Raw genomic sequence first — 273,848 nt, 5'->3', positions numbered from 1 at the left:
ATTCTTTTTGCTTCTAGTGTGGCGTAATACTTGTCAAACTAGTAGCACGAGTTAGATTTTTTTAAAATATGCAATCGGTAAATATGAGCTGATTATTAATTGTGTAAGGAAAAAAGTATTATTAAAATAATATGGAGGTTGTAGAATGTAAGCATGATTTTAAGTTTCTACTCAAATTTTTATTTGCTATATTGTCTTAAACTTTTCTATGAACAAAATATATGGATTTATCATTTAAAATAATAAATGACTCAAGAAATAGGATGAATAATAATAGAATTTTCTATATTTAAAAATTATAATAGAAAACTAACAACATGGCCTGTTAAATTTTACTGTATATGAAGCAATTCTGATTTTGTATATTCATTTATAGTCCTTTTCTCTTAAGTTTAATCCTGCAATTATTTTTTCTGACTTATTAAAACAATGTTTTTTCTAGGCCAGGCATGGTGGCTCACACCTGTAATCCTAGCATGTGGGAGGCCAAGGTGGGAGGATCACTTGAGCCCAGGAGTTTGAGGTTGCAGTGAGTTATGATTGCACCACCACACTCCAGCCTGGGCAATAGAGTGAGACCCTGTTTGAAAAATAAATAGACAGGGTAGTGTCAGGAAGATTTTTAGCCCAAAAGAAAGGTGAGCATTCTGTGCAACTCTCACCTTCTGGGAGGTTCTGACTGGGAGCAATTTACATGCAAATTGATTTCATGCCTTTTTCTTTGTCAAGCTAAGCTTCTTCCAATTTATCTGTTTTCATCTTTAGTAACCCCAATTGGATTACTAGTTAAAATGTACCCTGCTGGTCTTGCTAATTGCACTATCTATAATTGGAGGTTCTCACTCCCAGGACTATTTTTGTAATGGAAGAACGACACCTTGCAGTTTAGCATCTCAGCTTAACTCATTGGCAGGAGCAAGGTAATGTTAAGGCCACTTGAGGACACAGAGCAGCGCAGCAGGAGGGCCAGGGATTTCTGAAGTGAACAGAAGTTGTCCAGCTTCACGAGTGAGGGTTTCCCGAAACGAGTTGTGCCCGACGTTCTTGCCCACCTACCCAAATGCCATTTCCCCTTTCTTCCTTGCTATCAGATCTTGAATTTTGTTCAGGTGTCTGGAAGTGGGTACTTAAGGAAAGGAAACTCCCACCACCTTCCCACTGATCTGAGAGCCTTTTTGCCAGAGATTGTTCTAGAAGTGAGCATGTAACCCAGTTCTGGCCACAAGGATAAATGGGGAAAGCTGCTAGGGGACTTTGCAGACAGGTTTTCCTCCCCGATAGAGAAGGATGCTCAGGGATAGATGCCCATTCTCCTGCCTTTGACTTTGTTGTGGGAGGATGTGATGGAGGTGCTGCAGCCATCCTGTGACCATGAGGACCCTCGCACAGGGACCAAGCCAACACAACAGGATGATGAGATGGAAGGATGGGAAGGTTGGTTTCTCAATGGTCTTGGTGATCTCCTGAAGCCGTCCTGGAACTGCCAACTCTGGATTCTTGTTCAGTGAAGTAAAAGATGGGCTTATGGAGCAAAATTTAGTCCACTCATTGCTACGTGTATCTGAAAACATCCTGATAAGGGGATATTCATGGTGTTTTCTTCTCCTGGCTCCCTTGACAGAGTGAGAAATGGAACTGCCTTAAACCTTAAATAAGGCACATTATTGTAGAGAGTCGGAGGGCATGAGCGAGTCCCCTCTATACTGATGGTTAAGGACACAGGCTTTGGAAGTCAACTTGCTGGGCTCAAAACCCTGCTTGGCTATTTACCACGTTACTCTCCCTAGAAAATGGAGACACACCTGGCAAGAGGCCTGTTCAAGGTGTGTTCCTCCCTCAGGGTGTGTATTATTATTTTATTTATTTATTTATTTTTTTTGCTATATTAGTCAACTGAGGCTGTCATAACAGAATACCCCAGACTGGGTTCCTTAAACAACACAGATGGATTTTCTCGCAGTTCTGGGGGCTGGAAGTCCAAGATCAAGGTTGGTTTCTGGTGGGGCCTCACTTCTTGGCTTGCGGATGGCACCTTCTCATTGTGTCCTCACTTGGCTCTTTCTCTGCATGCAGATAAAAAGAGAGAGTGAGCTCTGGTGTCTCTTTTTCTTATGATAAGAACACTAGTTTTGGCCGGGCACCATGGTTCACACCTATAATCCTAGCACTCTGGGAGGCCCAGGTGGGAGGATTGCTTGAGCCCAGGAGTTTGAAGCTGCGGTGAGCTATGATCATGCCACTGCACTCCATCCTGGGTGACAGAGCAAGACCCTATCTCTAAAAAAAAAAAAGAAGAAGAAAAGAAAAAGAAAAAAGGAGATGCTCTTTGGAAATGTGCTTTTTAAATATAGATCACTGCATCATTTGTATTATTAGTAGGCCTTACGGAGGGTCCAGACGACCCAGCACTGCCTAATAGAAATGAGTCACAGGAGTAATTTTAAACTTTCTAATAGTTTTTTTTAAAAAAAGGTAAAAAGAGGTGGAATTAATTTTAATAATACATACTTTATTTAACCCAATATATCCAAAATATTTTCCTTTGAACATGTAATCAATATAAAAATGATGAATTTGATATTTTACATTTTTTTCTTACTAAGTCTTTGAAATCTAGTGTATCTATTGCACTAACAGTATATCCCAGTCCACACCAGTAACATTTCACATGCCCAGCGGCCACACGTCACTGGCGGCTGCCATATTGGACAATGCAAATTAAGAGGGAGCCTGGAAGATGGACCTCGCGCTCCCTCCCCTGCCATTTTGAAATGTTTTTAAATTAAAGATTTAAAATTATTAAGCATATGTCACATTATACATAGCACAAAAGTTTAGCAGGTACAGAATTCTATCTGGTATAAAGGAAATCTTACTCCTCCCCTTGTCTTCTGCGAACTGAGTTTCCATCCCCAGAGGCAGCCACAGTTCATAGACTCTCAGGTTCTCCTGTCTCTTTCCAGAGATATTCTCAACAAAAAAGCATATATGCACATACATACGTATCTGTACACATGCACATACACATACATATCTCAATATACGTACATATACATGCATTTTAATTCGTACTCTCTTTTTTACACCAATGGGAGTGTGCTATACACACTGTTCTATACCTTGATTTTTTTTTTTGCTTAACACTAATCCTGCTAGTTATAGTTGTATAATATTAGGCAAGTTACATTTTTCTGTACCTCAGTTTCCTCATCTGTGATGTGACGGTGACAATATACCTAAAAACCGACTTTAGAGGGTTGTTGAGAGAGTTAAGGGAGTAAAGACTTGAAATAAAATAATGCCTGGCACATTCCATAAATGTTAGCCTTTTTTTTTTTTTTTTAACTTGGCCATAGAATATTGCATTGTGCGGCTCTACTGCGACTGACTGAAACATTCCCCCTTTTAATGGACATTTAGTTTGTTTTCCCCCCACCCCAGTGTTTTGGTCTTACAAAGCATGCTTCAGTGACTAGCTTTGTGCACATGCCATTTTGACCACATGCAAGCACCCTGGAGGGTAAGTCCACGGATTGGAATTCCTGGGTCCGAGGGTATGTGCATGTTTCATTTTGGCTTCACTGCCAAGTTACTCTCGCAGGAGACTGTGTTAGTTGACAGTCACACCTGCTGCACGGGGAGCCTGCCTGTTTCCACAGCCTCGCTCCCACAGGATATATCAACATTTGTGTTTTCTCTGCCGTGCAGTTGCAAATGGAAAATGATACAACCTCATGGTTTCCATTTGTCTTTCTCTCCTGCGGTGAGAATGAGCATCTTTTCGTATGTCTAAGGGCTGCTCAGATTTCCCGCCCTGGGAACCTTTGCTCATGTCTCTATTGGATTATTGGACTAAGCCTTTTTTAATCCTTGTCTCCCCTGCTGGCCTTCCCGGCCTCTCTCTACAGACCACCTGGACACCTTCCCCCCCATCTCTCACTGCAGTAATCCCGACTTACCTTCTGTTGTCATCTTGAGCTGCAATTTCCATCTCATATTGTCAAGATTTCACATAGGGACAGCATATGTCCTAGGTCATACCCTAAGTGCCTCCAGGGCAGGCGTGGGCTTCTTTGAGCCCCAGGAATACCTAGCACTGAGCCTTGTGTCAGGAAGGCATTCGATGACCACTTCTCCAGTTTATTTATTTATTTATTTATTTTGAGACAGGGTCTCGGGCTAGAGTGCAGTGGCATGATCATAGCTCACTGCAACCTCAAACTCCTGGGCTCCAGCAATCCTCCTGCCTCAGCCTCCTCAGTAGCTGGGACTACAGGCACATGCCACTACACCTGGCTAGTTTTTTTCTATTTTTTGTAGAGATGGAGTCTCGCTCTTGCTCAGGTGGGTCTCAAACTCCTGGCCTCAAGCGATCCTCCTTCCTCGACCTCCCAATGTGCTAGAATTACAGGCATGAGCCACTGTGCCCAGCCTCCAATTTATTTTTGAGAAAGAAAATTAATGGTCGATCGTTACAGAAAAGAGACCATCGCTCTTACTCTCAGTGCTTAATTTTTCAAGTTATTATAATTGTTAAGTTTATCACATCATTATAATTATCAAATTATTAAATATTAGATTATTAAAATTAGCTATTAAAGCTATTGTGTTATTTCTAAATTATTAAAATTTAATCACCTTAAGAGCAAAAAACCAGTAGTAGTTTCCCCAAAGAAAAATTACTTTCTTTTTATTTTATTTTTATTTTTTTACAAGTTTTCATACATGGCATTGAAAAACTACTTTAAACAATTTGTTAAATACCTTTTAAGAACTTACCTGTGGGCTGGGCACGGTGGCTCCCGCCTATAATCCCAGCACTCTGGGAGGCCGAGACTGGAGGATCGCTTGAGGTGAGAAGTTTGAGATCCACCTGAGACCCACCCCATCTCTACTAAAAATAGAAAGAAATTAACCAGACAACTAAGAATATATAGAAAAAATTAGCCAGGCATGGTGGTGCGTGCCTGTAGTCCCAGCTGCTAGGGAGGCTGAGGCAGGAGGACTGCTTGAACCCAGGAGTTTGAGGTTGCTGTGAGCTAGGCTGAGACCATGGCACTCTAGCCTGGGCAACAGAGTGAGACTCTGTCTCAAAAAAAAAAAAAAAAAAAAAAAGAAGAAGAAGAATTTACCTGTGGCTACAAAAACTATATATTAAAAAGTATGGGTGTGTGTGTATGTATATGTATGTGTATGTGTGTATGTATATATATATATAACTATATATACACATATACAGTTTTGGGGAGTTATTCACAAAAATCTGATCTTACATTTTGTTCTTTAATTTGCAATTATTTTATTTGGATCATTTATTCAACAGATATTTATGGAACACCTACTATGTGCCAGGAACCATGTATTTTTGTTTGTGTGGTTATCTTTTTGTGTGCGTTTTTTAGCAAGTGTTTTCTGTGATCAAGAAAGTTTGGGAAACAATGCAATAGTCACAGAATCTTGGGTTTGGAATTAACTTCCAGATTTCTTTCCCCTGTCTCCAAACAGAGCATCCAACACATCCAAGTCAGTCAGACTAAAATCTGTTGTAACTTAAAAGGCCTCCCAAGAAACATACTTTACTACAATCTTTAGCATCTATCCTAATGTTTGCTCAGCTCTGTGCTCTTTGGAAGCAACGATTTATGTAACAGATAATAAACGATGCAGTAAAGTGCTCAGAGCATGAACCTGCGTCGAAGAAATACAACACAGTGACATTAAATTTAGAAAACGTATTAGGATCAAAGAGTCTGGGTCCCCACAGTGGTTGAATCTGCTCTTCCAGGTGTGTGACTCTGCTATAGAAGCACTAACCCCCTCTAAGCCTTTGTTTTCAAAGGAGTTAGTTCTAAAAGCCAGTGCATAGAGGGAAAAATCAAGTATGGTCAAAAATTACCCTTGCACATCCTTTCAATTATCGTAGTATAACAAGCAGAAACTGGACAGAGCTCAAGACCAGAAAGTGTCGGTATGCCTCACCTCTTACCTGCAACCGTGCACACAATGGCCCATGTCTTTTTCTCCCCACACAACTAGCAGAATTAAGGTAGATTAAATGCACCTACAATGCACCTGTAGGTGACTGCACTTGAATAGCAACTATACTATAGGTTTTTCTGATGATTAAATGTATGATTCATGCAAAGCAATTAGTTCAATGCCTGGCACACAGAGAGCTTCTAACAAAGGTTAATTTCTCCTAATTATCACTCCCACCGCCACTCCTCTATGAGTAAAGTGTTCTTTCTTCTGAAGAGAGTCTTGAAGCCAGATTTCATGTTTCATTCCATCTTAGTCTCCCAAGGCCACTCCCAGCAAAACTGCAGACCTGTAGTTTTGTGTCCATTTTATGAGTATTAACAGTTCCACGGCACAGTCACTGGCACACAACTAAGTGATCAGTAAACACTGGAATGAATTTCAGCACCTCTGGCTCAAAGGTGAGAAGGGCAAAAGAAAGGGTGAAGAGTTTCTGACCACAGCACTTACCTAGTGCTGTCAAGGTTTTTAAAGTATGTCCAATGGTTAATAAAAGCCTGCATCAGCTTTTGCTTTTCAAAAATGCCATACACTCTTTAATTTATTCTTTATATATTTTTTCCTTTAAAAAAAATTTTTTTTTTTAATTTTTATTTTTTTAGGGGGTCTTCCAGTGAGGACCGAAAAACCTGCTAGACAAATTCTGAAAGAGCTGTACCACTATTTTTTATATATTTTGTACACTCCTGTCCTGTGCCAGGCTCTGTGCTGGGCCTGGAGGTACAGGGGTGAACGAGACACGCAAGGACCGTTACAGACTCCTGGGGGAGAAAGCACTAAATAAGTACAATCAAAAAAGGGCTTTCAGACGTCAGTGCTTCGTGAGGAAAATAAACAGAAAGAAGGCATAGACGTTGACTGGAGGGGAAACCAACTTATATACGGATTCAGGAGAAAGGCTTCCCAGGAGGGGACACTGGAGCTGAGATTGGGGGTGATAACTAAAGTGTCAATATCTAAGAATAGTAAAATTAAAATTGTTCAAGATGTGGTATAGAGGCTGACGAGGCAGGAGGATTGCTTGAGCTCAAGACTAGCCTGAGCAAGACCCTGTCTCTACTAAGAAAAGAAAAATTAGCCAGGCGTCATGCCATGCGCCAGTAGTCCCAGCTACTGTGGAGGCTGAAGCAGGAGGGTTGCTTAGCCCAGGAGTTTGAGGCTGCTGTGAGCTATGTTGACCCCACTACACTCTACCCAGGCGACAGAGTGAGACTGTCTCAAAAAATAAAAAGATGTGGTATAAAGTGAACAGCATCATTTTCATTCTCCCCTTTCCAGAAAAAGCATTTCATACTCAGGGGATTGGCAAAGCATTTATGAGTCTGACAGCACCAGGTTCTAGAGAGAATGTGGGCAGAGGGGGACCTTTATAAACTGCTATTTGGGAGTGGAAATTGGTACAACCCTTTGGAAAACAATTGGTGACATCTAGTTAAAGCTGAAGGTGTGAATTCCCTACAGCCCAACAATGCTGTGTCTTGTGTTCTTTAGATAAATCCTTAAAAATACCTCCTCCTAGAGGAGTAAGGAAAGACTCTTTTACGATCTAAAGTAAAAGACAAAATTAGTCATCCACCCATTCAACAAGTATTTACAGAATGCCTACCTGTGCCAGGCACGATTCAAGGCTCTAAGAAAACGATGGTGAATGAAGCCATCAAAGAAAGTGCCCTCGCAGACATAACGGGGAAGGTATACAATGAATAAATAAAAAGCCCAAACACTGGCTGTATACTTAATGCATACTCAGTTTGTGATCCTAGTTTTGCACAAGAAGAAAAGTGAGTCTCAGGGAAATTGTCATTTTCCCAAGGCGAGCCAGTCAGTGAGGTGGAGAAAGTTCCAGTCCAAGAACTCGGACCCCACTTGAGCCAAGGCCAGCGTCCCCACTGGAGTCTGTGAGGCAGGGACGTGCGAGTTGTCCTGCACTACACTGGGTGCCCAGTGTCTGGCTTATACATAGTTGCACAGTCTTGGGGTGGGTGCATGGAGTGGACAGCACTGAAGAACTATTCAGAACTAAAACCTACACAGAAGACGGGAAGTGGAGATAGATTGCAGAATTATCTACCCACGTGTGGAAGGAGAATCCACGGCGCCAGGGAAATGGGAAGAAGGAAGGCTCCTTTCCCCCAGGCAGGAACTCCCTGAGCGCTTTTCCTGCCTTCTCTGCTTTCGTCCTCTAACCAAGTTCCACCGCTACTACGTGGCAGGCTGCAGAATGCTCCGCGGACCCGACCGAGAAGACAGAACTCTGGCAAATTCCTGCCATACGGGGGCAGTAGGGAGAGAAGCAAAGTCAGGCAGGGGAGAACCAAAATCAGGTGTCCCCTGGTTAATTTTTGTTCTCTGCTGATGAGGAAGCCCTGGTTTGAAATAGAGCCATAGTCAAAGATGGGAGGGGCACAGGCATCATCCCACCCCTAGGCCAAGCCTCCTGCTTCTGGGGACAGAATGACCCGCATAGGGACACTTTACTGAATTTGTCTTTTGATACATATTTTTCTAACAGGAAAGTTTAAAAATACAGAAAAGTAGAAAAAAATAATAGAATGAGCAGCCCTGTACTCTTCTCCCAAAATAAAGCAGCTGTTAACATTGCATATTAGCTTTAAGACATTTTCTATTTGAAATTTTTTCAGAGTTATTTCCTTTTGCTTCCATGTTTCTTTGCACTGACTTGGTTTTTCTTTTTATTTTACATCCTGAGTTAAATGCTAGCTTATTTATTTTCAGTCCTTGTTTTCTACATTCAAGGCTATATATTGTCCTTTTATCACTTTAAGTGTATCCTACATTTTTTTTAAAAAGGAAACTTCTGGCCAGGCGCAGTGGCTCACACCTACAATCCCAGCACATTCGGAGACCGACACAGGAGGATTGCTTGAGGCCAGGAGTTTGAGACCAGCCTGGGCAATATAGCAAGACCCCTGTCTCTACAAAAAATAAGAAAAATTACAGGTGTGGTGGTGTACACCTGTAGTTCCAGCTATAAGGGAGGCTGAGGCAGAAGGATCACTTGAGCCCACGAGTCTCAGACTGCAGTGAGCTATGATGATGCCACTGCACTTCAGCCTGGGCTACGTTGTGAGACGCTGTCTCAAAAAAAAAAAAGAAAGAAAGAAAAGAAACTTCTGCTATGTGCATGCATTATTATGTAATTTTCATAAATACATAAAAATTAACACCTTTTTAAAATATCATTAATTTTCTTCTTTATTTTTCTTGATTTTGGCCAACTTCTTCCCTCCCCCATTACATTCCTGCCTTCCACCCAGCCCCCAACCCCGTCTTCCTAGTTAAGTATGTATCATTCTATGTTTTTATCCAAGTTCAAGTAATTCTGGGCAAAGAAAGTTTATCACAGATGAGTTAACCAAAATAGGATATTATTCTATGCTTTGGGGAATTTTATTCTTGTCACTTAACAATACTTAATGGAAATTCCTTCAAGGCAATTTTCTAGTTTTATTTCATTTTACTTAATGGCCGTATAATATTCCATGGTGTGAATGTGCCAGTATTTATTTCTTTTGTTTCTAGTTTTTTTGCTACCATTAATGATGCTGTAATACGTGTCTTTGAGTATTAACCCAAAAAAACCCAGGTGTCAGAATCCCAGGAGGAGAAAGTCACTACCAGCGGCCACTGTGGCGGGTATGATGAGCAGCTGAGGAATGGGTGACCTCAGCTAGCCAGGTAGGTTGGCTCTCTGAGCTGCCTCCCAGCGTCTGAAAATAAGGGATTGGATCAGATAAGGACCAGGGCACCACCCAGCTGATTGCATCTTTTATAATCAAATCATTCGTTTGCTCACGCACCCACCCAGCAGAAACTAATTGAGTACCTGCAAAGTGCAGGCACTAAGCTAGACACCGTGTACGTGAACACAATGAGGGGAGAGAAGGCTTCAGCTCTCAGGGAGCTGACGTTCTGCTGGGAAAAACAGAAGATAAACACACAAATCTACGATACCACCACTGCAAAGGGGCTAGGATTTGGAGGATGATGACACTGAGCTCCAATGTGGTCAGTAATCAAATCTGAAACCGTTTTCCATGTATTAGCCATTCTCATCATTTTAAATCTGTATGCATTTCTATGTGTTCAGAATTCTTTCTCATCTTTGGAAATCCAGGGAGAGAGCTTTTACAATCAGTCTAATTTCTAGACCTTTGGAGTCTGAGCCTGTGTGTAAATCAGAAGCAAATCCCTAGTTTCTGAAAACTCACCAGGTGATTCTGATGCACAGTCGGGTTTGGGAATGACTTTATTATAGGCTTGTGAGGGAGCAGGTGTGAGCCCCCAACATGCAGCGAAAAGAGTAGGGTGAGGGTAGGTGAGGATTTGAATTGAAAAGGCTCTCTGGGAGAACTTTCTCTCCCCACCCCCGCCCCTTGGCAGTTAAGCCTTTCAAAATCTTAAAGTGCAAAGAGAGAAATATCACAGGGGCCCCTCACTCCTATCCCCGGAAACATCCTAGGACTATTTCCAGGACTTGACTTACTTGATGTGAAGTCTATATGTAAAAAACAGCAGCAGGCTGCCGGAAACCCAGCTGAATGAAAAATCTAGGCTTGCAAATGTAAAACTCCCACCCTCTGACAAAGACTATGCTGATGAAACTGAAAGCTGAAAACAACATGCAGAAACGCTCGCACCCTGGAATATTGGTGGAGTAAAATGTTGGGGGGCAAGTCGTGCTAGCTGTCCCCACCCCGCATTACTATTCTGGGAATAAGAATTCCTCCCTCCAAGAGTGGTCCTGAGGATTAAAAATAAGGCTGTTTCCATGTCAAGCACTGAGCAACCCCTCCGTGCTTAGTTAGGGCTTAACCCACGTCAGTCTTGTTCCCTTCCCCCAAGCAAATTCCTCCTCCGACGGTTCCAATCTGTCCGAGAAATCCCAGTGGTTACTGTGTACATTATCCGGGTATTTAGCTAGTGGGCTTACCCAGGTGGCATATTGTAACTTTACTCCGACAATTTGGAAAAACAAACAGAGCAGTTCTGACCTTTTCGATTTCTGCTGCTGAGTCCCTTCCAGAGCCCGCCCGCTCACTGTGATCTTTATGAAACGGGGAAGTCCCCAACTGCACACCAGGCTCGGGTTTGGACAAGAGGTTCCTTTTTTGTTTAACCACCTTAAAATGTTAACTTTGCTAATGAGCGATGTCAAGTATATAAATGTTCTTTCTTTTGTTTGCACTTATCTGCTCTTTCTCCTATCAAGGGGCTTCATCTCTTACTGGAAATTTCAATTTAGTGCTTTTTAGGACGGCTCTGAATCTTTAGCAGCTGTTTCAAGGCTGTGTTGTGAAAACAACCCAAAATGGTACCCGGGCTTGTCCTGTTTACACAACTGTGAAGAGGTAGGGAGCAAAATACGTCTGAAAATCACTTTATTTAAATTTCCTCATTGATAATTCATATATATGAGCAAAGGAATTGCTTAAAGTGAGACGTTTGGAGGAATTGAAGGAGGAATTTTTGCAGTGTGGAATTTTTGTGTGACTATCCACACCGAAATCCTCCTAAATCCTTCTAGGAGCCCTGTTCAGAATGCTTACTGGATATTTTTGCTGCCTATGAGAGTGATTGATATAGGTACGTTATAAAAAAAAAAAATATCTGGAAAAAGGCCATATTACAAGAAAATAAAAAGTACCTCTTGTCCAACCACTCATAAATCACAACTCTCAGTTAGCACTGAGGTGTGTTTTCTGCCAGTCTTTTCTCAACGACCTGCGATAACCGTTTTAAACCCTCAGCCCTGTACCTATGTCTCCCGTTCCTGCCGTCTCCTGTCTGCTCACGTGTTGTCTGTGTTCACAAGCCCTGCTCAAATGGCCGTTTTAGAAAAATCCAAAATGTCCTTTGAGGGAAGGAAGGTCGAGGGGCAGGGAGGACAGAGGAATGGATAATTTGGCAACCACAAATGTAGAAGAGCTTTATTTTTGCTTTATAATTGCTAGCAAGTCCCCCCTTCTCCACCCTGCAGAAGATCCTTCTCCCTACATTCTACCTTCCGAAGCACTTCACACTTTTTGTACCTGGGATAAAAAGGGAGGGGAATTTACAGCCCTCCGTGAAAATGTTCAGGGTCAAATTATATACTCCTAGGGTAAAGAGAGGGGTGGGAGGGGGAGCGGTATGGTTTTCACAATTCCTAGGCAGGCTCTCGCGCCCTGGCTGGCTAGCTTGGGTCATGATAATACAATTTTGTATGTTAAACAACAGATGTCAAACAGAAGAAAGAGACGGGGCTTCCCTTTTCTTCTCCTGTGGACCTTGTTCCCCCCAAAGCAGCCATTTTTTCAGTTGCCATGACAGTGGTAATAGGAGTTTATCATTTTCCCATGCCTGCTGCATGTTAATGTGGAATCAATTCATGACTGTTATCTGGTTAGGCTAAGAAAGGACCCAAACCACAATCTGGGATTGTGCTGAGGATACCACGGCTGCCGTTGCCTTCTGGCCCTCCCCACAATCCTCAGCTCCCAGTTTATGGAGCAATTTATGTACAGGAGAAGTTTTTATTTGCCCGTCTATTGACAGATCAGTTACAATCAGCCGCAGAACTACTGATGTTAGATGCATGTATTGACAAAGCAGGTTGACTATTGCTTCTTTGGAAAAGAAGTCATAAAGAACAAAGATCGCCTAGACAGAAATCATGTATATTATCTAGAAGTCACATATATATTATGTATAACAATTCCACTCTTTCATTCTTAACACTAACCGAACTTTCAAAACATGAGACCCATTTACACACTAATAGAGAAAGAAAGCTCCTTTGAGAAACTAAAACCGAGAGAATCATGATATTTTTATAAAAAGAACACCTTCTTTCAATGAACAAAGGTGTGTAGAAATCAAGAAAAATCACATTTGGAAGGACTCACAAGGAAGGAAACTGATTCTTTAGAAATGAACACGAAGGAAAAATGGAAAAATTGTTAAATCCTGATGGTGGATATGTGGAAGTTCCTTATGTTATTTTTGGTACTTTTCTGTATGTTTGAAATATTTTATAATTCCTTAAAAAAATGTATGCATCAAAGCCTTCCAGTTTAGCCTTTAATTAACAGTGTTTAAGTCACAGTCAAATGAGGGAAAAGGGGAAAAAAGAAGCAACAATGTAGCGGAGCTGAAGCAAAATTAAACCCCTAAGTGATTTATAGCACACTTAGGTTTATTTCCCTCTTAATTTCTAACAGAATGTGGCAGTGGTTGTCAGCTGATGTTTGCTTATTTTTTTTTCTTCCTAATCCCCTAAAAAAAAAAATTCTTCCCTCAAGTGACCACCAAAATGATTACTTCAATTGTTGATAGAATTTATTCTCAGGAATAGAAAAACCAGTTGCTTTTATTTGCATTGTCCTCCTTATTTTTTAAGGCATCTGGCACATTTTATTCCTTTTTTGTTATTTTGAGTTGTTCTTTTATCATTATCTGCAGGAAGCAGCATTAGCATGCCGCAGATAAGACCACGGATCCAGATGTGCATATCAAAGGATGAACAGCTACTTATTAAGAAAAACTTTTCTTTTTAAGCCGAGCTTCTGTTCAAAGGAATAATAAAGCCTATGGCGTTAGTGACAAACTGGTAATTCAATGCCTTGTCACCGCCATGCATTGGAATGGAAAAAAAAGGAGGGGAGGTCAAAGAAATTGGTAAGGTCCGCATTTTAGAAAGCTGAAAAGGCAGAACTAGTGTAAAAGTTCATCTTCTCCAGATGCATGCGTTTATATCCTGCTGTGTTTAGTCACTCTTTTCTGGGGGAAGTGAATGAGCCCCAAATGGGCTGGCTGTTATGATTAGGAATGAATTTTGAATCACCAAAATTATTTTTAGAAGAGTGAAATACGTTTACATTGAAAGCATCCGATTTCCACACTGTGGGCAGTGCTTTCCTTTGTGCTGGAAAATATTCTTCATAACAGGAGACGTGAATATCTGTAAAAGAGCCCCACACGGCGAGAGTTTGCAAATTAAATCTAAAACTCCCTTTCCCTGTTCCTCTGTTTCTAGTATTAGGTTACTCCCTCTTTCCTCTGATGCCTCTCTGTATCTCTTTGCAGGAATTTACATGCAGAAATGCCCGTGTCTACACACATACATGCGTTAAGTACATATCTACACACATATATTGCAGTGGTTTGTTTTTTTAATTAATGCTGTCCTACCATAATGTGCTTCCTTTATCCTACTTAGCAATTAGATTTGCCAGTCTTCCCAAGTTGGCACACATAAGTCTGGCTCATTCTTTTTTATTTATACATATGGTCCACGACATGGAAAAATCATTATTGTCAGTTGTCTCAAAGACTGCAAGGATAGGCTGGTTATAAAAAGTTAACTGGTTGATATTTTAAAAGAATATTCATGAAGGAGTATAAAAGAGTACAAAATTGTTTTACATCCTTATTATTTAAGTTTTTATGGATGTATTAATGTATCTACATGGTTCAAAAATCTGAAACTAGAAAATGGTTTAAAAAAAAAAAATCTTCTTTTAACCCCATAGCTGGAACTGAGTTTTCCTCCCCAGAGGCACCGACCCTTACCATTTTTATATGTGTCTTCCTTCCTAGACATATTTTAAGCATATTCAATAAAGTGTGTATGTGTATACACACACATATAAGTTTATATATACAAAGTATTATAAAAACATTCTTTCCTTTTTCTCACCAATGATAACTGTTTAAACTAGCCTGTACTTCACTTTTGTCGCTTAATGTATAAAGAGATTAATTTTTCGGCGGCTGTATGAATGACTGACCACCATGCCCAAGTCATCCTTGCACTTTATGTGATTATTTCTGAGTCAAGAATAACTTAGTCTTCATTGGAAGGACATGCAAGAAAAAAAAAGAGAGATAATTTGGTCAGTCCTTGGCACATCAGCTTTTATTAATATGCGCAGTCAGAAAGTCAGAATGCACTTGGATTCAAAACAGCCACGGTGAGGGCCTAATGACAAGTTCAGATACGAAGACAGTGAGGTGCAATGAGAAGAACAGAGACTTTTTAACCAGGTGATCCTGGTTCCAGTGTAAACCCTGCCACGTACTCACTATTAATAGTTGTATGACTTCGAGCAGAAGCCTCGGGCTCCCTGTCTGTAAAATGGGGATAGTAACAGCCCCAGCCTCCCGGGGTTGTAAATCGGAAGATGATATGAAATGTCTGCCTCCCGCATGTCACAGACTCAGTAAGTGGCTCTTCCCTGGCTGCGCCTCTTTCTTGCTGGTCACAACCACTAACACCAAACAGAGGGATTGAAAGGGGAAGGCAGTTTGCTTTTCCCAGGAAAGTCGCCCTGGACCCACAAGATGTGAAAGTAGCCTCCTCGTTCACCCTGGAGGCAGAGGGATTCAGGAGGTGGGAGAAGCAGTTGGTATTTTCCAGAAAGTTCCCCACTTCTCATACTCAGGGCACACACCTCAAGTACCCTGCTGAGACCTTCTGGCCCTGCCTGAGCTGTGTGTTTGGCCTGGTTAATATCCGCGGCATAGTCAGCTTTTCAGCTGTAAGACATGTTACGTTCAGAAATCAGCGTCCTGTAGAAAGACTGTAGCGGCAAGGGTCAAACCTGGGCGTGCCCTTAGGATCACCCAGACAGCTTGCTAGACCCCAGGTTGCTGAAACCCACCCCCAGATTTTCTGATTTGGTAGGTCTAGAATGAGACCTAAGAAATGGCATTTCTAACAAGTTCCAAGGTGATGGTGACCCTGCTTATCCAAGGACCCCACTTTGAGAGCCTCTGAACTATGGTGGTTTGGAGTGTGTGCTCTGAAGGCCAACTGCCTGGGTTCTCATTCTGGCTTTGCCACTCACTGATTATATGAGCCTCTCCCAGCCTCAGTTTCCCCATCTGTACAATGGAGTAATAATACCACTAATGTACAGAGGAATGAATCATTGAAGACTTCCACCAAAGTCACTGGAGGCTGGTGTTTGTACTGATAGTGCCTCTGCCCCAGGCTACGGGAATTTAGTCCAATGCTTATCTTTACCATTCTTCTAGTAATAATAATAACCAGCATTTTATTAAGCTCTTACTTGGGTGCTCGTTTTGGCAGCACCTATACTAAAATTGGAACGATACAGGGAAGACTAGCATGGCCCCTGCGCAAGGATGACATGCAAATTCGTGAAGCGTTCCACAATTTTTTTTCAAAAAAAAAAAACAAAACTCTTACTTGGTGGTGAAACTATGATTCCTCTCAAAATAGGCAAATTAGGTTCCTGTCTTACACTGCAGAATGATTTGATTTAAAAGGATACTACACGTCTCTCCTGGGGGAGGGGAATGTATAGATTATACAGATTACATATATTATACATATATATTAGATTTGTTACATTATGTGTGTACATAAACACATACAGTGTAATACATACATACACACACAGGCATAGTCTATCGCTGATCTGACACAAGACTATTATTGTGGGTAGAGGCGCATCTTTTCTTTGAGGAGTAGCATGTTGAGCCTCGTTAGTTTTACTCTAGTGATTACACTTTAATGGTTTCCTTGGCTTAATTCTCAGAGAACAGAACCCTGAGCAAAAGGCTCAGTTGATTCTAGTTGGGGGGAGGTGAGGGGAAGGAATGTAAAGCCAGATAGAGAGGGGGAACCACAAATCATGCTTGTGTTTCAGTCTGCTTTCCATCTTGGGCAAAGCGTGCCTTGGTTTCCTCATCTATAAGCTGGCGTAAAAATGGAAGTACCTAATTATAAGGGTTTTTCCAAAACTGCATTCACCAATCCGCTCAGTCACTGCCTATTTATCACCTGTCATGTGCCAGGCATTGGTCCATGTGCTGGGGATAAAGGGCCCCCTAAAACCTATAAGGTTCCTGCCCTGAAAAGCTGCAGGTGCTGCCTAGTTGGAGATGGAATTCAGGAACAGGCAATAAATCCATAAGCAAATAGTAAGGGAGACAACGTTGGCCAGCAATCAGTGCATCAAAGAAACTGTGATGGAGAGTGACTCAGGGCAAGGGGACCACTTTCACCAAGGCAGTCAGGGAAGACTTCCTGGAGGAGAGGGCATTTGAGCTGAGACTGAATGACAAAGAAGCAGGCATGTTAACATCTTGGGAAGAGCATTTCAAACGGGGACTCCAGCCAGCACAGATGACCTGAGGGGGGATTAAGGCAGGGTTGGAACTCCATTAAGAAGCCCAGCGTGGTCAGAGCCAGATGGGAGAAGCCCTTGGTGGTGAAAGAGAAAGGGAGAGAAGCCATTGGAGGGTTATGGTTGTTTAGATTTGGGATTGGGAGGGTTGCATTCTTAAATAAAACAATAAAAATGCATGAGGTACATATTAAGTTGCTTTTATAATTTTCTAACAACTCATAGCATACAAAAGTAATGTTTATTGTTTTAAAGTCTCTTTCCATGTCAAACTTAAAATACTTATGCCATCTAATTCTAGAGGGTCCAATGACAGGGAAATAATGGCTTCATAAAAACTATATTAAATAAATATGTATTGGAAAATCTAGGCATTATAATGCTATAAAAACTGGAACTTGAGTGATTGTAGCATCAAGCGAGTAACAGCAGTTAAACTAGAAAGAGATCAATCTCTTTAAAGAGAGAAAACACCGGCCTGTGTCTTGCTGTGGTTGTGGGTGTTCAGGGTCCGGCTGCCCAAAGCCGAGTCCAACCTGCAGATGCCCCTGGATCCCTGAGTGCTCCAATGTGACCCTCCTCCTTCCTGGGGGACCTGACGACCCAGGGGGCTTCTGTGGGTGGCACGTGGAACAGCAGGAGCGAAAGGACCACCTGGGAAAGGCCAGCATTTCAACTGGACGTCCAGATTTGTCTGATGTGATCATTTTCTTAACTCACTGAACTTTTCTCTCCGTCCTTTCCTGAGCTCCTTTCTCATAGAAAAGAATCCCGTTTGGGTAGGAAAAAGCGATTCGCCCCAATCCTTTGTGCACGTCTTCAGCCGTCTTCCTGTAGCAGTTGCACACCCAACGTGTGTAGTTGCACATGGGACGTGTGTAGTTCAGGTTTCTGTACACGTGGGGGATTTTCTTCTTGATTTCTAAACGGCATATTTCCTCCTCCCCTGATTTCCTCGGCAGTCACATCACGTGCTCTCGATGTCACGTGGGCAGCATTGGAAGTTTCAGCTGAAGCTGTGAATCTCACAGCTTTTGAGCTGTGAATTTCCAGACTGCAAAGATGCTTGCTCAGTTTGGAAACTTTTTCTTGTCCCGTAAGCTCTTCATTCATTTGATTTACTTTACGCTGCTTTCTGGATATTTCTGTTTTCTCCTTCATGCTTTTAAAGGACACGTGTAAGTCAGCAGCAAAAATGAGACTGTTCAGACTGATTCTGATGCTACAGTGGCCGCCTCCCTCTTTTTCTCTGCTTCGGGGCTGGCTCCTCCGTGTGATCGTTCAAGAGATCGGGCAGACACACAGGCTGCACCGCGGCTCCAGCCAGAGGTTTTAACTTTATGGCATTTGGTGTTCCAGCACATCTTTTCTGTCCCTTTGGTTCCCGGACCCTTCGCTTCCATCCTTTGCTTTCTTGCGAGAGCAGTTCCAGAAATTCCTGAAAATGAGTGTTTCCATTCCAGCCATCCGTTATTTTCTTCTGAAATGGTTGTATCTTATTCCGAGGTGTTTTCAAGATGTTTTTTGCAGCAGCCACTTGGGATGGGAGGAGTTCTGATGTGTCCCCAAGTGCTGAGTCTGTCCTTGCAGATGAGCCACCCTCCCCTTGTGAATGGCAAGATGAGGGACTCGCATTTCTGTCCCTTTCAACAAGGTCTGCCAGCGCCTCAAGTGACCACCTGTTCAGATTTGTATTATGCCGCCAGACACGGAGTTTGTACCTTCCCACAACCGGCCTCCACTGTGTCCCTAATCCAATTCTCTCCCTGACTTTTCCAGACTCCAACCCAGGCAGCAAAACTTTCAGGGCCAGCAATTTTCCTCTTTTTTTTTTTTTTTCCTTTTTTGAGGCAGGGTCTTGCTCTGCTGCCCAGGCTGAAGTATAGTGGCCTGATCATAGCTCACTATAACCTCAAACTCCTGGGCTCAAGTGATCCTCCTGCCTCAGCCTCCCAAGTAGCTGGAACTACAGGCATGTGCCATGACACCCTGCTAATTTTCCTATTTTTAATAGAGATGAGGCCTCGCTCTTGCTCAGGCTGGTCTCAAATTCTTAAGTTCAAGTGATCCTCCCGCCTTGGCCTCCCAGAGTGATGGGATTACAGGTGTTAGCCACTGCACCCAGCCTTCTGTCCTCCTTCTTTAAGTTTGTTGGCTCTTTACTGTAAAAGCCACCATAGCCCTGTGTACCAGGATCTCCTGGGGAAGCCCAAGGAGAGACTTGGGGCTTGTCTTCAGTCACCACCAGCAGGGTTCTGGGGCCAGCTAGGAGGATGTTTCAGTGGCTGCCAGTGGGCCGTCCGTGCCTCTGTCTCTGATCACCTGGATCCCGTGGGCCACAGCTGACCACATGTAAGCCTGGGGAGTGTCCCATGTCTAATGTGTCAGCAACCAGGACAGACCATCAGTTGGGCCAGGGCCAGGGTTCTAATAAACAGTGCCCTCTTAGTCGACTCTCCTCATGGCACAGGTGGGCACTGCTGTTATGACCGAGTGCACTTGGGGAGGTGGGAAGAGCTGATTGCGCCTGGAGCTCAGGTCTTTCCAGAGCCCACCTGGCCCTGCAGCAAACCTAGAGGGTCAAAGCTGGGTCGTGCCCTATCCCCTGCTCTGCCCAGAGTGTGGAGGCCACACCCCTGGGGGAGGCTCATTCTGATTCCCAGGATCCCTCTGCTGCAAGGAAGCCTGGTCCTGTTCTACAAAGGACCTCCTCAGAGGCTTCCTCTGTCCCAGGTTTGGTCAGCGCTGGTGGGGAGGGTCATGGGACTGACAGGTCTCCCCAAAGGTACTAGAAGACCTGGATTCTAGTAGGAACTAGGAGAAACCAATCACAATTGTCAAGGTCTTACAAGTTCATGGGTTGTCTGTGGAGCCAGGGAGCCCCTGTTCAACCCAAGGATTCCTGGATGGCATTGACTTTTCTCTGGGGCAGACTCGGTGACCCAGCTCCTTCCCAAATGTGGCCCTGCCAACCCCAGTCACAGCCCCTAAGGCCGCCCTGGGCACAGCCTCCAATCCACAGAGGGGAAGGGTCCTTCTTCTGGCTGACTTTGCCGCCTCTCCCCTCCTCAAGCCCCATCTCTGTCCACTTGTGTCACTCCCATGTCGTCTGTCTGGGGCCTCCGTGTCCATCACCCGGGACTCTATTGTGAGCTGCCCACGGAGGGTTTTAAGCAGGGAAATGGTGTGACCCGAGTGATGTTTGGGAAGGAGTCGGGAGGTGGGTTGGGAGAAAGGGTTGTGGAAGGGGAGAAGCAGTTTGGAGACCGTGAGAGTTGCCTGTGGAGGTCTGGGTGCACGGTGGCACAGCTAACGAGTAACAGTAGAGTCTGACTAGGGCGACTGAGTTAGGGTTGAAGGGAGGTGAGTCTGGCACAGAGGTGTCACCCAACACAGGCGTCGTGACTGTTCATTTTCAGGGTCATATTTCCTGACCGTGTGATGACCGGTACCATCCACACTGTCCTAGTCTCTCCAGCCGGCTCTCCAGAAAAGATCCCTGTGGCCTTTGGGATGCATTTCTTCCCGGCGTTCAGTATCACAGCGTCTATCCCAGTCCCCTGAAAGGCTCAAGGAGGAGGGTGTGAGGATGCTGGCGGGGGGGGGGGGGGTGCGGGGGGCAGGGCATTGGGCCAGGCCCACATCAGTGGACTCAACTGGGCCTCAGCTTCCTCATCTGTAAAATAATTGGGCTGGTGGCAAGATGATAGTTCTGATATTTTGTAAATCTGTTGGGTGCAGTTTTTACTTGAATAGGTTATACACTCACTTGTTACAAAATTCAAAACATGCAAAAGAGTAGACTATAAAAAATGAATTTTTCTTTCTCCATCTCCCATCCGATCTGCCATCCTAAAACCAATTGGTTGTTTTCTTGGCTGTCCGTCCAGAGCAGCTCCTTGCATACATAACACACATATATATAACAAACATGCTAAATACCATAACACCAGTTTGCACCTTGCTGTCCTACTCACCTGTGTATGACAGAGGGCATGCATATCAGCTTATAAAATACCTCTTCATTCTTTCGAAGGCTGCATAGTATTCTCCAGTGTGGCTATACCATAATCTCCCTGAGCAGTCTGCTATTGCTGGACAAGCAACTTGGCAATATTTGCCAAAATTTATGATACATAGTTGACTTTGACCCAGCCATTCCATTTCTAGGAATTGATCCAGCAGATATTCTCACTGGTATGAAAAATTATGTACCAGTTTATAATTTGTGGTAATATTTATTGTGTAATTAAATACATGGTGAAGTCTTAAACATTTTAAGGCAACAGAAAAAGATTTTATGAGAGATAAGAAACAGAATAGCACAATGTTTAAGAAAGAAGCTTCCAAATTAATCTAGATTTGAACACCAGCTTTAAGACTTCCTGGGTAAGCTACTTTCTCTCTGCGAGCCTCAGTTTGTTCATCTATAGAATGGACACAATCGTCATGCCCACCTCATAGGGTCATAGTGGGAGTTAAATATTAAGCGTTCAATGATTGGTAGCTGCTATTATGCTTACTGTTATAATGGCCATCATTATTGTTACTCTACTTTTATCTTTGTTTTGGATAAAGTATATCTGGTGGGTTCTCTGATACGGCAGAGAGTCAGAATCTTGAAATGAGGAACACACCATTCCACAACATCCTAGGGCATTAGAAATCCTCACCTTTTCCTCTAAAAATATGAATGTGTATAATGTGTCGCATGTTAACAGGCTCTGGGTTTTTGAGCTGCCATGTCTACCTCCTCCGTGTTTCCTAAGAGGTCAAATGACCTCCAGATTTCATTTAAGTTTTCCATTATTGTCCTCTGAAAGGGACAATGGAGCTCTTGTTTGAACAGCTTTGGTGAGCCCAAAGGAAAAATTGGTCATTATAGGGAACACAAAAGATTCGCTTTCCATACATTAGTTTGTCAATTGCTTTCTTAATGCAAAGTTGGGTAGGGGAGTATAACGGTGAGAGAGGAAAAAAAAGATTATTTTGTGTCCACAGTTAGATGTCAATATTTGACAGGAATAAATGGAATTTCATATCACATCTTTGCAAACATAAAGATTGTGCAAGTAAGAAATCCTAAGTTTTCCATTCTCCCTTCCCACTGGCCTTTACCCATCGCTGCGCTGTGTTATGTTTGTTCGGTCAACAGAGGGAGAGAATTGAGGGAGAAATGCAAAGAATTGATTTTTGTCGAAATTCTACCCTTGTCCCCTCAAAATAAAACATACACAACAAAACAAAAAAATCATGTGGATTAAAGCTGGAAAGCCCAGGAAAAAGCCCCAGTGCTATAGAAGTAGTTTGTTTTCTAATAGGCTTAAGTATACAGTTTTTGGTTTTATCAGCTCTTATATCAAAAAGAACTATGCACGAAAAGTTGTGGTTTTATATTTCTATTTAAAAAATAGACAGGAAAAAAAATGCTGACAGATGCCTTATCTCTCTACTGGAGAATAATTGTTCAAATTAATCCATTTTAGTGGCTGAAATTCTATAAAAGGGAAAAATGTTTTATTGCAACTTTATCTTAAAAATGAAAATTAAAACTACATAAATAAGTTTGCTTTATGTTGTTCTTAACCAAATGCAGGTTATAATGGCAGCTCTGCATCAATTCTGAGGATGTCTTTAGGAATGAATAAAGTATTGTTTGTTCTTTTGTTTGGGGGATTGGCTAATTTCCCAAACAAAATTGCATGCGGGCATGGTAGGATAGTCTCCACTTTATATTCAACTTTGTGCTGGATCATAAAGTCAGTTTTGAAAAAAACATTTTAAAAAATACTGTCTTAGTTTTCCTGATGGAATCTTGTAATCTTTTCATAGTGAAACTTTCTTTCTCTCTGTTTTTTTGTTTTAACTATATTATGGAAAATTTCAAATCCATACAAAAGTAGACAAGTATATGAGTGTACCATGCACCCCTCACTCAGCTTCAGCAATGACCAACTCATTCCACTCTTATTCATCTCTATGTACCCAATTTCCACCCCATCCCATATTATTTGAAAAAAACCCAGACGTTATGTCATTTTCTCTGCACACAATTCAGTATATGTCTCTAAAAGAAAATAACTATTTCTTTTTCTTTTTTTGTTTAAAGACAGAGTCTTACTCTGTTGCCCAGGCTGGAGTGCAGTGACACAATCCTAGCTCACTACAGCCTCAAACTCCTGTGCTCAAGAGATCCTCCTGCCTTAGTGAGTAGCTGGGACTATAGGTGTACCATGCCTGGCTAATTTTTTAATTTTTTTGTAGAGACAGGGTCTTGCTATTGCCCAGGCTGGTCTCAAACTAATGGCCTCTAGCGATCCTCCCGCCTCAGCCTCCCAAAGTGCTAAGATTACAGGCATGAGCCTCTGTGCCCAGCCTCTTTTTTCTTAATGTAGGCATTTGTCATTATAAATTTCCTCTTAGAACTGCTTTTGCTGCATGTCATAAATTTTGGTATACTGTGTTTCCATTTCCATTTGTCTTAAGATTTTTTTTAGTTCTTTTTTGATTTCTTCTTTGATCCATTGGTTGTTCAGAAGTGTGTTATTTAATTTTCACATATTTGTGAATTTTCCAGTCTTCCTTCTGTTACTGATTTTCACTTTTATAACATTGTGGTTGGGAAAGATACTTGATATGATTTCACTCTTCTTAAATTTGTTAAGACTTGTTTTGTGACCTCACATAAGATTTATCCTGGAAAATGTTCCGTGTATGCTTGAGAAGAATGTGTATTCTGCTGCCATTGGGTAGAATGCTTTGTTATGTCTGTTAGATCTATTTGGTATAAAGTGTAATTCAAGCTTAATGTTTGCTTATTGATTTTTTGTCTGAATGAACTATCCATTACTGAAAATGGAATATTGAAGTCCCCTAGAGTTATTGTATTGCTGTCTATTTCTCCCTTTGGATCTGTTAAGTCTTGCTTTATGTAGTTAGGTGCTCCAATATTCGGTGCATATATATTTACAATGTTTATATCCACTTAATGAATTGACCTCTTTATTATTATATAATGACCTCTTTGTTTCTTGTGAAAGTTTTTACTTAAAGTCTATTTTCTTTGTAAGTATAGCTACCCTGCTCTCTTTTGGTTTCCTTTTGCATGGAATATCTTTTTTCATCCCCTCATTTTCATCCTATATATATCCTTAAAGCCGTAGTGAGTCTCTTGTAGGAAACATATGGTTGAATCTTGTTTTTTATCCATCTAGTCACTCTATGTCTTTTGATTCAAGAGTTTAAACCATTTACATTTAAAGTAATTATTAATAAGTAAGGACTTACTATTGTCATTAATTGTTTTCTGGCTGTAGTTCCTTTTTTCTTTTCTTCTTCCTTTGCTGTCTTCCTTTGTGATTTGATAATTTTTTGTACTGGTATGTTTTAATTCCTTTCTCTATCCCTTTTGTGAATCTTCTATAGGTTTTGCTTTACCATGAGTCTTACATAAAACAATGGAGAATTATAACAGCCTATTTTAAGCAAATAACTTTATTTTTATTTTATTATTATTATTTTTTTTTTGAGACAAAGTCTCACTCTGTTGCCTGGGCTAGAGTGCTGTGACATTAACCTAGCTTACAGCAACCTCAAACTCCTGAGTTTAAGCAATCCTCCTGCCTTAGCCTCCAGAGTAGCTGAGACTACAGCTACTCTTTCATTTCTAAGAACAACTTTGGTGGGTAAAGTGTTCTTGGTTGGCAGGGTTTTTTTTTTTTTTTTCTTTCAGCATCTTGACTCTATCATCCCACTTTCTCCTGGCCTGAAGGATTTCTTCTGAGAAATTTGTTGACAATCTTATAAAGGTTCCCTTGTATATGACAATTCACTTTTTCTCTTGCTACTTTCAAATTCTTTGTCTTTAGTTACAACAGTTTGATAATATTATGTCTCAGTGAAGTCCTCTTTGGGTTGGACCTGTTTGGAGACTTTTGAGCTTCATGTGTCCCTATCTCTTCCCAGATTTTGGACAGGTATAGCCATTATTTTTTAAAATAAGCTTTCAACTCCTTTCTCTCTTCTTTCTCTGCAACTCCCATTAAGCCTGTATTAGTTCTCTTAATGGTATCCCTTAAATCCCATAAGCTTTCTTCATTTCATTTTTATTCTTCTTACTCCCTACCTGGATAATTTCCAATGACTGGTCTTAGAATTCAGAGATTTTTTTTTCTTCTGCTTGATCAAGTCTGCTGTTGATGTTCTCTATTCCATTTTTCATTTCATTCCTTGTATTCTATAGCTCCAGAATTTCTGTTTACTTCTTTTTTGTGATTTCTTTCTCTTTGTTGGACTTCTTGTTTTGTTCCTATTTCATCGAATTGTCTGTGTTCTCTTGTAGTTACTGAGCTTTCTTAAGACAATTATTTTGAATTCGTTGTTAGACAATTTGTAAATATGTATTTCTTTGGGGTTAGTTACTGGAGCTTTATTAGCTTATTTTGGTGGTGTCATTTTTACCTGATTCTTGATGATCTGGGTAGCCTTGTGTTGATATATGTGCCTTTGAAGAGAAAACTTCTCTACCTGTTTTCAGTGGTTTTGGCAAGTAAAGACCTGGTCTTTGAACTGATTGGACTGCCTCCAGGATCATGGTCAAGCAGGGCTGGAGCTGGGTCATGTTGCTGTTGCTAGATCCACGGTTGGCAAGCCTATTACTGGGGACGCAGGTAGGCATGATTCCTGCTGGAACCTCAGATGGACAGGGCTGCCTCTGGGACCATTATAAAGCAATGCTGGAGCTAGGTCACAGGGCCACTTCCAGGTCTGCAGTCAAGTTCACAGACGGTGGGCCTGTTATTCTGGGTATGGACAGGTATGGCTCCCATTGGGCCTCTGAGCAGGCTCCTGCAAGGTCCCTGGACAGGTCCTTGAGGAGGTAGAGGACTTCCTCTGAACTGTGTTAAAGTAGGGCTGGAGCCAGATCACAGAGCTTCCTTAGAATCTGTGGTCAGAACCAAGGTTGGTGGGCCAATAACTGGGGGCATGGATGGGCATGTCTCCCCTTAGGTGCCTGTGTGGGCAGAACTGACTCCAGATCAGTTTTAGAGCTTGGCTGGAGCCAAGTTGCAGGGCCACTTCAGAACCCACAGTCACGTCTGTGGCCGGCAAGCCTGTTACCAGGGGCATGGACAGATATGGCTCCTCCCAACTCCCTTAGTTACTGGGGCTGGTTGCAAGACTATAGCTAAGTAAGGATAGAGCCAAGTCCCTTTGGAGACAGGGCTGCTTTTAGTCTGCAGCCAGGATTACATTTAGCAAACCTGCCACTGTGCCTCAGGCTTACTTTGTCCAAGCAACTCTTCTCAGTCTTGGGCTTTAGTGGGGTTTCACAACCTTGTACCTGGATCCTGAAGCTCCCGCAAAGGCATTTTGCTCATGGATGACTGCTAGATCTTTGTTTGCTGGTGGGGCATAGGCTGGGGACCACCATCTTGCTGATATCACTACTCGAGGAGCCATTCTTTATCATTTTAAGTGACCTCCATCTCTTAAGGCTGCCTTCTTGTATTCACGGACATATTTCTATTGAAGTGAAGAAGGTAAAGAAAAATATGCCATTAAATCACAACTGTTGGTTTTCTCCTCTACTTATTTAACTCATTCTGTTGACAAAAATAAAAAATTTGAATAAAAATGAAGAGGTATTTGAGTCTTAACCACAAAAGAAGCAAGCTTTGACAGAGAGTTTGACTTATATTCTTTTTTTTATTTATTTTTTATTTTTTATTTATTTATTTTTTTTGAGACGGGGGTCTCGCTCTTGCTCAGGCTGGTCTCGAACTCCTGACCTTGAGCGATCCACCCACCTCGGCCTCCCAGAGTGCTAGGATTACAGGCGTGAGCCACCACGCCCAGCCTATTTGACTTATATTCTTAAGAGATTTAGACACTAAGAGAAAATAATTGGTTTTAACTAAAGATGAATCATGATAATTACTTTTATCCAACAGCTTTTTGCTGCTTCCATTGTTTCTAAAAGTTTTCTACTGTTTTTGATCCCAGATAATGGGGAGAGAGAAGGAAAAGGAATTGTTTCCTATTATAGCAGAAACCTGAAAGTTTGTGAGTGAGCAGGGTATGGTCCCAACCAATTTCAGAGCCCAAAGCCTTATGGGCAAGTCGGAACAAGAGTTCCCAGAATTGAAATTCCTCAATACTCTTATCAAATGTCACTAATTTCCTAAGAAATTCTCATTTTAACTTCCATTTAAATAAAAAAACAAAGGAGAAAAGTGCAACTTTGTGTGTGTGTTATCAATTTCCAAAATGCCGGAACAGACTCAAACTCTCCAGGACGTCTTGCTCTCGTTAATTATTGCAGTTGCTACTGTCTGTCCCCTGGGTGTGCCTCATACAAAGGGAATAACCAACGTCCCCTGAAGCTGGACACGAAGTTTTCTCTATATTAAATACAGCTTTCCCACTGATTCTCTTTATAAAATCAGTTATGTTCCCTTAAAGAGAGATGATAAAGTAAAATTTTTGAGAAATCGTGGCTTTGGAGTCACCCATACCTGAAATTAGAACCCCACTGCTACTAAGCGCATGGTGTTTACCAAGCCACTTCTTTGTCTCAACCTCAAGTTCTTTATCAAAAGGAGTAATGACTGAACTTATTGCCAGTTGCTATTCCAGAATTGATACATAGAAAGCGCTTGGTGGCTGCAGCCTGCTTGAGGGGAGAGGAAGGGGGAAAGGGGGCTTGTTTTGAAACTGTGTTTCCATAATAAGCTCTCTCTTTATACTTAAATCGGAGGTATATTTGGAGTGGCTTGTTGGAGGATCAAGTGGGGAAAGGCTGATAAAAATAGGGGAAAATGTTGGCCGGGCGCGGTGGCTCATGCCTGGAATCCCAGCAGTCTGGGAGGCTGAGGCAGGAGGATTGCTTGAGGTCAGGAGTTTGAGACCAGCCTCAGCAAGAGCGAGACCCTGTCTCTACTAAAAAAAAAAATGGAAAAAATTAGCCAGGTATGGTGGCACACGCCTGTAGTCCCAGCTACTCGGGAGGCCGAGGCAGGAGGATCGCTTGCCCAGGAGTTTGAGGTTGCTGTGAGCTAGGCTGTTGCCAGGGGCACTCTAGCCAGGGCAACAGAGTGAGACTCTGTCTCAAAAAAAAAAAAAAAAAAAAAAAGGGAGAAATGTTGTGACATTCCTCTAAGCTACCCTTTGACACCGTGACTGGTTTGGTGACAATTTAAATGAAATGATGTGTACAAATCAACTAACACATGATCATAAACAGTAGCTATCATTATTTTTTTTATGGCACATTGCATATTACATTGTATGTACAAATGAAGAATGCCAAGTACAAATTTGTGTGGGCATGTGTATAAATTGTTTTAAATCTGTAAAAATTTTACATGGTTCAAAATCAAAAAACACACTAGGTACATAAGAGAATGAAGCCTCCCTGCCAACCATGTCCCTAGGAGCACCAATCTCTGGTTTGTGCTTCCAGAGATATTTTATACATATACAATCAAATAGATATATGTACTTTTTAATGTGCAAATAGCATAAAATTTCTGCACATATAAACAATACCTCTTGAAGTTCATTTCATGTCAGTATATAAAGAACCTTCTCATTCTTGCACAGATGTTGATAATAGCCAGTCCTCTATTGATTTAGGTTGTTTCCAATCTTTGGCTACTACAAATAATGCAGCATTGATGAACTCTTTTCACTTAAAAGATTAGGTATTTGCACATACGTAAATATGTCTGCTCGATAAATTCCTAAAAGTAGAGTTACTGGTTTAATGGGTACGTATGTGCTTGTAAATGTAATAGGTTGACGTGAAAATGGCTGTTTCACCACATTCTTGCCCACACAGTATGTTATCATACGTTTTGATCGTCTGACATCTAATGGGTGAGACAAAGCAGTATCTCAGTACGGTTTATTTTGCATGTCTCTTACCGTGAGGAAGGTATGCTCTCAAGCCACTGGTGTTCCCTTTTCTGTGAACTACCATCAACATCCTTTGTCAGTTTTTCTGTCAGACTCTCTGCCTTTTTCTGATTGATTTATAGGAACTCTTTGTATATTAGGGAAATCAGTACTTTGTTATATGAGTTGCAATTATTTTTCCCCCGTTTCTTTTGACTTTGCCTTATGATAGTTTTTGCCAGGCAAGTATTTTTATAGTTTCTGATTTATGTGTCTTAGTGGAAAAAAAAAGACCTCCCCCACTTCAAGATTATCTTACTATTCTCCGATAATTTCTTCTAGTGCTTTTCCAATTTTGTGTTTTTACATCTAAATTTGATTTTTTAAAATTTATCCTTGGGTCTGATTTGAAGTGCAGCACTAACTTCATGTTTCTTCTAGACCGCTGTTATGTTGTGCCAATACCATTTATTATATAATTCATCTTTCCTCCTACTGATTTGAAAGGCAATCTTTATGATATATGAAATTCCCAAATGTACTTGGGTTTATCGTGTGTGATTTTTAAATTATTGTATAAATGAATATGGCCAAGCAGGAGAATATGTGTGTACACTTTGATATTTGGCTCATGAATATAAAATTGCAAAAGGAAACAGTGACTCCTTACCAAATCAGAATACACTGAAATAAAGCGTCTTTCACATTAATTTTAGATGTGTGTGCATGTGTATATACACACATAGCCACACCGTGCTCCACTGGATGTTGAGCCCGCCTTGGAAATCTCATTTCTCTTGCCCAGTTGCTACTGGGGAAGAGGCATGTGACCAAACAAGATATGAAGGGAAGTGGCTGAGAGGGCGTCAGGGAAGGTTTTCCTCACACTTAAAAATAGACAGCAGGCAGGAGCTCTCCTTTTTGCCTACAGTCATGGCCCTCTTCCTGTGACTTCTAGAACTCTGCAGCCATCTTGGGGCCAGGAGGGGAGGCAGCCTGAGAAAACAAGCCGAAATTGGGAGAGTGGGAAGAAGCAAAAAACCTGGCCCCCAAATTAACTGACTAAATCACCACCCCTGGAGACATCCTAACACCAAACTCCTTGAGAGATGGTTAATCAATGACCTTATTGTTCAAGCCCTGCTGAGCTGGGTTTTCCGTTATTTGTTATTTGCAGCTAACATTCTCGCTTCCCCGAGATACTGAAAAATTCAGAACTTTCTCTTCTCTTTCGTAGAGTTAAACTGCCCCTACTCCTCTCTCTGAAGTCGCTGAGTGTGGAGTAGAGTCAGAGGCAACTTCATTAAACTCAGTAGGTCAAATAAAATTATAAACACACAAGGTAGCAGCTGTCTCCTACAACCCAAATATGTGTTACCGTCATGTGGCTTCTCAGAGAAAAAGCTATTTGTCTCCTTACAACACATGGTATTTCTCTCACTCTAACATGATATTGTATTATTTTTTTTTCTTATTACTTTAAAGATGAATTGTTCAGAAAATGAGTTAGAAATCACTCCAAGTGCCTTGGAGCTGTTTTGCAGAGACAGGAAGTTACTCTATAGAAGGTTATAGAAAGTTAGAGCTAAAAGGAACCTTCAAGAGTCTCTGGAGTGTTGGTTTTCAACCTTGCTGTACTTTGGAGTCATCTGAGGAATTAAAAAAAAATTCTACTAACGGCTGCCTCCCACCCCCAGAGATTCTGATTTTATTGGCCCAGGGTGTGGTTTAAGTACCAGGATTTTTTTTAAAGCTTCCCAGGTATATAGCATTTTATTTTCATCACACTTGGCCTCAAATTTTTATTTTGGAAAAATTTTAAATTATATGAATAGTAAAATGAACTGCATATCCTTTACCTAGAATCACTGTTTGTTGACACTTGGCCACATTTGCTTTAAATAATTCACTTTTATTATTTAGTAACTATTTTGTCCATTTCTAATACATTTATGACAATATAAATGAATTGCTGTAAATAAATTCAAACTCGTGCTTTACGTGCTTTCCTCCTCCCCCTAAAATTTCTTTTTTTAACAGGTTACATATTCATACCTTGCACCATGTAAAAGGTATGAAAGTGTTCAGAGTCCTTTCTTTCCTGCTCTAGCCAAGCTGTTTCCCTCCCTGGAAGAAACCAACCCTATCCATTTCTTGTGTGTCATCCTGGAGATATTTTACATTCTCCTGTCTCCACTCTGGAGCTAAATTTGGCCAGATTTCATGTACTTCTCTAATGCAAGATTACCTGCTATCATTGTTATCCTCCAAAGGCACCTACTTCTTTAAAACCAATTTTAAATGAAAGAATTCTTTGCTGGTGGTTAAAAATTAATCAACTGCAGAAGGACTAATAATGAAAACCAAGACTGCCCCGCCCCACCCCCAGGCCCATTCCTCTGAGGAAACCACTTTTAACTCTTTCTGGTTGTAATTTTTTCTAGCTCTTACTCCCAAAATCTAAATATGATATTCACACTCCTTGTTGACTATCAACTATAGAATTTAATCTCTTGACTTTAAGGAAATCATTCTGGAGTCATTTCCTCTCCTTCCTCTCTTCCTTCTGACAGATATTATGTTTTTATTTGTTATTAACATACCTTTTTTCCCCCTTTATTAAGGTTCTAAACAGAAAGATACAAGATAACTATTTTCTAGCCACTTAGGAGCTGAGGATGATTAGCATGCTGGATGTTCAAATGTTTATAATCTGCCAAAAGGCTTTGGAAAAACATTGCCTCCTCTTACGCGTAAATACTTTGGATAAATATATTAAGTTTGGTTGAGCTATGGTGGTAACAAAACCAAATCTCAGCAGATTTTTTTCTTCTCTAGGGCTTGAGAGAGGACCCTCTTGGGTCATCAGTGCGTGTGGATTTATATCGTGGGCTTTCTGGTTCTTCTAGATAGGTAACTCTACAGATAGTAGTTAGAGGAATTGCTATTACGGCCTTAAGCCATACTTAAATTTATTTATTCCACAAACACCAGGAAGAATGAGGAGCTCACGATCCCAGGATAAGGGTTATTTTGGAGTGATGAAAATATTTTGGAATTAGACGGAGGTGATGGTTGCACAACATTGTGAATGCACTAAATGCCATAAATTGTTCAAGATAAAATGGTTAATTTTATGCTATAAAAATTTCTCAATTAAAAATAAACATGGGAGAGGGGTCCATGGTCAGATAGGTTAGAAGAACTTTCCGTTGTGTAGCCCGTCTTAGACCTGGCCAAGAGTCTGTCGTACCAAGTATCTGAGAAGTCTTACAGCCAAGTTCCCTAACTGCCTCTAACCCAGGATTTTCAAGATAATCTTGCCCTAGAACTTCTTAGGCCACCTGTTAACATGCTTTGGAAGCCACTCTGGGAAATACTTTTAAGGAAACTTTTTTATTAACATGGAAAGATGTTCATGATGATTTCGTACACCAAGCAGTCAGCAGCTGATGTGTGCAGTGTGATCCCTTTTTCATGAAAATATGCAAGTATATTTAGGCGTATTTATACCAACAGTAGCTGTTTCATATTACAACTGGATTTAATTTCCTTTCTAAAATCTATTTTAAAATTTGTCTGGAAGAGTTGAGTAAAATTATTTTTAAAAAAGAAAAGAAACAATTCTCCATACATATTAATATTTATATTTTCCTTTTGCCATGTCCTACCTACTCAAGTTCCTGATTTCTCTCCTTGTCTTGTAAATTTATTAATTGGACTCTGCATTCGTTAACATAACAGAGAGGGTGAGATTTTGTAATACAAACACAGCTTCAGACTCTGGTTCTTTAGGGAAGCAGGGATCTGCCTGCGCTGTAGTTTTCCCTTCCGAGAGTGGTTTCAGCTCCTCTGTTGACACAGTTCACAACTCACGAACAATTACACGATCCAAATAAAACCAGGAGCTCCGTGCAGCCCATGCTATGCAAGGAGGCACATTTACAGAAGCACAGTAAAGCACCACAAGGAAGTCTTACATTTTCCCCTATCTGAAAACAATTGAAGAGGGGTCAGTTTAAAGCCGGTAGCACTGTTTATTAAAGTCTCCTTTCCCTTTTCGCCCTGGCTCACTCGTGCGCCTGTATGAGTTCCCTCTTGCTGCTATAACGTAGCATAACAACACAAGTTTCCCTCTGACAGTCCTGCAGGCCAGAAGTCCAAACTCAGTCTCACAGGACCCAAGTCAAGGTGTCTGCAGGCTGGTTCCTTCTGGAGTCTCTAATGGAAAACCTATTTCCTCCTCCTGTTCTGGCTTCTGCGGGGCGGGGCAGCTGCACTCCTTGCTCCTGAAACCCTCCTCCCATCACCCAGCCTCTTCTGTGGGAGCATCTCCTACCTCCTCCTTCCACCTGCTTGCCTCCCTCTTGTAAGACCTTTGCGATTACCTTGGGGATAATCCAGGCCCATCTTCCCGTTTCAAGATCTTTAATTTAAGCTCATCTGCAGAATCCCCCTTGCCAGGTAAAATAACATATTTGCAGGTTTCAGGGCTTAGGATGTAGACATTGTTGGGGGCCATTATTCAGCCGACCACGGTCCCCACAATTTCTCCGGAGCATCTTGATCTACCAGGCCCTGTAAACTCCCTCCCCATCCCCATCCTCCCTCCCATACGTATCCACTGAGACCTCTGCTCTCGCCCATCTGTCTTCCTCATCCAGAAAACAGGGCTAGTAACAGCCCTGACCCTGGAGGGTTACTGCGAGACTTGGATTTAGAGCATTTAACATCATGATCAACAGCTGTCTGCCACTGGCCGTGGCTCCCAGCCCCACACTCCTCCTGCCGCATCAGAATCCCATTAAATCGCAACCCCTAAATGCTCTCGCTAGAGAGGAAGAAAATGCAGATGCTGTGGTTAGTATCTCAATGCCTCCGCAGCCGTTTAAGAGCATTAATTCTTGTGTTGATTCTTCTAGAGGTATTTTTGGCAATGGGAGGAAACCATTAAAAACAAGCATCTATTTTTCAAAAGCGACACAGGTGGTATTGATAACAATATTGCCTTTTCACTTGTTCAACAGTCACCTAAAAAGGCATTGATTGCTTATATTAAATAGAATACATGGCATAAGGAAACTTGCATAAGGACTCCATTTTTGCAACAGCAAAAAAAAAAAAAAAAAACAAGAAAAGAAAACAGCCTAAATATCTATCTGTAGGGGAATGGATACATTAAATGGACATAGACATAATAGAACACTAACACTACACAGCTGCTAAAATTGATGAACTAGAGGAGTCAGCAAACTATAGTCACACCTATTGCCTGATTTGGTACAACCTATATAAGCAAAAAATGGATTTTACGTTTTTTGAATGGTTAAAAAACACAAAAGAAGAAGAATATTCGTGACATGTAAAAATTATGTGAAAATCAAATTTCAGTGTTGATTTATAAAGTTTTATTGGAACATAGCCTCGTCCATTCATTTATGTATTGTCTATAACTGCTTTTATACTACAGCATTAGTGTTCAGTAGAGTGGACAGAGACTGTATAGCCCATGGAGCCCAAAATGGATTATTTTTATTTATGTTTTTAGAGAGAGGGTCTTGCTCTGTTGCCCAGGCTGGCGTGCAGTGGTGCAATGCAGCCTTGAACTCCTCCTGCCTCAGCCTTCCAAAACACTGGGATTACTACTGGTGTGAACCACCATGCCCAGCCCAAAGCCCAAAACATGTACTTTCTGGTCCTCTACCAAAAAAGAGCTCTGAACAAAAGCTATATTGACCAACATGAGTAATCCCAAAAATATAATAGCGAATTTGAAAAGCAAGCTGAAGAAATATATGTGTAAGTTATACCAACCATACAATACATATCATGCAATTAAAAAAATACTATTATAGGAGCCCGGTGTGGTCCTGTAGTCAGTCCCAGCTACTCAGGATGCTGAGGCAGGAGGATCACTTGAGCCCGGGAGTTCGAGGCTGTAGTGAGCTATGATCGTGCCACTGTACTCCAGCCTGGGCAACAGAGTGAGACCCAGTCTCTAAAAAACATAAAACATAATTAATAAACAAATACTATGAATTAATTTGGATTCTTATATACATAATAAAATATAAGTAAAAGACTGAAAGATACATATACCTTCTTGAGAATGGTTGTCTCTGAAGAGGGAAGATGGAAAGTAGAATTTGGAAGGGCTATGAAAGAGGTTTTAAGCTTATGAATGATGACTTTTCCCTTTATAAAAAAAAAAAAAAAAAAGCCGAAACAGAAATGACAATGACAGAGCATGAACATTGCTGTGTTCTAGCTGGTGGGTTTAACAGTGTTTGTCATTGCATTCCTTGCACTTTTCTGAGGTTTAATTTTTTTCCCAAACTTATATACACACACATACGTATATACTTATCACACACATGTGTACTTAGTTTTTTTTAAAAAAAACTGTGAATAGTCACATTTCAAAAAAAATTAAGTACCAAAGAGTACTCCAAAAAGTGAAAAGTTTTCATCTAACCATTGCCACTGTTAGCATTTTGGCAGGCACTGGCCACACGCTTCTCTGAGCATATGTGCACCATCGTGATGGGCACGTTTTATGTATACATTCTGCTCTGCCATCTGCATCTGAAAATTTCAACAGTATGTCATGGGTGTCTATTTTATGAATCACTTTGTTTTTATTTTTTTTCATTTACGAACTAATAGATGCCCTTTTTAAACCTTTTATTTTGAAGTAATTATAGATCACAAAAAATGTAAAAATAGGCTACCATGGGCACGTTTTCTCAGGACCTCTTGAGGCCACGTGCTTCAGGCTGGTCACACACGCTGGGCTCAGAATAAACCTCTTTAAATATAAAGAAAGAGAGAAAGAGGGAGGGAAGGAAAGAGAAGAAAAGAAAGAAGAAGAAAAAAAGAAGAAAAAAGAAAAGGAGGGAGGAAGGAATGTAAAAATATAATAGTACAGAAAGGTGGCATGTACGATCACCCATCTGCCCCCACGGTGACATTATCCAAACCAGGAAATCAACATTGGCACAGGACAGTAAACAAGACTACAGGCCTTACTCAGACTTCACCAGTTTTTACATGCACCTCTTTCGGGTTTTTTTTTTTTGTTGTTGTTGAGACAGAGTCTCACTTTGTTACCCAGGCTAGAGTGAGTGCCCTGGCGTCAGCTTAGCTCACAGCAACCTCAAACTCCTGGGCTTAAGCGATCCTACTGCCTCAGCCTCCCGAGTAGCTGGGACTACAGGCATGCGCCACCATGCCCGGCTAATTTTTTCTATATAGATTTTTAGTTGTCCATATAATTTCTTTCTATTTTTAGTAGAGACGGGGGTCTCGCTCTTGCTCAGGCTGGTCTCGAACTCCTGACCTCGAGCGATCCACCCGCCTCGGCCTCCCAGAGTGCTAGGATTACAGGCGTGAGCCACCGCGCCCGGCCTCGTTTGTTTTTTTTTAATGTCTTTATGTATAGATCTATGACATTTTATCTCTATATGACTTTTAAAGAAAAAAGCAATTAATACAGAAATATAAAGTACAGACCACTCAAACCCATTGTGCTGTCTGGGTCATTTTCCCCCAGGTTATTTTCTCTGTGTAGATGCTAACTACTTTATAAAAACACGATAACAAAGGATTTTCTAAGCTGTATATTATTTTTAAATTTTCTTTTTTAGAGATGGGGGTCTCACTTTGTTGCCCAGGCTGGTCTCAAACTCCTGGGCTCAAGTGATCCTCCTGCCTCAGCCTCCCAAGTAGCTGGCACTACAGGCATGTCCCACTGTGCCTGGCAAAAATTTGCTTTTTAAAAAAAAAAAAATTGTGGAAATCTTCACATGTCAGAACTAATTTAGATCTGCCGCATGTGAATGTCCTTGTGACAAAACATCTGCACTGTAGCTGTTGACTTCTCGCGGAAGTAGTCACCCAGTTTATGTCCAGGCTTTAAACATGGAAAACGTGGTGGGCCCCAAACTGTCAGAATTTCAGAACTTGAGCCTTGGCGTTTCCCAGCGCTCTGTATCCGGGCCTGCTCCACACCCTGATCTGGGCACAGAGGGAGTGATTGCTGTCCCCCAGAGCCGGCAGGGCCCACCCCCTCCCCCCCGCCCCAGCCACCGGGTCCATCTTCCCATCACCCCGCACCTGCTTAGGCCTGAGTCACTGTTAACATTTACAAAACATTTTTATGAGACGTCCACCTTAACAACTTTCAGCAAAATTATTCCAGGGAGGGGGCCCCTTCTGGCTCCCCTTCCTCCCCCCAGCCCCCACCCCAGGGCAGCTCATTCCAGGTCTGATGTGAACAGTTCCATTTCTGCTTTTATGCATTTGGCATAAACATTTCTTGCAGCTCATAAACACCTTGGCCATTTTACCAGTGTCATGAAAGATGTTTATGACTCAAATATGAAAACTTTGTGAGAATTAACGCGTAGGCAAACAGACTGTGTTATTCTTGGAAAGAAATGTCTTCTAAGAAAGACCCGAGGCAGGCGGGGGGATGTGTGTGAAAATACATCGGTGTTGGCATACTTATGTGCAAAACCCTAAAGATGGTCTATGATTCAAACTCCCGACTGTTGCTCAGTAACGGGGCGGTCCTGCGGTTTTTAATGGTTATCAGCTTCCTGTTTGAGTGTTTTTATAGCATTATTATGTTGCAAAGTGAATGAGGCAAAATAAAATAGGGAAAGAGATGCTGGACCAAGAGGTTAATAAAAATCCATGTTGTCACTCGACAGCCTCCCCCCACGGCAGTTCCCTTTTCATGCCCCTCTGAGTCTCTTTGTATTGACAGATGCCATTTGCTCATTTACGACGTGATAATAAAAACCTTCAGCCTTTTTCAATGTTATTCTTTTCCTCCCCTGACAGGAGGGAACCAAATGGCTGTAGTCCCCTCAGCAGGCATTTTTTCATTAAAGATGATAACTTTACAATGAACAACATTCAAAAGACATTCCAGAAAACCAGCAGAATTTGGTCAAGGAAAGGAAGATCTATGCAAATATGTTAACCATTCGTAAGGACCCAGTTATATTTGTAAAATGATCCAGATTTTACACAATTAAAGAAGATCTAAGAGGCACAGATGAATGTTCCAAGTATGAGCTTGGACAGCAAAATACATGGATAGCGGATATTAAACACAAGTCTCCGCTCATTTTTGGCAATTGGGTTATTTGTATAGAATCAGGCACTTAAGCAGATAATTGCCTAATATAAACTTTTAATCCTTCTTGCAGTATCTTATGCCAAAATAGTTCCTTTAATTTTCTGTTGTTAATCTGTACCTGGTATTTGACACAGAAGATAATTTAAAACGAAGTCTGAAAGTTTCACAGCTTTTTATTCCAAAAGGTATCATTTTACAGAGTTTTATTGATATCAATCATTTTGAAAATTAACGGGTTTTAGCCAGTGGAACCGTATGGCTCTTTTCTTAAAACACATTATTAGCACGTTTTATTCACTAGTTCAAATTATAGATTAATTATGCCCACTAGTTCCAAACAAGGCCATATGAGAGAGTTGGGACTCAAATCGTTCCATCCCTGTATATGCCATAAACCATAAATTAGGATTGTTGGTAGACGACAGATGTCTCTTAAAAGAACATAGACAGACTTCTGTGTTTTAACATTGACTCTCTGGAGTCTAGACAGAAATATTTTTAGACCACCAATTCTTGCATATCCTTCCTTAAATGTTCTGTATATTAATACAAATAAACTTATATATTAAATGCAAGGCACATCCTTGGTTGAAAGGCACAAATGTGATCAACCATATTCAACATATTGTCATTTGCTGTTTTTTATTTTTTACTGAACCATAAATATGAACATCTCGGTACATAGAGATCAACTTCAGTCTTTTTTTTTTAAATTTTGATTTCTAATATTTGGCTGTAATAATAATAATGACAAAGATTACAGAGAACCTACTGTGAGCCTAGCCTTGGTTCTAAACCCTGTCTGAGCATTAATTCGTTTAATCCTCATCATCACCCAGTAAGTATTCTGAACATCTTGTTTACAGATAGGGAAAGTAAGGAACTAAAAAATTAAGTATTAACAGTTGTCCTGTTAATAGACAAGTTGTTTCTGGGTTTTTTTTCTATCACAATCAATGCAGTAATAGGTGTCCTTGTACATCCATTTTTACACACTCCTGTTATTTTTGTAGGCTTCAATGCTGGGTATGGGGTTGCTGCACCTAAAGCCAGGTACCTTTGTCATGTTGAAAAGTATTCCTGCCACATTTTTTAGGCTCAGTATTTATTCTTCTGTTTGGAGCAGGCTGTTATCTAAAGTCGTATTTTCTATAGCTAGATGATGGGTGTATAGATGGACAGATGGATGAATGGTCAGACAGACCCCATCTTCCAAGAGTCTTTGAGTTAATAGCATTTCATGCTGGCTCTGTCCCCCACGCCCACCAAATGTAGAGGCTGGCCTAAAGCATTGGGGTAGTTTTCCCAAGTTTCAGGGTGCAAATCTCAGCTCATTCTCCTTTTATCTCCGCTTAGTTATCAAGCTCCCAAAACTTCTGAAATTCAGTTGTTGTTTTGGTTTTTTGGGGGGTTTTTTGGTCATCAAATGCATTCTAAGAAGCAACACACACGCCAAATGGTGAGTCCACGCTCCCCCCAGCCCGGGAGCAAGTTTTAGGCAGGAGTCGCTCCCCGGAAAGAAACACTTGATCATCGACATTCCTGGTTCCCCTTCCCCTTTTGCAATGAGTGCACAGCAAAGGCAAACAGCTTTTACTTCAAAAAAGCAGATCAGTCTGCTTCAAAACTCACAGTTCAACGCTCATAAAATCTGATGGTGAGCGAGGAAGCTCTGGGTGTCTGCACACCTTCATACCCGTGAGACAGAAACTTCAGCGATGCCTGGTGACTTGGAGGCAGCCCTGTCATCTGTGAGCTGGGAGATCAAAGGCTCCACTCCAGGAAGGGAAATGAGGAGAATTAGTGTCCCGCTAGGAGCCTCTCGCCCCACAGTAGGGCTGGTGGTTCTTACGGTCACCAGCTATCTGGGTCTTAATTTGGGGTTTCATTAAGGGCCTATCCACACTGGAATAAGGGGAATGGAAGTTCGCAGTTTCTTTTGAAGTCCAGCTGTTCTAATGAATCGTGATGAACTGTCCATGTTTGTAATGCCGGCAGCTCAGTACCTGACACACTGTAAACCCTTGGTAACTGTGGCCCTTATTGTTATTATGAACAGAACTTGATGGCAAAATAATCTGCATGATTCAAACAAAAAAAAAGGGTGATCTTATCCCGCTCTTATGGAGAACTTTAGAAATTTCTAGAAGGGGGTCTCTGCATATAGAGGAGCACAACAAATTTTTCTTGTACGATTGATCCAGAACATTCCTGGATGGTGAGACGTGCAGCTGGGGTGGTGTCCCCACGAGAAGCTGACTCCCTGAAGTGGGATTTGACCCCAGGTCTCTGGAAGGTTGCTTTGCTTTTACGCTTTTCTCCATGAGGAAGTCTATGCGGCTGAGCAGTTGAATTCACTGAGGTTTCTGTCTCTTTTCTGGTGCAGCCAGTAAGTGAAAGAGATTGTTCAGCAAACATCAGCTATAGCCAAGCTCAGGCTGGTTGGAAACGCAAAGACTTTGGGGCCCCATAGACTTGGGCTCAATCCCCAACTCGGACACTATAGCTGTGTGATCCGGGGCAAATCACTTTACCTCTTTGAGCCTCAGCCTCCTCATATGCCAAATGGAGATAACATACACATATCAGGATCCTTATGAGACTAAATAAAATGACATCTGTAGAGAATCCACATCCTATTGGGCGTAGAGACATCACTCTATAGGCCATCAAAATATCCCATGCGGTAGACAGAAGAGTAGCCCCCAAAAGATATGCATGTTCTAATCCCCGGAACCTGTAAATATGTCATGTTACATGGCAAAGGTGAATTGAGGAAGCGGATGGAATCAAGGTTGTTAATTAACTGACCTTAAAACAGTGAGATTACCCTGGATTCTCTGAGAGGGCCCTATGTAGTCCCAATGGCCTTTGTAAGTATAAAAAGAAAGCAGAATTGTAAGGAATTCTTGTCTATTTTTTTCTCGGCTGTATCTCCAGTCCCTAGAACTGTGCATGGCACATAGTTGATGCTGAATAAATTATTTGTGGCATGAAGGACTAACTGAATGAATGCTCCGTTAACCCCCAGATCGTTCCTGTGACCATTTTAGCAAAGAAATTTTGGGTTAGACACACCAGGAGATTTTTGTTTTTAAATCAAGTGTTTAAAAATTTATTGAGAGATAATTTACATACCATAAAATTCACCCATTTTATATGTGCAGGTCAATTGTTAGTATTTTTTTTTTTTTAGTAAATTTATTGAATTATGCAATTAGCACCAAAATCCAGTTTGGCAACATTTTCATCATCCTAATAAAGTTCCATCATTCCTGTCTTACCCATTCCCACCCCCAGCCCCTGGCAACGATCTACTTTCTGTCTCTGTGGATTTGCTGTATCTGCATATTTCATGGGACAGCAGATCAGAAATGTAACTACGGGAAGTGCTGAGTGTTCTGACCATTGTCTGCAGCTCCCCATGGCGTGCTCTCCTGTGATGGGAAGGTGGGGAAGGTGAGAAAGGTGCAGCGAGCACCTTCCCCTAAAGCCAGGGCTCACAGGCAGTGGGCAGGTGATGTCCTACCCTGGAGACCCCGGTCAGCAAAACTGGGATAAAAGTCTATTTGGTGACTGAGGATGGAGTGTGTATTGTATGTTAGCAAAATGTATCCACGTCTTTGTTATGTAGCTTGTATGTTTCCTTTCTCCCAGTTCCTTTCCTCCCTCCCTTCCTTCCTTCCTTCCTGCCTCCCTGTTTTCTTTCTTCCCTCCTTCCCTCCCTCGCTCTCTCACTTCCTTTTCTCTTCATTTCCTCCTTCTTTCCCTTCACCATATCTTCCCTGCCTTTCTTCTGAGGACCCAGATATGGGGGTGAAGAGACATAATCCCTACCCTCAAGCCTTCCCTACACTGTCTTCCCCTGCCTCTGGGCACTTTGTCACCTCTTAGTGATTGCCTGGTTAACTGGTTAACTGTCTTCTTCCCAGGTGGGACTCTTGGCTGCCTGGGGTGGAATCAGCCCGTCTAGTTTACCGTCAGATCCCAGGAACCCGGCTAAAGTTTCTGCACAAGGTAAAAAACCCAGTAAGTATTTGCTGAATGGATAAATGATTGAATGAATAAATGGAATTATAGTCCCATAATTCCACCAAATAATTCAGTTGACTTTTTTGACGTTTTTCCTCATTTTCCCACTTGGTGCCATTCATTACCCATGCCCTGAATCACCAGCTACATTAGTTAGCTTCCTCTTGCTGTTGTAACAAATTACCACAAACTTGGGTGGCTCAAACCTATAATCCTAGCACTTTGGGAGGCTGAGGCGGGAGGATCGCTTGAGCTTAGGAGTTTGAGATCAGCCTGAGCAACATAGCAAGACCCCATCTCTACAAAAAATAAAAAATCAGTTGGGTATAGTGATGTATGCCTATAGTCTCAGCTACTTGGGAGGCTGATGCAGGAGGATCGCCTGAGCTCAGAACTTGAGGTTGCAGTGAGCTATGATGACACCACTGCACTCTAGCCTGGGTGACAGAGCAAGACCCTGTCTCAAAAAAATAAATAAATCAACTTCTAAAACTCTAGAAATGCAACATATATTAACTATAATAGTCATTTAGTAGTTATATTAATACTTATTGAGCACTTACTATGTGCTCTCTAATTATTAATTCATTTAATTCTCACAATAAACCTATGAGATAATGTATTAATTTCCTATCGCTGCTGTAACAAATTACTGCAAATTTAGCCACTTAAAACCACACAAATTTGTTGTCTTTCAGTTCTGGAGGTCAGAAGTCCAAAATGGGTTTCTTTCTCCTTGCATTTTCCAGCTTATAGAGGCTGCCCACATTCCTTGGTCCCTTTCTCCGTCTTCAAAGCTGGCAACAGTGCACCTTCAAATAGAAAAAATAGACAGGTATGGTGGCACATGCCTATAGCTACCTGGGAGGCTGAGGCAGGAGGATCGCTTGAGCCCAGGAGTTTGAAGTTCCTGTGAGCTAGGCTGATGCCACAGCACTCTAGCCCAGGTGACAGAGTGAGACTCTGTCTCAAAAAAAAAAAAAAAAAAAAAGGCTGAAGATCAGGAGGCTGGCCTAGTAGCTGAGTGAATTGTTATGGAGATAATTGAACAACATATCAATACATGTCAGGTGAGGAATTCTGACTCTATGAGTACTTACATGATTGCCACTTTCTATTTCAGCCTTTTTCTTTTTCTTTTTTTTCTTTTTCTTTTAATGCACATTATATTTGCATAGTTTGTTACTAGGAAACCAGTTTAGTTTGGTTGTACCCTAAACATTTTGTTGAAGAGGCTTCAGCTACGTTTTTTTGTTGTTGTTGTTGTTGTTGTTGTTTAGAGAGATTCCTATACCTATAGACATTTAATTTCTTCTTTTTTCTAATAATCACTCACTAAGATAAATACAAACTCATGTTTTCACCCCTAGGTGAGTTCCAAAGAGGATCAAATGGAAATATCTCCTTAAAAAGATTCAGTTTTTCATTTTGCTACCAAACATCTTATCTGACACCATATCTATGTGATATAAGCATAACTAATTAAAAAGTAGATTTGCTTAGTCAATGGTTTATTTGGATTACATGACAAATGGTTGACTGATAATTTTCCCCTGAATTGACTAGATGGTTAGATTAGGAATTTTTCCCCCTATTGAATTGACAAGTTTGGAAGTCCTACGGACACTGACTGACTGACCACTCCTTCTCATGGGAGCAAAATCCAGTTAATGATGGGTCTTTCCAGATGGCTAAGGGGCGTACATGTGTGTATGCAGATGACTCTGTCTTCTAAGGAGAAATATTTGGAACTGATATTGGCATTTGAAATATTTGCTCTGAATTAATTGTAACCATTGCATATTTTAACTTAAAAACTGATCTTTAAGTGCTCTTGGTGCAAGAGTACAGAAATATACAATGTAGAAAGCAGAGATCTTCTGGGTCTGTCTCTCAGATAACTACTGTTACCAGTGAATTACCGTCGTTGATTTAAATGTTTTACATTGTGATCCACTGAAACAATTCCTGCAGTGCAGTAAAAAACAAACAAAACCAAACCTATGTTAAATGAAAACTAGAACTCCAGGATGTAAAAGGTCGTTATTTCAAGGTGAGCTATTGGGTGATTGTTTTCTATTTCCTGTTATTTATCCAGATTTTCTACAACAATATGTGATTTGTGTATTTTTAAGTTATAAAGAGAGTAAATGGCTTCAGAAAGCCACTTTACTTCTTTGTATGTGTGTGTTTGTTGTGGTCTGTGTGTGAACCAACAACTGCCCATAAACCACTAGCAAACTGCAATTGTGAAATGTACACACTGGGCTTTTAGTCCCTCTTTCTTCTTAATGGCATTGTTAGTTGCCATACTTTCTGGGAGATCTTAGCATGTTAAAATCCTGTTTGAAAAACTGACAATTAATCCAGTGGCTGGGGAAAGCAAACCCTGCATAATCTATCACCATCCCCAGAACAACAAACACCATTTTGACATGGCGGCAGGCCCTCCTGAAGATGTCAGGTAAATAAACATTCCACGGGATCCGGATTTGAAGAGTCAGCTCAGGTACAAACTAATTTGTTAATTTCTTTCTGATGGCTTATGTTCCAAATTGATAATAGCAACAGACATGATTATTTGAGAGCTTGCTAAATTCCAGGTGCCAGGATAGGAAGCTTTCTTGTCTGCCTAATCTCATTTTACACGCATAATTACCAGGTGAGGTGGTAGCTCAATCATTGCCTGGCTGTGTGACTTCAGGCAAGTTACTTGAATTCTCTGTGCTTTTGTCTCCTCACCTTTAAAGTGGAGACAAGTGGCCACACTTGGTGGCTCATGCCTGTAATCCCACCATTATGGGAGGCTGAGATGGGAGAAACACTTGAGGTCAGGAATTTGAGACCAGCCTGGGCAATATAGTGAGAACCCATCTCTAAAAAAGAAAAAAAAAAATTTTTTTTTAAATAGCCAGGCATGGTGGTGCACACCTATAGTCCCAGCTACTTGGGAGGCTGAGGTGGGAGGATTGTTTGAGTCCAGGAGTTTGAGGTTATAGTGAGCTATGATCGTGCCACTGTACTCCAGCCTGGTCAACAGAGCAAGACCTCGTCTCTAAAAAAGAAAATAATAAAAATAAAATAAAATGAAATGAGGACATCTTTATAGTATTGTGGGCTTAAATGAGTTAATACATTCAAAGCACCTAGAACAGTGCTGGGCACATTGTAAACATTTAGTAAACTTAGCTATTAGTGTCCTTATTATCCCCATTTAATAGATGGGAAGACTGAGGCTTAAACATTTTAAGGAATGTGCTCCAGGTCCTACTGCTCGGGGCTGGATCCCCAGTCCAGGCCTGCCGTACTCTAGCATTCATGACATTGCCCAGGAGTCAACACACTTCCAGCAAAGAGCCAGATAGGAAATATTTGAGGCAAAGATCAGATGATCTTTGCCAAAACTACTCAACTCTGCCTCTGCAGCACAAAAGCAACCATGCACAATGCGTAAAGGAATAGGCTCCACTGTTTTCCAGCAAAACTTTACGTACAAAGGCAGAGGGCCAGATTTGGCCCATGGGCCTGAGTTTGCCACCCTCTGGTGTTAACTGCTACATAACAGGAATCTCCAATGCTCATCTGAGCTAAAGAGAAGTGCTTCTATGACATAAATTTCTTTCTGCTCCTGCCGTGTTTGAATTTTACATGAGCAGGCTGAAGATTTCATGTGTACTTAGGGAATGCAATATCAGGCTAGTAGCTATTAACTTCCCTGTGTCCCTTAAAAACACAAATTCATTGCTGTGTAGACATGCATTCTATGGATTTTTTTTTTTTTTAGACAGAATCTCACTTTGTTGCCCAGGCTAGAGTGAGTGCCATGGCGTCAGCCTAGCTCACAGCAACCTCAAACTCCTGAGCTCAAGCGATCCTCCTGTCTCAGCCTCCCGAGTAGTTGGGACTACAGGCATGCATCACCATGCTCGGCTAATTTTTTTTTTTCTATATATATTTTTAGCTGTCCATATAATTTCTTTCTGTTTTTAGTAGAGATGGGGTCTCGTTCTTGCTCAGGCTGGTCTCGAACTCCTGAGCTCAAACGATCCGCCCATCTCGGCCTCCCAGAGTGCTAGGATTACAGGCGTGAGCCACCGCGCCCGGCCATTCTATGGATTTTTATTCAACAATGTATTTAGAAATGGTAGTGCTCTGTTAGGTAATGCTATCTGGATTGACAGAGCTACCCCGCCAGCCTGCTAGAACCAGATAAACAGAGATATGTCCGACATTTAGATTTTGAATCAATAAGGCCTCATCTTGGTAATGTTTAATTCTACTCATCTACATCAGCTCTTAAAGTTCCCTGGGAAGTTATTTAAAAATGGAAAGCAATAAATTTCTTTGTCAGTACCCATAACCATGGATTCTTTTTTCCCATGGATGAGTTTGGGTGAGCACGAGAATAGGGCCAATCTTGGAAGCTTTTTGGAATTTTTTGGTGTTTCAAAATACTGCTCACATTTTGGAATTTCAGTCAGTTACAGATAACTGAGTCCTAGATCTGAGTGACAAGCTGCAATGTTTGATTCCGGGCTAAGGTATTTCACTGTGTAGAAGCCTGTAAAGTGTTGCATCCGTGGACTTTGGTTCTTCAGAAATTCCTTCATCCACAGTGAAGTTAACTCAGTGTCTGCTGCGGTGGGATACGCGTTAGTGCCCAACTGTCTTCTGGATTCCAGTGTTTCCGAGAGCAATCAGAAAGCTTGGAAGACAGGCCAGGGTGGGGGCGGGGAGCTGAGAGGGACATGCCTGTGGTCACCCTTGTACTCTCTTAATTCATCTTCTTTATGTATGACTCCACCTAGAAAGTTAACTATTCACATTATAGATAATACAGTGAAATTTGATCACTGAACTAACAGAAATGGTTTAACTGGTTAATCAGCTTCTTTCTTATCTCCAAACTCACCTTCCCTCTCCCATTTTGGAAAATAAACAGAGAAGTTGGGTGGGTCCATGGGGGCATTCTAATATCTGTGTTCTGCCAGAATCCCCGGGAGGGCAAAGTGAAGGAAGAAAAAAACAATAGCCACCTCGTCCTATCACAGGGAGATCAAGGAAGCCGTTTGACCCTGTCTTCACATTCAGGACCTAAAATGTGGACATTATCTCCAAATGAGGCCACAGAGAAACACTGGTAAGAAGAAAGGAAGGTGACATCCCTCGTACACTTTTTTCCCTTCAAAATATTCCTATGCTCTTTTAATCACCCTCATTTGTAATACAAGTGAATATATTAAGTACAAAAATCGTAATGTGTCCCATATGCTCCTAAGCTTGCTTGCTTCTAATTTTGCTTTTTATTATGAAAATTCTCAAACATGCAGAAAAAGTACAGAGTAGTTTATAGATAGACGCGCACCCGTTGCCTAGACAGAATAATCATTGACATTTTGCCATATTCGCTTCATCAATCATTTCTTTTTCCTCAAGTATTTCAAATTATAGACTTTATGAATTTTTGTTGCTAACTCTCTCAGGCTGTGTGTGTCTAAAACAATAGGGAGGACTTTCTTAATCCATCACAATTGTCCCAAAAATATCTTTTACAGCTGGTTTATTCAAACCAGGATCTAATCAAGGACCACATATTACATGTGGCTATTATATGTCCTGCGTCTCTCTTGAAACCTGCAGCAGCCCTCGTCCTGCCCCACGGTGTCTCCCCATGACATTGACTCTTTGAAGAGCTCAGGCTAGTTGTCCTGTATGATATTCCACCTTCAAGAAGATTTTGTGCAATTTTGTGTCTCATCACTGGACCACAGTATACAGTCCAGATGAATTAATGCTTTTTAAAATTATCTTCTGATGAGCACAATTATATTGCATTGCTTTTTAGGTTTTTTGTTTGTTTGTTTGTTTTGTCTTTTTGGGGGATTTATTAAAAGTTGTGATTTATGACTATATATATTTAACATATCATACAGTTTTGATAATGTGTCACCCAGCTAGAATACCCCATTTCTTTATTTTTTAATATACAGAGAATCTCAAAGGATGGAAGTGATTTGGCCTCCTGTGTCCCTAATAGTCACTGATTATATGCTCAAAAGTAACTGTGGGCACATCCTGATTTTGCAGCTCCTGTTCACTCTGGTCATCATTAGATGTCCACCACCCCCAAATCAATGACTTGTTCCTAGTCATGTAGTATAGTCATTATTGTACCGAGAGCTCACTGCCCTCGGGCATGTCACATGCAATATGAATTTGTTTCCAAGGCTGCCAGGAGGTTTCAGCCAGGCTTCTCGGAGTCTGCACACGTACCTTCCTAACGCTCTGACAATCATTTCCTAGAGATTAAGCTGAATTATTTGGCCAGTAGCTCATGACTCTTTTTTTCCCTTGTCACCTTAATTTCATGCCATCCCTTTTCTGAGATGGTGGAGTTTTCGTCCTTCAATAAAAAGCCCTCTGCTTACCAGTGGTGTAGATTCTAATCTATGTCGACTGGAAGGATTATTTGATTTGAAGAGATCAGCTGAGCCACCCCAGACCGCAAGACCTGTCTGGCCAGGCTGCAAAATCATGAGCTACGTAAGTGACAATTGCAGTAACCAGTAAGTGTTGGGGTGAATTGTTATGCAGGAACCGTAGCTAATTTTTTTTCAAGGTGTTAAATTAATTGCTGACATTTAAAAATAAGGTGCATTCATGTAAGAATTCAGATTGCTGATTCTTTTGACAAACAGGAAGGTGTGGCGTGCGGGATCTGCTTTCCTAAGTGGCGATAGGTAACCGGCTGGGGCCAGTGAGGGCCAGGACTGAGCGTTGTCGGGGCCACTCCCCACTGCTCACATTGCGGAGAGGAAGCGAAGCCCGAAGAGGTCACAGATAGTCACCCAACAAAACACACTGGATGACTGCTGAGCACAGGCGTTGGGGTTAGGAAAAACAGACAGTCCCTGCCTCTGAGTGTTCTAGAAGATGAGATCGGTGGCAGCCAGGTAGACAGATATCAATCATCCCTCCCACGTGCTAGACACCGTCCTGCACACGAGATAGAGCAATGAATGAATGACTGTCCCTAATCACGCGCTGCTCAAGTTGTGAGGTGAAGGAGACAGACGATAAACAAAATAATCTAAGCAACATATGTGATCTGTTAGATAGTGATAAGTGCTATGGATTAAAAAAAAAAAAAAAAACTAGGGAGAGGAACCAGGAACCAGGACTAATGGGTAGGGACGGCCATTTTATATCCAGAGGTCAGCGAAGGTCACAGAGAAGGTGATTTGAAGGAAGAAGAGAGGGAGGGAGGGAGGTGTGGGGAGCAGGGGAAGAGTTCTAGCCAGCACTGGGGTCCGAGGTGGATGGCATGGCGCCTGGGGGACTTGTGGAGCAGTGAGGAGGGGGCTGCGGGGCCAGCAAGGGAGAGAAGGGAGAGCCGGGGGTGGGGTCAGGCAGGTTCGGGCTGTGGGGACCTGGGCTTCTGAGAGTGCGGCCGGGAGGACCTGTGGTGAGCCGGACACCCAGCCTGCTTGTCCACGGGACCCTCCACCTGCTCTGTGTGCGTGGGAGACACCAGGGAAGCAGCTGGGAGGTCACCACCACAACTGGACTTGGACCAGAAAGGATGCAAGGGGACAGACAGGAGGGACAGATTCTGAATGTACTTTGAAGGTGGTGTTGGCTGGGTAGGTGGGATGGAGACAGCAGAGAAAGAGACAAGTCAAGGTTTTTGTGGCCATGTGGTGGGATAGAGTTGCCAGGAGCCGGGCTGGAGAATCTTGTCAGAGTGGCAGGTTTGAGGTTGACCAAGAGTTCAGGGGTTTTGTTTTGTTTTGTTTTGTTTTTTTGAGGCAGGTCTCAACTCTGTCACCCAGGCTGGAGTGCAGTGGTGTCATCATAGCTCACTGTAACCTCGAATTCCTGGGCTCAGGCGATCCTCCTCTCCCAGCCTCCCGAGGAACTGGGACTACAGGCACATGCCACCCCACCCAGCTAATTTTTAAATTTTTTTGTAGAGCCGGGGTCTTGCTATGTTGCCCAGGCTGGTCTCGAAGCCCTGGGCTCAAGTGATTCTCCTACTTTGGCCTCCCAAAGTACTACGATTACAGGTGTGAGCCACCACACCCAGCCAGGAGTTCAGTTTTGACCCTGTTACATTTGAGAGCCTCTCTGCGCCCATGTGGAAATGTCCAGAAGCAGTGGCTGTTTGAACCTGGAGTCCAGGGCACAGGTCAGAGGTGGAGCTCCGTGGAAAACTGGGGCGTACAGACGCAGGGGCTGAAGGCGGCACACACAGTACGAGTGCACGCAGAGAAGAGAGGAAGCCCCAGGACTGAGTTCTGGGCCGCCGCACCGTGAAGAGGCAGGAAGAAGAGGGAAAGCCACCCTGAGAGACCAAGGAGGGACGGAGAATTGGGAGGCAAATGAGGAGAGTGTGACACTCCAGAAGCCCACATGGTGTTTCAAAGAGGGTATAGGTTTCTATAACCTAGAAGCTGGTAGGTTAAGAAAGATAATCTCTGAGAATTGACCATTTAATTTAACAGGGTAAAGAGGTCAGTCTCTTCTAGTCTCTGGCTTCATCCCACTTCAGTTAACAAAATCATTCATTCATTCATTCATTCAGATTACATCGAGCACCAGAGCAGCCGGCCTCCAAGATGGTCCCCTGTGATTCTTCCCACACTGAATAGGGCCGACACCTTCCACCTCAAGCAATGATGGCCTTTCTCCCAAAGGCCAAGCTCTCCTCTCAGGAGTTCTGGGGGAGGCTTCTCTCTCCATTTGACGGCTCTCAGTGCTTCCCATGCCTGAGCAAAACCACCATTCTTCTTCCAAGTGAAAAATCATTACCATTGTCTCTATGCTGCGCCCTTCCATGCTGTTCCAGCCAGGAGGGGCTGTGGTCAGGGGTGGAGGTCCGCTGAGCTGCTGCCCAGCTTGAGTCTTCCCAGGTAGGGTCAGTGGGGAAGGTCATGGTTAAAATGGTTCAAATAAATTTTTTTATTTTATTATTTATTTCCTAGTAAATGATTAGGTAAGAGAGTCAGACCTTAAGAGAATGTATCAGCCCAGGAGGTAAAACAAGGAAGAGCCAAGAGGCTAACCCTGGAGACAAAGGCAAACCGGGCTGGGAGAAGGCAGGAGGCTGAGACTGGACCTCCCGCCCACCTCCCCATCTCTCCCAAGCTCACTCTAGCCAATGAGATACAGGCAGAAGCTCCTGGGAAGAGCATCCCTCTTTGAATTTTTTTCTTTAAACCTCACACACACACAAAAGGCTTTTGTCTCTTCCTTCTTCTAGCCTGGAACTCAGATTCAGGGCCTGGAGGTGCTAACCGAGGTGGCGAGGTGTTCTCACCACCACCCGCTACCCCATTCTTTCCCACGGCCAAACCACCCCTGGGGGAAACATAGGAACACAAACTCAGCCTAGCTAGCTACAATACAATAAAAAGCTAAAACAACCGTAACTCCTAGAAGTGCTACATATGCATATATTATATACACACACACTATTGCCTGTGTGATATGTACATATACAATATGTATATGTACACATGAGTATATGCACACGTATGTTCACACACGTACATCCTTAAAACAACCCTATGAGGTGTGCACTGCTACTAGCTCCATTTTAGAAATAAGGAAATAAGGTACAGAGAGGTTAAGGAATTTGGCCAAGGCCAAGGTGGAGGAGGCCTGGGTTTGGACCCAGACTGTCATGTTCCGGATTCTACCTGCTTACCCACCATACAATATATTGGAAGGGTTTTAAACAAGTGAGGGACATCCTTAGAAAGCTTTGAAACAAGTGCCCAGTTGATTTAAAATGTTTGTGCATCTGAGACTATCTCAAGCCACAAATTCTTCTGATCTCTTATTTTTTTAAATACTAAAATAATGCACCAACAAAAATATCAGTATCGTAGTTCTCAAAAATAGCACCATATACAGGGATATTAAAATCTCAAAAAGTGGCTTTGCAATGAGTAATCGCTAATTGCAAATAAAATGTAAAAGGAAATGAGGGCAGTTGTTTGGGTAAATACAGTCCTGGACACCGGGTGTGTCGAGTGAAGGGTTGGAATTCCACAGAAGTCTTTTCAGTACGGCTGTGCAAGAAAAGGAGCCCTTAGCCTGCTATTTTATGTTTGATCATGTCCTCCTGTTAATAAACTTGCTGCGCTCCCATTGGCCAAGCTCCTGGCTAAGCTATAAAAAGGCATTGTCCCCAGAACATATTTAAATTTCAAATGCATGCCTAATAAAACCGAGCCCAGTGCTGGTTAAATTCCCTGCATAACTCAAGGGGTTATTTCATTTCACTCCAGCTCTTTGGAGTTCTACAACTGGGTTTTGTCCACTGCCCCCAGCCCCCAAGCCTGTCTTTCTTTCTCTCTGCAATCTGCTCGTGGCAATTAGCCTAAAAGATATACCTTTGCGCTCTGGTTTGGTTTAAAAAGGCATTAATCTTGGTTATAGGGAGAATACTCTATCTAATGTGTGTTTTATTTTCAGCGTCTTATTGATGTGTACTTTCTATTCTTCCTTGTTAATGTCCAGCAGCCCAACTTTTTTAAAGGGTCACATTTCAAAGAGACTACATCCCCATCATGATTCTGAAAATGCAAGTGGAATATCTGGCCGCTTGTATGCATGGGTTGGTGCATACAAGGTTCAAGGTTGCTGATCCTGCCCTGGATGCTAAGTGTACCCGAAAGAGAATTTATAAAGGTCACTGTTGAACGTCTATAGAAAGCTAAGAAGAAAAAAAAAATCACCTTCTGTGAATTTGAGAATCTCTATCTTCTGTTTTGGGACTGCCTAAACTTCAGTTTTCAATAGTTGCCTAATCCACATGCTCTTTTCCTGCTATTTATGAGAATTCTCAATTTAGCCATTAATCATTAATGGTTACTGTTAATAATAGTAACAGAAACTTAAGGGCAGAAAGATGATTCCAACCTCTGAACTTATCTTTTTAAAATAAATTTATTGGCCAGGTGTGGTGGCTTACTGGGAGGATGGCTTTATGCCAGGAGTTTGAGGTTGGGTTGAGCTATGATGATGCTGCTGCACTCTAGCCCGAGAGACAGAGCAAGACCCTATCTCAAAATAAAATAAAATAAAATAAAATTTTTTATTTGGGAATAATTTTAATTTTACAGAAAATTGCAAAGATATTGTAATGAGAGTTCCCACATACTCTTCACCCAATTTCCCCTCATTTTGACATCTTGCACATCACAGTATATTTGTCAAAATTGAGAAATTAACATTAGTAAAATACTATTAACTGAACTCCAGATTTTTGTGGATTACAGTAATTTTTCCACTAATGTCTTTTTTTCTGCTCCAGGATCCAATCCAGGACAGCACATTGCATTTTTACTGATTTTTTTAAAATCTTATTTTGGTTTCATTAATTTGACCTCTCCAAAACACCCTTTTTTTTTTTTTTGCCATTCAATAAAAAATCACAGAAGAGTAGAACTTCAGAAAGGAACCCTAGACCCTAGAGTCTATTTTATTTCAGTGTTTCTTAAATGGTGGTACCCATCCCACTCTTGATATACATGAGATCATTTTAGGTGGTACACTGATGAACATTTCTTATTTAAATAGTTCTGCATATATTTTAATGGCTTTTAGAACAATTCATAACAAACCAATAAGACAATTTCACAAATATTATTTCCAAGAAGGAAGCTAAAGGTAAAAAAGTGAGTCAACATAAAGATGGCTTAAAGGAAAATATTAATGCAGGAGTTACACATAAGTGATTAAGAGAAGTATTTAAAGGACTGAAATTTGGGAACACTGATCTCTTTCAAACCGTTCCTTGTGCACATGCGGAAACGGAGGCCCAGGGGGAGGTGGCTGCACCGCCCAGGTCTACGTCTTCTTCCTGCCTAACTCTTCCCGGGGTGACCCCATCCTCAGGGAGGGTGGGCCTCTCTGCAGACCCGGGGGACGGTTCCTGGATGGTCCTGTGCGTCTTGCCAGGTGTTGGGCATAGTTACGGGTTTGAGATGGTTCTGGTCCATGAGACACAAGAGCCAATCTATCACGGGGCTTCTGGGAGAGTTTTCTGCTATGTTAAAAAGGGGTCAGTGGTGGACAGGGTTAACGAGCCCTGGCGCCTGCGCAGAGAGGAGCGCTGCACAGCCGCAACAGGGAGTAAGGAACACCCACTACAGGAGGATTGCCACGGCGTGCTGTTGTGCAGAAAAAGTGTGTACAATATGCTACTATCCAGCTAAGAAATGGGAGGGGGGAATACAAATGCATATATGTACCTGTTTGCCTATGGTGAAAAATCAACAGTGGAAAGATGAACCAAAAATTTTTAAAAACTGGTTACTGATAAGGGAAGGAAGGGAAAAGAACAGAGAGGTCTGGCCTCTCAAAACTACTTTGTTTTTTAGCTAACAGATAATCAAGGGCAAAAAAAAAAAAAAAAAAAAAAAGCTGGTGCAGTGGCTCACGCCTGTAATCCTAGCACTCTGGGAGGCCGAGGCAGGAGGATCGCTTGAGCTCAGGAGTTCGAGACCAGCCTGAACAAGAGCCAGACCCTTCTCTACAAAAATTAAAAAAATTAGCTGGGCATGGTGATGCCACTGCACTCTAGCTGGGGTGACAGTGAGATCGTGTCTCAAAAAGAAGAAAAAAAACTACTTTGGTAAATTTGATGTTGGTCCCATGTAAATATTTTATATAATTAAGCCTAATTTCAATTTTTTAAAAGCAATCTGTAAAACTTGAAAACAAAATGAAAAAAAGGACCTAACTAAATATTTACTTAGTAGCATAGCTACACAGAGAGGAAAGATTTCAAGTAACTGACAACACAATAATCTAACTGTAGAGCCTTGATGGGATATGTATATACTAAAGACTACAGAATTGCAAAAAAAAAAAAAAAATCTTCAACTGTTTTTCAGTAACCATACTGTTGGTGGTACAGCTATTCTTAGATGGTTATGTGTAACTGTGGGATAAAGCAAATATTTGCCTCCCAGGCAAGGCAATCACTTTATTTATTTATTTGAAACAGGGTCTCACTATGTTGCCCAAGCTGGTCTCAAAGTCCTGGGCTCAAGGGATCCTCCCACCTCAGCCTCCCAAGTAGCTGGGATTATAGGCACATGCTACCACACCCAGCAAAGCAATTGCTTTTAAAAAGCCTTTTAAATAAAATCTCATTGTAAAGTAATGTGTATTTATTCTATAAGATGTGGGGTAAGGCAAATAAGCTTAATACAAATCACCCATAATCGTATCATCCAAAAATAACCAGTATTATCTTTCCATCAAATTTCCTATGCATAGGAAAGACATATGCATATCTTTTACAAAAATGGCATTATTTTTAATGCACATTTAAGAATTGTTTTTTTATTGTGTTAAAATATGTATAACAGAAAATTTATCATTTTTTTAACCATTTTTAAGTGTACAGTTCCGTGGCAGTAAATACATTCACATTGTTATGCATTGCTAACTGATTTTTTAAATTATCCCATAAAATTTTTTTCATATCCTTAAGTGTTTTTCTGCATTTGCTAGGTTGTAAGCTCTATGAGGGTAGGGCTTTGGAACAAATAATTTTATTCCCTCACCCCAGCCAAAAATCTTGCCATATATGCATAACACCTGTACAATTATTTACTTTATATTTTCCTTTCAAGCAACTCACATTTTTATTTAGCCTGACCTTATGCAACTGTCTTCTTGAAATTATAAGCTTGATAAACTAGTTATATAGTCGTCTAATATGAATCAATGTGAATACCTACCTAATGCAATTCAAATGTTCATCTGTGTGTGGCTTTAAATCATCTTGTGTACAGCCAGCTGTGTGTGTACCACATTTTGGCAAACTAAGTTCTATACTGTCATATTTAATGGCTAAATGGATTATAGATATTTTTATTATTTAACTTTGTATATGTGTGTACATTCTACAAGTTTTAACATACTTTGAGAGTTGTGTAAACACCACTACAATCAGAACACAAGCCAGTTCAATCCCTCCTGCTGCCCCTTTGTAGAAGTCTCTTGTCTGGACAGACTATGGTCTCCTACTGTTGGGTCAAGTTGTTTCCTAGTTTTCTCTTTGATGATCAACTTGCTTCCTTTCAATATTGTGTTTGAAGCCTTCTGGGATAGCTTCAAATTGTAATCAAGCAGGGATTGCTAAGCACTTCCATAAATACCCAGACAGACATAACCTATCTGGTCTTTCTTGTATTTGAATTCTCTGTGTTCCTAAGATTTTGCGCATTTATAAGGAAGTCATGATTTTTGTTGTTTCTGAGCACAACTAAAGACAAATTGTATAAATATTTCAAAGATGGAATATCTCAGATCTAATATCCAATACACATGGGTACCTGATTTTGGCTTGGATGTTCTCTTTCCCATTTCCTCCCTCCTTCCCCACCCTCTCGTGGCAGACAATCCAGCCCAGATACTAAGCACACCCCCCAGCACAGGTGACACTTCTCCACTAGCTGTGTCCACGAGAGGCATCCCTGATCAATCACTGCGCTCCTCCATCAAACCCTGATGTGCCTCAGTGCTTCTCAACCCAGCATTCCAGCAGTTGGGTGGAGTTGGCACAGCAGATGAAGTGTATTTGCTTTCCTAATTCAGTCCTAGGTTGAGGCTGAAATAATATCTAGACCTGCTGGGTTTCTTCACCCACAAGGCTCTTCAATAGTCACACCTGAGTCCACTTATGCCCTGTGTAGACCCAGCCCCAAGTCTTCACTTAGAGACAGAAGGAAGGTGTGGCTCTAACGGGTGGCACGGGGTAGTTCTTTGGAGTGATGGAACTTTTCCGAGTACTGATTATAGTGATGGTTATGCAAATTGATACATGTGTTCTTTTCCTTCTTTCTTTTTTTTTTTATTGAGACAGTGTCTTGCTCTGTCACCCATGTTAGAATGCTGTGGCGTCATCATAGCTTATTGCAGCCTCAAACTCCTGGGCTCAAGCAATCCTCCTGCCTCAGCCTTCCAAGTAGCAGGAACTACTACGCATGTGCCACTGTGCCTGGCTAATTTTTTTTTTTTTTTTAATTTTTTGTAGAGAAGGGGGCCTTGCTATGTTGCCCAGGCTGGTCTTGAACTCCTGACCTCAAGTGATCCTCCTGCCTCAGCTTCCCAAAGTGCTGGCAAAACAGGCATGAGCTACGGCACCCATGCGGCCAACTAATGTTTATTGAAGCTATTCTAATGGCAATTAAAGCCTTGATCTCAGTCCAGCAGCATCTGTAAACTTGTTAGAAATGCAAATTCTCAGGCCCCTCCCAAGAACTACTGAATCAGAAACTCTGGGTGCAGCCGGGCAGTCAGTGTTTGCACAAAGTCTCTGAGTGATTTTTGCATTTGCCGAGAAGCACTAAGGTTTGAGAGCCATTGGCCTAGAGCGCTGGTTCTCTCAGACTGCACATTCCAGGGGCTATTAGAGTCCAATATCCAGATAAGAAATGATGGTCTCAGAAAAGGTGGTAGCAAGGGAAGTGACAAGAAGTGAGTGGTCAGACTTGGGGTATATTTTAACGGCAGAACCAATAGAATTTGCTGAAAGGCTGGATGAGAATCCAAGGATTAGAGTCACCTGGGGAGCTTTAAAAACTACGAATGCCAATGCACACCTTCTACCTCCGGGCTTAGGGGTTAGGTATAGTCCTTAAAAATTTACCAGGTGTTTCAAACCTGCAGCCAGAATTGAGCCCTACCTAGAAGAACGTTTTTCAGTTTAATGTGCACGGGGAATACCTGGGTATCTTGTTAAAAGTCAGTAGGGAGGGCTAGGGCCTTTATTTGCAGTCAACATCCACTGTAATGGAGTGACGAGGTGCCATGAAGCTGTAGTGGGTAATACCAGTGCTAGATCACCAAACAGACACCGTTAGCCTTTTTTGATGAATATTCAGTTTTGGACTGTGTTTCGGCACTTCATCTTTATCCAGCCATTGTGCCTAATGCTTGTGATTATCAAAAAGAATCCATTTTTCATCACATGTGACAACACAGTGTAGAAATGGTTCGCCTTTATGTCGTGACAGCAGAGAAAGGCAAACTTGGAGATAATTTTTCTTCTGACGCTCGTTTAATTCGCACAGAACCCATCCATCCAGCTTCTTTACCTTGCTGACTTGTTTCAAATGGTGCAATATTGTTGGAATAGTAACCTCAAACCTTGCTGCTAATTCACGCATGGGTTGATGTGGATTCGCTTCCACTACAGCTTTCATCTCATTATTATCCACCTTGGTGTCAGGTCGCACATGTGCCTCATTTTCAAGATGAAAATCACCAGAACAAAAACTTCTCAAACCATCCACGCACTATGCGTTCATTAGCCACATCCTTTCCAAACACTTGGTTGACATTTTGAGCTGTCTGTGCTACATTGGTTCCACAACAGAACTCACATTCAAAAGTAACTCGAATTTTGTATTTATTCATGGTTTCACAAAAATTGAGCCACATCCGGACTAAATCAGAAGGCGGCACATCACGTGGAGACATTGAAATGGAGACAACAGCACCTGCGAGGTTGGGGTTCTTCCTGCCGGGATTGGGTAAGTCTGTTCTACTATGTTAATACTAGGTAGCTGAGGAAACTGTTTGGGAATTTTATGCAAGGAAGAAGTATGTGCTTGTCTGTGTGATTCTATGAGAACGGTGGCACCTGGAGTTGTGTGATATATTGCTCTCAGCTTCCCAGCAAAGTCTTCCTTGCAGGCGCCATCCCACTTCCCTTGGAGAACTCCTTCTCCACTCCACGGGGGAATGGCGAGGCTGTCAATCATGGTGGGTTACTGTACACTACTGCCAACACTGCCTCCCTGATTGGTTCAGAGAAGAACAGGAAATCACACTGAGCCAATCAGAGCACTCCCTGGAATTCCTCTGCCAATGCTAGTGTGAAGAATGAATTTACCTTTAAAGTTTAAGAAAAACTCTCCAACCAAGTACCGGTAGATCCTTGTTCTCCTTGCCCCACCTCTGTCCCACGTAGAGTCGATCTACCTAATTGCAGCTTCCTGAAGGCAAAGAGAAATGGTGGGCAGAGGAGGTATGATAAGCTCCTGCTCTCAGAGGGCGAATCTGTAGCTCAGAGAGTTGAAGAGGAACCTGACGCAGACGAAGAGATAGAATGTGAAATTGCAAGGAGGTTATAGCCTTAAGTAAATGAACAAATAAGTAGTTTCTGATGTCCAGGTTGGCTGAAGGCGTGAGGCAGAACTGGTGAGGAGAGTGAGGGCAGATGGGGAGGTACCTACTCCATAGTAACCCTGAATTTTGTCTTTATCTGAAGTATGTGGTTGTTGGGGATTTGGGCAAAGTACTCAACAGTTTCTGACATTTTGGTTCTGAAAGCAGGAATGAGCTTATAAACACATAGCTAAAGGTTTTCTTTATGGTAAACAAATACTACCTCAGCCATGAGATCCCAGTTAACATCACCTGTGATAAGTCATGTTGATAATGTGTGTCTTTAATATGATGTGATGAGAATGGCTTTACCTCTGTGATTTTCCTCCCACAAACACATAACATCAGACAAATCCCAACTGAGGGGCATTCAACAAAATACCTTACAAAACCGTCGAAGTTGTCAAAAACAAGGACGGTCTGAGAAACCATGACAGCCAAGAGGAACCTAAAGAGACATTACAACTCAACATAATGTGGTGTTTTAGATGGAATCCTAGCACAGGAATAGGACATCAGGTAAAAACCAAGGAAACGTGAATACAGTATGTACTTTAGTTAATAATAACGTATCAGTGTTAGTTCATTAATTGAAATAAATGTGCCTTGATAATGTAAGATGTTAATAACAGACGAAACTGTGTATAAGGTATATAGTAGCTCCCAGTACAATCTTTGCAACTTCTCTGTAAACCTAAAATTGTTCTTTTTTTCTCTATTAGAGACAGTTTCACTTTGTCACCCAGGCTGGAGTGTAACAGCACAATTGTAGTCCACTATAACCTCCAACTCCTGGGTTCAAGCAATTCTCCTACCTCAGCTTCCTTAGTAGCTGGGATTACAGGTGCATGCCAACACACCCAGCTAATTTTTATTTTTTGTAAATAAAGGGGTCTTTCTATGTTGTCCAGGCTGGTCTCCAACTCCTGTCCTCAAACAATCCTCCCACCTCAGGCTCCAAAAGTGCTGGGATTACAGGTGTGAGCCATCGCACCCAGCCTAAAACTGTTCTAAAATTAAAATTTTATTTATAAAAAAATTGTTTAAAGCAAAAATAACAAAGTATTTTAGGGTTTATAACATAAGTAGTAGTAAAATTTATGACATACAGTGCAAAAGACATGAGGGAGAAATGGAATTATATTGCTATAAAGTCTTTACATTGTATGTAAAGTGCTGTAATATCATTTGGTAGTAGACTGTGATAAATTGAAGATGTTTATTATAAACCATAGCACAACCACTACAAAATAAAAAGATATAGCTAATAAACCACTAGTGGAAATAAAATGGAATCCTGAAACATAATCCAAAGGAAGCCAGGAAAGGAGAAAAAGGAATAAAGCATAGATAGGACAATAGAAAACAAACCACAAGATGGTAGACTCAAGTTCAACCATATCAAAAATGACTATAAGTGTCAGTGATCTAAACATCCCAATTAAAAGTCAGAGATTGTCAGATTTCATAAGAAGCAATACCCAACTATGGGCTCTCTCTGAGAAACCTACTTTAAAGGCACAGATAGCTTAGAAGTAAAGAATCGAAAAAGATACTCCATGTGGACACTAAGTGTAATAAAATGGAAAGCTATGCTAATTTCAGACAAAGTAGATTTCAATTTGAGAAATATTTCCAGGGATAAAATGGGACATTTCAAAATGATAATGGAGTCAATTCACCAAATGACATAATCCTAAATGTTCTTGCCTTAATAATACAGAACTAAAAGAATAATGCAGGCACACTGTATGGAATTCAAAACAAACAAAAATATGAACTCTGTCACATGGAAAGGAAGTTTACCTGTAGGATAAATTCCTAGAAATTTAATTACTGGGTCAACGTAGTACATGTTGATTTTAAAGTTTGATGGATAATGCCAGATTGCTCCCAGATGAGTTATACCAATTTCTACTTCTCCAACAATCGGAGATGTTGGAGTATAGGAGCAATTTCTGTTAACAGTAACCACCCCAATAAGAATAACAGCTAAGAGCTGGGTGTGGTGGTGCACACCTGTAGTCCCAGTTACTTGGGAGGTTGAGTCAGGAGGATCTCTCCAGACCAGGAGTTCAAGGCTGCAGTGAGCTATGGTCATACTCCTGCTTCCAGCCTGGGTAACAGGCTCTAAAAAAAAAATAAATAAATAACAGCTAAGATTTTCTGAGCACATACTATGTGCCGAGTTATAATAAATGCGTGCCTATTTATTAACCTTCTACTCCTATGAAAGAGGCACTCTGGCACTCTCCCATGTTACAGAAGATTGCTGGGTAGAGGATTATAAAAAGGAATGCAGGTGCAGGGAGTGCAGACACTCCAAGTTGTGATTAGCACAAATCCTGGAAATCTTTACTTATACACATTTTTAATTTTCCTGTATCGTTGCGTAGCTACAAATGGAACATAGGGTGGTCCATTCGTCTTCCGTCTTTCCCTCTCTCTCAGGATTTCTTTGCTTTACTATTTTGGCTTCAGAAGACCGGAAACTGCGTTCCAGTAAAGCTTTCTTAACGTACACTGTATAAGCTTTATATAGTTTTCATGCGTCATAAAATATTCTTCTTTTGATTGTTTCTCAACCATTTAACCAGAATGAAGTGTTTGGCCTTCGTGTGTGCATGCATGTGCATGCTCTGCCCACAAATTGAACGCTCTTCTCCTCACTTTCAAAGATTTTCAACCACCTCTTAGCCCCCACCCTATTCCTGCTGGCTTAACGTGTTTCCTTCCATTGTGAAAAGAAAATTCCATGAATGCAGAAGCTAAGATTCATGAATTTTTTTCCTGCCCAAGATGCTCACCTAAGGTGAGCTTTGCGATTGAAACGCAACAAGGCACCAAACACATCTCAATTGCATTAGAGAAGACAAGCAGTTATCAGACGGTTGGCCTGATTGGAGGGTTAAGTATTTGGGGAAGGAAGCCACTTTCAGTATCCACGTTCAGGAGGGTTTATAACTTACAAACTGGGTCTGACCTGGCAAAGTCGTCGCTAACTTCTACTTTGGGTGTACTAATTTTTTTTGAAACTACCAGTTGCAGCCAACACAGGTTTTGGTTTTACAAATTAAAGGCCTGGAAAAATCTCTCTACTTTGTTGCCTGCCAAGGCAATCCCAGATCACTCCGGGTAATCCCCACTGGAATCAAAGGGTTGTCTGTTTTCTAAAATGAGAGTACGGGACAAAATAAGGTTATTTGGGGGTTTCCTTCCAAGATGCAAGCTTTCATTTCTTAAAATTCCAAGGCGAGTTGAAAGCTATATGTGACGCATCCTAAAGTGAAAACTCTCATAGACTTAGGGAAAAAAAAAAAATCACAACTGTTGCCAATGCACACCAATCATTTTTAATCAGCTTTTTCTTTCTTCTGATTAAAGACATTCTTAGAATTTGAAAAAGCTCATTCACTGGACAAGTTGTAATATTCATCATAATCATATCATCGTAAAAATGGCAAAGAGTTAAAAAGCCAGATGCCAACCCATTGAGAAAAAGTTTAATAGGACGTGGGGGCAGAAGAGCCCAGGGAGGTGGTAACTTGAAGGCAAATCCTGACTCCAATTATAAAGCAAAGACAAAATCCTTGAATCCTTTCAATACATCCATCTTCCCTGTCCAAATTGTATTCCTTTTTCTCCCCTCCCACCCCCTCCTGAATTTCCATAAACAATATGGCTATCGGCTGAGCCCCTTGGTCAGCAAATAAAGGCAACGGGCTAAGTAAATTTGCTTCCCAGCAATTATTTTTGTGAGGTCATGGAGTTAAGCATTAGAAGAATACTACTGCGGAGGGGAGTATTCAGTAACTGTATGATTTGTGCTGCAAAACTGACAAAAGAACTCAGCCACTCTTTTACTTTCATACCCACAGAAATCATTGACCACAGGGTCTTTGTTCCCTAAATTCACCTAAGAGGAATCTTTCACATGAACGCCCCTGCATTGCGGCTAATCCCCTCTGCACTCAGCTTCCCGAAGAATGTCGGTTTGGTCATTTGCTCTGAGTCTACACCTGCAAATTATCAGGATAATTTTGATCTTAAGAAAATAATAATAATAAAAAAAAAGAACAAATGGGGGGGGGAAGAAAAGAATCCACCGAGGTCTTTGGTATCTAGAGCAGGAATTTGCTTCTGTAAAAGGGCAGATGGTGGATACTTTCAGCTTTGTGGCTCATACAGCTTCTGTGGTGAGACCACTCAATTCTGTGTTGTAGCAAGAAAGCAGCCACAGACAGTACTTTTATGCAAATGATGGTGGCTGCTCCAATGAAATTTCTTTATGGACACTGAAATTTGAATTTTATATAATTCTCATGTGTCTTAAAATATTATTATTCTTTTGATTGTCTCTCAACCAATTTAAAAAAAATATAAACACCATTCTTAGCTCAAGGGCAGATCTGGCCCAGGGGCTGTGGTTGGCAAACACTTGATCTGGAGCAACCTGGCCTTGGACATGCCTTTTGGTCTGAGTAATGTGGATCATATCGAGCGGGTCTCACGGGGAGGTGTGGACACTGGAAAACACAGCTGGACAATGATTTCTGGATTTTAATATCCTATTTAAAATATAATGAGGAATTCCAGGAATTTAAGCCAGGAGACTGAATGTCATGCCACATATACTGAGAAGTCCTTATCGGGCTTTTACTTGTAAATTAACCCATCCAAATCCTAAGGAATTTAGCATTTTCTGGTCCTACAGAGAAAATTGTCACACGAGTGCCTTCCTATAAGCCCTGTTTCTCAACCTCAGAGCTTCTGACATTTTGGCCGGATCGTTCTGTTGTGAGGGCCGTCCTGTACAATACAGGACATTTAGCAGCTTCCCTGGCCCCTGCACACTGGATGCCAGCCGCATGTCCCAAGTTGTGACAACCAAAAATGTGTCCAGACGTCATTTCCAAATGCCCCTTGGCAGTCAAAATCTTCCCCAGTTGAGAACCACTGATCTAAATCAGCTGTGTCAATGGAACTTTGTGTGACGATGGAAATGTCCTATACGTGAGCGCTTTACTAACTATCGGCCACAGGTGTAATGAGCCCTTGAAATATACTGGCATGCCTGAGAAGCTGAATTTTTCATTGTATTTAACTTGACTTATTTTAAAGTTAAATTTAAATAGCAACTTGTGGCTGGTGGCTACCATATTGGATGGTGCTGCTCTAAATCATGGCCAAACCCACCACCACACAACGCAGGACTCAAGAGGAAGCACAACCTGGCGTTAAGTGCAGGGATTCTGGAGTCGGACACCAAATTCTGTCATTCATTTATTCAGTTGAAACAGACTTATTGAGCACCTACTATGTCCTGGCACTGTGCTGGGGATGCACGGATGAACAGGAGGAATAAAGCCCTGTCTTTATGGAGCTTTCATTCTAGTGGTGAGGACAGACCAAAATATAAATTGAAATAAAGTAACTATAAATCATGATCAGGGCTCTCTGCAATAGCAAAAGAGGGTGGGGAAAGGTTCTCCTTTAGAGCAGATATTTGGGAACTGCCTCTCCAAAGCCTAGAGGATGGTTTAAATGTAAAAATCTAAATTGAAATTGGAATGAGAATTGTTTAACATACATAGTGTGTAATACCTGCTCTTAATAAATTTTGTCTGTTCCTCCTCTTCAAAGCCAGCATTCCTCGACCTTTTCCAACATTTAGTACTCTCCAGGCACTCTTCTAAGCTTCATGACGATTTTTACATCTATTGTAAGATTTTTGTAGATAAGGGAAACTGAGGCACATTAACTTTTTCAACATTACACAGCTAGAGGTAGGATTAGAATGATAGAGCTAGGATTAGAACCCAGGCAGCTAAATGGAATTTGTCCCTACTATTTTATCACTTGAATTTTCCAGAGCATTCTGGGACCAAAATATATGAGAATACGTTTTTAAACAGCCACGCCTCACAAGCCAGAGGGAGGGAGATGAAAGGATGCTCTCCCGTTTTGGGGAAGGACTGCTGCATTCTTCAGCTCTTGACTGAAATATCCTAGCGCCACTGAGAATTCCTCAGTAAGAAATTGTAACTTGTCTTGGGTGCGTGAAATCTTTGGTTTTCAGGTGCTATGGAAAACACTACCTTGGATTCATAATTCCTGGTGAAATCAGAGGTGCTGGGTCAGTTAGGACTCTCAGCTGCAAATAAGGAACAATTTTAACTCAAACATTTCTCTGGCCCCATCCCCGCAGCCTTCATCCTCAGAATGAGGAGGCTGGCTCTTCCGGATGCATTCACACCAAGGTGGTCTGCAAAAGACAGCTGATCCGCATTATTTGAGGATTGTGTATTTGCAGATTCACCTACTCACCGAAATTTATTTGTAACCCCAAAATCAACACTCCCGGTGCTTTAAGGGCCTTTGCAGACATGCACAGAACAGCGCACAGTGCAAACAAGGTGACACTCTGCCTTCTCCTTTCTGCTCTCATACTGTAAACAAGTGGCCTTTTCTCAGTCTATTTAGTGGCATTTTTTTAACATCCTTGTGCTTTTTGTTCGTGGTTTTCTAGTTCAAATGCCCCCTGTTGGCCATGAGTTCGATGTTAATGGATCAATAATATCTATCAAATAAGTTTTAATATTATTAAATAATTTAAAATATTTAATAAATAGTGTCTATTAAATAAGGTGCCTTTTTTATTTTTTTGAGACAGAGTCTTTCTCTGTTGCCCGGGCTAGAGTGCTGTGGCATCAGCCCAGCTCACAGCAACCTCAAACTCCTGGACTCAAGTGATCATCCTGCCTCAGTCTCCTGAGTAGCTGGGATTACAGGTGCATGCCACCACGCCTGGCTCATTTTTTCTATTTTTTGTAGAGATGGGGTCTCACTCTTGCTCAGCCTGGTCTTAAACTCCTGAGCTCAAGCGATCCTCCCGCCTTGGCCTCCCAGAGTGCAAAGATTACAAGCAGGAGCCACCACTCCCAACCGAGGTCCTGTTTTCAATTCTTTTGGATATATACCCAGAAGTGGTATTGCTGGATCATAATAGTAATTCTAATTTTAATTTTTTGAGGAAATCTCCATACTGTTATCCATAGTGGCTACACCATTTTATATTCCCATCAACAGTACCCAAGGGTTCCAATTTCTCGACATTTGTTTTATGTGTGATTGTGTGTGTGTGCTTTTTTTTTAATAGTGGCCATCATAATGGTGTGAGGTGATAGCTCATTGTGGGTTTGATTTGCATTTCCCTGATGGTGAATGATGCTGAGCATCTTTTTACATGCTGTTGGCTATTTATGTATCTTCTCTGGAGAAATGTAGACATTCAAGTACTTTGCCTATTTTTTAATCAGGTTATTTGGTTTTTGTTATTAAGTCGCAAGAGTTCTTTATATATTCTGGATATTCACCCCTTCTCTGATATATGATTCGCAAATATTTCCTCCCATTCTCTAGGTTGTCTTTTAACCCTATTGATTTTTTTTTCCTTTGCTGAGTTTAAGTTTTTAAGTTTGATGTAATCCCATTTTTGGTTTTGTTACCTATGATTTTGGTGTCATGTCTAAGAAATCATTGCTCTTGAAACTTTTCCCCTATGTTTTCTTGTAGGAGTTTTATAATTTCAGGTCTTGTGTTTAGGTTTCTAATTCATTTTGGTTTTTTGTTTTTTTTTTTTGAGACAGAGTCTCACTCTGTTGCCCAGGCTAGAGTGAGTGCCGTGGCATTAGCCTAGCTCACAGCAACCTCAAACTCCTGAGCTCAAGCGATCCTCCTGTCTCAGCCTCCCGAGTAGCTAGGACTACAGGCATGCACCACCATGCCCGGCTAATTTTTTCTATATATATTTTTAGCTGTCCGTATAATTTCTTTCTATTTTTAGTAGAGATGGGGTCTCGCTCTTGCTCAGGCTGGTCTCGAACTCCTGAGCTCAAACGATCCGCCCACCTCGGCCTCCCAGAGTGCTAGGATTACAGGCGTGAGCCACCACGCCCGGCCTCTAATTCATTTTGAATTAATTTTTGGGTGTGGTATAAGAAGATAAGGGTCCATCTTTATTCTTTGCATGTAGATATCCAGTTTTCCTGTCACCATTTGTTGAAGAGACTATCCTTTCACCACTGTGTAGCTATGGCACCCTTGCCAAACTTCATTTGACCATAAACACGAGGGTTTATTTCTGGACTCTCTATTCTGTTCCAGTGGTCTACTTCATTCCTTTTCATGGCTGAATAATATTCCACTGTATAGACCTACTGTATTTTATTTATGTATTCATCAGTCAATGGACATTTGGGCTATTTCCACTTTTTGACTATTAGAAATACTGCTGCTATAAACATTTGTGTGCAAGTTTCTGTGTGGACATATGTTTTCAATCCTCTTGACTACATACCTAGGAGTAGAATATCTGGGTCAAAAGGAAATTCTATGTTTAATATTTTGAAAAATTTCCAAACAGTTTTCAAAAGTGGCTGCACTGTTTACATTCCCACCAGCAATGTATGAGCATTCCAATTTTTCTACATCCTTGTCAACACTTGTTACTGTCTTTTTTGGGGGGGCGGGGTGGGTGGGTAGCCACTCTAGAGGGTATGAAATGGCATCTCACTGCAGTTATGTTTTGCATTTCCCTAATGACCAATGATGTTGAACATCTTTTCATATGCTTATTGTCTACTTATATATCTGCTTTGGAAAAATATCTATTCAAATTTTTTGCCCATTTTTAATTGGGTTTTTATCTTAAAAACAATAGAATTGTTAAGTGGTAAGCATTCTTTATATATTTTAGATACTAGTCCTTTATCAGATATATGATTTGCAAGTATATTATGGAAAGGTATTAATCAGGGCAGTGAAATGATCACATTAGTGGGTTAGAAAAATAACTTGTACAAGTTCTTTCATTGTTAGCTATTAACCAAGAAATAAAGATGATAATGGTACCCGTGGATGTTTTTGTTCACATCATCAACTAGGAATGATATGATTTTAAAGAATGTTAGTGGTGGCCAGAATAATGACACCTTTACAAGGTGCCATGTGTCAAGCTCTATTTTAAGCATGTCACACATTTTAAACTCATTTAACCTTCCGTTGTTATTCTCATCCATCCCATTTTATAGATGTGGAAACTAAGGTGTGGAGAATTTACGCGCCTTGCCCAGGCTACACAGCTACTGAGTGATGGAGCTCAGATTTGAGCCCAGGCTTCTGGCTCCCGAGTCTGAGTATTTTCCCACAATACTACAGGGGGCCTCCGGCACTGCTAGGGATGTTTCTTCTTATCTGACATCCCTGTCCTGGTCTGTGACCCGAGGTAGGCTCTCAGCCTCATCATTCTCAGATGAGATTGTTTAATTAGTTGATTCCCAGAACCTTTTTCTACTAAAAAATCTCTGATGTCTTGGCTACATGTCTCTTAACCAGGTATTTTGAGACAGCTTTGCAATTCACAAACTCATTCAAAAAGGCAGCTTTAAGTTGAATAATTTGGGGAACAGTTTTGCAGTCAGATGTTCTTGGGTTCAGGTCCCAGCTCTGTCAGTTCTAGGCTGTGTGACCATGGGCAAGTCACTTAACCACTCTGGGGCTCAAGATCCTCACCTGTCATATGACTATGCTAATAACTGTCCATACCTTATAGGTTATTTCATAAGTTAGGTGACGTAACACATTCACAACACTTAGCTCCTAGTTTATACCTAATTAAATAACTATCAATTAAAATGAAAATAAATAATAATAATTTAACAACCCAGTGACAAGAGTATTATCAGTTTCGTTTTACTAATGAGGACATTTGGGTTCAGTGACAATGAGTGATGAGCTCAAGATCACATTGTTGCTAAGTGTTAGGACAGGACTTGAACTCTGACCTTCCAACACCAGGTCTTGCAGGGTTTTTTTCCATGATACCCAGGGCCTAAACATACACCTTTCACATATGAATTATTCATTCATTCAGATTCTATAAACAATATAAAATGTTACATGACAAAATATACAATTCCTATACTTTTCTTTTTCAAATACATCCACTCAAGGGAAAGATAAATATCTATTTTCAAGTTAAATATAAATTATATTCAGTCAAAAGGAACTATGAAAACCAAATAGGGGCTTTGTGAAATGCTGATATTACAATTTAATAGCAAAGAAAAAATTACCACCTAACATTCAATGATAAGATTTACTTGAGTAAAGTCAGGAAGGGCCAATATATACTGTGTCATCTGTGGTTACCTTTAAAGAAAAAAAAAAAAAAGATTCCTAAATAAGGAAGATATCAAGGATTAAATTATTTTGCTTTTTCCAATTTACATATTTTAAGATTAAACCTGAGGTATTTGTCTCCAACACAAATGCTGATTTGTGATTGTTTTATTTTGTTTTATTGTGGTAAGAACATTTGTCATAAAATCCAGCCTGTTAACCAGTTTTCAAGTGCAGAACACAGTTTTGCTGACTGTAGGTTCAACATTGTACGCCAGATCTTTAGGGCTTATTCATCCTGCTTAACTGAAACTTTATGCCCACTTTAGTAACTTCCATTTCCCCTCCTCCCTGCCCCTGGCAACCACCATCTTGCACTCTGATGCTACGAATTTGACTATTTTAGAGGCTTCATATAAGTGGAATCATGCAGTATTTGTTTTTTATCACTAATATGTAGCACCTCTTTCTGGCAGCTGGGGGCGGGGGAGGGGGCCCTCAGCCTTAATTCAGGTCTATTTCAGGAAGGAAGTTGACTGATGAGTAAATATCACAGTCTTTGGAGGAACTCCTCTCCCTGCAGAGAAGCAAAGATTTTTTGTTTTGTTTTGTTTTTCTTTTCTTTTCTCAGCATCCTGATTGTTAAATTCCTCACCAGTAGGGAGAGAAATGTGAACAGTTTCTAGGAGCCAAATCTTCAGTCCAAACTCAATGGAAACTCGAACTGATTTTGGGTGGACTGGCCCAAGTATCTCAGCGGTGAGCAGCTTGGTGAGAAGAATCCTGGGCTGACCTTTGATAAGGTTTAATTCAGATTGCGGTGGAGCGGCTTGGGCGTGTAAATTGCAGGAAGCGCCCGAGAACTAAAGATGCTCCCTCTGAAGCGTTGTGTCAGGAAGCGGTGGCATCTAGGATCATAAATTGCCCGGTGGCTTTTCAGGGGTTTATGAGCTCCCAGGCCTCCTCCACAATAGGATGCAGGATGGCTCTTAACACCTCATTAAGGATGTTTTTTACCAAATGCTAATAATAAAAAGCAGCCCTAAAAGTCCGGCTCATTTTTATTCAGAATCTTCTCCTGTGGAATATAAAAAGATGTCATAAAATGGAGATACAATGAGGAGCCCACATCTTGGGTGGACCCATTAAAATGTTCATGTGGGCAGGGATCCCGGGAAGTCCAGGCTGCATCCCTGGGGTGGGAAACCGCCTTTTCCTCCTGGCAGTGTTGCCTTCAGGTTCTGGAAAAATGCAATACCAGCTCGCCCCATGATCACTGTATTGTTTTATCAACAACTGCAATATCATTTTGAACGTTTGCTTTCTGATCACAACACAGCTTTGACACCAGGGCCTTTTCACAGCTGTCTTTTATCTATAGTATAGTCTGCAGCGGTCCCCAAACTTTTTGGCCGTTTTCATGGAAGATAATTTTTCCACAGACCGGAGCAGGTGGGGAATGGTTTCAGGATAATTCAAGCGCATTACTTTTTTTTTTTTTTTCTGAGACAGAGTCTTGCTTCGTTGCCCAGGCTGGGGTGAGTGCCGTGGCATCAGCCTACCTCACAGCAACCTCAAACTCCTGGGCTCAAGCAATCCTCCTGCCTCAGCCTCCCGAGTAGCTGGGACTGCAGGCATGCGCCACCATGCCCGGCTAATTTTTTCTATGTATTTTTAGTTGTCCAGCTAATTTCTTTCTATTTTTAATAGAGATGGGGGGGGGTCTCACTCTTGCTCAGGTTGGTCTCGAACTCCTGACCTCGAGCGATCCTCCCGCCTCGGCCTCCCAGAGTGCTAGGATTACAGGTGTGAGCCACGCATTACATTTATTTATTTTTATTTTATTTTTTTTTTTTTTGAGACAGAGTCTCACTTTGTTGCCCAGGCTAGAGTGAGTGCCGTGGCGTCAGCCTAGCTCACAGCAACCTCAAACTCCTGGGCTCAAGCGATCCTCCTGCCTCAGCCTCCCGAGTAGCTGGGACTACAGGCATGCGCCACTATGCCCGGCTAATTTTTCTATATACATATTTTTGGTTGTCCATATAATGTCTTTCTATTTTTAGTAGAGACGGGGTCTCGCTCTTGCTCAGGCTGGTCTCGAACTCCTGACCTTGAGCAATCCACCCGCCTCGGCCTCCCAGAGTGCTAGGATTACAGGCGTGAGCCACCGCGCCCGGCCCACGCATTACATTTATGATACACTTTATTTCTATTATTATTACATTGTAATATATAATGAAATAATTATACAGCTCACCCTAGGTTGGGGACCCCTGGTCTATGGCATCTATCTGGGCCAAAACTAATTTTTCTTTTTTTAAAGAGGAACCAGTGCTTTAAAAAAAAAAAAAAAAGTATATTCATAAAACCTGGGACAGAGAGAAAGGCTGCTGCCTGTGAGGCTGTGAGTGATTCTTCTTTCCAGAGATTCTGCTCTGAGGCTATTTTAGTTAGAAGTTAAACTCGGACCACTCTGAATGCAAAACCACTCAGTCATCGTTCAGCTGTGTGACTTTGGCATGGAACCTCTTCGCTCTAAGCCATCTTCTACTCTGCAAAATAAGGCTAAGAGTAGCAGTGCCCACCTCTCTGGGCTATTTTCTGAGGCCCAAATGAGATAGTGCTGGCAATATGCTCAGCGTGGTCACTGGCAGATAGAAAGCCCTCAGTGAATGGCACTTAGTGGTCATTCATTCATCCAACAGATCTTTACTGGGCACCTATTTTGTGCCCAGGACTGTTCCAGCATCAAACAACAAAGACTCCATACGCGTTTGCGCTGACATTGTAGTAATTGTTCTCCAGGGTACAGGAAAATGGGATCTAGTTGCTACTCTGCCCCTTGCTAGGCACGTGAACCCCTCAACCTCTGGGGAGAGGGACTCCCTCAGGAGGCATGGGCGTTTTCTTGGTTTAGACCAGGGTTTCTTAACCTCAGAGCTATGGGAATGCGGGACCCTATAACTCTTTGTTGGGGAGAAGGATGCTGTCCTGTGTATTGTAGAATGTTTAGCAGGGTCCCTGGTCTGTACCCATTACGTGCCATAGTTGTAAGGATGAAAAATATGTTCAGACCTTGCCCAATGTCCCCTGGGAGCAAAATCACCCCTGGTTGAGAACCAGTGGTCTAGGTGAATTTCTGCGCTCTCCAGACCTCAGTTTCCTCATCTCTGAGCTGGGGTAACAATCTTATCTATTTCGGTTAATTAGATGGGAGAAGTGAATGAAAGAAAGGATTTTCTGGCACGTCGTGAGCCCTCCATAAAAGTCACCTAGCAGCTGATACTAAGGATTAGAGCAAAACTTTCATGCATGTCGCCTCTGAGAAGTTGGGGAAGCAGCATTTGTCGTATTTTCCTTTGGTCACAGATGCTCTGAACTCTGACATGCCCCGAATTTGGTGGGGGAATCTCATTCACCTCATCCCTTCTCTAGTGCTCCCAGGTGACCAGGTGAGCGGGGCCGGGTTTGCGCAGCCATGACCAGACTATGTCCGCGAGTGACTGACCTTCCTTCCAACTTGGCCATTGCCGGTGAAAGAGCCCAGACAGGTATAGAAAATTAGACTTGACTTTTAAACATGCAAAGGAAGCTTAGCCTCAAGTCCAGCTTCTCTGGGGTGTTCTCTTCTTTGGTTAACAATAAAGCTAGGCTTGCTTCCAAAGGCTTTTTGTGGCAAGCTCCTGGAAGCTCCGGAAAGCCCAGTTTGTGTAGGAGGCAGATTAAGAAAGTGAGGAAGAAATGGGGCAGTTCGGAGCATGGGCCATGGAGACACCGACGCCGTTTAAGGTGTGACCACGGGCAAGTCACTTCACCTTCCGAACGGGAATAATATTAACACTGAGCCCATTTAGTTGTGAGGATTAAAGGAGAAAAAGTAAGCAATGAGCTCTCTTTGCCCAGTGCCTGGCACATGTAGAGCTCGATCGATAAATGGTAGCTAAATATGAAAAGAATTCTGTTGCCCTCCCGGTTCCAGGCGTTGCTTGTCCCCACAGTAGGGAGGAAAGAAAGAAATCCATTGGTGCAGGTTTGCTTGGGACTTTCCTGGTCTCCTGTCCCGGGACACCCTTCCACCCCGGCAAAAAGGGACGGTTGGCCACCTGAAAGGATGACTCTGAAAGTGATTTTCTGGCTCAGTGTCCCGGGCGGAGGCCGCCGTGGGTTAAACTGTGACTAGCTGGTGGTTTGGAAAAAGCTGCGAGCCCCCGTCTACACGGGCCGCACCGGGAGAGATCTGCAATGTGAGTTTCGAGGGCAGGTTTACGAGCGCTCTTCCTGAAGGTTTAATGGTCCGGAGTGATTTATCCTATCTGGACAGTCACTGCTATAAGGAGAAACCTGCTCCTCCGAGCTCCTGCCTGCCTTTGCCAGCAAACCTTTCATCTTCCCGGAGCGTCGTCTCCAGCCCCCATAAATAACCTCATTACGGCCACACAAAGGCAGGGCCGTCCACCCGCAAGACTGGGCTCCTCAAACAGTGGTTTCGTAAACCAGTCTGACCAGAACATGGGAGTCTTGGTAGGGTCTACTGGGGTGTTGTAAATGTGTAGGAAGCTGCGGGGGGAATCGGGTGGCGGGTCTGCGCGATGACGAGCTCAGAACCAGACACTGCTCTCCAAGTGGTGGAGGGACCCACTAAGTTACCTTCTCTGGATGTCTCTGAGGACTTAAAATACAAGAATGCCTTCCCCTGGTAAAAATCCTGTTAATTGGGAGTGAATAATAATAATGACCGTACATTATTATGTTTTAAACCAGTACTGTCTACCAGAACTTTCCACATTGATACAAATATTTTGTAATCTACACCATCTAATATGCTAGCAAATAGCCACGCGTAACTATTGGGCCCTTGAAATGGAGCTAGTGTGATGGAAGAACTGAATTTTTTACATTATTTAATTTCAATTAATTTAAATTTAAACAGGTACATGTGGCTAGTGGCTACCATACTGGACAGCACAGTTTTAAACTAACAAACAGGCTGGACATGGTGGCTCACATATGGAATCCCAGCACTTTGGAAGGCCAAGGCAGAAGGATGGCTTGAGGCCAGGAGTTCAAGACCAGCCTGGGCAACATAGCAAGACCCCATCCCTACAAAAAATTTTAAAATTAACCAGGCAGGGTGGTACACACCTGTAATCCCACCTACTTGGGAAAGACTGAGGTGGAGGGCTCTTTTGAGCCCAGGAGATCAAGGCTGAAGTGAGCTATGATCATGCCACTGACATTCCACCCTGGCCGACAGAGCCATACCCTGTCTCTAAAAAAATTTTTAAATAAATAGTTTTTTTAAATAATAACAAAACAGACTATTAAAGAGAGATTTAAGGTAAAATATATCATTGTGAAGGCTGTGCGTATCATTTTCTTTTCAGATCCCAACAGTAAAAGAGAACTTTACCATACATATCACAGGGGTGGTCCTGTGTTCTCGCAGTGTGTGCTGTTCACATCAAAGTTACCAACTGACTCAGGGTTAAGTACGTTCTAGGTCATTGCAGCCTTGCTTTACTTTCCATACCTGTGACGGTCAACAGTAAAATTGGATACTTAGAATGAATTAAGTCTCAGAAAACATTTTGTATAATAACTATAAAAATGTTAAATTGCAGAACTAGTACATCTTGTTTTAAAGATTGAAGCAGATATTCTAACAATTAAAAAGATATGTATAATAAAACTAAAAAGTAAACAATAAAAAATGCCATCCTATTATCCCCACCCTCCTCACCTCCGCTACCACTCAGCTGTGTCCCCCCCTCCTCACAGAAGCCACCCTTAACAGCTCTGGGCAAATTAGTCCAGGCCTTTCTCTAGACACATAAAAATATATGTGTGTGTGTGTTTTTGTATGATTTTCTTATGAAATTGTGATCAAGTGTGAATACTGATCTGTGTCTTGCTTAGTTCTTATTTTAATTTTATAAGAAGTATATCAAATCATTTTTGTTGTAAAAAATATCAAAATCATACATAACAAACAAAAAATTCCCATCACAGCCCTCCTTTCCCTCTCCCTTCCATAGAGATAATCATGGATATCATTTCGGCTTGTAGTCTTTCAGATTTTTTTTGAGCATATTTGAACCAAGATAGAAATACATAGCTTTATTTTTTTGTGAATGCCCAATAAATGTGTAAAGTGATGATTAACCTCATTAATAATTAAGACAGTGCAAGTTAAAACCACCAGATTGGCAAAAATTAATAAATTTGAGAGCATCAGGTGTTGGTGAGGATGTGGGGCAACGGAAACTGTTACACGGTTGGTAAATACCCCATGACCAAGCAATCGCACTCTTGGTTGGGCACCTTAAGAATTTCCCGCACACGTGCACCAGAATGCGCAAGTGTGTTCCTGGCAGTGTTGTGAGTAGCAACAAAAAATCCTGAAACAACCAACTGGCCCTTCCCATGGAAATGGGTAAATAAATTATGTGATCATTATACGTTAGAATACTATACAACTGTGAAATTAGTACCATTCCTGGATGAATCTCAGGAACATACTATTAAGCAAAACCCATAAATACCAGAGAATGCACAATGCTTCCGGAAAAGTGTGTAAGAATTAAAAGAATAATTGCTTAGTGATCGATAGATGTGCAGTTATACTATAAAGAATAGTCAATAATAGATGTAAAATTCAATATATGGATACTGTGGGAAGAGAGGCTGAGGGGTAGGATATGAAGGTAGGATTCCATGGTAATGTGGCAACTCTTCAGCAGGATGGTGGGTGGATGAGTATTTGTAGTATCGTATTTATAGTCATCATATATCTCTTAAATATTCTAATCATGTATGCAAATTTTAATTTTTAAAGAAGAGAGGTGAGCCTTAATTTGTGACTTTAAATCCGATCTCTTAAGCTATAAGATAATCACTTCCTAAAAGATACTTTTAAAAATTTTACATCTGTAAGAGAGAAAATATTGTAAGTACATTGTAAGAACGAACATCGGCTTTAGCATCAAACTTGAGCTGCATCTTATAGCTGTGGGAAAGTGACCAATCTTTCCACATCTGGATTTTCTCATCCCAAACTGGGGACAAGAAGAGCCCTTACTTTATAGGGTTGTTGTGAGGATCTGAATTAAAATGAAACAGTGGGCTCTGTGAAAGCTCATTTATGTCTTATTTATGCATCTCTAGGTTCTATTTGTAGTATCTGCTGCATAAATATTTATCAAATGATTTGATAGTGTATGAGCACACACCTCCAATATGGGCATGGTTCCAACTCAGTTTCCCATTCAGACTTCTCATCTGATTGTCAAAGCTGTCTCTCTGTCTACTCTATAGTTACTCATTCATCTAATTTATTCATTCACAAATATTAATATTTATTTTGGACCAGTTATGTGCTGGGCATATCTCTAAGCTCTGAAGACACAGCAATGACCAGGAGAGACAAAATCCCTGCCCTTATGGAGTGGATATTTTATTAAGGTTGAAGGACATTAAACAAATAAATATTAATAGATAACTAAACAGGAGAAATATCTTGGTATGACGACATATAAGATAAGGAGATAGAGTGGTTGGGAAGAGTAGATATGTTGACTAGACAGTCTTAGAAGGCCTCTCTAGGGAAGTATAACATCTGGGGGCAGTGTGTTTCAGGCAGCAGGAACAGCAGGTGCAAAGGCCCTGAGGCAAGAACAAATTTATATAAGAACAGTCAGGAGAGCCAGACTGACAGGAATAAAGAGAGCAAAGGGAAGAGTGGCTGAAGACAATGTCTGGGAGAGGGAGAGGCCAGGCCATTTAGAGTTTGAATATCAGAGTGGGAGCTCTGGATTTTGTAAAAGGTAGTCACGGAGGAAGTTTGAACAAGGGAGTGTGGGACTCTGAGTTTTAAGGTATAATTTATATGCAATAAAACTTAAAAGTTCTTAAATGTACAGTTCATTGAGTTTGGACACTTGCAATTACCACCCAAAACAACACATAGATCAATTCCATCACTCCAAAAGGTTCCCCAATGCTCCTGTCCAGTCAATCCAATCAAATCCCCCATCCTCCTACTGAGAATCATACTCTGACAGATCACCATCGATTACCTTTTCTAGAACCTCATATGAATGAAATCATATACTATTCTAGCTCTTTTGACTCAGAGTAATGCCTGTAATATTCATCCATGTCACTGCTTGTATCAGTAATTCATTTCTTGTATTGATAAGCAGTCTTCCATTGTATAAACATACTACAATTTGTTTATCTCTTCTCCTGCTGATAGATAATTGAATGGTTTCAGTTTGGGACATTATGAATAAAACTAATGAATGTTCTTGTACAAGTCTTCTTATGGAAATGTTTGATTCCTCTTGGGTAAATACCTAGAAGTGGAACTGCGAGGTTATAATGCAGGTGCACACTTAACATCATGTGAAACTTTTAAACAGTTCTCCAATATGGTCGCACCATCTTACATTCCCACAACCACTGTAAGAGTTCCAGTTTCTCCAGATCCTTGTCAACATTTGATACTGTCAGTCTTTTTTATTTGAGCCACTCTAGTGGATAGGAAGTGATATTTCATGTTTCGTTTTTGTCTTTAGATTGAATATATGTACAGAGAGAAGTTCAGATGTTAATGTACAGTTCAATCAGACTTGGCAAATGCACATCCCCACATGTAGTGCACACCACTATCAAGACAGAACACGCCTGTCACCCTAGAAATGCCCTCGAGCCCCTTCCCAGTCAATCCACCCAGCATCCCCAAAGCAAGCACTGATTTGATTTCTGTCACAGTAGGCTAGTTTTTCATATTCTAGAATTTTATATGAATGAAATAAATACAATAAGTGTGCTTTTTGTGTCTAGCTGCTTTCACTCAATGTAATGCTTTAGAGGCTCACCTACATTGTTGTGTGTGTCAAGTCATTTTTTTTTAGTTGCTGAGTGGCACTGCATTATATGAATGTACAGTTACAGTCATGGGTGGCTTAATGATGGGGGTACCTTCTGAGAAATGCGTCATTAGGCAGTTTCGTCATTGTGCAAACATCATGTAGTGCACTTACACAGACCTAGACAGTATAGCCCACTACGCACCTAGGCTCTGTGGTCCAGCCTATTGCTCCTAGGCTACAAATATGTACAGAATGTTACTGTGCTGGATACAGTAGGCACCTGTAACACAGTGATAAGTATTTGTGTATCTAATCATACCTATACATAGAAAAGGCACAGTAAAAATATGATATAGAAGATAAAAAATGGTACACCTGTGTAGGGCACTTACCATGGATGGAGCTTGCAGGACTGGAAGTTGCCCTGGGCGAGTCAGTGAGTGAGCGGTAAGTGAGTGTGAAGGCCTAGGGCATCACTGTACACCACTGTAGACTTAAACATTGTGCACTTGGCTACACTAAATTTATTTTTAAAATAAAATAATGGCGCTACAATGTTACGACAACTACAGTGTCACTAGGCAACAGGAATTTTTCAGCTCTATTATAATCTTTTTTTTTTGGAGACAGACTGTTGCCCGGGCTAGAGTGCCGTGGCGTCAGCCTAGCTCACAGCAACCTCAAACTCCCAGGCTTAAGCGATTCTTCTGCCTCAGCCTCCCAAGAAGCTGGGACTGCAGGCATGCACCACCATGCCCGGCTAATTTTTTCTATTTTTAGTTATTTGGCTAATTTCTTTACATTTTTAGTAGAGATGGGGTCTCGCTCTTGCTCAGGCTGGTCTCGAACTCCTGACCTCGAGTGATCCTCCTGCCTCGGCCTCCCAGAGTGCTAGGATTACAGGCGTGAGCCACCTCGCCCGGCCTCTCCCATTGCGTTTGGCATTCTGTGCGAAATGGAGGTGAAGGCACTGGCAGAACGGAGGGAGGAAAAGATGGGGAAGAAGCCCAGAGGAGCCTTTTTAGGTTTGAAGAGAGTGATACATTGTCACTTTGAACCCAAATTTGTTTGTTTGTTTGTTTGTTTGGCGGGGGGCAGTTAACAAAAGGTACAGCCTCGTCCTGTGACTGTGTTGATGAAACCACGTGCAGCCACGGAGCTCTTAGCCATCAAGAGCCCGGGGGGGGGGGGGGGGGGGGGGTTAGTGTGTGTCACATGTCTTCTTACACTACCACCAGGGCTGGAGCAGAAACTAAACACTTCCCAGGTTTTCTCAGTTTCCTTCAGGATCAAATGTTCCCTACAGCCAGAGACCTAATTCTGTCTTTCTGTCTAAACCAGAATCTCCACATATTTGGGGGTTATGTCTTATTTGTTTTTGTAATCTCGACAGCCTGGCCTCGAGTATCAGTGAAGGAGGCATGAATGAGTGAGTGGGCAGGTGGATGGATCGATGGAGGAGCGGGTGGATGGAGCAATAGATGGATGGGTTGAGGGGTGGATGGATAAGTCTATAGAATGAAGGAAGGTAGGAAGAAAAGAAAAGGAAGGGAGGGAGGGCAGGTGAGTGAATGAATGGTTAGAAGGAAGAAAGGAAAGAAAGGAAGAGTGAGTGGATGGATGGATGGGTGGGTGGATGGACAGATGAATACGTGGATGATGGATAATAACAGTGAACATTTTCTGAGCTCTTATTATGTGCCAGGCAATTTACATAGATTATTTCATTTAATTCTGCCCATACAACTTTCAATACATGGAAAATGAGCTTCAGAAAGGTTAAATCATGTGCCTGAAATGGCACTACAGTTAGCTTGACTCCTGAGTGATCAAACTAAACCATTATGCCCTAATGCTGAATAAATGAATGAATGATCTGTCTGTACACAGAATTCTCTCCAAGGACACACAAAAACTAAACAAGATTAAAACTCAGTGTAACTGTTAGACTCTTTGATTCTGTAAAATTAAATTGTTATTAATGATAAAAAAATAATAATAAAAAAATAAATAAATAAATAAATATTGGAGTTCCCAAAAAAAAAAAAAAAAAAAAACCTCAGTGTAACCTTTGCCAGAAACAAACCTGGAAGTTTTTCCCCCACTGCTCTGCAAACCAAAAAATAGTGATTGGATTATTTTAAAAAAAGAAAAAGAAAAAAAAGTTCAGGTGTTTAAGGAGATTCCAACTTATAAATTGATTTGGGACCCTTGACCATAAAAGGTGGGGGCGGACCACGGCTAGAGCAGGGCTGGGTAGAGAGTGTGTTCTGCCCCCTGGCTGTGCTGCGTGAACACAGAACTCGCACCGTGTCCCTGGACCGCGGAGTTCTATCAGTCTGGTGACTGGGTTGGGTTGGATGACCCCAGATACCCTCTCCAGGGACTGTTGTGGTCAAGATTTACACCCCACCTTGGCCAGGATGGGTTGGAGTCCCCACTGAGCCGGGAGGCAGAGCGGGTGGAGTGGGGAAGCTTGCGGGCTCCAGAATCCACCAGCCTGGGTCTCTGATTCTGAAGCTGTGTGGCTGTAAATGACTGATTCATCCTCTCTGTGACTCAGTTTCCTCATCTGTAAAATGAGGCCAGAAATAATTTAAACCTCATAGGGTTGTTGGGAAGCATTACCACAGGGTCTGGTCACTGCTAACCTAGTTCAATGTCGGCTGTTCTGTTTTGGTGGTTTTGTTTTTGTTATTCATTTAACAATTAAAAATACATAGGTAATTCAGATTCTTTTTTCTTTTTCTTTTTTTTTTTTTGAGACAGGGTCTCACTCCGTTGCCCAGGAGAGAGTGCAGTGGCGTCATCGTAGCTCACTGCAGCCTCACACTCCTGGGCTCAGATTCCCTCTACTTCGTCCTCCCAAAGTGCTAGGATTACACGTGGGAGCCTCTGCGCCCAGCCCAGATTCCTTTTTTTTTTTTTTAAGAATGAAGTTTTTCAAAATATACAGTTAAACCTAAATCAAAGTTTACCTTTAGTGCCCTTCACCCTCCTCAGAAATAACCACTTTGTATGTATATCCTTCTAGAATTTCTTTTTACATAAATGCAATCATTCCATATAAAGCTTCTCTGCCACTTGCTCCTTTTGCTTGTTAACGGGACCCGGAGGGACTTTTGCAGAGGGACGTGGACCTGCCTCAGGATTTTGAACGCTCCTCTGTATTTCGTGGGTTGTTTGGTTTACAATTTATCTAGCTATACATGAATATATTCTCTTTGCAAAAAAGCCTAAAACGTTGCAAATAAGACTAACGTCCCCCTCAATGACCTGCTTGCCCCATTTCTTTGCCGCCTCTCCCCCAGTGGAAACTTGGCTGTCATTTTGGAAGGTAGGTTCCCAGAACCTTGCCAATGCATCCATACATTAATATGCATCTGTAGAGGACACATAATATTATTTTGTGTTTTCTGTTTCATCTTGCAACTTGCTCTAGTCACTCAATAATACATGCAGAGCTTCCCAAGGCGGTTCACATGGACCTGCCTCTTTCTCTTTACTGCATTTTCTTTCTATAGTTTGGATATATCCCGTAACTGAATTGTTTAGCTCCCTACTGGTTGACATTTGGGTGGTTTCCAGTTTTTCCCTCTTACCATGAACGCTACAGCCCGTGTCCCTCTCTGTGTGCACATGGGACAGCATCGCTCATCAGTTATGTGAAAGGCGTGTCTGTGACACAGAGTAACCAACCAAACACAAGCCCGGCGCACATGGGGCTTTAAACTTAGCAATCTTTAGACTCTGGTGTATTTGTTCTCCATCAGTTTAGACAACACGAGGTGGTAGGAAGAGAGGGAGCTACAGAACCAAACAGAACTTGTTTGAATCCCAGCCTCTGACACCAGCTCTGCAACTTTGGACAAAATTACTTCTCTTCCAGAGTTTTGGCATTCACAGCCGCACTCCTAGCATGAAGAATGAATTCGATAAAGTGTGTTAGGCACCTGCCCCTTAGGGAGCCCTCGATAGATATGGACTGCTACTGTTCAAATGTAATCTCCATCTCTTTCCATTGTCCCATAGGATCTGTGGTGCCCTGCTTAGACTTTTCATGCTACTAACTTTAAAAAAATTCATTATGGTCACCTCTATCTAATGTGATGCTAAAATAACAAGCCCTGGTTTAAGAAAAACCTGAATATTTAAACTTCCTGGCCAATGATAAGAAAGTATTATGTGGGGAAGTGTCACACTCAAGGGAGGGAGACGCTTCCAGAAGGCTAATTCTGACAAGATTCTGGGCTTTTCCCACTCACCCAACCTGATAATTAATAGGAGCCAGGAAGAAGCCCCTGTATTTCTAAGTGCCGATTCCCGCTGTACTGGGACTCCAAACATCTGAAGGAAAAACAGTTTGTTAATTGCTGTCTAGACAGTTTATTGCGGCAATAAGATCAAAACCCAGAATCCTAAGGTTTGTGGTATGAATCATGCAGACTAAACAATTGTTTTATTGCATTTACAGAGAACTTGATTTATAACTGCACTGGGTAATAAAATTCCTTCATGGTTTATCTGAAATAATTTTGCTCTTTTTACACCACTCTGTGATAATTCCACCTCTCTGGGCTGTTAAAATGTGTTCTCTGCCACATCTAAACAGTTTCTTATCGGATGTCTTGTTGTCATCAAGTAACGTACGAGGGCCAGGGTTCAATCCATCCTGGCAGAGCCCTTGTGGAGGGCAGCGGCCTGGCTGGGGTGGCCTTTGTAACCCAGATGTCATGGCTGTGTCTGCTCACGCCCACTGGCCACTGATGAGTGGACAGTTCCTGGACCCTGGCAGCCTTCTGTCTGGTTTGTTGGCAAAGGCCTGGTCTGGTGGCTTCCTCTTTACCCCATTGACTGGTTCCTGGACAAAATGGACAGAGCTGGCCAGTTCTTTGGTGCCTCTGAGACCTGGGGGGTTGACATCCCTGTTGCCTGCAGCCACGTCTGCACCCTGGGGTGGGAGAAGGAAGGAACAGGCCAACATGCGCACACTGTCGCTTCTCTCCATCCCTGCAGCCGTCCGGTGGAACGGGGATGCCCTCATGAAACAGAGGGCAGAGCTTGGGAAGTCTGTGTGGCTCGCTCAAGGTCAAACGGGAAGTCTCAGTTCTTTGCGCTCCAAGTCCAGTGCTCCTTGGCGCCAGAAGCAGCTTCAGCGATTAGCATCAGATACATTTTAATATCTTTCCTAAAGGGGATTTGCCTGTTTCTCTCTTCCCTTTTTCCTCCCTGTACTGGCTACAGCAAAATCCACGGTGTGAGCCAGCAACCTCCCAAACCTCTGGAATCAAATGCTAATTTTAAAACTCGACATGAAATTCACATAATGTAAAAGTAACCATTCTAAAGTGACCAGTTCAGGGGCACTTAGTATATTCACGGTATTGTGCAATCACCACCTCTAGCCAGTACCAAATCGTTCCCATCACCCCGAACACAATATCTAGAAGTGGAATTGCTGGATCCTATGGTTTTTCTATGTTTCACTTTTTGAGCAACTGCCGAGCTGTTTTTCCCAGTGACTGAACCATTTTAGATTCCTATCAGCCATGGGCAGGGCGTTAATTTCTCTGTATCCTTGCCAACATTTGTTTTCTGTTTTTGCTTTTCTGTTTTGGTTTGGTTTGTGCTGGTAGCCATCCTAGCGGCTGTGAGATGATGCCTCACTGTCGTTCCTTCCCCGTGTACTTCCCCAGTGACTAATGACATTGAGTATCTTTTCACAGGCTTGCTGGGTATTTGTATATCTTCTTTAGAAAAAAAATATCTACTCAAAGCCTTTGAACGGTGTTGCATTCCAGAATAAGACATTTATTCTATTTTCACCTGTCGCTTTTCCTCTGGAGCTGCATCTTTTCACCATTACAGCTGCTCCAAGGTGTGTATAGGGACACCCCTATTCTCTCCAAAGCCCTATCGCTGCCTAATGCACTATAGAGTTGGTTCATTTGTTTACATCCACTGAGAGTGGGGTACTCTCAGTAGGGTACAGGCTTTCGGGGGACAGAGATGTTTGCATGTTGTGTTCATCGCTGTGTACACGGCACCAAGAACAATGCTCACACATGGTAGTGCTCAATAAACATTCGTTATATGGAGGAACGAATGCACGAATGATTGGATGCAAACCAGGGGAAGAAACTCTTGCTTGGATGCCAGGACGTCTAACACCGCTCTGGTAGAGCGCTTAGTAATCTTCCTTCCTCAGAGCATCGGCAAGCCACTGTATGCCATTTTCTTTAAATTTATCTTGGAAATTATGGTCTATTTCTGGCAAATGATCTTGGCTTTCCAATGACAGCAGCAATAGACACGTTCTTGTTGTGAAGGGTCTTATTTAAATTTTTAAAAAGCAAACTGATTTAGAGAAAAACATAACGCAAATAATGATACAGGTGGGCTGAGGAAATAGAAAAGTCATTAAGCAATTGAAGTTTAAGAAATCTTGGCCAGGAAGCTCTCTGATGTCCTTTCTAGTGGCAGGCAGCACCAAAGATGGTCCTCAGTGATTTCTGCCTCCTGATTTTCATGCCCTTGTGGAGTCCCCTCCGCTTGATGTGGGCTGAATTTAATGCTCACTTTGGGCCAATAGAATGTGCTAGAAGCATTGAGACATTCCTTCCAGGGTTAAGTTACAGAAAGACCATGGCTTCTATCTTGGGCACTGTCTCTAGCTCACTCTTGCTCTTTCTCTCTCTCTGAGGGGAGCCAGCTTCCCTATGAGTTGTCCTGAGGTCTCTCCAGCCGTCCGCCTGGGAGGAGCTGAACCCTCACTCCAATAGCGCTTGCGGAACTGGACCCTGCCGACCACCCTGCTGTGAATTTGGAGGCACATCCTCCCTGAGTTGAGTCTTCAGATGAGACCACAGCCCTAACCCACCCCATGATTACAACCTTGCAGGAAGCCCAGAGCCAGAGGGCCCAGCCACGTCTGTGAGATAATAAACGTTTGCCATTGCAGGCTGCTAAACTTGGGGGAGGGGTGATTTGTTATACAGCAAGAGGTAACTAATGTACTTCTCTTCTCATATTCCACATTTTGGATTCTTTTCTCAGCATTAGCAGTTGCCAAAACGTAATGATCACCTACCACTGTGCCCTGGGTAAGCACCTTCTGTGTCTTCTGTCGTGTCATCCTCACAGCAAACCTGCAAAGTACGTTCTGTTGCCATCTCCATTTTACAGCCAAGGAAACTGAGGCACAGGTAGATTGGTAGCAGCTGGAGAGTGACAGCTCAGAGACTCAAAGCCAGGACTCCTCTGCCTCACAGCTGTTTTCCTAGGTGCCACTCAAAACTTCATACTTTGAAATTCCAAACTCTGTTACTTGCTGATAATATGCAGGGGAAGTTTGAATTGTTTTCCTGAAGGGCACTCACTGGCTTTTCTGGAATAATCTATAGTGACTACAAAAGAGGAGGTCAAAGAGGAGGAAACGTTGAGGCCCAGACACCTTCAGGAATCATCTCTTCTCCATCCCACATACTCCTCCTCATCCTCCGTGTTGCACATGGAGACAGTGTCTACTGTGACCAATGTCCAGACCTGACCAAACCTGGTCCCCCAACATCCGCTGCTGCCAGCTCTGTCATCATCTTTGGATGCTCTGGAGAGCACGTTGGGGAAATAATATAAATTGTAAAACTTTAGAAAAACTGGAAAAATCTGCAGGATCTAGGGCGAGGCAAAGAGTTCCTAGACTTGACATCAAAAACATGATCCAGAAAAGGAAAAAATGAAAAACAGGACATCATTAAAAATAAAAGCTTTTGCTTGTGAAAGACACTATTAAGAGAATGAAAAGATAAGCTACAGCTTGAGAGAAAATACTTGCAAATCAAATATCCAACAAAGGACCAGTGTCCAACATGAGGGATCCTTGCGGTGGTGGGATCTAGAAAGAACTCTCAGACCTCAACAGGAAAATAAATATCCCAACTGGAAAATAGGAAAGAGACAAAGATTTCACCAAAGAGGATATACAATGGGCAAATAAACACATAAAAATATGTTCACCATCATTAGCCATCGGAAACATGCAAATTAAGACCACAATGAGATATCAGTATACATCTACCAGAATGGCCACACAGACACACACACACAAAAGTAACAACACTAAATGCTGGTGAGGATGTGGAGAGACTAGATCACCCAGCCATTGCTGGCGGTAATGTCAAATGTTATAGTCACTCTGGAAAACAGTTTGGCAGTGTGTTAAAAAAAAAAAAAAATTAAACATGCAACTGCCACATGACCCAACAATGGCACTCCTGGAAAATTGTCACAGAGAATTGAAAACTTAGGTTCACATAAAAACCTGTATTGTTTATAGCAGCTTTATTCATTATAGCCCCAAACTGGAAACAATACAGATATTCTTCAACAGATGAATGGTTAAACAGACGGGTACATCCATGCCATGGAACACCTACTCAGCAATAAAACTATTGATTCCTGTAGTGACCTGGATGAATCTCCAGGGAATTATGCTAAATGGAAAATCCAGTCCCGAAAGGTTACCTGCAGACTATGTGATTCCATTTGTATAACATCCTTGAAATGACAAGAGTCAGGAAATGCAGAGCAGACCAGTGGTTGCTACAGATTAAGGAGAGGAGGAGATTAAGGGGGAATTAAGGGCAGGAGGAAGGTGGTTGTGGCCGTAAAAGTGCAACCTGGGGGCTCCTTGCGGTGATGGAATTGTTATATTTCTTGACTATATCAACGTCCACATCCTGGTTGTGATACTGCGCTAAAGTTTTACAAAATGTTACCATTAGGGGAACTGGGTAAGGAGTACACGGGATGTCCCTACATTATTAATATTTCTTACAAGTACATGTGAATCTTCGATTACTTCAAAATAGAAAGTTTTAAATAGAAAAACCTATATATTACATTGAATTATATGAAATTATTGTGTTTACATGTCAAAGAAGGTCTCATATTGGTACTTGTACATGGTTCAACCTAATATTGTTTTTCCCAGTCAATTGGTAGCATTCAATTTACAGTTTGGCATCTTGTGTTTTCCATTTCACTCTATCACTCATAGAATATTCCATATCAGTACAAACACAGCTGCCTCCAGCTGCAGAAATACAATGCCATATTATGGATGATCGTAACTTATTTTGACAGTTTCCTCTAATGGACATCTTGGTTGTTTCCGTTATTTAGCTTTTACATACAATGTTGCAATGTACTTCCTTGTACACACATCATTTATCATATATTCCTTAGTGCGTCTATAGAATAAATTTCCAGCAGAATAATTGTTAGGTCAAAGGATATGTACATCTTTTATTTTAGTTTATGTTTCCAAATACAACCAAGGAGATTGAACCAATTTTAACTCCCACCCACCATGACCACGGATGTTGGAGCCTGTTTGCCCACACCTTGTGGAGACAGTATTATCAAACTGATATCTGTTAATCTGATAAATGGGGGAAAAAATCTCATAGTAATTTATGTTTGCATTTTTTTTATAATGCCTGAGGTCAAGGATCTTTTCTTATACCTATCTGCTGACCTCATCCACATACTCATTTGCAATCTTCTAAAGGGATTTTGTTTTCTATTTCTTGGTATCACATAACTCAGTAGAGTATTTACATACAATGGAAGATTAAGAAATACTTGAAGATTAATGCCACACCTGGACACAGATCCCCACCCCTCAGCCATCTGCAGAGCCCCACCCTCACTTCCTCAGGCTACGATGGACAGAATGACATTGAGAAATCAGAAATGTGCTTTGAGATAAATAACAAATGAAACCAGACAGCAAATAGGGCCAGTTTCACAATGCCAAGGGCAGCTTTGCCTAAACTTACAGGGATATTTTTATAGGCTGCTGGGGTACTAGATTCAAGGATCTAGGAGCTTTGCAAGAGTCAAAGAAAAATATAAAATTCATAAATGGCTGCAAAATGTAGCATCATGCTACCAGGCATCTGCAACTTGAAGTTTTTAGGCGTCTTTAAATCATAAAAGCAAGATAGTCTATCTTAAAATCAGTAATTGAACATTTCATTTTAGAACATTTGAAAAAATACGTATGTAGGCTAGGCATGGTGGCTCACGCCTATAATCCTAGCACTCTGGGAGGCCAAGGCGGGAGGATTGCTTGAGGGCAGGAGTTCAAGACCAGCCTGACCAAGAGTGAGACCCAGTCTCAACTAAAAATAGAAAAAATTAGCTGGCCAACTAAAAATAGAAACAAAAAATTAGCCAGGCATGGTGGTGCGTGCCTGTAGTCCCAGCTACTCGGGAGACTGAGGCAGGAGGATCCCTTGAGCCCAGGAGTTTGAGGTTGCTGTGACACTCTAGCCTGAGTGTGTGGTTGCATTTTAATATGTTGTGTGTCATGTATGGTAGGGGCCACCAAAGCAAGACAGCCTGGGTCTGCCACATTTGCAGGTGGTGCCTTTAGAACTGTGGTCGGTGACCAGGTGTGGGCTTCAGGAAAACACCCTTGACCAACAGTCCCCATCTACCCCCCAACCCAGGACCACTGAAGCCACAACCCTGAATTTTCCTTTTTTTGTTTTATGCCTTTTCCATTTCCTCTCCTATAAAATGAAATAATGATAGCAACATGGACACAAAATTGTGGTAAAGACGAAAAAAATGAGGTCTTCAGGTTGGAGCATCAGGCACAGTGGACATCTGGAAAGTGGACAAGACTTGGGTCAGGCCTCCCGTGGTTTGTTACTCAAAGCTTCGAAGGGCCACCAGTGTCAGAGTAGCCACAGCAAACAAAACCGCTGGAGGGGAGTCCAGGAACCTGCATTTTAAGCACGTGTGCCCAGGGCATATGAAAGTGCCCTAAAATGCATTTAGTAACAACTCTAATGAGATACAGTTCACACACGTTACAATTTGCCTATTGCAGATGTACAATTCAGTCTTTAGTGTATTCATACTCATTGCAACCATTACCATAATCAATTTGAGAACATTTTCATCACCCCAAAAAGGAAATCCCATACCCATTAGCAGTCATTTCCCACTTCCCTCTCCGCCCAGCTCTGGGCAACCATTAATCTACTTTTTGTCTCTATAGACTTGCCTATTCTGGACATTTCATATAAATGGAATCACAGTGTATGGTCTTTTCTGCCTGGCTCCTTTTTCTTAGCCTAATGTTTTCAAGGCTCACCCATGTTGTATGTAGCTGGAATCAGAACGTTATTCCTTTGTGGAGTTTTTTTTTTTTTTCTTTCTGAATATACTCTAAATTTTGAGACTACTGAGTTTGAGGTTTTGAAGTGCTCTCAGAGCATTTCGGTACTTTGTTTTTGCTTTTTATAGAAGAACCTGAGAATTTGAATAGAGTAGCCCAGGTTTGCACAGCCCCCAAGGCAGTCTCCTAAAACCAGAGTTCCTGAGGACATCAGTTTCTTTAATGACAACACCCTGGAGGGGACAGCCACAGCTACCTTGGCTTTGTAACAGGCACTTGCCTATGTCTTCCCAAGGTTTATCTCACAGAAGCCCCTCCAAGTGGGCAATCGCTGTCCCTACTTGCCAAGGGGGAAGAGAGACCCACAGAGGTGAAGTCACCTGTCCAGGTTCGCTGGGACAGCCGGAAGTTGTTCTCATTCTACAACCTGCATTTTTGAATTTGTGACATCTACAACCTTCCATTTTTGTTGAAAAGCTTGGTGGACTTAACATAATGTTGTGTGGAGAAACATATGCATATAAATACACACAAACATATATATTACACCAAAAAATACAAGTCCTATGTGATGTGATACGACAGGGTGTTAGAGAAAATTTGAAGAGCTGTTTATTTCACCCAGTCATTTGAGGTCAACAATGAGACATGCATGAAAACATTCATTTAAAAACCATTTATAAGAATTTTCAAATCTAGAGACCTCTCTTGACCTCATAACAGATCCAGAAGAAAATGGAGGAAGCTGACTATTTTGAAAAAAATAGGTGGGACGCAGACTGATAAGAAACCTTCCGTGCATTCATGAGAGATAGTTGGGAACATTCCAGATGGTTGTTTCTCTCTCTCTCTCTCTCCCCTCTCTCTCCCCCTCTCCTTGGGAGCTCCTAGATAACCATCTTGGCCTTTGGAAGCCTCTGGTACTAAGCCGTCCCATTGTATGCTAAGTTCTGGTGGGCTCAGGACTGATCCCTTCACAAAAGTCCTTTGTTTGAGGATTCTCTCTATAAACTGGGACTCAGTGAATTATGCTCCTTCTTGGAAGCCTCCCTTAGCCGATTATATTTACCTAAGCAAGCATTATTTTCTGTCTTGTTTTCTTTTTTCTTTTTTTTTTCCTTTTCTTTTCTTCTTTTTCTCAAGCATGATTCAGTCCAAAGGAAAGCATGAGAAAGATAAGGAAATTACTAACTAATTAAGGAATTTCTGGCTTCGACACTTTGAAAATAATTGAGGTTTTTTGGTAACGAGTGTGTGCCACTTACAGAACTTTTTGAAAAACTGTTTTTCTCTGGTACTGGAACCATGTACTACAAAGAACCTGTTTTCTCCCTCAGCCCTGGAGATGACATGAAATGTTCTGATTTTGACATATTTTCCCTCATCTGCTATTTCTGTTCGCTTTCATTGTTATTTAGTTTTATTTCAGTCGTCAGGGGGTGGGAAGAAGGAAGGATGGCACCAGCTCTTTCCCAGTCATCATTTTCATCCTAAAAGAAGATCTTTGTTATTATAAAAAAAAATAATAATAATAAGATGGGAGGGTGGTTTAAAAGCAAAATTAAAGAAGTTTCTGTTTTTATTTTTGGTGCTGTCTTTAAGGAGAACTGGTGGGACCTTTAAGAAAAAAGCTGCATAAACTGAGAGCAGCAAAGGATGAAATGGCAGTAAAGGGAGCAAGGGGGGTGTCCCCTCAGGATGCAGAATGTCCCTCTCCTTCCCTGAAAAGCAGCCTCCTTTTCATGGGAAACCGCGCCCCTGGGTTATTGGGTTCACAATGAGTTCCCCAGATGTAGTTCCCAGGAGTACGGCTTCTCAGAGGAATAAAGCCTCTAGAGGCTTCTGTTTGTTTTGCTTTGTTCTTGTTTTAGTAAGGTTTTGAATAGGTAATGCCTCCAAGTGGTTCAAATAATCACGAAGTTTAACAAATGGTGAAAAGTCTCTTAACTACTGTCCTGCAGCCACCAGGTTTGTTCTCCTGGCAGTCGACCACTACACACTTGTTTTGTGTGGTCTGATATCCAGAGCTGTATTGTGCACAGATAACCAACGTAAAAACGTATTCCACTCCCCCGTCCTCACACGAATGTTAACAAGCGTACCATACTTGTTTGGCATCTTTGTGCTCGTATGAATGTTTCTCTTGGCCATCGTCCCATCCCAATACATATACAGAGCTTGATCGGTCTTTTCTATGGCTGCATAATGCTCCTTTGTAAACGTCCCTTAATCTATTTAACCAGTTACCAATTGATGGGCCTTCAGATTGTCTCAATATCTGGCGATTACAACCGGGTGCTTCTTTGAATAATCTTGGTCACACATCATTTCACACATGTGTGCCTAATTCTAAGGGGTGCCTCCCTCCAACAGGAATCAGTAGGTCAAAGAGTTTATTAGCCTGTTGCTAAAGAAAAAGGACTTGAGATGCTCATGTTATTTATAAGGTTAGCTTGTCTTGCTTTCAGTTTGAGACTGTCTTAATACTTAAATTTAAGTTACCCTAGCAATACACTAACAAGTTCTCCCTGTAGACTAAATCAATACATCCGGAAGTATATCTGGTAAAACCTGAAAGTCCCCTTTGAATTCCCAACACCCTACCTTTCACCGTCACATTCTCCTTCTCAAGATCCATTCTTCTTCTCAAAATTAACCACTGTGAGCAGTTTGGTGCATATAATTTCAGACTTCTCTATGCATTTATATTTCCACTTACATATATGTATATCTACATAGATGGTTGGGTCGCTAGACAGGTGATGTGTTTATCTACATATATAACACACAGGTGTTTGTGGTGTGTAGAAATGAATATAAGCTTTTATAGCTGTGCTTGTCAAACTTTAACGTGCTCAGGAATCATTTGTGGATTTTGTTAAAATGCAGGTTATGGTTCAGTGGGACGTGGGTAGGATCTGAGATTCTCCATGTCTCCCCAGCTCCCCGGTGATGCCGGTGCCGCTGAGTTTGGGGTGTTTTTCAGTTTTAGCTTTCGTTTCTGATTTATTTTTGCATAAATGAGATCATATCTAGCTATTGTTCTGCAACTGACTTTTTTTTCCCAGGCTAGGTCATTCTGGAAGATAATTCGGATGTGGCTTTGCAAGCCTAAGGAGCTGTGTGTCTATAGAGCTATAAATTTTTATGAAGGAAAAATCACTTTATCCCATTTTCAACCTGCGAAGCCCCTGAGACCTTCTCAAACTGATTAAACCAGACTTCAACGATCAGTGGTGGTATTTGAAGCAGTTTTTATTTGCCAAAGAAATGAAGCCTCAAATTACATGAGGAACGTTTCTGATGGGTTGGTTATTGTGTGCTGGCACTGAGCGATAGTGTGTCTTCTGAGAATGCAACAGACGTGAAGAGAGGAGAAGAGACGAGATTCATGTTTCTCTCCATAACTCACTTCATTGGCAAAAAAAAAAAAGATTTCCATTGGGTGGATTTACAAAGGGCATTTTAATTAGCATAGAGAAAAACAAATAGGACCACAAAGTCTTTTCTTCACTGCATAGACTTCAATGTCATTTCTCACTCATGCAAGGGAGTGGAGGACAGTTTGAACTGGGGAAGGATCTCCAGTTTCTCAGCTGGTCGAGCTGGGGGCCAGGGACCCTCAGTCCCCTCGTCACCCCATGCACTGCACCACCAAAGCTCCAAACTGCATCGTTGAGTCCATCCATTTGCAGCTCCATTTGGTACCATCACCTGCAGGGTGGCAGGAGCTTCCTCACTGGTCATCCATCCGCTCTCCCCTCCCTCCAGTGAGTTCTCCAACTACAGCCAGGGTGGACCTGAGTGAACCCAAAGGGAATCCCGGGAGTGCCTTAAGTAAAACCCTATAGATGGCCGCCGTCACTTCCTTAGGCCAAAAGTCTTTCCCAGGCAGGCCTCCGTCTTCCTCTCCCGTCTGGAGTGCCCTTTCTGCCTTCTTTACCCAGTGACCTCACCCTACAGGTTGCAGCTCAAAGGTCCCTTCCTAGGAGAAGCCCTCCTGGACTAACCCCAACTCCTCACAGGAGTGTCCGGCACTTTGTCTTCATACCAATGGTCGCATGTGTAATGATATCTCTGCATGTACTTGGGGGTGATTATTTGATTAACACCCACCTCCCTCCACTAGACTGTTGGGTAAATGAAGACCGGTACCATGTCTGGTTTTGTTTATTGTTGTGTTCCGGTGCCAGCCACAGAGCCTGGCAGTCAAGTGATAATTTTGTTATTTGAAGGAAGAGAGGAGGGAAGACTCAGATCACGTTGGGGCTGTTACTGCTGTTGGCACCGTGGCTGAAGTGCTTTGGTGAGGATGCTGAGGGAGGAGGTGACGGATTGGGGCAGGTCAGGTGGGGACAGTGGTCAGAAAGCTGAGCTAGAACCTTTCTCTGCAACTGGGCCAGAAGGTAGGATGGTAAGTAATGATGGCACCACAGAGGGCACCTGGGGTGCGTGAGTCTTGCCAGGTCTTGCACTTGATGGGGGAGAGAATGGCCCCTGGGCCAAGGGCTGCATTTCAAGGCAATATGCTGACCCCAGCCCACCTACATGGAAGTGAGTAAGGCCAACCTGAGCTCAGCCAAGCGTCAGTAGCATGTAGGTGGTGACGCGTGCCCACTCAGGAGTCATTTAAATCCACGCCAGGTCTGAATTTTGTCGTGGTCGGTCTTCTCTGTGGGTGACCCCACCCCTAAGTTACAGACCAACGGTGACCTCAGTTTGGAAAGTGGTGATAATTGTGGGTGCCATGTGTGGCATTGCGTGGATTCCACTGGTAAATGCATCTATGGCACCAGACGTTGGTGAACACTCAGGAAGTGGGGTGTCCCGTTGTCCCAGCTAGTCCTGAGCCACCAAGGACAACCTGGGGATGCAGGGTGAGGAGTCAGACATGCAAGACTGAGGTCACTTAGTAACTCCACGCTGAAGGGTAGGCAAAAACTTGTTTCTTGACATAGTCGATTCAGCACCAAAATATCCAGCCCTGAAATGTGAAGACTCGATCATCTGTCCAGCTGCTTTTTGTTTTGTTCACTACTGTGGCCTCAGTGTCTAGGACAGCGCTGGCATCGTGCAGACACTGGGACGAGTCCAGGGAGGCACCTGGGGCACTGTCAGGGGTTGGCATGTGCGGTGCCACCACGCCGCGCCTCTCGCTAGCCCCCACCCAGGCCTGGCGTGTGGTGGGTGCTCAGTGAATAGCTGTGGAATGAATGAATCCACATATATGGAAACAACCAGACCTTTGAGTTAACATTTTCTCCCAGATGTTTTGACCTCAGATTTGAGCAGCCTCAGGCTAAGTCGGTAACAGTTTCTCTGATTCTGGCCCTCCCAGGAGACGTAGATATTGTGACCACCGAAATACCAGTGACAATGTTGACATTCAGCCTTCTTGAACCCTGTATCTCTGTCCTCTGCAGTTACAATGAATTAGGTCACGGCAGGCACGTGAGAGGAGGGGACACAGAGAGAGACAGAGAGAGGGAGAGCATGCCAGAGCGAGAGTGCTGGTTAGCTATTATCGGTGAATATTATTTCCATGTAGCTAGAAAAGGCAGTGGCAGTGCTGACGTCATCACTGTTCTAACCTCTGCTCTCACCTGCTTGCTGGCTGCTTTAGTTCTGCAACTGACCTTCCCTTCGAAAGCAAGGTCGTGCCATTTTAAAACTTAGGGACGGGTTGCCTTTGGGTTCCTGAAAGCTTTTTGGTTCCCTATTCTTTAGTTTAAAACATTTTTTGCATCTCATTTTTTAAAACTTTAAAATATATATATCTGTATAAAAGGTTTTTAAAAATAATTTGAATTTTTGAAAGGATAATACCCAAGACCTACAAAGAATGGGTGCAACAGAAAGTCTGCCCCCAATTCTAATCCTCCTCCACCCCGCTCCTGTCTTGTTGGTAATCACTGTCGTGTCTTGTGCATCTTTGTGGACTATCTCTATGCAAATGCGAGCAAGTACAAGCGTGGATTCTTATCCCCCTCTGGGGTTTTTGGTAGTTTTTTTTTTGTGTGTGTGTGTGTATGCAGTAACATACTGTACGTAGTTTTCTTCTGTGGCTCTCTTTTTCTCTTCACCATCTATCTTAAGGATCTTTTCATATCAGTCCCTAGGAGCTTCCTTATTCTTTGATAGGATCACACCATGTTGGATTAAATGGATGGACAATAAACTCCAGTTCTCTGCTAATGAATAGTTGTGTTCCGGCCGGGCGCGGTGGCTCATGCCTGTAATCCTAGCATTCCGAGAGGCCGAGGTAGGTGGATTGTTTGAGCTCAGGAGTTCAAGACCAGCCTGAGCAAGAGCAAGACCCCATCTCTACTAAAAGTAGAAAGAAATTAGCTGGACAACTAAAAATATGGAAAAAATTAGCCAGGCATGGTGGCACATGCCTGTAGTCCCAGCTACTCGGGAAGCTGAAGCAGGAGGATTGCTTGAGCCTAGGAGTTTGAGGTTGCTGTGAGTGAGGCTGACGACACAGCACTCTAGTCCGGGCAACAGAGTGAGACTCTGTCTCAAAAAAAAATTGTTGTGTTCCTTCCCATCTTTTGCTCTTTAGATTAGATGTAGTTTGGATCCCCCAAGATTTGTTTAAATGTTTATACAGACATATTAATATTTTATGTCCTGGCTTGGTTTGGGTTCTTTTCCCCCCATAAATTAATACATGTTCTTTGTAAAAACAAACCAAACAGATGTATATGAAGTAAAAGCCCTCCATCTGTACCAGACCCAGTTCTCACTCTCTGGAGTTTTTAACCCACCACTGTTAATAGTTTGCCAATTATTCCAGCCTTTTTTGCATTCACATATAAATATATTCAGATAATTTGGAATATGTTTGCAAAACATTGCGTTGAAAATATTAATTTTTCTGGCACTTCTTAAACTTAATAATGTGTCTTGAGCATTTTCCCCAACACTACCTATAGTGTGTTTTTGTTTGTTTAGAGTCAGGGCCTCGCCCAGGCTAGAGTGCAGAGGTGCAATTTTAGCGCGCTACAACCTCGAGGTCCTGGGCTCAAGTGATCCTCCGGCCTCAGTCTCTGATAGCTATAGTTGTAACTCTTTCTTTTTAGTTTGGTTTTATTTTCGACAACTGCACAGTATTCTAGAATATTAATAAAACACACTTTCTTTAACTATTCTTCTATTGATCTGCTGAAAATTTTAAAAAATAATGTATTTCAGAAGGAATAAAATTTTCAGCATATGATGAAGGACAAATACAATATAGCGAAGGAGGAATACTATGCAGCTGTCATAAGGAAACAATCACGTTTGTTATAACTGATAGATATGAAAATTACAATGACAGCACCTTAACTGAGGGGTCACGATTAACATCACTAATAATAAGACACATTGACAACACCAAGCTCTTGATACGATTCACTGAGGAGGACACATCACTTCCATAGCATTCTTGCCAAAAATGCATAACCTTATTCTGATCATGAGAAAAACCTCAGATAATCCCAAACTAAGGGACATCTTACAAAATAACTGACCGGTATTCGCTAAAAGTGTCACATTCATGAAAGACAAAAAAAGCTGGAGAAACTGTTACAGATACAATATGGAATCTTGCATTGGATCCTGAAACAAAAAGGGGGAAGAAAGCCATCAGTGTGGGAACCGCTGAAATTTTAATAAAGTCTGTAGTTCAGTTAATAGCATGTACCAGTGTCAGTTTCCTGGCTTTGATTATTATGGTATGGTTTACGTACAATGTTAACACAAGGAAAAAGGGGCATAAAGGAATCTCTGAAATATTTTGCAACACTCCATAAGTCTAGAAAGTACATAAAGATGAGTGAAAAAAAGCAAGAAATACAATGAAATATACACACAAATTATTTGTATAAATTAAACTGAAAACAATGCTATATGCATGCTTATACACACTGATATATTTATATTTAAAGATATATAGCATAAATAAAGGTAAATATATGGAAAGTGGATAAGAAGGACTCATTTTAAATACACATGACTGGCTCTCTGTGACAGGGAAGGAAATGGGATTGGAGATGGAGATGAAGGGGGAAAATTGTAAAATAACTTTTAAGGAACCCACAATATTCTCCTGCGTATTGATATTGTAGATAAGCTTATGCATGAATGAAATTATATACGCACACACACTTACAAAATTATACACACACTCCCCCCAAAATAGAGCACTGCTTAGCATCACAAAATACTTGAAACAGCCTTAATACTTATGAAAAGGTTCCAGGCTCTGCCACATTAATTATGGCATATGTCTATACAGTGAAAAACTATGTAGCCATTAAAAAGAATGGAGTAGATCTGTATGTGGGGCTATGGAATAAATGCCAAGAAATGTTGTTAAATGAAAAAAGCAAGGGGCAGGACAGTATGTAAACAAAAAGACACACGCACACATGCACACACGTGCACACACATGCACACAGGCATATTTGTTTGCCTGTGTAAGGACGCTCACTCTAAGGAAACATATAGAAGCTGATCCCAGAGGGCCCTAGGGGGAGGGAAAATAGGGCGGCTGGATGGGGAAGGAGAGAGAGACCTTGCTTCCCTCTATACTCATTTGAATTTGCTAAAGCATCCATGCATTGATTATATACGTAAATCATTTTAGTAGTGTTTCCTTGCCCAAACTGGACGAAAGCAGGCCATGAATGGAGGCACACGACCCGTTCCACGGGTGCCCTGGAGTCTCCTCAAAATAAATCCCAAGGCTCCCCGAGAAAAAACAGACGACAGTAGTGGGGAACATTTTCCTTCCTAGGGTGGAGCATGCTTTGCAGAGCTCAGGCTCTGCAGCCGCACTGGCTGGGATATAACCGCCCAGCCCTTCTCTCATGAGCTCCCAGACCTTCCACAAGTCATCACAGTTCTCTGTGCCTCAGTTTCTTCAGCTGTAAAATGGAGGCACTAATGTTACCTTCCCCCCAGCGCTATCCGGAGAATGAGAGCACTTGCCTTCCAAAGCCACCGGTTCTTGTTCTTTTTACGATCTCACAAGTATTTCAACATAGATGACTTCAGGAATCCAAAGCATTGAACATTAGGAGGAGGGAGAAAAAAAAAAAAAAGGAGGTTAATTCCAGAGGTTGTTCCAGAATCTGCCCATGGGGGGGCTGCATGCAGCTTCCTCACTTTGCCTCTGCCTTCTTTAAATAAAGAACTGAAGCCCTGGGGTTTCTGCAGGCTGCACAAGTTGCCTGAGGCCACCGGGCCGGGGCAAACCTGGGCCATTTATTCTCCCCCTTTCAGCCTGTTCCTGTGTTTATACTACCCTGTTTAGTTTAATGCACATCCCAAGATTACCCCTAATACACATCCTCAGAAATGTTTATGGAAATTCTTTATAAGCAAACGGCTTTATTTCCCTTGAGTAGCTGCAGATACAAAGCAGCGGTCACTTGTTTTATTGACAGGCTTAGACACCTCGCCACGTCCCGGCCCCCCAACCCACACCTCCCGTAGATCTGTTACCCAGCCCACCCACGCGCCACCGTGGGACACCGTGGAAGGGGCCAGCGCTTGCCCGCTGCGCGTCTGTCCCGGGTTCTCAGCCCTCACTCGGTTCCAAAGCAGGAATCTTGACGACTCCTTTAGACACTCTGGTTCTTTCCTCGGCTGCTGGTTTTGTTCAGGTAGGGGGAGGCAGGGGGAGCAGAGAAACACACATCATGTTGTATTTGCTTCCCCTGTCCCTCCCGCAAGGGTTACTGCGTGCCTGTGGGGGGCCAGGCACGGGTCTGGGCGTCAGGGATGCGGCGGCGAGCGGGGAGTCCTCAGCTACGGGGTCTGACGGCAGAGCCAGACCTTGACTGAACGAATAAGTACACGAATATGCTAACCGCGGAGGGCGATGAATGCTGTCCAGACCATAATGTGAAATAATTCGACTAGAGTGGAGGGGACAGGAGAGGCAGCAAAGTTAGGAAAGAGGGGTCAAGGAAGACCTCTGTGCAGAGGTGACGTCGCAGCAGAGACCCGAATGCAGAGAGGGAGAGAGTTCCGGGAAGGGAATTCCAGGCACAGGGAACAGCAAATGCGAAACCCCTGACGCTGGATCTGCTTGTTGTACTGGAGGAAGAGCAAGAAGACCCCCGCGGCTAAATGTGCTCACGGTGAGCACTAGGGCCTTGAAAGAGAGCCTTGGCGCGAGGACTTCCGTGTGTTCTAGTTTCAATGCAAAGCCATCAGGAGCTTTAAGCAGGGAAATACGTGAGGGGATCGGTGGCTCCGCAGAGAGGTTGAGCCGCAGAGGCTGCGGCGGAAGCAGGTAGACAGGTCAGGAGGCCGCCGCTCTGCTCACGAGACCGTCCAAGAGAGGACGATGATGGGGACTGAGATCTAACTGGTGCGATGGAAAGGAACAAAAGGATTCGGAATAGAAGGTGTCCCTGGCGGGCCGTCCACCGGGCTCGGTGGTGGGGCGAAAGTGGGGGTGGCGAGAAGAGGGGGATGGTGGCTTGAGCAACCTGGCTGCTGAAGGCGCCGTTTTCTGAGATGGAGGAGATTGGGAAGGGGCCGGGGGAGATCTGAGATGCCTGCAGACACCCCGTGGAGTTGGCATCTAGAACCGTAACAGGTTAGCCCTCGTAGGAGTATAAGCCCACACTGGGCGAAAGTCAACATTTGCCGTGCGCTGGGCACTCTTCCAGCGCTTTCCCACCCCGTCATTTCACAGCCTCCTCAGCGCGACCCTGCGGAGGACCGCGATGGTGGCAATATCATCCCCACTTTCTAGATGACGGAATGGAAACGGAAACACTGCCAGTTTAGATGACTTAGCCAGGGCGACCCAGGCTGGATTTGAACTCATGGATGTCGGACAGTTGTTGGTTGAAAAAGATGTGTTGGGGCCCTACCCCCAGAACCCCTGAATGTGACTCTATGTGGAAATAGGGTCTTTACAGAGACCCTGTTTCACTTTGGTGTCATTTGGGGGACATTTGGACACAGAGACAGACACACGTGGAGGGAAGATAATGGAAGAGTCGCAGGGGGAAGTGCCTGGAACAGACGCTTGCCACGCAGCCCTCAGAAGGAACCGACCTCCAGAACTGTGAGAAAATAAATTTCTGTCATTTGAGCCGGTCAGTTCGTGGGACTTTGTTATAGCAGCCCTGGGAAACAAAGGCAGGCTCTTAACTGGGGAGCCATGGTCTTCCCATATTTTCATTTCTCAAGAGTCTATGTTCTCCGCTAAAACAGATATTTCTGGATGGTGAGATCGTGAACAGCTGGCATGCCTGCTACATGGTATGTAAAAGTCACCTAATAGATGTTAAATTGTTGTTTGGTGACAACTCTGAGCTTGGCCTGTTTGCAGTAAAGACCCCTCCCCATGGCACTGGAAGCCACCCAGTGAAAGGCTCCAGTCCTGCACGATTTTGATTTCTGAACTAACATCGGATTTTTTTTAACTTTTTATTTTTAATTATTATGGACACATAATAGTTGTGTGTGTTTATAGGGTCTGTGTGATGTTTCCATAGAGGCCTGCAGTGTGAGCTAATCCAGGAGGGTAATGGCGGTAGCCATCACCTGGGGCATTTGACATTTCGTTGAGTTAGGAACATTCCAATTCCACTCTTGCAGTTATTTTAAAGTCTCCCCTAACTTACTGTTGATCGTAGTCACTTTGTTGTGCTATCAGTAAACTAACGTCATATTAATAACTGTGCCCATGCAGGGTCCCCAAAATAATTAGAAGGCAGGGTACCTGCGGAGGGGGTAGTAGAGGGGATGTTTGCAGAGGTGTGAGCAGAGAGTGGACACACCAGTGGATAAGGAAGCACCTGGAGCCACCACCCCGCCCCCACCACGGCCTGGAAAGGCAGGGGGAGTGGCGATGGGAAAATGGCAAGCGCCCTAGGAGAGGGGCCACCCTGCAGGAGCTGTGGCCTTCAGTGGAGGGACACAGCCACAGCCAGACCATGGGTGGCCAGGGAGTTGGCAGCCCAGCCTCACTGCCTTGAGCCTCAATCACCAGCTCCTGCTCCCTGTCGGCCCAACCCAACAACACGCCAGATGTCACAGGAACCAGCAGATGCTGTCCCCACAGGTCAGCCTCTTGGGCACAGATCAGGGAAGAGAAAATGGAGAACGTTCTGTACTCTGAGAACGTCCGCAAGGCGAACACCAGCTCGTCGACAGACCCCGTTTCTGGAAAATCATCCTATCCCTGACGGTTATTTATGTTGTTCCCCTTTTGCAAGAACCACATAAAATATTTTACATGCTTTTAAAACTCATAAATGTAATGAAGCCAAGATGTTTCAGCAAATGTGCTCCACGGACAAATGCCGCTAAGGATCCGCTCTTAGCTGACGTCAGGACAAAAGGCCCCTCTCCTGACCCGCGGAGCAGCTGACAGTTCAGCCAATAAATTCATCCCCCCAACCTGCGCGCCTTCCAAAACGTCCAAGCTGTCAGTGGATCTTAAAAATGTATCTATTCCTTCATTCACTTCCTGCCGCTCATCTCTTGCAAGTATTTACTGCTCTTTAAAAACTGAATGTGGCCAGCTGGAAATGCATTAGTGAAGAGAGAGTCCTCCACTTTGTCCCGGCAGGAACCGTGCATACAACCTCCAATCTGACTTTTCTGAATCATTAATAAAAAGACATACGCCCTGAAACTTGGGCTCATGATCTCTCAGGCTCAGCATAAAAATCAGTAAGAGTGTAGCAGGAAGCCTGGCATGCAAAAAGAGTAGCAGGGCGGGAATTTGAATTTGAGTATGTACCATGTGTTAAGCATGGTTCTAGCCTTTTACAGGTAACAGTAACATTCATCCTCCTAAGAGATGTATAAAGCACTATTATCCCGTTTTTATAGATAGGTAAGTGAGGCCCAGAGGGAGATGAACCAACGTGACGGGGGCCACGCAGCTAGCAGATAGTAGAGTCAGAAGTCAAATCCAGGCTGTGTGATTCCAGAGGACACGCTTACCCTCTGTACAATAACACCTCCGTAAATGAAGGGGATTCTTGGAAAACCTAGTTGAGTGCAGTAGCGTGTGTAGATGGACGTGCGTTCGGGGACTCAGTGAATAAGTGCTGATGATGTATCTTGAGCCTCAGGCTTCAGGTCTGCAGCCCAGGCTGAGCTGGAGTTGGGATACGTGAATACACCCAACACCTGTGATTTGCGGTACCTGCCTGGCACACTTGTAAGATAGACGTGGCCCCTACTCAGATGGCGCCTACAGCCTGGAGAAGGAGAGAGATCTTGGTCAAATAATCTCACAAATAAAGCAAAACAGTAACTTCAGTAGATGCTGCTGGAGAGGTGTCCGGCACTCCAAGGGCCACGTATGAGGGAAGCTGCCCTAGCCAGGGAGGAAGGGGAGACACGAATGAAGACAGGATGCCTGTGCCAGGGGTGAAGTTTGAGTCATTAATGGGACTAGGGAGGGTAGAGCAGGTCAGGCAGGGAGAATAGCAGGTGGAAAGGCCCCATGGTAAGGGAGTGGGTCTGAAGAGAAAGTGCTAGGAGGATGCTGTTACCCAGGGGGTGGTCGGGGGAGATCGCTGAAGGAGGGACAGGAGTGTAGAGACCCAAATGAAGCCAGGAACTGAGCCACGTGCATCTCTGCACCGAAGGTGTCCTGGGTGGAGGGGAAATCAAGGCAAGGCAGGAGCCTGATCGGAGGACCAGGGGAAACACAAGGGGCAGGGTGGTTGGAGCAGAGGGGGAAGACAGCGGAGGAAGGAGACGAGGGCAGAGAAGAAGCAGGGGCCCAGCACAGAGGGTCTCCAGGCCTGGGAAGGTCCTGGGCTTTGCTCATCATCCTCAGCTTGTCCCCAGCGTCTCACTGCCTGTTCGCTGGTGTCCTTCCACCCCAGACCCTGCTGCCATCCTAGAAGCTTCTACACTCTTCCTCCTTCTTGAATACTCAGGCTGTCCTTTTGAATGACAGCCTTCCCTTGAGCATGTAGAATCTCAATCATCTTTAAAAAAATACCCTCCCTCAGCCCCTTCCCTCCAGCGACTGTCCTGTCTCTCTCCCCTTATCAAAAAGCCCACGTCCACAGCTCTCCTGTTTCCCCGCCCTTTGGTCTCCACTCCGTGGAAGCCATCTGTACACGAGTCACCCAGAGCTCTTCCTGACACCCATCCCTCTCTGTACATCGGTAGCATTTTCCCAGCCCTTATCTTGGTGTCTCGGCAGCATCAAGACACTATGGAGTGTGGACAAGTCCTGCCCCCTGGAGAGAGCCCGGGTTAACCATCACTCACCCCTCCGGGCCGCTCCCGCCTCCCCACGGCCCCTTCCCTGGCTCCCACCTGTGACCACATGCCCCTGAGCACCATCGAAGGCCAGGGTTCCCCAGGGAGACACCCAGGACCCTCCTCACTTCCTACTGGACACTCTCCCAGGTGTCGTCTACTCCTGCAGCCCCTAAACCATCTATGAACCAGCATCTCCACCCAGATGTCGCCTTTCAAGTCCAACGACCTTAAGAAATCCCACGGCATTTACTCATTTCACAGTAGTGCCTGCTGTGAGCCGAGCCCTGCTCTGAATGCCGGGCTTCGGAAGTGAAAGGGACAGTCCAAACTCCCAGCTTCTGTAGGCCTGGCAGAGAAGAAAAACAAATAGGTAAAGAATACAGTGTCAGGTACGAAAAATCTCTTCTGTGAAAACAGTAGGGCAGGAACAATGAGGAGAGCCAGTGATGGGTGCCCAGCCACTGCTGGACCACAGCGGCTGTGGTCGGGGTCCTTGTGGGCTGCTGGGCTGTGGGTCTCAAGGCCTGCATGTAGTAGGTGCTCAGGAAATACCTGTTGAACAAGTGTCAACCTTGTAGTGTTACCAGGAGAAACATGGGAGATACAGTAATATATAAAATGCCCTCCACTAAAGAGAGGGATGACATATGGTGGCTTGGTAACAAATTAATAATATTTTGTATTGTATTAATATAATAAATACTTATAAAATATTTTATTTCTTATAAAATGAAATGATGATGATATTTACCATTATTTCCAGCATGTGCTTAGTTTTATTTTCTCAAGTGGTAGCACACACGTGACCTCACTGGATCCTACGAATAGTCCTTTAAGTTAGTTAAGCTCGATTAGCCTCATAGGCAGGCGGCCCACCGGGGAGGGGAGCACTGTTGGTGGGCAACATGGCCCGGGTGTTGACATCTTTCATGCCTCAGTGTTCAAATGGGCACCGGGACATCTAGAGCAGGCGCTGTCCACCAGGGGCAGTTTGTCCCCCTCCCTAGGGAACACGTGGCAATGTCTGGAGACATTTTTGGTTGTCATACTGGACAGCTGGAGGGTGAGAGGGAGGGTGCTACTGGCATCTAGTGGGTGGAGGCCAGGGATGCTGCTAAACACCCTGCAATGCACAGGACAGCCCTGTAACAAAGAAGTGTCTGGCCCCAATATGTCAAAAGTGCTAAGGTTAAAAAATCCTGACCAAGGGATTAGATGTAGGATGGCAGGAGGTAGGTACAAAGCCCCTTTGAGAATCCAAGGAGAGCTATGAACCTTTCCCCAGGAGAATGCACCAAATTTGGTACAAAATGTTAGGTGGCTACATCGTCCAGGGAGCACACCTATGGATCATGGCATTAGCTTGACTTCACGAAGGGCCTCGTTTACACAGGTAAGCCATCCAAAGTCTGGACCACTGTGCTGCAATTTTATTGTTCTCCCAATAACCAAGCAATTCATTTCAACATGGATTATTCTCCTATAACCAGTGAGACCTCAGAGCCAAAAAAATTTAAAAAAATAAAAGAACACAAAAAAAGAAAAAGAGGAGGAAAATGAAAGCTGGCATAGAAGAAATGATTACAAATCATAAAAAAAGACCAGTCCAAAAAGAGACGAGAGGCCAGTCCAAGCCAGCTTTCAGCCTTACTCAAAACTTTGGTGGAGGTTATCTGATGGCAGGAAGAAAAGCCCACCTGGGGGCACTTCCACTGATGGGATGGGCAGGTGTCCTTTCACTCCACCTGTTGGAGTGTTGGGTGAACCAGCACTGTCTCTGAATGGGCAGCTGCCATCTCCCAAGCACAACGCACAATCTCGTTTAATCCTCACCTCGTCCCTGTGACATAGGAACCCCGTCCCTCCCACTGTAGATGCTGAGGTTTGGAAAGGTGCTGGGACTGCCCGCAGGTACAGAGAGGAGCATGAACCCCAACTGCCTAACTCCAGAGTTCCGCTTGCCCCAAGGGGAGCAGGGTCTCCCAGAGTGTGTTGGGAGGAGCCTCCTCTCCCTGGTTTGAGCCCTAGACCTTCCGCCATCCTCATGCCCTCGGGCCCTTTGTAGATTCGTGCTTCAGCCAAACCGAACCTTCTCTGGGCAGGCCTCGGGCTTCTACTTTCTTACTTTCTGCCTGGAAATCGTCCCAGACCTCCTTGTGCCCTGTCCAAATCCTGCAAAGCTCGTCCTTCAGGAAGCCTTGCCGATGCCACCAGCAGAGCCCTCCCTCCAGCTTCCGATCCCTGCTAGCCCTTGGATGCAACTCTTGTTATAATCTCACCATCCCCCCTCCCAAAACTATGGTGAGTTATGTTTAAAATACTCTCGTGGCTCCCACCACCCCCTCCACTTTGTGATGGCAAAGCAACACCTGCTGGTGTCAAGAAAGTCATGGCCTCTAAAGGAGGTCAGATGTCACCATCTCAGAGCAGCTTCTGTGAGCCACCAGGTCCAATGCGCTTCACCTGTGGGACCAACCTCATGGATGTGACTTGGATGTCACACAGGCCTTGTGCTCAGAAGGGCCTCACGTGTGGTCCAATGCTCTGCTATCGCCATCCTGAAATTCTTAATCGTTTTTGAACAGGGACTGGGCTGCCTCCACTCGTTACACCCTCCTCCACTACAGAGGTGGTTCTGGAAGGGTCAGATCCCAGGTTCATAGGGGAGATGGGGGTGGGCCAGGAGTGGCACCCAGAGGTTGTCTCCAGGCTGCTTTCCATTGCACCATCTTCACTCTCTTCTCCACGAGCACCCAGGGCAGTCTTTTCACAAAGTCAATCAGAGCACATCACTCCCCAGCTCAAAGACCCCCAGGGGGGCCCCATCACTTAGAATGAAATTCAAACCACAAACCACAGCTGGGTGCAGTGGCTAAGGCCTGTAATCCTAGCACTCTGGGAGGCCGAGGTGGGCGGGGAATCACTTGAGGTCAGTAGTTCGAGACCAACCTGAGCAAAAGCGAGACCCCCGTCTCTACTAAAAACAGAAAAATTAGCCGGGCGTGGTGTCACATGCCTGTAGTCCCAGCTACTCGGGAGGCTGAGGCAGGCAAATCGCTTGAGCCCAGGAGTTTGAGGTTGCTGTGAGCTAGGCTGACGCCACGGCACTCTAGCCCCGGTGACAGAACCCACAGACCATGACAGGGCCTACCGGGCCCCTAGGATCCAGCCCCACCCACCCTCCAACTCAACCCCTCCCACCCTCTCCCTCACTGGCTCCACACCAACAACAGTGGCCACATTCCTGATGCCTCCAAGCTCATTCCTGTCTCAGGGACCTTACTGTTTTCTAGAACTTTCTTCCCTCAGCTCTACAGGTCTCAGCGCCGAATAGTCACCCACGGGCATCCCAACTCAGCTGGCCTCCACCTCTCATATGACTGTTTGCATGTGTTCTATTTGTGTGTTGTTTGCTTGTTTATTGCCTGTGAGCTGCACGAGGCAGGACCTTCACTGCTGAATCCCGGGGCCTAGACCCTCGCCTGCCCAGTGGGTGGCTGGAAGGTGCAGCTGGCTGACCTGAAGTCAGACAAGTGGATGCAAAGCTGGACTTGGAGCCTGGTGGGGTTGGCCTGAGCTTAGTTATGCCAGCTATGCGGGAGGCTGAGGCAGGAGGATGGCTCGAGCCCAGAAGTTGGAGGCTGTAATGTGCTATGAACAGCCATTGCACTCCAGTCTGGTTAACAAAGTGAGACCCCTTCTCTAAAAAAAAGTTTTTTAAAGCCTAGATTTAGTGCTTTGGTGTGTGTGTGGCGGGGGAGGGGGGGTGCCCTGGGACAGAGCACATCTCCTGTCCTTAGTTTTTACATCTGTAAAATGGGAATAATAACATCTACTCTTCTGAGTTGTGAGAACAATTACACAAGGGCCCAGCATATGGTTTGCAACCTGACCCATGCTGTCATGCCTGGTACACTGTGCTCAGAGGACCAGCTTCTCAGGGTCTTCTCCCAGTCTCTGAACCCCACACTCAGTTCTTCTATGTTCCCGATTAAAAATATCCCAAAGGTACACAGGGATTTCTGTGTAGCTGTGGAATTTTCCACCGGGAGTCAGATACTGAGGACAATGGTGGATTTAGCCAGATCAATTAGCATTCCCTGGGTTTTTCTGGAGCTAGTCAACACTCATCTCCAGCAACCTTTCTGCAACTGCACTCACTGCTTCTGCCCCGCCTCCTGCGGACAAGCTGTCTGCCTGAGTGGAAGACACTGCCAACTTCAACCAGCCCCACTCCCACCCTCACCTCATCCTCCTCCACTTCTCCCTCCCGCTCATTCATTCACTCATTCATTCAATAGCTAACATTTGTTTAATATCTTTTAGGGGCAAGGTGCAGTGGCTCACACCTGTAATCCCAGCACTTTTAAAGACGAAGGCAGGAGGATTGCTTAAGGCCAGGAATTCGAGACCAGCCTGAGCAACATAGCAAGACCCTGTCTCTACAAAAAAATGTAAAAATTGGCCAGGTGTAGTGGCGCACACCTGTAGTCCCAGCTACTCAGGAGGCTGAGGCAAGAGGATTACTTGAGCTCAGGAATTATAGTGAGCTAGGATCTCACCACTGCACTCTAGCCTGGGCAACAGAGCAAGATGTTGTCTCTAAAAAAATATGTGTGTGTGTATATATATATATATATATATATATTTATTTATTTATTTTTTGAGACAGAGTCTCACTCTGGTGCCCGGGCTAGAGTGCCATGGCGTCAGCCTAGCTCACAGCAACCTCATACTCCTGAACTCAAACAATCCACCCGCCTCGGCCTCCCAAATACTAGGATTACAGGCGTGAGCCACTGTGTCCAGCAGATAGATAGATAGACAGATAGATATCTTTTGGATAACACTGCAGGGCTGGAGTTATAGCCAGATTGTTTTGAAGTCCTATAAATAAGGTGCCAATGATAACAAGAACATCAGCAATAACAACCAAAACATATATTGAGCATTTCCTCTACTGAGAGATACATGAATATAGTCCAAAGTTTGGCAAACTCTTTCTGTAAAGGACCACACAGAAATATTTCAGATTTTGCAGGCCAAGAGGCAAAATAGAGGATACGATGTAGATACACAAGAGAGAAAACAAATTTTCACAATTGCAATTGATGAAAATCAAAACCTTCTAAGTTTTTCTAATACAGGTCTGCTAATGAGAAGAATGGAATTCTTCTGGAGGGATAACATTTTGATTAACTGGGATTCACAGCAAGTGTTTCTTATCACCAAATAGATTGCAAATGTTCATCTGTAAAGCCCTTTCTCAGCTCACAGTCCGTACAGAAACAAGAGCCCGTCTGGATTTGGCCCAGAATGGTCCTGAGGAGGTTGCCTCATTTTGTAGTTGAATCTCGGTCGTACCCCTGTGAGACCTTGGATGTGTCACTTACCTTTCTGTACCTGTAAGTTCTCATCTGCAGAACGAGTCTGATAATACCAGTAATTACCCCATGGGGTAAATGATCAGATACAGGCAGAGTGGTTAGGACTGTGTCTGGCCCTAAGCAACCAATTCCATAAACCCGGTTACTTATCTGACCCAATGCCCAGTGTCCTCTGATCCAACATGGCAAAACTCCTTTTTATCCTCACCCTGTTCTCTGAATGGCCTTAACTGACCCTGGCCTCTCCCCTGGGGACACGGCTCCTCCTCCAGCCCTCTCGAGGGGTAGCTGTTTCCCTCGGGCACGCTAGTCCACTGGACTGGAGTCGGGCCAGTGAATTCCTTGCTCCTCCTGGCCTCAATGCTCCCTTCCTCCTCCCCAAGCTGTGCGGCCCCCGGGAGACCCAGACTCAGATTTTTCCCGTCCACACCCCGCCCCCCTGCATCTCTGCAGCCCCCTGAGATGCCGCTCCTCAGTTCTTAAAGATTTTGTTCCCTGACTTGGTACCTTGCCCACCTGCAATGGCTCCTGACACTTTCAGTCATTATGAAGGTGGAACTTCTGACACGCTGGCTACTCCGTTCCCGGACCCCCTCTACCATAAAGGATCTTGTTTTCTCCCCCGTCTCAGCACACTCTCCACCGCTCATCCTTCCCAGCTGTGACATCACCGCTGCCACCTTAATTCAAGAATCTCTTCCTTTGACTATCACCTAATATCGTTCTAGCTCCATCCCTCTGGGAACCCAGGTCCAACAATTCCTTGGCTGTACCTAAACCTCGCATTCACAGAACCGACCATTGTTCTATTCTTTCTTTCTTTTTTTTTTTTTTTTGAGACAAGGTCTCACTCTGTCTCCCGGGCTAGAGTGCTGTGGCGTCATCATAGCTCACTGCAACATCAAACTCCTGGACTCAAGCAATTCTTCTGTCTCAGCCTCCCGAGTAGCTGGGACTACAGGCGTGAGCCACCACGCCTGGATGATTTTCGTGTTTTGTAGAGATGGGGGCTCTCTCTTGCTCAGGCTGGTCTCTAACTCCTGACCTCATGTCATCCTCCCACCTCGGCCTCCCAGAGTGCTGGTATTACAGGCGTGAGCCACCGCGCCTGGCCCTTGTTCTGCTGTCCTTTACCCCTTCTTACCAGGCTTGGATTCTACAGCCCATCCCTGTAACCCCTCACGTTCACTCTGAATGCCCTTGCTCTTTCCTTCTCCGTTGCACTTGCCTGGCTAAACCCCATTCCTACTTCAATCCCACTCTCGGCCCCTTCTGCACTTGCAGAGGAACTGCTGAGGACAAACACACCACTGGCATCTCTTCACATGTGTGGCCACCCACGTGGGCCCAGCCACCCACTGTGTTTCCCTCCTCCATTCATTCTCCCTCTCTCCTGGGAGACTGTTTCACCCCTTCCTTTCTCTCTCCTAACACGCACACCCTCTTCCCTTCCATACCCTTGTTTCTGCTAATACTGACGTCATAGACACAATAGACGCAGTCGCTAGAGAACTTCCGCAGGTTCCCAAGCTAAATCAACACACCTGGCTTGACCTGCACCCCAATATTCTGCCCTTTCTTATAACGGATGAAGTGTACGTTACCGTATCATAGGCCAGCACCCCGTCCCTTTCCACCTTCCTAGGATCAGGACAGATGGTCCCCATCTCAGGATGGCTCAATTTAGGATTTTTTGACTTTAAGGTGATGGGCAAGCTATACTCATGCAGTAGAAACCACACTCGGATGCCCACATGACCGTTCTGTTCTTCACTTTCAGTACAGTATTCAATAAATTACATGAGAGCATCAACACTTTATTACAAAATAGGCTTTGTACTAGATGGTTTTGCCCAACTGTAGGCTAATGTCAGTGTTTTGAGCACGTTTAAGGGAGACTGGGCTATGATGTTCAGTAGCGTAGGTGTATTAAATGCATTTTCAACTTAATATTTTCAACTTATGAAGGCTTTATTGAGTCATCACCCCATCGTATATGGAGGACCACCAGTGCTCTGTGATTATCCCTTCCCTCCTGCGTTACCAACGTTTCCTCTTCCCTGGGATCCTTCCTGTGCTCATCCAACACCTGCTATGGTGTCTCCCCTACACTCACATTCCCCGGAACCTGCGTCCTCCCCACTTACCATGAAACAGCTTCAAAACAGTTGACTCTAGGCCGGGCGCGGTGGCTCACGCCTGTAATCCTAGCACTCTGGGAGGCCGAGGTGGGCAGATTGAGCTCAGGAGTTTGAGACCAGCCTGAGCAAGATCGTAGACCCCGTCTCTACTAAAAAAAAATAGAAAGAAATTATATGGACAGCTAAAAATATATCTAGAAAAATTTGCTGGACACGGTGGTGCATGCCTGTAGTCCCAGCTACTCGGGAGGCTGAAGCAGGAGGATTGCTTGAGCCCAAGAGTTTGAAGTTGCTGTGAGCTAGGGTGATGCCACGGCACTCTAGCCCAGGTGACAGAGCAAGACTCTATCTCAAAAAAAAAGATGAAACCTATCTAAATATTTCAACTCTTAGATATTTTTTTAGAGATGGGGGTCTATGTAGCCCAGGCTGCAGTGCAGTGGCTATTCAAAGGCCCAGTCATAGCGCACTGCAGCCTCGAACTCCTGCCTCAGTCTCCTGAGAAGCTGGAAATACAGGCACAGGCCACCGCACCTGACTCTCTTAGACATTTTTAGTGCAGGACAGTTAGGACTTTACTAAGCATCTACTAGTCACACTTTTTGAGTATTCTTTAAACCTTTGAATAGGTTTCGGAACCTAAACCTTTAAATAGGAACCTTTGGATACCTATTTGGTAAGTTGCCACTGCGAGATGACATTTAAAATAAGCAGAAGAGGCAGAGGTAACAAAATCTTTTATTTGGGATCGATCTATCTATCTATCTATCTATATATATATCTCACAAAACCTACTAAAAGATATTCAATATCAGTATCATTAGGGAAATACAAATCAATACCACAGTGAGATATTGCCTCTCACCCATTAAATGGCTACTATCAAAAAGACAGAAAATAACAAGGGTTGGCATGGTTGTAGAGAAACTCGAACACTTGCACACTGTTGGTAGGAATGTAAATGATGCAGGCACCGTGGAAAACAGTATGTGTGTCCTCTAAAAATTAAAAATAAAACTACCATATGATCCAGCAATTCCACTTATGGGTATATACCCCGAAAGAATTAAAACCAGGGTCTCAAAGGGGTAGTTATACGTCCATGTTCGTAGCAGCAGTATTCATAATAGCTAAATGGTGGATGCAACCCGTGTCCATTAACAGATGAATGGATTAAAAATGTGGCTTATACACACAATGGAACATTATTCAGCCACAAGAAGGAAGGAAATTCTGACTTATGCTACGATGTGAAGACATTATGCCAAGTGAAATAAGCCAGTCATAGCAGGACAAGGACCGTATGATTCCACTTCGTGAGATACCTGGAGTAGTCAAATTCATAGAAACAGAAAGTAGAATGGTGGTCGCCAGGGGCCGGGGGAGGGGGAGTAGGAAGTTCGTGTTTAATGAGTGTGGAGTTTCAGTTTTACAAGGTGAAAAGCGTTCTGGAGATGGATGATGGTGATGGTTGCACAACAATATGAATGTACTTAATACCACCGAACTGTACACTTAGAAATGGTTAAAATCGTAAATTTTATGTTATCTGTATTTTACCACAATAAAAAAAAAATTGGAAAACACCACAAAACACCTAGGGCCATGATCTCTCAGGCCATGCGTCCTCTGCCCCCGTCACTCGTCACTCACTCCATTCCAGCCCCACTGGCCTTGTTCTGGTTCCTCAAACACGCCAAGCATGTCCCTGCCTCAGGGCCTTTGCACTGTCTGCTGCCTCTGCCCGCAATGCTCTTCCCACAGGTGTCTGTCTGGCTCTCTCCCTCACCTCCTTCATGCTCTGCACTGTTCGCATGTCTCCTTTTCAGGGAGGCCATTCCTGATCACCCTGCAAAAAGCATCCACTGATGGTCTAAATAGACCCTAATCCCTTTATCTTGCTTTTTTTCACAGCACTTGCCCTTAGCTGATATCATCCCTCCTGCCGTGGAGCATCTATTTTGGAAGGGAATATGTCCTCCATTATGTCTTTTGTGACTCCGTCCCACCCCAGCCCTCTCCTAGGCAGAGTCAATGTACCATAGACCACCATAGGACCATAGACCACTAGATCCCATGGGCCGCCATTGTCCCATACACCATCGGTTTCCCACACACCCACCGTTTTATTAAATTTTTACTCATCGTAGACTGTGAAGTTTTTTAATCTCTAAATTCCCAAGCATTGAGTGAGCTCAGGGCCTAACACCTAGTGAACAAAACAAGTCACTATTTTTTGAATGAATGAATGATCAAATAAATGACCACGTACATAAAATGACTCTGACCCCCCAAACTATCGTGGATGTTGTGTATCTACTTAATATTATAAGAAACCTCAGATAAACATGTCTGCTGTAACCTGAAGTAATTGTATGGTAATAGATGTTTCCAAAACACCAATTATATTGTGCCAGAGGCTTTACACAAATCACCCCTGATTGTTGCAGCAGTGCCTCAAGCAGAGATTGCCTCCCCATTTACTGGGGAAGAAATCAAGGCATAGAGAGAGGGTGAGACCATGGGGGAGGTTATGTAGCCCGGATGGGAATTACAAAGGCAAGATCCACATCCGGGCCTGTCCGAGTTGGTCCACCCTGCTCGCTCAGAAATTAATTTTCAGATCACCTGGAGGGAGGGTGAGAAAAATTAAATGACAACTGTCTTGTTATTCTCCGTTCATAACTCTCGCTGTCAAGTGACTCTGTTTCCTGGGGGTTTATTCCTCCTCTGTCGGTTTTTTTTCTTTATTCCCCTACATTTATCATTCTCCCTTATTTTTCTTCTCCAGCATTTTTCTTCTGCTCTTGCCCACCCGCTGGCTTTTCCCTCCTTCCCTCCATTTCGATGTCTCATTTGTCTCCCTTTGTTACCGCACCAGACGAGGGCCCAGTCATTTGTTTACTTGAGAGTCTGAGCTGAGAAAAGAAGTTAAAATCTCTCCACACATTAAAACAAAGAAAAGGACATTTTATATTCCCTTTCATGGTCAAAAGATGATCCTTTCTTCCCGTTCACAAAATCCATTTAGGTGTTTATAGACCAGTTATCTTAACAATGACCGTCCTTTGCTTTTCTCTTTGTGCCAATTAACATTCTTAATTGCCTCGCTCTAACTGTCTCACTTTTTGTGTGTTGGGCAGACTTCTCTGACAAGTTTATTTTTAATTATAATTTATATTGCAAAGACAGATAGATATTTATGACAGTAAACGTTCCAGTGTGCTGGGCTTTTAGCTCTTTAAGCTTTGTTATAATAAAGCAAGCTTGCAGCAAATTTAAAGAAATGCCTTCTCAGTAATATTTTTTCAAAGACAGAGTTCACAAGAGGCACTTTTTTGGGAGTGAGGGGCTGGATTTGTGTCCGGTAGATAACGGAAAAATAAGAAAGCAAGAGAAAATTTTAAAAAAGGTTTTGGTTTCCCTGGTGGTCTAGTGGTTAGAAAAAAAAAAAAAATAAAACAAAAAAATAAACATAAAGAAAGGTTTTGGGCACCAGTACAGAAATATTTAAGTAAATGCATCAGAACTGTTAAAAAAAAAAAAAAAAAGAGAGAGAGAGAGAGAGAAAATGAAATGGAAAGTGTTTCTAGCAGAAAAATTGTTCAATCAATTGAACCTTTGACTTGTTTTTGAAAATCTATACATTTCTCCTGCCCAGTTACGCAATATGTGAACGTCCTGATAAGCATGTTTATGGGATGACCCATTTAGCTTGATCACTCATGTTACAGAGGGCCTGTTCTTGCACAAGAGCCCACAAAGAGAATAAGAGATTTGAAAAAAGCTCTTGAAGCGTTGTGAATTTGTGAAACATCAACATGCATTTCAGAAAGACTCAAGGTGGTAGGGCTTAAGAAAAGAAATCCAAAATTTGGACAGAGCCATATAAACAAGGACGTTCACTGAAATGTTATCTATAATAAAGACAAAGATCTCAAATATATAACAGAGATTGGTTAAGTAAATTAAAGTTCATCCACAGAGTGGAAAAAAAACTTATAAAACACATTTACAAAGATTTGTTTTAATGTGGTAGAAAAGGCTTACGCTATCCTGTTCAGTAAAATAAACAGAATTCCAAAATGTTATCTTTCTCTAATCTGCAGGAGAAGTAGATAAATTACTCAAATCATCACAGGAGTGAATATAAGACTGCAATTGTGCAATGTTTGAGGGAAAGGGTCAGAATGCTGGGGTTTGATTTAGTTGGGAAGGTTAAGAAGGCTGCCCTGGAGGAGGTAAGAGGATTTGACTGTGATTTAATACTTACAGTTTTATTTTACTATTTTATTTTAAGTATTACATAGATGCTAATATGGCCTTGAAATCATATTACCTGTAGACTTGGCTTCTCAACTCAGGCACTATTGACATTTTGAGTGGGGTAATTCTTTGTCAGGGGTTGGGGGGGAATTTATCCTGGGCATTGTAGGATGTTTAGCATGATCCCTGGCCTCTACCTAGTAGATAGTTGTGACAACCAAAAATGTCTCCTGACATTGCCGAATGTCACCTGGTGGGAGAGAGGGCAGATTGTTCCCCATTGAGAACCACTGCCGCGGACTTAGAGAACCAACATTGTCTACCACATGCATGTGCCTGAGCTGACCGAAAGGCTGCACACTTAGACTAGCGTGAGCATCAGGGGACTCAAGGACAAAGCCACCAGTAGCACAAACTGTTTTATTCCTAGCCCATCTGGTTTTCAACTGAAGAACCCACGGGAGAAAGTTTCATTTCTGACAACTCAGTCCTGCTTTAATGAACTTGCTGGAATATTTTTACTTTTTTTTTTTTTTTTGAATACACAGTTGTAGGCTTCAATACATCAGCTGCAACTAAGAAGACTAATTGGGGCTAGAAATTGTTCAATACCAATTTGGAGTTGATGAAATAGCGACAAGTGGAGCGATATTAAAATGGGGTGGGGGGGATATTCATCAGTTAAGTGGTGATTATTGCAATTAGCTGACTTTGCAACCATAAATCAGCCCACTAGAAAGGCTCTGGGCCAGGACACTCAGAAAAGTGGACATTTGGCCCCATAATAAAGCAGTTCTTTTGCATTACAAACATGATTTCGGAGGCAATTTTAGCTCAACTTCTAAATCTCTAGAATTTGAACAGTGCCTTTCAGACATCAAGCCTTCCACTGAAGGTAGGCAGATATCAGATCTGCTGTGATATATGAAAGTCCATGGCCTCCAAGAGGTTAGTCCATATTGAGAAAACGGCCACTGTCTGTACTTCCCGAATCCAAACCTTACATTTCCCAAATTGAAGCAGCAGCGGTCACTAAGTCAGTCGACTGTGCTTACTGGCAGGAATAAATGAGATCCAAATTGGCGATACTTTTGCTGTGGCAGATCATGATTTATGGGACACAACCTCGCCACTTTAGTGAATTCAAGCTTAAGATGCTGGGAATCCCACATAGAGGGGAAAAAGAAACAAAACCATAATTGTGGTCCTTTCAATTATAGGGATAGACAAGTATTTAATTGCCTTCTTAAAAACAACTTCTCTTAGGTATGCTTTACACATCATAAAACTTACCCATTGTAAGTGTACCATTCAATGATTTTTAGTAAATTTATGTGGCTGTACAACTATCATCATAATCTAGTTTACAATTTGCCTTTTTTCCCCCCAATTGTGGTAAAATACACTTAACGTCAGATTTACCATCTTTAAGTGTACTGTTCAGGAATGTTACGTACATTCACGTTGTTGGACAGCCAATCTCCAGATCCCTTTTTTTAAAAAAATACATTTTATTGTATATATCGAAGATATATACCATGATGCTATAGGATGCATATAGATAGTAAGAAAGTTACTATAGTGAAGCTGATTAACATATCCATCGCACATAATTACATTGGTTTGTTTTGCTTTTGTTTTTGTGGCAAAAGCAGCTAAAATCTACACATTTATCTAGATCCCTTTTCATCTTGCAAAACTGGAACTCCACACCCATTGAATAAATAACTTCCCTTTCTCCTTTTCCCCAGCCCCTGACAACCTCCATTCTACTTTCTGTCTCTATGAATTTGACTACTTTACATATCTCATATAAGTAGAATCATACAGTATTTGTCGTTTTGTGACTGGCTTATTTCACTTAGCATAATGTCTTCAAGGTTCATCCACATTGTATTAATAGCATGTGTCAGAATTTCCTTCCTTTTTAAGGCCAAATGATATTCCATTGTTTGCATATACCATATTTTGTCTATCCATTCATGGATATTTGGGTTGTTTCCACCTTTTAGCTATTGTGAATGATTCTGCTACAAACAGGGATGTACCAATACCTCTTTGAGACCCTGCTTTCAATTCTTTTTTTTTTTTTTTTGAGACAGAGTCTCACTCTGTTGCCTGGGCTAGAGTGAGTGCTGTGGTGTCAGTCTAGCTCACAGCAACCTCAAACTCCTGGGCTTAAGCGATCCTCCTGCCTCAGCCTCCTGAGTAGCTGGACTACAGGCATGCGCCACCATGCCCAGCTAATTTTTTCTATATATATATTTTAGTTGGCCAGATAATTTCTTTCTATTTTTAGTAGGGGGGGGGGGTCTCGCTCTTGCTCAGGCTGGTCTCGAACTCCTGACCTTGAGCGATCTACCCGCCTCAGCCTCCCAGAGTGGTAGGATTATAGGCGTGAGCCACCGCGCCCGGCCCTGCTTTCAATTCTTGCAGGTATATACCCAGAAGAAGAATTGCTGGATCATTTTTTGAGGAACTGCCAAACTGTTTTCTATAGTGGCTGCACCATTTTGCATATTCACCAACCATTGCCTTTAATACTTTATTTTATATTCACGCCCCCAAAGTCATACACCATTCATTGATTGATTCATTCATTATTTACTTAATATTTATTGTGACTTCTGTGTTCCATTACTGTGGCTAAGTGCTAGGGACACAGTGGGGAAGGTGTCTGCCCTCATGGAGCTTGCAGTACCAGAAGTAAGCAATAAACAGATATACAATTAAATCTGTTATTAAACATTTTGAACTGTGCTATAAAAAGAAAGAAATGGCTTTTAGAAGATTGAAGACACTAATAGTTGAGCAGTGGAAGGGGAAAAGTTTCCTTGCAGAAAGGAGCAGAAGTGAGGTTTTGTGGAGAGCGTCAGAAAATCTGCTTTCTACTGAGATCTATACCCTTTGACTGGAAAGTTACTGAATTCATAATTCAGCACACATTTGTTAGTACTCACAAGGTGCTGATGGGAGCTACGAGCTTCAGTTTTCCCATCAATTAAATGGGAATAAAAAAGGATTTTAGTGAGAATGAAATGCAATTTTGCATCTCAAATCTTTTTATGAACAGTAAAACCTCAGTATTCATAGACTGCTGAAAAACACACCAATAAGTGCATTTCTTAAAAATCTCCCCCCCCAGGCGCAAACATTGAAAATGATTGGATTATAATATAAGCCTGCAGCCTTCTGATTTCAAGATTGTTCTTTTTTCTTTTCTTTTCTTTCTTTTTTTTTTTTTTTTGAGACAGAGTTTCACTTTGTTGCCCCGGCTAGAGTGCCGTGGCGTCAGCTTAGCTCACAGCAACCTCAAACTCCTGGGCTCAAGTGATCCTCCTGCCTCAGCCTCCTGAGTAGCTGGGACTACAGGCATGCGCCCCCCATGCCTGGCTAATTTTTTCTATATATTTTTAGCTGTCCACATAATTTCTTTCTATTTTTAGTAGATACGGGGTCTCATTCTTGCTCAGGCTGGTCTTGAACACCTGAGCTCAAACAATCCGCCCACCTCGGCCTCCCAGAGTGCTAGGATTACAGGCATGAGCCACCGCACCCAGCCAAGATTGTTCTTTCTTAAGCACGAAAGGAGGCAAGAAAATCTTCATCTTTCTCTGCTGCACCCCTTTCAATAAAAGGATTTGTTCTGTAAAATTCGGATTCAGTCAAAAGATTGCACTTAAGGACCTTGCAGGCCACATGTAGTCTCAAGGCCGCAGGTTCCCCACCCCTGGATTATACAAACCCAATTACCTAACAAAAGACATTAACATTAAAAAGTTTAATATCATCCTTTACTCTGAACATTTTCTTTTCTAACTCTGGTCCCACCCAGGTCTTTTGGTTACTTAAGAAATAAGTTTTTTTTCTTTGAAGCAAATATATAACAAATTTAATAACAACTCAACAGAATTCTGGAAATACAAAAAAAAACCCCTTTGATTAGGGACTTGCCTTCTATTACACTATACCCTTGCTTTGCTCCAGGGTCTTGCTTCATTTTCCATTTCCTGGCTCCTGGCTGCAAACTCTTAAATTGTAGTTAGATTTAAAACATGTACTGTGTTCTTCTTTTCTTGGTATGACATTCATGGAAGGTTTCCATTTGAGAGAAATATCTTGACATTATCTGTTGGAATGATTTCCACAGACCTTAGATTTTTCCAGGACAGTTCTAACACATGTTTACTGTAACTCCAATTTTTCTTTTTTAGATATCTTGTCTATATTCAGCTGTCACTGGATGACAGGTATTGGGATATGATGGGAGGAATTTTGAAGTCAGACGTAGGAATTGATCACCAGCTCAGCCACTTCCTAATTAAATCACGTCACGGTTTTGAGCCTCAGTTTCCTCATTTTCCAAAAGGAGGAAACAATAACGCCCACCTACGTGGGAAGATAAAACAAGGCAGTGTGCATTTAGTGCAGTCTGTGCCATGCCCTGGAGCTCGATCGGTTATTATTGCTGTCACTTGGAGATTCCAGGGGTACAATTTCATCTTGTTTTAAGCAGAAATGGCTAACATGTTACAACTATCACCTACTAAAATAAATAAATAAATATCAGAAATGAAGTTTTCCTCAAAGCAATAATATTTTTTGAGCTATAAACCTACTGCACACTTAGATTTGTAAGTTACATCTCCTGCCACACTACCTTACACAGAAAAGGTGTTGGGAATATCAGTAGATTAGTCAGCAAGGCAGGTGTTAATTGGCCTTTTTACTCAGTATCAGAATTCTAAAATACTTCCATGTATTATTAAACTGAATTCTTACCTTTTCAACCTAGCTGTTGGCTGTAATTCTATCTTATTTGCTTTAGATGTTGTACGTAAAACAATGCAACACATTTTCAAACAGAGACTCAAAAATTGGAGGTTAACCTTCCTTCAAGAAGTTTTTATTGAGAGCCACGAATATCAAAGATTCAAGCTGATTTATTTTCTGTTTGGGTTGTCCAAACACCCAGGTGAACATATTTATGAGCCCAGCATTCTATTTTGCTTGCATTCCTGATGAGCTCACAAGCTGGGAACGTGATGAATAACTAATTAAGAAAATGCAATGCACAAATGTGGAGGAAGGGTTTATAGTTGCACAGTCCCTTACAATGAAGTAAATGCCAAAGAAAGACGCATGCCCAGAGGCGTTATGGCAACACCAATCACAGACTTAGAAGGTCGAAGGTTTCATTCTACATTTATTGAGCATTTACATTGTGCAAAACACTTAGCCAAATTAAATATATATAGATTCACAGTATAAATGTATATACATATATCATATACATATGCATACCCAACTTTAGAAAATTCCAGGCATCCCTGTGTCAGAATGATAAAATCACTTTGAACTATACACCTTTTTGTAATAAAGTCTGTATTGCAAAAAATTCCAATAATAATTAGCAACACCCAATTATTCTGACAGTGCCCCACTGCTGTTCAAGGGGAAATGTAAGAACATTGTCTTAGTAACAAAATATGATGTTATCAGACATTTATGGCTTGGGGGGGAAAATGCAATTGCTTACTGTTTTGATATTATCTCCCACTATGCTTGCTTATAATCTGACTTTTCTATATTTAGTAGCCAATCATTTTAAAGTTAAAAAAAAAAATCAAGGTCCCCATTGTAACAACAAACTAATCCTTGTGAATAAGAGTCCTGGGGCGGTTATTCAGTGTTTAAAGGAGATAAATCATCGTAAGGAGTAATCTGAAATTTTGGAAGTTCCAAGCTCGCTTTAAGAGTTGAGATGGGAGGGAGGGCTGAATAAACCACATTCACCATTTTTCAGTCTTCTCGAAACTCAATTTAAACATTTTAATCAAAAAGAATATGGGAGGGGACAGGAGTCACATTTCAGGTTTGGGGATTTTTTTGGTTTTGTTTTCTTTTTTGTTTTTCTAGATGTAAAAATTGAGCCAAAATATTCCACTGTGAAGAGACCTTTCTCCCCGGCTGGTGGATATTAACCTTATAAAAGTAATTTTTGGAGCATACTACCAAACACACCCGATCCAAAACTTTTACGTACGCTCCTAGTTTTTAATTAGAACATATTTTTCTCCCTTTTCCTTTTCCTCTCCAAGGACTCAGATAGTTGGAGCGAGGATGGGTCCCCCTTGGATTTCGTCCCGGCCCCGGCCAATCTGAGCCCGGATGCTAATTAGCTGAGCTCCCCTGACGAACACGCCTTTGTCGCATGTAGGGCCGGACTACAAAGCCCAGAATGCCTCGCCCCTCCCTGATCAATGAGGGCTTATTTAAATGATCTCTGAGGTCTTGGACCCAGGCCAATCAGCTGTCAGGGCTCATGATAAATCGCAATGCATTATTGATAATAATAATTACTGGGACATGCGCGTTCCGGCCGAAGGGGGGTAAATTTCCCAACTCCAGGAATTTGTGGCGGAGAGGGCAAATAACCGCGGCTGTCCCGGCGCCCCGATGCTCGCACCATGTCGAGGCGCAAGCAGGCGAAACCCCAGCACATCAACTCGGAGGAGGACCAGGGCGAGCCACAGCCGCTGCAGCCGACCCCGGAGTTCGCAGATGCGGCCCCAGCGGCGCTGGCGGCGGGGGAGCCGGGTGAGCGGGGCCGGGACGCCCGCCCGGGGAGGGGAGCTTCCCGGACGTACGCGGGATCCTCGAGGGCGCGGGCTTCGGGGAGCGGGCGGAGTCGGGCGCACACTCTGCAGCGGAGATCTGGGGGTCCAGTTCCAGCGGGGAGAGGCAGCAGCCTCATTCTCTGCGGACCCCCCTCCGCGCGCCCTTGCAAATTATACACTTTCTTCTCTTTTCCTCTCTTGTGTAAGTTGCACCCTAGCTCTCTCCCATCTTATTGTAAAGTTGACCCCCACCCTCTCCTCTATCCCCCTCGCTCCTGAAAGGTTTCCCTCTCCTTGTCCTCTGCCCCTCTCTTAATTGGTTCCACTCCCCTCACTACTGCCCCCCCTTGTGACTTAGGTTCCCCCTCCCTTGCGCTGCTTTTAAAAGAAAGAACCCCACGGATCCCCACCCTCTGCACCACCCCCCCGGGGGCTTTACTAGGGGGCTGGAGGAGGGGCGCACCCCTGGAAGACCCCCGGAGGAGGGCGATCTGTTGCTCGCGCCCCTCCCGGGCCAAGGGGGGGAGGGGGCGCGACCTCTCCCCACCCTCGGGAGCTGGGGTGCAGGCCACCCGCGCTGCGGAGCTGACTGGAAGGTCCGGAGAGGTGGGGGAGGAGAGCACGATATTTTCCTTTTTAAAATATCTTGGTTTTTTTGGTTTTCGCCTTTTCTCTCCGGGCTGCGCCGCCTGCCGATCTTCGCCCTAACCTTTCGGGGCCTGACCTCCAGCCATCTTTGATTTCCGACTTCCTAAAAATAACCGCGGCCGGCCTGAGGGGTGCGAGCCCGGGGGCCGGGGAGGCGGACGCGCGCAGCCCCGCTGGGGAGCCCCGGCCTCGCGTTCTGCGCGGCTTTCCTGGGGCGCCCGGATCTCCAAATTCGCGCCCCGGGGGTGAAAGGGGAGAGGTCGGGCCAGGGCCGGGCGGTCGCGGCTGACCCGGCCCACGCGTCCGCGGCGAGCGGCTCCCGGGTCGAGAGGAGTTCGGGACCCCGGCCGGTCCGGGAGTGGCGGGGCACACTCCCCTCCTACTTAATCACTTAACCGCCGAGGTTCTTGGAGCGAGTCGATTTCCCACTATCTCCTCTCTGGCCCGGCCCGCCAAATTGTCGCCTGATAAGTTTTTAGCATACGCGTGGGGGGAGGGGGCATTTTTAACCCCCTCTCGGGTCTCGTTCGTGGCTTCCCTGGTCTCCCGCCTGCTTTCCAGTTGCCCCGCCGCAGAGAGGTGTGCGCGGCCACCCTGCACCTTCCGAGCCCAACTCCGGCGCCCTAGTTTTCCTGAGAGGACTGTCGCTACTTTTTGGCTACCGTTCCCTCCTCTTTTTGTAGAGGAGAGAATGGAATACATTCCCCAATTCTGTAATAGTTCAGTGAAATCCCCCATTTCCCCTAAATAACATTTTTTCCAGGGCAAATTAGAAGGATCGGCTTGACCAAGGGGCGGCTGTGCGTTTTCGGGGCGCGCGGTGGTCAGGGCAGCGCACACCCGAGGTCTCAGCAGCCGGGATGGACTCTCTTTGTGCCTGGTTGGGGGGGTGGGGGGCTGAGGGGAGGGTGGAGGCCCGGTCGCCGGGCCCACCTGGAACAAAAGGGTTAACCCTCGGCCCGCCTGCTTCCTCCGGAGAGGAGGGGCGAGCTCCTGGCTCTGACCCCTCCCCTGGTCCTGCTCTGACCTCCCCTTCCCCCTTCCTTTTGGGTGGGCGCACAGAAGTGGGGCTTTTGGTGATTTGGCACCTCGGTGGGAGACGAGGGTGTGCTTGTTACGCGAGGGCTTCTGAAATTAACGGCGGTTTGAGTTTGAGATCAGAGTGAACCTGGGCTGGGCCAGGATCTCGGGCCTGGCCGTGCGCTCCCACCGCGGTTTGGGAGGGGAGTTCGCTATTGATCACCCGGGTCGTAGCGGACTGTCCGGCGGGGTTGCGCGCGGGCGCCCCCTGGAGGCCCATCCCGAAGCCGAGCCCTGTGCCGGGAGGCGGGTCCCTTCGCAGGTACTGGCTCACACCTGGTGGGTGGGACGGGTTCGGCGAATGGAGAGCCCCGGGCCGGGCCGGGCCCGGCCAACGGTGGGCGCCCCCGGCCTGCGCGGTCGCGCTCTGTGCCCGGTCGTCTTTGCTAAGTCTTTGGAATTCTTGGAAAGAATTCCTCGATCCTAGGATGTGTTTGCAGAGCCTCCAGCTGCCGCCCTGGGACCGAAGGTTGTTTTCCCAAGCAGTACGTTTTTAATGGCTGTATGTTAACTGTGTGCGTTTGATCAGCTTGGATGTATATATAATTCTGAAAATTAAGACTGGGCTGGTCTTATTTTGCAAAGCCATTATAGAATGTAGTTTTTTGAGGGAGGAAAATGATGTCTGGCGATCAATTAGCAGATCAAAAAATCTGCAGGTGGTCGGGGAGGCTAACACTACATACAGGGAAATTAGCATTTTCTGAAAAGAGTGTCAAATGCCCATTGTGCTAAACGGGATTACAAACATCGACGATTAAGTTTCACAAATTTCAGATAGTTTACTAGCTCCAGTCTCTCGACTAAAATGACTTGCACTGGTCGGAAGGATTTGGGCACTGGTTAACGTTTCAGGCCAACTTTCTGTGTTAGACTTCATCTGGGTTTCCCATAGGGAGAGGGGCTGCAATTTGCCCACAGCCCCTTTTGTTGATTAAAAATAAATTGCGTTGTAAAATGCATCCCGTCACCATAATAATGTAGAGCACACTCCAGTGCACAAGGAAATGGTACTTTGTCATTCCTGCGGCCTTCCTCATGGGTTGGGGGACCACCTTAACCTTAGGAGGCAGGGTATAAAATTAATATTTTCTTTTAAAATGTGAAAAGCAGGGTTGGTGCCTGGGAAATTAGGGTTTTTGGTAAGGTTTCAGAGTGAGAGCTACATTCTAGTCTGGTTGTATGACTTTCAGCTGTGCGACCTTGAGGCCAGCTTGATTTTTGTGAGCCTTTGGATTCTTCCTCTATACAGGGGTGATAAAACACACTATTTTAGATAATTTCAACTATAGAAGGCTTGCTGTGTGTTGGGATTGTTTTGTTAACCCATTTTTAGAGTAAATTGCAACACCTGGTCGTGAAATGGCTTTGCCTTGCTCTGAATCCAAGGAGTGTTTATAATCCAGTTTTCTTTGATGAGGGAGCTTAGTGTTTGGTTGGGTTTGGTGATCTCTCCTCCACCGTTTTTTTTTTTTTTTAAATGTTGAGATGGGTCTCTGCAAGCTTTAGATTAAGTGGTCCCAGCAAAGCAAGTTGGAAATAAAAAATAATGTTGGCATTTGGTTGGTTTCTCTGGGCCTTACTGCCCTGAGAAAAAGATGAAAAGAGTTAAAGAAGTTCCCTTTCTTATCACCCTTAACCTATTGTACTTTTGATTATTTAAAAAAAAAAAAAAACTAAAGATTTTTAAAGACCTCTAAATCTAGACCAGAACTGCATTGCCAGTCACCGCAATCCATTTTTTTTTTCCAACAAATTTTACGTCTGTGGCAGGCTTTGTTCAAGGGGGCTGTAGCAGAGAGGAAGGAGGCAACAAAAGCTCCTGCCCTCATGGAGTTTGCAGGCGTGCTTGGGCTCCAGTTGAGGCAGAATGGGACACGTCTCTATAACCTGGATAGCAGAGACTTAGCAGATATAAAGCCTTGCTTGAGCCTTTCACGCTTTTTTTCCTTTTTAGCAGACTCCCAGAATTTTTATCCAAGGCTGTTTGAAACTTTCTTCCCCACCCCACCCCCAGATCTTAATTAAGTAGAAACTTAATTTCAGGTCTAATTTTCCATCTACGAATTAAGTTAAAGGCTCTCTACTGAAGTGTTAAAATTAAACTGATAAAAAGGGTGCTTTCTTTCAACTGGTTCAATACTTCAGGACATAATTTCCTTTTGTTTTTTGGAAGGCAATTATCCTGGGGGTGGGGAGGGTGGAAGATATTGTGTGCTTCAGATAATCTGCTCCTTGTAATTCTTTTAATGTAGGGATGAAAAAAGCTTGAGTCATAATACTTTTATCAAGATATACAGGTTTTATTTTTAAAGCATTTTAATGTCTCTACAATTTAATTGGCCTCTAGTAGATGAATTTTCTTCCTATACAATAGTAAGAGTATTTTCTATCCATTTGGCAGTGATTGAATCTAAGACCCCTGCTGGGTTTACTGCATTCTTCCAACTTATTGGATAACTAGATGCTGAGAGATAACATTCCTAAAATTCGGGGTGGGGGTGGGGTAGAAGGATGGAAGAACTAGTTGCTGTGTAATCCCATCTGAACTTTGCTTTTTTCTCTTTTGGGTTAACTTAAGCGCATACCCTGCAATTGTTCATAACAGAATCTTCTTACTCCTTGGCACATACTGTTTGAGTATTTGCCAATGGTGGTCTGGATGTAGAAGTACTTTTTATTGCACAAGCAAACAGAGCTGCTGCTGTTTTAAGACTCAAGTGGGATGTTGCTGGTCTTGCTTAGAGGCTACAGAAGAGGTGAGCTTGTGTATACAGCGAAAGCAAGCTGGTATTCGGGCTGTAAATCACTCTTGGGAACTGTTGGCTCCTAACGTAGGGAGCTTAACCTTTTTTGTGCCGTAGATCCCTTCTCAACATGATGTGTCTAAATATATAAAATAAATTTCATTGAAATATAGTTATCAAAAATGAAAACATTTATGATTTAGGAATATGTGCCTGTTTATTAATGCAGTAAGTAATGAAATCTAACAGCCTGTCAGGCAACCACCAAAATTTCCAAATCATGCAACAACCATGACAGCATGTAAAATGTTTGTGGTTTCCACTGATGACAAAATTCGCAGTTTCTGCTAATACCATTGTGGTGTGCTCCTTATGCTCCTGATGGAAAGAAATGTTGAATTTTACTTCAGCTTAATGAAGATATATATTTTTTTCTTATCTAATTTCATAGACCCAATTTAAAAATGCCTGCTTTAGAACATGCGGTTTCAATCAGGGGATATGGCCCCTAAGGGGATGAAAATAGTTTTGGGGGAAAGGGACAAAACATTTATTGATATTACAAGGGCTTGTGACCTTCCACAGGACCACAGGACATACATGTATATAATATGTTTGTGATATTAAAATATCATGGGAGAGGCAATTAGGAAAAAAAATGAAAAGTGTCCATAGAGGGGTGAAATGAAAAAAAAAACTTTGGGAAAACTCTGCTGTAGAAGAAACAATTGTGAATTGGGCCACTCATTGTAGTGCTCTTTTAAAATAGTATCGAAGAGTCCAGTACTTGCACTTCTGCATTCTAGCTAGCACTGTGTTGTCTTGAGCCATTTAATTATTTCTGAGCCTCAGTTTCCCACATCTGCAGAATGGGAACAAAGATACTTGTTTCATTACATGGCTAGGAAGATAAATGACTTAAGGTACAAGAGTCTGAAGTGTAAGTTTTTGTCCCTTGTTTGGGGAGGGTGGTGGTAATGGATAGCTTTGGCCCTTAAAATGTGGAGTGGAGTGGTTAACATTTTTGCATGGGCTTTATTAAAGATTTCCATAAGTAGAGTAGCTGAGACAAAGGGCAAATTAAAGAGATCCTGCTTGACTATGGAGATGGCTTTGCTTTCTGGGGGGCTTTTGATGCTAATTTAAAAGATGAAGCCCTGGTACAAAAGTGTATACAATTTATAGAGTTTCTCTCTTCCAGTCTTCAGGCCCATTCTCCTGGAGGTGGAGGCCAGCAACAGTTTCTCTTTTATCATTTCAGATTTTCCGTTTACATATTTATATCTTTTCACAAATAGAAGCACATTATGTATACATCCTGTTTTCGGCCCTTGTTTTCTCCTTTTGAAATATTAATAAAATCCTGGCCAGTTGTCCTATAGACCCACACATATAATGTAGGTCTGCTTTATTTTTATAGGCTACAAAGTGTTCATCTTTTCTATACCCTAATTAATTTAACCAAAAACTTACTGACGGACCAGGGTACATCTGTTTTTGTTGTTGCTGTTTGTTGATATAAGAAATGCTGCAATAAATATCCTTGTATGACAGAAAGAAAATTCCTAACACAGGAACTGCTGAGCCAAAGGGAAATTGCACTAAAATTAAGATGTTGCCAGTTCACTCCCTGAAAAAGCTGTATCCATTTGTACATACCTACCAATAGTGTGTTTCCCCCATAAGAGAAACTTTTTTAAAGGTTTTACTTTTTAAAGTTCTCAACACATAGTTGCCAAGATTGCCTTTCCAGAAAGATTGTGCAGGGTAACACTCTCGTAAGCACCGCATTTCAAGTCTTGGGAAGTTGAACAGATATTATACTATTTATCTGGGAATGGGGGGTTCCCTGGCAAATGGTTCCCAGGGTTCTAGGAATTGACAAGTATTTTTAACTTTTGAAATAGGGCTGAATCAGGGCAGTACTGAGGTCTTAAGAAAGGCCTACGACTGGAACTCTACCTGGAAGTTCTAGAAACAAGATAGTAATAAGTGTTCTACTCTCGCCCCTTCCTAACCAACCCAACCTCCCTGGCTTTCCTGTCCAGCTTAGGGTTTCTGTGGGAGGAAAGATAGTTGCAATCTTAACAGAAGAAACAAGATGGGCAGTGTACAAAGGAAGGGTTCCGATAGAAGGTCTGGGCACCGTATGCCTGGTTTTCGTGTTGGCTCTGCAGTTTACCATGTGTGTTACCTTGGGGAAGGTACGATCCCCTGTGCCTCAGTTTCCCCCTCTGTCAAATAAGAAAATAGTCCCTGTCTCCTAGAGTTCTTAATAACATAAATTGTTTAGAATCTCACCTGGCACATAAATAGTAGGCATTCCAAAGTTATCTGTAGGAAGGCAAAAAAAAGTTATCTGTCACTAATTTCTAATTGTATTACCTTGGGCAGGTCACTTCTGAGAGTCTTGTTTTTCCATTCTTTAAGTGGGGTTGCTATTTAATGGGATTGAATGATTATAGTTTGGGGCATTGGAGGGCACATAGTCCAAATTTGGGCTCATCTTTTCACCATTGGGCCCCTGCCTGGCCCCTGCCTCGCACTCAGTAGGAGGTGAGCACTGTTGTTGAATGAATTAGGCATTACATGACTGCAAGTCATTGTTCTCAGCAGTCCTGGTTACACTGATAACTTTACTTAATCCAGGCATCTATTTTATGAGGTTGCCATCCGATTGTGTGTGATTATGCGTGTTTAGTAGACCTCCTTACTATATCTCCCTGTTATTGCCAGGCAATCGCTAGATCAGCCCTGGCCTGCCCCCAACTCACAACAAACTTCATGTTATTACCCAGTCTGAAATTAGTAAAGATTAAGACAGTTTATTAAGGCCATGCTTTAAGATCAGTCCCTCCTCCAAACTGTTGGTGAATTGCTCAGTCCAAAAAAGCCTAGAGTTTTAAGAAGTATAATCACTCAAGAAGTTGAAAGATAAAATATGCTAGTTTGGTAACCTAAAAAGTAATATTGTACAGTGGTGGGAACCCTTCCTGGTCTTTTCTCCATGCATTCGTACTTTTCAAGTGCAGGTTTTGTTTTAAACAAAATGGTCATGTTTTGTTTATATACTGTTCTGCAACCTATTTTTTTTTCACTTCTATGGCATACAGAAATTCTGCATAATTTTTGTACTATGGGTGGAACAAAATTTACTTCTTTGCTGCTGTAAACATTTATTTCTACCAAAAATACCCTTCTTCATACCTAGATTGCTGTATACTTGTGTGACTGTGTGGTTTAGATTCATAGGCTCTGAGATGGCCAGGTCTTTGTCCTGAAGCCCCAAGCTCCAGTGGGCTTCTTAGCGATGGGGTGTACAAGGGCACACAGCAGGAGGTGAGAACAATGAGGTGGCTTCCAGAGACTTCTCCAGGCCTCTTATGCAAAGGACCTCAAGCATCTGGCAAAAGCACAGGTCCAAGAAACAGAGTGTATAGACGAGCCCTAACCCTAAAGTGAATAGACCCAGGTTATAAAAGAAATCCTTGGATCGATCATTTTTAGGAATAGGGCTGTGTTTGGTTTGAATGTCCTAACTGTTACGACTTTTCAATGGGGTTTTTCATAACTTGGAAGATAACTGAAGTCTTTCTATGATCATATCTTTCTTAAACGTTGCAGTCTTCCCCCTACCCCCAATGTTTTCCCATCTGTGAATTTATTCCTAGGAATCTCTCTTGGCCTTCCTATCTGAATTCACACAGTGCGGTGTTCTCCACATTTCAAGTGAATTTAGTACTGCTAGTTGTTATACCCTTCAAGCTCTTATGGTCCCTGGTAGGTAGGTGGTCATTACAATGGTTGAATGAGTGATTTACTGCAATTTCTCTTTCAGTGGGCCCAGGAGGGAGACCAGTGACCATTATTTGAGCAGGTTTCCAATGTCCTTTTTATTGACTGCGTGAAATCCGTTTGTCTTTGCAAGCTGGCTCTGAGTGGGGTGCACAGGGTCTGGAAAGGAATTATTTTAACAACTTATGTGTACGTTCTAGGCTACTGTCACAAACTGCCACAAACTAGATGGCTCAAAACAATAAAAATGTATTCTCTCACTGTTCTGAAGACCAGGCATTTAAAATTTAGATGTTAGCAGGGTTGGTTCCTTCTAGAGCTGCGGTCCCCAAGCCCCGGGCTGCAGAGCTCCACCATGCCCTGCTGTCCGTGTAGAAATTGTCTTCCATGAAATGAGTCCCTGGTGCCAGAAAGGTTGGGACCTGCTGCTCTAGAGGATCTAGGAGAGAATTTCATCTGTTACCGTCAGTTGGCTTCGAACCATCCCTGGCTTATAGCCACGTAACTCCATCTTCGCATGGCCTATCTCTGTGTCTCGGTCTCAAACCTCCGTTTCCTTTTTCTTAAAAGGATACCAGGCATTGAGTTTAGGGACCAACTTACATTTGCAAAGACTGTGTCCACATAAGGTCCCATCCACAGGTGTGGGGCTGGGGTTAAGACTTGGCCATATCTTTGGGGGGGTGGCAGGGAGAGACACATCTAGCAACAGCATAAGTGCTTAGTTTGTTCATTTCAGGCTCCTCTGAATGACTTATTTCCCTCACACTGTCTCCTGCCTGTTCCGACAGACAACCAAGAGCTCTGTTAGATTGTGAGCTGGGATTCTTCCCCCACACTCTTTTGAGGGGCACCGTTCTTAGCTTTTTCTCTCTTGTCACAGGTGCTCCAATGAACCACCCAAGGAATGATGAGGAAGCCAGTGGGGAGGAATTGACGGCAAAGCGGCTTCGTCGGGAGGAGACTCACGTCTGTGAGAAATGCTGTGCGGAATTCTTTAGCATCTCTGAATTCTTGGAGCATAAGAAAAATTGCACTAAAAGTCCACCTGTCCTCATCATGAATGACAGCGAGGGGCCAGTGCCTTCAGAAGACTTCTCTGGAGCTGTGCTGAGTCACCAGCCACCTAGTCCGAGTAGTAAGGACGGTCATAGGGAGCACAGTGGCAGCTCAGGGGACATGAAGGAGAAGCCAGGTGTGGAGTCAGTGGTGTACTTAAAGACAGAGACGGCTCTGCCACCCACACCCCAGGACATAAGCTATTTACCCAAAGGCAAAGTGGCCAACACTAATGTGACTCTGCAGGCACTCCGGGGCACCAAGGTGGCGGTGAACCAGCGGAGCGCGGATGCACTGCCAGCCCCTGTGCCCGGTGCCAACAGCATCCCGTGGGTCCTTGAGCAAATCCTGTGTCTGCAGCAGCAGCAGCTACAGCAGATCCAGCTCACCGAGCAGATCCGCGTTCAGGTGAACATGTGGGCCGCCCATGCCCTCCACTCAGGCGGGGCGGGAGCCGACACCCTGAAGACCTTGGGCAGCCACATGTCCCAGCAGGTTTCTGCAGCTGTGGCTTTGCTCAGCCAGAAAGCTGGAAGCCAAGGTCTGTCTCTGGATGCCTTGAAACAACCCAAGCTACCTCATGCCAACATCCCTTCCACTGCCAGCTCTCTGTCCCCGGGGCTGACGCCCTTTGCACTGAAGCCAGATGGGACAAGGGTGCTCCCAAATGTCATGTCTCGCCTCCCGGGTGCTTTGCTGCCCCAGACCCCAGGCTCGGTGTTCTTCCAGAGTCCTTTCTCCACTGTGGCACTAGACCCATCCAAGAAAGGGAAAGGGAAGCCACCGAACATCTCTGCAGTGGATGTCAAACCCAAAGACGAGGCCATCCTCTACAAGCACAAGTGTAAGTACTGTAGCAAGGTTTTTGGGACAGATAGCTCCTTGCAGATCCACCTCCGCTCCCACACTGGAGAGAGACCCTTCGTGTGCTCTGTCTGTGGTCATCGCTTCACCACCAAGGGCAACCTCAAGGTGCACTTTCACCGACATCCCCAGGTGAAGGCAAACCCCCAGCTGTTTGCCGAGTTCCAGGACAAAATGGCGGCAGGAAATGGCGTCCCCTATGCACTCTCTGTACCTGTCCCTGTAGACGAGTCCAGTCTCTCTCTAGACAGCAAACCTGTCCTTGTAACCCCCTCTGTAGGGCTACCTCAAAATCTCTCTTCAGGGACTAACCCAAAGGACCTCATGGGTGGCCCATTGCCCAATGACCTGCAGCCCGGGCCTTCTCCAGAAAGTGAGGGTGGACCCACACTCCCTGGGGTGGGGCCAAACCATAATTCCCCAAGGGTTGGTGGCTTCCAAGGGAGTGGGGCCCCCGAGCCAGGGTCAGAGACCCTGAAATTGCAGCAGCTGGTGGAGAACATCGACAAGGCCACCACTGACCCCAACGAATGTCTCATTTGCCACCGAGTCCTAAGCTGCCAAAGCTCCCTCAAGATGCATTACCGCACCCACACTGGGGAGAGACCGTTCCAGTGTAAGATCTGTGGCCGAGCTTTTTCTACCAAAGGCAACTTGAAGACACACCTCGGGGTTCACCGAACCAACACATCCATAAAGACGCAGCATTCCTGCCCCATCTGTCAGAAGAAGTTTACCAATGCCGTGATGTTGCAGCAGCATATTCGGATGCACATGGGCGGTCAGATTCCCAACACACCCCTGCCGGAGAATCCCTGTGACTTTACGGGTCCCGAACCGGTGATGGTCAGTGAGAATGGCAATACGAGTGCCATCTGCCATGATGATGTCGTTGAAAGCATCGATGTAGATGAGGTCAGCTCTCAGGAGGGCCCCAGTAGCTCCTTGAGGGTCCCCGGGCCTCTCACCAGTATCCACTCTGCATCGCCCGCTCTAGGGTTCGCTATGATGGCATCTTTAGATGCCCCAGGGAAAGTGGGTCCTGCCCCTTTTGGCCTGCAGCGGCAGAGCAGCCGAGAAAACGGTTCGGTGGAGAGTGACGGCTTGACCAACGACTCATCCTCACTGATGGGAGACCAGGAGTATCAGAGCCGAAGTCCAGACATCATGGAAACCACGTCCTTCCAGGCACTGTCCCCAGCCAATAGCCAAGCAGAAAGCGTCAAGTCAAAATCTCCCGATGCTGGGGGCAGAGCTGAGAGCTCCGAGAACAGCCACACTGAGATGGAAGGTGATAGAGCTTTGGATTTAACTTATGTCCGTTTTGGGCTCAAAGTCATCAAAAAAGGAGCCTGGGTTGAAATTTACAAACGGAGAGTATGATCTGACGCGGCCCTTTCTGTAGGGCAGTTAGCTTTTCTGTACCTCTGGGTAGAGGGAAGTAACAACTACCTCTATCCTCATAATGAACATGCTTGTATACATACTGTTGATGCAATTGGGTGTGGACAGTATACTTGTTTTGTTGGTTTTTGTTTTTGTCTTTGAGCTCCGTGGAGACATATGGATAATCTTAAGTAAATTCCAGTAGAAATATGTTCGGGGAAGTGGGCACTGCTCTTTGGCCACTGAAATCAGCCATAGTTCCTTGATTCTGAGGTCTCACTCCCTAACGTAATGTTCACAAATCAATCACTCTTGAGGGGAGGAAAGACTAGCTCATTTTAAATGCACATATCTATTAAGCGGTGCCTGTTGATGTCGTTAATAAAATAGGGGAACAGCTGCATCATAGAATCAAAGAAAGATGGTGTCTAGGCATAGTTTAAAGGTGGCTTCTATTTTGAAGAATGAATGAGTGTTGGAAGATAAAGGTTTGGATTTTTTTTTTTTTTCCCCTTCCGCATACCAGGTCGAAGCAGTCTCCCTTCAACATTTATCCGAGCCCAGCCAACCTGTGTCAAAGTTGAAGTTCCTGGCACGTTTGTGGGACCCTCAATCTTGTCCCCAGGGATGACCCCTTTGTTAGGCCCGCCACGCCGACAGCCCAAGCAACATGGCTGCACGCGGTGCGGGAAGAACTTCTCCTCTGCCAGCGCGCTGCAGATCCACGAGCGCACCCACACTGGAGAGAAGCCTTTCGTGTGCAACATGTGTGGGCGAGCTTTTACCACCAAGGGCAACCTGAAGGTGGGTTCCTCTAGGCTTCGGCAGGTGTGGGAGCTGGGTGTTGAGTGGCATTTCTTTGTTGGCATGATCTGCAATGGAGGAGTCCTTTCATTAAGACCACGTGGGATATATAGTCAACATCTCATAGCTGGCTCTTGAAATATTTTAAAGAAATATATTTTCTCATGTTACAACATTTCAGGTTGGAATGCTGCTCACAGTCAGTGGGATAAGGACGCATTGTGACTGTAATGGGTAATGGCTTTTTCTCATCTTAGTGGCACATAAAATAATGGTACATTTTACAAGTGATGCTATCTGGGAGCAGGATGAGGTTTCCTTTTTGGCCCTGTCTTTTAGTCCAGTGTGGGCAGTTTTCTTTCCAGTGTTAGGATTCAGTTCCAGGATTTCTTAGAAGAGTAGTTAAGTAGATGTATGAAATAAAGTCTGGAGGCATAGATGGTATATGTCATATGAGGTGATGTGATCATCTAGACTTGCTGACCACTCTCCATTGGTTTTTGTTTTCCTAATCTACTAAATTGAAATAAATACCATGAGTTAAATGTGTGTATGATACAATACCACTGGAGTTTAAAAAATAGAGCCTCTAGGTTATCAGCTATTGCTTTTAAAAACTGAGCAGCTAGGTCCTTCCAGAAGGTGGTCTATATTATTGTTGTCATTATTATCAGGGTTAAGTTGGTTTCACCTAAGCTTTCACCAGGGAAGAATTTCCCATGCAAGGATAGAAAGCATATCAGCATGGAACACAGGGTGGAAAGAGGGAGCATGGGTTTTCTTTTTTCTTTGTTTGTTTTGTTTTGTTTTGTTTTGTTTTTTGAGACAGTCTCACTCTGTTGCCTGGGCTAGAGTGCCGTGGCGTCAGCCTAGCTCACAGCAGCCTCAAACTCCTGGGCTCAAGCAATCCTCCTGCTTTAGCTTCCTGCCTCAGGATCCCGAGTAGCTGAGACTATGGACGTGCATCACAACACCCAGCTAATTTTTTTCTATTTTTGGTAGAGACGGGGTCTCGCGCTTGCTCAGGCTGGTCTCAAACTTCTGAGCTCCAGCAATCCTCCCGCCTCAGTGTCTCAGAGTGCTAGGATTACAGGCTTGAGCCACCGCTTCCAGCCTGGTGTAGCCTTTCTTTTGGCAATGACTGACAGCTTCTTCTAGAGATTAGCAAGTCACTTTTCTTCAAGCCCAATGGAATGCTAGCTGCTAACTTCTCAGTAAAGATGAAGTGAGAATGGCTGAGAAACCTGGTACCTAGGACAGAGTCTTTAAACTGTTAGAGGCCAGAAAGGACTTGAAAACTTGAAAGCCAGGCAGGGAGAAGAATTGAGGAAAGCAGCGAGGTTGGAGAAGTGACAGGTAGCAGTAGGGTCTCGGCTAGAAGAAGCCTTGCCTTGTCTACCACCCTGGATTAATACCCTCCAGTTCCCGCCATGGCCTCCTTCCTGTGTCTTTCCCAGGGAGGTTTATTTTTCTCTGTAGCAATGAATACAGTCGTTGATGTACTAAAGTGTGAACGTTATCAGGGCAGGGGCTGTTTTGTTTACAAGTAGTTTAATTCAATTTTTTATTTAAACACTTGTAGAGTCACAGGTGATGAGAAATAATAACAGAGACATCCTTGTACACTTTGCCTGGCTTTCCCCATTGGTAGCATTTTTGCAAAACTATAGTATAGTGGCACCACCAGGATATTGACAACGTTACAATCTATTTATCTTACTCAGATTCTTTTATTCGAGTATGTGTGTTAATGTTCTGTACAATTTTATTACCTGTGTAGGCTTCTGTATTCACAAATTTTAACCCTAGCATTTGGAATAATGCCCAGCACACAATAGGGGTTCACATAAGTGCACATATGATTGGTGCCACAGAGACAGTTGGAGAATATAAGCTTCACTTGGGTTGCCCCAGCAGGAATGTTGGCCAGATGATACATGAGACCTAATTTCTAAACATGAAGTACAGATAGTCTTTGGGAAAACGGTCCACATTCAGTAGAAACCAGTCTTTGGACACCTGTACAACTATTGTGTTTTTCACTTTTGGTTGGTACACGTTTCAATAAATTACATGAGCTTTTCCATGCCTTATTATAAAGTAGGCTTGGAGTTAGATGACTTTGCCCAACTGAAAGTTAACATAAGTGTTCTGAGCATGTTTAAGGTAGGCTGGACGACTTATGATGGGTTTATTGGGTCAAAGTCCCATCATAAGTTTAGGAGCATCTGTATGTTCCAATGCTCCTTAGGGAGAACTAAACCCATATGCAGACTGATTTCGGCTTGTCAAAGAGCAATCAAATCTCTCTTTTGATGAAAACCTTTCTGTCCTGCTTCCGTAGGTCCACTATATGACGCACGGGGCCAACAATAACTCAGTGCGCCGTGGGCGGAAGCTGCCCATGGAGAACGCCATGGCTGTGTTAGCTACGGAGGCAAAGAGAGTCTCAGAAATGTTTCCCAAGGACGTCCTGGCCCCTTCGGTGAACACGGAGCCTGTCGTGTGGAACCAGTACACCAGCATGGTCAACGGTGGTCTGGCCATGAAGACCAATGAGATCTCTGTGATCCAGAGCGGTGGGATCCCCACCCTCCCGGTTTCCCTGGGGGCCAGCTCCGTCGCGAATAGCGCCCCTGTCTCCAAGATGGATGGTTCCCAATCAGGTGTCGGTGCCGATGGGGAAAAACCAGGTGCAACTGACGGCGTTCCCAAACACCAGTTCCCTCACTTCCTGGAAGAAAACAAGATTGCGGTCAGCTAAGCTAAAGGAGAACTGGCACTGAAGGAGAAATACAGGCAGAGTGAAATCTTTCTAGAATCTGCTTTTTTTTTTTTTTTTTCCATTTTCTTACAGAACCCATCTCTTCCTGTTTTCTTTTTCTTAAACACGATATGCAAATGATGTTTACTAAGGTTGCGACCACAACCTCGGGCAGTCTTACAATCACGATTGTTGCTATGCTGCTTTGCAAAAAATGAAAAAAATCAAAAAAAAAAAATTCATACCAAAACAAATAACAGACTGGAATTTTTTTTTTTTTTTTTTTTTTTAATTTTGGAAAGAAGCGGGTCTTGCAAAGTAGCTTTGTTACTTGTGATAAACTGTATACATAGAACCTTTGTACAACCTAGAGTGACTTTTTCCAAAGACTGTTAACCTATTTCAAGGTAGAACAGTTGGAACTTACTGAACCACAGTGGAAAAGACAACTACTTAGCCTAATTTGGGGAGAGGGGTCCTGCATACTTCCATGGTAACTGTGCGGGTAATGGACAAGGTCTGTCATCTATTTAGGGACCTGTTTTATATGCCCCCAACCCTGTCCCCATCTTTTTTCTTTTCTTTTTTTTCTTTGAATGTGCTTAAAAACAAAAACAAAACAAAAAAAAAAACCCTAAGGTTGTAGAATTATAAAATTCCTTCAACCTTAGAACCTTAAGTAGGATGCCCTCAAATGGACTTATTTTAGTCCTTAGGGAGTCAACGTGTGTGTTGCTGCTTATTTAAATACAGTTCATTTGGAACCCCAAGAGTGCCAATACTCCCCACACTTCCTGGATGCCTTCGTCTTCCTGAACACCTGAAGAGGTGGGCACCTGAGCGGGGAATCTCAGGTGACTTAGTTTAGTTCGCCAGTGCCTACTCTGTTCAAGAACTTGGGTTTTCATTCTTGAGAAGAAGCTCGTGGATGGGTGTGTTTCCTATCACAGGCTCACATGCTGATTGTGTTGTTTAATCTCTTTGGTGTGATTTATGCCAAGTAATTATGAAGATTTTTTTCCCCCCCCGCTGAGTATTTCATGAAGGCTACGAAGTTGGAACAGGCAAGTCCTGGGTGTGAAAGCTTTAATTTATCTACCTCATTTAATTTTTTTGTTTGTAGCCATAGTCTCTATTTTCCTATTTTATGACCGCTGAAGTATTCCCAGACCCTGTCTTAAACCTAAGAGTCGACATATTGATGGGAACAGCTAAATCTTTGAGATGTTTTTTGTGATTCCTGTTTTTGTAGTCTCCTTTTGTACATGTAATAATATTGAACAAATGATGAAACAGTTGCTCTAACGGTTCAACAAGGGAGGAGAGAGAAAGACCTTAACTTTTGGGTGGAGAAGGACGGAGAAGTCTTGCCCCTCTCTGTGAAGGCCCTTACTAAAAAGTGGATCGAGACTGTTACCAAAAGTTTTGTTTGTTAGTTATTGCACCTGACTTTAGGATTCCCCCTCCCCGCCCCCTTTTTTTTGCCAAGTTGTGCCTTTCCTTCTGGAATTGTAAGTGAACACAATAATAGTAACTGTTTACACTGTGAAGTGGATATTGTTACATAGAACACACCAGTGGCTTTCTCACTGTTGAGCTAATAATGCCTTGTGAATGTATGATCTACGGAGAAACCCCTGTAGCTGTACCTGCTGATGCTGACTGTTGGATAATAAATCTTGAATGTTTTATTTCTCACCAGGTGTGTATGTTAAGTTTTTCTGGTACTTTCTCCTCTAACCTGAGAATTTTTACTTGACAATCATTTCCAGCCGCTTCCAGGCTCTCTAGTTCCTAGAGTCAAAGATCCACATCTGGTTACAGCCATACCTGCCCCATTCTGAAGTGCTCACAAATAACTCCACCTGTGGGCTGGCACCTTCTTTCCATTTTAAGACATAAAATTTTGGCCGGGCATGGTGGCTCACGCCTGTAATCCTAGCACTCTGGGAGGCCGAGGCGGGTGGATCGCTCAAGGTCAGGAGTTCAAGACTAGCCTGAGCAAGAGTGAGACCCCGTCTCTACTAAAAATAGAAAGAAATTATATGGACAACTAAAATATATATATATATACAAAAAATTAGCCGGGCATGGTGGCGCATGCCTGTAGTCCCAGCTACTCGGGAGGCTGAGGCAGTAGGATCGCTTAAGTCCAGGAGTTTGAGGTTGCTGTGAGCTAGGCTGACGCCACGGCACTCACTCTAGCCTGGGCAACAAAGCGAGACTCTGTCTCCAAAAAAAAAAAAAAAAAAAGACATAAAATTTTTGTTAGAGGCTTGCTTGTGACCACAGAAGGCTTAACACGCCTTGGATTGCCCTGCATCACAACACATTCCAACCTGGTACGAGTCACTTGGCAAAGACTATTTATTGTCCATCATCTCAGACTGCTTAGAAGGGAGAGGGCTGAGCAAGTAGGGAGAAATGGAGAGTCATAGGTGAATAAGCTCTGGAGGCCTGCGTAACATTTGTACCTACAGTCAACGATAACATACACACTTAAAAATTGTAAGAGGGTAGGCCGGGCACAGTGGCTCATGCCTATAATCCTAGCACTCTGGGAGGCCGAGGTGGGTGGATTGTTTGAGCTCAGGAGTTCGAAACCAGCCTGAGCAAGAGTGAGACCCCCGTCTCTATTAAAAAATTAAAAAAAAATTAGCTGGACAACTAAAAATATATAGGAAAAATTAGCCGTGCATGGTGGCTACTTGGGAGGCTGAGGCAGGATTGCTTGAGCCCAGGAGTTTGAGGTTGTGAGCCAGGCTGACGCCACAGAACTCTAACCAAAGTGACAGAGCAGGACTCTGCCTTAAAAAAAAAATTGTAAGAGGGTAAATCTCGTTTTAAGCATTCCTAAGGAAATTTACTAACAAAAGGGAATGGGCTGAGAGTCACATAGGAAGTGGTATTTAATGCCAAGGAAAGGTCCTTAGAGAAGGTGGAGAAAGCTCATCAGGCAGAGGTGCAAAGGCGAGACCAGGTGGGTGTCCTACTGGTAAAGGACTCTCTTGCCTGCCTATCGCAACATTTGTCTTTGTGCACCCAGTGGCAAGAACCCAGCGTTAGGTCCCAGGTGAGTGTTCCCTGGGTGTGGATGAACAGCGTCCTGGTTGGCTAGGTTACATTCTTCAGTCATTGTGTCAGCTTCCTTTGTAGGTGGGTGCCCTCCCCCCGGGTTTGCCTGTCTTTTGACCTTAATTTAGGGTCAAGCAGCCACTGTATCACCTCTTGGAGCAAGATTCAACCCCCCCTTCAGATAACTGACGTGGACATTCTCATGTAAACTAACATATGCTGGTCCCAAATACCTACAGTTTTCATCCTTCCTCCCACTTGATACTAACCTACAGTTAATTAACTTATTTTATTATTTATTTATTTTTTGGAGACAGAGTCTTGTTCTGTTGCCTGGGCTAGGGTGCGGTGGCGTCAGCCTAGCTCACAGCAACCTCAAACTCCTGGGCTCAAGCAATCCTACTGCCTCAGCCTCCTGAGTAGCTGGGACTACAGGCACATGCCACCAAGCCCAGCTAATTTTTTCTACTTTTAGTAGAGACAGGGTCTCCGCTCTTGCTCAGGCTGGTCTCTAACTCCTGACCTTAAGTGAACCTCCAGCCTCAGCCTCCCAGAGTGCTAGGATTACAGGCGTGAACCACCTCACGTGGCTACTTTTATGTCTTTCTAGATTCAAATGTATGAGAATTATTTTACTTAAGTGAAAAATTGTGTTTTCACTTCTCCTACAAATTTTAAACATCTTTCCAAGCTAAAATCCATTTCTGGCTAATCATTTCACACATTGACTGCCACACTAGAAAGAAGTCTTTTTCCTTGGGGCCATGGTGCTTTATTACGAAAGTAGAATAAAAACTTCAAAAACAGGCCGGGCGCGGTGGCTCACGCCTGTAATCCTAGCACTCTGGGAGGCCGAGGCGGGTGGATCGCTTGAGGTCAGGAGTTCGAGACCAGCCTGAGCAAGAGCGAGACCCCGTCTCTACTAAAAATAGAAAGAAATTATATGGCCAACTAAAAATATATAGAGAAAAAATTAGCCGGGCAATGTGGTGCATGTCTGTAGTCCCAGCCACTCGGGAGGCTGAGGCAGTAGGATCGCTTAAGCCCAGGAGTTTGAGGTTGCTGTGAGCTAGGCTGACGCCACGGCACTCACTCTAGCCCAGGCAACAAAGTGAGACTCTGTCTCAAAAAAAAAAAAAAAAAAAAAAAACAACAAAATGATCCTTTCTAATTTAATGAAAAAGTTGTTATTTCTATTGTTTTCTGTGAGTGAGTTATATGCAACTTGAAAAATAGTTCATGCAGCTCCCAAGGTGAAGAGACGTGAGTTACAAATGCTCCACGAGGCCCTGGGCTCAAAACTAGCATGAGTTAAACACAATTCACATGGCAGTTAATGTATTAAAAATACCTGCAATAATACAAGAATGATGTCTAATCAGCTATTGCCACCAGTGCTGGTGTTTTCTCTCCAGACTTTTTTATTAAGTAACTTTGAATGTCTTTGTGGCATATCTTTTCTTGCACTTGAATTATCTCCAGGGTAAATTCTTGCTTGGGATTGCTAAAACAAAGATTATTAATCTTTTCCTGTGTGTTTGCTGTTTTCATACCAACACAGTATGTACTCTGTGTGCGCGATGCGTGCATGTACCATTTTCCTCAGCCCTAATGTTTGAAGCCAATTTTCAAAGGGTGGGTTGTGAGTGTACCTGCATAGTGTGGTCATGCACTGCTTAACTTTGTAAATGATGGACTGTATATATATATATATATATGTATATATATATATATATATGACAGTGATCCCATATGATAATACCTTATTTTTACTGTATGTTTTCTGTATTTAGCTATTTTAGGTATACAAATACCATTGTGTTATGATTGCCGACAGAATTCAGCACAGTAACATGCCGTAGAGATTTGTAGCCTAGGAGCAATAGGCTATACCACGTAGCCTGGGTGTGCAGTGGGCTATACCATCTAGGTTTGTGTAAGTGGACTCCATGATATTCATGCAATGATGAAATCGCCCAACAATGCATTTCTTAGCACATATTCCTGTCATTACCCGACACATGACTTTCTAGCGATTACCTGAGTTTGTGGAGCACGGAAGGGAAGTTATACAGCTGCCATAGAACTAGCTCTGACTGGTCACCTGCCTGTCTTGTGTCTTGTATGGGCTCTGTGTATTCCAAGTTGTTTTTTTTTTTTTTTTTTTTTTTGAGACAGAGTCTCACTCTGTTGCCCAGGCTAGAGTGAGTGCCGTGGTGTCAGCCTAGCTCACAGCAACCTCAAACTCCTGGGCTTAAGCGATCCTACTGCCTCAACCTTCCGAGTAGCTGGGACTACAGGCATGCGCCACCATGCCCGGCTAATTTTTTCTATATATATTTTAGTTGTCCATATAATTTCTTTCTATTTTTAGTAGAGACGGGGTCTCGCTCTTGCTCAGGCTGGTCTCGAACTCCTGACCTTGAGCAATCCACCCGCCTCGGCCTCCCAGAGTGCTAGGATTACAGGCGTGAGCCACCGCGCCCGGCCCCATGTTGTGTTTTCTATACTTGAAGATTTAAGAGGTTTGCTGAGTGTTGGTGATACAATTTTTACCTTTCACGCTGACTTTTAAGAATAAATGCTTCCACTCCCCTCTCCCCACCGTAAGTTGGCACCCTCAGAGCCTGTTTTGCATGGGGAGCCAGGTGACTGGTTAGCTAAAAGTGTTGACACCTCTGGTTCACAGGAAGCTCTCAGTTGAATTTCAAAGGCAACGGCTCACAGTGACATAACCTGTTGTTTACAACTCATCAGATCTTTTGAGCCCAAACAGGAAATTTTGCTAGTGTTAGTATGCATAAGTCCAAAAACAGGAAATCTGTAAGAAATTAGATAATAAAGGTGCATTTCAAATCAGTGGGTAAAAGATGGGTTCACCATGAGATAATTTCATTTGGGAAAGAAGCCCCAGCTCAACACTTGCAGGGTAATAATTTACTTTATAGAACCTGTAACCTCCATCTGCAAATTGGGTATGATGTCTGAGTCATAGAATTATGGTGAGATTAGATGAGATGATGAAAATGTTTAATCTGGGACAAAGTAAGCATTCGGTGTGGTAGCCATTGTGTTTCTCTTGTTTGGCTCAAGATCTAAACTATCCTACTTAGGCAGAATGTGTCCCAACTCCTGGTTCATCTCTTGACACAGAGAGGAGGTCACCTGGGTCACGAGGCAGCTGGTGATGGGCAGCACCTTTACCTTGAAGAAGGCAAGAGCTTTTGAGCTCATAGACCAGGGGCCATCAATGCAATGGCATATTTCATCATTTCATGATTGCTTTGAAAATATAAAAAATATTGTTTGGTCAAAAAAGAAAGAATGAGGTTAATTTTCAGGGTATGCTTTCCACGTGTTTCTTCAAATGAGGTGACACAAACCTCTGAATGTTTCAGCCGGGCTCACACATTTCATTGATTATTACTTGTGCATTTTACCTCCCTCCACCACCATTGACAGACACCCCAGGACATTCAGATGGCCTGTGGTTGGAAGTCACAGGTGGCAGAAACCTGCTGATTCCAGGGCCCCTCCTTGGTATTAGGGAGGCCCATTTGGAGTTCATAAAAGAGCTGTTTCTGATCTTGTATTGATTAAGTTCAAATCTAAACACTATGGCTGCTAATTCACACCTCCCCTTTCCTCTCTCCTTGGTATTGCTCATTTGGTTCCTGGATTCTGTACCCATAACATATTTCTTTAAGGGGGAGCATTTTTTCTGGTGTAGTAATTATCCTAGGTCCTACCAATTCTGCCTGTTCTGTTTTCTGTTTCCAAACAAATTCATTAAGTACTTAAAATAAGGAACGTATTTCTGTTACAGAAAAGGAGTTGGCTTCCAAAGCTATCAAAGTGACCTAATACGCCTAAAAAAAAACCTGCTTTAGGTCAAGTGTGCCTCTGTCTAGGCGTTTCTTCTCTTGGCTCCCATGAAAATTCATCGTAGCTTTTTGCCTTAAAAAAAATATATCAGATCCCTATCACTTTGCTGTAACCAATTTCAACTATTTTTAAGTATCAAAATAAAACTGGAGCCAGCACAGTGGTGGCGCCTGTAGTCCGGTCTACGCAGGAGGGTGGGGCAGGAGGATCACTTGAGTCCAGGAGCTCAAGCCCAGCCTGGGCAACATAGTGAGACCCCATCTCTAAAAATAAATAAATAAATAAAAATGGAGCATTAGTTCGAGTAGGGCAAAAGGAGCACAGGAAGTAAATTTACCTCAAATAAAATTGGACCTCAGAATTGTAGTAAGATAAAACCCTGCAAATGTGTTAAGAAAAAAAAAAAAGAAGCATCAAGCTCTGCATATTAAAGTGTAAAGTATGTTTGCAAGTGACCTTTCTGGGAGAAAAATGAATATCCCAAATGATTTGGATTTCTCCACTGCTCATCTTTAAATGAAAAAAACAAAACAAAACAAAACAAAACAGTGAAACAAATCACCTTCCATATCACCTGCTGGTTAAGTACGGTAGATGTACCCCATGACCTGGTGTTGACATTCGTTTTCCCTCTCCTCTGTATTCATATAAGTCAGTTTTTGTTTTGTTTTTAATGCTTACTGACTATTCTGATGGGAGAAATTATTTTCACTGACCTCCTTAAATGTTCTGAGTTGATTGTGGAGTCAGAGACTGATTCTATCTTCATTTTCTGATGTGGCAAAGACTATAGAAGAGGGAGAATAAGAAACTCTCAGATTGAATTTAGGATTGCTAATCTTTGGAATTATACGAGTCTGTAATTTTTTTTTTCAAATAGGGTCTCACTATGGTGCTCAGACTAGCCTTGCACTCCTGGCCTCCAGTGATCCTCCTGTCTTGGCCTCCCAAAGTGCTGGGATTACAGGTGTGAGCCACTGCACCTGGCCCTCCCTTAAAAAAAAAAAAAAAAAACAATTTTACAGCCAGAAGTGGTGGTGCTTGCCTATAGTCCCAGCTACTCAAGAGGCTGAGTCTCACCTCAGAAGATCTAGCTAAGACAGTTGATGAAGGTGGCTACACTAAACAACAGATTTTTAATGTAGACAAAACAGCCTCCTATTGGAACAGGATGCCATCTAGGACTTTCACAGCTGGAGAGAAGTCAACGCCTGGCTTCAAAGCTTCAAAAGGACAGGTTGGCTCTCTTACTAGGGGCTTATGCAGCTGGTGACTTTAAGTTGAAGCCAATGCTCATTTACCATTTTGAAAGTCCTAGGGCCCTTAAGAATTATGATAAATCTATTCTGCCAGTGCTCTAGAAATGGAATGACAAAGCCTGGATGCAAGCATATTCGTATACAGCATGGTTTACTGAATAAGCCCACTGGTGAGAGCAACTGCTCAGGGTAAAAAAAAAAGATTCCTGTCAAAAGATTACTGCTCATTGACAATGCACCTGGTCACCCAAGACCTCTGATAGAGATGTGTAAGGAGACTAAAGTTGTTTTCATGCCTGCTAACACAACATCCATTCTGCAGCCCACGGATCAAGGAATAATTTCAACTTTCAAATCTTATTGTTTAAGAAATGCATTTTGTAAGGCCATATATAGCTGCCACAGATAGCGATTCCTCTGATGGATTTGGGCAAAGTAAATCGAAACCTTCTAGAAAGGTCTAACCATTCTAGATACCATGAAAAACATTCATAGTTCATGGGAGGAGGTCAAAACATCAACATTAACAGGCGTTTGGGAGAAGTTGATTCTAACCTTCATGGATGACTTGGAGGGGTTCAAGACTCCAGTGAAGGAATAACTGTAGGTGTGGTAGAAATAGTAAGAGAACTAGAATCAGAGGTGGAGCCTGAAGATGTGACTGATTTGCTGCAATCTTAGAATAAAATTTGAATGGATGAGGAGTTGCTTCTTATGGATGAGCAAAGAAAGTGGTTTCTTGAGATGGTAGCCACTCCTGGTGAAGATGCTACGAACATTGTTGAGATGACAACAAAAGGTTGAGAATATTACCTACGCTTAGTTGATAAAGCAGTGGTAGGGTTGAGAAGACTGACTCCAATTTTGAAAGAAGTTCTACTGTGGGCAAAATGCTATCAGACACAATTGCATGGTACAGACAAATATTTCATGAAATGAAGAGTCAATGGATATGGCAAACTTCATTGTTGTTTTATTCTAAGAAATTGCCACCGCACCCTTCAGCAACTACCTCCCTGATCAGTCAGCAGCCATCAACATTGAGGTAAGATCCTTCAGGAGCAAAAAGATTAGGATTCACCAAAGGCTCAGATGATCATTAGCATTTTTTAGCAATAAAGTATCTTTTAAACATAATACTATTTCCCAACTAATAGACGACAGTTTAGTGTAAACGTAACTTCTACACGTGCTGGGAAGCCAAAACATTCTTATGACTTGCTTTTTTGTCATATTTGTTTTATTGTCTTGGTCTGGAACCAAACCTTCAATATCTCCGAGGTATGCCTATATAAAATGAATGCATGTCAAAGAATTTATTAACAGACTTTACAACTGATTCAAAGAGCATTTAAAAAGAGCTCCCAAATTCCAGGCAATCACTAATGTTAACATGAATCTACAAATAGATGCAAAACATGGTCAATATCCACAGGCAATAATTGCATTCCACTGGACAAAATTCATTTACATTTCTATGGATAAGACTCATTTGCATTACTATCAGTTTTCTACAATTTATAGAGCTGTAAAAAAATCTCAAGGACAATGAAAGACAGGTGACCCAGAAGAGTATGCTAGGACTGGTCATCAAGTCATCTTTTTGCTCCTTTCAACATTGTTTACAACTTTCACTAGGACGTAATGTCCTTGAAGCCAGGACTGTGTCTTGTTAACTGTATTCCTAGTGCTTGGAACACTGTAGGTCCTCACTGAAGACTACTTGAATGAATGATCAAATCTTCTCTCAATTTTTCCCTAAACTTCCTAGTGCCTTTTTTGGAGGTAAAAACAACATTATTAGATCCCAGCTAGATACTGTTGCTTGTGGAAAGCTCTTACCCTAAGTGTTCTTTCTTTCCAAAAAAAGGTGAGGAGAGGATTAGATTGGTAAGTGTTACAGATATAGTCTTACTAGAGGTTTAAAAATGATTTATGCTTGAGCTGGGCGTGGTGGCTCACACCTATAATCCTAGCACTCTGGGAGGCTGAGGCAGGAGGCTTGAGGTCAGGACTTTGAGACCAGCCCAAGTGAGAGCGAGACCCCCATCTCTAAAAAAAAAAAAAAAAATTATTTATGCTGGGTGTGGTGGCTCAAGCCTGTAATCCCAGCTACTTGGGAGGCTGAGGCAGGAAGATCCCTTGAACCCAGGAGTTCAAGACCAGCCTAGACAATAAGATTATTTTAATCTCAGATATTTTAATCTCAGATTTTAAAAAAAGTTATTTAAAATCACATTCTAGCCCAGTGGTTCTCAACCAGGGACAATTTTGTCCCCCCAGGAGACATTGCACAATGTCTGAAAAAAAATGTGTTTGTTGTAACTGGCACTTGGCTGCTACTGGCATCTAATGGGTAGCAACCAAGGATGTTGCTAAACATCCTACAATGCATAGGACAGACCCCCATAATAAATAATCAGCCCAAATGTCAATATTGCCAAGGTAGGGAAACTGCTCTAGGGAATACCTAGAGTATTCATTCAGAGAATTCATTGAGAAAGAAGATTCTAGGCACCAACAGGACTTCATGTCCTCACTCCCCAGCCTGAGTTTATCCAGGGCATTTTGATTAATTCTGAGTTCCCATTATCCCTGCCTCCTCCATCCCTCATCACTGCCCTGCCCTTGACTTCTTGCCCACTTGCCACCAAACACTCCTTCCTTACAGCAGAGCTAAACAGCAGCAGCCAGCTTGGGGATCTATGAACATAAGGCTTCCTGGTGGGCGGAACTGAGCGTTTCAAGGTAAATTCTGGCCTGGGCCTGGCATCCATCAGGGATGTTGCTTAACCGTTGTGGGCCACAGTTTCTCTGATTTCTGGAAAGCAGAGGCTGGCCTTGATTATGTCTCCAAGACCTTTCTGCTCCAAGCATCTGGGAGTCGGTGGCTCACTGCATCCAGGGCCTGTGGGATGGACAGGTTGTCATGGACCCCTGAAAGGGGCTTCTGAGGAAGCAGAACCATGAGGTGACCATTCCTGGGGCTGTGGGGAGAAGGCAGGGCAGGGTCAGGAAGAGGGGTGCTGTATCCTTTGAAGGGGACCCCAGTATAACCTCCCGCATCCCGTCACTGTCCCCCGCCATGTTCTCCCAGAACCTGAAACTGCTCTTGAGACCCCATGGGCCTCTCCCATCTCACTCAAGCATCTGGATCTCTCTCCAGATGAGATAAAATCCTATAACTACCTCCCTTCCTGAGGGATTGCCTTGCTGGAAGGGAGTTTAAAAAAAAAAAAAAAAAAAGAAGTCTTCTCCTCCGATTATAAAAGTGCAATGAAGAAAATTTGAAGAATGCAAAGGCAATAAAAAACACCTCTGATTTCACCCTCCCTTTTCAAATGAAAGTGTTATCACCTTTGGAGGATAAGAGGGGGCTCTTTCATTTTTTAGAAATTTCGTTTATTTAAAGAAAAAAAATATTGTAAAAGCAATACCTGACCACTAGAGAAAAAGTAGAGAGTATTGGTGAAACAAAAACAAGGACAAATTGAAGATCCACCTGGATGTGCCACACTAACAAAAAATGTTAATACTTAGGAAACAATGTGCCAAGGTTGGGGGCATGGATTTAGGGTGGGGATATATGGAACTCTGTGGACGAATCTGCCCAAGTTTTCTGTAAATCAAAAACTACTAAAAAAAAAAAAGTCCATTAATTAATTTATATTATTTATTTACTTGTTTTTTATTTCAGAATGTTACAGGAGTACAACTGTTTTGTTTACATGGATTGCTTTGGTACTGCTTTGGGTCAAAGCTGTAAGTGTGCCCATCACCCGGATAGTGTACATTGTACCTGTTAGGTATGATTTCACCCATGCCCTCCTTTCCCCCCTCCCTGCATTATATTTTTGAAACCCTCCTGGAATCTTTTTTTCCCAAAACAATCATTGGTAATACCATGGTGTTCATTCTTGAATTAGGGAAAAATAATAACGTTCATAGTGATGGTTGTAAGAATTGCAATAGCTAATCTTTGATGAGTATTTACCATGTGGAAGACATTGTACTAAGTGCTTTTTTACATGTTCTCTTATTGCACTGAATCCTTCCAACAACTCTGCAAAAATGATGCTCTCAGATTGTTTCTTCTGTGTGCAGGTACCCTTCTCATTGCTTTGTGTATGTGACTAACTCATTTAATCCTTCCAACAATCTTATGGGGCTGGGACAATCATTATCCCCCTTTTGTAGATGAGGAAACTGAGGCCCAGCAGCGTTTTCAACTTGCCTCAAGTTCCATGGCTGGGAAGTGGTGGAAGGGATACAGGATCCCAGATGAGGGAACCTCTACTGTTATTCTAGGTTTTAGAACACAGGGCACAGTCTGATGAGGGTGGCCTAGCCCTAGGTGAGCTCCACAAGGGCTGCAGGGAGCTTGAAGATATTTGGCATTAGGATTAGTTGGTGCCTGGAAGCATCATGATAACTGTGGTTCAACTGGTCACTGGAGGCCATTTTTCCTGCTTTTTGGAGCATGAAAGACCAGGCCTGGGAGCCCAGCCTAGTTCCTGGCTAAGCACATGGCTCTGTGCAGGCCACTGTGAGCTTCCATGTCCTTACCTGTAAAATGGGTCTGACCATTTGGACTGAACTGGCTGGGCTGTTGGGAGTGTTAAAGGTGGACCTCTGCACGTTTTAGGTGCTTGATAAAAACAATAGCTCATGTTTATTAAATAGCAACTGTGTGGGGGACCCTAGGTTAAAGTTGTATGTTGCCTATCTCCTTGGTCTTCTCCAGTACCCCATGTGGCAGCAGAGCAGAGAAGAGGGTGTGTGGGGTATGAGAGGGGATGGGAGATGGTGAGACCTACTCTGATGCCATAATTGGTCTGTGAGAGTGTTTACACTTCCTCTTCCTCCATTCAACAGCATTTATTGAGTGCTGACTGTGTGCCACACTACATATCAACGTAGGAGAGAGCAGGAAGCAAGGCACACCAGGTCTGTTGGCTGTAGAATGTTATTTTCTCTCCACAGGTGCAATGTAGCCATCTCTAACTACAGGCTTCTTTTCTTGAGGAACTTCTTTGGGACATGAGATAAGTCATACTTCTTGGTTTGGGATCCTCCTAGCTCTGCCTTCTTTTGTCCAGAGCCCAGACACTGGGATATTTGGTGGTTTCCCCCTATATCATAGCAAACATATTAAAAGGCACCCACACCCAACCTGAACTATCATTAGGTGTAACTAGTTGAAAGTCTGCTTTAGTTGCAGATGATGGATTTATAAGATTCCATTTTGAGGCTCTTTAATCACATAATGATTTTTAACCTCCCTCCCTTACTTTGTTCTTTCCCACTATTCACTTTATTTTCTGCTCTCAACACTTTATCAGGCCTTTGGAAAGCTCCTGGCTCCTAGACACTGTGGGGAGAGTGTGCCAGTGGGGGTGGATGTGGGTTGGGATGAAGGACTCAGGTGTGCATGAGATTGTGAACCACAGTGGCAGGTGGAATGTGACTGATGGCCGAGGCCCGAGAGTGGGGTACATGTGCAAGCCCCCAAGGTGGCTGGGGGGAGCAGGTGTGAGAATGAAGTTTATCATAAGTGTGTTTGGATAGTATGTGTGTGAGATTGCGAATTCCAGGAATCCAGGTGTGAGGATGGTGAAGGACGGTGGGTGAGGGAGTCTGGCAAGCTGAGTGAGCCAAGGTGTATGCCCCCGTGTGACTGCCATTCCTGGGGGCACACGCGTGTGAGGCCTCAGATGCAGGGTGTGTGGATGAGGGTGACCAACAGGGAGGTGAGTGACGGTGAATGCGGGATGTTGGGGGGCAGTGAGCAATGGCAGGTGTGTGCGTGCAGGGCTTGGGTGTGGATGTGAATATTGCTGAAAGTGAGCATGTGAGAGAATGAATGTGACTGACGGGTGAGCGTGGCCGGTGTGGGTGGGGGGTGAGTGTGTATGTGTGCAGGGCTGTTATGTGATTGTGACTGTGGGATTCGGGGGGTGCGGCGGCAGGGCGCGCGCGCGCACGGCGGGCGTGGGCGGGGGGCGCGTGGCCGGGTGGGCGCGCGTGGGGGGCGCGCGGCGCGGGCCGGGGGCGGGGACACTGCGGCGGCGGCGCGGACACGGCCCGGCCGCCCCCCGTGGTAGGCGCCGCGCGGAGCGAGCGGGCGCAGCGCGGAGCTCGGGCCCATGGTGCGCCCGTGTCCGTCGGTCGGGCCGCGCGGGCGGCTCCGCGCGTGGCCCGGCGCTCGCGAGCTCGCCCCCTCGCTGCGGGCCCGGCCCGCCCGCTGCCGCCGCCTCCTCCCCCGGGGCGGCGCGGCGCCGGCGGGCGGCGGCGCGGAGGCCGGACCGGGCGGCGGCCCAGGCGGCGCTGGGGGCGCGGCGGCCAAGGCGGGCGGCGCCGCCGACATGACGGACAACATCCCGCTGCAGCCGGTGCGCCAGAAGAAGCGGATGGACAGCAGGCCCCGTGCCGGGTGAGTGGGCCCGGGCCCGGCCGCCGTCCTTTGTCCGCGCGCCCGGAGCCCCGCGCCGGGCCGGGCCTGACAGCTTGGCCGCGCGCCGCGGCCGGCGCCATGAGCCCGCGGCCGGCCCGGGAGGCTGTAGGCCCCTGGGCTCCCCATCAGGGGAGGGCCCGCGCCGGGCCCCAGCCTGAGCCGTCCCCGTGGGCTCCAGCGCTCGGCTGCCTGGCCCCCCTGCCCGCCTTTAGAAACCCGAGAAGCCGGGCCTGCTCCGGCGCTGTTTACGCGCCCGCGGATTGGGATCTGCCGTGCTTTTTAGGCGTTTCAGTGTTTCGTGCTTACTCTGTGTCGTAACTACGATTTGGCTGGTATCAAACCGTGCTCCGGGAGCGGAACATTCCCCGGGAGCCTGGATAAGCTTAGCTTCGGGGCGGGGGGGGGGAGGATGGCCTACGTCGCGGGGTTCCCCCTCGGCGCCTCTGGGTTCCAGCCCCGAGAGGCTGCGCCGAGAACCACCTGCGCCCGCGTTGGCCGCTGGCCCCTCCGGCTCAGGGTGGACCCGAATTAGCAGCCGCAAGAGGGTGAGAGGGGCTCCTGGTGGCCGGTTGATGACACTGGCCCCCGGTCCCCCTCCCACATACAATTTGGGGCAAGGAACCCCCTCGCAGGGGCAGGGGCTGCCACCTGCTGTGCCCTTCCCGGAGTGGCAGACCCCGAGGGCAACCTAGGCAACAGAGGCGTGGGTTTTCCCCCATTCGGAGAGCTGGGACGCACTGGTATTTTGCCATCTTCCTGCTCTGAGATGGCAGCGTGACCTGTTGAGGTTTGAGGGCTGTGGCATCGCCTTCGACAGACTTACCTGGGGGTGGGGGTGGGGTGGGGGAGTAAGCTGGCGAAAATGCATATTCCCAGGCGCCACCTGGACCTGCCAATCAGAGATCTTGGGGGCGGGACCTGGAGATGTGCATTCCCACGGGCCGCCCAGGTGAGCCTGCTGCCCTCTGCGCGCCGCGAACGCCGCCGGGCGGGGCCTGCGGCCGCCGCGACCCACCCTTCCACTGAGTGTCTTGTCGCATCTGGGCACTTCCCTGTGGCGGCCGATTATTGCAGCGTCAGTTGCTTGGAACCGGAGACGCAGGGGGTGGGGAGGGTGAACCCCTAGGGTGGCTTCACCAGGTGTCAGTGAAGTTAAAAAAAAAAAAAAAAAAAGAAGAAGAATGGTGCCGGCTGCCATTTTGTGGGGTCTTTGTCCCTGGCTTCCCTGAATCCTCTGGCTAGGGGGCCCCACGGATGTTCTACAGAGGAGCCTGGAGCTTGAGGACATTAAGGGCTGCAGGGAAGATGCTGCAAGATGGAGATTGACCTCCGGATCGTCCGACCCAGAGACAGTTCCCGCACCCTCCTGCACTGCTCTTCTGCGTTTTAGTGATGACAGTTCTATGCCTGCGACAGTGCCTGGTGCATAGAGTACACACGCAGTAAATATTTTAATGAATTAATATAATCAGTGGACTCTAACGTCCTGTGGTTAATTCCTGCCATGAACAACTATGAGACGCCTACTATGTGCAGGCGCCGTGCCAGGTGGTGGGGATGCAAATGTGAATTAAACAAGACCTGCCCAACAGGGTGGGTGTTCTGCCCGGGCTGTGCCTTGGAATCACCTGGGAACTCAAAGAACTACCATCTCCTCCCCCATTCTAGATCTTTGAATTAAGAATCCGGGGTGGGACCTGGGTATCTATCTCTCTATATATATTTTTTCCAAAGCTCCTCTGATGATTTTAATATACAGTCATAGTTGAGAACTTCTGATTCAGTGCATGAGAGAAAAATGCAGATTATTACTTAAAAGTGATCATTATTAGCATGATAGAAATATGCACTGTTAATATGGAGGCCCAGAGGGAGGGGTGCAGATAATTTTATTTTGTGTACAATAAAAAGTTTCTGGTTAGTATTGGAATGGAGGATCACACCCTCTTTAGAATTTGCCAGCTTTGGAACTAATTTATTTCCTGAACAGTGACATGGATTCAGAGTGGCATGCGTTTGCATAAATGTTCTTGTATATAATCTACATTTTAGGAGTCAAGGTGGGGATCCCAAAGTTTGAAAGTACAGAGAGATAGATGGAGGGGCTTCCTGAAATATAACTGGGGGGGGGGGGGGCGGGGAGGCAGTGGTGAGAGGAGTGAGTTAAAGGAAGAAGAAACTGATATTAATACATGATGCATCAGCACTTGAGATCAATGGACCTGTTTTAATTCTTGCAACAACTGTGTGAGTTTTGGGGGTTAATTCCCCCATTTTATAGATGAGGAAACTAAGATTGATTAATGTTAGTTTATTCGTAGTGGCCAAGTGTGGTGGTATGCACTTGTAGTCTCAGCTACTCTGGAGGCTGAGGTGGGAGGATGGCTTGAGCCCAGGAGTTTGAGGCTGCAGTGAGCTATGATTGCATCTGTGAATTGCCACTGCACTCCAGCCTGGGCAATATAGTGAGACCCTGTCTCTAATAAAAAATAACATGTTCATGGTCACAGAGATAGAGGGGGTGGATTTGAAACTGATCCACACATTTCTTTTTTTTTTTTTTATTTTATTTTTATTATTTGTTTGTTTTTCAGCTCATTATGGGGGTACAAAAGATCAGGCTATATACATTGCCCATGCCTCCCCATTCCCCCGAGTCTGAGCTTCAATTGTGTCCATTCCCTAGACAGTGCACATCACACTCATCATGTAGGTGTGCACCCCTCCCCTCCCCCCACCCCATCCCCCCCAGTCAGAACTTCAAGCGTGTCCATTCCCCAGGCAGTGCGCATCGCACTCTGATCCACACATTTCATCTCATGATTCTAGGCAATAAAGCTGTAGAATGGTGGGGATTTGTGATTAAAACAAAACAAACCCAAAAAACCAAAAAACAAGCCACATGTCCTGGGGGACAGAGTGTAATTCTGGGGTCACTCAACAGGTGCTGCCAAGACATGCAGCTTCCTTGCTGGAGGAATCCTCTGACCCCACAGCTCTTTTCTTTCTTGAGAAAGTTACCACATCCTGATGTTGAGAAAACCGTTAAAATGGTTTAGTTAGGAAACCAGGCATTTGCCCCATGTTGCCGAGAACGATTTTATGATGTCATGTCCTTTGCTTCTGGCGGAATGGAGTTCCCCTCTCGGTGACACAGCAGAGATTGTTAGGAGCCTAGGCTTAGGAGTCAGGGGGCTGTGTTCGAGCCCAGGCTCTGTCACTTATTAGCTGTGTGATCTTGGGAAAACTACTTTACCTCTCTGGGCCTCAGTTTTTTCATCTGTAAAGTGGGAATAACAGTAATTATATATACCTCATAGGGTTGTTTGATCTGTATAAACTTTAGAACAGTAAGTGCTCCACATGCCTTAGGTGTTTCCTGGCACTAATAGTGATAATTAGGTGTTTGCATGAGGTTTGCTATTGGGGTCTCCAGAATGTTCCTTTGAGAGGAGAAGGCCTTCGATGATGGGAAATTTAGAAATGTTATGGACTTCATTGTTCTTTCGTGGTCAAATTCAGGAAAATAGATATATAAAATATTCAATCCAGTTGTAGAGGCCCTGGTTGATATTGCAGAAAGAACAAGGGGCTTAGGCTCCAGCCAGCCTGAGATTTTGCCTTGTCATAATAATAAATTCTAAGTTTTATGGCCAAATTGGACAAGGATACTTTGATGCTTGATATATTTAAACTTGGGATATTAGGAAGTTTTGCATATGAACTGGATTGAAAAAGAAGAGCTGATATTTAGGTACATATTCTACCATAATTTTTTTAAAAGCTTTATTAAGGTATAATTTACATAACATAAAATATAGTCATTGAAAGTGCACAATTCATTGATTTTAAAAAAACAAATTTATGCAGTTGTACAACCTTGACTGTAATACAGTGTTTTCCTCCCAAAACTGGATTACAGGTGTGAGACATCTCGCCTGGCCTACAATACAATTTTTGAACATTTCTGTCACTCCCAAAAGTTCCCTCCTGCTGTTTGCAGTTAATCCCTTCTCTTGTCCCATGCCACCACTGATCTGTTCTGTTTCTGTAGGTTTGCCCTTTCTGGAAATTTCACGTGAAGGAAGCCACACAGTATGTTGTCTTTTGTGGCTGGCTTCTTTCACTTAGCATAATGCTTTTGAGGTTCGTTTTTATTGCTTCATAGAGTTACATTGTATGGATATATGATATTTTGTTTATCCATTTACCACGATGGACATTTGGGTGATTTCCAGTTTTTGGCTACTATAAGTAACACTGCTAAGAACATTCAAGCCCTTGTGTGGATGTGTGTTTTCAGTTTCCTTGTCTACTGTGAGATATCGAGAGCCAGTTTGCCAGTTTTTTCTGTGTGTTCCTTGAGAGCCCCATGGGTCTCCTGCCCCATCTTCCTCTGTCTGATTGTTAAATGTTGCCATTGCTCAAAATTTGGTCCTGGACCTCTTCCCCTTCCCCGCTGCCCTGCTGGATGAGCTCATCCACACCCATGGCCTGAAGGAACTGAATCCCCCCCCCCCCCCAGCCAAAACCAAACTTGTGGTCTTGCTCCTACCACGAGCCTGTTCTTCCTTCCTGGGTGTTCCCAAGCTCAGAGAATGGGTCACTAATCCCCTAAATCGCTCAGGAACCTGTTCACATCTCCATTAGCACTGCCACCAGCCTTGTCATCATGGTCCTCGTTATCATTGTCACCATTACCACTTGTCCCCTGCATCTGTGCTCTTCACTGTCTTGTGAGGTCTCTTTGCAGCCAGGGAAGATGTGGCCAAATGGTGTGGTCATGACAGTGTTCTGCTTCAGACCCTCAGTGGCTGTGAGGCCCTGAGTGCCTTAGCCCTGCACTGTCCCATGTGGCAGCTGCTAGCCTCACATGGCTGTTTAAATTCTGATTTAAAACAGTGTAAATCATATTATAACTTCAGTTCCTCAGGGACACTCACCACCATTTCAGTGCCCGTCACTCCCATGTGGCCAGTGGTGCTGTGTTGGCTGGTGCAGATACAGAGCGTTTGCGCCTCACAGAGACTTCTGTCGGGCAGTGTTGCTGCGGCCCCTGCCTGCTCCGTCCTCATCTCAACACACTGCGGCCCCTTCCTGGTCCAGCTCAGTGTCTCCTCCTCTCAGGCTCCCTTGTGATACAGGCCCTTTGCACATGCTGTTCACATGTTTTTGCCTGGAATGTCCTTCTCTGCCTCTTCACGTTGGCCTCCACGCAGCCTTTTGGGGGTCTTGAATCCTCAGGGGAGCTTTCCCCTGATGTTCCTGAGTAGAGATCAGATCTTACTCCGGGAGCCTCTCAGAGCACCTGCTCCTCTTCTTTCTCATCTAGTTGCAGTTTGACATGTGCTGGTGTGATCATTCAGCTGGGGACACTATAGGGCCCTGGTCATTGACATCTTTATCACCATTTCACAGAGCCTGGCATAGAGTAGGTACCCAATAAATACTGTCGAGAGAAGAGGACTGAAGCCAACCTATGTATTTATAAAAGAAGTAGAGTCAAACCTGTGCTCCTAGGGATGGAGTGAGGATAATCTCTTCTCGATGGTCCAGGCAGAAGTCTGTTGGACCTTCTCAAACTTCTGCCTTCTCATCTTCTGATCATGCCTCTTGCTGGCTCAGAGATCCTCGCTGGTTCATGGAATCAAGTCTGCATGTCCTGACGGAATGCTTTGTGAGTGTGTGTGTGTGTGTGTGTGTGTCTGTCTGTCTGTGTATGTATTTGGGGCATAGGAGCCAGGACAAGGGGATGGCAGGCAAAGAGAAGACATCCCTGGATCCCCTTGGTCTGCCTTTTCCTTTGTCCCTGCACTGGGGCGGGGGGAGGGGGGCGGAGATTAGTTAGGTCGTGTTTGGCTTTTGAGATGACTTAACATTAGACCCACATTCTAGTGAAGACTTTTTTTTGGTGGAATTATGTTTTGTATTCTTTTATGATAAGGTCAGTCAGAGAAGGTTGGTTACAAGAGGAGACACTTAGGAAAATAAAACAAAGTTTATCATACTCAAGAAGTCCTAGAGACAGGAGGCATGCTGTGTCACACACGCTGGGCCACAGTGGAAAGACGCCAGGGCGGTCGGGAGGCAGAGACAGGAGTGAGGGGAAGGTTTAGCCCAGAGCCTTTGTTGGGCTTTCCATGGGAAAGGGGAGTATGAACAGGGTGGGATTGGCTAGTTTGGTTATGGGCGAGTCCCGGGCTATGGGGATGCCATCTAGTTGACTGGTACCTGGGATGATTAAGGTGGAGGAATGTTGTCTAGAGGAGGTGTGTGGCTCTGGACTGGTTAGTTTGCATATCAAAGACATGCTCTAGCCTGGGCCCCTTGTTATCTTTAAGAATTGGGCAGCCTTGGAGGGGCAGTCTCTCCCCAGCCAGAAAGATTTTTTAAGATGTCAGAACATAATGATACACAGAAAAAAAATTTTTAAATTTACTATACAATTTATGTGAAGAATCTTATAAAGGTATACTAATAAAGATATAAGAAGCCAAGCATTTAATGGAAAGGAATCAAATAATATGAAATTTGGATTCTTTTGGAGGCTACAGCACATACGGTATGGTGGGCGGAATAATGGCCCGCAAAGATGTCCACATTCTAATCACTATGACGTTGTTATATTACATGGCAAGGGGGCCTCACAGATGTGATGACGTTCATGATCTTGAGATGGAAAGGTCATCCGGGACTATCCTCTTGGGCCCAGTGTAATCACAGAGGTCCTTAAACGTGAGAGGCAGAGGCAGGAGAGTGAGCATCAGTTATGGAAAGTTTGGAAGATGCTACGCTGTGCCTGGAAGATGTAAGAAGGCGCCACGAGCTGGGGGAGGCAGGGCCTCTAGCCGCTGGGAGAGCAAGGAGCTGGATTTCCCTGTGGAACCTGCGGAGGACACAGCCCTGCCCACACCTTGATTTTTAACCCATGAGACTCATTTTGGACTTCTGACCTCTGGAGCTGTAAGATAATAAATTTGCATTGTTTTAAGCCACTAAAGTTGTGGCAATTTGTTACAGCGAGAAGCTAATACAGATAGGGTCTAATACTATAGACCTGGGAGCAGATTCCTACCTGGGCCTCCATCCCAGGGAGGTGACTGGGCCCGGGTGGCTGCGTCAGAGGCGTTTCAAAGCTCATGTCCGCCTCTTGCCTGAGAGCACAGAACTTACGTTGACGTGTTTGTGTGACTCATTACCTGACTGTGGAGGAGAAAAATGAATATTTATTTAGGATCTGCAGTGTTTTGGCTTTGAACTAGTATTTCCTTATTCGCACTGCACAGTGGCCCTTTGATGTTGGTATTTTTTTAAACCTTATTTCACTGATAAGGAAACTAAAGCACCCTTTCTCTTTGACACGGTGGAGGTAGCGACTCTCACTATTTTCAGGAGTTATGTCCTAGAAAGTCACCGTGAGCACAGAATTACCTAATACTGAACCGTTGCTCCCAGGGGGAATACAGGGGTAGGTTCCTATAAGCCTCTGGCCACAACATGTTTGTCAACTGATCTGTACAGAACCTTGTTCTAGGTGTGTTTCTGTTTAAAGACCCCATATTTCGTGTGTGCTGTTGATTGATTCACCTCTGCCTCACGGCCAGTAGCACTGTAACTCGTGCCTGAACAAGCTTATCAAACACATGCGTTTTCCCCGGAAGGCACATCCCAGCCTTCCTGTGCTTGGGAACACTCGCCAGCACGTCAGCACTGTGCTTGGGGTGGGGGGGCACCTTCAATAGAGAAATCACCAAGAAAAAGCACAAAAATGCAACACATGTGGCACTAACAGACCATGGAGAGGACTCTTGTTTATGGGGTGTGAGCTGCAAGAGAAGGCAGAGCGAGCCTGATGCAACCTCAGCGGGGGAACGTGTGGGTGGGGAAGCTCAGATTTTTGGCCGCACTGCCTATGTCTGACTTCAAAAGTTCTGCGAGTATTGATTTGGGGTCACAAGTTTTAGGGAGCAGGTGCATTTGCAAACACAGAGACTGCAAATAATGAGGATCGACCGTGTACCAGGTGCGCGCGCGTGTGTGTGTGTGTGTGTGTGTGTGTGTGTGTGTCGTCCTTCCTTTGAGAGAATGGAGGTAGTTTGAGGCCTGTAGCGTACAGGGCTGTGTGATGCTCTAAAATCCTTGCCTGGATGTGATGGAGGTTGCAGTAGGTGTACAGCATAAAGGCGTAGGGGGTGATCCAGAGACTCCCCGACCTTCCCTCCCCAAGGTGGAATGGAGAGTTGCACAAACAGCTCTTTGCTCCCTTTGGATGAGAACAGTCGAATGAGCCTTGGCAGCGGTCCATCGGGAAGTGATCTCTGCGTCCTCTGCCAGCTGCCCAGCTGCACTTGTGCCATCCACTTCCAGTTACCAAGTCCCTGCCCTGTCCTTCAATGACCAAAGCCAGACCAGGTGTTCCCTGTCTGTGTGGAGACCAGGGGGTGTGTCATTCCAAACCCAGAGAGGGACTCCGAGGGATAGTGTGTGGACACAGGAGCCCCGCCTGCAAAGCTTCCCTGGAAAGAGCTCTTCTCAGCTACTCTGCAGCGGAGGTCCCTGTGGACCAGTCTCCAAGGAGATGGGGTGACCTTTTGACCTCGACCTCAGCCATGTGTGCCATGAGTGGGAAGGAGGAGGCAAGGCGTTGAACCATCCCTCTTTGGACTTTTGGCTCTTCTCAGAACAGAAAGTTCTTTTGGTATCTTTGCTCAGATGCAGGTGATGAAAGTCAGTGATAAGGGCTGGCCACATTTTTTGGCTGCCTCTTGAAGTGGACTTGAAGTGCCCTTAGCTTCGCTCATGAGAGTGGTGGAGTTTGGTTTAATTTCGAAAGAAAGAGAACGGTTGTAACATTTTTATTGATGACTTTTACCTACACAGTTAGAATGGTGCTGATTTTATTAATAATGTCTCTTTTCTTTAATTTGTGTGGGTTTGAAAGATTGATACATGTCTTCAGAGACTGGGCGGTGGGAAACATTGCCGAGATCACTTTGGGTGACTCTCAGCCAAACATGTAAGTGTTAGCAATCATTTTTATGGTTCTTCCTTTTTGTGCCAAATGATACTTGTTTTCTCCTTATAGGAATGGCAGGAACTTTTCTTTTAGAATTCATTTAAGTGAAAAACAAGGAATCGATTTAAAGAAAAATATGAAGTCAGTACAGTTCATTAGGTTTGTAGATGCCCCATGTCATGTTTGACATTCTGGGAAGCAGTAGCCTATGCTAAAATGGCACGGTCAGGCTAAAAACAACATTATAGCTACAAGAGCAAAGACAATCTGATTGTGCTAAGAGTTTAAAAAAATTTTTTTCTATTTTGCCAAATTATCTACGAAAATCATGATTTATTTTTTTTTTTTTTTTTGGAGACAGAGTCTCACTCTGTTGCCCAGGCTAGAGTGAGTGCCGTGGCGTCAGCCTAGCTCACAGCAACCTCAAACTCCTGAGCTCAAGCGATCCTCCTGTCTCAGCCTCCCGAGTAGCTGGGACTACAGGCATGCACCACCATGCCCGGCTAATTTTTTCTATATATATTTTTAGCTGTCCATATAATTTCTTTCTATTTTTAGTAGAGATGGGGTCTCGCTCTTGCTCAGGCTGGTCTCGAACTCCTGAGCTCAAACGATCCGCCCACCTCGGCCTCCCAGAGTGCTAGGATTACAGGCGTGAGCCACCACGCCTGGCCGAAAATCATGATTTTTAAACATTGATTAGTTTACCAGGCTGATTGGGGAGTGCTAATGCTGCTTTTATTTTTGTCTACACAGAGTTTGAGGGGGCTTGGTGGGGACAGTTGGAAGGGGAGTCTTGCGGGGAGGAAAAGAAGGCTCTGGTGAGAGCTGGAAAGGTGGGCAGGCCGGATGCTCATCCTTCATCCCAATGAAGTCTCTGTGGCATTTGCCGAATGCCAGGAAAGAGCCTGTTGGCTGCTGTCCCCAAGGAAGAAGCAGCGTGTAGGTCAGCAGTGCCCTGCTCATAACACAGGCCTGGCGGGATCTCGCACCTCCGCTGGGTGGTTTGTGGGGATGAGAGGTGAAGTTGGGCTTGGTCAGTTTAGATTTCAGGGCCTCTCAGGCTCGACGCTGTCAGCATTGTGCGTCCAGTAATTCTCTGCTGTGGGGCCGTCCTGGCCACTGTAGAGTGTTTAGCAGCCTCCCTGGACTCTACCCACTAGATGCTGGTAGCACCCTCTGACCCCCCTGTGACAACCAAAAAATGTCTCCAGACATTGCCAAGGGTCCCTTGGGGGGTCAGATCACCCTGGTTGAGAGCCACTGGATGAAGGAAATTAATGTTCACTGTGAGTGGCTGCGTTCTTTGTTGTCCTTTTAAGGTGTCTCATCCTGTCTTCAAAAAGAAATAAAACTCAAAAAAACCTAGTGGGTGAGAAATTCACATCTGCACTATTGTTCTTGATCATGAGGTCAGCTTTCTTTTTTTTTTCCTTTTCTTTCTTTTTTTTTTTTTCTGAGACAGAGTATCGCTCTATTGCCTGGGCTAGAGTGCCATGGCATCAGCCTAGCTCATAGCAACCTCAAACTCCTGGGCTCAAGCGATCCTCCTGCCTCAGCCTCCCGAGTAGCTGGGACTACAGGCATGCGCCACCACACCCGGCTAATTTTTTCTGTATATATTTTTAGTTGTCCAGCTAATTTCTTTCTATTTTTAGTAGAGACGGGGTCTCGCTCTTGCTCAGGCTGGTCCTGAACTCCTGACCTTGAGCTATCCTCCTGCCTCGGCCTCCCAGAGTGCTAGGATTACAGGCGTGAGCCACTGCGCCTGGCCTATTTGATTTTTTTAGAGACGAGATCTCACTGTGTCACCCAGGCTGGAGTGCAGTGGTGTGATCATCGCTCACTGCAGCCTGGAACTCCTGGCCTCAAGTGATCCTCCCGGCTTGGCTTCCCAAAGTGCTGGGACTACAGGTGTGAGCCACCGAGCCTAGCCTCATTTTAATTGTTTAAAAACTCATTTTGATTTGAACTTTAGTAGCAAATGGTGTATGGCGATCTGTCTTGATGCCCTCTCAAGTAGAAGACTATTTTAGCTTTTCTGCAGTGTCCAGTTACAGCAGGTGATTTTTGTTGAGGGGAAGGGGATACGGCTATTCAGACCACAGCATCATTGTATGACTGTGTCATGATCTGTTTATCTGTGCTCCTCTTTGGTGAACATTTGGGCTATTTCCAGGTTTGGCTGTCCTGAATAGTGCTGCTGTGAACATATTTGAACACATCTTTTAGTATGTATTATGTGGCTTAGCTGGGCCCTAGAGTCTACTTGCATTTAGCGTTAGTAGAATAGTTTTCCAAAGCCATTGTACTAATTTACACTTTCAGGAGCAAGTCCAGTTGCTCCGCATCCTCACCAACGCTTGGTATTGCCTGTCTTCTTTCCTTTCAGCCATTCTGATGAGAGCATAGTGGCATTTTAAGAAATTTATTTTTAATTTGTGACTTGAGAGTGACTTCCTTTTCTTGAACTGAGATTTAGTTTTAGACGTATAGGTTAGCCAAGTCATGGCCACACCGACCCTAAACTGGCAAAATTGTCACATCAGAGCAGCCTTTCTGCCTCTGGGTCTCCAACTCTCTTCTGGAGTAGTATGTGTTATAAGGGAAACAGTAAAAAAAAGTATAAACTTTATTTTCCTGTAATTGAAAAATTGAGTGTATGTGTATGTAAGAAAAAATTGGAGCACAGAGAAAACTGATAAAGGAAATACTGGTGTTACTTTTCCTTCCAAGACAACCACAGTTAACACAAACATTTTAGCAGATGATGTTTTCTTCCTGTCTTGTTTCTGTGTGCATGTTGTTTTATGAATAGGAACCACGTAGCACATGGGTTTTTACTTGTTCCACGTAGCATTTTAGTTTTCTGCATAATGGTGTACTTTGCAAATGACATTTTAAATGGCAATGTAATATTTCTTTGAGTAGACATCTGTAATTTACTCAACTGATACCTTATGTTTTTACAGGTTGATTCATATTTTATTTTGACCTTGTAAGTAATGTTTTCATTCTGAATGCCAGCCCCCCAAAGCAGAGTCAGTCCAAAAGCTAACAAAAGGCAAGTTGAATGAGACACCCCCCACCCTCAAGGCCTGGGAAGTCACCCATCTGGGGTTGGATAAGCCCGATTAGCAAAGTGACACTCAAAAAAACAATTTTGTGCACGGCACCACAGAAAACCAGTGCTTAAGAATCTTGACCCTGTTTTTGGACACTTGAGAGGATTGCTAGCTATTTTTAAGAAAATCTAGATCTTGAAGCTTTATATAGTCACAAAAAAGTTAACCAAAATTTATAGCATGAAGACTTAAAATAACTACTGTTGATTCATCCATTCATTCACTCCATAAATATTTACTGCGCGCTTATTCTGTTCCTGGCAGTGTGAGCGCTGGGGATACCGCAGTGAAGACACAGAAATCCCCGACAGTGCGGAGCTTGCATTTTCATGACACATAATGGGTGTTCTCCTAAGAATTTGTTAACGCTCTCGTTTTCTTAGGTGCCAGTACTGCTGCCCTAGGTATTTTAGGTGGATTGTCTTGTGGCCTCTATACATAGTCCAATACTAAGTGCTATCATTATTCTGTTTTCCAGGAAGCTGGGCTCAGAGGGGTTAAATACCCAGCCTGGGTCCCACAGCTCTGCAGCTGCTGTGCTTGTCTCCCAGCTCTCAGCTCACTTGTGTCTTCTGAGAGGCCCTCACAGACTGTCCCCTGTAAAGGTGCCACCTCTCACTGAGTGCATGTGCTTGTGTTCTGTTCCTACCTGCTTACCTGCAAAATGTAGGCTCCAAGGGAGCAGTGCCCTTATTTGTCTTGTTGTATGCACCATAGTGCTTAACACAAAGGCTGGCACATAGTAGGTGCTCAGCAAATTTCTGCTGATGGAGTCAATGAGTGAGTGAATGAAGAATGGGAGTCACGGTTCCAGTGAAGTGTGCCTGACCCCAGCACCTTTAGCTTTATTTGGAAACATTAATAATCCCAAGGAGTCTGCATTCCTAGTTCATCAAGGGTGTGTGTGTTGGGCAGGGCACCCAGTGGGCTTTCAGTGAAGGTGCACGTTGAGTATTGGAGCCAAAAGAAGGAAAAAAAGGGAACCCCTTTCTGCATAGAGAAAAGGGGAATCCAGACCTTTTCTTTTCTTCCTCCTTCCCTCCTCCTTTTCCTTCCTTATCCACATGGCCCATTGCTTCAAGGAAGGAGCCACTGATGCAGCTACCTGCCTCTTGTCAGAGGCCTGGGCTACAGCTCTCAAATTGATCTTATATTTGCTTCTTGGCTGAAGATGCCCCCATTATAGTCCTTGCAGTTTTCCCGGAGCAGCCGCATCACCGAGATTTCTAGCATTTCCCAGAAATTGCATTAACTGAGGCTGCGCCTTCATCAGATAGTGACTAACGTCCTCCTGAGCAGCGGTGAGCTGTATGTGCCAAGTGATGGAAGGAGGGGCTGTGGGACTGGGGCCTTGCTGGGGAGATACTCCCGCATGGCGAAGCCAGAGAGGGTCCGCACGGCCCGAGGGCAGGACCTGACACACTCAACCTCAGCACCCTGCCTGAGAGCCCTCCCCGGCTCTGGGGCTCCGCACAGGACTTCCAAACACTAGGGATTTATTTTTCCCATTATAAAAGTAATTCCTGTTCTAGAAAAGTTAAAGATGCAGTAGCTAGAATTATTGAAAGCCCTGCGTCCCACTGTTAACATTTAGGTGCTGCCATCTGATCTGTATCTTTAATGGAGGACTGTTAAGTGACATTTCAGTGCATTCATGCTATTGTCAATTACAACTTAGTCGGTAGAGGCTATCTCAACGCACAAATTTGCCACTGCATTTCAGAGAATTTTCATCAGCCGGATTCCCAAGTCACTGGGTTAAATGGAATGTGTGGGTGTTCAGGGGCTCTAATGCATGTTATTAGTAGGTGGCTTTCTAGAAGGGTTCTGCCATTTTACACCCTGAGAAAGCCTGGATTTTTTTTTTTCCATGTCGCAGGGTTAGGATTTGGGTGACGGCTTTCTCCGCCTGCCATTTTACATAATAAATGCTTTGTAGGTGTACTGAGTGGGCTTAACTCCTCACGGTGGCACGTTGGGTAGTTATTTAAATGTATTTGTCAGTAAGCATTCAATAAATATTTTTTGAATGAATAACAGAAAACCTATATATGGTTCCTCGCAACAGAGCTTTATAGATGACAGGACCAACTACAATAATGTCTTACATCCCTCCAAAGGGTAGGGGTCTGCGGTATAGTTATTGGAGCCCAGCTTAGCATTCCCTTGCCGCAGGAACATTAGGAAAGGTGGGAATGTTCGGCCTACCGAGTGCTCTTGCACACCTGAGCTGTCATCATAGTCAGCCCTCGGCATCTCCACTCCGTTTTCTAAAGCTAACTCGCAACCTCAGGCATTTTACAAGCACCTTTGGAAACATGGCCTTCCTGGGGCTGTCTCAGTGCCAAAGCCACGCCCAAGGTGGAGCAATGCTGTCGCAGAGGCTGCTGCCCAGGTCTCCGTGGGAGCAGGGTGAGGAAAACAGGTTCCTAGGGGAGGTGGCGGCTCCCCAAGGCAAGGGCTGGCTGCTGAGAGTCTTGGGGGGTTAAGAGCATGGATTCAAGCCAGACTGTCTTGGTTCAAGTTTATGCTCTGCCACTTACTGGCTGTATGATCTTGGGCATGTGAGTTTCCCTCTCTGAAAAATGGGCATGATGATAGTGCTCAATGGTTTTGAGGACTTAGATAAGTTAATGTGTGTAGAGTTCTTAGACGCTAAAGCGTGTGGCTCATGGAAAGTACAATAGCAGTGTTAGCCACCATAGCAGGGTTGGAGGGAGGAGGGAGGTGGACTGGGCAATGCCACGGGGAACCCTTGATGTGTTCCTGCTGTGTTCCTGTAATCTGAGTTCCTCTCTAGGTTGCCATCTAGACAGTTCAGAGGTGGCTCTCAGATTCTACAACAGGAGGAGACACCAAACTCGTGGCTGAGAGGGCTGGCTCTGGGGTCCACCTACTGGACTCACGTCCTGGCTCTGCCCCTTATCAGCTACGGGACTCTCTGAGGGACAGTGTCTTCACTTGCAAGAGAGGGAGAATGAAAGCTCCCACTATAGGACTGTTGGGAGGATTAAGGCAAGTAATTCACATTGAGGGCTTCACTACGGTGCTTGGCATATATTCAGCCCTTAATAATGTTTTAGCTTATTGTTTTGGTGTCTGGGGAACTGCCTTCCACTGAGTTCTGTTCGGTTCTTTGGCATCGTGTAGCCTAGTGCTTGGAGTTGGCTGCGTGCTATGGCCTAGACCTGTTTTGGTACCGAAAACCAAACATTCTGGATAGAGTGTAAATGCATGAGGTAAGGTAGGTGTGCTGGGGCAGGTGGAAGGGCCCAAAGAGTGAGTCATCAGCCCACACTAGTGACAGAGCACCTTCTGTGTGCCCGGCCTGGGATGGGAGGTGAATGGTGTGTGATCTCTTACCCATGAGCTCAGGGCCAAGATCTGATGCTGCAGATTGAGAGCTGTGTGCTGTTTGGGTAGCAGGGTGAGGTTTTCTTGTTTTATTTTTAAATTAAAAAAAGGTTTACGCTGGGCACAATGGCTCACGCCTGTAATCCTAGCACTCTGGGAGGCCGAGGTAGGTGGATCGTTTGAGCTCAGGAGTTCGAGACCAGCCTGAGCAAGAGCGAGACCCTGTCTCTACTAAAAATAGAAAGAAATTAGCTGGACAACTAAAAATATATAGAAAAAATTAGCCGGGTATGGTGGCGCATGGCTGTAGTCCCAGCTACTTGGGAAGTGAGGCAGAAGGATTGCTTGAGCCCAGGAGTTTGAGGTTGCTGTGAGCTGGGCTGACACCATGGCACTCTAGCCCGGGCAACAGAGTGAGACTCAGACTCAAAAAAAAAAAGGTTTACTCAAAGTCACATAGTTCAGTGTTTAAATCATATATAGAAAAGTGAATCCATTGCAAAGTCAGCTTCCCTCCCACCCTCTCTAGTCACCTAGCCTGTACCCCCCCAGACAGCCACTTTTATTGGTTTCTTCTGTGCTGTTTGAGAGAATTTTTAAGCATTTACCAAAAAAACCCACATGTATTTTTATGTTTATAGAGTTATATGGAAACACACATAGATTTTCCTTTTTTATTCATCTATTGGCACACATTACACAGTACATTTTTTCCCACTTAACAGTATACCCTGGGCTCATTCCATATCAGTATATTACAACCTTCTTCATTGTTTATTATTATTATTTTAATGTCCTTATAGTATTACATTGAATGGTACTATAGTTTGTTTAACCAGTCTACCACTGATGGTCATTTAGATTATTTCTAATGGTTTGCTGTTACTAGCAATGTTACAGTGAATAACCTTGAACATAAGTCCTTGTGCTCATGTTTGTTAGACTATATGGAATATCTTGAAGGGGAATTCCTCGAGATGAATGTGCCTTTGTACTTTGGATAGTTGTTGCCAAGTACCCCTCTCTGAGGTTGTGCTGATTTAGACCCTCCCTGCCGTGAAAGTGCCTGTTTGCCCATTCTGACCAAGCACAGGTATTATTAAGCTTTTTGACCTTTGTCATTGTGCTAAGTGAAAAGTGATATCTTTGTGTGGCTTGACGTAATGTTTAAAGACTGAATCATTTGCCAACATTTAAACATTATTTGCACTTCAGAATTTGTCTTTGACTTTGTCTTGAAGAATCACATGGTCTGTTGTGCTGGGCTTCTGCAAGGAACACAGCCTGACAGGAGCTGGAGGTGTACCCCGTCCCACTGGGCCTTGTGTTTATTTTTATTCTTTTTTTTTTTTTGAGACAGTCTCCCTCTGTTCCCTGGGCTAGAGTGCTGTGGCATCAGCCTAGCTCACAGCAATCTCAAACTCCTGGGCTCAAGCAATCCTTCTGCCTCGGCCTCCTGAGTAGCTGGGAATACTGATATGTACCACCATGCCCGGCTAATTTTTTCTATTTTTTAGTTGTCTGGCTAATTTTTTCTCTTTTTAGTAGAGACAGGGTCTCACTCTTGCCCAGGCTGGTCTCAAACTCCTGAGCTCAAGCTATCCTCCTGCCTCGGCCTCCCAGAGTGCCAGGATTACAGGTATGAGCCACCACGCCCTGCTCATTTATTCTGTTATGTGGCTTGCTGGGCCCCTGTAGGTTTGAGTTTGCCAGTCCTGTTCTAGAGAGAAAACAGAGAAGTAAAGTCTAAGGGAGCCAGAGCTGCTTCCTCTTCTCTTTGTGAAGAGCACAGAGTTGGTTCTGGAGGGAAGACAGAAGATGAGGGCACAGGCGTGCAGGAGGGGTCTGTGAGTGAGTGAGTCTGGCGCAGGGCTTGGGTAGCTGGAGAACAGTGGAGTGTTGGGGGAAGGCGAGAGCGCAGGCTTCCCTGGCATGCCTGCCTTGGCTGCGGCAGGGTGAGTTAATGAGAGATCGGCTGGGATAAAAAGGTGAGAGCCTTGGACTTGAGTCTTAAAATTACGGGATCCTCGTGGGAGTGGGACGCCACATGAGTCATACTTTTCTAAGAGGAGTCATGCCTTCCTGGGCCACAGAAGACCAATAGGGACAGACTGGGGGTGGTGGTCGGGGGAGGCGAAACAGGAAAAAGTTCCGCCATCCCTACCTGTCCCCTCCCTCAGGAGCACTGACACTGACAGTGGGGCGTATGAGTGTTTGTTTCTCAGTATTTTTTCCCAGGCTTATATTAACATGTATTGCTTTTATTAAAATGTAGAATAATAAATACATAGTTCTTGACTTATGCGTTTTCTTCTCACTTAACCACGTGGATCTTGCCCTGCCAGCGTGTATGTCTCCACCTCATTCTTGTAATTGCTACAAGGTGGTAGCCCAGGGGTGCCTCTGTCATCGCCGGGACCTTGCTCTCTCTGTTGCTGCTGCGAGCATCCACTTGCATTTCCCGTTGCTCAGCCGGGACCAGTGTTTGTGTAGGGTACATCCCTCTGGGTAGACTTGGCTGTTTCGGTGGGTCTGAGCTTGACATTTAAAGAGAAATTGCCACGTTGACTTGGCTTTTCTCATGCGGTGATGGATATAGTCCCACTTCTCCAGCCGGTCGCTTTCCTGTGGCTAGAGATAGGTGCAGACTTCAGTGAACTAGCTTCCTTCTTTGCATTCTTCCTGATTTCAGATTTTATATTCTCTGAGTTAAAAAAAAAAAAAAAAATCGAGCCACTTAGATGTACTTAGAAGGAAGAGCACAAGTTTCCCTCCATAGCTTCCCTTCCACTCCTCTAACTCCACTCCCTGCCCTGAGGTATCAGTGCTTAGCAATCGCTGTCCAGTGTGGGAGCCACTAGATACATGTGGCTATTTATTTAAATCAATTAAATGAATGAAATAAAATTCACATTTCACATTTCAGGTGCTCCACGGCCACACGTGGCTGGTGCCCACTGTGTTGCACAGCGCAGATGCAGGACCTCTCCATCATCACAGACACGTTTTGGGCAGCGCTGTTCTAGAGTAGGGTTCTCGGCCTCAGGACTACTGACAACTGGGGCCAGATAATCCTTGTGGGGACCATCCTGGGCCTCGTGGGATGCTTAGCAGCATCCCTAGTGTCTACCCACTAAATGTCAGTCGTCATACCTTGTCCTGTGGACGTAACAACCAAACATATCTCCAGACATTGCCAAGTGTCCCCAGGGGTCAAACTCACACCCCAGGCCCATTGAGAACCACTGCTGTAGATGGTTTTCTCCATATTGATATATTGATTTTAATTTTTCTTTTATTCTTCCTGGATGTGTCCAGTGACAATGATGAGACTGTTCCTTCCCAGACTCTCTGGTTTCCTGAAAGTTTGGTGCGTCACACAGGAAAGTGAGCAAATATTTCCTGAGTGCCTACTGATTATAGCCGCACCTGCGGCAGAGAGGATGGTTTCTGTGGCGGCCAACGCCCTGTAACATTAGTTACCTTTTGCAGAAACATTGTTTCCTTGGCCCTGCTCCCATAACGTGTGCTTTTCCCTTGCATTTCAGCCACATTGCACGAAACTACTGCCCATCTGGTCAGCAGACTCTCTGCTGTCAAAACCTTTATTTGTTTTAGAGTCAGATAATAAAAAAATCCATTTTGGTTTCCCTTTATATATAAAATGGTCTAGGCAAGAAGCAGGGTGAACTAAGTTTTTTTATAAACTTGTATCTTACCCTAGTTGAATAGCTATTCCATTTAACTTTGCAAGACTCACTCACTCAGGTGAAAGTTGTTTCCTGGTTTCTTTTTTTAATCTAGAAAAAATAGTTGAAGAGAAATAGTATCTATCATTAACTGAATGCCTGTTATGTGCTAGACACTGTCCTATGCCCTTTATATATAGAACCTCTAATCTTCAAAGTAATTCAAGGCAGGGCAGGTCTTATTATTATCATTTTTCAGATAGGAAAAGAATCAAAGATGAGTAGCCAGTGGGGAGCAGGGCTGGGATTCGCACCCAGGTCTGTCTGGCTTAGTACCAGCGTTCCTCCCTCTGGCCCACGTGGTCCTGCTCTTCTGAAACTGCGGCTCTTGAGTGTCGTTTCTGTTTCCAGCTGTTCAGTAATTTCACTGTTAAGGGATTCTGTCCGGTAGCTCATCTCCCCAGCCCAGAATGTGGAATAGAAGTTTCTTTGTCGTGGCCAGTGACAGTTCAGTTTGGTGTTAAGAAACAACTGCAGCATCCATGCCACCAAGGGGACACCCCCCACCACACTGCTCAGGGCAACTGCTCCTCTTGAGCTCCCGGGGGCTAAAGTCCATCCTTCAGACACATAGGGTGTGGCAGCAGCCACCAGGGGAGGAGAGAGTTGAGAGAGTTGCAGGGATAAATCCAGCCATTAACAGGGCGCCTGGTCTCCACCTCTTCTGTTTGGACAGATACGGGAAAATTTGGTCACTTGTAAATTTGCCACCAGGCTCGAAGTTTCTATGGCTGGACAGCAGTTCTGAAAATGTGGGCGGGTGATGGTTGTAGGTGCTGCTGGATAATGTTTAAGAAGGAATTTATGGACAGGGACTAAATCACATTGAGACATTTAGAAGGACATTTATTTCTTTTTTTCAATTTTCCTTCAATATTTGCAACCCGTCAGGGCCCACTTTTGACACCAAGCACTTGCTAGTGTCTCTGGGGCAAGGAGGAGCGGAGTGGAGCAGGCTGCAGGCTCAGCGCCGCAGCCAGCTGCAGCATCTGGCTGGACTTGAGTGACACGGTTTGCTCTTCATTGTGTTGATCTTGTCGTTTAGCTCCTGTTTATGGCAAGTGATACTGGTTTCCATTTATGGTAGTGGTGTGAGGCTACATTTTCAAATAAATTTATGTGAATGGAGCAAATCCGTTTACAACAAATCATTTGTATATAAAACCTAGGGTAGGAGTTCTCAGCCTGGGTGCTAGTGGCATGTCGGACTGGATAATCCTCTGTTGCGGAGGCCATCCTTTGCTTCGAAAGGTGTTTAGCAGCATCCCTGGCCGCCTCTGTGCACTAGATGCCAGGAGCATCCTCTAGTTGTGACAGCCACAAATGTCTCCAGACATCGCCAGATACTCACCCACTCTGGGGGCACAAAATGGCCTCTAGTTGGGAACCAGTAATGTAAGGTATTCAAATTTAGACAAAATCCTGTAGGTAGAAGGTAGAGGTATTTGAATATCATAGAAATCCCATGTGTGTATGAAAATGGCTGAAGTTTGAGAAACCGTGTGTAGGCAAGTTTCCCTCTGTTGAGAAGTCCACTTAATAATGTTCAGGTGTGTGTCCTCTGGGCTGGACATCAGTTCAAGAGAGCGGTGGAAGGAGATGTCTTGAAAGGGATGCTCTCAGGCAGCGTCATCCAGTAGAGCCCTCAGCCACGCGGCAATGTTCTCTGCACAATCTAGTCCGTTGCCACTGGCCACATGTGGCTGTGGAGCATTCCACGTGGCCAGTGACAATGAGGTCCTGAATTACTTATTTTAATTAATTTAAACTTAAAATAGCTACACTTGGTAGAAGCTACCACGGTGGACAGCACAGCTGTAAGGAAGTCAGCGTGGAGAGGACAGGATGATAAAACGCAGGCTTTCAGCAGTTGTGTACCTTTAGAAATTAGAATCGAAGACACACAAAGCCACTAGGAATATGTGTTTAAGGATGGTCCAGCCATGTGACAGACAGGAATCTTAGGAGATTTTGGGTAATGGTAAGCAGGCACCCAACTGAAATTGGCTTGAGCAAAGTAAAATAAAACAAAAACCAATTTACTGATTCTGAGACTGAAAGTCCAGGGATGGGTAGACCTTTGCCCTCTCCCAAGGTTATCAGGAACTTCTCATTGCTCTCTTTGGAGTGCTGCTTGTGGACTTGATTTTCAGGCTGACTAGTCTTTCATTGGGAACAGGGTGTCTGCCCCAGGCTTGTTTTCTTAGCTTATGTTCTTGTCTTCACTCCAGGTTGAAGAATCCTTCTTTCCTAGTATTTCTAGTAAAATCCCATCTGGGGGTCTCATGGGCCCTTCTCACACGAGTCACCTTATCCACAAGATCACGGGCTCTCCTTGGCTAAGCCTGGATCCTGTGCTTGTCACGCCTGACGTTCACAGGTGGAGGTGGCTTTAGCTAAAGCCAGCGGGAAGAAGATGGAGGAAATTGACTTATTAAACTACGTGAAAAGAGTAAGTATAGGATAGAAGAAAACTCTGTGTGGTATCCTAGGGCCAAGGGGGTGGACCCAAGTAAGTACACATTTGGAAGGGGTTCAGATCTGGTTGGAGATGGTGGGGTCCAGGCCACTGGATGGCAAGGAAGTTTGCTGGCTTTCAGGGCCTGCACCCATGGGGAAAGCAGGAAGCAGGCCTCCAGGGTGCTGGTAGGCTGGTGAGGCACAGCTGATGGGTCCCATGTGCGTCCCCCCAGAACCCTCTACTGAGAAAGCCTGACACTGCACTCATCATGAGGGACAGAGGCACACACCGCAGACGGGTTTGCTCTGCCCCACCTGCCACAATCCATATGCAGCAGTCCAAGGTGCTCAACTTACTTTACCTGCCTTCCCTGGGGGCATTGGATTTTGTGGCCCCTAATATAAGTCCATGAAGCATACAGGCCCCAAAATTTAGGACCCCAGGACCTCTGCTTAGTTAATATTATCTTAAAAATTAATACTGATAATTAAAAATAATTTATATTTTTAAATAACTGAAAGTAGAATTAGAATTTTCCTAACACAAAGAAAGGAAAAGTGTGTGAAGTGATGGGTACCCCAGTTACCCCGACTTGACCATTACACATTGTATGCCTGTATCAAAGCATCACATATGTCCCATAAAATATACAGCTGTTATGTAGCCATGATAATTAAAAATTAAAAACATTGGAAAAGTATTACATGTTTGTAAAAACTTAAAACCCTGCAGAAGTGTATGCTGTAAAAAGTACAAGCCCAGTGACCTCATAGATCCAACCATTCCTTTTCTTCGCTCCCTAGAAATAATACTATTAATAGTATCTTTTGTATTCTTTTTCTGTGAATATGCTTCTTTAAGGCTGTATGTGTGTGCAAATACTGGGTCCCACACATGCGCAAAGAGTGATGTGGTACATGAAAGTAACTATTTGCATAATTAACAAAAAATAAACAAAGGAGAGAGGCCTAAAGGAACTTAGTCCATCGTCCCAGAGCAGGTAGTGAAAGGGGACTTTGGCACCGAGGGGCCATGAATTGGTAACTGGTGTGGAGATGAGTGGGTGTGGGGCAGGAAAGCTCCTGCGTGGGCAGGATGGTCCCTCCTGATGGCCCCTGGGGACCTTCCAGTTTATGAAATGAGAGGCTGGACAAAGAGTAGAGCTGCATAATGACTGTGCAGATGAAGCTATTAATGGCAGTGTGGGTACAGAGAGCTCTTAGCTCAGGGTCTGGGTCAGACATCAGACAGGCCTGAGCTCCGCTGCTGTTTCCGCCACCCAGGAGGAGACGCAGCAGATACAGTAGAGCTTGGGCGAGTCTCTGAGTCCTCCGGGGCTCAGCTTATCTACTAGGAGATGGGACAATGCAAGCACCTTGTAGGACTGTTGTGAGCATTAGGTGAGATAGTGCATTTCTGTTTTCTTTTCAACATTTTAGAGGTCGTGTATCAATAACACATTGAGAACCTGTACCCTTCTCCTCACCCTCCACTCCACCACCTTAGTGTGCGCTGCTGCCTTTGCCTGCCTGGATGATGGCAACAGCCTTCTAAATAATCCCTATTTCTACTTTTTTGTTTTTTTGGTTGTGAATGTGACAGTTTTATTAAGGTATAGTTCATATACCCAGGGCATAATTCAGCAATTTTGGTAAGGCCATAGAGTCACGCAGCTGTCACCACAGTGAATGTTAGAACGTTTCATTACCCCGCAAAGAAACCCTATACCCATTATCTGCTTCAACTCTCGCTTACTGCAGTATCTTCTATGCCTAGCAGCCAGGGGGACCTTTTAAAAATATAAATCAAATCTTGCCACTCACCTGCTTGTAACCCTTGAGTGGTCCCCACTGTGTGTGAAGTAAAATCCAGACTCTTTGCCCTGGTGACAAAACCTTGTGCTGTCTGTCCCCTCCGCTGCCTTTTACCTTCTCCCCTGTGGTCGGTGCATCCCAGCTGCAGTCAGTCTTCTTTGCACGCTGCCAGTGTGCTAGGCTTCTTCCTACCTTTGCAGCTCCATCTGCCCGGATTGCACTTCCTCGTGTGGTTGTGTGGCAGCTGCTCTTGTCACTCAGCTCAACTCTCACCTCAGCCTCTCTGAGCACCCAGTCTCCTGGAGCCACACCCCTTCTCTACCCACTCCTTTGCCCCTGGCCTTATTTTCTTTTGGGAAGTTGTTTACTGACTATCTTTCTCACTAGTCTCCAAGCTCCATGGGAGGAGGGCCTCGTCTGTCTTGTTCACTACTGTAAATGCTCAATGCCTAGGTGAAGGCTGGGCCCTCTGTGAGCGCACAGGGCATACTTCGTGAATGCATGAGAGACAAAAAAGAAGCTGTGACTACCTGCCTAATTATTATTGCTATTAAGTGTTCAGTAAATACCATTGACCTGAAAGTCACATTAATCCTGTATTAAAAGGGTACATGTTATATTCAGTGCAGGTGGAAAGTACACGAATGAGGTGACAATTAAATGGATTAACTGAAATGGACTTGGGGCTCAGGTGGCACAAGATCCTTATTTTATCCTGTGCTGAACACTTCAGTTTTGCAAGGAGATTGTAAGGAAATAGAGGGCAAGGATTCTCTTCTAATGTTTGGTCCCCACAGGACCAGATGGGCACTTAATAAATGAATTTTATGAATTTAGCTGGAAAAAAAAAAACATTTAGTCCCAGAGACAATATGGGTAGAATGCAAAAAATGCAAATGTTACTAAAAGAATATACAGGAAAATTTTCCCTGCTCCTTCCTCCCCATAGGGAGCCAAAATTATCAGCTTGTCATGGAGGTTTTCTGTGCGGGTGCAAGTGTCTACATGTATATCTTCTTGTTTTGGTGCAGAGGATAGAACCCCAGACACACCTTGTAGCCCCTTGCCTTTTGATTTAGCATATCTTGCAGATTGGGCCATTTTGTGCACACAGCTCTATCTTATTCTTTAGGGGCCGTTGGGAATTCTGTTTATGGGTGATCCCTGCTTATTTAACCAGTCTCTGATGAACAGTGCTGTGGTCTGAATGTTTCTGTCCCTTCAAAATTCACATGATGGAATCCTGACCCGCAATGTGGTGGTATTACGAAGTGGGGCATTTAGTAGGTGATCGGGTCACGAAGGTGGAGCCCTCATGAATGTGGTCCATTCCCCTGTAAAAGAGGCCCAAGGGAACTCATTCTTCCCTTTTGCCATGTGAGGACATCGTACCATCTATGGGGAGCAGGTTTCACCAGACACCCTGATCTTGAATTTTCTAGCCCCTAGGCACACGAGCAGTGCATTTCTGTGGTTTGTAGATTGCCCAGTCGAAGGTATTTTGCTACAGCAGCCTGAATGGACCGAGGCAAATGGGCAGGTTTGTTTCCCATCCTTTGCTGCCACAGTGCAGTGAGCGTCCTGGTGCTTTGCACACGTGTGCACACACCCATGGGTTCAGTAATGAATAAGTAGCCTACCTGGATAGCTTGCTGTGTGCAGCCTTCTGCTGAAACAGAAAAACTCGTGAACAGTCAACCTGACAGTTTGTGGTTCTCTTCCATTCATGTTTCATCTTTTGTTATAAACATGCCACTATGGAACCATTATAGGATTCTTACAGGCTGGGGCGGGAAAGTCAGTCATAACCATCCAGGGAGGTGTCTGCAAACAGGGTGGTGTGTTTCCCATCAAATGAATCTTGTCTCCTTCCTCCCTGCCTCCCCCCTCTTTCTTCCTTCCTTCCCCTCCCTTTCTCCATCCCTTTTGCTCCCTGCATTCATTCAGTCCGTATTCAGTGAGTGTCCACTGATGGGTGGATTTGCACATAGGAGCAGGAACGAGGAGAATGGTGTGAGGCTTGTGTGTGGGTCTCTGGCCCTTGGACAACTTAGAAAGGGGCCAACAGGAATGAGTTACTAGAAGTGGAATCTGTCCTTAGCAGAGCCACTCTCCACCCTGAGCACAGGTTTACTGGAAGGAGGATGCTATTTTTAAGAAACGATTGTGTCTCATCATGGAAATTTTGAGTATCTGAGCAGGCAGCGTGCTGCTTCGCTCACCCTTGAAGCACAGAGGGTCCTGAAGCACAGAGACTGTGTTTGCTTAGCTCTGTACCCCAGCACCCCACCAGGGCCTGTCCTGTAGGAGGAAGGGGAGAAGGAATATCTTCGATGGACAAGTAGTTATGTGAGTCATAGTTGCCACATCTGGTTGGTCTTACTTCAGCTGGTGACATCCGAGGGGGCTGGCAGGGCTGGGGGCTTGTCCCTCCCAGCCCATGAGTGCTGGGGCGGTGAGGTGAGCATTCCAGCATGGGACGTTTTTTGATGCAGTGCTTAAGGTGGCTTGCATTTCTTGAAATGCCTTATCTATAGGCTATCCTGAAGGACAGGCTGCCTTTTTGGGGTTTTCCGAGTGGCTTTGTTTTGCCAGAGCCGTCCAGATTCCCACGTGTTTCCTTGCCTTGCTCTAGGGAGGCCCGGGAGCAGGGTGCTAGTGGGTTGGCACTTCTGAACTGCCTTCTTGGGAAGGCCAGGTTAGGGGCAGCATTTGGGGTCAGTCTGCCGACAGCTGGCATGCTAGTCCTCTCCGGGTTATTTTGGCTCTGAGACATCATCTTTCTGGCTTATTCCTCCAACGTGTTGCTGAAAAGGAGAGGCTAGGGTGGAGAAGAGATCTCCCCCCTTTATATAGTAATCTTGTTGTAACCAGCAGCTTTGACAGCATGGGGTGGTGGAAAGACACTAGGCTTTGGAATAAGACCAGCATGATGCAAGGCTAGATTCAGCTGTTCCTCACATCTTGGCAAACTTGGATGCTTTATTGAACTGTTTTGAGCTTCCCTCCCGCTGTATAATGTAAAAGTAATAGTGGTGCTTATTACAATGTGTTTACTTTCTTAAGTCTTTTTATTTTTAAATGCATCCTACTTTTTGAAATATGGTCATGTGCTACATAGTGATGTTTTGGTTAATGACGATCTACATATATGATGATGGTCTCATAAAATTATAACATTGTATTTTTACAAAATTATAACATTGTATTTTTACTGTCCCTTTTCTTTGTTTAGATCTGTTTAGATACATAGTACTTATCACTGTGTTATAACTGCCCACCTTATTCAGTATAGTAATATACTGTATAGGTTTTTAGCCCAGGAGCGATAGGCTGTACACGGAGCCTAGGTGTGCAGTAGACCGTACCACCTAGGTTTGTGCAAGCCTATTCTGTGATGTTCACACAGTGATGAAATCGCCACAGCACATTTCACAATGTATCCCCATTGTTAAGCAACATATGACTATAAAAAAGTTGGGCTTAGGAACAAAGCACCTTTTATTTGGACCACTTCTTAGAAGCCTCCACTCTGTATTTTTTAATGTCACTGAAAGATGAAGTCCCCAAATATGGCTATGGTCCCAACCCAATGAAGATGCTTTAGAGAAAAACGTTCTGAGAATGCTGGACAGATGTGGGTGTGGGCGTGGCCTTGATGTGGGCGTGACCTTGATGGTATGGGTGTGGCCTTGATGGTGTGGGTGGGACCTTGATGGTGTGGGCGGGGCCTTGATTTGTGGGCCTGTCTTTCCCTCAGGTGCTGTGAGTGGCTGAGATGCTGTGGTGGAGGGGAACCCAGGCCCCGCACTGTCTGGTTGGGGCACCCCGAGAAGAGGGACCAGAGGTATCCTCGAAATGTCATCAACAATCAGAAGTACAATTTCTTCACTTTTCTTCCTGGGGTATGTGCAGGCAGGAACTACATTTTTTTCTTTTTCCCATTACAAACATGAACTTGGTACCAGACTTAAGAGACTGAGGTCGCCGTGGCAGATTTTGTGAATACCCTGTATCTTCTCCCTGCCACCTTGGCCACTGGCTATTCATGTTCTCAGGCCTGAAGACCCAGGGAGGAGGGGACCTGCTTTCTATCTGCAAGGCTGTGAGCCTCCACTTGGTTGGTTAAAATAACTTCACATGTAAATGGTCTGTTGGTAAGAGTGAAAAAGATATTTTAGGGGCCTAGCGTTACAACCAGAACATCAAAAAAGCGTATCAGCAGTGCTTAAACCCCCTTCCCGTCATGACACGTTATAGGCAAGTTGGGAGATAAAAGTATAGAGAAAAACATAAATATAAGTTTTTATCCTACCATCTAAGAGAATTTCTATTAATATTTTTGCTAATAACTGTTTCTGAAGTCATAGCACTCCTACCTTAACTTACACAAATCCGGGGTCATATACTCAGCAAACCTTCCCCCAACACAGACATAAAGTAAATATCTATTTTTATCCACCATGGCCTCCAAACACACACTAATTGACTTTGAGAAGCAGCAGCAACACTCAGCTCCAATGCAGAAAGGAAGAAAATGGAATTGTCACTTACTGAATGTTAATATAGAGGCACAAATCTATTGTTCAATAGGTCAAGGTCAATTTGAATTTTTTTAAGGCTAATTTTTACTATATTCATTGCCAGCTGCATTAACACACAAACCTTCCCCCCATCTCAGTATCTTAAGTGAGGAAAACTTTCATTTCTCTTTCCTGGAAAGGCTGATGCACACAGGGCCACCCTCCTCCACCTCCTAGCCATCTGGAATACGTGGCCACCAAAGTTGCCATGAGGGGGCAAGTCACGATGGCTCTTAACTGCCTTAGCTTTGAAGAGACCAGTACTTCCGCTCATTGCCCCTTGGCCAGAACTAGTCACGTGGTATTACTCTCACTCCCAGCGGCCACCCAGGGTAGGATTCTATTGCCTTATTTTATAGAGTTGAGACCATATTATGGACAAAACCTTTTGTCTTCCTTTTGGGTGCAACCTTACAGCATAAGCATTTCCCGTTAAAACCTCTACCTAAACAACATTTTGAGTGGCTCACTTGTACTTACAAAATACATAGCATAGGAAATAAAACAACAGATACAGCTGATGTTCCTGCGGGCCTCTTCCCATTGAATATCCCCCCAGGAAGTAACCACTATCCTGAATTTGGTGTTTACAATTTCCGTGTTTACCGTTATTTACTTTTTTATTTCTGTGAATAATATTTTTATTATCCATATGTGTTTTCCTAAACAACATATGGAAGTGTTTAAGCTTTATGTGAAAGGTATCATGTAAATTGTATTCTTGTGCAGGAATGTTTTTAAATGTTACACTTCCCACGAAACCTTCCCAGCCTCACCAGACAAGCCCTGAATGTCTCTTTTCTGTTGTCTCTCTACCTTCCAGGTGCTGTTCAACCAGTTCAAATACTTTTTCAACCTTTATTTCTTACTTCTTGCCTGCTCCCAGTTTGTTCCTGAAATGAGACTTGGCGCGCTCTATACCTACTGGGTTCCCCTGGTGAGTAAATTGGCATTGTTTGTTCAGTAACCTTAGAGGTTTGGAAACAGAAAGTTCTTTGTTCCTCTTACCCGAGCATCTGGAATGGGACAGTGGCCTTTTAAGAGAAAGGAAGCCCTCACGCCAACACACTGGGAGTCCCCACCAGTCATTCATTCAGCCAGTCAGCTCTTCAGTCATTCATTATTTCAACAAATATCTATCGCATGCTATTGTGTATGGCACCGTTCTAGACTCTGGGGACAGAATGGCAAGTGAGAAAGACAAATCCTCTGTCCTCATGGCTTGTGGTACAGGATGAGCATACAAATCCAAAAATCTGAAATCCAGGCCGGGCGCGGTGGCTCACGTCTGTAATCCTAGCACTCTGGGAAGCTGAGGTGGGCGGATTGTTTGAGCTCAGGAGTTGGAGACCAGCCTGAGCAAGAGTGAGACCCCGTCTCTACTAAAAAAATAGAAAGAAATAAGCTGGGCAACTAAAAAGATATATATATAAAAAGAAAATTAGCCAGGTGTGGTGGTGCATACCTATAGTCCCAGCTACTCGGGAGGCTGAGGCAGGAGAATCACTTGAGCCCAGGAGTTTGAGGTTGCTGTGAGCTAGGCTGATGCCACGGCACACTAGCCCGGGCAACAGAGTGAGACTCTGTCTCAGGAAAAAAAAAAAAAAATGAAATCTAAAATGCTCTACAATCTAATAAACCTTTGTGAGCGCCAGCCAACATGACCCTCAAAGGGAAATGCTTATTGGAGCATTTTGGATTTTGCATTTTTGGATCTGGGATGCTCAACTGGTAAGTATAATGCAACTATTCCAAAATCTGAAATCTGAAGCACATTTGGCCTGAAGCATTTCGGACTTGTATTTAAATTGTTTTCTGAGATCACATTTTCTTTTTACTCCATGTAGAGTGTTTCAGCGTGAGGACTTGGAAAAATAACAGAGTCTCTGCATTAATATATGTGAAGTAAAGTAGAACTGGCCAGCCCCTCCATTCCTTCCCTCGCCTCCTTTTCCTTCTGCCTTCCCTTTGGCATATGATGGCTAAGCACCTGCTGTGTGCCAGGCACCGTGATGGGTGCTGAGGGTGCAGCAATGAATGGGATAGACAAAAATTTCTGCTGATGGGAAGGGGGAGAATATTCCAGGGGGCGGTGATGCAAAGGTCCTGTGGTAGGCATGTGCTTAGAGCATTTGAGGAACAGAAAGAAGTCCAGTGTGACTGAGGTGTGGAGAGGACGGAACTGATGATCACAGTATCCAGAGCTTGAGAGCACAGACACCTCCTGGCATTTGACTAAGCACACTGCCTGACGGAGACAGCAATGTCTGTTGTCCAAGGGAAAGATGCTCAAAGATTCTCTCTCATTCCCAGCATCCTACCTGTTTAACTAGAACAGAGAAGCCGGAAGTCCTGACTTTCAGTGTAGGCAGTAATTGTGACTTTTTTATTATTATTTTTTCTTTTTTTAATGGAGGCTTCTCCCCCAGCCCCCAACCCTGCTGTCTCCCAACTGACTTGCCTGGTTTCTCTTTGACTGTGGCCTTGAATAGAAGCCAGGCAGGTTCATAGGTTGTCTCTAGGGTTTGGTGGCCTCTGGCGGTCTGGAGGCTTCTAACTGCACACTGTGGGCCCTTATGTAATCAGCTTTTCCTGTGATGGTTAAGTTGGGGGATATTGTCTTGTATTTCTGCCTCTCTTCTCAGAGACTACAGAGAAGGGGATTTGGGGTCAAAAAACAAATTAGACAGCATCAATTTCTAGATGACTAGAGCTGATTTCCTCTAATAGATTTGTGTGTAGAGAATCAAGTTTTAGTTCTTGGCTAAGAACACGTTTTGAAGTATCTTCTGACCACCCTGAAAGTCTTCTCATTTAAGCCCAGTTATGAGCACGTGGTTCTGAATGAGGGCTGTGGAGCCAAATGGTTTGGGTTCAGCTCTTAGCTGCGCTTTGAGAAGTTGTGTAATGTGAGCAAGCCTACTTTTCTGGGCCTCAGTTTTGTCACCTGTAAAATAGGGATGATCCTGTCTACTTCCTTGGTTTGTTGGGAGGATTAAAGGAATTACTGCAAGTAAAATACTTCCTATAGCTATATAGAAAATCCCAGGAAATGTCCTCATTTTAATTTTTAAATTTTGACACTGACATGTTCACTGTTTGGATTAAATTTTAGCTTTTTTTTTTTTTTTTTTTGAGACATATAGTGTCACTGAAACTCCTGGGCTCACTCAAACTCCCTCCTGCCTCAGCCTTCCGAGTAGCTGGCACCACAGGCGCATCACTACACCCGGCTAATTTTTCCATTTTTTTGTAGAGATAGAGTCTCCCTGTATTGTTCAGGCTGATTTGAACTCCTGGCCTCGAGAGATACTTTCGCCTTGGCCTCCCAAAGTGCTGGGATTACAGGCGTGAGCCACTGCACCTGGTCTGTTTTAACTTTTTATAACTTTTTTCTTGGTACTAATGTATTAAGGAGAAAAATTTCTCAGGAGAGAGCTGAAATAATTCATAACATTGTTTGTATGATGACCAAATTATAAATCTAGACTTTTTTGTTACTGAGATACAATCGACATACCATAAAATGCACGGACCTTTAAACTATCAATTCAGTAAGTTTTGACAACACCAATGTGAACGCCAGCCTCAATCAAGACAGAGAACGTTTTAGTTTCCATTAGCCCAGAAAGCTCCCCAGCACCCGTTCCGTGACCGCACACCTGCCCCAGGCAGCCACCTTGCTGATTTCTATCTCCCATAGATCAGTTTTGCTTTAGTAAATCTATTTTTGATTTTTAACCTGACAAAAGAGGCTTAGAACCTTCAGAATTGCTTGTCTACTTATCCCTGCCTATGATTTCTTTACAAGCTCAGACAACCTCAGCCTCCTCACCATTAAAGCTTCTTTCTAAATATCTGTGGATATGAAGGACCTCCTAAATTGGACGGTTGGGATTTATTTCTGGACTACATTTGCATCTCTTTTTAAAGTGATTTCTAGGGCCGGGCGCGGTGGCTCACGCCTGTAATCCTAGCACTCTGGGAGGCCGAGGCGGGTGGATCGCTCAAGGTCAGTAGTTCGAGACCAGCCTGAGCAAGAGCGAGACCCTGTCTCTACTAAAAATAGAAAGAAATTATATGGACAACTAAAATATACATATACAAAAAATTAGCCGGGCATGGTGGCGCATGCCTGTAGTCCCAGCTACTCGGGAGGCTGAGGCAGTAGGATCGCTTGAGCCCAGGAGTTTGAGGTTGCTGTGAGCTAGACTGACGCCACGGCACTCACTCTAGCCTGGGCAACAGAGTGAGACTCTGTCTCAAAAAAAAAAAAAAAAAAGTGATTTCTAGCCTAAGGGTTGGCATATCCTCTAGAATTAATGAGAACTGTGTGTGTGTTGGGGGGGGGAGATGTTATAACTTAGGGGGTGGTATTTATTTGCAGAAAGGAAGTTAGCGAACGCCTCCTGTCTTTGTCTGAGCACATACTTTCCACTAACATCTATGGGATTGAGCCAGGCCCACGCAAAGAGAAATAGAAACTGGAACATTTGAAAAAATAAACAACAACAAAAACTCGAGTTCTGGCACAGAACAATCCAAAGGCAGTGTGGTTGGGCAGTAGGGCGGGGGAGGATGGGAGGGGGTTCTGCAAACTGGGTCTGTGCTGCTCCTGAGCAGGTTTTCTCTCACCTCCCTATGTGGTCTGGTTATGCTTTGATTCTGAAATGTACCAGTTTTCTTTCGGCTGCAGTGTGTACTTTATATCTGATTGGAAACAGGAGTAATCCTTTGATTGTAAAGATGTATGGGTCTTTAGAGGAGTTTCACAAAGCAGCACATCTCTGGGTAGATTTACATAAGAGATTTAAAGTCTTTTGATTCGAAGTTAATATATGTCATGGGGTAAACAGTATGAGAGTGAAATCCTCCTAGAAACATGACCAATAACCCCGGGCAGTTATTCTGTCTGTATTAAAATAATAACTGTTCTGGCAGGCTTTACAAGGGGCAGCGGGGAGGGATGACATGGAAAATGAACGAATGTTTTTTTGCCTTTATTGTTGTAAGAGGACAAATGGAAAATAGATTCTGCCACGGGTGACTCACCCAGCCCCGCCCTATTCCCACCAGATTTTATGAGATGGGATACCCAACTCAGGAGAAGGTTGGGGAAGCTTTTAATTTTTATTAGTTGGTATTTATGTAATTAATTCTTTAATATCGTCTCTTTATAAAAACTGGAGACATGACATATAAGGCTGAAGTCCCCTTCGATTCCTCCCCCCCTCATCCTCCTCCCCTTCCTGGCACAGGAATCTAACCAGTGCTTAAGGAAACTGGAGAACATTTAACGTTGTATGAAATCTTGTTGTAGGAATGGTGTTACATTGTATGTCCTGGAAGGTTGATTTCTCCACTGTCAATGCCATGGATGTATCTTATTCTTTCTAACTGTTGCCTCGTGGTCCATCCCATGACTCCACCCACCCAAGTTTCTCTAGATGCAGAATAACTGGGCCGTTAAGAGCACGATTTCCTGTCAAATTCCAGTTTGTCACTCAGTAGCTTTATGTGCCTTGGGCAAGATTACTCAACTTCCTTGAGCCTCGGTTGCCTCACCTGCCTGGGGATCTCAGTAGCAGGTGTGTATCTCGTAGGGCAGTTCTGAGGATGAGACGCACCTTGAGTGGTGCCCAGCGTGTGGTGGGTGAGAGACAGATGGTAGTGGTCGCCGTCACTTGCCTGTGGAGGGACAGTTTGGGTGTTCCTGGATTTTTCACCCTCACAGACCCCCAGGTGGTGAACATGGATGTCCTTGTATGTGTGCGGCAGCGAGTGTTTCTCTAGGGTGGTGTTTCTCCATGGTGTGTGTGTGAGTGTGTGTCCTCTGAGAGATTCGGAGAACAGGGCTTGCTGAAGCCTGTGCATTTGGAACAGTTCTCAGGTCCTGCCCTGCTGCCCTCCCGAGTGACCTCTCGCCCTTTTTGCCCCCGGCACCGAGAGAGGACGGTTGGTTTCAGCAGGGCTTACCCCGTGTCCACTCTCTCTGCAGGGCTTCGTGCTGGCCGTCACTGTCATCCGAGAGGCGGTAGAGGAGATCCGATGCTACGTGAGGGACAAGGAAGTCAACTCCCAGGTCTACAGCCGGCTCACAGCAAGAGGTCAGCCTCCTGGCTCCAGGGCCACAGGGTTGCAACTCAATCACGGGCCGCTGACAGTCGGGGGAGCAGAGTTCAAGGCCCGGGCTGCGGGCGTGCGGGCGCTGCCTGGTAGGACAGTCACTTGGCACCGGGGAGGCCTCCATCTACCTGGAGCCTGGTGGGACTTGTGCGGCATCCTCGGGCCTCTACGAGTTGGCCCTGTCAAAAAACTACGAGTTGGCCCTGTCAAAAAACTTGCGCATCACCAACTTGGAATTAAATTCTGTGTTTGGCATCCTCCTTTGCTAATCCCGCCCCCTCCCCCATGAGGAGGGAAGGAGGGCCCCCTCCTGTTCACATGGGAGGCTGGGAACAGCTTTCAGAAATACTCTTTCAACAGTGATTACTTTAAAATCAAACTGTTGCAACAGTAATTTTTTTTTAAAATAGCAACAAATTTAAATAAGTATTGGATCCATAGAAATTTCTTTGAAGGCATCTTGTAAATCCTCTAAATTGTGATGTGGAGAACATGTAGTCTGACCCGAAGAGAAATGACCAGGTAACCTTTAATCATTGACCCCCTTGCAAGACGTGTTCATTTTAAATGGCGGAACTCAAAACCCCACCCAAACACACCCTCGGAAAAAAGCGACAAAATAAGGCAGCCAGTGTTGACTTCTGATTTTAACTACAATAGATTTACTTTAAGGTTGCATTCAGAAATGAGAGACTGTTACCTAAAGTTTGCTGATCTGGCTGAGGAAAGACATAATCAATTGTTGGCTAAGATTACTCACCCTATTCAAGGATTAATGCTGTTTAAGGAGAGGCTGAGAGGAATAAAAGCTATTTCTTGCCTTCAGGAAATTGAGAATTTGGAGAGATAAGATGGGTAGAGAGATGCCTAAGGGACTTAGCACGTAAGCCGGGGTCTGAACTGCTTTCTGTTAAATGCTTTAGCTTCCAACCAGTCTGTCTATCCATGAGTTTTCTTTCCAGTAAAAATGTTGGAGGCATAGGTTTTGGGCTCAAAAACAAACAAACAAAAATGATATATTAATAACATTTTCCAAGGGCATGAAAATATTTTGTTTTAGTGTATTTGAATACATTTTCACGGTTGGTGGTCTTAAAAATTTGCAAGCTTCTGGGAGAAGGGGGAGTTTAGAGTTGGTATAGAAAAGCTTTATTAATGCTAAACTACTGTATTTAGGACATTTTGCTACCTAAAGAAAAAAAAATCCACATAATCTTTGCCGAGGCAGGTGGCTTGGGCTTTCCACGTGGGTAGTCAGAAGACCACTCCGGAGGACGTTTTTTTGTGGCTTGTGTATATTAATCCTCCTTAATAACATATTCTTACTATAACATTTAAAATGCTTGGCAACCGACAAAAGCCCCATGGGAGAGGGTGCGGTGGATCTCTTTTAGGGCTCAAGAGAAGGGCCTTCGGATTGTTTATTCATCTATCCAGGCTTCGGCCCTTTATTGGTTCTTTTCATATTGCAATTGCTTTTCCGTGAATGATTTTTCTGCCCTCTGCTGCACAGCCCTTCCCAGCTCTTGCTTTAGCTTCACTCAGCTCTTGAAAAGATCCTAAGCAGAATTGGCAGATGGCTCTAGCATTAAAAACTTGTCTCCCTTTGTTGGTCTCCTTTTGTGGCCCGTGGTGTCTATTGTCATGCCAGTGAGACTGTAGGGAAAACAGAACACAGTTCTGAATATTAACCCAGACCCCAGCTCTGCAAGTTGTTTTGAAAGCCCAAGAAAACACTGAAGAAACTGTCAGCTAGGAAAGTGATGGAGGCCAGTTTAGTTATTTGATACACTCGGTGAGGTTGGGGAGAATCACAAACCCCAGCCGAAGACTGCAGGGAGAGGGAGAAAAAAAAGCCTTTTTTTTTTTGACCTGCCTGTTGAATTACTTAATAATATTTGCTGGAGCGGAACCTTTTCGCCATCATCTTCATTTAGCAAGTTCAAGCAAAATGAAACAAATAGGTGTGTGCTTATTCCTGAAGAACTGTTTTCCTTTTTAAAAAATAAATTCTATCCAGCAAAAAAGTTGCAAAAATCATAGGAAGAACTCCTATATGCCCTTCACCCAGATTCACCAATTGTTACATTTTGCCACATTGGCTTTTAAATACTCTCTACCCCCCATATAAATATATATTTAGGTATATCTGAAGTGATCATAGAATTAAGTTATAGACATCATTCCCTTTTACCCCTAAATACTTCAGTGCTTAATTCCTTATATCCTAAGGACATTAATTCCTACTGTCCTAAGGACATTTCTCTTACATAACGTAGTAAAATTATCAAAATCAGTAAATTTAACATCAATACATTACTATTAATCTAATTTACAGTCCTTACTTAAATTTTGCCATTTGTCTCTAAAATTTTTTATTTTTGGAGATAGAGTCTCGCTCTGTCACCTGGGTCAGAGTGCAGTGGCATCATCATAGCTCGCTTCAACCTCAGATTCCTGGGCTCAAGCGATCCTCCTATCTCAGCCTCCTGAGTAGTTGGAACTAGAGGTGCCCCCCACTAGCTAATTTTTCTATTTTTTTTGTAGAGACGAGGTCTTGCTCTTGCTCAGGCTGGTCTCCAACTCCTGAGCTCAAGTGATCCTCCTGCCTTGGCCTCCAGTGCTTGGATTACAGGAATGAGCCATGAGCCACCATGTCTGGCCACTAAAATATTTTTTTAATAGCATTTTTTTTCCTGGTTCAGGGACCAGTTTACCTTCCATGCTTGTATTTAGTTGCCTTCTCTCCTTAGTTCCCTCTAACCCAGCATAGCTCCTTTTTTTTCTTTGTCTTTCATGATTTTGACATTTTTGTAAAGGACAAGCCAGTTTCAGGCTAGTTACTTTGTAGCTTGTCCCTTGGTTTGTACTTGTTTGATGTTACCTCAAAATTAGATTCACAACATGCATTTTGGGTAGGAATTCATGTAGTTCTAAGAATGCCAATGGCATAGATTCTTACTGAGACATTGCCAAAGTTTTAGAGGATTTAAAATTGAAAAATCTTCAAACTTATTTTGAGAAAAAAGAATTTTATTTTAAACAATGGAACTAAAAGCCCTGTTTATTAATAAGGAACTCACCATTAGGAAGAAAAACGGGTGACAGTTTTTTTTGTTTGTTTTTTTAATAGCTGCTTTCAACATTTTAGATCATCTTATTTTGTTCAAAGTGTATCTTAACACACCACTTGGATTAATTTTTAATGCAACTGTCAAAACTTAGTAAGTTTTGAAGTATTTTGATAATAAAATTAGCCATCCACATGGCTTTTTATTCATTCTTTTAAGAAATATTTGAGACTCCATCATGTGTCAAGAGTTTGAGAGAGCTCTGCATTACAGAGGTAAACAGGAGAGTGTGGGGTTCAGAGAAATTATAATCCAGTGCAGTACACAGGCATATAAACAGATAATGACAAAAAAGTGACTAATAATAATACTTCAGTGGCACGAGTGTGGTGGCCCTCGTAAAGAATGTCCCCATTTTTGACCACTGCATTCCCAGTCTGCGTGTAGTTCCCAGGAGCCGACAGCAGTGTTTCCAAGCTTGTACTCAGCCTGGGTTCAATAATCCTGCTTCCATCTGCTCCTGCCATGTGGGCAGATCCCTTACGGTCTTAGTAAATCTAAATCAGGGATAATATTAGCACCTACCTTTGAGGGTTGCTGTAAATGTAACTCTTCGTGGGAAGAACTTAGCAGTGTGTTTTGGGACTCGGTTCATGTTGAAGAAAGGCCAGTGCTCATGGGTCTTGCAGCGGGGGTTCCTTAAGCGTTGGTGGGCGAATCAACGGAGGTACGAGCCACGGGTTACGGGAGCCCTTCAGAGAGGAGCTGATGATGTTTTTCCAGAAGCGGGAACCTTCATCTTGAGTCTAATAGGATGGACGAGGGCAGGACTGGCTACGTGATTCTTGGAGCCCAATGCAAAATGAACATGTGGGAGGACCCTTGCTCAAAAATTAGTAAGAATTTCAAGATGGCAACAGCAGAGCATTAAGCCAAGTGTGGGACCCTTCTGAACACGGAGCCCATGGAAGAGTACCTGGCTGGCACACTTGTGGAGCCAGCCCTGGTAAAGGGTTCTCCAACAAGAGCACCAAGTTGAGCCCAAGGCCGTGGCTTGTGATGGCTGGGAGTGCAGGCTGCAGACCCCAGGCTCTAGCACCGTTTTGTTCTGTACAACTAGGCAGTGTCTCCTGAGACAACAGAAGCAAAGACCACACAGGTCAGTGAGAACCTGATGATCTGGAAAAATCAATTCATGATCCAAGAATTTGTATACAGTATAAAGCATGCTGTACAGAGAAGGTGGCATTGAGCTGTTTGAAAACAATGCTGTTCAAATTACAAAGCAGGAGGAAAAAAAAAAAAAATGAAGAGTGACTACCTGCCCTGCCATAAGCCAGCCAGGTGCTAGATAAGGGTTAGGCTGGAAGTTTTTAGATAGCCTTGGGGAGGTAGAATCAATGGGTGGAGAGGGCTGTAGGGAAGAAAACCTTTTTTTTCCTTCACCCATCGCCAGCTTCACGGCCGAGGCCCCTGTAACAGAAGAGAGGGCAGAGCTGGGATGTGAACCTGGGCTTGTCTGAGTGTAAAACCTTAGCCTTTATGCCTGCGCACCTACTGTGTGCCAGGCCTTTATACATTGCCTCCGAAGGGCCTTTAAGATGTGAGTCATTTTAAAACACATTTTTGAGTCCAAAGAAACGTATCCATCCAGCAGCTTCTGTGTTGGAAGGTGGACAAACTGTTGAAAACCACATGGGGCAATGCTTTCCGGTAAACAAGCACCCCCTCTCCTCCTCCTCGAAACTCACATTTAAACATGATCAGAGACTTAGGAGCGCTTCTTGGGCCTTTATGAGTCTTTATGGTTTTAATTACAGAGCTGTCTTCCCAAATTAATAGCATCCAGCCACATTGGAAATGAAGCCAAAAAAGAGAAGATCTGGAAGTAGAAGCAGACCCACCCGGGAAAACTTACTTTTGTTACTCAAAAAAATTTGGGTTGAATCAGGAAAGGAGAATTAGTGAGTGAATTATTTCTGTTTATACTTGCCTTCCCCAAACGAAAAGTTTAATTTTAGGGTGGTGGTGGTGGGGGTCTGCCTCAATTATCACAGGTGGTGAGGGAAATTGGATTTGCATTTTCACAAGATGAATTCCATGGGCCTTCATACCAGGAATGCTTTCCCAGACTAACTTCTGATCAAGGGCTAAATGCAGCAAGCGGACAATTAGCCTTGAAAGAAGTGCAAACAGAAGCATAATTAACACAATTGTTGATGCTTCTTCCTGCTGGGGACATCTGGGCAGACAGTTAGCCATAAGTCATAAGCCAAAGGTCTATGCAAAAGACAAATTCCCTCTTATCTTTTAGCTTTTTTTGGTACATATGTGGTGTGAAAAACTGACCCGATATCTTTCCGTTCCCACATCTTTCTAGATAGTTCAGCAATGCTCTCTGCTTGCCCTTTCCCAGTTACAGAATCACCCATAACCTCAGGGATCTCACCTCCATTTGAGGATTTTTTTTTTTCAATTTAATTCAAAATCAACTTTCGACCATTATCTACGATGGCAATTACTGTGACTAAATTTTGAGACCTAAGGAAAGGATACAAATTTTCGTTTTCGGAGTTGTATTCCATTGGAGTTAATCAGGAGGTATAATAGCGTAGGGAAGATTCGTTCATTAACAGGGTGTTGTTTAGCTACTACTTAATTAACTAAATTGAAACTGTGTATTCCCAGACACAAGTACTGTTAATATTCTCAAAGTATAAACTCTGTTCAAACGTGGGAGAACGCTAAAATATGTTTTATGATTTAGTTAAAAAAGAGAATTACGGTGGTAGACTTTTGTTTTTTTACGTTATTATCTTCATTTTATTTATTTCTTTTTCTTTTCCTTTTTTCATTGCAGAATATTATGGGGATAAGTGATGGCCCTTTTTTTTGATGTTACTACAACAAAACTACTGCAAAGATCCTTTACTAAGGATCTCAGGAACAGTTCAGTGGGCAAAGAATTCTGCTTCCCAAACCTCTCTTGTTAAGATTCAGAGCATCAGCCTGCGTGAGGCTTATTTAAAACAGATTTTGCCACTTTCTCATACTGCCTCTGACAGATACAGAGTTATTTCAGATCTGTAAGGTTCAGTTTTTGTCTTTGAAAGTATTCAATTTCACTTTATTACAAGTCATTGTTGAACTCATTTACTGTTTAAAAATTAAGGGGGAAAAAAACCTCTGAAAAATCTCACATGCAAATTATGCTGTTATCCTTCACAAAAGGGATTTCCTCCCTGCCAGGGTGTTAGTCAACATCACCATTTATATATTTATTTTAAAAGCCTCTGTTGGGCATAAACGTGTTACATTTAAACTTCAGTCTCCCCCTCCCCCCACTTTTTTTGTTAAAGTTCCCACTATTTTAAACAAGAGCCCCAGGAAGTGGTAGCGATATTTATAATAATCCTTTCAACCCTTTGCCTGTTTTCAAATAACAGTCTTTTCTTAGGGTTTGGAGAATGCAGACAACTCTATTTGAATATGAAAATTTCAACTTTAAACCTCTGAACTCGGCTGGGTCTGCAGAGGCAATTTAATGTCAACCCCAGGAAATGTACACATGGAGCAGAATTTACAACTCATCACTGTCACAGTTAGATTAGAGTGTGAGTTAAAGAGTAATACATTAACCAGGGTTAGTGCATGGAGATTGTTGCTAGAGATCTACAAAAGCAATCAATGTCCTGCGTGAACAATGAAAAATAAAAGTATAGCTGGGGGTGTTCGGGGTCAAAAAATAGGCCCACACATACTAGTGCCCTGGAATTTATTAAAAAAAAAATTTTTTTTTTGCAGGCTGTTCTGCAGTTTGAGTGAATTGTCATTTGCTTGTTTCAACTCAAGGGAAACATCTGGTTTCTCCCTGCAATGTAGACAAACTGCTCTTATTCGGAAGCTGTCATCCATGAAAGGCATGGTTTAGGCTCAATAGGTTTGCTTATGAAAGGGTTAGGGGTCCATCTCTACAGAAATAAACAGCCCTAGCAATTGGAAGTTGGTTCCCCGTTATAAACTAGACTGAGAGACGACTCGGGTGAAGTGGTGAAAACTGAAAGGGATAAATTTATTACAAGACATGTCATGATTTAGGATGTGGCAGGCAGAGAATTTTGCACTTAACTTTTGCACAAATCTCTTACCCAACTTTTGTAGAGTCACTGCAGATGCATTTAAAAATCTTAGAGCCTAGATGTTGGAAATGCGGATGTTACGGAATCCTCAGGGAGGAAAGTTCAGAGTTCTGTGGCTTCAGTTCTCAGGACAGGGCCAAGTTATCCTGTGCACTCGATAGAGAAGATGGCACTGGGTGCTGCTACTTCCCTTCCGGAGCAGCTACACAATTTGTGGGGCCCCTCGTCCAATAATTATTAAAAGTTCTAAGACGATAGCAGTGAAGCATTCACCCAAGCAAGGGGTCCTGTGACACAAGGGGCGCACACCCAGGAAGCTGGTCCTTTTTCCACCTTACAAGTCTCTGGGGAAGGTGAGAGAGAAAAAAATTAAGTTAAATAGGTGAGCCTGGGAAGTGTGCCTGCTAATTTCCCAGTGGAGTGTTTTCATCCGTCAGATGGACGTAGGATGAGTTCCTGCTCTCTTTTGAGATGGGTAAAAATCATTGTAAATGTGCTATTTTTTCTTTTTCCTTTGTTACTTTGTTAGGAAAACAAGACACTGTCAGATTGCTTTTCTGTATCTTGTTCTTCCATTTGCAGAACACCCAGAACAGTGGTTGATTTGAGGTTAGAAATCGTGTGTTTTAGGCGCCTTCCACAATCTTAAGAGTTTTTTCATTCTGGGAGTCATTCTCAGCCACCAAATGCTCCCCTGTTCCTCACTTCTGACTTTGGTCCCTCTTTTCTCTCCCTCTTCCTCCCTACCGACCTGGTGAGCGCCTCAGATAGGGACATTTTATTTTATTTAGTGCCTGCCTGGTGAACAACTTCCAGTAAATACTGGAATATAGATATCATGTATAGATATAGTGTCTGCTTTCTCTTCTTTTTCTTTCCCACTGCTTTTTCTCCTTATTCTTCTGGCTTTACTTGTGTTTTCTTATTCAACACCCACCCCCCCATGCCCAGCATACAGGCCCAAACTGCATATTTTTGATCACCAAAAAAATGGCAGCATGGGGCAGGAAATCCAAATTTATGGTACCCTACTTTTGTTCAACAGAGCGAGAGAGTCTGGGAGTCTTTCTTTGTAGAAGCTGCAAATCTGAGGCTCATCCCTCCAAACACTGACATACTAATGAGTGCACCGTGGCTAAGGAATCCAGGTGACCTCATGGTAGCCTGGTGCCCAGTGTCATCCTCTTGAGGTGGGGCTGGAGACCTGGACAGGCAGGTACAGTAGGAGTGTTTGCAGGAAGGACTGGCCTGCAGGGGTCACTCAGAAACTGCTCTGCAAACACAGTGGTTAAAGGGGTTTTTGTTGAGGCAGAGCAGATGGACAGAGAGAGGCAGAGTTCAAATTAACTGATCATAAATCAGGACTGAGCTGTGGAAGGGAAAAATCTGGGCCTGGTCACTTAAAGAATTGGAGCTAATTTAAATTATTATTTTTTTTTTTTCTTATTGGAAAAGCAACCTCATGCTTATTGCAAAAAACTAATGTGAAGAATTTAGAAAATATATATGCTAGAGAAAGGGATAAATCCCCCCACGTCCCCAGAAAGAATCGCTGCCCATCTTTTCACAATAATCCTTCTGATTGTGTCCTCTGTCCTGGTGACATACACACATATACACAGGCAATTGTTATTTAATAAGAATGAAAACATATGCTCCTCTTTCGGTTAGGTTTTCAGAGAAAACTTGCATGTGGGTCGAGAGGATCCGAGCACAGGTGTGATCGTTTGGGTCAGGCCAGCAGCATAAATTTGAGTAATAAAACCAAAGACAGTGTGTCAATTTATGTTTGGGGAAGTTGGGGCAGGCGCAGGTGAAGGAAAAGTTCATTGGCGACGAGGGCCACGTTGGATTTACGATCTTGCAGTGATGGCTTCGTAAGCTCGCCAGAAAGAGCAGTGAGTCTGTGCGCGTTTTTGCGGTTGCCCCCTAGTGGAGCAAGGAGAGCCGTCCCGTCAGTAAAAGTTCTGCCAGCTGTTACAGCCGCTGTCCTTCCCATTTCTAATTATCTACCTCTCTGCGTTAGTGGATGTTCTCCAGCTTCGCGGTAGATACATTGATCAAAGCCCGAGGCATAATGAAACTTGAGTCTAGCGGGTCTCACTCTGGCGTGCCAGGGCCCTGGCTTCATGTTTTATGGAAAGGAGCCACTGCTAGATGCTCACTTAGACAGTGAGACACTTGTGCTAGGAGAATCCAGAAGTCTCCGCAGCAATTGAGGGTGGGTGCAGCTTGTCACCATCTGTTGAGTGCTTTGCAGAAGTCAGTAGTGTTTCTGCATGCAGACGTTTTGGTGCTAGTTCTGCTTATTGTTATAACGACAGAGTCTAGTGAAATACAAAAATTAGTTAAAATGAAGCCCTGTGGAACCTATTAAAGAGAGTTGTTTTAATAGAAATGATTTGAATGCTTTGGAAAATCACAGTGGTGATATATTACTTTAAAAGTACATGGCATTAAATTATGTTAAAAGTATAAAATGTGAGAAATTGTAAAAATCTAGAGTTGTACACTCGGATTATTTCATAAGTGTCTTTTAAATTCTTTGTGAAGCCAAAGAAACTAAAGCTGGAAATCATGGTTAGTGAACACTGAATGTTTACCGAATGAATGAAAACACTGAGGGAACACCAGATTCAAGATTCCCAGTCCAGGTGGTGTGCCATAGCTGCCGCCTGTAATCCTAGCACTCTGGAGAGGCCAGGGTGGGAGGATCACTTGAGGCCAGGAGTTCGAGACCAGCCTGAGCGAGAGTGAGACCTCTGTCTCTACGAAAAACAGAAAAGTCAGCTGAGTGTGGTGGCGGGCACCTGTAGTCCCCGCAGCCCCGGAGGCTAAAGCAGGAGGATCACTTGAGCCCAGGAGTTTGAGGTTGCTGTGAGCTATGATGATGCCACTGCACTCTAGCCTGGGTGACAGAGCAAGACCCTGTCTCAAAAAAAAAAAAAAACAAAAAAAACAAATCCCCAGTCCAGTCTTGCTCTGGGGCATATACTTAAGGAGATTCAGGGTCATTGTTATTACTTTTAATCTCTCTTGCCTGACAATCTATAAGTTAAATGGGTTTATTACACCAGTAATGTGAAGATTTTACAATGTTGCTTCCTTGTTTGAGAATTTGACACTTCACTAGAATAAAGACCCACTTCCTCTCCAGGTTTGCTCATAGGGCGCTGGACCACCTGGCCCAACAGCACCATCCGCCTCACCTCTCGCTGTTCCCTGCTTTCCATGTGACGTTTCAGGTCTTGCTGGCCGTGTGCATGCCGTCTGCTACTCACTCACACCACTTTCTCACATTTCAAGCCGCCTTATCATCTGTTCCTGGTAACCACAGTGTCGTCCTTCCTCTGGCTAATTCTGGCCTCAACTCTTGCAGAGTTTGTTGACACAAACCCCTCTGATTCACCGCATCCATTCATTCATTATTTGTTTATTGCTTCCTTCCCTCCACTGGAATTCGAGTTCCATGTATGCCCTGCCCTTAGAACACCTGGCAAACAGCAGGTATTTGGTAAACATTGCTTGAATGTTGAGTGAATAATCAGGTGCCTTCTGTGTGATGGGCACTGTGCTAGGTCCTTCTTGGGAGATGCAAATTTCCCTCCTTTCTGCTCCCTCAGTGCACTGGGCTCACTGCCATTGTCTCACGTGCTGTTTTGCATTGACAGCATCTGTCTGGCTGTCTTTCCCACCAGATCGTGGGTTGGCAAGCCAAATTCATCCCTCTATGTGGTTTTGTATGGCCTGAGATCTAAGAATGCTTTTTACATTTTATTTATTTATTCATTTATCTTTTTAAAGAGATGGGATCTTGCTGTCTCACCCGGGCTGTAGTGCAGTGGTGCAATCACAGCTTACTATGGCCTTGAACTCCCGAGTTCAAGGTGATCCTCCTGCCTCGGCCTCCCAAGTAGCTGGGACTACAGGCATGCACCACCATGCCTAGCTAATTTTTTGTAAAGGCAGTGTTTTGCTATGTTGCCCAGGCTGGTCTTGAACTCCTGGGCTCAAGTGATCCTCCCACCGTGGCCTCCCAAAGTGCTGGGATTATAGGCATGAACTGCACCTGGCCATTTTTTAGGTTTTAAAATGTAAAATATAACTGTACAGTAGACTGTTAGTCTTTTGGGGAGAATTGGTTGGAAAGGTTGAGGACAACCTTCTTGGCCTACAAAACCTAAACTCTTCCTGTCTGGCCCTTTGCAGAACAAGTATGTCAACTCCTGTACTAGACTGTGAGCTGTTTGGGGGTATGTGGACTGTCTTTCATCTTTGATTGCCCAGGACGTGACAGTCATGTGTTTTGAGTTGAATTGGATTCACCGTCTTTCCTCCATACCCTGGAGTCAGGTGTGGGTGTGAATCCCAGTGCTGAGCTGCTCTAACTCTGAGACTCTGGGGCAGGTGCGGTGTCCTGAACCTACTTTTCTCCTCTGAAGACCAGAGATGATAATATCTTCATATGTGAGCTATTGTGACAATTAAGTGAAGCCACCAATATCTGTACAGCACTTAGCATGGAATTAGTGTTTAACGTTAGCTTTGATGGTTTATCTAGATAAGCATCCAGTGAAAATTATATAGTCTGATCATAGTCATATAAACCAAACTATCTAGAAATTGTAGATTAAAAAGTAAATCAGTCATTTTGGGTCAGCTTCTTTATTTTTGGTGGGGTTGAAAATTAAGAGTTGACTTTTTTTCCAGAGGTCTGGCTGTCACTTTTCTTCCCCATTTCTGTATGGGTGTTCCCTCCCTGAGGCTGAATGAGATCTCTTATGGTGCTTATTTGGAAAAGCTTCCAAGTCACTGTTAAGACATGATCGTTCTTGAAGGGCATGAGTTAGTTCAGTGCCCTGTGAAGTGCAGATTTAATTTCTGGAGCAGTCATTGCAGCAGGTGAAGCTTTCTCATTCTTAGGGAGGCGAAGATAATGATGCCGGGGCGGTGGCGGGTGGGCGTGTACTTCTGGGTGCACTGTGTTGGCGTCGCGAGCTGGATCCAGACATGCTGGATCGAAACGAAGTAAGATAGTGACGTATCTGGAACCTGTTGCTTTGCAGGCACAGTGAAGGTGAAGAGTTCCAGCATCCAAGTTGGGGATCTTATCATCGTTGAAAAGGTGAGTGGAGCCCGGAAGCCTGTTGATGTGTGCGGGAACAGGAAGTCTTTGCCAGCACTCTGTGTCCTTTGTGTATCTGGTAGTCAAATTGAATGATGCATTTTGGGACTCTATCCAAGAACTTTGCCTAGGGAGAAAAATCTCTTTCCTGTGAGACACACACACACTCACTCACAGTCACAAATATTTTTTCAAGGTTTGTGTGTATTGGTTAGTCTGAAATCCTGCTTACAAACACAAATACAAGTTTTGATATCCTGTTCGATGTGTTTATTGTTTGGGGATTTTAAAAAAAAAAAGGTATAATAAAATCTGCCCTAGAAATCTGCTTGCTACATAGACACTTAAAAATATTTATCTCATTTACCTTTTGAGCACTTTGAGCTTGCATCTTGTGACTTAACCATTGTCATGTCTACCGTTTTGGGGAGCCACAGGTTAAGTGTAACATGAGAACAGTAAAAAGGTCCAAGATGCATTTTTAAAAATAGCAACGTTAGCATGTTTGTTACTTCAGCACACACTCCTCTCTCTTTTTCCTGTGTGTGTTTGGAATGCATGAGATTTGGGGGGGTAGCCCTGGAGAGTTTTAGAGTAATATTTGATTAGAAAGGGATTATGTCTTAACTTGGTTCTGTAGGAATTAAACTATGCTCTTTTAAAAGGATTAAATCCAAGAACTCAAAGTTGATTTGAGGTAAAGTGAAACTCTTTTGGGTGGCAGCTCAGAAGGGCTGCGCAGGGCCCTGTATGTTACCACGTACTTTTCTGTTCATAATTAAACAGGGGCTGCCGGGCCTTCCCTCTTTTTTTAAGAATGGCTTTTGTTGCTTCTTACTTATTAAAATCCCGCTAAAAGCCAAACGTCAAGCTGGAAAATTGGTAGAAGTAGAACGTGTGAGCAGAGGGTCTGTCTCAAATAGTAGCAGACGGCCTGGAAGACATCCAGCCAGGGAGGCAGAGGCCTGTATCCTCCGGCTGGAATTTCAAGAGGTAACGGTTGGATTCGCCAGAAAACTGGACGTTTTCTTTCCGAGATAAGATTTCGGTAGGGGATGAGCGAAGTAATAGCAGTGTGCAGGATTTTTCAGATCCCAAACAATAAATCCCCAAATTTCTCCCTGACAAAGGCAGAAACTTAAGAGAGGCTGTGGGTTTCGGCCGTGCCCCCTCCCCACTGAGGGCTGGGGGGTGGGGGCGGAAGCCCCACATATGGGCATTCACGGTAACAGTCCTTCTTTTCATAACACAGAACCAGCGGGTCCCTGCTGACATGATCTTCCTGAGGACATCAGAAAAAAACGGTAAACATCTGAGATCAATTTGGAAAATAACCATTAACCTTTCAGTGGTAATTTGGCAAAATAATCATTTGAAAATGTAACAGAAGTAGATTATCATTTTGGAGCCACGGAGGCAAATCAAAAGCATCTTTTATAATAGACCCACCTTTTAAAAAAGTGTTTTTTGGTGCTTGCAGCTCAGTAGAATTTGAGCATCGGAAAGGTACAGTTGGTTGGACGGAGGCTGACTTGCAGCTGGGGAGGGCCACGTGTGGCGGCCTTGGTTTTCCTGGTTTTCCTCTCGGGGCCGCGTTAAGCTCGGCTTCAGGAGTTGGTGGGACGAGGAAGTGTCTCTAACAAGTAGAAGCAAACAGAGGCGATACCAGGAGATATGTCAAGAGAGGGGACACGGCAGAAGCGGGGGCGGGGTTGGCACCAGTGCCAGTTTCTGCCCATTGCTCACCAGTGGGGGGGCCGCGCTTGCCGCACTCGTGGATTGATTTATCGTTAGAGCCCAGTTTGCTGCAGCGGATCCCCCAGCCTCCCGCGAAGCCCTGACTCGTTGCGGTTACTGGCTGAGGTGGCCGTCGCCATCGCCCACCCGCCCTGCCGCTCGACTCAAAATCACCTTCGTTTTTATTTTTTGTTATTCGAGCTGTTCTGAGGAAATAAGGCTGCTTTTTTCTTGCCTGTCTGGCACCATCGGAGATTTTTGAACATCTGAAAAGTTTGCATTCATATTCCTTTGAGGTTGCGGTGACCTGTTTCATTATGGATGGAACAAAAGTACAAATAAAATTTTATACTAAGCCGGGCGCGGTGGCTCACACCTGTAATCGTGGCACTCTGGGAGGCCGAGGCGGGAGGATCGCTCGAGGTCAGGAGTTCGAGACCAGCCTGAGCAAGAGCGAGACCCCGTCTCTATTAAAAATAGAAAAAATTAGCCTGGTGCGTGCCTGTATTCCTACTACTCGGGAGGCTGAGGCAGGAGGATCGCTTGAGCCCAGGAGTTTGAGGTTGCTGTGAGCTGTGATGACGCCACTGCACTCCAGCCCAGGGCGACAGAGTGAGACTCTGTCTCAAAAAAATAAAATAAAAAAAAATTTTATACCAATATATTAAGTGATCAGGAAGGCGGGGGTTGAAGGTGCTAGATTAAAATAGTCTGCTTTTAAAAGCTGCAGCTTTGTCCTCAAATCCGTTCTTGTGTCCTTTCAGTGAAAACAGCGTTATGGATTAGGGTCCTTGGTATGCTCCTTCTTTCTTTAAAAAAAAATGACGAGTGTTCTACCTTCATAGTTCTCAGAAGTCTTAACTGCGGTGTCAGTGAATTGGATGCATTTTCTATCTGGTGAAGTATGTGGCTGACTAATTGCACGGACTTGTATGTCCCGCTGAAATACATGCCTGTAAGATACGCAAGCCCGTAGTAACAGCAGTCTCTGACCGATCCTTGCCGTGAGTCAGCACTGTTCCGAGCACTTTGCATGGAGCCACTGTTTGATCCTCAGAGCGTCCCTGCAGGGTCAGTGCTCTTACTGTCCCCCTTTCTATACACGAGGAAACCGAGGCTCGAGGTGGATCACTGTCTGGGGTGTGAAACTAGCAAGGGGCAGAAGCCTGCACCTGAGCCCAAGGCGTCTGTGTCATGACAAGGCGCTGGTGACCCCAGGCCAGACAGCTCTGAATGCTGGTCACCCTGTGCTGGCCGCAGTTCTCTCACCCCACTGAATTCTCACAGCAAGCCTGTGAGGTCTGTGTTTCTCCACATTTTACAGATGAGCACACAGTGTGGGTTGGCCAGGTCAACTAGCCCAGGATCCACTGTGAGGAAATGGTGGAGCGAGGATTTGAACTCAGATCTTTCTGATCCCAGAGCTCATGGAGAGGGGGGAATAGTGCATTTATTTCCCCCTGTGGTCACTGGCCATTGATTGGCTGTTTTTACAAGGACCAGGGCAGGCACTGCCCAGAGCTGCAAGGTAAGGATCCTTGAAGCACAGGTGACCAGACAGTACCCGACTTCCTTCCACAGGGTCTTGCTTCTTGCGGACGGATCAGCTGGACGGGGAGACAGACTGGAAGCTGCGGCTTCCCGTGGCCTGCACGCAGAGACTGCCCACGGCTGCCGTGAGTAGCTTTCCGCAGAAGCACACCCTGGCAACCTGTCCCAGCAGGGCTCTCAAACTCAGATGCACTTGCCGGCCAGGCTGGGTTGTCAACCGTGCAGAGGGGCCGTGAGGGAGCGTGGGGCCCTGGAGAGCCTCAGGCACTTGCTGGCTTGCACTACTGTGGCCAGGCCAAACCCGGGCCCTGTGTGTAGGGAGCAAACTCTTTAGAGGGAAGCTCAGAACCATGAGGCCTTGCCAAGGTATCTTGCAAAAACTTAGACGGTAAGCCAGAGTGTGTCACTGCACTGCTCAGACCTGCCAATGGTTTGATTGTGTCCACCAGTGTTCATATGTTGAAAACTTAATGTCCAATGAAGGGTATTGGGCGGGGCCTAATTGGAGGTGATTAGGTCATGAGAGTTCTGTCCTCGTAAATAGATGAATGTCTTTATTGCTGGAGTCAGTTCTCACAAGAGTGGGTTTGTTATAACAGCAAATTTGGCCCCCTCTGTCTCACGTGCTCTAGCCCTCTCTTGCCCCTCCACCCTCTGCCGTGGGATGACACAGCCTGAAGGCCGTCACCAGAGGGCAGTGCCGTGTTCTTGGACTTTCCAGCCTCTAGAACCATGAGAAATAAATTTCTTTTCTTTATTTAAAAAAAAAAAAAAAAAAAAAAAAACGATACAAAACCTGAAAGGCAGGCCAGGTGCAGTGGTGTGAGCCTGTAGTCCCAACTACTCAGGTGGCTGAGGTGGGAGGATTGTTTGAGGTTGGGAGTTCAGGGCTACAGTGAGCTATGATAGTGCCTGTGAATAGCCATTGTGCTCTAGCCTGGGCAACATAGCAAGATCCCCATCTCTAAAATAAAATAAAAACCCTTCAAAGGCTTCTCATCTTACTGAGAATCAGTTCTTTGGTGCCAGCTGTCATCTTCAGTCCTAAACAGTCTGTCTCTGCTGAGACGGGGAACTCAGCTTCTGGCCCTCTGCCCATCAGCCTCTCGGGCGGGCAGGCTTCTGCCTCCGGGTATTTGCCCGTGGCCTTTGCTCCACCAGGAACCCTCTGACCCTGATGTCTGCCTGGCTGGGTATCTCCAGCACTTCATTTAGCTTTTTTCCCCAATCCTTGTGTCAGAGAGGCATTTTCTGACTACCCCCCCTTGCCTCCCTACTCCACTCTACCCAAGGGAGCATCCCTGCGAGTGGGCGCTGCCTGTCGTGCTCTCTGCGATGTGCCCAGTGTGTATGACAGGGCACAGGCCCTGTCTGAGCAGATGGCCTCCGCAGTTGGCCACATGTAATGTAAATGCCCAGAGACTGGCGTGCTCTGCTGTGGTCTGGAAGGATTAAGTGGAACACGGAAGCGTCTCCTATGCTTGTCTCGCTTGGATTGAGGCTGCTCCCTGCTGTGTTCCCTGAGCAAGGAGCAGGCAGGCGAATGTTCTGTGTCTTGGCAGAGTTGACATCATGATAAATTTGGTCACAACACTCATGATTTTTCATGGCTAATAAAAAGTGAAACGGCACCATTATTACTGTTAATTTTTAATCCAGGAATCTAGAGCAGCAGGTTTCTAACTGCAGTTCAAGAGGTCCTGGGAACTTTCAGAAGGCACCGTCAGGCACTAGCCTGGCACTGGGCTCTGATTTTACCTGGGGGACATGTTTTACTTCCTGCTAAGAGTTCTCCAAAGAAAGGATTCTGATCCTCAAAATCATGTGAAGAATCTGTTCTAGAGACAGCGTAGAAAGGCCTGGACGTGGAGATGCTGGCATATTCCACAGCACAGAGCTGCATTTTTCGGTGTGTGCTTTGGAAGCGCCACCCAGTTAGTTTAATAAACGCTCACTTTGCCTCTGGTCTGGTCCAGGCCTGGGCTGGGATTCAGAGAAAGATGAGACGCCACCACCTCTGTTGTCAGGGAACTCTCGGCCTCCGTGGGCTTAAGGAGGTCTGAGTGGGGAGCAGCATTTTAACAAAATTTTAGATTGCAAGAATTATATGAAAAGATTATCTGATGAATACACAGATATATTCTTGTTTAAAAAGCCTTAAACCATTTGGAAAGCTGTGGAAGAAAAAGTGAAAAGTCTGGCCTACAGCCTCTACCCCAAATCTTATCTTCTTTCCAGAGGGGCTTATATAAAGTTAGTAGTGGTCTTTCCAGATCTTTCTCAGTGCACTTACAAATATACAAATGTAGACTTGTTTGTGGGTTGTGGTTTTACATAAATGGCATTAGACCGTATTTGTTGTTCTACAACGTTTTTTCCCCTCCACATTTAATGTGTCTTGGGAACACACAGAGGCCACAGTGCAAACTTGTCTGTGCCCTGTGCCTTCTCCTTAGCTTTCAGGAGCACAGCCTCGGTCTGAGGAGGTGGCCGGCAGCCTCTACTCAACTCCAGACCTTTGTTGCCCAGTACTATTGTTGGAGTTTACCTGACTGACTCCCTGATTGTTTTTGAAATAGAACCCAGAAGTCCAGATTTTCATGCGAAGTCACTCAAATTTTAAACGTTGGTAGTTCATTAAACATTCAGAGCACACTCTCATTCTGTTTTGCGTCTGCATAACATTCTAAAACATGTGGATATCACACCGTATCCATTTTCCATCTTTTAATATTTATGGGAAATTTAATGTTCCTCTGGCACTTTATAATCAGGCATCTTGGTTATACAGTAAGATTTATCTAGTAAGAGAATCTTTGCTTCTCCTTTTTCTATAAACGACTCCTACTTCCCTTGCAAAGGTCATGGGAAGGCGAGGTGAAAAGAAACCTGCGAATGGTCGGGCTGGGGACGTGCCAGAAGGGCTGCCGGCAGGAGCTGCAGGTTTTAGATGAGAAAACTGCTTCTAGCTCCACTGACTCATTTAGGGCCAGGCTGCCCTCTGCCTGCAAGAGTCGTGGGCTCCCCTGGGCCACGTCGTCAGGATCAGCAGTGCTGGTTTTGAAAGAATTTTGTTAAAATGAGGAGCAAGTAAGACGAATCAGGAAGGGGAGGAGAAGAAACAGAGACAACAAATGTGTGCCAGGGCAGAGTTGGGTACACTGACAGCAGGGATGGCTCCAGGGTCCCCTGGTTAAACACTCGTCCTGCTGTGGATGTTGCTGATGATGATGGCAGCTGTGTCCCACCACGTGGCAGGCATGAAACCTGCCATTTCTCCAAATTCGCATGGCTGGTACGTGGGAGCTAAGGTTTGCTCTTGGCTCAGTTTGTGCAAAGTCTCGTCTTTGACCAGCAGGTGATCACAGCAGTCGGAACCTAAGAGTCCTCCTCTTAGGAACCTGTTCCTAAGCAAAGGGACCTTCCTGTTAGGTCGCAAGAGCTATTGAGACAATGAACTTCAGATAAATCCCATCATCAGGCCATACATGCATGCAGGGGTGTGTATATGTACACATGGCATAATCATACGTTTTTAGCTTGGTGTTTAACTTGCTACCCAGTCTGGGTCCCCACCCTGCCATTTCCTCTTGGGAACTCTGTGCCAGCGTGGAATCTTGGCATCGTTCCCTGTCCCCTCTCCCCTGGGCTTTCTGCGTCTGGGCTTTGTTTACCTTTCCACAGGGTGTTTTGGCCTTTCCCTTCCTCCTCCTGGGCTTCCCTCCTGTCTCCTTCCCTGCACTCCCTTCCTGTTGCCCAGCTCCCTGTCCGCTTCTTGTATTCTTTGTTCTAAAAGTGACTGTCACTCCCTCGGACTTACCTGTCTTGTGCTGCTTCCCATACTCTGCTTCGAGATGTAGTTTTTGCCAAGGTGTTTCACTTCTGCACCCTCTTATCACGTGTCTAAGTTGGGCTGCTTGTTTGCTTTTTTAAAAAAATTGTGGTAAAATACATGCAACATAAAATTTGCCATCTTAACTATTTTTAAGTGCAGAGTTCAGTGGCATTAGTACACTCACATTGTCATGCAGTCATTGCCATCATCCCCATCTGCAGTACTCTCTTCATCTTGCAGAACTGGAACTCTGCACCCGTGAAACAATAAGCCTCCGTTCCCCCTCCCCGTAGCTGCCGGCAGCCCCCTTTCTATTTTCTGTCTCTGTAAATTAAAGTACTATACGTACCTCATATAAGTGGAGTCACACAGTATCTGTCCTTTTGTGACTGGCTTATTTCACTTAGCATCATGTCCCCAAGGTTTATCTATGTTGTACAGATGTCCAAATTGCCTTCCTTTTTGAGAGTGGATAATATTCCATTATATGGACAGACCACATTTTGTGTATCTCTTCATCCTTCGATGGTTGCTTGGGTTTCTTCCCTTGAATGTGTACCCAGAAGTAGAATTGGTGGCTCGTATGGTAATTCCATGTTTAAGTTTTTGAGGAAGTCCATGCCGTTTGCCACTGGGGTTGCACCATTTTATATTCCCACCAACAGTTTATGAGGGCTCCAATTTCTCCACATCTTCACCACACTTGCTGTTTTCTGGTTTTTTTTGGTAGTAGCCGTCCTGATGGGTGTGTGGTGTTCTTACTTGCTTTTTTAGCCCCTCCCAGGAGTTTGTACAGAGTAGATGCCCCATCTCCATTTGTTGAACGAATACTTTCATTAGTATGAACAGTCTTGTAGCCAGAGTTTAGTAGAGGGGAATCTGTCCACTTTTCAAGGGTGTTAATAGCAGGGTAGCATCTCCCATACCATCAAGTTTGGAAAATGCTGGGTAAACACAGATAAACAGGTGTCTTCGCTGTAGGGTCTCTCGGTGTCTTGGGATGTTGGATGGAGCAACTCGTGAACTTACTTAGTGGAGGCTTTTCCTCTTCTTTCCACTTGCCCTGTAATCTTGAGAGCCCGTTTGTGAACACAGTAGCTTTTGAAAAATAGTGATGCCTCCTGAAGTCCCAAATTGTGAACTGACTTTGTTTTAACTCCGAAATGTGACCTCTGTTGACCAGGATCTTCTTCAGATTCGATCCCACGTATATGCGGAAGAGCCAAGTATTGACATTCACAACTTTCTGGGAACTTTTACCAGGGTAAGTGAGCTCCCCTGAACGTAGCCTCCTGTCTGAGAGTGTGCGTGGGCGATGAAGGCCTTGGCAGCAGCGTTGACTGTTCTTTGTGAGGGAGTAGTTTTATGTGGGGGGTGGGGGGGGTGGGGGAAGAGATTTCCCCACCTTGAAAGCTGACGTCGTCTCTCAGTAAGGTCAACATAACTGGAATTTTCTGCCAGCCTTGGAACAGCTTGAATTACGTGACTGCTTAGAGCCAGGCATTGCTGTAATTAACATTAACTCTGATGTCTGAAAGCAGTTACTCTTTCTGCCTCTTTCAGAATGGGTCCCTGTCTTCTTTTATTTGTACAAATCCTATCTGCCATTTTTGTAATTTTTAAGCCACTTCCAGACCTTTCAGAGTAGAAATTTAATTTGGATTTAGATTACTTTAGGAATATGGGACATAGATTTTTAGAACCCAAATTAAATTATCTATGTTCTCTTTCTATAAGCCATAACATGGCCAACAAAGAGCCTCATTGATTTGCCTCGACATTTTGGTTCTTACCTTGTAAAACATTTTCTCGGCATTAGAGACCTGCATTTCTTAAATCCCAGGCCAATTTTTTTTAAAGTGTTTCTGTGGGGGATGAAAACTCCCGGGACAGTGGTTGATGAGCCTGGCCCTCCTCTCCTGGCGGAGCTGTCGGCTTCCAAACCGGGGCCCCAGTTTCATCTGGAGAGTCCTTCTCTTCCTGCTGTGAGCAGAGCAGGCTGGAAGCAGCTGTGGATTCTGGCCTGTCTGGTCTTTTCCAGGAAGACAGCGACCCTCCGATCAGCGAGAGCTTGAGCATCGAGAACACGCTGTGGGCCGGCACTGTCGTTGCGTCAGGTGAGGCGCCTTTCCGAGGAATGTGGTAGCAATTTGAAAAGGAAAGAAAATCCTTTTGTAATTAGAATAATCATCTGTCAGTTCGGAAAATTAGTCCTTGGTCAAATGGCATTTTCCACTTGTTCCGGCACCTCCAGGGAATTAAACTGACATCTAATTGCAGCTCGGACACTTAGAGATGTCTGGAGGAGAAGCTGGTGTGGCCTGTGGACCTTTCTGTGCCGTCCACTCTGGGAATAGCTCTAATTGCCACTGGAGATTGACATCCTAATCTGTACCAGAGACCGAGTCGGCCCGCATGGTCTGGCCGGAAGTTGGGTGCGTGGGGGCCGCTGCGCAGGTACTGCGTGTCCGGGGGCCCCTGGGCACGGGGAAGGGTGTGGGCCCGAGTGGGAGCCTCAGTGTTTAAACACCAAGATGAAGTGGAAATTGGTGCCTTTCAACGTTGGATGCTGGGATGACGCCGAGCCGAAGGTTCCAGAGGCTGAGTGTGAGCAAAAACTGCAGTGGTTGATGTTGGCGGCGTCGTGAGGGTCGGTATTGCTCTTACGCCCATGCTGCAGATGAGGGAACCGAAGCTCAGGGAAGTGAAGTAACTTGTCTCGAGGTCACACAGTAGGTAAAAGGCAGAGTTGGGACTTGAACTCAGGGGCTTTGCTCCCGAAGCAGAATTTATTGTGCAGCTATTAGTTTCTTATTTCATGTAATATTATATGGTTAACATAATAGTATAATTAGTAATGTCTTATAATCCCACCACTGGTGACTTTCTAGCTTTACTATTAGAGGAATCCATTTTTTTCCCTCATCAAATATAACATTCCCCTCTCCCCACCACCAGCTGGGTGCTTCTGCTGGGTGCTGCTCTGTGGCTCTTTAGTACAACAGACCCTTGACCAGAGTCTTATGAGACGAGGGGAGGGGATGAGCCGGCACAAGCTACACCTAGGTTACCACTGTCACCACTCGCAGACTCCTGACTTAATGCAAACGGGCAGAGATTAGCTCTCCCTCGAGGTTTTTTGCCACTTTTCCTTTCCACTGCCTGCGTGCATGTACATCAGGAACATCTCTCGGTTCCCCTGATGATTAAAGAAAGGAGGAACCGGTCCTTCAGATCCCGCAGGGCCACAGCCCCCAGGGCACGCAGCACAGGGGGGTTCACATCCCGCCTTTCCGTGCAGCTTCTTCACCAAAGCTCTCCAAATTGGTTACTCTTCCTCACCGTTTTTTCCGTGCTTTTAAGTCATTTACTAACAAATAATTAACTATGTTTTTTATCCTTTGATAATTTGAAAAATAAGTATCTTGTTCAGTCTGCATTTCCTGGATTGTCTGGGAGGTCCGGTTTGTTTCTTCCTTTGTCAATTACTTGTTTGTGTTCTTTACTCATTTTTCTGTTGTGGTTCTTACCAGTTTGTATTCATGTGGAAGAGTTTCTCCTTTCTGAGGCGTATGCCTTCTATCCTTTTTCTCCCATCCAGTTTGTCACCTTTTTTTTTTTTTTTAAACTTTATTGTATATTTGATATAGAGGAGTTGAAAAATATTTTTATCCTTCTCCTGTTGAGTGAAAAATGGTATCTTGTCATTGTTTCAGTTTTGATTTAATTGTAAATACAGGTGAACATCTTTCTTCCTCTAAGCCGATTCTTAATATTTTGATCTACCTACTCTTCTTTTGGGTTCTTCATCTTCTTACCAGTTTGTAAGAATACTTTATAGAAAAAAGAATGTCAAACTTTCATCTGTTGTGGGTTGTAAATCTCTTTTCACAGTTTATTGCTTGTCTTTTGTTTTTGTCTGTGATGGGTTTGGTTTATTTGGTTTTACCATTGTAGAAGTTTAAATTTTTATACTGTCAACATTGTCATGGAAACAGGATTCCTATATCAAAGGGTATATGCATGTTACATTTGGATTTGCACGGCAAGCTTTCCTCTTCTACTTCATACTCCTGACAACGTTAACTTCTATGTGCACCGTAGCCAGCACCATGTTCTGACTTTTTAATTTTTGCCCATGTGATGCAATATTGAATAAATATCTAACATATTGATTTGCCATTTAAAAAATTATTTGCGAAATTAAACCGCTTCCTTTATCTTTACTGTTTATTTGTACTTTTTTAAACGTGTGTGAGTTGCCAGATTATGTCCTGTCCCCATTTTTTCTGTTTATGGATTCATTTTTAAAAAAGTGATTTGTAAGAACTCTTTATGTGATGAGAATATTATCCTTATTTTTATTGCTTTAATTGCAATTACTGTTTCATTGGCTCTCATTTGTATTTTGGCATAACAGTTTTCAATTTTTATCTAATCAGACCTATTGATCTTTTTTCCTTTATGGTTTCTGGCTTTTGTGCCAGGCTAAGAAAAATTTTTCCTGATCTAAAAATTATAAAAATATACACGGTAATTTTTTGGAGTGTTTACATTGTTTCATATTGAAATACTTGGCTTAAGGAGTGGAGTTAGGACAATTCACTAGCAATGAGGTCTCACCTTGGCTGGACACTTGTGCCCAGGCAGCCTCACGGGGAGTGGAAGTGTGAAAGGATAGCAACGCACTTTGGAATAGAGATGTCTGTGCGAAACGCTTGTCTCTTGGGGTGGAACAGACAGGTACTCACGGAGATCAGAATGAGATGACGCTAAAATCACCATGACGTGTTGCATCTGGCATCGCAGGGCTGGAAGTTGGTGGATGCCTGGCATTTGCCCATCTCCTTGCCAGACAGTCACACCAACAGTGTGGCCTTCATTTCTTGCAGACAGACATTTCTTCTTTTTTAAACCTTTTATTGAAGGATAGCACATACACAGAAAAGTACATAATCCTAAATACAGTGCTTGATGGATTTTAACACAGGGAACACCCCCATGTGACCAACACCTAGATCAAGAAGCAGGATATTCTCAGACCCCCAGACACTCCCTCCACTCCCGTCCGCTCTCCCTGACCCTCACCCAAGATAACCACTACCACCTTGACTTCTAAGGGCATGGATTTGTTTGGCTAGGCACTCGTTTTGATACCATTAACATTTCCATAATAAGTACATTCTCATATGCCTGTTTTGTTTTCATTCTGGTGATTTTCTTCTCCATTTCTGCCTGCCTGCCTTTCTGTACAGCAAACATTTATTGAGCACCTACTATATGCTGGGCTCCATTGCTAGGTCCCGGTGCTGTAGTGATGCCTCAGGAGATGGTGGTCCCCACCCTTGTGGGATTTATAGTTTACTAGGAGTTTAAGAGGTTACAGAGGAGATGGGAGGAAATGAGAGAGAGTCTTACATATTTCCTCTGAAACCAGTAAAAAGGAAAAGGATTTAGGTGACAATGCAGAGAATTCTGAGGCTGGGGGGACTTGAAAGGGCTTGTGAGTCTTAATCTCAGAGATTAATGATAGTAACTAAGTCTTTTATTTACCAGGTGCTTTTTATTTACAAAGCATTTTGCTGCCATTCTCTTGTTTTGGTCTCACAACATTAATGAGGATATTTAATGGGATGAGGATCTGAGTCTCAGAGAGGTTAAGCAACTTGTCCAAGATTACACAGCCTTGGGGAGGTCGTCTCCTGGGAGGAACTGAGTGAGAGGCAAATTCGCATATTGAAGGTGGAAGAGATTTCAAACAGTTCATGGGAAGTGCATGGTGGAGTTAGAGATGCATTTTCCCGTGTCTGAATTCCTCTCTTTGTGCTTGGCTATGTGGGAAGAGAGAGAGAGAAAGTGCGTGTGCAGACAAGCGTGTGTGAGCGCGTGAGCTCGAGTGCAGGTGCACTCAGTGATCTGATGACGTTGCCTGCCACGCCCCTCAGCAGACAGATGTTTTGGCATTTACTGTTTCCTTAATTGGTCTCAGTTTCCCCTGCATCTCACTGAGTAGACATCTCACTGCCCTCTGATTCTAATGTAAAGATGGAGTTAAACATAAGCCATTTTTTCTTGGTGCTCAACTGAAGAAACGGCCAGCAAGAGTAACCTTAATTATGCGAGATTTCACTTCTGTGTTCCCTTTAGAATCTAACTCCTGCCTCTTGGTCAATTCACTGTTAACTCTTGAAGCTCACAGGTGTTGAGGGTCCGGCGGCATCAGCTGGTACCAGTCAGTAGAGGATGTGGTTGCCATGGTAACCCACACACTGCTGTTGGGCTGAGGCAGCGCCTGAGCAGTGGATAAGGGACCAGGGGCTTGTCCGGGAAGGTGGCGCAGATGTTACAGGGCCCAGGTGTTCTAGCCTAGTTCTTCTCAAACTCTCAGGGAGGAGGGGCCTGTTTGTTGGGTTTCCCCCTAATCTGTGGCTTATCGATTTGTGGTCCTCCCTCTGTGCATGGCCAGTGTGCAGCCACACCGTGTGCCTCTTGCCGCACTGGCGTGACACTGCCCAGCTGGTCTGTACCCTGTTCCAACGAGCTTCGTCCTCTGATCACATGGTTGAACACTGCAGCCATGTCTAATTGCTATAAAAGTTCCTGAGCACCCATTGTCAGGTTTCAGCGGTTGTTTTATCGTGGGTGAGGAACAAAGGGGTCACAGAGTAGCCCTGACCCCGGACAGGACCACACTGCTCTGGAGAGTTAGTGAGAACTCTGTGAAATGCCTGACCATGACCGCCTGGCTCATTTGAGAGACGGGACAGGCACTGGCTGGGAGGGTGGAAAGGCCTGCATGGTCTGCGGGCTGCAGAGGGTGACGAGGATCTTGAGAGCAAGGAAGGACTGCAGAGGTGACAACATAGGGAGAGGGGACTAGGTGGAGAGGTTCGGGTCGGTGGCACTTCGGGTTGGGCAGGGCACTTCAGGGAGGGGATTGGGCTGGATGGCGAGCGCGGTGAGCGGAGAGCACGTGCTGGTCTGAAGGGGTGGCTGTCCTTAACGCCAGTGGTTATAGCACAAGGAGTGTGGCCCCAGATCTTCCAATTCTCTAGGAGAAGCCAGACATTTCAGTTTTTTTTTTTTTTTTAATGAAATCTCCTGAATTTAAAAGTTGGCAACTTACTCCAGACCTCGAAAGCACCGTGCAGACCAAGGCAGCGTGTGTCTGTGGACACTGGCATGCGCTTCCTCTCTGGCGGTAGCCGCACGAGGATGAGGCTGCGGTTTGGATGAGGCTGGGGATCTCGTGGAGGCAGAGCTTTGGTCGTGAGCACGGGGAGGCATCCAGTGGGGAAAGGCCATTGTCAGCAGTGTTTGATGGCATCAAGGGGTTGGGGACGGTCCCTTTGGGGTGGCCCCTTGTTACCAGGGCCCTCTCTAACCCTGGGCATCGGGCTGAGGCAGAGCTGCATCTGCATAGGAGTGGACGGCGTGGCCGTGTGGCCATCCGAGCTCAGCCCAGGCTCGGCTCCTGCTGTCTGACCATCTGCTCTGGCGACAGGAGCCGGCAGGGAGGGGCGCCTGCATTCACAGGAGCCTGCCATCTGCTGAGAAGCCGCGCGGCTGCCTGGCCTGCCATCTCCCTGGCCTGCCATCTGCCGGGAGCCTCCCGGAAGGGAAGCGCATTGTGCGGGAGGACATTGTTCGCAGGGCTGAGCGCCTTAAACCTGGGAGGGACTTCAGCGCCACCTCTCCAGTGCCTTCAGGGCTCTTTGTCCAGAGCCCCAGTCACAGCCCTGCGTTTGGGGTTGGGCTCTTTTCCTGCAGATGCGTTGGAACCTCCTCGAATTCACTATCTCCCTCTGACAGAGGTATTCCTGAGCCTGACGGGGATAGAGGAGAGGAGGGTCCGTGTTTTCTTTTTCCTGCAGAGACCAAATTGTTTGTATTTCTGGGATCTTCTCAGAGAGCTTGGTAGGGCTGGCTCCCTCTCATGTTCCAAGTTTCAGCTCAGATGACACGAATTGAAACAGCGTCCCTGACCGCCCAGTGCAAACTGCATCCTCCCTAGCCTCCCCCTGTGAGAGTCCATCACAGCCCCTCTCACTCGCCGAAATGCCCGTGTTTCTTGTTTCCTTCTTTTTTGTCTGTCTGCCCCACTGTGTTGAGCATTTTCTTGACACACATGGAAAAGGAGAGACAGGTGCATTTTTGAAAGATATTGCCAAATTTCTCCCCAATTTGTACTTCAGCCAACAGTGTGTATGACAGGGTTCATTTCCCCACCTCTTGGCTAACATTGAACATTCTCAGTCTTGAAATTTTGCCAATCTTATCAGGATAACAATGGTTTATTTTGTATTTTTTGGATCATTTACTAGATTGAGCATCTTTTCTAGTGTTTACTGGCCATTTTTACTTCTTCTATAAGTTGTTTATTTTAGAAGGATTGATGCTTCTCCTTATTGTGCCTGGGGGTTGGGAGAGGGTAGGGGAGTTCTCAGGAAAGAACTGCCACCTGGACAGACATCCCCGAAGTGGTCACGTGAGACAGGGTCTGAAAGGTGTCAGGCTCACCAGGAAGAATGTGCTGTAAAAAGAAGGGTGTGTTCATAAGTTTCCACAATAGTTTGTGAAGATAGGAATGTTCTAGGCTCCTTTGGAAGCTTCTAAGGCCAGTGGCACAAAGGACAAAGCTCTCCTCCCCCAACTCTCCTGCTGTTAGAAGCTGCCAGACCCCACTGACCAGTAGAACTTCCGCAGTAAGGAGAATGCTCTATGTGTGCCCTGTCCCATGAGGAGCCACTGGCCCCATTATTTAATTTTAATTGAATTTAAATTTAACTGCTCACCTGTCCTAGTGGCTGTCCTGCTGTAGCCATGGGTTATTGGTTGGCCCTGGTGTAAAATTTCTGACGTTCTTGTGGTACGGCTGTCAGATTGAGAACACTTTCTCTTCTATGTGTAGGCCTGCCTGTCTGTGTTAATACTTCTTTGTTTTTTCTTTTCATTTTAGGTACTGTTGTGGGCGTCGTCCTTTACACAGGGAGAGAACTCCGGAGCGTCATGAATACCTCAAATCCCCGCAGTAAGGTGCGTAGAAGGTCCGGGGGCGTCTCGGCCGGCTGTGTGTTGGTGATGGTGTTGGTGGGGTGAGCGACGAGACCGAAAAACAGGAACCCCTGACGGTGTCATTTATGCCAACATACTATCTTTCCATGCACATATGTGTGCATGTATGTATATACGCATGCACACATACATATATACACACATATAATATAATATGTAAATATGTATTCATACACATATGAATACATAAATATTTTTAAAGCTTTTAAGTTAGAGCAAACTACCGAGCCAGCACTGAACTGTTTGCCACGTGTCGTGTTGCTTCCTACATGCGTCTCGTTTCATCCTCACCACAGTGCTGTGAGCGCAGGCGCGTCATTGTGTAGGTGAGAAACGGCGTCGAGGGGCAGCCTGCCCTCCCCCGGCTGCCCAGCGCGGAAGGGGCAGAGCCTGGCTCAGACCCGCGTGAGCGGCTGGCTGTGGCCCAGCACCCGGCGTCAGACCTGCGGTCTGTCCAGTGCCCTCTGCCACTGCTCGTCTCAGCCCCAGCCGTCCTCCCGTTTGCAAGAGTCAGAGCACTGCAGAATGAGGTCCTTTGTCAACAGCGTGAAGGAATGCGTGACTCCCAAACTCTGGTCACGTCCACCCCACCGTTATAGCCATCGTTCTAACTAGCACGCCGTTTGTTTGGGGTTTTAGCCTCATCCCGGGCCGTATTTCTGTGATGTTATTGATTTGATGTGCTTTTTAGACTCTACATGAAAATAAGTATGTTATTATTAAAATAATAATGTTCATTAACAAAGCACCTAAAAGTCAGGTGCTGCCAGCGGCGTGGGCCCCGAACTGTCAGGCACCCTTGAGTTAGTGGGTGGCACGGTGCTGACAGTGGAGGGCCCGAGTCATCTTACAGGGCCACCGCGTGGGGTGGCAGAGGCTATGCAGTGTATGGCACCAGCCAGCACAGCAGGAACTTGGTTATAGGCTCTTGTGGTTAAATTTTCTTTGGTTATAAAGAACATTTTGAAATCAGAATTCTCTGAAGTCCCTTGGGTGTTGGTTTGGAACTCCAGCTCATGGCAGCCAGTGTTCTTAGACCAGAGAGATGAGGACTGATGGATCCCACCATCTTACCTGGGTGAAGGCCCAGCTCTCCAGGTGGGCTGTGGGTGTACCAAGTAACCTCACGCTCCCTTCCCTTCGTCCTGCAGATCGGCCTGTTTGACCTAGAGGTGAACTGCCTCACCAAGATCCTCTTTGGCGCTCTGGTGGTGGTCTCGCTGGTCATGGTCGCCCTCCAGCACTTTGCCGGTCGCTGGTACCTCCAGATCATTCGCTTCCTGCTCTTGTTTTCCAACATCATTCCCATCAGGTAAGCGGGGGTGAGCTTGTGTTAGGGCGCCGTGACATTTTCTTCTGCTCATTCAGAGATCATGGTTCTGTGGTTTAAAAGGAGCCAGTCTCTTTGTGGGGTGATGACCAAGAACAGTCAGAGCCAGGAGTGTGGCTACAGCATCAGAAGGGCGTGCTCTTCCCTGAGCCACCCTTTCCTAAACCACTCTCTGCTCAAAAGATCTTTCCTTGCCTTGACTGGCCCATGCTAGGGATGCCCTTTAGAGTTCATCTCATCTGCCAGCTCTGCAAGGGTGGCGGTGGCTGTTGGCTGTGCTGTGTTGAGAAGGATGCTGAGCCTGAGTCTGGGCTCAGAGGGATAGAATATTGTGCTTGATCTGCAATGTCTGCCGTGGATATGCAATGGAAGCTTGGTGGCACATGCCAACTGTTTGCCTACCCAATTTGGAGGCTGAATAAGTGGATTTTATTTATAAAAAAAAAATTGAAAAAAAAATTTTTTTAAAGTAAGATTAAAACAACTATACTTTCTATGTTTTATGTGACTCCTTAACAAGAGCTTCAGGAAAATAATGATTTGTTTAGTGCCTAATTTGATAGTGGGGTTGACTCGTGTTAAATCTGTGGGTTCAGCCCCAGCTTCTGTAGGGAGTGAGTCCAAGTGCCATGGCACAAATGTATGTAGACCCACATTGCTTATACGAAGACGTACAAACTTGACATCTGTCCTATTAATCTGTTTGCTCTGGTTTTCTGACTAGTTTGCGCGTGAACCTGGACATGGGCAAGATTGTATACAGCTGGGTGATTCGAAGGGATTCAAAAATCCCTGGGACCGTGGTCCGTTCCAGCACGATTCCCGAGCAGCTGGGCAGGATTTCTTACTTACTCACAGACAAGACAGGTGAGCCGCTTCCTGGGGCCTACCTGGGATTCCAGGTGAGAGGAGGTGCCCGAGAGCTTTGACCAAAACTCTCGGATTCTCCCTCTGGATGAATGACAGATACATGCTGCTGCTGTTTTATTCTCTTCCATTGTTTGGTGATGAGAATGATAGTAACAGCAGCATAGCCTTACATAGGACTAATTGTGTGCAAACCACTGTTCTGGGGTGTTTATATGCAGTGACTCATTCAGTCCCCCCAACCCATGAGTCAGGTCCTATTCCTGTCCCCTTTGCAGATGAGGATATGTGGCACACAGACTTGTCACAGGCACATAGTGGCCCAAGCAGGCTTTAACTCAGGCAGCCTGGCCTCGAGTCCTGATCTCACAGCCACACCCCGGGGCTGCTGCTATGCTTACGTCCCTCAAGCTGTGAGGTTACCGTCCTGGTGAAGAGCAAGGACTGGGAGTGGGGAGATCTGTTTAAGCTTTAGCTCTATTATTTAGTGGCCACAAGGCAGACGGGATGCTGTCGCAGAGATCCCTGGGCAACTCACCAAATCAGAGAAAAAAATGAGGTTTCTGGAAGGAAAGGAGCCAGGAAAGTTCTGGACAAGTCAGCATGAGGACTCCGGGGACAGTCTCTGTAGGGCTGTGTTGTTGGGTTTGTATCTTTCTGCTCAAGGTTCCGTTCCTTCCAGTTAGAATCTGATTGGCCTAGTCTATGTCATGTGGCACCCTCTTGGCCAATGGAATGAGCTAGGCACCCTGATTGACATTTCTCCTGGACCACCCCAGGGACGGGCGTGGCAGTTTCCCCAGGGAAACCTAGGGTGCCGTTTTCAAACAGGGAATAGGGTTCCAGGCAGGCGGAACACCGCACATGTCTGCCCTAGTAGGGCAGTACTGACTCTAGTGTGTCACGTAAACTCTCCAAAAATGGCAGCTGTCATTACTGTTAATAATAATCAACACCCTGCATGTAGGCGCGTCACTCACTTGTCTCGTGTTTTAGGCACTCTCACCCAGAACGAGATGGTTTTCAAACGGCTCCATCTGGGAACAGTAGCCTATGGCCTGGACTCGATGGACGAGGTGCAGAGCCACATCTTTAGTATCTACACCCAGGTAAGGCCTTCTGTTTCAACACCCTAAGCAATTCCTTTATGTTTTTTAAACAACTATGTTGAGATACCATGCACAATGCCATGCAGTTCACCCATTTAGAATGTAGAATTAATCGGTTTTTACTATATTCATAGAGTTGTGTGACCATCACCACAATCAGTTTTATGTTCATCACCCCAAAAAGAAACCCAATACCCTTTAGCAGTCACTCCCTGTTCCCCCAGCACCTCCCTTCCAAACCCGTGGCAACCACTAATCCTTTATATTTTGAATAAAATTGCAGTTTTTTTTTCCCATCTTCCTTATCTCCAGGGTTAATCTGCTTTACTAAAGTGCAAATCAGTGGACGTTGGGAAACACCTAAGAGAAAACTATTTGTCCAATAACTGGTGCCAGAAAGAACCTACTGGTTGGTGATACTTCAAGTTTATGAACGTGTTTGTTTTTCTTTTCCCTGGCCGTGAGCCAGAACGGCAATGAGTGGTCTGCTTGTGAGATAATCACGTGTCACTGACTAACGTCAGCGTCTCATCTACATGTAACTCAGCAATCAGGATGAGGAAATTAATTTCTCAGAGATGACGTACAACATGTTGGCTCATTTTCCAGAGAAGGGTATTACTGGCCAGTGTCCTCGTGTTCCTAAAAGCTTAGATGGGTGAGTCTTCACCTCAACTGCTCCTCAGAACTACTGGTGGTTTCAAAACAGAACAGAACAAACACCAGAGACATTTACTTGGGCCTGATACCCTAGAGATTCTGATTCTTTCAGATCAGGGCAGGGCTGGCTTCTGTGTTCTACAAGTGAGACAAGACAGAACCGACAGACCCCTTCGTAATTCTGAGGCACGTCCAGGGCTGAGGTGGACACATGAAAATGGCTCCATGTTATGGTGCTCGTTTGGAGATAACGAGAGAATAAGGAAGGCCATATTTTGCTTAAATTTGTCAAATAACAATTCCACAGTCAAAAAGCCAGTTAAAAATGTAAAGGAAATATCTCTGTATAAAGGCTAAAGGCAAAATCCCTGAATACTTTGTGACATGGTTATAGCCAACATTTAATTTTCTGGAACATTCTCCAGCAGGCACACCTGATTTCCAGGCTTTCTTCTGAAAATGGCAGAGCAGGGGATGGTGTGGCAGTGGGGGTGGATTTTGAATGGAAAACGGTTAATTTGATACAGCTCATGTCATCGTCTACAACCAGCCACAAAGCCCTTTTCATCCTTCTAGGTCTGTGGGTAGGCGTCATGGGTGGCCCACAGATCCTTCTAGTACTGTAGAGCTAGAAACAGATCATGGGCCGCTTCACTGGGCAGGGAGGGGAAGCCACACAGTCCCCGTTTCCTTTCCATCTCTCTTGACCGTCTTCCTCTGCATGGTGATCCCAGGTTGGCATCTCCGGGGCTTGGTGCAGGCCCTGCTATGTCTCTCCTGGGTGCTCCCCCCGCCCGGCTTCCATCACTCTGTAGGTGCTGATGGCTTCGTCTCTGTCTGTTATGGCCCTGGCCTTTGCACTGTAATACACCCGCACGCCTGACACCAGGGCACGCCTGGCATTGCTGCGTGTGGCTCATAAGGACCATATACCCAGGGTCCCTCCCACCATTTTTCCCCGCTCCCCTGAACCTCCTTCCTGTCTCAGCACGTGCTGTCTCCATCCACCCTGTTGCCTCCCGTCACCTCCAGCTTCAGTCACTGCCCCTTGCACCGTGCCTGCTCCCGCCCGATCGCCCCATCACCTTTCGTCTTCATCCCTTCTCGCCCTTGTCTGACTGAGCGCGGGGACCTCCCACATGTGGTTTCCCTGCTTCTCTTCCTGCTCTTGTCCCAGAGCACGGAGCGCCCTGACAGCTCCCTGGCGTTGTCTAGCTGGGGTCCAGCCCGTGTCCCCTCCCGCTCCCGTGGTGCAGCCTCTGCTCCTGCTCACTCCGGCCTTTAGCGCAGGGTGATCTGCCTCACTTCTGTGTCTTGGGATAGACTCTCCCTCTGCGCCACCAACCCCATGTGCCTTCTAGGCTCCGTCTGAGGGGCTCGTTGTGTGGACTGAAGTGCTCCTCACCCGGCTAAGTATCCGTTTCACTCTCAGACCCTCCCCACGCGCGCCGACACGTTGATGATTATATCAGACAGCTTCATAGGTGGTGGTGTGTACCCTGGCAGGAGACACACCCGTGCCCATCTGGGTGGCATTTTTACGAGCTCCTGGTATTTACAGAAGCCATCTCAGGATATTTGTTATTTCAGCTTTTATGGTTCATTTTTGGCTTAGCGCAGATAACATCCTCTGTAGTGTTAAAAGTCAGAAAATGACATTTCTTCCTATGCATTCTCCTCCTGCCTTAGTGGAAGCTCATAAATTGTCTTGCCCATCCTGGTCTTGAGTCTAACGTGGCGCAGGGTTGTGGGGTTAGGTCTTCTCCAGGCTGGTGTGAGCTCGGGATTGTAGTACAGACTCAATTTAGTGATGCCGTGTGTGCCTTTCCCTCGTGACATCTAAAAACCCTGCAGTAGCACGTGATGGGATGTTTTTGTGATGAGACATGAAGGCTTTTCCATGTCTTTTTAATAGCATTATTGAGGTATAATTTACATACCATAAAATTCAGCCGTGTTACATGTACAGTTCAATGACTTTTAGTAAATTTACAGAGTTGGGGAAGCATTGCAGCTACCCAATCTTAGAATGTGCCCACCACCCCCAGAAGATCCCCTGTGTCCACTGCACTCGCTCATCTGACCTTTAGAGCTTAATAGTGGGATTGTACAACAGTGTTTCTTCCAGTACAGTGTTTGGAACCCCTGGGCCGGATCACTTTGCTCAGCGTCAGAAGCTCAAAGAGTCCTGCCCAGAGCTGCCGTTTTCACAGGTGAACCAAGGGATTCCAAAGTACAACGGAATCCGAGAACAGCTTCTGCGAAGCTAAGATTCAGTCTTCTTTTTCAGAACATCAGTATCTAAATCTGTGGATTCCAAGGCAGAGCTTGCAAGATAACCCACGGGAGTATGGAAAGAAAAGATCAGAGCATCTATTTACACTTCATTTTCATCTCCAAAATTAATGCAAAATCTCAGTCTTACTAACAGTATAGAGGTTCACCCAGGGCCCCTCACCCCGTATATCAGGCGGGTATTTGTCAGGTCTGGGCCTTGAGGTGTCCTGCGGAAGGAGCTGGAAGTCTACGATTGTTTACTTTCAGAGTGTTGAAATGTGGATTGCGGTTTATGAGTGTCCAGGTGACTTGTTTTAAGGATATTATTTAACTACACTACCCTCATAAAGAGAGCAGGTGGTTTTAAAAGATTTTTGCAGGAAAACTCCAGATTATTAATACAAGGCTGTGTAAACAACAAGAAAATGGCCCACACGTTGTGAGATAAAACTGTAACAAGCTAAGGAGATGTGCTGATTTTTCCCCTGGCTTATTTATTTATTGGTACCTTTTTAATTTAATTTTATTTTGGTGCCTTTAAAAAAAATTACAATGTAATTCAAAAACCATAAAATTTGCCCTTTTAAAATATATGATTAATTTTTTTTAGTATATTCATAGCACCGTGCAACCGTTGCTGCTGTCTAATTTCAGAACATTTGCATCACCCCGAAAGAAAGACCACATTGCTTGAACCCTTGGTCTCCCTCTTCCATCCCAGCCGCAGGCAGCCACCAGTCTACTTTCTGTCTCTCTGGATTTGCCTATTTTGGACATTTCATATAAATGGAATCAAACAATATATGGCCTTTTGTGTCTGGTTGTTAGTTTAGCATATTTTTGTGGTCCTTTCAGGTTGTAGCACGTGGAAATACTTCATTCCTCATTATAGCTGAATACCAGATATGATTTGAAATTTAAATTCAAATCTATAATTCTCAGTGTCCCGTACCCTGAGTATATGTTATTTTGAGATGTTAGCTAATTGCACAAGAAACACTGTTTTTCATTTTTATCTTATCATTTTAGAATTCTATTTTCCTCTTGTTATATAATACACAGTAGTACTATACACTGTTTATACAAAGTTAAGTATATACAGATGGAAGGTACTCAAAATTTTTCCCAGTGTGTGTTATATGATCAAAATATTTCACGGTAACTGGTCTGTATTACCCAGTGTTTGTAGTTGTTTGTTTTATTTTACCCAGCAGGTGGGAGTATCTTCATTTAACTCGTTAATATGCATTTCAGGAAAAAATGAATGGCTACAGGAAACGGGAGCCTTGTGGTACTGCTTTTGCGTGTTCTTCTAGCCTGTTTTGTACATTCATATATTTAAAAATTTATATTTAAAAAAACATAATTGGGATTATTCTGCACACTTTGGTCTGTGAACTGTCATTTTTAACTAAACATTTTGTCTCTGATATGTTTTAGGATTTGTTGTGAGAATTGGAATTTACTGAGCTTTGTTTTTTTTTTTTTTTGATAAGCATGTGAGTTTGTGGTTTATTTTCCTGTACACGATGCATTCAATCCGTCAGTACTTACTGCATGCCAGATAGGATTCTTCTCACTTTCTTCATCCATAGGAAACATATCGAAGGTTCCATTTACGTTTTCTTGTGGAAGAATTTTTTTTTTTAGTCTGTATGTGTTTCTCTGTGACACAGAAGCCTACTTGTTTTTTATTCATTTAAATAAGCTCTCCTATTTCTTTATGATATGCTTTTTACTGCAGAAGAAATAACACAGATGAGCACAAAGGTAAAACATCGAGATCACCTGGGTTCACATCACTCAGCAATAACCAACATTAGCACCTGGGTGCCGAAAATGCCAAACCATTTGCTCTGCATTTGTGTGTCGACACGTGTGCTCTATTTCTCTGTGTGTGTTTCTTTTATTCTTTTCAACAAGAAGACAGTATATTCTTGTAATTCTTTTTCACTAGAGTTGAGCACCAGAATTTCTTGTAAAGTTTCATGTGTGTATTTTTATGCGCGCGCGCGCGCACACACACATTCCTGGGCCCTACTGCATTCTTTGGGAATAGGGCGCTGGTACGTATATTTTTAAAAATCTTTATTGGTTATTCTGAGACTCGTCCCTGGTTAGGAACTACCGCCGGAACAACACTGTCCACCTTTCTTTTCACTTCTGTCAGGGATGGTGCTCATGTTTCATGGTTTTGTAACAGGGCCCAGATAGGGTCAGGCAAGTGAGGAACTCCCCTAGCAAGTTTAATGAGCTGCCAAAAGAACTCAGTAATCAGGGCAAATCATAGTTTAATGCAGTATTTTAGAACATCTAATGTAAAAAATCTGTGAGGAACAAAATACTGAAATTTTAAGTGAGAGCAGGACCCATCTTTGCACCAGCACGGTTTGGCCTCAGATGCTCGCCCTGGTCCTGGCCCTGGATTTGGAGGATCATGGGGTTTGCATCACGGTTCCTGCCATTATATTAGGGTTCTCCTTATTGACATACTGGAGCTGGTTCATTCTGTGTCGTGGGGGGCTGTCCTGTGCATTGCAGGATGCCCATAGATGCCAGTTCGCACCCCACCCCCCGTGTGACAACTAGAAATAATCCCCAGACGTTACCAAATGAGGAGCAACATTATCCAGGTTGAGAACCCTTGTGGTATTTGGATAAATTGAAATTTGTTGGCTTTGTCAACATGATGATATCATCCTGTTAAATAGTAAACATGGTATTTACTCACTTAATCGGCCAGCAACTCCGTTGATTTGTTTGGAAGTGGTGGTGGCCCTTTGGGGTTAATTAGTCATCAACTTTGTGCTTTTTTGGGGGGTGGGGTGGGACCATCATAACAGAAATTCCTTCTCTTTAATAGTGTATTTGTATCGACAGCAGCCCATTCATAATATCCATTAATATGACGAACGCCCTTATGTGGTGAAGTTTTAACTGCATTCAGAAAGGAAATTGGTATTCGTGGTGACCCAACATTTAAGTTTCGTATTAATCTTTCCTGTAATACAGGCTGGAGTTCTTGTCGGGAAAGGCCCTGCCGTGGGTCCTTAATGAGAAACGGAAGCTTATTTTTCGTGATTCTCGGCGTCTTGATCGTTGGCTGGGATGCCGTAGATGAGTCTGCCGCCTTGTATGATGCGAGACACCCACCTGGGGCCCGAGTCAGGGCCCTTCGTGCATGGGGACCTTTATCCCCTCCCAGCACTGACCTGTGCCGGGTTACGAAGTCACTTCTGACCTCGTGTTCTGCCCTCCCCCCCTACACAAGATGACCAGTGGTTTCTCCCCAGGGCAGAGAGAGTCATAACCTGCCTCCGTGGGCACCACATCTGTTTTTGTTTTCCCTTGGTATTTTTCAAGTAAGAAGAAATGTGTGTAGGTTAAAGGGCCGATGGGGAGGAGGTTAGAGATAAACACTGTACGAGGCGAAACTCTTCCATATGAGGAATGTGGGGATATCTGAAGATGGGCCTGACGCTAGGCGTCACCCCAGCCAGGCCACCGGTGAGTCTCAGCATCTTCGTGGTACGTGTGGGTTGCTGTTTGCTGTGTGCATGAGTCTTTTATTTGACAATTAAGGGAAGCAGTTTCAGCGCCAATGATTATTCCCTCTCCTTCCCGAAACAGTAGGAAAGGGGGACAAGTATTCATTTAAGAGAGAAATAAACGAATGTGGAGACATTAAGCCCATCGCCTGTGTTGCTGGTCGGGCCTGTCATCCTTGTCCTGGGATCCGTTCTTGTTGGTCCCTTGATCTGAAAGTGAGGTCTTTAGAAAACTGTACTGTCCATGGTTCTCTTGTTGCCTTACTTGGGAATTGTTTTACCTGGAATATAAAATCTCATAGCTCTGTGTTGTTGCACATTTGAAATATTAGTGGAAGTATTTGACTCCTGTGGACGTGAAATCAGACGGTTTTACAAAATCCGGGAGTTCGTGGAGGACGCCCCCCTTCGCTTGGCTTTTCATTCAAACCCACTGTTACTGCAACTTGCTAACCACGGCAATTACATTGTCAAAGGTCTTGTTATTGCCCCTGATGTTAAGTAATGATTCGGTCCAGGTGTGGAGGAATGTGGGCGAAAACGAAGACACGTGTTTGCAGCTAGAACATAAATTACAGAACTTGAAAAAGAAAAGGTTCTTGATTTAGTCTCTGCAATAGAGAGAACTTTTCTGTAAATCTTCAGTCGTCTTGATAATTTTAGGGTTGAATGCTTTATAATTAAAAGCACTTGGCAAATAATGATTCATTTAAATCGGAGTTCTGATTCATTACTCTAATTATTGTTACCATGCAGTGCCCTTTGGCCTGGAAGTGAAACTCGTGTGCTCTTGACACCAGAGGTTAACAGAGCAGGAAGCCAGAGCACTGCGTGTCCCCACAGTGACCAGAATAATTTAGTAATTGTCTAATTACCTGAGCAGTCTAATGCCACTACTAAAAATAGTATTAAAAAATGAAATGAAAGTCATTCTCTTGTTTCTTGTAACCCATCTGTTCTCTATTTCGGCAGCCGTGTGTCACGGGTGTAAAACACGGCCCGTTCTGAAGGATCAGATCACATCTCTTCTGTTGGATAAATATGTTTTTAATGAAATGTAGAATCCAGTAACTCCATAAACATTTCTAGCTTCCAGTATTCAGTTAGCTACTGGATAGTTAATAGTTAATAGTAAGACTGTTACAGGTGATCCTTTGTCCAAATTTGTGATTTAAAATCTAGAACTGAAGTTGGTCAATTTGATATTTATTTCTTCTTGAAAGTGGAAAAAAAAAATTCATGTCCATTGAGGACTTTCTGCCACTGGCTCAGGAATAGTAAGTTATTAATTTGTTCATTTGTTCAGTAATTATTTACTGCATGCCAGGCACTGCCCGGTACTAGGAGTACAATGACGAGTGACTCAGACAAGCTCTCTCTGTTCCTGTGTTCAAACAGGAGGGAGAATCACCAAGGAAACCAGCCAGGTTTGGCCAGCGAAGAGAGGAACGCCCAGGGTGACATGGCAGCACAGCTTGCAATGGGGAAGGCCAGGGGAGCAACATGAACTAGGGGTTCAGGGAGGCCTCTTTGAGGAGGTAACGTTTGAATTGGGACCTGGGTGATGAGATGGAGCAAGCCAGCCCTGCAGGGATCTAGGCGATGGCATCCCAGGCGCGGGCACAGCAAGTGCAAAGGCCCTGAGGCAGGAAGGAGCTTGGCAATGTTCAAGGAACAGAAGGGCCAGTGTGGCTAGAGCAGGTGAACGAGGAGGACAATGGCAAGAGGGGAAGCTGGAGAGGTGGGCCCCTAGTGAGGTGGGAGGGCATCTGGATTTTGTTGAACACTGAACCATAGACTGTTAACAAGTGTTTTTTCCCACCAGTGGTCTTAATTTTTTATTATATTCCAAAGCAATAGAACCGTTTCTTCAAAGGATGGCCTACGAGGCCCCTGATATGTGCCACAGATAGGGAGAGGCCACAGACAGATAGGGAGAGGCCACGGATAGATAGGGAGGGAGAGGCCGCAGCTGTCCCCTCCCATCCTGCCACACTGGGCTGTGCTGAGCAGGTTTTTCAGGATCCCTGGGACTCAGTGTGGGTCGTGGGTTGAAAACCACCCCTTTTGCCCACTCCTCTCACTTACAGGAAACTGAGGCTCAGAGAGCAGCTGTAACTCGCTCGAGGTCACACAGCTGCTTAGAACCCATCCAGGAATCAGGCTCAGATTTCCTAACCTTCAGTGCTCTTTTTACCACGTTGCTTGCTCTTTGGAAGCTGAGCCACATGTCGATGGGTGAGGAAGGGTGGAGAGGGACCGTGTATGCAGTGGAACTGCTCCTTAGGCAGGAGCTGGGGTTTGAAGTCAGCATGGAAGGCAAAAAGTGAACATGGTTAACATTATCCTTGAAAGTCAACCTTAAGCAAAGTGCCGGGGGCCACTCCGCAGGGGGTTCTGTCTAGCCAGGGCGTAGTCTGGCTGTTGCTGGTGCGTCTCGCCAGACCTGCCCTGGGTTGCTTGTTACTAATGATTGTTACCTCCGTAGAATACCAGTTGAAACAGTTGCCTTCTATTGTAAACCGAGAAGACTATAAACTTAAAACAGTGGTTCTAAACTGAGGATGGTTTTGCCCATGGGGCATCTGGCAACATCTCTTGTCACAACTGGGGGAGTACTGCTGGCATCTCGTGGATCTAGTGGCTGGAGGCCAGGGATGCTGCCAAACGCCCGACAGTGCACGGGACAGCCCTCACAGCAGAGAGTGACCTGCCCCCAAAGGCAGTAGTGGCCAGGTGCGGCCCTGCTCTGACCGACCAGGATCCCTTTCATGCAGTGGGCTCCTCGTCCTGATGGAGACCCCTGGCAGCACTTCAGGGAAGACACATTCACTCTGTCCACAGGTAGCATCACTCTCATTCATTAACCTGTAATGTTTTCCTGTCTTTACTTTTTCCTCCCTAAGCATAAATGATCGGAACGCTGAAAATTCCATGCCATTTTTTGCAGCGTCATACAGATACACCTACGGCTGTTGCTCCACACTTCCAGGCCCTTCCTTTCTCTACTCATCTTCCTTATTCATCTCCTTCCTGCAGCAGTCCCAGGACCCACCGGCTCAGAAGGGCCCCACGCTCACCACCAAGGTCCGGCGGACCATGAGCAGCCGTGTGCACGAAGCGGTGAAGGCCATCGCGCTCTGCCACAACGTGACCCCCGTGTACGAGTCCAATGGTGTGACCGACCAGGCCGAGGCTGAGAAGCAGTACGAGGACTCCTGCCGCGTGTACCAGGCCTCCAGCCCAGACGAGGTAAACCCGGGCGGGAGCCAGGACGACACGAGTTCAGACACGGGGAGGAATCGCTCTTCCTCTGGAAGAGACAGTCACGGGCTTGAGTTGTCCCCTGTGTTGGCAAGGAGTGAGAGATCTTGTTTTGTAACTCAGATGGCCAGCACGAGGTCCCATTTAAACCACATAATTTAAAAAAAAAATTTTATAATTTTAAATAAAATTTAAATTTTATAAACCTAAATAAAATTTAAAAATGAAAAACATTTAAATAAAAGCTTTTTTTAATTTTATTTAAATTCTAAATTTATGTTATTTAAATTCTGTACAGTTCACCCATTTAAAATACACAGTTCAGTGGTTTTTCAGTGTGTTCACAGTTATATAACCACCACCACAATGAATTTTAGAATATTTTCATCACCCCAAAAGGAAACCCCACACCCATTTTTTCCCACAGACTCCCCTCTTTTTCCTCCACCCTCTAGTCCTGAGCAAACACTAATCTACTTTCTGTCTCTGTGGATTTGCCCACTGTGGACCTTGCATACAGCTGGAGCCACACAATAAATGGCCCTTTGTGACTGGCTTCTTGCACTTAGTGTAATATTGTCAAGATTTCATTCCTTTTTATGGCTGAATAATATTCCATTTATGAATATTCTCCATTTTGTTTATCTCTTCATGAATGAATGGACATTTGGGTTGTTTTCATTTTTTGGCTATTATGGATAATGCTGCTGTGAACGTTTGTGTACAAGGTTTTCAGTGGGTATAGATTTCCATTTCTTCTGGGTATCCACCTAGGAGTGAGACGGAAGGGTCATATGTAACCACTCTGTGTTTAACCTTTTGAGGAACTGCCAGACTGTTTTCCAAAGTGACTGCACCATTTTACATATCTATCGGCAGTGTATGAGGGTTCCAGTTTCCCTTCATCTTGGCCAATACTTGTTATTGTCAGTGCTTTTGATTCTCGACATCCTAGTGGGTGTGAACTGGTATCTTGGTGTGATTTTGATTTGCATATCCCTGATGGCTAATAATGTTGAGCATCTTTTTTATGTGGTTATTGGCCATTGATATTATCCTCTTTGGAGAAATGTCTGTCCATATCCTTAGCCCATTCTTAATTGGTTTATTTGTCTTTTGTTGTTGAGTTTTAAGAGTGCTTTATACATTCTAGATACAAGTCCCTTATCAGATACATAATTTGCAAATATTTTCTTCCATTCTGAGGGTTATCTTTTTACTTTTTTGATGGTGTCCTTTGAAGCACAAAAGTTTTTAACTTTAATGGAAGTCCAGTAAACTGCATACTTTTAAGTTGCTATTCATATCTAGGGATATTCTCTTGCTAAAACCAAAAAGAGTCCAAAAAGACTTAGTGATACCATGTTCGAGAGCGTGGGGCTTGGTAGCACACTTGCCTCTTTGATATTTGTCTATAATAAGCTCCCGATTGCTTTCCTGCTTAGGGGGTCGTATCATAGGAACACCCTCCGAGCATGCATAGGCAGAGGACTCACCCAGTGTGAAAATAGTCTCATGTCCTTTGTCCCCTGACTTGTGTGTAGTTTAGACACAGGCCTCTGTTTCACTAATCTGTTAACATTTTGGCCTTTTTCCTCCCCACAACCCCCCAAATTTTGTTCTGATTATAGAAGTAATTTTTATTTGGTGTAGAAAATTAGGAAATTTTAGAAAAACATAAAAAGGAAAATGAGTCAGTTGCAATCTCATTCGTGAAAGATAACTATAGCTAACTGGCCTAGAGCACTGGGTGTGTATCAGGCCCCATTTGAAGTGTTTTCTGGGTACTATGTCATTTAATCCTCTCAGTAGCTAAAGAGGCACTATTGTTAGTGGTATGATTTGGTTTGTGAATTCAGCAGGTGTTTTTGAGTGGGCTGGCACTGTGCTGTCAGTGCTGGGCAAGACAGTGGCCTGTGCCCCCAGGGAGAGGTGTGAGTGGCTCAGTAGAGCACATGAGTCCTGGGGTCCACGTCTATGATGGGGAACGACACAGCAGGGCTGTTGTGAGGCCATGGTAGGCAGTCAGTAAATCCTGTGGCTCAAATTGAATGAGTATTTTCTCCGTCATTTTTTTTTTTTTTTAGAGATGGGGTCTTGCTATGTTGCCCAGGCTGACCTCAAACTCCTAGGCTCAAGCGATCCTCCCAGGTAGCTGGGACTACAGCCACATGCCACCACATCTGACTTCAAATGAGTATTTTTAAGGCTCATGATAGCAATGACCAGAGTGCTTCCCAAATTTTTTTTTTTTTTTAAATCATTTTACTCTTCTACCAATGTTACGAGGACTCCCAGTTGGTTTTCTTGTTCATTTGGGGAAGGAGGGGGCTTCTCGGAGTGGATGAAGTGTTTTAAAGTTCTGGATTAATGTACAAGTGTTAAGTATCAAGCCTGTGGTTAACGGTGGCTGGGCGGATGGCGCAATGCAAATCTTGACAAAGTTCATGAGTGAAAGAGCACTTGAATGTCACCTTCCCTGTCCTGGTGCTTCTTTCTCCTTTCTTGGGGCAGTGGAATTTGTCATCTGGGACACTTCTTCCGGTCAGCACGGTGTCTTTGGAACGGTTCAGGCTATAAAACCCAGTTCATCTGTGACTGTTGACATTTGACTCAGGCACTTTAGGAGTAAAGAATGTTGCATCTCCTGGTCAGTTTCTGAGTTGGGGCGTGTGTGCAGAAAGAAAGGCTGGGGAAGGGGTGTCGGTCCGGATGATCCAACTGATCTACTGGTACTTGTGCCATGGTAGCTGAGAACTTTTGAGGTTTATCATTATTTCTTTTAAGTCTATTGGATCTTGTTTTCCCCTTCTGGAAGGAGAGTATGACACCATGGAATGACAGGTGTGAGAAAGGACCGACCAGCATCTTAGTAGCTATGGACCAGGAACCGGGAACTTATGGGTATTTGATGGAATTCAAATTTGAGCAAGTTCCAGATGTTGACGATCTGATGAGCACTTGCCTGTGGGCCCTGGGGCTCGAGCTGGCATCTCTGGGGCCTGTGGTGCCTGTCCCACGCTCCTCTGTTCCCACTGAATTTTGGTATATTTGTTTCAGGGCTGCGAAAAGATTTTTCCGTGAGGGTAGATCTTCCATAGAGTGCCTGGTGCCTCTTGGCTCCTTTTTGCAAAGCCAGTAGTGCTTTATCTCTTCTGTCCTTTGATTGCACTCGGATTCAGATTCGTCTTGTTTTTCTAAGATTCTGAGTCATGATTTAGGGCAAAAAGAGAGGTATTTGCCTTTGGCCTCTTCACAGAGGCCAGTGTTACCTTGTAGCTATCTTTTTTTTACTTTATTATTTTTTATTACACAATTATTTCATGTCTACAGTAGAACATGTGAAAATAGAGATAAGAAAAAAAGTAAACCATGATCTTCCTAGAGGTGTAACCACTGTTATTATCTTACTGATCAGCCTTCTAGACTACTTCAGAGAATGCACGCTGCAAAATACAAATTCATTTATATCAGTACATCATGAGACACAAAGGAGCCTAAATCCAGTTGAAGCGAAATGTTTCAGAAAGCCGTTCTGTTTCCAAATCCCTGTAGGATTCCACGTAGACTTGGCTGGCTCTAGAATCGTGCCTTTGAAATTCAATATCAATAAAGCATTGCCAGTCTAGGCAAGGTCAGTTTATGGAATACATATAGAAACCAGTATTCATTTGACTTGGGAGCTGCTGGAGTAATTTCTACCAGTTGGCGTAGGATTCGTTTCCTGTAACAGAAAGCTGCATTTCCTAAATTTGTTTCCTGTGCACATTCCGCCTTGGAAGCCTTGAAGTATCTTCATTCAGCTATCGATTACAGCCTGGGGGGCGCTGGGCCCTCCCTGCCCCGTACAGTAACTCGTGGGGGAAATGAAATAGATGTAATCTGACCAGAGAGAAGTGCCCTCAGATGCTGTGCAGGCGGGTCTCAGCCCTGGCAGCATGCCACCGTTGCCAGGGGGTTCGGCAGCGGGGAGGGGTCGTGATGATGGTGCAGCTTTTAAAGCATTCATTTCTTGGTGTGAGTAGGCAAGGAGATGCTGTCTCGCGAGCTGCTAGAATCAATCCTATGATGCATTCAATGTCTTTTCCATGAATTCTTTCATATTAAAAGCTTTTCTTTTTTTTTTTTTTGAGACAGAGTCTCACTTTGTTGCCCGGGCTAGAGTGAGTGCCGTGGCGTCAGCCTAGCTCACAGCAACCTCAAACTCCTGGGCTTAAGCGATCCTACTGCCTCAGCCTCCCGAGTAGCTGGGACTACAGACATGCACCACCATGCCCGGCTAATTTTTTCTCTATATATTTTTAGTTGGCCATATAATTTCTTTCTATTTTTAGTAGAGACGGGGTCTCGCTCTTGCTTACGCTGGTCTCGAACTCCTGACCTCGAGCGATCCACCCGCCTCGGCCTCCCAGAGTGCTAGGATTACAGGCGTGAGCCACCGCGCCCGGCCAAAAGCTTTTCTTAAGGTTTTAAAATCACAGGTACTGATGTCCTCACTACAGGAAAAAGTAGAAATTGTAGATTCAAGAAAAAGTTGATAAAAATAACATATAATTCTTACCAGCTAGTGATAAGTACTGTTTATATTCTGGTGTGGATTTTCCCAGATTTTTCCTAAATTTATGCATGTATATGTATAGAAACAATTGTAGTACAGAATCATACTGTAGTACGTATCGTTAAACAGGAAGGAAGGTAAACTAAGTAACATCCTTTAGAAAGTCATGTGGCTTTTCTGTTTCTGTAGAATTTATGCATATGTGTGTATGTGTGTGCGTGTGTGGGTATGGGTGCCTGTACAGGCACATGTGATATCTGTGCACATGTGCTCTGTGTGTGTGTGCACACATGGATGCATAAGTGTGTGGTGTAAATGAAATCTGCTTGCTCTATTTGGCCTTGCCTTGAATGGCTCAGTGATTTCAGAGCAATGAATTACGGTTCTAGGTAACGTGCAGAGTGTTCTGCGTGGCCCCCGCAGGCTCACGGCGGAGAGTAAGTCCATCTCCTCCTTCCCTGAGACTTCAGTTCTCCTAGGTCTCTTCCTCTGAGGCACCCGCTGTTATTAATATCTAAGTATCCTTGCAGAGTTTTTTCTTTGCATGTATTACAATTTCCCTTGCCCTTTGTTAAAATATTAAAAACAATTTAAAAACACAGTTGTAATTTAATGTAATTATAAATTGTTTTGCACCTTGCTTTTAGCAACTCATTTTTTAAAAATGTGCCCATTTTGCAGATGAGGTATTGATATTAATATAAGTTGGCTAAGAAACGTTCCCAAGGTCACATTGCTGGCAAAGTGGAAGCCAGGCAGCCCATGTCCAGAGTCTGGACTTATTACCCTTAGTACCACTTCCCTACCCATGGGGCAACGGCTTGAAAGTGCTTTGCAACCTCATGAAGTGCTGTAGAGAGTTCCAGAGCCTGCATTTCAGGAACTCAGGGCTAATACTGGGTGATATTCCACCGTCTCTGGTTATCCCTGGCTGCTCTAGCCTCCCGGAGCACCCTGTTTGAGCTAGTGTTCAGAGACTACGTATCTCCCAAGTTCAGTGGAACATTGTTTTGTGTCTCTTCCCTCTATCCTGGGGAGCTTCCAACCTTGGTGAAAATAAACCTTCCTCTCCCAGACCCTGGCAGCCCACCTTCTGAGTGTCCTGCCTGTGCCACCCCGTCTCTCTAGGCTTCTTCCCATAGAAAGGAAAATTCAAATGAGTGTATTGCACTTAACATAATGACCGCCAGTTCCATCCCTGTTGCTGCACATGACGGAATTTCATTCTTTTGTGTGGTTGGATAGTATTCCATCGTGTCTGTCTGCTGCATTTTCTTTATCCATTCGTCCGCTGACGGGCACTTAGGTTGATTGTGAATAGTGCTACCATAAACACGAGGGTGCAGATATCCCTTTGATATACCGATTTCCTTTAGGTGATAGACATCCTAAATACCCAGATTTGATCATTGTATGTTGCATGCGGGTATCAAAATATCACACGTACCCCATAAAGAGGTATAATTATTATGTAACAAGAAAAAAAATGAGTGTGTCTTTCCTCTAGTCCACAGTGTCCTTGAAACTGTCCTGTTACAAATGGCCGTGCAGAGCTGGACAAGGAGCCGTGTGGGTGGGTCTCGCCCACGGCAGAGCCTGTGGACGGAGGCCTCTCTGCAGCCGCCTGGAATGTCAGCCCGCGGGCAGTGACACAGGCAGGGCAGGACAGCACAGCTAATCTAGAGACAGCTGACCTAGAAGCACGTTTTAGTTTCAGTTTACCCCCTAATTGTAACAGTAACACAAACTTGTTAGAGAAAAGGTAAAAAGAATTTGAGGAAAAAAATAAAATCATCCATAGCCCCCAAACTCAGCCATAATCACTGTTGACATTTTGATGTTTTCCCTTCCTGTGTTCTATACATATAATTTAAATATTTAGTGTCATCCCACATTTTATCTTTGTTCACTTAGTAAGATACCGCATTATCCCTTTTCAGTAACTATCTATGATAAGAAGGTTTTTAATGGCTACACTATCTTCTGCCGCTTAGATACACCACAGATTATTTATTCTATTTCTCTTAAGATTTAGGAGGTTTCCTGCTTTGGCCATCGTAAATAATGCCACGATGCACTGCCTGACGTATTTATTAACTGTCTCTCGCATTTCTGATCATGTTTGAAAAAGTCCCAGCTGTCTCATTTTGTATCTTCTTAAACTCCTTGCTGAGAGTGAGGGTAAAAGCCACCGGGGAACTTGAGCATGTGGTGCAGAGAAGGGCTGGTGATCTCCTGGTCCTTTTGCAGCCGTGAGGTTTGTTTTCGTTCTGCAACCACATTCCTATCTCAGTGAATGTAAGGTGTGTGCAGCTCCCCTAAATGCCTCGGTGTCAGGCCCGGACAATGACGACATTCGGACACGTGCACGAATGAGCCTGGGGCGGTGAGTCCTAGAGATTTAGGAGGGTAGTGGGGCTTTACCATTACCTGGCCATGCCTTTGGACCCAAAGGTAGGGTCATAGGACAGAGGTCAGGAACTGTAGGAAAAACTGCCCCATCAATGTTATTTATTAACCACTGAGGTAGAGTCTTGAAATAGGATTTTGGTGGTTCAGAATAGCTGGGGGCTATTTGAGACAGGACTGGACAGTGTTTTGGGGACACTGTAGAAAACTGTCACATGATCCTTTCTCGGTGTTAGCTCCTCCAGGGGCCACAAATGCAGAAGTTCTGTCCACGTCATGTTAGGGTTGGCCCGGAATGGACTGAAATGAATAGTCATTTCTAAGTGACTGCGTTTGTAGGGGGATGATGCCATTCTTTCTTCTTAAATATTAATTTTTGTCAGAGTTAAGTGATACAAGGTTGAATTTCAAGCACAGAAAATTTGGATTGAGGAATGGCCTTCTATGCCACCATCTCGTCCACTGATGCCTAGAAGGCTGTGTTTTGTTTCATGCTGTGTTTAAAAAAAAAAAAAAAAAGTTGAAGCAATATTTAAAAATCACCTAATTTTATATAAAAATCAGCTTCTCTTAAGAAAGATTAGCTTCAAAAATAGCAGGCCCAATTTCTACCTGGCAGTGCTTAATCAAGGTGGTTGGCTGCTGCCTCAGTTTACCCAGGAGCCCTGCATGGCTTGGCATTGGAACCTGCAGCCACCATCTGGCACATTATTGAATATATTTTCTTACTGAGTAAAGAAAACCTTAGGTCTGTGGATAGATTTACAATCTTGAAAGGCTGGATTTCGGGCTGACTGGCAGCTCTCCGTGAGCCTGGGTATTTATCTTGTTGAATGCCACCAGAGAACCCCTTCTCATCAGCTGTCAGATTCCCGTCTTGGTATCATACGTGCTCTTGGGATTAGTGTGTGTCCTGCTTTTGACAAGAATTCAAGGCTACTAAGCATGGTCCGACATATTACCCAAGCACAGGGGCCCACGAACAAAGGGAAAATTTTAAAAACTTGTCACAGGTGGTTTATTGCTGACGAACAAATGATGAAAAAGCCCTTTCATGGACGGTTTCTGGTGTTGGTTCTTCAGATGGGCATTTTAGGAAGGGAAGGGAATGGGCTCTGCCCTTCGATTTCTTCTTTTCACCGAAAGCAGAGCACACGGCAGACTCGTGAGACACAATTCCCTCCCGCCCCTTCCGTGTTCAGCATTTGAGCTGGTTCCCACATAACTTACTTGTTCATCCATTCACTTTAGTGAGGGTCCTTTTTCTCCTGCTGCCCTGACCTCGGGTGATGGAGACCCTAAGTCAGTCTGTTGACAACGGTGAGACTCCACATCAGCGTGTGATGTACGCGATTCCTTTGAACCGAAGCTCGGAACCGCCGTAAGAAGTAGCCTTGCTTTTGGATCATCTTGTTGTGGAGAGGAATGGAGTTTTCTTAACTCACCCCCAAATATTTGTCTTGCCCACAACTGAGAAGTGTTACTGAGCACCCGGATTCTAGATCGGTCTTCCCCGAGGATGACTCTGGGGGATTTTATGTGTTCTGTTAGGAAGCACCTTTCCATCAATGCTGACTTACATTCAAGTCCTGAGAGTGGAAGGTGGGAGTGAAAGGCCCCCCGCAGGTTCCTGGACTGTGGGATCAGCCCCCAGGAGACTGATGACGTTTTGATTAGGGAGGTGGGTCCCGGGAGTGTGGAGTGGCCGCAGGCGTAGGTGTGGTGGGTTCCTTAACTCCACTGCCGGGTTGACTGTGGAAGGAAACAAGGTTTAAAGATGTTCATGGGCATTTGTAATCCGTCCTTCCTCGGAGACGCGTGTCATTCTGGACCATTCCAGGTCTGTGGTTCAGCTTTTCCCCTCACATGGACCTGTGGGGTCCGTGGACGCCACTTCCGGTTCTGGAATTCCAGATTCCTTCTTGATTGAAGTTCAGAGGGGGCTTTTGGGGAATTAGTCTTCCGGAAGCCCAATATCACACAGTTGGGGGCAGAGCTGCCCAGCTGAGAGCCACTGTTGATGCTGTCCCCGTGCAGTGAGAGTGAGGCTGCAGGGACAGCTGGAAGGTGAAGGACCCACCAGCGTCCTGCCCCTTCTTTCCCTTTGTGGTGTTTGGCTCAGTGCAGGTTCTTCCAGACGTGATCTGTGGTCATGCGTAGTCGCTCTCTGCCGTGCCTCTGGTGTGTAGCCTGCTTTGAGCCTGAAGAGGGGCAGCTTTGAATGCGGGAGCCCTCGCTGTCCCCAGGGACAGGGACTGCTGCATGGCACCTATCTCTGTGCCCCCTTCCGCCTTGTGCTCTGGTGCACACCCTGTGGACCGGGGCCCTGGGCTGTGTGTCTGACCTGTGACCCTGTGTTCTGTTTAGGTGGCCCTGGTGCAGTGGACCGAAAGCGTGGGCTTAACCCTGGTGGGCCGAGACCAGTCTTCCATGCAGCTGAGGACCCCTGGCGACCAGATCCTGAACTTCACCATCCTGCAGATCTTCCCCTTCACCTACGAGAGCAAGCGCATGGGCATCATCGTGAGGGTGAGTCGTCTTTTATTTACGTCTGGAGACGCAGGTTCACACAGCTGGAGGACGGTGGGCTGGGGTTTGCCCCAGGCTGTCTGGCTCCCAGGTGCATGCTCTTTTCCACAGGACCTGAGTGTTGGGGCGTGACCAGAGGGAGTTGGGAAGCTCGCAGAGCATGGGAAGCTCGCAGAGCAGCTGTGGCAGGTTCGGGCAGTACGTTAATTATGGATTGCTGCGTAACTGACGACCCCATATTTAATGACTTCAAACAACAGTACAGACCCCCCTCCTTATCCGCAGTTTCATGGTCCACAGTTTCAGTTACCTATGGTCAACTGCGGTTCAAAAAAAAAAATTAAACGGGCAAAAATATTTAAATAATTAAAAATATTAAATATTAATTCCAGAAATAAACAATTCGTAAGTTTCAAATTGTGTGCCGTCCTGAGTAGCGTGATGAGGTCTCGTGTTGTCCTGCTTTGTCTGCCTGGGCTGTGAATCTTCCCTTTGTCCAGCGTCTCCACGCTGTCTACACTGCCGCCTGTTAGTCACCTAGCAGCTGTCTGGGTTATCGGATCGGCTGTCGTGGTATCGCAGTGCTTGTGTTCGAGTAACCCTTATTCTACTTTTATTACAGTATATTGTTATAATTGCTCTATTTTATTAGTTTTTGTTGTTAATCTCTTACTGAGCCTAATTTATAAATGAAGCTTGATCATAGATATGTATGCATAAGGAAAAACCATATAGTATATGTAGGGTTCAGTGCTCTCCGTGGTCTCAGGCATCCACTGGGGTCTCAATAAGGAGGTTTTGCTATGTATGTGTTAAATATTATCTGCTAGTCTCTGTGGGCCAGGAACCTGGGGGCAGCTTGGCTGGGTCTTCTGGCTCACGGATTGGCCAGAACCGCTGCCGTCCAAGGTGCTACTGAGGCCGGGTCCGCGTCCAGACGGCATCAGTGTTGGCAGAGGTCAGCTCCCAGTGGGCTGTTGGACTGAGGGCCTTCGCTCTTTCCTGCCTGTTGGCCAGAGGCTGCTCGCGGTTCACGGCTGCGTGGGCCTCTCTGTAGGTCGGCCCGCGAGTACCGGGAGGTGAGAACCATTGTGAGCCGTCTTAAAGGCTGCCTACCACCGCAGCTGCTGTGCAGATGACCCAGTGACACACCCACAAACGTGCTTTGGAACATCCCATGTTAAGGGTTTTTGTGTCCAGATGCCAGTAGGTACTTTCAGACCCTGTGGGACGTGTTCCTTGGCAACGCTCGGTGGGGAGGGAGCGTTTTCTCCCGCGGCTGTGCTCTTCCCGCTGGCCCGCACCTGCCGGACCCGTGGCTGCTGACCCCTATCTTGGGTACACATCTGCTGTCAAGAACATCGTGGTCTGGAAGCAGCAGCATAAATCCTGTGGGTGGGTGTTTCCTGGGGAATGAGAGTCATTATCTCTTATGGAATTACTTTAATTTTGTTCCAGCCTTTGTTTTTTTAAGTTCTAGGGCCGTGGGCTCTGCTGAGGTCATTTGAGGGTTGAATCATGAAGGAAGAGTCCCCTGTATCGGCCACTCTAGAATAAGTGAGTGGTACACACCACCCTTCGTTTAGTCGTAAAGGACTCTCGTTCCCAGGCACTTGGCATGTTTTATGAGAGGTGACCCGTAGGTCTTCCCACAGCAAGAAAAGGGACTCTATACCTAGAAGTATGGGATATTGTCAGATGAGCAAGTCTGTTTTTATTTTAACATAGCATGCCCTCCTTCCCAGGTTATAAAAAAAAATCAGCATTTATAGTGAAAGGATTTAGAACAAATATGTAAGAAAAAGGGGATTAAAGCTATTCACTTGCATTTTCACCAGCCAAAGACTCACCTTTTCAGGGGATTTCCTTTCAGTATTTTTTCTAAGGATATAGAGTGTAAATATCCACACACATTTTCATAAAATTGGTATCATATGAGGCTTTCTAAACTCCTCCCCCTCATTGGACTGTATGTATGTGATAAGAATTTTCTCCTATCATGAAAATGTGATTTTAATGATTTTTAATGTGTGTATGGCGTTTTGTTTTGTTGAAAGAACGCACCCCTATTTCATTAACTGTTTTTTGGTTGCTTAGGCTGTTTCTCATTTTTGGCTTAATAAAAATAACACCGTGAGCATCCATCTTTGCGAGACCGTCTTTAATTAAATACATGTTATTTTGCTAATTTTTTTTCATTTTCCGACCTCTCTTTACCTTTGGTTTGGGTGGGTAGAAATGCGTGTCCAGGGCTTTTGGACTAGTTCCCCACTTTGCACAATCTCACTGTTCTCCTCTGATGTGGTGTTTTTCATCCTGGAGGCATTTGAGCATGTCACCACCCCAGGTGGGGGGCGCTGCTGGCCTCTGGTGCTCAGCATCCTACAATGCACAGGACAAACTCCCTGGCAAAGAATGACCTGGCCTCGCCTGTTCCTGGCGCCGAGGCTGAGAAACCCCGTTTGGATATGTTCCTGTAACCCGCGTGCTACATGCAAATGACTGTCCAATTACCCGATGGGAGGAAGTTTTAAAACTTCTCTCTGGTTGGTTGATCGACTGCTGACAGTTGACAGTTCGGCTCTCCTGTCTGATTAAGCCGTTTAAGCGTGTGTGAGCTCGTGCACGATACTTGGCAACATCTTCCTGCAGCCACGTAGCAAGGTCATTTCTCTGCATGAGTCTCTGTCTCCTGGGCAAGGTTACAGAAGCCAGTCCCTTTGGGTCTTGTGTGCTTGTCTTTCTGAAGGAAGGTTGTGTCTCTGTTTTGTTTTTGTCGTGTACAAGATGTTCCAATGCCTTCTCCCCCTTCCCATGTGGAACGTTGAAGCGGGTCGTTGGTATAGATCATACCACTGTCGTCGACGTCGTACTAAAGGAGGCCTTTGAGCAGGTGCCAGACACAGACCACAGTGGGAAAAGATGAGGCCCCGAAACAATGCCACACAGCCAGCCGATCTCTGTAAATTTATGGCGTAATCTTGCCATAATATGGGAACGAAATAAACTTGTGATGAACTTGGTGGGAGGAAATGACTCATGGGAGGAGATAGTTGATACAGTATTTATATTGGACACAACTTCTAAACTTGCCTGCGCCCCTTCCAGAGGAAAGCAAGCTGGGTTGGGGGAGTGATTTCCTATGGCCCTGTCGTTAAGCACCATTTGGGCGAAGGCGAAAGGGGAAAAAAAAACCCTGATGCTTTCATGTTCAGACCCCACGGCGTTCTCTGGCCTGAGTCACCAGCAGCCGGAGCAGCAGCCCGTCCGAGATAAGCGTGCAGTTGGTTGTACCCCTTTAACACTCAGACGCCGCGTCTTGGCCGGGGATGCTTTATGAGTCATCGTGTGGCTCTAGAAGATTGTCAACCATTGGAGGGCATTTGAAAGTTATTTTAAAAAAGGAAACCAGACCGCTAATTTGGCTTTGGGTATTTATTTCATATTTAGTGAAGAAGTTACAGGCATTTATTCTGGGCTTTCCCGTGGTGGCAAAATTTAGGCGCAGGGTTGATGGCCGGGCCCAGTCTCCTTGCCCGTCTCTGCTGCCTCCCCCTCCCAGAGACTCAGAACAGGAGGAGAGAACGGAGTGAGGCAGCCATCCCACCCTCTGTCCTCAGAGCCGGATTTAGTCTCGGCACTGTGGCCGCGTGGCGCTGGGGGAGTTCTTGGCCTTCCTGTGCACGGCAGGGTGCTGAGATGCCGGCACCACACACCCTGAGTGTGACAACCAGAAGTGTCTCCAGGCACTGCCTGGTGCTCTCTGGGGGGCAGACTTGCTGCCATTGAGAATCCCGGGCCAAGCCTCGCTCTCCCCGTGCAATACGAGCGAGGGGCTGGAGAAGTTACTCTCGTCCCAACAGGAATGACACCACTGAGGGGGCACGTTCTGTGTACCTGGCCCAGGCGACCTGCTCCTCTGTGTGAGTTGTCTCGTTTCAGCCACAGCAATCTATGTGGTAAGAATTCCTGTTTCGCAGATGAGGAGACTGAGGTTTAGGGAAAAGAAGTTGCCCATCCAGCTGCACACAGCTGGGAGCTGGTGCCATGCCGTGGTGTTACCCACTTCCCAGAAAACCGGGTCAGGGTGAACTAAAACTCCGAGCAGCTTGAGCTCTAGGTATGTCCGTAGATAGACATAGGCATCTGGAATTATCTAGATCCCTGGTTCTTGACTGAGACGATTTGCCCCCAGGAGACATTTGCTAATGTCTGGAGACGTTTTGGTTGTCACCATGGGGTTGCTACTGGCATCTAGCGTGTCGAGGCTGGGGATGTCACTCAACGCCAGGAAGGCCCCACACAGGGAAGAATCACCTGGCCCCAAACGTTCATGGTGCCGAGGGTGAGAAACGCTGGTCTAGGTCACGAGCTTCCCTGCTCTTTTCGGTGGACAATTTGGTGGTACTGGCAGTCCTATGTATAAATCTGAAATCACCTTCTGACGTGGGAGTCCACGCCAGTTAGAGTAGTAATAACCTTCAAAACAAAGGGCGTAAGTCCTTTTGATCCTGCTTCCATCATTTAATAATTTTCCAAATGCTTTGAGTTTTCTTCTGCTTTCTGCAGCCTTTGCCCCAAAGCGAGGCCCCTCTCACTTTTCATCTTCGGCCAAGTGAAAGAACATTAGTGTCTGTTAAGTGCACTTTGTACACTGTCACGGGAAGCAGGCATTACAGAAGGAGGGTGTTCCTTTCAGTTATTCATGCCCTTGGCCTCTGTCTCTAGGATGAATCAACTGGAGAGATTACGTTCTACATGAAGGGAGCGGACGTTGTCATGGCCGGCATCGTGCAGTACAACGACTGGCTGGAGGAAGAGGTAAGCTGGTGACTGGCTTCATCAAAGTGAGCAGGGGAGGGAGCAGGAGAAGACACATAAGACAGAGTCACTGTCTCTGGTAACCTGATCTCAGACATAATGTCCCCTCACTTTAGCCTCATTGTGTGTGTTAAGGACGAGTCACTAGGTCCAGCACACACTTAAGGAGGGGGGTGATTATACAAGGGTGCAAGTTCCAGGAGGTGGGGATCCTTTGGGGCCATGTCCGAGGCTGCCTACCCGTTTGTGCTGTGGACAGTTGGCCAGCAGCAGGAGGGACAGAGCGCTCAGGTGTCTTGGACCATTTTTGTCCCATCTCTCAGCTCCAGGCAGGGAATTCACACTTTACTAACAAATGAACATCCTCCTTCTGCTCCAGTGCCCCTTCCCATGCTACGCAGTGTGCAAAGTGCACTTAACAGACGCTGATGTTTCAGTAACATCATGACTAGCGATTTCCTATTCAGGGGCTGTGCACCCAAATGCCTGCAGGAGCCGGGCAGTTAACGGGGATGAATGAAACAGGCCTGGATGTGTTTTCCTGACAGTTGCACTTAGCATGTTACATACACTGGAATGTTCTTCACTTGACAACTACATTTCCTGGGAAGACACAGCGGCAGCCACTCCTCAGCCATCATCGATTGTGGTTATTTGGGAAAGTGTACCTGGTTTTGTCAGGTGTTCAATGTTTCCACCGATTCAGCAGTCCAGATTTTCGTGTGAAGTCTTACAACATTGACTTAAATTCCAGCACATACGCTGTGCCCATAGCTGCCCCTCTGCAACGTCTCCTACGAAAGGTTCACTTCAGGGAAGATCGCCTTAGGGGAAAGCGGTTTTCTGATTTGCCATTTCCCCTGTCCCCTTGGGAGGGGGACGTCCGCATCAGCGTGCAGGCCCTGCCCTGGGAGAGCCAGGGTCCCTGGAGCCCAGTCTGCAGCACAGCTCTCACCTACCCCCGTCTGCTTTGCAGTGTGGCAACATGGCCCGAGAAGGCCTGCGGGTGCTCGTGGTGGCAAAGAAGTCTCTAGCAGAGGAGCAGTATCAGGACTTTGAAGTAAGTTGTTTGGGGACCTCTTTGTTGTGTCTGCAGCCCTGCCCACCTCCCCAGTCCCCCCTGCTCATTCTGTCGAGCTGTCCTGACGTCATTTCTGAGCACGCTGGGGTCACTGCTGTTGCAGGGTCTTTGCGCTTGCTGTTCTCTCTGCCTGGAACTCTTCCCCCACGGGACTCCAGGGCCCACTCCCTCAGCTCAAACGCTGCCTCCCTCGAGAAGGCCTCCTGGACCATTTCTCTAAGGCAGCCCACCTGTCACTCTTCATCCGTCACCCCATTCAACTTTCCTTGTTGTGCTTATGATCCTTTTTAATGACCTTATTTATTTTTTTTAAACATTCATCTTATCCATCTTTTTTCTGGGATCAAGTCTTTTTGAGGGCAGGGACTTTATGAGTCTGCTTGCTCCTATATCCCCAAGGCTTAGGCCTGTCCTTGGCACAAGGTACACCTTCAGGAAAATGGGCATAAATCACCCTTTTGGAGCCCTAATTTCTTTCAGCTGTAAAACTGCCAGAGTTGAACTAGATCATTGATTGTTCATGTCATCTTGTCCCACGGATTGTGTTCCCTGAGGGGAGAGTCCTTGCCTTGTTCACTCCGTGTCCACGGTGCTTGGCGGAAAGCCGAGTGCTGGGGTGAGGGGGTGGGGGGTTAGGGCAAGGCCAGGGGCGGCAGGGCCAGGGGATGGCTTCGTGGGCCCTCACCCTGTTGTCCCCGGAGAAACCCTGTAGGTCTGACTCTTTTATGTGTGTGTGCCCTTTGTAAACCTTTATTTAGTAAGAGTTCTACCCCCGCTAAGTGCTACCTGACTTTAATTTTAAAAGCATATGTTTCGAATAAGTCCATTAGGGGGTTTTAGGTTTTCTTCCAGGTTCTTGCTAACCTGATATAAAGAGGGAATAAACAGAGGGTTGGGTCTGTGGTCTTCAGGAGTGGGAGTTTGTCTTTAGGAAGCCGGGTGATCTGGAGTTGGGGTTACAGAGTGCGTGACGTGTGTGGGAGGTGCCTTGTCTGTCTGCAGATCTTGGGCTCTACCTGTCCTTGAGACACCCAGTGGGGTTGGTGCTGTCATTGCCATTTTGTGATCAGAAGCAAATGAGGCTCAGAGAAGTTAAGTGACTTGCTGAAGGTGTCGAAGCAGGTGAGTGTAGAGCACAGGGTGCGACTCAGGTCTGTCCCACTCTGTCAACACTCATGACTTGGGAGCAGGCAGGGAGCCTGTTCCTCCCTGTGGGGTCCCAGCCCACCCACCTGCGGTGGGATCAGGCACGACCGTTCCACTCTTGGCACTGGTGGGTCAGCCTGGCCTCTCCCAACCTAAGCGGTGACACGTCTGCTGGTGTGTCCCAGGCGCGCTACGTCCAGGCCAAGCTGAGCGTGCACGACCGCTCCCTCAAAGTGGCCACGGTGATCGAGAGCCTGGAGATGGAGATGGAGCTGCTGTGCCTGACGGGCGTGGAGGACCAGCTGCAGGCGGACGTGCGGCCCACCCTGGAGACCCTGAGGAACGCCGGCATCAAGGTAGGGCGCCCACCAGGGACCTGGCTGCCCTGTGGGAGGGCCCCCCAGCCCGAGAATAGTTACTTCTCGGCAGAGTGGAGAGATGAGAAGGGGGAGAGCGTGGAGGGGGTAAGAGAGGAAGCCGGGAGTGCCCTCTCTACGGGCCACGGCCGTCGCTCCTGCCCCTCCAGCCCCGATTTCAGAAGACAGTGTGCGTGGCGTTTGCTTTCACTATGTGGGGGCCTCCCCCGATCACGCCAGGCTCCCTGTCACTCGGTGCTGAGCAGTGTCCAGTGTGCGCGACCAGCAAGCTGGCCTGTTGGTATGGCTGAGTGACCAACTGACTTACCACCCGGCAGAGTGACCGTCGGCACCAACAACTGTCGTATTTACGTTTTATACTCTTATGTTTGGGGCCCAGAAAGTATGTTCAGTAGTTCAATCTGAAGAGCCCAGTCAGGGGCACCTGGGACCCTGGTTCTCAGTGAGCCCCCGTGGGGTCCTAGCAGACCCTCGGCTGGGGCTCCCGCGGACACATGTGTTCTGCTGCGTCCTGGGGGCCTACCCTCGGGAGGACCACGTGCGGAGGACGGGTGAGGCACCGGGCTACGTTCAGGCCCGCTGGCCGCTCACACACGTGTGTCCGTGTTTCCTTGTGAACCACATTCTCCCACTCACCTTTGGCCCACAGGTTTAGTTCATCCCAAGGAGATTACGAGCAAGATCCCATGTTCCACAGTCTGGTGGCCGGAGGCCCGTTCCTGCCGCACTGTGGTGTTTACAACCGCACGCCGGCAATGTCTGAGACTTCTCCTCCCGGAGTTTTGAGATTCCGTTTTCTGCTCCCGGCTTCGTCCTGGGGGTCTCCTCCTCCTCGAGACTGTTCTATTCCAAAGACGAGATTTATTCGCATAGTGCAGCCCCCACCTCTCTTTCTGGTTTCCCCTTTTAGATGCGAAGGGACAGGGATGAGGTCTGCGGTGTGATCTTTCACGGGAACCTTTCCCCTTCAGCACCTTTTCCGGGTGCAGAAACCCGGAGAGGCGGCTCCCGCTTCCTGTAGCATCTCCTGTCGTCCCAGCAAGGACATTAGCCACAGGGCGCAGCTGATGGTTCTCTCCATGGTGTTCTAGAACTTGAGCCTCCAGCGCCTTCCCCAGTGTCTGTTCTTTTACATCAAACCCTGAAAACCTACTTAATTAGGATCACTTAAAAGAATACTGTTTTCAGGCCGGATGGGATATTGAGGGTCAACCCCAGAGGGACCGGTGGGAGGCATAGCCCCCAGCGGTGGCCTGTGCCTCCCTTCTGACCCTCAGTCTGCCTGGGTCCCCGTCCCGCCCTCTGCGACCCTTGGCAGGTGACTCAGCCTCTCAGTGCTTCTGTTTCCCGGTCTCAGAAAGTTACCATGAAGGTAAAACGCAGCTCAGCCCGGGTGCCTGGCAACTCGGGAACATTTGCCATTGTTTTCTTTTGTGTGTCCCCCCCACTGTCCCCCACTGTCCAGGTTTCGTTCGTCCAGTATCCCCAAGACTTCTCCCTGCTGGGAGCAAAGAGAACAAAAGGGTTAATGAGGTAAAACAGAGCAGGAAGCACATTCCATGCAGACTTTGAAGACCTGGGCTCTGGCCTGGTTAGGCCAAGAGGTCGCTGTGTGGCTTATGGGGCAGGTCACCTACCCTCTCTGAGCCCACGGCAGTGAAATGCGGAGTGACAGGTACAAGACGTGGAAGAACCTGGTCCAGTTACTGTCGTGTTTTAGAGGCAGAGTCAAACCCCGGGAGAGTCTGTCACAGGCATCCGGCCACATAGAAAGTCTGCAGTGTCATCAGCCAGTGTTTCCTGTAGGACACAGCGGAGACCTCTCATTCACACAGCCCTTCCCTTCTTTTAAAGTCTTCGTTTCTTTAAGAAAAATCCCCAGAAGGAGGGTTATGAGGTCCAGAGGCCGAGCTTCATGAGTCTCCTGCACACGTGGAGGGAAGCTCGTTCCAAAAGCGTCCCGGCAGCTTTTGCTGCCACCAGCAGTGGTTGGTCAGGGCCCGAAGCCCTTGAGCCAGAACATTTCCTGTGGTATGTTGGGGACACCATGAGTCTCAAGGAGGTAAAGGGAACATATCAAGTTCAGCTCAGTGTTCTTGGAAACTCAGCTGACGCAGACGACAGGCGGCCTCAAAAACTAACAAACAGGACCTCTCTTGTGCCGTAATTTCAGGTTTGGATGCTGACGGGGGACAAGCTGGAGACAGCGACATGCACCGCGAAGAATGCACATCTGGTGACCAGAAACCAGGACATCCACATTTTCCGGCTGGTAAAGTGTTCTCTGTGTTGGGGCCCCGTGGGGGTGATGCCTTGGTTTGTCCCGTAACCTCATAGCCTTGAGTGGACCCCTGAAGAGGGAAGGGGCAGCGTGTGGGTGGGGGAGCAGCCTAGGCCACGGTGGGTTTGGGCAGCATTGCCGAGCGACCCAGGTGCGGGCTGAGGAAGTCCTGCCAGCAGTGGTTTGGGAGTGCCACGTTCCAGCCGTGTGCTGATACTGGGCTCTTGACCTTTTGAGGGGTCGTAGGCCCGTTTGCAAAGCTGATGAGAGTTAGACACTACCCTCGGAACGAGGCAAATCAGCTCGAACATGTGAAATTGTGTATATGATTCCTGGGACTTCACCGAACCCCCAAAGGCCAGGTCCCTGGATAAGAAAGAAATTTCAGACCACAGACACTAGGCTGCCTGTCTCTGAAGGGACACGTTTAGGAACACTGGGGAGCCCTTCGATGGGGGACAATTGGGTGGCAGATGAGAAACTGCCTGCCCTCGTAGCAGCCATGGACAACAACAGTGACACATCAGGAGCTGCTCCCAGCTGCTTCACTGCATGCGGGACGTGAGGGGCGCTAGGTCCGCTTTGGGGCAGGATGTAGCAGTCCCACTATCTGAAATCGGAGCCACGATGTCAGACAACTGGAGGGACTCCAGATGTTTCAGGGTCCCCCCTCACCCCACCTTTGGTCCATAGCGCATAGAAGCTTCAAGAAATCCAGCGATTTTGGAACAGTGGTGTTGGGCACAGGCAGATACAGTTGATAGTCATTGTTCACAGATTCTTTGTGAATTCGCCTGCTCACTGAAACTTACCTGTGACCCCGAAATCAACACTCACAGCACTTTCAGGGCCACTCGCAGACATACGTAGAGTGGCGAGAAATGTGGGTCGCCTGCCACGTGCGTCCCCAGCTGAGGCTGAACAAGGCAGTGCTCCACCCTCTTGTCTCAGCGCTCGTCCTGGACACAAGTGTCCTCTTTCTAGTGCATTTAAGATTTTTCACATTTTTGTGCTTTTTGCTGGCAGTTTGCTGTTGTCAGTGGCCCCCAGCACAGCACTGAAGTGCTGTCTAGTGTTCCTAAGCCGAGGAGAACACACGTGTGTTAGATGCGCTTCCTTCAGGCAGGAGTCATAGTGCGGTTAGCCGTGACTTCAATGTTGATGAATCGAGGTGTCTTTAAACAGGAACACAAATAAAACAAGGTTATGTATTGGTGAAAATGCCGTGACCAGAGGCCTGCAGGAACCTAACCCTGTATTTCCCCTGTAGGCAGTGGTTCAGTGTTTGCTAATTCAGTATTTGCAGCAACTTCGCAGAACGTAGCTACCATGCACAAATAATGAAAATTGACCATATGTTTTATAACTCAGGGGTTGCAAACTATGGCCCATGCAATAGCTACCTGATTTTGTAAATAACGTGTTTTGTTTGAATGTAGACGTGCCCGCTGGTTTACATGTTGTGTACGGCTGTTTCTGAACTACAACAGAGTTGGGTAGTTGTGTCATAATGAGGTGCCTGGCTTTGAGCACCGGCTCGGCAGTGTACTAGCTGGGTCACTTCAGGCAGGCTAACAAATCTCACCACCCATCAATTTCCTTAAGTGTAAAATAGAGCTATTGTCATCACGCACCTCTTAGAGTCCCTGTGAGGAAGAAATGAGGACAGTCCATGAAACGTGCCCAGCACTGTGCCTGGGACACAGTGAAAGTGCAGTCACCTTTAGTCCTGGGGACATGGAGGGAGATGGTTGGTACACAGGCTGTCCCGATTCCTGCAGAATCATAACCACCAGGGTTTCATTTGGCTCTGGGTCTGGGGGTGGGGGACGGGGAAGGGCCTTTGCCATGGTGGCCATCGCCTTCACACTGGCTCTGGGAAGCTGCTGTTTATTGTTCTTTCATCTCCAGAGAGCAATGCCTTCTCCATCTCTCCGTTCCCTGCCAGGTGACCAACCGCGGGGAGGCCCACCTCGAGCTGAACGCTTTCCGCAGGAAGCACGACTGTGCCCTGGTCATCTCTGGGGACTCCCTAGAGGTGAGCTCGGGAACCCCCAGAGAGCAGGGTCCTCCCAAGAGCCTGGGCCTCTTCCTGCCTAGCTGCGGACTAGGAGGTGACCTTGGCTGACCCCTCCCTCCATGCCCTCCAGGTCTGCCTCAAGTTCTACGAGTACGAGTTCATGGAGCTGGCCTGCCAGTGCCCGGCCGTGGTCTGCTGCCGCTGTGCCCCCACCCAGAAGGCCCAGATCGTGCGCCTGCTGCAGGAGCGCACCGGGAAGCTCACCTGTGCAGTAGGTAGGCACTGCCCAGGCCCGGACCACTGGCCCTGGCCTGCTGGTGCACTGGCGTTACCTTCCGGAAGGATAAATGGACTCTGCTGATGTGGTCTTCAGATTCCCCAGACTTTGCTCAGGTCGTGATTTTTTCCCTCCCGACAGACTTTGGCTCTCTTTTTGTTATTATTTTTAATATTTCCCTTGGAGAGAGACTAGATGAGCATATCCCAGGGCCTCTCCTCCTTTGCTAGTGACACAAGAACACAGCATTCCAGAAGGATGGCGACCACATGCTGAGGAGTTGGGTCTGGGTTCAAATCCTTCTGCTGGGTTTTACCAGCTGGGCACCCAAGGCAGCTTCCTTCACCCGTCTGAGCCTCGGTTTGCTCATCAGTAAGATGGGATAATAACAGTGGTTTCCTTAAATGGTGCTTACGAGGATGAAAGAGGGTCACATTTCAAAAGCGCTTGCCACAGTGCGTGGTCAGTGTTCAACGTGAGCGGTGCTAGTTGTTGCTGACGGTGATGTTGCACAGCACGGCTGCCTTGGGGAGGGCGGGTGGTGTTTGCAGATGTCCACGTGGTTGCAGCCCACTGCCCCTGCTCAGTGCCAGGACCCTTGGCGTGTCACCTGGTCTCTCTGATGCTCAGCAAAATAGCGCCTGTAAACTAGGATCCCGATGGCGCGGGTGGGTGGAGAGATTCCATGGAGCAGGGCGGGCAAGGCGTTTATACCAGGCACTCCGTGAGAGGCAAACGTGTTTTATTGTTTAAGGTAAGCGTGGGACATGGGGGTCGTCTTTTCTCTCTGGTCTGTGTGGCCCACAGGTGACGGTGGCAATGATGTCAGCATGATCCAGGAGTCTGACTGCGGAGTAGGGGTGGAAGGAAAGGTGAGCACATTTCCCTCTTCTCCGAGCCACGAGCTGGGGTGTCTTTATTTGTGTCCTTTTTCTCTCCAAGACACAGCTCTGATGCTTTTGGAGATTCCAGATAAGAATTGTAAAACGCAAGGAACCGTGTATCACAGTTAACGGAAAGTCAGAGGTTTATACCCATATATCTTGCTGACTTTGCTTGCCAAAACCTAAATTAAAAAAAAAAGTTTTTCTATATTCTTAGAGTACCATGAAAGTTCTTCAACTTTTCTGTGGTCATCAGCATCGTAAGTAAAAGCATTGGTTATCACGCTATGTGCTGATCTCTTGGAGGCTGTAGAATAATGGGGCATGGTTTGCCTCTCGCTAAAAGGCCTCATTGGCTATAATTTTTAGAAGTTTTTGTAGGCTGGGCATGGTGGCTCACGCCTGTAATCCTAGCACTCTAGGAGGCCGAGGCTGGAGGATAGCGTGAGCTCAGGAGTTTGAGACCAGCCTGAGCAAGAGCGAGACCCCCTAGCTAAAAACAATAAAGAAAAGAAGAAGAGAAAGGAAAGAAAGAAAGAAATAGTTTTTATGCCATGAAATAATTTTTCTGTCTTTCCCTCCTTGTCCGTTGTGTGCTTACCTCTTATCATTTACTCTATCCTTTGTGAGCTCTAAATGACTACTGGCAGGAAGATTGGTCACTGTGTGTTTGTTAGAACTATGTGTAAAATAAGAATACTAAAGCCCTGAGGGAAGACTAGAAATGCCCTCCTCAGCGTTTTGTTGCATATCTTCATGAATTTGGCTAACCCGCAGGCCTTTTTTTCCTTTCCTACCCTGTCTGGTTCTCTGGTTCTCATTCACATGGCAATTATTTGAAGTTGCAGAGTTAAATGATTCTTGACTTTGTCAGAAATCTGTATAGGTTCCCTGGATGTAGATTTTAAGAAGCACACTTGAGTTTAATACAGTTCTTTCCCAGTTCCGATGTAGAACGCAAACATTTTCTCTTCTATTAAAAGATTATATTCTGATTCCTTTGTTTTTTGAAGTGTAAAGTAGTAAGTGCTCCCTACAAAAAAATTAAAACAATTTAGAAATAAAGTGTATCCTTGCTTTTAGATAGCTGCTTCAAACTAGTGGCATTGGTTATTCCTCCAAAACTTTTAGCATGTGTATGTTATTGGTTATGAGTATGTTTATAATTGTCATATAGACACATAACTTACACATGTATGTATTATCTTCATGTATAATTTTAAATTAAAAATGTACTGTGCATTTTGTTAGGCAGCTTGCTTAAATCTGCTGTACCTGTGATTTCTTTCTACATCAGAGCATGCAGAACCCCCACTTCTTCCCCTCTCTGTACCTTTTTATTTTGAAAAATGTCTCCCTTCAGAAAAGTTGAAACACATCAATGAATATTCACCTACCTTTCACTTCGATTTGCCAGTGGTTAATGCTATGTTCTTTCTCTCTCTGAATCAGTTGAATGTAAATTGCACATATTAATGTTACCCCTAAATACTTTAGTGTGAATCCATCAAAAACAAGGACATTCTCCTATGTGAGCAAAACAACATTGTCACCCCCCCAAATGTAACATTGGTATAATGATACAGTGTACTATTCGTAGTCACATTTCCCCAGTTGTTCTCAAAACATCTTCAAAGCTTAAAAAAAAAAAAAAAAAAGCTCCAGGAACCAATAAGTATCATAAATTAAGTTTATTACCATGTCCTTCTGTCTCTTTAATCTTGTTTAATGTAGAACACTTTTCTCCATCTTTTGGTTTTTGATGGAAGGGTGTTTTGTTTTTTGTAACAATGATATTTTTAAGGGACTCAGGACAGCTGTAGGGTGTCCTACCGTGTCTGTCGGTTGGATTGATTTGGTTCAGAGTCCGGTTTTGATGTGAGTAGCACATCCGGAATCGCCACCATCTGACTGTCCCGTTACTGTTGGCCGTTACCTACCTTTTACAACGGGAGACTCCATTGTCCGGTTACACTGTAAGTTATTTCCACTTCTGTGAGTGTGCAGAGCTGTATGCTCAGGAATATCCCGTCGCATGCCGTTAGGAGCATCAGGTTTTTCGCTTCATGTTTAACTCGCAAGGGAACCGAATGTTATAAAAACACCTATCTTTGAATGATTCTTTGTCATTTGTGGGGTGAGCTGAACCCCTAAGGGTTAATATTAGATCCACTCGACCTCCAAATTATAACTGTCTGTGATCCAGAGTGTTTCTTTATTTAAATAAATTCCTCTTTTAAATCAGATTTAGACTTGGACCACCAACTGAGTATAGCTTGAAACCAAAGAATCTCTTTATTGAATTTCTTCAAAGATCTCCTTACCATGTCTTGCTTTTTCAATTAAAAAAAAATATGTTTGTCTTGACCTCTTATGCTTCTGACTGTGTCCAATTTCATTGGATTTTAGGAAGGAAAACAGGCTTCCCTGGCTGCAGACTTCTCCATCACTCAGTTTAAGCATCTTGGCCGGTTACTCATGGTGCACGGCCGGAACAGCTACAAGCGGTCAGCTGCCCTCAGCCAGTTTGTGATTCACAGGAGCCTGTGTATCAGCACCATGCAGGTGGGTGGGCAGCCGGCACCTCTGCACAGGTGCACGTGGCCACACCATGCAGGTGGGTGGGCAGCTGTTACCTTTGACAGGGGCACATGGCTATGCCATGCAAGGGGGTGGGCAACTGGCCTCTTTGCTCAGGTGCATGTGGCCATGTGGTTCCCATGGGAAAAGCCAGGGAATTAGACTATGCTCTGGAGCTGCTACCCCACCAGGCCAGTTTACGTCCCCTGCCTGGCCATGTTCCAGCTGATAGACCTTGGGCAAACCCCCGAATCTCTTGGTGCTCTAGATTAGTCCTCTGTTAAGCAGTGCTGGCCAGTCCTGCCTGTGGTGTGGGTGTGAGCGTCAGCAGTGGTGCCGTCCAGTGCTTGGCATGGGGCGGGGGGAGTGGAAATGACAAGTTGTTATAATTGGGGGCGAGTTGTTATCATTGGTTTGCCGGAGTGAAAGGCGCAGAGTTAAATGCCGAATGCCGATTGCAGCCCTGATTTTTTGCATGCAGAGGCATGAGCCAACAGAGAGCAATCAAAAAAGAAGCATAACTCACTTTTCTCGAGTGTGTCCTATACGCTGGGCATCAGGCTGAGTGTTCACAGTGCACTGTCTCATATAGTCCTCACAACACCCTAAGCCCATGTTACAGATGGGGAGGCTGAGGCTCAGTAAGGTGAGGAGTTTGTGTAGTGTCCCACAGGGATTTAGTCTGCTCAGGCAGGTGGACCCCAAAATCTGTGCTTATGATCAAAGTCTCCTCCTTGGTACACTCCATAGGGAGGGACTGAGGCTACCTCTACTTGCAGGGGGTCAGCGTGACACATGGCACAGAGGTTGTCTCAGCATCATGGTTCTGTGTCCCAGTGGAACCTGGTGGGGAGTCGAGCTTAGTTGTCATGATTCCTAATACCCTTGGGGTTAACATCTTGTCCCACCTTGCTTTTACACAAAAGGATTCTAGAGTATATATTTTCCCTCTTTCTCTCCCAGTGACTCCTTCAAAATCTACCATCAGGCTGTAGCAATTAGGTGTGTACCAGGAACAAGGCCAAAAGGAGGGAAAGACATTTTGGGTGTTAAAAAACCCACGGATTTTCCTTCCGGCATTGAGGTGAAAATGGTCCCAGTGAAGTGGAGAGAACATAGGATCAGTATAGATGCTAGTACCATACCTGGGTCTACTGACAATGCCTCTTCCTGACCATACCACTAAGTACCCGTGAGACCTTGAGCAAGTCACTTCACTGCTATAGGCCTCAGTCTTACCACCTGTAGGATGGGGATAAGGTCCTCCTTGTCCTCAGACAGGGGCACATTGAAAAAAAGAATTCTTTAAGGCTTCAGTACGAAGGCATCCTTACTGTTATTAATAGAAGGGAAACAGGATAATATATAAATATCAGGTGATATTTTAATTTGTAGGAAAGGTGTTGAATCGTACGCAAGGCAGAATGAGTCAGGTGGTGCTGGTTTACGTACATGAGAATTCACCCTCCGCTGGCCTCGTCCAGGCTTTTAGGGGGTGATCTTATGTTTTAAGTATCTAGTGCATTTGTGAGTGGAGGAGCCTTAAAGTGATTTTCATCAAAGCGATCTAAACCCAAACAGCTGGTGTGGTTCACCAGACCACAGCTGTATTTTTAATTCACGTTAACTCATCGATCGAACTGGATAATGCTGTGGTTTTAATCATTGGGAAATTAATCAGCCCATCTCTGGGCACTTGCACAAAAGCTGACCAGGATGAACTGACTTCTGCAATGGCTGGATGTTACCATTAGCATCGATGCAGGAAAAAAAAAAAATTTCCAGGATGGGACACTGTTCTTTGTGCTATAGAAAAATGCCTTTGACCCCTGTCCACTGTGCTGAAAGTGGCTCCCTGGGAGCAAGTCCCAGTTAGAATTGTTGCACCTGGACGTTGGTCTCCAAGAGATGTGGACACAGTGTTTTTATTTTCCCCAAAATGCTTTTGTCAAGATGAAGGCTTTATGGTCTGCTTGGCCCTGTTAAGAGGCCATGGCCCAAGAGTCAAGAGGCTCTTGATGTTGATTGCAAAATAAACGCTAGATCCTTGACATTTTTACGCACATCCTTCCTGTGCAGTGGCCCAGCCTGGGTGAGAAGTCATTTGAAAGGTGGCTTTCCTGGCACTGTGATTCTGAAAGCATGACCTGGGGCTCCCCATGGCCACGGTGCTCAGTGGCACCTGTGTCCCGAGCTCTGTGCCAAGCGAGCACGTGTTCTTCACGGGAGACAGCTCTGGTTAGACGCGGTTTCTAATTACCAGGGTGGCTTGGCCTTTCTCTCAGTGTGTAGTTTTCTAAAAGCCTTCAGGCAGCACTGCTCCCGGCCTTCCTTTGGTTTCATACTAATGGAAATGAGCCCGGAGACCACTCCTTTCTGTTAGCCTGCAGACGTCCAGAGAAGGCGCTGAGAGCACCCGGCCCCGTTCCATCTCCCAGCCGTTCTTCGCTGCCCGTAGCTCACATCTTCCGGATCAGGAAGCAGACGTTTCTGTGAGGGTTTGTAAACATCTTCATTGCCCTTGTCTAATTACAAAAATAATCCATCATGTTCTCTTTTTGAAAATTTCTAAAAATACTGAGATGTGTCATATAAGAAGCGAAGCCTTCTCTGCCATCTCAGCCTCCATGGAAACTGGCATAGAGACTTCGGAGGCTCTTTTCCATGTCGATTTGCACACGTATGCCAGCTCATTGTCGGCGTGTGTGCCGGAGAGCAGGGACTCTGAGCCGTTTAGGAGTGGGGGCTTTGAGGACAGCGCCGGGCTTGAGTCCCACGGGGCTGTTGACCTCAGTTTCCCCTTTTCTAAAATGTGGGTGACAGTGGGACTCGGACTCGTGGGTTGCTCTGGAGATGGGCAGTGCTTATGTGCCGGCGTCTGGCACACGGAACTTAACACATGTTTACAGAGGGGCTGAGAGTGGACCCTGGAGCTAGATTACCTGGGTGTGACTCCTGGCTTTGTTGCTTGTAAGCTGTGTGGTCTTGAGCAAGCCACTTAGCCTCTCTGAGCCTCACTTTCCTCATCTGTGTAATGGGGATGATGATAACAGTACCTACTTCGTAGGGTCGTTGTGAGCATTAAATGGGCTACTCCACATAAAGAACTTCCCGCAGTGCCGGTGCGCCGTAAGTGCTGTGTAAGCGTCAGGTGCTATTTTTATTTTATAAACATAAGGGCTTTTGTGATGGTTTTGGTGACGTCCTCCTTTCTCCTTGGCACAGGCTGTCTTTTCCTCCGTGTTTTACTTTGCCTCCGTCCCTCTCTATCAAGGATTCCTCATCATTGGGTAAGGAAATCCAGACAAGGTATTAATTTTTTATGAAACCTCCTTAAAATGCCACAGAAAAGAGAAGAAACATCGTGTAGAGGCTCCTGGGTCCCCAAGGCCCCTTGGACTCCCAGCCCCAGTACAGGCAGCCCCAGCAATGTGGTTTAGAACCTCCTCGAGTCAATGAGGTTTTGAGCTGCTCAGCCCTGAACCAGATTGAAGAAGTAAGAGTCTGATGGGTTTGTGGTCCATAGCATTTTGCTGTTTGTACTCAGTGATGAAAAAATACTCACTCCAGAGAGTGCGAGGTCACCAGCTGATGGAGGAGAGCCAGGCAGGGGGCTCACAGACTCGGTGACTTGGGGTCTAGGCAGAGTGAGAGGATCTGAAAAGTGCCCTCCTGGCTGGAGCCTACCCAGTGGAAGTCCTGCCGGTGGAGTGAAAGGAGGGCCAGAGCCGCCCTGGCGGGATGTGCGTGGAGCAGAGCTTGCCCTCGGGTGCCACCGTGTCAGAGAGGGCGTCACTTGGGCATTTGCTGCCATCACACCCACCCCCATTCCTGACCTGGAACTTCATACTGTTCCCTTTGACCTTTTTACAAAAAGTGCTCAGTCTTTAAATCACCTGGGCAGGTGGAGTTTGGTTACCAAATGCCCCAGACGCAGACGCACACTGCTGGGCCCACACCAGGTTAGGAGGACACGGAAGGCACGGGCAGCCCAGCCGGGCTTGCGGGAGTCTTGCAAAGTCCACTTTCCATCTTCTGTGTTTGGCCGTCTAGTCCAGCCTGAAAGTAGACGCTGGAATTCTGCCTGCTGCTAACTGGAAAAGTGGACTATCCTTCGTTGGGTCCTGGAAGAGTAAAAGGATGTGCCAGAATGTAGTTAGGGGTTCCCTGAGCTGCACTTTATGCCACCTTCCATGGTGTGGCCTCGTCCTCCCTGTGGGTCCTCATTTGCTCCTCTCTCACCCTCAGCCCCAGCCACACGGGCCTCCTGGTCTTCTGCAGACAAGACAGCCACACCCTGCCTCAGGGCCTTTGCACTGGCTGCTGCTTCTGTCTGCAGTGCTCCTCTTCCCAGTGTTGGCACAGATGCCCCTCACGTCTTTGGGTGTTTTCTCAAATGTCCTGTCTCAGCTGGGTGTGGTAGCGCACACCTATAGTCTCAGCTACTTGGGAGGCTGAGGCAGGAGGATCGCTTGAGCCCAGGAGTTCGAGGCTTAGAGTGCTGTGATCGCACCTGTGAATACCCACCACACTCCAGCCTGGGCAACGTAATGAGACCTCATCTCTAAAAAGAAAAATACGTCTTGTTCTTTGGCCACCCTCTCTAAAGTTGTACCCCCACCCCTGCACACACACGCACGCGTGCACCCATCTTACTCCCTCCTCCCCATTATGTTTTTCTCCATAGTATTTACCTCTAACGCACACAGAGTTTACTTTATTTGTTTATTGACTCAGTTCTAAAGCTCTCAAGGGCAGATGCTCTATCCTTTTTTCATCCTGAGTCTCTGGTGCTTAGAACCAGCCCTGGCACACAATAGGCGCACAATCAACAGTCACTGGAGGAAGGAATGGACTTGGGCTCCAGAGGTTGGCGTAGCGAATTGCTCTCATTCCACCGGCTGGACTTACCCAGGGCTGTTTTCTCTCCCAGGTACTCCACAATTTACACCATGTTTCCTGTATTTTCTCTGGTCCTGGACAAAGACGTGAAGTCAGAAGTGGCCATGCTGTACCCTGAGCTCTACAAGGATCTCCTCAAGGTCCGCTAGCTCCTCCGTCCTCCCCTCCTTCCCTGTTCCCCCCCGTCGTTCCCCTCCTCCTCTCTCCATCCCTCCCTCGGTACTTTTTTCCGTTGAATGTATTTCACACGGAACCTCCACGTCTGATCCAAACACACGTGAACTGGCGGCTTCTTTCCTTTTGGGGAGAAGGCGTGGGAGTTTACTTCTTTTCTCAAGACAGTACTATATGCACTGCCGTAAAGACTGTGCAATAGCACAGTCATCTGTGACCTGAAAACAAACCAACTCATGACTTTGAAAGAGGCTCCCGACAGTTCCATTCTGCAGCCGTGACTTGTGTTTGCTCCTAGAAACGTTCTTGTGTTCGCTTCCAGAAAAGAGTGTGTGGAGTGTGTCTGTGCACATGTACAGTTTTGTTTGTCGTCAAAGGGTTTTTATGAAAGGGCAGATTAATTCCCATCCAATGTCAGTTCTCTTTTAAAAAAACGTAATTCCCCTTGTGTTCAGATGTGCGTATTCAAGCCACTTTTTCGATGAAGACAGGCAGGTCACCTCATCTGGTTAGTGGAAAGGCGATGTGAATGAGTCACCATGGGAACTGCTCTCGTCTTTCCCTGTCTTTCCTTTAGGGACGACCGCTGTCCTACAAGACGTTCTTGATATGGGTTCTGATTAGCATCTATCAAGGTAAGGACAGAGGTGGGGCCCCCCCCGTTTGTCTTGTGTTCTGGTGTTGACCCAAGCACGTTCCTTTCCTGCCTGTGCAACATGCAGAGAATGACCTGGAGCCTCTAATAGCAGTAAGCAGGTGACAGTGTATCCCGAGGCAGACCCTGCAAACATTAAGCACAGAGCAGGTCAGAAGTGTGCAGAGCTTAATCTGTCTCTTCAATGGCGTAGCAAAGTCAGAGAAAAATGTAACTAATAATCGCAGCCTGCCGGGGTGTTCCATCCACATGATAGAAAACACTCACTTTCTGGGATACTCTGATGCCTTTTCTGAGAGTCAGGTCAAATTGTAGTTTTTTTTCTTTCTTTTTTTTTTTTTTTTTTGAGGCAGAGTCTCACTCTCTTGCCCAGGCTAGAAAGTGCCATGGCGTCAGCCTAGCTCACAGCAACCTCAAACTCCTGAGCTCAAGCAGTCCTCCTGCCTCAGCCTCCCGAGTAGCTGGGACTACAGGCATGCATCACCATGTCCGGCTAATTTTTTCCTCTATATATTTGTAGTTGTCCATATAATTTCTTTCTATTTTTAGTAGAGATGGGGTCTCGCTGTTGCTCAGGCTGGTCTTGAACTCCTGAGCTCAAACGATCCACCCGCCTCGGCCTCCCAGAGTGCTAGGATTACAGGCGTGAGCCACCGCGCCCGGCCAAGTTGTAGTTTTTGAAAAACGTATACTCAGTGGCCTCCAGAGAGAGTCTCACAGACTGTAGGGGCTTGTCAGATGACCTGTTGGAGTATCAGAAGAAAATAGCAAAACTTCTGTTTGTATTTCCCTCACTCTTTTTAGAATTTTCACTTTTATGTGTGATTCGTAATGCACGTCATATACTTGTATGTCTGTATGCGTGGACAGGTACCCACGTGTGATTTACAAATAATCCTGCACAGAGTTTATTCTAAATGTTTTTTACTGATGGCCTGTGTCAGCAAAATGTTTAGAGACCATTGAATTTGTTGAAAGAGGGTTAAATTGCCATTGACAAATCTTTTTTGGTGTTTTTAAGAAGTATATCAAAGTGTAACACGTGCCCTGGTTAAGGCAGCCCGTCCTGCAGGAAAGGTCATGGTCATCAGCCGTGGGCCCTCCGTCCCGCTGCCGCCATCCTCAGCCCCGTTCATGAAAGGCAGTTAGTCAGTCGCCTTAAGAATTTTCGTGTCTAGCGTCTCCTGGTGCCTCCTTGAGCCTCCTCGAAGTCACGTGCTCGTGCTGCTGGTGTCTCTGAGGGACAGGAGACAGCGTCAGTTCTGTTCTTTTGGCTTCTCTCTTGGTTTCCCTGTCATTTGCGTGTGTGGTCAAAAACCATAACGTAAAACTCACCACCTTGACCGTTGTCTGGCGTAGTGGTGGTCGGTATGTTCGCGCTGTTGCGAGGCCGAGCTCCAGAACGTTCTCAGCTCGCGTGATGGAAATTCCGCACCCACGAACCGACGACTCTGCTTCCCCTGCCCCTGCCAGCCACCACCCTGCTCCCCGTCCCCAGGGACTCCACTACTTCCGCTGCCTCCTATCAATGGAGTCCCACAGCATTTGTCCTTTTGTGACTGGCTACCTCTGTCATTTTAAATAACAAATTTCTGTTTCCTTCATCAACTCGCTCCCTTCTTCTCTCCCTCTGCCTCGCGTTTTTCCTCCTTTCTCTCTATAGTTGTAGGTTATTTATTCCCTAAGGTCAAAGAGGAAAACAGGGAAAGTGTAGGTTCGAAGCCTCCCTAGAGGCCGGGTCATCGACCCCCGCTGGCAGGCGAGAGCTTTCATGCAGCAACGACACGTTAAGGAAGGGGCTGAGGGTGGCGGCCCCTCGCGGGGAGGGCTGGCGGGGAGGACTCTCGGGGACGCCGTGCTGCCTTGCAGGGAGCACCATCATGTACGGGGCGCTGCTGCTGTTCGAGTCGGAGTTCGTGCACATCGTGGCCATCTCCTTCACGTCGCTCATCCTCACCGAGCTGCTGATGGTGGCGCTGACCATCCAGACCTGGCACTGGCTCATGACGGTGGCCGAGCTGCTCAGCCTGGCCTGCTACGTTGCCTCCCTGGTGTTCCTCCACGAGTTCATCGGTAAGAGCCCCGAGCGCGCAAGGCCTGTCCGTAGGCCCAGAGTCGCGGGGCCCCGAGGCCTGGCCACCCCGTGGAGGGAGGCGCCTCCCGGCCCTGGGGCCCGGACACTCGGTCCCGCTGCCCTGCGCGCTCGGCTGCTGCATTTTCCTACTCGGGACGGTGGCAGCTGCGCGTTTGCGTGTGTGGTTGAGGATACGGGCCGTGCCCTCAGCATAGAGTGTTTTTAAGCCGCACGGAGCTACCTGGCTCAGCAGGGAATCCGTTTCATTCAACCGCAGTTACCGGGTTTCTCCAGCGAGCCGGCCGCGGAGCTGGCCCTGCGGAGCTGTGGGGAAGTCGAGCCCAGGTCTTACCCGGATAAATGACAGGCCAGTACCCTGGGAAATCCCAGGAGACACCAATGGCCTTTTTAGCTGATGACTTTTCAAACTTTTTTTTTTTTTTGCCACAAAACACTTTGTTCCCATGAACTCCTGGTCCGCAGTCCAGTCTGTGAAACTGGTAGGCGTGGATTTGTGACAAAGGTGGCAGTGTGGAGGCGCGAGCCCCGGGACCCTGCCCTCCTGGCGCTTCTTTGCTGCTTTGTCCTGCTGTACCTACCCCCCAGGGGACCCCAGGTCTCTCGGAGTGAAATCTGCTGCCCTGTCCCACCAAACCGAGAGGTGACATGTGTCATCAGCAGTGGCACCGCCCATCCCATAGATACGTAGGGGCACCTGCTAAGTGCCAGGGTGACAGTGGCAGACGGGGCGGATGGGCTCGCCATGGGGTTTCCCTTCTTGTGGGGAAGACACACGGCCGACGCGCAGGTGAGCGCAGGCGTGCCAGGTGAGAGCAAAGCTGCAGAGACGGAAACAGGCTCAGCCGGTGGAGACCCACGCAAAGCCCAGATAAAAACGTCATGGAAATAATTTCCAGATGGGAAAGTGTAGGCACCCCTGGGACTGGGGTTGTGGGGCGGATGTTTCTGACCGCAGCAGCGACTCCGGGCACTCCAGGCTGCCCACCGACAGCCAGTGTCTCTAGACGGACACGCCTGGGTCTCTCCCTGTCCACGCTGACCTGTCACGTGCTTCATGCTATTGCCAAATTGGTTCGGTTCAGCTCATACTCCCCGAGCAGTTGTGAGCCATGAGTCCCTGTGGGGCCACCATGATGTTGGCCCTTGTGCCGTGCTGGAACCGTTGTGCTGCTGACATGGGCTCTAGTTCCAGTCCAGAAACCTCTTTCAAGCTCAGAGTCATAGACTGTCAGCACAGTCCGGATGACCCAGCACTTTCTGTGTTGGGCTGTGGATAGTCTCATGGGACGCTTATCTTGGTTTTTCCAAGCACAGGGCAAATGCAAGCCTGTCTGAGCTTCGTAACTTCCGGGCCAGAGGTCATCATCTTGAAAGCCTAGCGAGGCGGCAGCCGATAGCCTTCTTTATTTTTGCAAAGCCTCCTGCACGTCTTTCCTTTTCAACAGAAGCGTGTCAGTTTCTGTCTGTGTTACTTCAACAAAACAAAACAAAACACCCTCAGGGTGAGTTTTCTCCTTTGCCAGCCAGGGAGCTCAGCTCTGAGGCTGCTCCCTGCTAAGACGCTCATGTCTGTTTGTGGCTGCAGATGGACAACCTCTGGGGGAACTTTCCAGTCCTAGGCCCTCACCCGCACCCCCGTGGGCAGCCTGTAGGGCCAGGGCTTCTCCAGCCTGCGGCTGCTCTGCCACTGAGGCATTCTTGGTGGTGGTGACGTGGCTCCCGCCACCAAGCGAGCAAATGTTGGCCTTTGTGCGTGTGAACAAATCTCACTCCCTTTGTGTATAAAGTGCCAGATGTGAGTGTAATTTTGTAAACATGTACAGTATATGTGTGGCACTAAAATTTCATGGAGATGATCGATTAGGGGGAAAAAAGTCTAAAAGGGCTCTTCAGGGATAATAATGGGAAAAGGCTGAGAAACGCCACCTACTGTGGAAACATCTTTGACCATGACTCTTCCTCAGCATCCAAAGCTCCTGAAAGAGGTTGCAGTAAAGGTAAAAGGAACATCCCTGTGAAAAGGGAGATCTTAGAACAGTTTCACGCTTGTACCCAGTCTCTCAGAAAGGGTTTTGTGAGCACCTACTATGTGCTCAAAGGCTTGGGTCTGGGGAGTCTCCTAGAGATGTGGTCCCTGCCCTCAGGAAGCTTGGCTTGCCTTCGACTTGGACCAGCTACAGCACTGAGCAAGAGGCGAGTAGGAAAACTGCATGGTAGGTAGAGCCCTGGGCCTGGCACTTAGTAGGTGCTTCATCAGCGCCAGCTGCATTTATGCATCCTGTGCTCAAGAAGTGGGGAAGGGGCTTACTCTGGCTCCACTGTGTTGAAAACCACAAGCTGTCGCTCCTCTCTCAAAAAGACCTAACTCCCGGCTCACTATCTTGCAGAAAAGGGAACAGCCCTGTCCTTCGGCCAGAGTCTCCGAGGGCAATGCTGTGTCTGACAGGGGTCTCATGCCACTGTGCACCGTGCCCAGACCCATCCCTTGGCTTTCTGTGACTGTCACTGCAGAAGTTGCTGGAAGCAGAAACTTGCATTTGAGTGTCACTTTCTGCTCTCTGGTGGTCAGGGTTTAGAAAGAACCTCCAACTGTCAGATTTATTTCTTTCTTTTTTATTTTTTGAGACAGAGTCTCTATAGCCCAGGCCAGAGTGCCATGGCATCAGCCTAGCTCACAGCAACGTCAAACTCCTGGGCTCAGGCAATCCTCCTGCCTCAGCCTCCCCTTAGTAGCTGGGACTACGGGCATGAGCCACCACACCTGGTTCATTTTTTCTATTTGTTAGTAGAGACAGAGGTTGTTTTCACTGAAGCTGGTCTTGAACTCCTGAGCTCAAGCGATCCTCCTGCCTCAGCCTCCCAGAGTGCTAGGGTTACAGGCGTGAGCCACCGTGCCCAGCCATCCAACTGTCAGATTTCAAATCAAAAACACTTCTGAGAATGTTCTTCCCCTATAGTTTTCTTTTCCTAGTTGAAAATAGCATCGCACTGAGTATCGGGAAGCTACAGACGACAGAACAAAGGACATCCAGATGGCAGCTGCTGTGCACGGCGCCCTGAGTAGCGGTCCCTCCCCTTCCAGGTCGAGGGAGGGAAGGGCCAATGTCAGGAAGCCGTGGGTTTGTTGCGCGACACAGCTCTCCCTTTGACAGTTGTCATGCCTGTTTCTGGACCACACATGCCTTCCAGAACATTCCCGCCTGCTCACCGCTGTCTTCTTGTTTGCTTGCAGATGTGTACTTCATTGCCACCTTGTCATTCTTGTGGAAAGTCTCCGTCATCACGCTGGTCAGCTGCCTCCCCCTCTATGTCCTCAAGTACCTGCGAAGACGGTTCTCTCCCCCCAGCTACTCGAAGCTCACGTCGTAGGCTGTGCGCTGGCGGAGGGGCCCCGGTCTCTGCGCTTCCCTGATGGACAGAGTTCAAGTTCCATTTATATTAACCACCACCTGTGGATTTTGCAGTAATTGCTAACACGTGCAGTTCTGACGGGACAAGCCTGTGCACGTAATCGGAGTCCTAACGCTGAATAAACAGGAGGGAGGTTCCCAAAAGGTGCCCCCTCGGGCCTGTTTGAACGCCCGGTCGTTCATATGCGAGTGAGCGTGAACACGTTGAAACTGGTGGCTCGGCTGGGAGATGTATATGGGTCCCTGTGCGAGCTTCCTTATGACTTGAATTTTGTTGTCGTGTGGTAAAAGTTGTTGTCTAGTTGAAGGTTACAGAAGGCTTGTTTTTTGTTTCTGTTTTGTTTTTTTAACAGTCCTAATGTGTGCGTACTCTTTAAGTCTTTCTCGCTCTTACAAAGCAGTGTCAGAAAAAGACAAAGTGTTTAGTGTAGGTTTGGGAGGAAAAGACGGTGACATTTGGTTATAAAGTTATCCAAACAATAATCTCCATTTGGAAATGCTAAATGTCCTCTCTAGGTGACCCTACTTATCCAAGTCACCGTGAATTCCTGGGATTGCAAGCAAATGAGAGGAGAGGGAGGGAGAGCACCGCAAATCCAGCCTGTTTTCCTTGATCTGATTCAACAACCGCAGTACTTGGGTTACCCTCACCTGCCACCTCGTAAAAAGATTTCAGACGCGTGATCCTGCTTTGCTGGGACCCAGCAACTATTACAAAGCCAGAATCTGTCTGAGGACGCCCTCCGACATTTTCAGCAGAGTTGTTTTAGCAGGAAACGTGCCACTGAACGGCCCCTACATGTGTCGACAGCGTGATAAGAGACTCGACTAATTCTTTAGACAACATGGCAGATGTGACTCAGATCCTCCGGGTCCAGAGCGGAAAGGTCAGGGAACTGGGGCTCTTCTCGTCCACAGAAATCTGTTTCCTGTTAGGAGGAATTACCGAGGACGAAGTGACAAAGGCAGGGGCATCTTGCTGTGCTCCCATTCATCGGTGGCAGCTTTCAGAGTGAGGAGCCCCGGAGGGAGGAGGCTCGGGCTGCAGCTCTGGGATCTGGGATCCGTTCCCCTGCCTGTAGATGTCAAGAGGGACTTGCTGAAAGGCAGCCGGTAGTAAAGATACCTCCCCTACCAGGATGGACTCCATGCCTGTGTGTTTCTTACAGGGCTGTGGCTGCTTGTTTCAGAAGAAGAAGGGCATTTGCAAGCACTGCACGTGGCAGAGCAAGGCATTCTTGGGTTTTCAAGTCACTTCTTGCAGAAGCCACATGTGCATGCCATAAGGGTTAAGTCGGTGGATATTCAAGAGCTGAGTGTGGTGGGTAGCTTGGACTGATGATTAACTGTTTAAGAGTACGTACCCTTCAAACCTCTGGCATGACATGACTTGCGTGTGCTGCAGAGATGCATGTTACAGCCTTGATTGCCGACCTACTGCCTACCCTTGCAAGAACCTGCTCTTGGAGAGGTGGGGACACAAGAATCAGACAGTCCCTTGCCTTTGGAGCACTCTTGAGATGCTCTTGTATTTTGTGTTGCCCTTTTAAAATTTTCCAAAATGACAGTAAGTTGCAGGCGCCGATGGATTGGCTGTTGACACTGCTCCTATTTTGTCATAAGATTCTGCAGTTTTGCGGTATTGGCCTCTATCAGGTCCAGCCGTTTCTGCCAGAGAGAAAAAGCCTACGGGAAAGATGGATGGCATCGAATGAATGGTTATCTAGGGATAGGAACTTTGTCCAACAATTCCAGAAAGGTTGAGCAAGTCTGACTTGGTCACCAAGTGATTTGATGTGGCTTCAAAGGTAGCGGAGAAGAAAATTATGCTCAACAGCTTTCGAGCCTCTGTTTCCTTGGAAGTCAGCCTGCAAAACTGGGAGTCTTAAGATAGTTCCCCTCTGAGCTCACAAACCCTGACAGGCGATGGCTTCTGCAGGTGGGTCACTTGGAACCGTTGTTAAGAAATTTTGGATGTTTCCAGCAGTTATAGGGAATGAAGATGGTCTCTCTGGTCTTTTCCTTAATTCTCAATTTTGACTGAGATGCACGAGTTGACTTTTCAAGTCAATACTCAAGATGCTGCTTGACATCTTGAAGGGAGAGAGCTTCCAAGAGAGGCTGAAAAAGCGGTACCTGGAAGTCGAAGGTGCTCGCCAGTGTCCTCCGCAAACCGTGTTCTGTCGTCTCAGCCACACTTGGGTGGAGGCAGTCCAGGGAAACACAAGCGCAAACTGCCATGTTGTAGGACCATCCTGTCCTTGCTGATGCCACCTGCTGGGGGGTCCCCGAGTGTCCAGGAATGCGCTCGCTGTGCTTCTCACACACCGGAGACACAGGCAGGGGTGTCCCGTCGGTTGAGAGTGCACGACCCTCACCTGCACAGATGGGACTGTGATCCCAGCAGAGAACCCGGGAGCACTCAGGCACTTCCAGGGGTTATCTTAGTTGTGGGGAGAAGATTTAAAAATAAGCAAACAAGAAACCTGAGCTATTTTACAAGAAACTCTCCTGAGTTTGTAAACCTTAAGCATGAGGATTCAGTTGACCTTTTTCCTTGGTTCATCAATCTGGAAAGAACTGACATAACTTACACCATTGACACCCTCGCCTTAGAACTCAATGGGACTTAAGTCTCTGACAGCCAATTTAATTTGAGGTCAGAGGGCCTCCAGGCACGCAGCACCGTTCGAACGCTTTTCCTTAAAGTAAAAGTCACAGCTCCCTGTGTCCTCCGACAACACTGGCCATTTCTGCCAGAGGAAGAACTTGTTATTATTTTATTATTATTCTTATATCTTTGATGATGGTTGTGTAGGGGACAGAGGATCTGTTTGGTCTCTTTTCTCCCCCTCCTTCCTTCCTTCCTTCCTTCCTTTTTTTTTTTCCCCCCCTCTAAGAAAATGACCAGTTTCTCCATCTTGAGTAATTTCTTAAATTCGATGGGTTTGATCCTCATTGTGAGAGCATGTGTGTGCACGTGTGTGGCCTTGGCACCCGATGGGACAGGTGGCGCGACTGTAGCTGTTTGCAGGGCATCCAGGGAGCGTCTTAAAGTCGGAGCAGCCACCTGTCCCCAGCCCCTGGAGCTGGCGGGCCGGGCGCCGGGGTCTCCCCCACTCTCCCTGAGCGTCGTTAATGCCCCAGCCCAGCCCTGCTCCTCTGGAGTGAAACCTTTTTGTTTATTGGCAGTAATAGTATTAATAAATACCATTGTCTCTTTACAGATATTTCCTCAGTTTATTCCTGCTGAAAATGTAGGTTGTACTGACAATATTTTTAAACGTATTTTGAATTTTGTGCTCATTGGAAATTGAAATGCTAATGCCTATTTTTTTTTCCTCCAGACTTTTCTTTTTATACTTTGTCTTGTTTTTACTGGGGTGGGGATGGGCATGCACTCATGCCTTTATGGGCAACATTTTAAACCTTTGCCAAAATTGCAGATGGGACCTCCACAGTCTTCTGCTCCATCCTGTTTAAAGCCGACGCCTGTCAGCTGTTTGTATCTTTAACCTCTTTTGTAAGTTTGAATTGTGCGTGTGAGTGTGTGATATTCTCTCAAGTTTTCTGAAGAAATATCTGGTTTGCACTAAAGTTCTACCGCTCCCAGCTTTGTTTTCATTTAAAAAATGTACAAGGAGCTTTGTAAATACAACAGATTTTATTTCTCCCCCTTCTTTTAATGTAAAGCTTTTTGTTGTTTATATATACTTAAAGTATTCCTATGAATTATGTCCAGTTCTTCTTGGGAAAAAAAAAATCATGTTTCTGAATGGAACTGCGCAGCATCCCGCAGCGTGAGCGGCATACCTTGCCTGGCGCTCCGAAGCATCTTCTCAGGCCAAAGCAGCGTCCCCTGTGCATCTGTCTTCTCCGTCGCAGCATGGTTTGAGGTGCAGTCTGTTAATATAGCTGGATAATGTCAGTGACTATTGTGTTTGTTGGGTCAGGTGGGGGGCATGGTATTTGCAAAAAAAAAAAAAAAAAATTGTGGCTAATTTATTACTTTGTTACAGTGAGGTTGATTGTAAACTCATCTGGGAGTCCATGATTTCCTCATTAGTAGATCTCTCTCTGTGTAATCCTCGTTGCAAATTTTCACCAGGACAGCGGTTTTTGATTAGAGGGGAGCTCTGGTACAGTATGCTTTAATTTAGTAGGAACTTCCAGATGACTTAAATTCTCGATTCTGTGATGACACACATGTGATCTTTCGTGTTTCTGAGCGATTCTACTTTCATTGTTTGCCAGCGTGGCCCATTGCTGTTGCCCAATAAAGCTTGTGTACTTTCTGCCTTGGGGGATTACTTTAATTTGTACGGAGACATGAATTCTGGTGTCAAAATGAAGACGTTTTATTACAATGTTCTTATTTTGTGCTTATCTCACGGTACGCAAAATGTAAAGAACTCTTTTCCCAGTTAAAAAAAGAAACTTGATTTTGGCAAAACCCACCAAATCAATGCATGTTATTTATTATTCTGTACTGCTGTCCATTTCAGACATGTCAGAATTTCAAAAAGTGAACGCTATAAATGCAGAATAAGATGAAAACCGTAAGATTCACATTGTATTTATACACACAGTGCTTGATGACTCTGGAATCTGGGGCTGTTTGTTTGTTTTTTAATCAAGGGATGGAAGATTTAGGAGCACAGTCACTTCAGGTTTAGGCAAAAGAGTTTTTTAAGCTAGGAAGCAGGGGACGTCATGTTTTATTTAATCCAGTGATTTCAACCAGGGGTGACTTTGTCCCTCAGGGGACATGCGGTGGGATCTGAAGACACTTTCAGTTGTCACAGCTGGGGGCAGAGGGGCTCGCAGACACAGGATGCCGCTGCTCACCCTCCAGTGCACAGCACGGCTCCTGCCGCGAGGAATTACCCTGCCCAGAACATGGAAAGTTCGGAGGTTGAGAAACCCTGATGTGATCGGCACATGTTGGTCTGAGCACGTGTCTGTCTGTGTTTGTAAGGGGGCACCGCGGTGTAGGCTGCTGTGTCTCAGAAAGCCAGTTACGCATCCAGCCGGCCAAACGGCTTAATTATCAGCTCCATGCAGTACGGGCTGCTGGTTTCCTCCGGTGGGTTCTCCGTTGAAAGGGCCATTCTCAGTTTTAGCGATTAGAAAGAGAATTGTAATTTAGCTGTTTCCCTGACAGTGGCTCCCCTGGGTGAAAGGAAGACACGTGCTCCCACAGGTAGAGGCCGACCGTGCTTGTCCTTGGACAGATGCATGCTGTGGGCTCTAGGTGCCAGGCCCTGCCTGTGCCTGCAGTGAAGTTCCGTGAATGTGTAGACGCCGCTCCTTCCGAGCCGCTAGGGGGAACTTGAGGACCAAAGGACATTTCTGCTTCCTGTTTTCAACAAGCAGCCAGGCCCAGCGTGCCCAGCTGCCCCGAGTTTCAAGACGTTGCTTTCATAGCTCCAGAACTCATTTCGTGGCCAACGGCGCCATGAAAAACAGACGTTTCTTTTCATGTTGTTGACCAGAATATTTTGCTGGACTTAAAAAAAAAAAAAAAAAAGGGGGGAGAGGGTGTGGGAGATGAATATTTATTTGCTCTTAGACATTTGCATTACTGAATAATTGGCAACTAGGAAGCCTTTCCCTAACTCACTGTTCAGGCTAATAAGGTTTTGAGACGAAATGTTCCAACATCCCAAGTACTTTAACTGTTTTTGTTATGAAACTTTTCAGGGTGACTTGAAACTCTGTGGTATTTGTGAGGAGATCTATAAATGATGGATTTGCTCACCTCAAAATAGAACTGTAGTCACTCCAAACTTTCCAGAAGTGGGAGCACAGTGACAGAATTCATTCAGGACTTGCTAATTTCCTACTGCAAATGGGTTACATAACAGAACGGTCCCGCCTTCGCGCCTCTCAAAACTACCCATGAAGTGATGGTGAAATGTATCATTAAAAGCTAGAAATAGCTCTGCTAAACTCTGGGAAAAAGATGAGTTTTTTTTTTTTCTGATATCCCTCCCCGCCCCCCTTTTTTTCACCCAAACATTGCATAATGTTAAAAAAAGTCAAATCTTTCCGTGGGATTTAATTTCATTCTCCATGTGGCTGTGGTCGGAGGGGTAACTTAAGCACTTTGGGGGCTGGTGGATTTTTGGAGGATCACGCATTCCCGGATCAGTTTTCATCCAAAGTTTTAGCCGAGAAGTACGCCCAACCCTGGGGTTTTTCCCCTTCCCTCCCGCCGGCCTTTTGTGGATGGGTTATCTGCGTTCGACATGGCATCTTTTCAGAAGGCCTGCCTTCTCGCAGGGATGCCAAGACAAAGCCACCCTCCACTTTCTGTGTTGCGGCTTTGATCTCAAAATGGATTCCCTCTAAAAGGGGTAACTGAGTCACATGTGAAGTCACTGGCCCCACAGCCTTTGCTTGATGACAAGCCAGGTCTCATTTCTTAGCATTTAGCCAGCAGGTTCTGTTTGCTCACACTAAGAACTTGGTGTTCTAAGCTTCTGCTGTCCATTTTGAAGAGATTTAAGAGAAATGCATTGTTTCTTTTATCAGGTCCAGATAAACCCAGGACTATTTTTTATTTCCTTTGGGGAAGATGACAGTCCAGAAAAAAGGGAAAAGGGGGTGTGGGTGGGTAGCGGGCCTGTGGAATATGCTGACATCTTCATTCCTTCGTTTACCAAATATTTACTGAGCACCTACTACGTGTTAGACACTGTTCTTGGGGCTGGAGGTGTGGCAGGGAACAAGACAGGCACAGGCCCTGGCCACATAGTGATTATATTCTTGTATGTGAGAGAGAGAGAGAAAGATAATAAACAGATACGGGCTCCAATATCAGGTGGAGATGAAGCCTCCTAAGATGATTAAAAACAGGGCAAGCCTCAGGCAGAGGGTGACAGCCAGGTAAGAACAAGAGTGGGGAAAGTGACCAGGGTCAGAGAGGGACCCTCTGGGGATGGGCCATTGGCTCAGAGCCCTGAAGGATGCAAAGGAGGAAGCTGTGGAGAGATCTGGGGGAAGCGGCATTCATGCAGTGGTGTATGCAAAGGCCCTGGGGTAGGAAAGGCTGGGGCATGTTGGAGGGGCACAGGACTGGAGTGCTGAGACTGAGAAGGAGAACGGAGAAGAGGTCAGGGAGCTAGGTAGGACCTTGGCACTCAGGCTGAGGAGTCCCATAGCAGAACTGAGCAAGCATTATTCAAGTTAGCCCTTTATGCTTGAACTATGCCCAAGGGCCCATTTCACTCCCTGCCTCCTACCCTGCCTCACTGACCCAGCGCCACCTGGTCTCATTTCCACGTCAGTGTCCAAGGGGGCTCAGGTGAAAGCCCTTGCATTGGCACCAACCGCCCCCACACCCAGCGAGTCTGCACGATTTGATTGACATAAACCACACTAGCAAATAAAAAGCAGCAGCCAGTCCTTGCATGAAGTTTCTTCTTGCTTTTCCAGTGGATAACACGAAGGGTCTCTGTCCAGCCTGCAGCCTGGGGTGCTGCTGGCAGCGGTGTCCATTCGAGAGTCCCGGGCTGCGGGCTGCGTGAACCGCCACCTGGAACTGGGAGGTGAGTCTGGAGGAGGAGACACAGAAATGGGTAGAGAAAAATTAACTGGGTCATGTTCTTCGAAGCTGCCACATTTCCTGAATATGCCCACTTGGGTCAAATTTCGAAGACGAAGGCTTTTGTAGTCATGAGCTGCAGGAGCCCAGGCTGTGTTCAAATTCCTCCTGAAGAAAGAAATAATAACGAGAACAGGCTGTGGAAAAGAATGTAGTTAGTGTCTTAAAGATGGCCAAAATATTCATTCTCATTTGTCCTTTTATGTGAAACAGATTTTTAAAAAGGCAATTGGAGCAGCTAACGACATCCAGAACCCTATTGATTCGAGTGGGGCTGGGGGTGGGGGCTTAAATTGGCCCAAACAGCTAATCAGGCCCCAAGAAGGAGGTGAGTTGATTACCCTGGAAATTGCACAGGAATTCTTCAAAGACGTGGCCAGTAATTAGAGTTTAAGATGCTACTCTTTATGCACATAACTTAGCATAATTTTATTAGGCAGCTCATCACCACCCGAATTAGAGAAAATCAGGCTGGAGAAATTCTGAGCGCCAGGCTGGCTCGGGCAGACGCGGAGGCTTCTGCTCTAAAATGGCCCGGCTCGTGCTCCGGGAAGGCACCGAGAGGAATCTCGACCTTTCTTCTGCGCTCTGGTGGGAGGTGGGAGTGGAAATGAATGCAATGTCACTGTAGGGGGAGGTGCTGGAGTTGGGACGGGAGCAGCTGGGACTGACACGGTCCCGGTTGGAATGTCATTTCCCCCACTAACTAGCTGAGGGGTACGAGGCCGATCTGAGCTTCCTCGCCGGTTATTGGGAGCGGGAAGTCTGTCATCAAAGTGGGGTTCTATGCATGTTTTCTCCAATCACTGCAGTCACCCATCTGGCTAGAGTTCTCGGAAGATTTCCAAGTTTGTGGGCAGAGGCAATATCCGACCTTGCATCTTTCCTCGTACCTTCTACAGATTTTGCAGTGCTCTGCCTTTGCGAACTTGCCCCGGGTCCTGCGGCCCCAGCCTTTATTCTGATGCGAGGCTAGGGTGTGTGTCGCCTAAGGCTACCTCCCAGATCCATTTACTCAGGGATTTGGAAGGGAGAACAAAGTAATCAATAGAATTGGCCAATCACTTAAAACTTCTTTTTATATTAAGACAACAAATTCATTAATAGAATAGAAGGCAGAATTTGCTTGAATTTTAAAAAACAAATCACAGAACTTGAGAGAGGTGAGGGGGAGAGAGTGCTTCCCTGCCAGCTTCTGCTCACAGGACCCAGAGGGACACTTGGGCGGAACTGGCTTCCGGTTCTGTCCTTGGCCAGCCTAGTGTCTGGCCCATGGTCAGGGCTCAGTAAACCTTTGTGGCATTTGATTTTTTTTTTTTTTTTTAAATTCTGGTCATAACAAAGTTTATCATTTTAACCATTTTTAATTGTACAGTTTAGTGGCAGTAAGTCCATGAGTTTTAAGAGTGGTTTCTGGAAGATTCAGGAACCTGACTGAACAACATGAGCCTTGCCTTTTTCTGGCTTTTTACATTTGCAAAGTGCTTTCCCACCTACGCTTCACAATCCCACGGGGCAGGTGTCATTATCCCCATTTTGCAGATGAGAAAAGAAAAGACACAGAGGCTGAGGTTGAACCAGGCCCACGCAGCACCTAAAAATGTTCTGTGGTTGAATTTTGACAGAGGATGTATCTGTGAGGAAAAAAAAAAAACAAAAAACATCCAGTTGTGATATAACAGAAAACTCCCAAACAACATAGTTTAAATAAGAGAGAAGGAAAAGAAGCTTGGGTTTAGGAGGCCAGGGGAGGTGTGCTGGCTTGGACTGCCATGGGAAACTGAGGCTGCCTCAGCTCTCTGCTCTCCTGTCCACGACTGCTGCCACCATCTCGGGGTTCAGGATGGCTGCTGGAGATCCAGCCTTCACGTCTGAAGTCCAGGCAGCAGGAAGGAGCAAAGAGAGTGGACCCTCTCCCTTGAAAGAGAATCCCCACACATTATTTCTGCTGACACCTTAGGCAAACGACCCCATTACCACACCTGGCTTGCAAAAAGGCTGGGAAGTGTAGGC

At 45.0% G+C, this 273,848-nt stretch overlaps 2 protein-coding genes and 2 non-coding genes across 6 annotated transcripts; 3 read left to right on the top strand and 1 right to left on the bottom strand.

Moving 5' to 3' along the window:
- Window positions 1–6,640: 6,640 nt before the first annotated feature.
- On the bottom strand, window positions 6,641–6,702 carry LOC138401301 (U7 small nuclear RNA). The gene has a single exon (XR_011236461.1). It is a non-coding gene; the product is annotated as a U7 small nuclear RNA (small nuclear RNA).
- Window positions 6,703–16,119: 9,417 nt separating this feature from the next.
- On the top strand, window positions 16,120–16,226 carry LOC138401270 (U6 spliceosomal RNA). Its single transcript, XR_011236434.1, has one exon. It is a non-coding gene; the product is annotated as a U6 spliceosomal RNA (small nuclear RNA).
- A 106,015-nt stretch (window positions 16,227–122,241) lies between these two features.
- SALL4 (spalt like transcription factor 4) lies at window positions 122,242–137,538 on the top strand. 2 transcript variants are annotated; one of them, XM_069496055.1, is made up of 4 exons: window positions 122,242–122,371; window positions 131,545–132,564; window positions 134,497–134,774; window positions 137,119–137,538. In XM_069496055.1, the coding sequence occupies exons 1-4, from the start codon at window positions 122,242–122,244 to the stop codon at window positions 137,536–137,538; spliced, it is 1,848 nt and encodes a 615-aa protein (XP_069352156.1). The 2 variants fall into 2 exon arrangements, with proteins under 2 accessions (XP_069352156.1, XP_069352154.1); XM_069496053.1 differs by having other exon boundaries at window positions 131,545–133,875.
- A 14,538-nt stretch (window positions 137,539–152,076) lies between these two features.
- Window positions 152,077–266,293, top strand: ATP9A (ATPase phospholipid transporting 9A (putative)). 2 transcript variants are annotated; one of them, XM_069496244.1, is made up of 28 exons: window positions 152,077–152,190; window positions 179,491–179,635; window positions 181,137–181,250; window positions 186,312–186,420; window positions 198,716–198,774; window positions 200,027–200,078; window positions 202,093–202,187; window positions 207,081–207,161; window positions 207,939–208,014; window positions 214,857–214,933; window positions 216,124–216,284; window positions 217,027–217,169; window positions 218,166–218,278; window positions 227,803–228,015; window positions 237,362–237,523; window positions 242,252–242,344; window positions 243,321–243,404; window positions 244,757–244,927; window positions 247,122–247,220; window positions 249,178–249,267; window positions 249,380–249,524; window positions 250,334–250,398; window positions 252,820–252,975; window positions 256,216–256,280; window positions 257,924–258,032; window positions 258,644–258,701; window positions 260,591–260,794; window positions 264,049–266,293. In XM_069496244.1, the coding sequence occupies exons 1-28, from the start codon at window positions 152,123–152,125 to the stop codon at window positions 264,183–264,185; spliced, it is 3,144 nt and encodes a 1,047-aa protein (XP_069352345.1). In that variant the 5' UTR covers window positions 152,077–152,122; the 3' UTR covers window positions 264,186–266,293. The 2 variants fall into 2 exon arrangements, with proteins under 2 accessions (XP_069352345.1, XP_069352346.1); XM_069496245.1 differs by lacking the exon at window positions 152,077–152,190 and adding an exon at window positions 153,621–153,653.
- The last annotated feature ends 7,555 nt before the right edge of the window (window positions 266,294–273,848 follow it).

Source organism: Eulemur rufifrons, chromosome 20 (genome assembly GCF_041146395.1).
Source record: "Eulemur rufifrons isolate Redbay chromosome 20, OSU_ERuf_1, whole genome shotgun sequence".
In the NCBI taxonomy this organism is placed as follows: Eukaryota; Metazoa; Chordata; class Mammalia; order Primates; family Lemuridae; genus Eulemur; species Eulemur rufifrons.
This window is presented reverse-complemented; position numbering and strand designations above follow the sequence as displayed.

Coding starts and splice junctions, on each gene's coding strand:
- SALL4 (XM_069496053.1), top strand. CDS start 122,242: ATGTCGAGGCGCAAGCAGGCGAAACCCCAGCACATCAACTCGGAGGAG. Junction 133,876..134,496: donor CAGCCACACTGAGATGGAAG/GTGATAGAGCTT, acceptor TCCGCATACCAG/GTCGAAGCAGTCTCCCTTCA. Junction 134,775..137,118: donor CCACCAAGGGCAACCTGAAG/GTGGGTTCCTCT, acceptor CTGCTTCCGTAG/GTCCACTATATGACGCACGG.
- ATP9A (XM_069496244.1), top strand. CDS start 152,123: ATGACGGACAACATCCCGCTGCAGCCGGTGCGCCAGAAGAAGCGGATG. Junction 243,405..244,756: donor AGCAGTATCAGGACTTTGAA/GTAAGTTGTTTG, acceptor GGTGTGTCCCAG/GCGCGCTACGTCCAGGCCAA. Junction 247,221..249,177: donor ACATCCACATTTTCCGGCTG/GTAAAGTGTTCT, acceptor GTTCCCTGCCAG/GTGACCAACCGCGGGGAGGC.